Source organism: Stegodyphus dumicola, chromosome 5 (genome assembly GCF_044657685.1).
Source record: "Stegodyphus dumicola isolate Sdum_Otavi_A_Nest chromosome 5, ASM4465768v1".
In the NCBI taxonomy this organism is placed as follows: Eukaryota; Metazoa; Arthropoda; class Arachnida; order Araneae; family Eresidae; genus Stegodyphus; species Stegodyphus dumicola.
This window is the reverse complement of record NC_140772.1, coordinates 184,647,942-184,936,299: the sequence shown is the minus strand read 5'-3', so window position 1 is coordinate 184,936,299 and position 288,358 is coordinate 184,647,942. Positions and strand designations below refer to the sequence as shown.

Sequence of the window (288,358 nt, the reverse complement as noted above, 5' to 3'; positions counted from 1 at the left end):
AGTTTTAAATTGAGCATATCTTTAGAATTTCCGATGCAGAGTCTCGCGCGATGGAGATAACAATGTTTTTTCCTGTACAACATTGCCATTGCTCGCTTTCAAATCCATAAGTTTGTTACTCAAAAATTCGTTAAAGTTTTACAAAATAGGAAATCGATAATAAAACAAATTCCAAATTTCAAATTTGATCTTCCACATGCCCATATTCGTAGGAGGATGACGTCATTCAAAATTCGATGGCTCTATGTACCGTTGTTTTATCACAATGCGAGAAATAGACGTACATCAATGCAGATTTTTCATTATTAATTTCTTCAAATATAATGCAGGACTCTAACATTTGGTGGCAACAATTTGAAAAGTGAAACTGACATTTATAGTTAACCAACGCAAAATTGCAATACGAAAACAATAGTCCTTCAGGGTCAAAGTCCCTTTCCACTAATAATAATAATAGACTAATAAATGATGATAATAATAATAGAATGACAAAAATTAGTACGTATGAAATTTTCCTCCTGAGGCTTAGTGTACTTTTTAATAATGAGATACATTCCGCAAGAGAAGAAGAGGAAAAATGATCTTGCTTGTTAGCTTTAGCTGTACATAGGTGATCTCTGAGGTTATCTGCATTGTTTGTTTGCAAAAGGTATACATAAGTCACGTGACCAATGAGGTCATCGGAATGTATCTCATTAAGTCATTCACAATAGTTCAGCAACAATATTTGCTTTTAAACTGCGCGATTATCATTCAGCAACACTGCATTAAATATGATATTTCAAAATTTATACACCATCAAACATTTTTCCTTATTATATGAAATTTTACAGATATTCATGATGGTGATGGAATCTCAAAATAATAACTGTAGATCAGAACGTCTTTAACATCGACACTATCCTTTAAAACTACCAGTTCAACATTAAACGACGCGAATAGGATAAAATAGGCAATATCCATAGCACCTGCATTTCGTACGGAAATACACACCCAGTTAAGCTTCAAATTAAAGAATAAAAATCGCAGTTCGAAAGAAAATATTAAAAAAGTGCTAACGCAATTTATCAACCCTTCATTCTGAGCTTTGGACAAAATGGGTGACTCCTAAGAATTCTTTACCAGTAACTGCTCCGGCAATTTTTTTAAGTTAAGCAGATAATAAAATGTTCTCACTCCAGTATGCTTTACAGCCGCAATCGCTGTAAATAAATAGATAAAATACAAAGTGCCGCTTTCCAGTTAGTATGGGTGCCCATGCTACGGATGTAATAACACGTAATAAAGATTGATTTATATGCGTTAGCAATTACGGGGTCAAAACTTTGCGCTTTGGTACCTTCGTAGGAGCCTGAAACGTAATTTCACTTAATAGGTCCCTATTAAGGCCACACCCGGACACGTAGGCTACACGTTGTAACATACAAATCAGATGATGCTACTTGTCAGGTGCGGTTATGGCTACAGTCGGCCATCTTAGTTATCTAGTCTTCTATATTAAGAAGAATTGGCGGTTTCTTTTGAAGAATGGGTGGAAAGCAGCAATTGTTTTTATTGTATATTTTTTATACCTATTATTTTGTCATAGGCAGTTATAAATCTTTACATTCTAATTGTTAATATCCACACTTATTCTTCTTTGAGAAGTACACTAGTTTTGTTTAGAGCAGTTTAAAAAAAAGAACTTGATCTTCGATTTGGATGAATGAAGACGTGCATTTTGGTAATGACAAGGATTTCCAATTATATTTATTGATAAAAAGTGATGCACATAACCCTTGACTTCAAAGTCGAAGTGGAAAGGAGATGAAAATAAATGGATGTGTGCTTGTTCAAAGATTTTTATTTCATTGCTGTGCAGCTGCAGATGCAAATAAAATCTTTCGTAATGCGATAAATATAAGTAATACATGATTGACTAATTAATAATTTGCGCATTTATATGCATAATAACATAGATAAAGTTCTAAAAAATGACATTTTTAATATTGCATAGGGAAAAGAGTTAAGAAAGACTAACATTTTTACTATGGTAAAATCATTCCATTTGCACTATAACGTTTCTGATGTTGACCCTTAAGATGATTAAAAAACATACTTAAAATTATTGACCAAACGTGCAGGGAAAATTCTTTAATATATTTATTTATTAATGAAATCTTGGGAAAAAATTCCTTTCTTTGCCGCATAATTTATAAACCACATTTATTTAAGTGTGTGAATTATGACAAGTGTGTAAGTAATGCTCAGCAATCTTTATAACAAGTTCTAGCACTAAAGTGTTCTGGGCTAAATTTAACCTCAAAATATTTTAATTAAATCATTTACGTTTGCAGATTCCCATATTTTAAGGGTCTGATAAAAAGGGAGAGTTTTGAATTCTTGACATACTGTGATAAAAAGCCATATCTTATATTGAGAAACTTAATGTAACTCAGGGAAACGCAAAAAATAATGTTTCAGTACGTACAGATTAACTAGCGGGCATGAACGTCAGATGAGTGGGCTACGGCGAAAGCAACATTTATAAGTTCTTTTTTTTTATATGCTGAAAAACTGGAAATAAAATGAACTATTAATTTAATGTACTTTATACAATATTTCTAGCTGACCAAAGCAAACTTTATGAGTTCTATGCATACTTGAAAAGAAAGTGCATAAAAACATTTCAATATAAATGAAATCAGTTCATTCTTTCGAACCAACAAGTAATTTTTTGTTACCAAACCAGTAAACAAATACTTTCTACACTTCATTTTAATACATTTACGTATGGCACCATGATTTAAATTTAATCTAATGTAACAACTTTCCTCCATATCAATAAAAGAATTAACGAGGCAATGTTATTTCATATTTTATAAAACTTAAAAATTTTTCAATGACAAACTATATGATTTGAAAGCGAACAGTGGCAAAACTTTTCGACATAAAGCAGATTTTTATCTACAACCGCAAGACTGTTGCCATTTAGAAAAATGAGTGCAAAAATTAGCACTTTTAGTTAAAGCTGAGAATGGTCAAAATGGCTTCCACGAATTTTTAGAATCGGGGTGTATCTCACTGGAAACTCAACTCCCCGCCTTCCGGAGATGATGCCACAAACAAACAAAATTAATTAGGAATTTGAGCACATTAACTTAATTGCTGTTTTTCAAATAGAGCTCTTTCTTCGCAATGAAATCTTTGAAAAGTATATTATGAATCTTTGAAAAGTTCATGTATTCTATACAGATTTTGAATAGTATGAAAACATATCCAAAATTACTACTGGTTAACTGTGCTTGTATTACTCATAAAATGGTACCATATATGTTAACATTGTATTTTAAATTTTAAATGACTGATCATTAACTTTAAATTTCAAAATTACCATTATGGCAAGTTAACAGCACATTGTTTTAAAAATTTATTAACATCACCTGCATTGGTTATTAAACACTGACAAGTTTTTTATAAAAACCTTTTTAAGCGAAGAGATATTTTTAAAATCTATTAATGGTCGTGCTTTCAATAAAAAACTTTTACAGTACAAAAAATATCTCAAAATGATTTTTCTCTTTTAAAAATATATCTTATCAAGATTAAGAAGCACCTATTACAATTATGATAGGTCAGGCGAAAGGGGTACTGATATGTTTATAAATTGCACATCTAAACACTGTAGCAGAAATAAGTTTTTTGGAGCATTAAAACATGGAAATCTTTCAGATATTACATCAGAAATTGGAAATCCTAGCTGATTAATAATATTTAAACACACATACATGAAAAGAATAAGTAATAAAGTCAAAATGATTTCTTTACTGCAGATTTAGCAAAACCACTGAAGAAGAAAAACTGAATAACTCGTGTATGAAGTTTTAATCCTCAGCCAAAGTTCGATAATGACTCTAAATGATTCTTGTAATCCACGTAGCTTAAAGTTAGAAATATTTGCTAACATATTAAAGTAGCTTGCTTGATGTAAACTAGAAATGGAATTCAATCTGTTCGGAAAAGAAAACGGTTGAAACAGTGTCTCACTTAGGTATAGTACAGAAATATCAAATGAAAATGTTGGAGTTGATTCTTTGAATGCGTGGTCGCTTGTCCAAAGATCATTAGCTGTTAAATTGGGCGAGCAGTTCGTTCCAGGACTTGACTTAGAAACGCCTGTTTCGGATTTCAGATCTCAAGTAGTTCACAGAAGGACCGTCAAGTAAAGATTTGTCTGAAATTAAAATTTTTCCTGCTCTTCTTATTTTCATAGATTCCTTAAACGCATTCGTTGTTGGTCTTCCCAGAGGCAAATAAAGGATATCTTCAATCCTTCATGTCAGATAACAGTAATTTCATTTAAATTGTTTGTGAGTTTCTTTGGTTGCTTAACTAGTTAAGGCCAAACAAAAGGAGGACTATCTTTCTAAAGGAAATTATATCTACGCGGAGGACTATCTAAAGGAAGCTAGCTCGTATACACGATACATATGAGAAATATCACGAAGAAAGTCAGTGCAGCCAGCCTGACCACAGAGATTCGAATCCGAATCGAACTGTAAAGTGTTTATCATGATGTGCACCAGCACCCCTCGTAGTTATCTGTGAAACATTACTTACTAGAGAAATGTTTTTTGGGGATTATGTCTATATTCATCAATCATTAACCGCCTAAAGTGCACCAGAGGGAGTGACCGATAATACAATTGCAGAGATGGAAAAAAATAATGTTTGGGCAGCCAACCGTAAGCTGGAGTCAAACACAGACCCTTGGTTTTGGACTACAACAATCATCTGCTGAAAGAAAAATATGTTATATGCATAAATGTAACTTAAGTATAGAATGGGAAACCAGAAATTTCTTATAAATTCATTCCACCGAATAGTCCTTTGATTGTGATTGTTTGTGAAAACCCTGCTTTGTGCCCTAAGTTCGAGGCACCAGAACAGTAATTCAAAGCATGCCTGTATATAAATAACTTCTTCATTTAATGACAGATTTCAAAATCTTATGAAAATCTAATAGCTTGTTGGAGGAAATCTCTCCCAATTTTTTAAGTCCGAAAACTTGATGAGTGAAACAGCCATTACTTTGTAATCTCAATATTACTTCTAAAACTATGATGAATCATTTACATCAAGATACTCTTTTAGATGTAACACTTAACATTAAATTGATATCACTGTGTAATTAAGTACATCTTTTTCCCGAATTAGTACTATTTGTTTCAAAAATTAGTATTGTCAAGTACAATGCGTTGAATATGATCAGCTACTCTTAAGCAAAATTAAAAGAATCAGCTTCTCCAATTAATTCATAAAGTGAACGTAAAAGATATGATATATTTATGTGGTCTCGAATTTTCGCCTATGCTGAGGTTTCTAATAAACCCAAAGCTTTCCTAGTAATAGTTAATGAGATCATTACTGCGAATTTTTCTCCGCTTAAACTTCCACGAAAGTATTATTGTGTTACAATGTGTATTAAGGAAAAAATAACTTTATTTCCAGTAGTCTAAACTTAGCTAAAAGTATAGTTTATCAAATTAGGTTTAAAGCAACTATTTGAGCAAATACAGAATTCATTCTTGTAATTTGAGAGAGGCAAATAATTGAAAATTTGAGTACTTTAATAATAAAGCTACAGTCATATAGAAACATGTGTTACCTTGAAAGCAAAATACTAAGGATGAAATTTTATTAATTTTAACATTAAAAAAATGAAGAAGTTTAAAACAAAAACCAGGAAGAAATTATGGCTGTCTCAATTTCAAAAGAGAAATTATAAACAAATCATAGTGCAAATGAATAATAATTATAGTTGAATGTAGTTTTGCTGGAATTCATTCCAACTTCGTCAAAGTGTTTCTGTTACCGTGAAAGCAACAGAAGATGAAATGCTTTGAGTGGGTGATGGAAAAATAAAGAAGAACAGCATCATTCAGAAGCAAAATATTAAAATAAAATATAAAATATGAAATATAAAATTTTTCAGAAATTAATGTTTATAAGCGAATTAGTGTGAATAATGATTTTGGCCTCCGAAATTTGAAAGCCTTAGTTTTATCCAAAAAATTGCAATTTTGGAGATCAAAATTGCTGCTTGCAGTAACAAACTTTTCAATTTAATACATAAAGTTTGAGTAAGTTGTCGGAAATCAAAAAGCGGACACCCTTGCTAAAATGGCGGCACTAGGGGATGGGACCGATAATTTTGATATCCAAGATTCAAGAAAAAGGACCATTGCTGAAATGGAAAACTGAATTTATACAGAAGGAATTTTTACCGGGAGTTTTCTAATAAGAAAAAAAAAGAGTTGATGAAAAATATAAAGTTAAACAAGAAGATGAATATTATAAATAATGTTGATATAAATCAGGTACTGACTAATTATGGCGTTTCCCGGCTAATTTTAATTGGTTCCATCTACAGAATAATGATAAATGCTTAATATGTGATAAGTTTGGGAACGTTAGTCACTTCGTCGATGAATGTACGCTTACCCGGAGTGGAAGAGAGAAATATAGAAAGAATTTTAAGGAAGATTTAAAAAAAAACTATTCAAATTTGAAAGATTTTTCAGAGACAATAATAAAGATTATAAATACAAACAAAGATAGGATTGGAATTCGGCACTGAGACTCAGATTTTGGACTTTATATGTTTTTTCTTATATTTGTTTTCGTCTGGCCAGTCCCACTTTTTGATTATACGGCAGCGCTTTCATAAAGTTTGAGTAAGTTCCAACTAACAATAATTACTTGTTCATTTTTGCAATTTTTTTGCACTGAACTTTTTACTATCTCTTCTTGCATTGGAAAATTTCAGGAATCTTCAAGTCGTATGGACTTTATTGCGAACTAATGGCATATTAACAATTTGTTTTATATAATTGACTATGAAAACGTATATGAGGGTTGTAGAGACATTAGGTATTTTTTGGAAGCAGGAAAAGTGAAAAATGAGCAACGCCTTCGTCGGAAATCGAACCACGAACCTCTGGAATACGCCCCGAGCGTGCTGACCATTACACTACGAAAGCATGCTATGAAAGCGAGAGAAATACCTTATAGGGTTATCTATAGCCAGGAAAACTTTCTTGTAGAAAACATTCTAAAACAACCTGGGTCTTATTAACATTACACATATGGTAAAATAACGGAAACCCATGCGCCTACTCCATTCCCGAGGACTCGACCCAAGGTCAGGCTACCAGTCTTATTCTTTAACTATTTATTAGTCAAAGTAAAATCCTAAAGACTGAAGCAGGAGGAAGTTATACAAGCTTCCCATATAAATGAAATTGTTTAAATCTAGTAATTTAGTACCCCGTTCGAGCTTCAAAGAATATGATAGGCAGATATTAAGTTACGTACTACCTTTCTTATAATAATGACGGATAGGAAGACAGAGAAAATATGGAGAAAACCTATGGTACACCAGAACGAATTAGATAAGCTTCTTGTTTACTATCCTCTAAAACAGGGGTTTTCAGCTAAGGATAAATTCCCCCCGAAAGGGGGAGTTGTATTGTTCCAGGAGAAGAATGCGACCAGCCTTTTATTAACCTGATACGCATTTAGTTTTAGTTTATGAGTAGAAAAATTACTTTTATTGACGTTTTTGTGTTTACTAATACTTTTTCTTGTTGAATATATACTTTCTATACTTTTTCTTGTTTAATATATATTTTCTATAGTTTTTCTTGTTTCTTTTCTATACTTTTCCTTGTTTCTTGTTTTATAAAACATACTAAAACATAATCTGCATTTAAATGAACGCCTATGTATTTTTCAAATTTTGGAATGGGAAAGGCTGATAATTGTCTAACAGTGGTGAAAGGAGTACATGGAACGTCTCTGCTCTTAATAGAAATAATAGAAATAATCGCAGACTTCAGAAGTAGATCTTTCCTTCTTCTTCTATCCTATAACGATACTGTACTCCGGATATAGGTTGTTCGGGTACATATTTTTAAAAGTCTTATCTGCCAAATCAATCACGAATATTTCAAAGAATAACTGAATACCATGTGAACCGGAAAGCTGAATATCTAAAATTGTAGCGACTTGTTTAGTTTTGCTAACCAATTATTTCAATTATAATTTCCTTTGCTGTCTTTCTTGCTTTCCATTTTCTTAATAGAATGCAGATTACTAGTTCGCGTGTATTTAAATGAGGTAGAAAGCAGACAGTATTTAAAGGAAGGTTTTAGAAGGTAGAATTAGAGCTTGTTCCTCCTGCTGAAGTCACATTTGCTAATTGATTCTCTTAAGCGCAATATATCTGCAGTGTTACTCGTTTCTCGCCATTAGGCTTGTCACGCCAGTATTAGCTTTGAGTCAACTTGCGCGTTCACTCTCTGTGTAGCCTTTCCTGTAACTTAAGTTTACTTAGATTACTTTACAATTTATTACATTTGATTGTTTGCGTCGAAAACCATACATTTCTAGTACCCACTGGGTATTAAACGTAGGGGTATGTAAAGTTCCGAAGTGCCTGACATTATTTTTTGCCTAAATTGTGAGAACCAGCTGCTCGACACTCTCGATATTTCCATAAGCTGTGCTGTAAATAAACAGACTTCAATTTGACTCTGGGTTATATGTAAATTTCTTATTATAGACCAAAGGAAAAGATGCATTATAATTAATATATCAGACATACTCCCCCCCCTCCAGTTTGGGTTACGGAGCTAAGTTATTGTTTTCAGTTGGTAGCTGAAATCGGATGTAACAGTTATTTATTGCTCGTATCTGGTATTCTGAAGACTAATATCAGCCTAAATTGTAAACCAATCAGTAATAAGCATAATACATACGTGTTTCTTTTAGTTGATCAGCCGAAAGGGGCGTTAGCATACAGGGGCTAATAATCTTGAAAGTGTATTTTACGTCAAATCACTAAGAAGCGCTGAATAACTTTTCAAATTGTTGCCACCAACTATTGTAGCCCTGTATTATATTTGAAGAAATTAAATAAAAAATAAACTGCATGTAGAATGTATATATGTTTTCGCATTGTGAAAAAACAACAGTACCCAGAGCCCTCAAATTTTGAATAACGGAGTCCTCCACCCGAATATAGGAACCTCAAAGCAGAAATTTCGAAATTGTTATCTATTCTATATTTTGTAAAATTTAATTGAAACTTGATTGAAAAACTCAACGATTTAAAATGCGAGAAGGGGCAACGCTGTACGGAATAAAACATTTTCGTCTCCAGCGCGCGAAACTGTGTATTGGAAATTATAAAGTTATGCAGTTTTTAAATATTTCTACTCCAATGGTACGTTAGCCCAAATGCTTTCGAAACGTGTATGTGTGTATAAATGGAGAAAAAAAAGGCCCCTTTGGATGTAATTTAAAATCAGAAAGCTTTCATATTTTTTTATTTTGTATTTAACATTACTTTTTAAATGGAAATTAGAGATTGAATTATTGGTCATTTGTTTTGTATTTCTAAGCTTTCAACAATGAATATTTAACAAGTAGATTAAACCGTTAATCTTACATAATAAAACAGTGATTAATAATTCAATAACTACACTTAACTATTATTCACTCAACGATTTAATTGTTTTATCGATAATTCGATAAAACAATTAAATCATGATTTTTGCATAAGATGTTGTAATATTGGTATATTTTCAATACTCTTTTATCATTTACTTCTCCGAGACTGATAGGGATTCCAGAAAGGAAAAAAAGTATAGTTTTATGAAATATCTAATTCAACAAAGTTAAAAAACTTTATCTAAGGCATTCCTTTATAATAACAATATCTAGTATATGACAAAAACGCCAAGTTCATAAAGATATTGCACTGCTTTTAAACAATTTGTGTTTTTTACTATACTAGATGCCTGTGTTTTTAGCTTCACCAGATGTTGTATATCATTTTTAAGTTAGACACTATTTGAAGAATATGGGAAACTGATAATCAATTTCATAACAACTACCTAAACATTTTCATATGAAAAGACTGAGCATACACTGGTTCTAAACAATGCGGAGAGTTCGGGAATCATTTATTAGTCGCATAAAATGCGGAACTGTGTAAGATAAATATAGGGCCATTTTTCCTCAGGACAAATTATACACAATTTGTATACACAAGTTATACAAAATGTACCTATTTTGAAACAAATAGCTCGTAAATAATTAAAATAGCTTGTGAATGCGCTATTTTTGGCCCATGTTCTCTTGTAAAACAAAGGTTAGCATATCGGTAGTCTTTTGTTCGAGGGAGACCGCGATTTACTTTTAATAATTTCTAGCTCCTCTCCTTTTGATACTTCATTTGTCTTCGAAGTTAATGGCTTCATTTGGCTTCGAAATGGGAAAAAATGATGAGTTAAACTCCTCACCAGGTCTGGATTGCCATTTTGGATTAATCTGACCTTTTCCTAGTTTATTTAAGAGGTAGAAGATACAAAAGCTTTCTTCCCATGCATCGTGTGATGTTATGGTTAGCGTATTAATTCTATTATTCGAAAATTCAACTCTTGAATCTGGGCAAGAACATAGCCTATTTTTAAAAAATCATCGGTGTAAAATTATCGCAGTGGCGAATTATCATAAGAGTCATACGATGAAGAAGATTACATTTAAAAATAGGACAAAAACCATTGTAACAAACGAAATTTTGTCATTCAATTCATTTTTGTTATTTAATTACTTTAAATTTTAAAAATTTAATAACTTATATATTTTATAGTGGAAGAAATTGGCGAAGAGGAAAATATGCTTATATTACGAAATAGTTGAATATTATAAGTAATTTTAATTGAAATAATTAATTAATTAATTTTAAAAAGTAGTCAAACAAATAAATGATACAAATAACTTATGTGCCATTTTGTACTTTTCTTATAATAGCACGCTTTATATCACAGAACATCTGGTTGACCAACATCAAATTAAGCAAACGTATATATAAGGTTTCGATATGATTATACAAATGCGATTAGAAATATAAATTATTATTTGGGAGTTAATTTTTAATAAAAGTTGATGAACTTCAGATACGAAATCTAAGGCTTTAATTAGTAAAAAAAAGTTCTGACCTACAATGATTGGCGGAGGCTGACTGCTAGCACGATGCCAAAGCTATGGGTTCCATTCTCATATAGTGTTTGAATGTGCATGTGTTATTCCTTTTGCTTGTAGTGACAGTATTCATAGTCCCCTTTGGGTATTTTTCTCATCATGGTATAGTTAATAATCCATAGGTTTGTCCATTTTCTCCAGAAATAACCAGCAAGTATTTTGCTGTTAGATAAAAGAAAAAAATTCTTAAAAAGGGTGACAAATGTATGCAAACATATCATTGATATTAAGATGTCATATGACTATCTTTTGAAAAAGTTATGCCTGAAAATTTATCATTTTTATGAATATTTTACTTTTCCACCTCGAAAAAGTGGAAGAAATGATACGCTGTATTCCTTTCCTAGATTTCAACGAGCATTTCACCTCAAGCTGGCATTCATTTTTCATACCAAACAACTTCATCTTTTAGATACGTTGACAGACAGCTATAATAAGCACCTGAAACGAAATACTCGCAGATATATTTCTGATTGAAAATACAAGATAAAAAAAGGAACAATGCTGTAATCACTCTTGCAGAGCGACACGAAGACATTTTTTAACACTGAATTTTTTTTTTATCAGTGTATTCTAAAAATCTTATTTGTTTCTATAACTGGCCAATGAATCTACCCCAACCAATCTTATGTTCAAATAAAATGTAAAAAGAGGCATCGCATCCTGCTACGAAGAGATTCAAGTTCTATTTTTCATTTTCGTGATTGAAGCAATCCGACGAATGGCATCTTCCAAGGTTCCGCTAAGTCACCGATGCTTATCAGAAGATTGTCGCCAAGATAGCTCGTCTTTATTTTCTCCTGGCGACTTTTCCTCTTCTTTGGCACGCATCGTTAGTTCCCAGCGAAGGTAAGAAGTAACTGACTTAAGTATACTAGTAAATGAGACGCAGATAATAAAGTAATGAGTTCAGAGACTTCTAAAGATAAACCCCTTCAATTTTAGAGCATAACTTCGGGAAATAGACAAAACCGTTGAAAGCTAAGCGACTTATATCATGTTTCACATGAAATTCAAGCTATGACAGAAGAAACTTGAAAATATACGAATAAATGCATTTTATCGAAATATGATGAATTTGCGATTAAGTATGAAGGAAGATATATCAAGTAAAATATTATAAGGGGCAGACAATTATAAACTGTTCTTTAAAAGTATTTAGCACAAAAACATTGATATTTTTTTTACGTTTTGCATAATGCTGAGTTTGTTCGCCACGTTAGAGTTTATATCAACTCTGATTAGTCTTCGGTATACGTTCATTTATCTCATAACTTTCTTAATTATAAATTGAGGACATTTGCATGCATTGTCGTCAAAATCTTTCTTAGTGTTCGAAATCTTTAAATGAAGTGGCTGCTTCATTTAATGAATGAGGCTGATAGACGTATTGCAACTGTACCTGCCTCCTTTTAGTGGTTGAGAGGCTAAGACCACTAAATTTCGACCAGGGCTCGATTCTAAGCAAATGATTAGGCTGCATGGTTGGTTTTCGTGCCTTTTCCTATGTGCAATGTGAATGCGAGCTAATTTCCCTTCGGAAGAACTCCACGAAGATATTCCTCCTTTTAGGCTAATGGCCCTCGCATGTTCTTGTCATTTTTAAAAGAAAGGAAATTGCTTATTCTGAAAGTGCATCCGTGGATAGTTTCTTCTCACTCTCATTCAGAATAATTGGTCCCAGCAACAGCTGAGCGGCAAAATCGCCGAACTGGCAGTTCCGACTTGAGTTGATAAAACTGCTATAAGCAGTGTCCATGGTACATAGTTGATAATTTTTCAAAGTAGAGAGGGTATTTGGTTTGTTTCTTTCTTATCGTAACTTCAGAGAGAAAAAAACGTTTGTGCACAACTGAGATAAATTATGTCTCTTCATAAAGCATAAGCATTAAGATGAATATTCAGAGATAAAATTTCATGTATGACATCATATTAAAAATTTTAATCATTTGTAATAAATAGTAATATAAATAATATAGTACAAATGAATACCATATTTACTCGCATACCTCCCATCGCGTGTTTTTCCTCTTAATTTTTCGGCTTATACTTCAAAAATTCTAATTCTATGGTAGTAATATCCAAACGGATGGATGGGTAACGAAAGTAATATAAATAAAAACAATATTATGTTAAGGCAATAACTGTAACTGATTTTTTTAATATAGAGTATTTTCTTAGAAATATAGAATTTTAGCATACCTACTTACAGTAAGGCTTTTTCCAAGATCTTCCTTTAAATCTTTCTCTTCAGAATGACCTTAGTTCTTGTCCAGAGGAAGAGTTCCTCACTTTGTAAGTGCTAATTTACAGTTGAACGTGAAGAATCTTATGAACTGCTAAGTTAATAGTCGCTTAAGTTCGTGTGACAAGAAACAAAAAGATGGAACTAACCCTTTATTATTCAAATAAGAATTAACAGAACTCTGTCTTGGAGTGTACAATAAAAGCCGACATTTGGGCTTGAACTTAAGGGGCTAATAAATAAAGTAAAAACTAATCTAAATTAAAGAGATATAGCCGAAGCTATCAAGATTCTAACCGAGTTGACCCCTTAAAGCTAATTGATTGCCAAGCTATCAAGGGCCTGAGTACGGCAGAGCGTAATAACAGCTTTGCGAGAGAGTAGCCAAAAAGGCAGACGCGCGCTAATCAGAAACTCTGATTCTCTCTAACTCAGCAAGTAGAACTTCACGGTTAAATACCGCTTTTCCTCATTATGTATTCAGTCGTGATTCTAAAACTACGTTCTGGCCGGAAGTAGTAAGTTGAAGTTAAGAATTTGACAGGAAAAGAACTTAAAATTTAACTGTTAACAAAATTAACATAATCCTTACAAATAAAAAAAATAATTTTAATATTTGACCCTTTAACCTTATTTTTAAATAGAAAGTTATCATTTTCAAATTTCATCATATTTTATGAAATATTATCTTCTGCTTTATTTCAACGTATTATTTTATTTCTTCTGTCTTATTTTATTCAAACTTTTGTAGGATTTTATGTTAATTAGCACGTTATTAGGGTTTGAACCTATACTTCTTTTTTCCGCAGTCCTCACCAGAATTCAAATTAAATGCTGTTGTATTTAAGCCGATGGTTTGTTTTAGTAGAGATTTCTGACCAAAGATCTCTGCCCAAGTTTTATTCTAGCTTTAGCCATCTTACTAACAGACATTTAAATCCATGAAATACATGAACAAGACAACAACGGGTTAAATCTTTTGAACCACTGCTTAATCATCTCGTCCAGTCAAACGAGTAACTTCACCTGCTGCCTTGCCTGTTTCCTGATGTACATACTATAGCTTAGGACCATACCTGTAAGACCAATGGTGACTTTCTGGTTGTTCAGCTCACTTCTACCAATAAACTGTACTTGCTGTGCCCTAAACGACGAAGTCAGGAATGTTAAACATGCCTTTATACGTATGTTTGATACGGAGACCATTGATCCCAGTTGTTGGCGCATTTTTACGCCAACGAATCTCGCCAAATCATCGCCTCCTACGATTGAGGCAACAGACTTGAAGAAGAAATCTAACCGGTCTGACGTGAGCAATTACTTGTAACCGAAGCTCACAATTAAATTGTATTTTGCTTCACTGTAAATATTTGTATATGATGTTTTTTCTAAATAAAATAATTAAAAACGAAGCAGTGAAGCTGGTCCGTCGATAAAAAATAACCTTTAGAAAAAATAAGTTTACTCATCTGGCTCCGTCGACCCTGGAGCCTACTTCAGCGGTATGGATATATTAATGAAAAGCAAAGCATCCCTAAAGGGGAAAATAACTAGATTCGAAACTTTTGTGCAAACTGCAAATAATGATGTGGACTTAGTTGAACTTAAAGTTAAACTAAAAAACATTCAAGCTCTTCAGAAGAAAGTTGATGAACTACGAAGTGCGTGCTACGCACAAATTGAAATGAAAGATGATGATCTGACCAAAATTGATGACGACTTAAACCAATGTGATGATCGTCTGGAAAAATTGGAGGTAAGAATTGAAATTCTCATTAATTCTTACAATAAGTTAAATTCTGCAAAAGCAGTAAATATTACTGAAAGTAATGTAGATGAAAATTTTCAAATCAAAACTAAAATCCCAGCGTTAGTTTTGCCTGAATTTTCAGGAAAATATGAAGAATTTAGTTCATTTAAAACTCAATTTGATGATTTAATTACAAATAATGTTCAGCTGAGTCATTCACAGAAATTGTATTATCTAAGATCTTGTCTTACTAATGATGCTAAGCATTTAGGTAGTAACTTTGATAATTTTGAATCTTTGTACAATGCTTTAGAATCTCGCTATGATAATGAACGTCTGATTGTTGACATTCATGTGCAGAATATTTTAAATTTTGAAAAGATTCAATCCGAAAATGCGAAAGATATCAGAAGTATGATTGATTGTATACAAAAGAATTTACGCACTTTGAAAGTATTAAAATATGAACAGAACAAGTTATGTGATGTTTTTCTAATAAATATTCTTCTTCAAAAACTAGATAAAGAATCTAGAAAAAATTTTGAATTATCTCACAAATCGAAAGTAGTTCCAACATTTGACGAGTTTATTAGATTTTTGGAACAGCGTGAATCAGTTTTGTTATCTATAAATAGAAATATTACACCCGGAAGTAAGGTTAATATAAACAAGAATTCCGCTCCTTCCCATAAATCGAAGGTTCTTTTGACAAATGAAAATAAAAATAAAAACTGTGTAGTGTGTAGGAGCTTTCATCCTATTTTCCTTTGCGATACATTCTTAAAGTTAAGTGTTCATGAAAGATTAAAATTAATTCGTTCACATAAACTCTGCGAATTATGTCTAAAGCAAAATCATAAGAAAAGTCAGTGTCTCTCGAAATTTAAATGCGCTTGCGGAAAAAAACACAATAAATTAATATGCATGGATAATGAAGGTCATTCGAAGACTCCTTGTCGCTCGGTGACGCCACTTAGACAAAACAAAAGTGAGCTCGATGCCGCCGCTGGAAAAGGTGACTCAGAATTGAAAGCGTTGAGTGTTTTAAGTAACAAGAATAAACAAAAAAGAAAAAGTGTACTTTTTTCTACTGCAGAGATTTATGTCCGTGACGCCAATAATCGAAGAATAAAAATCCGTGCGCTTTTAGACAGCGCATCTAATACATGTGTTCTTACAGATAAAATAAGTGAATGCTTAGGAATAAAAAGGGAGAAAATTAAAATGCCTGTTACAGGTCTTAATGGATCAATTCAAAATATTAAATGGAAAGTGAATACATTTATTTCAAATGAAGAATGTACCTTTAATGAACCAGTTGAATTCTTGATTGTAAATAAGATAACAGGACTAACTCCGTGTACTACGTTAGATATTTCGAAAGTAGAAATTCCACAATTTTTAAATTTAGCTGATAAATCATTTTATGAAGCTTCAGAGGTACATGCCCTTATAAGTGCTGATTTATTTTTTAAGGTTTTGAAAAATAATACGTATAAAATAAATGATGATTTATTATTTAAAGAGTCTGAATTCGGATGGATCGCATGCGGGAAGCTTAACAAAATGCAACCTTCTTATCAGGGACATTGTTTTCTTGTGCAAAATGACTCTCTTCAAAATACTTTAAAACTTTTCTTTGATTTAGAGGGACTTGGTATTCGTGATGATCCAGTTTTGCATGAAAAGGATCAGGCAATGGAAATTTTTAATGACACCGTTGAATTTAAAAATGGACGTTATGTAGTACAACTACCTTTTAGGAAACATTATGAAGAATTATCTGATAATTATTCCTTGGCGCGGCAGCGTTTTCAGAATTTGTGGAGAAGATTTAGTCATGATCCTGAGTTACATCAACAATACCGTGAAATTATTTGTGATTATTTAAAAGAAGGCATAATCAGCATCTTAAATCCTGATACAAAAGAAAATCCTTTAAAAAGGCCTATATATTATTTGCCTCATCAGGTTGTGCAGAAAGAAAGTAGTTTAACGTCGAAAACTAGGATCGTCTTTGATGCGGGTAGTCATCAAAATAATGAACTTTCTTTAAATGACTGCTTGTGGCCAGGGGTTAACTTAAATCCAAATCTTTTGGATTTACTAATTAATTTCAGACTGAACAAAATTGCATTTTGTTCAGATGTTAAACAAGCTTTTCTGAAGATATGCCTCTCTGATGAACATAAGGATGCAGTTCGTTTTCTTTGGAGTAGTGATGATCCAAGTGTTGATAAAAGGCCCAATTTACAGATTTACCGTTTCAATCGAGTAAATTTCGGGGTCAGTTCGAGCCCATTCCTGTTAGCAGCTACTATTAGACATCATATTAAAAAATACAAGGAAGATTTTCCCGAAACAGTTGAAATTTTAGACCAGTGTTTCTATGTAGATGATCTCATTTCTGGAAGTGAGGATTTTGAAGAAGCACTTGAAGTATCTAAAAATGCCAAGAAAATTATGGAAGAGGCTGGAATGGTTCTCAGGAAGTGGATTAGCAATAATGCTGAATTAATGGAGCAATGGAAGAATGAAGAATTCGATACCTATCCTGCAGACGCTACTCTCAGCTTGGGCGCACACCAAACTAAAATCTTGGGACTTTCTTGGAAGACGCACGAAGATTATTTAACTATGGATACTAAAAATCTTTTGGAATTTCTTTCTATGGACAAAAATACGAAACGCTTCTTACTTCAAGCAATAGGGAAGATATTTGATCCTTTAGGATTAATTTCGCCTTTCACCATTCGAGTTAAATGCCTCATCCAAGATCTCTGGAATGAAAAAATTCAGTGGGATGAACCTTTACCAAAGGAAATTGAAAAGGAATGGAAGAAGTGGTGTGCTGAACTTCATCACTTAGAAAATTTGAAAATACCTAGGTTGGTTAATGATTCTGCATCAAAGGAAGATATTGTTGAAATACACAGTTTTTGCGACGCAAGTAAAAAGGCATATGGCGCTGCCATATATTTGAAGGTGAAGACACTCAGTGGAATATCGGTGAAACTCCTAACTTCAAAAAGTCGTGTGGCTCCATTAAACGGTGTAACTTTACCAAGATTAGAACTATTGGGTGCTCTAGTTGCAGCTCGTCTTAGTTCTAAGGTAAAGAGAATCGTGAATCTGAAAAGATCTTCTGTTGAATACCATTGGACAGATTCCAAGATTGCACTTTTTTGGATAAAGGGTGCAAAAACCCGATGGAAGCAATTTGTGGCAAACCGAGTGAACGAAATCACCAGCTTGACAGATCCCAACTCTTGGCATCACTGTGCAGGTAAAGAAAATCCTGCCGATCTTCTCTCACGTGGAATGAATGCTGATTCCTTGGTGACAGATTCTAGATGGTGGACAGGTCCAGAATTCTTGATGCAGCCTGACAGTTTCAAGAACTTGCAACCATTTATTCCTGAGATTGAAACCATAGAACAAGTCGAAAAAGAAACTTTGCGGCGAGAAAGGAAAATTCCTTTTGAAGATGAGACTTGTAAAGAGACAGCCCTGCTAAATGACAGCTCTCAACATTTTATTGTGGACGACCTCTTAGAACTTTCAAACAATTATTATAAAATTAACCATGTTTTGTCTTATATTTTCAGGTTTATTTTCAATTGCAGGAATGAGGTAAAAAACACAGGACCACTGTCAGTGGAGGAGGTAAGAGAAGCCGAAGAAGTGTTGATTAAGCATGAACAACGAGTTCTCCTTGAAAGAAAGAAACTGCCAAGTAATATTTCGAATTTATTTCCGTTTTTTGATGACAAAGGAATAGTACGTGTAGGAGGAAGGCTGAAGAATGCTTCAGTACCATATTCTCAAATACATCCTACTATTTTACCTAAGGGTTCAAGATTAAGTAAAATTTATTTTGAAAGTTTACACAGGAAATTATTTCATGTTGGACCACAAGTTCTGTTAAATGCAGTGCGCTTGAAATTTTGGCCTTTAGGTGGCCGTAGTCTCGCACGTAAAACAGTACATCAATGTGTAACGTGCTTTAAATGTAAGCCCACTCTTTCTTCACAAATTATGGGTAATTTGCCTAGTGAAAGAGTTAATATTTCAGCTCCATTTTCTATTACAGGTATTGATTTATGTGGCCCTTATTTAGTGAAATTTAAAAATCAACGTAAAGATATTCTGAATAAATTGTATATTTGTATTTTTATATGTTTCGCAACAAAAGCCATCCATCTTGAGACATTAACAGATTTGACTTCCAATGCTTTAATTGCAACACTTAAACGTTTTACAAGTAGATGTGGCAAATGTTTCAAAATTTATACCGACAATGCTACTAACTTTGTTGGAGCGAATTCAAAATTGAAAAAATTTTATAAGCTCATTAATTTCCCAGACAAAGAATTAGCTAATCATTTTTCGCAAAATATAGATTGGAATTTTATTCCACCCAAATCGCCTCACTTCGGTGGACTTTGGGAAGCTGGGATAAAATCGGTGAAGTACCATCTTAAACGTACGATTGGCAATTTTCATTTCACTTACGAAGAATTCGAAACGATTGTCATTCAGATAGAAGGAATATTAAATTCGCGACCGCTTACTCCTCTTTCTAGTGATTCAGAAAGTTTCGAAGTTCTGACGCCAGGTCATTTCTTGATAGGGCGACCTATAACAGCAATTTCTGAGCCGTTTTTAACGGATTTAAAGGAAAACCGCTTAAGTCGTTGGCAAAAAACTACAAAAACTATACAACTTATTTGGAAAAGATGGAAGTCTGATTACTTGAATACTTTACAATCTAGATCAAAATGGATGGTTGAAAAAAATGATCTGATGATCGGCCAAATGGTTTTGATTAAAGAAGATTTTCTGCCAATTAACAATTGGCTTTTAGGGCGAATAACATCATTGTACCACGGTTCTGGTGGAAAAGTCCGTGTTGTAAAAGTTCGTACCAAAACAGGGGACTTTAAAAGGACAATTAATAAAATAGCTGTATTGCCTATTGAAGTTTAGCAAGTTGTGAATTATGTTACTCAGTTGTTAGTAATTATATTGAAAATTATTTTTCTCAATAATTTTGTATTCATGTTTTGTTCACTTATTTTATATTTTTCTATACATATTTTATTGTTTACATGAATAACTGAAACTCTAATACTGGTATTTCATAATTAAATTTATGTTAAGTTCTTGCATGTGAACATAGCAAGGCCGGGCGGGATGTTGGCGCATTTTTACGCCAACGAATCTCGCCAAATCATCGCCTCCTACGATTGAGGCAACAGACTTGAAGAAGAAATCTAACCGGTCTGACGTGAGCAATTACTTGTAACCGAAGCTCACAATTAAATTGTATTTTGCTTCACTGTAAATATTTGTATATGATGTTTTTCTAAATAAAATAATTAAAAACGAAGCAGTGAAGCTGGTCCGTCGATAAAAAATAACCTTTAAAAAAAATAAGTTTAGTCACCAGTGAAGACACCGAAAAATTCTTGCAGGTTTTCTTTAGAATCAATAAAAACTAAAGTGGCGCACAAAATTTAGGAAGGTGCCAAGAAGCACTATGCTTCCAAATGGAATCTCAATGGTTAAGCGAAAATGTTCAGGAAAGTATTGAAGATCGAGAAGGAAGCTTGCATTCTTTAAATCAAAATATAGCACTACTCTCACGGGTGAAATGCCTGACATGTATAAAGCTATTGAGAAGGAAATGAATTACTTTTACAGCAAATCTTTTTGTATGCAAAAACATTACACTCAAATTATGAAATAATATCGTTCTCTCACATGGCTTTTTAATTTAACATTACTGATGCTAGACTCTTTGGAGAAATTTATTTAAAAAAGGCTTCAAGGGTTCTAAACACTATCCGATACTTACAATTCAAGACCGTCGCCTATAGACCGCTAATAGATTCTTCTTACAGGCATCTAGTAAAAAATCTTATCCAGCTAGAAGGCTCTTTTAAATATACGAAATGAAGACCGCCAATATCTTATAAAAAAGTTTTGGTGACTCTTCATCCCATCGAAAGTTAAAGTCAGGATGTGTACAGATTATGACATTACAAAGTCTTTAAAGGAGAAATTAAAGTGGATGGCTCGTGTTCAACAGCTATTCATCAGCTCAATAAATTCGAAAAAGTGAAAACCTGTCTGCCTACGTGTTCTGTTGGAAAAATAACGAGATTTATCTCTTCGGATCACCAAGAATCAAAATAGTAGTTTATCATTACTTTACATTTTTTTACCATTGCTTTGATATACGTGTTTTTTGTCAAATCTGATGCTGTCTTACTTTTTTTAAATTGTTTTATTTCGTGACAATATTCTTTTTTAGGTGACTGCCAAATGAACCTCCTATTAATTTGGATGAAGAGAAGTATTTGTGCCTTATTAAGTACAAATTAAGGCTTCTATGAAATGCTGTCGTCAGTTTCTAGCTGTTCTCATTCGGGAGGAAGATGCCATCAGAACTACTTAATATGAAGGAACCAATAATATTCCCCAAAGATAAATGAGCTATGTATGGAGCAAGAACTCACTGTCATATTTTTGCACAATCTCTGAAAGGTGACAAGGTATATTTTATGGCTTATTTTCTGCAACAACAATAACTGTAGTGTAAATCTTGAATTTGTTATTGATTTTAATACATTTGTTTCTCTTTTAGTTTCGTGATCATAACCATCTCACCCGTTGATATCGAGGAGCTGCTCATTAAACACTCGTATGCAAAATTAAGAAAGTTTGCACGTTATGTGGAATTTCTGAGAAACAAAAGGACAGATTTTAATGAAACTTGCTATGAATAGATATTTATAACAAGGAAAGAAATGTACTATTTAAAAACTGTTTTATGTACTCATGATTATCCTTAATTACCCTTAAAGATAGAGCAATAATGTCCAAAATCCACATTTTGATATCGATCTGAAAATGAATCTAATATGAGATATGGTTCCCTCTCACAGCCAGACAGGTCGCGCAGCGTAATGGCATACTGGACAGGAGGCAGTTGAGGAGTCCCTGTTACAGTCGATCCTAATCCTACAGCAAGGCAGATTTCGCTCTGTAGTGTTTCTAGGAGGAAAATAGTGAGAGGAAATTACCCTCCCAAGAGAGTCCTAAATATTCTCTGTAGATCAGTATATCCGGCTGGCAAATACATGCAGCTATTATCCTCCTTTTCCAGGTAATCATCCACCAACTGAGCCCTATACGGATGAACGTTGTCATCCAGTGACAGGAACCCATGGCAAATTCGCCCCTGAAAAGTCGAACAAAAGGTTCTAAGATCTCCACTCTGTACCTTATAACAGTCAGTGAGTCTTTGTCAAATACGTGTAGAGGTGTCGTCTGTCCAACATAATGCCTGCCCAAACCATTACACCTCCACCGCCTTTATGAGAGAGTATTTCAGGTTCTCTTCAAATACAGGTCCTCCCTGAATCAGTGTCCAGGTTGAATTTCTACTCATCTGTGAAAACCAAGGTGCACCGTTAAAGTCTGTTCCAAGGCCCATATTGTCTGTATCATACAAGCGTTCTGTTGTGTGCTGAACGGAGCGGGACTCAAGCAACGGGTCTTCTGGCATGCAATCCTATCTCATGAATCCTTTGAACCGTGAATTTCGAATTTCAGTGGCAGCATACCGCTCGCGTGAGAGATATGAAACTATAGTAATTCTGTGTAGCTGCGTTGAAAGGGCCAAATAACGATCCTCATTCGTCATTGGGAGTCTTTGTCTACCTTATTCAGGTCTTCTCGATATGGATCCAGAGTCCTGAAACTCTTTCCATAAATTTCATGCGGCGCTGAGTCTTCAGCCATTTGCCCTTGTGATTGGTTTACCTCAAATCTGCCGAGAATTCTCCATCTCATCCCGTCATCCATAATTTCGTGGATAATCATTTTACATGATACCGTATAAAATTTACCCAAGTCTTGAGAGAAACACAGCGAATGTCGCAAAAGAGTACGATCACGCAAATCATTGAACACCTCTCGTGTTCTTGCATCCCCTCCACAACTACAGCTCCACAGACACGCGTGTGTACGCTTATATATTTGACTCTGAATATTTGAATAATACTTCGGCGTTTTAAAAATATATACAAACACGAAAATGATTTGTTTTTAAAAAATAAATACTTAAGTCGAATAAAATGTCTTAATTCAGATAGGAGGTGCGAATGCAAAAGAGAAGCATATATTGTAATAGCACGAGTTTCAAATCATACTTTTTGAATAATTTATAGAAAGTATGAACCGCATTTTCTCTTCCTTAAATCACCTTTTACTATATTAAATTTATTATTCTTTGTTTGTTTTATGCAAACATAGGTTCTATTTTTACATTTCTTTTCACGTTTTGATTTTTACAAACGATTTTCTTCCAAATTTTCTTTTCGCTCTTCTATTTTAGAAAAAAAAAAAAGTTATGGGTAACTTTTTCTTTTTACTTTACAAAAGGTAATATTTATTATTACAAGGTTAATATTTTTCTTTTACTTTTGTGCTTTAAAAGTTTTTTACACGTTTGATCTTTTTTTTTTTTTTTTTTTTTTTTTTTTTTTTCCATTTCTTTTCCATTTTACAAAAGTGTATTTTTTTCACGTCTTTATTTTAAAGAGTTCTTTTTTACATTTCATTGTATTTATTTTGCAAAAGTAATATTTATTTTTATGTTTAATTTTGTTTTTCACAAATGTTTTTGTGTTTTATTATTTTTATTGTATTTTACTTCGAAAGCAAATTTTAATTTTTTCTTTTTCATTTTTAAAGATGCAAACTTTTTCTTATAATTTAAATTTTTTGTCAAATTTTTATTAAACGTATAACTTTTCCCACTCGTTTTAAACACCTATTCATGCTACATTTCCATTTCTGCAAAAGTAAGCCTACATATATTTCTCTACCTACGAAGTTTAAATTGGAATTAATGTGCACATAATTTCTTCATGGATAAAACTTTCTGTATCTTAGAATCGACTTAAAACAATGCAAGTTCATTCTATATAAATTAGTTATGCTACTAAGACTTAACTGAGATACTCGGAAATGTCTTTTCTAATGTAATGAACTAACTATCAATCATGGTACTAACTAACTTCCTGAAACACAATACAAAACGTCCCATATTTTTTCTACATATTTTACTTTTAATCACGAACTATATCACGAATTTTCTTTGACACATTTTAATTTTATTCAAAGGATTTGCCCAACTATGTCTCAATATAAATTTTATACTTTCTATTTACACTTATTTCTTTATATTTAATTTTTATCCTACTTTGGAAATATATTCATGTCACATTTTCAATTTCTTTTTCCCAAAAATACATACAGATTTTTACAAGTTTCTTTATTATAGGATCTACTAAATTTGCACAAACCTTATAAGGAATAATAAATTTCCATGACATAAAGTCTTTTTAAAATATTTCATTTCTTATTATTTTATGCTCCAAACATTTACGCATTTAGACTCATAACACTTCTCTTTTATTCAACAGGAAGATCGATTTACATCACTAAAACATATTAACTTTTTGAAACACTTCGGAAAATATCTTGGATATTCTTGTACACATCCTAATACATCCTAATACTTGTATAAGCTACTAAACATACGCTAAAACTTGATCTTTTGCACGTGAACATCACACCACAAGAATTTTTTACCCCAGCTTATCACCATCTATAGAAATGATAAAATTACATTTGGTTATCAACTGCAAATACATAAATAAATAAAATGAAAAAATGAAGGAAAAATGAATTCACTACAGAAATATTTCTTAAGGTGTGTCTGTGTGTGCTGTTGCTAGATAAAGTATACTGTAAATGTTGGCGTTTGGACATTAAACTATGAAATATTTTTGACGTAAAATAAAAAAAAAAAAAAAAAAATTCAAACAGTATCATGGAAAATGCAAGAAAAGCGCTAACTGCTAAAAATGAAAATAAGTAAAGTTAAAAACTTAAAAAAAAGAAAATACGAAAAATTCAGATTTTAAGTTTGTACCAGAGGATTTGTTACGGTTTTTCATGCTTTCGCTGAACATCTAAGATTACCAATCTGCTCTTACATTCACGCCTGCTAAAACACTTTATTAAGCTTCGCTTTCTTCACCCTTCTGCCGTATAAAATTCAAGAGCAAAACCCCAAAATATTTAAAAACAGCATATCTTTAGAGTGCCCGGTAGAACGTTAAGGAATGACATACATTGTTTTAAAAGTCATTATATTACTTCTTTGTAAACTAGGTGCTCGAGCGGCCAGTCGCCTAAATGAGCTATCATAAAAAGAAAAGCGTGTATGACGATTTTAATGAGTCCAGCTAGTGTAATTTCAAAAAAAAAAAAAAAAAAAAAAAAATTATTTAATATTCCTAATTAAACATCTCATGATTTAAATGCATTTTTATTTAAATCAATCAGATTAAAAAGGAGGACAAATATTGTTGTGTTCTACGGGCTCGCGGATTCGGAGTAATTAATCCTAACACTTGATGAAGAATCAAAACACAATTTATTTGCCAGTATTACACAGGAGAGTTCTAAAGACATGTTTACAATCTTTGAAAAACTACGATAAATACGCTGAAACAATCAGCAACACAGCCTACAGGCTATAACGGTAAAGACAGCTTCACGGCAAAGCACTAAACTTCAGCTCCCGATTCGGTCTATCGATCTCGAGCTAGAGTATAAGCAGGGTATATATAGATTTAACCTACCTTCAAGGAAATTCCCGAGAAAATCTCTGAGAATTCGTTTTAGAATGTTTTCGCTCCGTCTGTGGCATATCGCCAATTTTGTCTCCAAATGTCGATAAATGAACAATTCCGGCCCAAATCTGGCAAACTTGCCTTTTCCTGCCACTTTCCGGTAACCCTAACCCCGCTTTGCGGGGAAGCTATCGCAAAGCAGTTGAGCATTTCGCAACAATATTTTTTAAGAACTACGTTTATTGCTTTTCATTCACTTCGTTTGCTACTCACTAGCAGAAAGATTAAATTTCAAAGTTAGATATCTCTCGATTTGCTGAATGGCAAAGCGTTGGATGTAGTAAGTATTTTATTGGATGCAATGACAACATATTGCCGCAGTCTGAAATATATACTTCGGCTGTTTCGCTTTCAAATAGCCGAATTTATGGATTGAAACTGAAGGATAAATAACTTATATTTTGCCGAATGGCAACAATCTGGCACTCTGGAGAAAAAATGTGTTATGTCGAACAGCGTTGCCACTTCTCGTTTTCAAAACGCTGAGTTTATCAAACAAAAATTCGTTAAATTTGTACAAAGTATGAAATGAACGAACACAAATTCGAAATAGAAAATTCGGACTTCGAAGTGCCCATATTTGGGTGAAGGACTATGTTTTTTAAAAATTCGGAGGCTCTACGTAGTACCATTTTTCCACGATGCGAGGAAATACTATATACATACATACAAATTCTTTATTATTAGTCCAAAGGGGTTCCTGAAGGACTATTGTTTTCGTTTTGCGATTTTGCGTTGAATCACTTTTCAAACTGTTGTCAGCAAATGTTAGATTTCTGCATTATATTTGAAGAAATTAAATAATGAAAAATCTGCATAAATGTATGTCTATTTCTCGCATTGTGATAAAACAACGGACGGTACCTAGTGCCATCGAATTTTGAATGACTTGATCCTCCTACGAATATGGGCATGTGGAAGACCAAATTTGAAATTTGGAATTTGTTTTATTATCGAATTCCTATTTTGTAAAATTTGGACGAATTTTTTATTAACAAACTCATGGATTTCAAAGCGAGCAATGGCAACACTCTACGGGAAAAAAAAAAAAAAAAAACTTTTTGTCTCCAGCGCGCGGAATTGTGTATCGGAAATTCTAAAGATAGGCTCATTTTAAAATTATTTTGTGACATTGCAAGTGAACTGAATTTTATGGTTTAAGTGCAAAGAACATGATATTTAACAAATAAAGGTAACGCACAAAACGTTAAAAAAACGCCCCTTTGGACGTAAGTTAAGATCTGAAACCTTTCAGATTTTTTTTTTTTTTAAATTATAATAATATATGGCGATAATACTTGGTGGCAACAATTTGAAATATGATTCGAACTCTCGGACACAGAAGTGATACGGGCAATATATTAATCCCTAGGTCAACTGCACCTCTGGCTCTAATCAAGTTAATGTATTCGAATCAGAATTGTATCCAAAAGACGTTTTTAAAACAGCACTAAGCTTCTTAAAAATACAGCTTCTCAGTGTACTTCAGAAATAATGAATTCTAACATTTTTTCAATATGTAAATTGAATTTTTTTAATTAACAAATGAAAATTAAGATTTGAAAAAATTAAATATTTTATATTATAATTTATAGCAGTCTTAAGTTAAAATAAAAATTTCCAATTTAATGAAAATAACAAAAGAAATGTGAAACTCACTGATATTCTTTCCTTTAAGTGACCACATTATGGCTAAAAATAAATTGCTTTTCAAGACAAAAACCAGTATTTTTCATCTTTGTGCTTTTGCGCAAATGAATGTCCCTCAGTGGTCAATGTATGTAGCACAGTTTGTAGACTTTCCCCCTGCGAGGGGTCAGCGGTGATTGATACTGATAAGACCAGCACTTAACACGATCATTATCCCTTCGAAACGAGCAGAGTGCTGCCATTCCGCGGTTTAAAACAATTTCCTCTATTACTGTTGAATCCGATTGAATATCGGTCCTCTGTCTCCGGTAATAATTCAATTCGGCCTCTTAATAATTTAACGATGAATAATGGATAGGAGTAGCGGGGTGAATTATTTATTCTTCATCATCTATAGAGAGATAATCCGACGAGATCTGACTTTGATTTATAAGTGTAACGCGGCAGAGAGGTGTGATTGGCGGGAAATAATGAAATCTTGATGCTAAAGAGGGCACTGGAATACTGAATAGTTACTGTTTTTTTTTTTTTTTTTTTTTTTTTTTTAAATTTGCTTTTATAGTTCTTTGCTTTTAAGCTACTACTGCAGGGGTTTGTTTTAGGAGATAGATTTGAGATGAAGTGAGATTACATAGTTTACCGCAGCGAATAAAGTTTTATTCATACCTACAGTTATTTCTGTTTTCTTTTTATTTTATCAATAGACATAAATTTCAAGGGGGATTACAAGTAAAGCTTTTTAAAGTTCTAAATAAAGCTGTTTAAGCGAGATATAGAAGTTATTGCAAGCTCAAAGACTTGAGTACTTTGATATACAAGACTTTGGTATATTTTAACACCTTAAGAATGCGGCGTAACTCGAATGCTAAGTCACAACATTTTTTAAGTAAGAACCGTGTGACAAATCGCTTTGGTTACATTTTACTTCCAATATTGAGGGCTTGTTATTCAATTTAATTCTATTTCTCTGCTTTAAAATAGTTGCGGAAATAAAATATGAAGGTTATACCCGCTGGCATTCTGTAATACTTCATTTTAAAATGTTTGGGTACTTGACTTTAGCTTCACAAATAATAAACAAAAAAGGAAATGTGAAAGCTTTCAGATTTTATATTAAGTCCAAAAGGGTGTTTTTATTTTAATGTTTTCTATGTTACTTTTATTTATTAAATATCATGTTTTTGGCACTTAAACCACATAAAATTAAATTAAATAGCAATCTCACAAAATATTTAAAAACGGCATATCTTAAAATTTTCGATACATAGTCTCGCGCGCTGGAGATAAAAGTTTTTTTCCTCCCTCGTATAGTGTTGCCATTACTCGCTTTGAAATCGTAGATTTCGTTAATCAAAAATTCGTTTAAAGTTTTACAAAATATGAAACAGATAATAAAACAAATTCCGGCTTCCACTTGCCCATGTTCAAGCGGAGGATTACGTTATTCAAATTTGATGATTCTAGGTCGTTGTTTTCCTCACAGTGCGAGAAACATACACACATTCGAGCAGATTCTTCATTATTTCATTTGTTTAAATATAATACAGGGCGATAATATTTGGTGGCAACAATTTAAAATGTGATACGCCGCTTTCTAGTGAACCGACGCAAAATGCCGTTTGGAAATTAATAGCCATTCTGGGCTAACGCTCCTTTCGGCTAATAAATAAATAAATAAAGTGATGTACATCTGATTTTTACATATGATTTGTATACATGATTTTTCATGCAGTCCTTTCAGTCATCATGAAAAATGTTTATATGTAACAGAAATATTTCACGTTATTCAAAGTCGCATACTAGAATTGAGAGGTTTTAAAAGCAGCAGCTAAGTTTTGTAAGAGCCGCAATTAGATATATATGTTGTTTTAAAAATAGTTTATGAGACTTTTCAAACGGAGAAATAATGTTTCAATTAAAATAATAAGGATTTCGTATTTTTACTGACGTGTTTATTAGCAAGCTTACATTACAATTATTATTGCTGTTTGAGAAAGAATAATTGAGTAATAATAATTCTTACCGTTAAGGAAAGATGTCTCTACAATATTGAATTAACATTTTTTATGGTATGCTGAACTCTTGTCAGCTAGAAAACGAATCGTTCTTTTCTAATTATAATTATTGGATAATTTTAATAGGTGTAAATTATAATCTACAAAAGATTTAAAGATGGTTAAAATAATGCAAAAAGAAATTTATTCGAATAAAAAGTATGGCCGTAATTTTAATTTAAAATATGGAGTATATGGGAGTATGACATGAACTGCTGCCTTTTTATTCTTATTCCAGAACTGATGAAAAAAAGAACTGCTGACTTTTTAATTTTGTTCCATGCACATTTTTCTAGAAAGTACAAAAAAAAAAAAAAAAAAATTTGAAATCAAAATTACAAAAATTACTTTAAAATAAACTGACAAGTTTTGGAATAAAACAGCGCCGTTAAAGAACTCTTTCAAAAAAGTCTACAATATATGTGAAATCTTGACAAATCGTCAAATATTATATGATTTGAATAACTTTCATAATGAAAGTATCTATTTGGGAAACTTTAAAATTTGAATTGTTTTAGAAAAATTTGGAGTTAACCGGAGATTAAAAATTCGCATTCGAAAAGTGACCCAAATTTTGTTTCGCAATATTTGTATGTATTTGTTAATTTTTTTATCAATAATAGTTTGAATTAAAATCTTCCCCCCCCCTCCCCGCGTTTTTTCAAAGGATCTAATTACTTCACCCCCAAAGCACCTGTATAACAATATAATTTTTTTGTATAAAAATATTACGGTAAAAAAATATTTTATCGAGTTATTAGAATTGTTGCAGCTCAAAAAATCCGCTTTACATTATTCATTCTTTACCATCTACAATCAGCAGAAAAGAATGATCAAGAGATATAGTCCTGTTACCGTTTTGTAACACTTTGCATATCTATGTAAATATTTGTAACTTATAATTTCACAGAACATGCAATCGGGATTTCTGCGATCATTAACAATTATTTCCTTAATATTGTTCATGCTTTGAGAAATTTATAAAAGTATTATTTTTAATAGCTTTCATTTGGAATATGAAATATCTGGCGACGCGTGCTCTAGAATCTACTTTGCAGTTGCACTTAAAATAAATCTCGAATAAAATAAAATAAATATAATAAATAAATTTAAATAAAAATAACGAAATAAATCTCGTTAAATATTCCAGTCTACGTACTTTAAGGTTCTCATTAATTCATACTTCATTATTTTATTTTTTATTAATAAATCTCTTTAATACAGAATTATACTTTTCCCTTTTTCTTTTATGTTTCTATTTTGATATCACCATCAGATTCCCTTTTTTATTAATCTGCTGCTAATAAAAATTTCATTTAATGTCAAGTGTAAAATGTTCGTTCAGCAGCTCTCATAGAAAATGTGAAACTCAATGGCCAATTATCTGCATAATGATTTATGATTCATGACATATTTCGGACCTGTTCAAGAAAAGTCTAAACACATTTGGTTTCTCAGCACTTTCAAGCATCACGTTCTACCCATTGTTGCTGAATATCCCACCCAAATCTTTAGTATACGTGACTTCAGAGCCTAATGAAAAATTCGTGATTGAATTTGAGCACGTATATTGAACAACCCCTGCGATTAAGAAAACGCATTATAAGAAACAAAGAATCTGGGCTTAACCATCTCCTTCCGGTACGAAAGCCACTGATCAATTGCTAAGTTTTATGGAAGAAGGCGGAGTTTCTGCTTCTTCGACAGAATCGTCCTCCTCAACAACTTTATCATCACAGTGGATGACTCCTAAATGACAATGTAGTATTATCCACGCTCAGCAGCACTGTGTATGTCTTTTTTCAGTACCATAATGCTAAACTGCTCAGTCTGTAATGATAAGGTATGATGCGCATGCTCAAATCACTGACCATTTGGTCTCAGACCAATTGCTGAAGAACAATGACAGTTTCATTTCCTGGAATTTGAGACCTGAAGCCTCATAAGATGACATCCCTTCTTGTAAAAGCTCAGAGTATTATTTCTTTATTTTCAGTGCACCTTTCCTAGGTTATAAATAACTGAAACTAACAAAAGTGAATTCATAAGGTACATATATTTTTAAACGTTTATAATGTTTAATTTTTTAGTGAATTTCAGATATTCATTTTGAACATTTTCAGTTAGCAATATGTGCTAACTCATTAATTGTAACTTCATGTTGATCTCAAGATATTTTAGTTTTTGTAACTTATCCTGAGTTTAAAATTGTATCCAATTAATTAAAATTGTAAATTTTCTGTGGGTCTGCTTCTGAGAGAATTCATTTGCAATACAGAAAACTAAATGATAGGTTTTCTAGCGAAAGTATATAAAAAAAAGCAATCTGAAAATTCTTTAAAAAGAAATATTCGTTGTCCGCAAAATGTAATGCCTATTTTAATCTCCTAAATTGAAGTTCTGTACGTAAATAAATGCGTTAGTTACATGAATATCAAGATTTTGTAGTCTCCTACTGTAACACAAGGGCCATGGGTGTTATTTTTATATCAAATGCATTTGTAGAAAGTCTTTCTCTAGCTGGTAAATTAAAACTGTATGATCACACTATTTAAATGTTTTACATCTCTCAACTGTATCTTAATAATTTAAGGAAAACCACGATTTTAGGAAGCAACTAAGGAATGGATACGGTCTAAATGGAGCTTAGTAGAAATTCATCCTGTGCTCAAATTCGTGTCGATTCGTCCATTCCCGTCCTTCATTAATTCCTTCTTTCTCGATTCATCATCACTTCGAAAAATCATTTTCTGACACAGCATACTTTTTCTTTTATCAATTAAAACAGTTTAATAAGGTAGATCTTACTGATTTCATCTTGTTTAGTTTTCGCTTTCTGCGATAATAATATACTACTGGCCACCGTAAATGTAACACCTTGAAGGAAATATTCAAATAGCATGAAATTTACAACATGCATTAGCGGAGGCATTAGCGGATATTCAAATGATTAGAATTTCAGCGCAGACGCACATCGCGCTTCTGTGGCGCAACTTAAAAGCGCTATTTAAGGTTTAGAGTTTTCGAAGATTTCAAGTTCGGCAATTGTGCTTTTCTCGCGGTTTAAAAAAAAAAAAAAAAAAAAAAACCACCAATTATGCCTCGTAGTAAACAGCGATCATCGTTTGATCAAGTATCCAAGTTCGGCAGAGGAAGGATAGTGGTCTGCCGAGAGTGTGGATTATCTTTCAGGGAAATCGGTAGTCGTGTTGGACGAAACCAAACAACTGTAATGCGGATATGTGACCGTTGGATGCAGGAGGGTATGACAGACCGACGTGTTCGATCGCATCCACCTCAGTGCACCACTTCACGTGATGATAGAAACATTGTGCGCATGGCAGTGACGGATCGTTCAGTCAGATCACGAACCATAGCACAGTACATTCAGTCTTTAACGCATCATACAGTGTCTGCGCGTACCATTTGACGCCGTTTACAGCAGAGTGGTCTGTCCGCAAGACGTCCATTGCTTCGTCTGCTCTTGACGCAGAATCACAGACGTCTCCGCCGCCAATGGTGCGATGAAAGAAGGATGTCTTTGGAATGAAATGAAATTGTCTTTACTGACGATTCACGCTTCTGTCTTCAACTCCACGATAGTCGGATTCGAGTCTGGAGACACCGAGAGAGAGGATGCTGAACAGATGCGTTATGCACCGCCACACTAGTCCTGCACCGGGTATTATGGTATGAGGCGGTATTGGATATCACTCTCGTACGCCTCTAATACGCATTGCCGGTACTTTAAACAGCCAGCGCTACATCTCCGAGGTGTTGGAGCCAGTTGTACTTCCTTACCTTCAGGGCTTGCCCACAGCCATATTTCAACAGGATACTGCGCGGCCACACATGGCACGCATTGTCCAAGGGTTCTTCATCAAACGTCAGATTGAATTGCTTCCCTGGCCGGCTCGCTCTCCGGATCTTTCGCCGATAGAAAACATGTGTTCCATGGTTGCTGAGCGATTGACCCAGATTATATGCCAAGCTGACACACCAGATCAACTTTGACAACGTGTGGAAACTGCTTGGTCTGCTGTACCCCAAGAACACATCCAAAGTCTCTTTCAATCAATACCGAGGCGTGTGGCAGCGGTGATCTCCAACAATGGCGGCTACTCTGGCTACTGATTCTGAAAGGAACTACACTTCACAGAAGTCTATAAATTTAATCATTTGATACTTGGTCAACATGTTATCTACTAAATAAATTTTGTTGTGATATCTCTTGTCTTTCTTGGTGTTGCAATTAGGGTGGCCAGCAGTGTATTTATTAACCATTTTCTTTCAATAATTAATTTTACAATTTGTTCTATTGATTTCTTCCTTTATAAATCTCTCTTCAATAATATCACTAAATGACCACATTTGATTTCAATAAATTTCGATTTCAATACTCATGATCATTTTAAACAGTTATTTATCAATATATCTTGAGGCCAATGAAGAACAATGACAAGAAATAAGACTGCATTGAAAATAGAAGTGCATTTGACGATTGTGCATCTTTTTAAAAATCATACATTTTATTTTAATAAATTTCGATTTAAATAAACTCATGACCATTTTAAACAGATATCCATGAAAATATTATGAGACCAATGTAGAACGATGACATGAAATAAGACTGCATTGCAAATAGAAATCCATTTGACGTTTATGTATCTTTTTAAAACCATTTCACAGCTACCTGCGTATTGGTCAGATTAACATGCTAACGGCATTTATAAACGAATATTAGCTCAACCATGAAGGAAGAAAAGAAAGAACAAGCCGATACTGGTGTTTCCCATACAGTCCCTTGAAACTATGACGCCTGGCCCCTTGTTAATCAAAACATTCATTGATTTGTTGTGTAAGAATTATAAGTTTTCACATATTCGGAGGGAAACATTTTGTAATGCGTCGTAAATATAAACATAAACGTACAATTCTACAATATTTCCTAACAATTCTGTAATATTTCCTATGTGAAAGAATACATTTTGAAACAGTATTTCCTTCTGAACGGAATTAAATACTATACTTTTCTCGTACTCACAATCAGATCAGTTTTAATTGGAACGAAATGGTTCACAAGTTTTTGCTGATTGCATTAGAACGAATTTTTAAGGTAATTCGATTTTATTCGGCTACCAATTGCAAAAATAAAAAGTTTATTGTATTGTTAAAATAAAAATCATGCATTATTTCTTTTATATTTACAGAGCCTCCTTCTGAAAGTTTTTCTCAAATATGAGATAAATTTCAGCTTCTAATTATGATCTTTTATATCAAAGATCATAATTTTTCTAGAATTAATGCTCTCCTTGGTTTATTTCAAATTAGGGCACCTTTATTTTAATAGTTAAATATGTTAAATATTGCTGCTGATTTCTATGATCCCTATTTTATATGAGAAATTCGGGAAGGGATAAAAAAATGAGTTTTCTACTTTACTGCTTTCTTAAGTACGCATCTGATATATTGTGCTTTACAACAACTTTTAATAAACTGTGTTCCAGTACGAACAATTCTTGCTTAAATGGTTTTATAAATGTATTCGTTAATAGAATTTTAATGTATGTTTACAATTAAATTGTTAAGCTCAGTGTATATTATTTATAGTCATAAGTTTAGATATATTTAATAATCAGATTTCTTCATAGTAACATTCATAAGAATTTATGAAAGAATAAATCCTTCATTTCCAAATACATTTATAAATAATTTAATAAATATTTACGTATTTAATTAGAAACAAATACATGTTTTTGAAAAGATATGCACAAATACATATGCACAAATATATTAAATATTTTTCATTTTCGGCATGTGAAAATCTTTATTTTCTGTGCATTCATACATTTACTTTCTGGGTACTTTTCGAGGAAAGTAATTTTCAATAATTTAGCATATGTCAGAATTTTACATGAAAAGTAAGTAGAAACACAAAGCGAAAGATAATTTCATGTATTATTTTTAATACACACTAAAATATTAACTTTGTGTATTACTTTAATACACACTAAAAAAATCAGTTTTTCTTAAATCAGTCTTTCACGAAGGCATCCCTCCACTTAAGCCTTTGAATGCTTTACTGTATCGAACAAATTTAATCTGACCTATATGCCGAATTATAAATATTTTAATATGCATAATTTTATATTTACATTTAGCCATCAGGTTGCAAAGGTTTGACTTAAAAAATAATTTTGGATACATTCATTATCAAATTCAAATTTTCTAGTAAATATATTTCGGCAGAACATTCAAAACTTGAATTTTACGTAATTTAATTTTACTCAATTTTACCCTGTTTGTTCTCTGATAAGATAATAAAGAACAACTACTTATTTCACATTTAAACACTAACCTCATTTTCATCAGATCGTAATCTTGATTGCTTTATTTTGCATAACCGAATTTGCTTCATTTTATGAAGCAGTTAAAATAGCTAATTGATCTAAATTCACAAATGTCTGAAATTTGCGCACTGCGAGGAAACCTAAAATGTAACAATGAGCAGAGTTTTTAAAATGCCAACTAATAACATTAACGATGTTTTTTCATGTCTTGAAACTGTTTTAAAATTAATAGACCACTACTCAGTCTCTTCTTTTATTAGGGGTTCATGACCAAAGTGATTATTTTTAAATTATACAAACTCTCAGTCATTTTAAAATGAGCAATTGTTACGCCTTTCTACTAAAAAATTTAGAAATTACCTATAATTTTATATTAAACAATAGTTGATTATGGAATCTCAATTTTTTTTCAATTTACTTTTTAAATGTAATTTTATTACTTTTAGTAACGCTTAAAATAATGCCGTTTTAATTGAACATTACTTTTCTATCTTGATCGGAAAAAAAGAAAAAGTGATTAAAATAGTGATTTGTTTATCTATAATAATCTATATTTAAAAAATAGATTTTTTAATTCTTAATTATCTATATCTAAACAAAATTTGTAATAATTTTTATCTAAATAGAACCTATAATAATCGATATCTAAATAAATCTATAATGCTAATCTATAATAATCTGTATCTAAAAACAATGATTTCTTTTATCTATGATGCCGAGAGTATTGAATATTGCAGTTTTAAATGGGTGTGAAAAAAGTATTTTATTTAAAATATTTTAATATTTGCAACAAAAAATAAAGTAGAAAATGTACTATCAAAGACATCGAGAAGTTTACAAATTTTCTAGCTTGTACCAGTTAGCTATAAAAAAATTTAGCTTTAAGATTTTTTGCGATATTTTGATATTTTAAAGGTACCTTAAGGTACTTATCATTCTTTACACATAACATAAACATTTTGTTAAGGTCTATTTTGTGTAATCCAGTAGCTTAGAATTTTATAAAAGAAACTGGTAATCAAAGTCACTGTTGCAAGTTATCGAAAGGTAACCAAGATGTGATTTGTGAGAAAATGACACTAACTTAGACAAACTGCTATTACTCATTCGGCAATGAAGGTTTCTTTGTGCGGAAGCATCCCCACTTTTTGGACGGAATTATCGAGTGCGGATGTACCACTAAAACACTGTCAAGGTAATGTGGTCTGGATGTAAACAAGGAGGCGCATTATCAAAGCTTAGATCACTTAATATTGGACTTTCAAAGATCAGCAGCACTGCTTCAGCCGGGGTGCAAGGAAGGCGTCTCTTTCTATTTGTTCCTTCGTGGTCTCAACAACGAGAGCCACGAATGGATTTTTTGAAAACAGGAGGAATCAGGAAAGCTTCCGTCAGTAGAGGATGGAAGACAGCAGTGTAAGAATTGGCCAATTTGATCACAGATTGAAGTCAGAGAAGAGGAATCAAGAAACAACTCCTTAAGTGAGAACTAACCAAAAATTTCTACTAGCAAGTTGTTAATAAGCATAGCATTAAAAAATGATTTCGTAATTAGTAGTTTTAGGAATTAGTAGAAGAGAAAGGTATTGTTATTTAAAACAACAATTTGTTTAACCAGATAATGATTTAAAGACATAGTTCATAAACTATGGATTAAAGGGAAGTTGACAGCGCTTGAATGAGTTGTATTTTATGATTCCGGTAGAAATGCGAAGCTAAAAGAAAATTCAAGAAAATTTTATTTCATGGTATATCAATGACTTCGCAGAACAAATAAAATGAAATCTGGTAATTAAAGGGATAATCTGTCTTCAAAAAGTTTGAATGTTCCTTCTGATAAAATATTAGCCAAAAAAAAAAAAAAAAAGGTCATAGTCATAAAATTAAATATGAAAATCAAAAGCTCTTCCAGAACATTTGAATTAAAAATTTACTTATGGAATAAAATTCGTTACAGCAGCTCTTTTCCAAAAAGCAGATTTTTTTTGTGAATCTGAAGTGAAATAAAGTGAATTATTATTTTATTTCAGCTATTGTGATGTTATAAAAAAAAACTAGAATTTAAACAAATCAGATAATTCGGGATGACAGTTTTGAATTAAATGCAGCGGAGTAACTAACAAAAAGATTCTCGTCTATTCTTTTAAAGGTTTTTGCTTTTTTTCTATATAGGAATAGTTTCTATATATCAGTAGCCGCATGCAATAACTTGCTATTTAGATGTTACGCTGCATGCCATGAAAATATATTTTTACATTGATTTAGGTTCTGTCTGATTACCAGTTTAAATTTGTCGGGAGGGAAACTTATTTACAAACATCTGCAATTAATCTTTATTTTAAATGAAAATTAATTAATGTTTTCTATAACGAAAGCAAAAACATTCACCGTTTTAAAGCGCAATAAATTTTATAGCTATAACAACCTAATAAATGCAGGTACCAAAAAAATATAATTTTTTTTTATTAGACACTAGTATTACTATATTATTTCTCGCTAAAAATATGAAGGTATAGATAGTAATAATCTGTTAATAGAAGCTGACTGTTAATCAAGCATGGACAATCTTCCTTACCATCCCTGATTTACAAGGAATGAGGTTTCATAAACAGTATCCTCACGATCCTGCAAGCTGCCTACTTTATTGCAAAAACAAATTTACATTCTAATCTGCTGCAGGGTGTGCACTATTTTTCTCAAGATATTCGAAGAGGAAGAAAACGCTTCATTAGAGTGTCAGGGTAAAACTCCGGTCTTATTATCATAAAAAAGGCTTGGCTGATCATTTTCAAAAACTGGAGAGGTAAACAGAGGGTAGAGACACGGTAGTAAGGCAAAGGCCATAATTTCGTGTGCCATACCGTAGGGGAAAGAGGTGATGATGTTGATGTTCGATTTCATTATCATCCAAACTAACAATTTTGGGGTGTCGATAAATTCATTCCCGTTTAAGGTATATTTAGTTAAGTTAAGAACAAGGTAACGACAGCCCTTCTACTAGTTTCTCAGTCGATAAATAAGAACAAATAGAAATAGGTTTTTAAGCATAGATTATTGTTAAGATTAAAAAAAAAAAAGTTTTGTGAAGATGTTGCAAGAATTCTCGCTCCAAAAGTTAACGCTTTATCAATAATAACTGCCGCAAGCCTTTGTTTAGTTTAAAATCTCGCATACGCAAATATTAAAAAAAATTAAATATAAACAGGCTGCTTTCAATTTATAAAGATTTATAAAAATCTGCTTGAATAAAAATTTACTTCTTCTATATAGTTTGCGCTTCATTTCTTCTTCAGTTTAAAATGCACACACCATTCTCAGATTTCAAATACCTTTTAAGAATTGTAAAATTTGCTAAAATTGGATAAATAGCATGAATATTTTCAAAGATATACAAGCTATTTATCCAACTTACATGTATTACATTTTCCCGGCTTTTTACATATACAGTGTTTTGAAAGCGTGTAGGGAAAATTCTGGTACGTTTGAGATTCAATTTTTCGGTTTTATATGAATTTTAATGCCTTAATTGAAAATTTAATCGAATCGTTTTTCTGTTTTTGATCTCAAATGAACCAGGAGAACGAAACATGTTTTCGAAACATATTAATTGGCTTTTCTGAAGCTTTAATTCATTTTCCCCTGATGAGTTCTAAATTGGAGCTTCAGTAAAGGGAGATTAATTTTGACAATTTTATATATTTTCCCTTTCGCATTTTTATTTTTCGAATTTGTTTTGCCATGAATTCTTATTTTAATTTTGGTTTGTTTAGATGTTGTGTATAACATCTTATACACGGTTACAAGTATTAATATTGTTGAGGAATTGCCTTGTTTTGATTCCGATTTAATATTTACTTTAAATGCTTTAAGTTTATTTTACTTCAATCCTGCAGCTATAGCGCAGGACGAGATTTTTAAAAAAATTGTTTTTTAATTTTTAGCCTATTATTATGTTTGTTTTTATATATATGTTAGTGTCTTGATAGAACAAATCTCCGGAAACATTATTACACCATTTGTAACTGTATTTAATGCTCTGATAGGTACATGTTTTCAGAAGGATATGTGATAATTGTGAGAACAATTTACAGCCGAAACACCTACAAAATCATCCACTTAATTTTAAAATATATTTAAATAAGAATTTAGCTTCGTCTGTGTGTATTTTAATTATGGCAAAGCACACTAGGGCTATCTGCCTAAGGGGAGAGATGCCTTCGTGGAGGACTTTCTAAGGGAAACTGGCTCGTATACACGTTACACATGGGGAAAACCACGAAAACACCCATGCAGCCAGCCCGTTCGCGGGATTCGAACCTCGGACCGAACTACCAGCTAGCTTCGTCTGTATAGTTTGCGCTTCAGTTATTTTTCATTTTAAAACGCATACAGCATTATCTGATTTCAAAGAAATTTTAAGAATTGTAAAATTTGCTACAAATTGAATAAATAGATGAACATTTTCAAAGATATAACGTTATTTATCCAAATTACAGGTATTAGATTTTCCCACTTTTTTTATATATGTTATTATATTGATTAAACAAATCTCTGGAAACATTATTATACAGTCTGTAACTGTATTTAATGCTCTGATACATGCCTGTTTTTAGAAGCATATGTGACAATTTTGAGAACCGTTCATGGCCGAAACGCATACAAGATTATTTACTTAATTTGTACATTAAGATAGATTAAAATGAGCAGCTTTGAAAATAAGGTGCCTTCATCTCTTCTCTCTTGTTAAATAATCAAAAATCTATATGTTTGTATGTAGGCATGTATGCTGTTCCTCATAACGTGGAAAAACGGCGAAGCCTAGAGCCACCAAATTTTTAACACGCATAGTCTTCCTCCGATGCACTTAGAAGCCCGAGTTTAGATTTTCGAATTTGTTTTTTTATTTGTTTTGTGCGAAATTAACGAACTTTTGATTAACAAACTCTACGGTTTAAAAGCAATGTGCCACCATTCCACAAAGTGCATGGTATTTATGTTTGAAATTAAATCAACAAACTTAGCGATTTTTAAAAAAAAATGTTGCCACTGCCTGAAATAATTTTTTTTGTCTTCCGCTAGTCAGTATACTGTCAGTCAGCTTAGAGGAAGATATTTAAATTTCCTTTCATATTTAATCTGTTGTTACTGATTAACAATCTAAACAATTTAAAAGCAATAAATGCAGTCCTTTATCTTTGTAATTGTTATTTACCAACTGGACCCAGAAATCACACCGACTGGACTCATTAAAATCACATTTTTTGCTTTTTAATGATAATTATTTTAATTGGTTGTTATATATATATTTTTTTCTATTTTAAAATGTTTTGTCATATATTATTTTGTTTGCCCTTTTAGAGCTATTTTTTTAATTTTTTCCATTCAGAATGTATTCAGCTTTCTAATTCCTTCTTATCATTTTACTTTTAAAGAGGTTTATTTTCGCTTTCCGTTTTTATATTCGCTCATTTCCTGTTATTAAATGACTTTTATTTTGTTTCTTGGTTTTATATTTCTACTTGTTTAACTTTTGTTTAACATATTATTAAAAGTCAAACTTTTATAAAACCTGCGTCTTAAATGAATGCAATTTTTTAACAATCTGCAACATTTGGTTAAATGTAAACAATAAAAGATTACTTCTAAATTCCTACAATATTAAATATTAATACAATATTAAATCTTCTGTTCCTATTTCTAAAGAAATTTCTATTGTTAGAAACATACGCTAACTTTTATATTCAAAAATGAGAATGATCCTTTCTTCCTTATTTTATTACACTCAACCATTAGTCAAAACTTAAGTGGAAATTATAACAGCTTCATTTAAAAGGTGCTTATTTTACATCGACTTGATCCTGTGAAGTATAAAGCCTAGTTTAAGCCTCAAATTACTTTTCAGCACCATTTATAAAAAAAAAAAAAGCATTTCAAAGTAGTATTAAAAAAAAGTATTTTCCAAAAATTATTTAAAGTCACCTACTACCACCGAGTCTAGCAATCCTTCGATTTTAAATATTAATTAAGTAGTTAATATTTCTAATGTAATTTTCTCCGAAGTTTAATACAATGTAGTGAAATGTACTTGCCAGTTATCCTGCAAAAACTATTTGTTTTTCATGTCAGACCCTTTCTACTGAAAAAAGCATTTAAATTCAACAAAAGTTCAAAGATTCGGAGCCAAACAAGCAAAATTATTCGCAGGTTTAACGCTTATAATGCATATAACAATCTCATCTAATTCGTATCGAAAAGGGGAAAAAATCTCTGTAATACATCTGGTTGTCCTTATAATCCCATGTTTTCTACTTTCTTGAATAAAAATGAAACACTTTTTTTAATTATGTATTAAAAACAACCATTCAACTAAAAGAAAGAGCGAAAAGAATAATCTTCATGCTATCCTTAAATGTTTCCTATGCCCATAAATAAAATCTTTGAATTCGTCTTTTTTAAAAGCTGTAGGAATCTTTATGAACACTTAGATGCTTGGTACTTAGAACAAACAAAGGTAAAGTTACAGAACCGAAATAAAAACATAAAGCCTTTACAATTTTTGTGATTGTTATTCATCGGTCACTCATATCTTTTATGTATACCATATGTTCTGCGTATAACGCGCAACAATAATTTCAAACTACATTTATTAATTTTTAGGTATAGTCGCAGGATATCGCGCACCTTTTTCTTTACGAAGTTTGAAAGATACATGTGCGATGCTCTTATCTTTTGAAGTCATTCATTCAAGAGTTTTCCCAGGCATCCGATCAATAGTATACTGAATTGACAAGCAGTAAGGGGAACAATACGTGTGTAGGGTGAAATGCTTGAGAGAGTGAATATATTCAGAAATGAGAATGATCCTTTCTTCCTTATTTTATTACACTCAACCATTAGTCAAAACTTAAGTGGAAATTATAACAGCTTCATTTAAAAGGTGCTTATTTTACATCGACTTTTTCCTGTGAAGCATAAACTGCAAAGAGGGTGGATAGCGTATAATTCTAGGGTTTTGAGAAGATGGAGACAGAATTTGGGGCGAGAATGCCTTTTCGACGCGAATGAATTCGCGGAATTAGGCGTCAGAAGTTTCTCTTTCCGTAGACATTTGAAGCCGTGATTTTGAAATGAACATCGAAGACTTTAATAAATCGCATTTGCTTTACTTTAAATACAGGTGGTCTACTGTTCCTTTTAGTAGTAAATATGGCTTCCGCCAAATGAAACAACACAATGCTGGTTTCAAATGCAAAATCATTCCGTTTGCGAAAGAAAATGGGAATCGTGCTCTAGCAAGGTTGTTTGGTGCTGGTGGAAAGATGGAACGGAAGACGGTTATTTATTTATGGAACAGAGTAACAATGATGGTGAAGGTGAAACAGAACTCGATGATGTGCTTGAAGCTATAGCGGAAAACGAACATGACGAACTTTTCAGGTTATCCGATAATAAAAATTTTCAAAGTTATAAAGGGATGATTCTCCATCTCCAGGATTTGGCGATTAGGTCCCTTAATCCCAGTCGCCCTTTAAAAGGGAGAGTATATAAGGTATTCCTCCCACCTTCTTAGCATGCCTTCGTACTGTAGTGGTTAAGCACGCTCGGCGCGTATTCGAGAGGCCCGTGATTCGAGTCCCGGCGAAGGCGTAGCTCATTTTTCATCGCTCCTGCTTCGAAATTACCTAATGTCTCTACAAGGTCATAAAACATGTCATTTCTTTTAAACAAGCAGCATTTAGGTAAATATATACAAAAAAGCTAATTTTTGTATGCTGATTCTTTCCTTATTTTTAATCCACCATTTTTGTATCCGACGTATAACGCGCACCCGTAAATTTCAATTTTTTATTATTATTGTTATTAAAAACACGCATTATACGCCTGAATATACGGTACACATATCTATTAAATTTATGTGTTATTCATCGATCACTTTCTTCTCAAAATCTTCATCGTACAAGTACTTTAATAAATAACAAAAAATATAATTGTGAGTAAACTATAAATGAGCCAAGAATAATTTAAAACATACAACGTCTCGTTTCGTTTCCTAAATAAAATTTTAAATCTGCTATTTGATAGTTGTTTATTTTCCTAGTCGTTTTGCAATAAATGTGAAGAAAGTGCGTTATGTATTGTCAATGATAAAAATTCATGGAGATTTCTAGCTTTCTTGTTCTACGATTTTGGGACATTCGTTGGCTTCAGTAATAGTTGCAGATTCGGGAATCTCCCATAATATTTTTTCGAGCGCGAGGAAGAGTATTCATGCCAGATTTGGGATGGCTACTTTGGACGTTGCGGAGGTTTTTGCCTAACATGAATACATCCCAGTTAACATGTTGGGTTCACTTTTATGTGTATTAGATTTTAGATTCAACTACTCCTGTTTTGAAAGCAATAAGCTAATTTCTGAGCAATAATTATACCCTTAAAAGCTGTCTTCCTCTCCCTGTATAATTACTCCGGCTTGGCTTTCTGATGTACGACCTTTGCGTAACCCCCTGTGACCTTCAGCAGTAATCACACAATTCCGCGACCTTATATGGCTTCTCGGTATTAATTTTCTCGCCATCTGCGATAGTCTGCGCTGACAAATTGAGCCGTCAACGCGTGATATGACGTCATGCCGATGTTTACACGCGCCTTATCGCATTGCGTGTACATGATTAATTACTTAGCGCTGGAATTATGGACGTGCTAAAAGGCGAGATTAAAAGATGAGGCGTTGATGTCTTCTTCACTGCCGTGTCCCAGACAGTTTACAATGGCGTTTAAGTATCGTCCATAGCGTGCTATTCATCAGAGCTATCGTGAAATCGATAAGAAATTATTCTTAAGAGTACCGATTCTTTGAAAGTTACTGAAATGTAGGCGATTATGAATGGTGGGCGTCGGTGCAATCTTATCATAAAGTGTTTCAACTCTTATAAAAACCAGGCGGAAATACAAACCCAGAAAAGATCCTCGATTCTAAGAGAATGAGGTAGGCAATAATAAAATCAAAATACTGAGAAATATTTTATTCGCGTGTTTTGAATCTATACTTTCTAAATTCTCATATATCTATTTATGGGTTTTCATGAAATTTTATATGCTTATTCATTTAATTAAATACACACACACACACACACACACACACCAAAAAAAAAAAAAAAATTGAAAGGTTTCAGATTTTAAAGGTCGCCCAAAAGGGTTTGTTAAGGTTTTTTTACGCTCTCGCTGAGTTCGCAGTCTATCAGTTTATTATTGCTTTCACTCTTGCTAACACCCCTTTTTTTACCGTTTTAGCTTAATTATTAAGCGTAGTTTTCTTTGCATTTACGCCATATAGAATTCAACAGTAAAATAAAAAAAATAAAAAAAAAAAAAAATAAAGCAGAATACAGAAAATATTTAGAATTCCTAATGCAGTGTTAAACGTTGGCATACATTTCTTTATTTTTTTCCGACTATTTTAAGTTTTCATATCAATGTTTAGTCTTCTCAGCAAGAAAGCTTACAAATCTTATTTTTTTCTTTATTATTAACATTTTGTGTGTTACAGTTATTTATTAAATATTACATTCTTCATACTTAGCAACATACAATTCAATTCAACAGCATAATCACCAAATATTTAAAAACAACATATCTTTAGAACTTCCGATAAACAATTTCGCGCGCTGGAGATAAAAATGTTTTATTGCGTACAGTGTTGCCACTGCTTGCTTTGGAATCAATGGGCTTGTTAATAAAAAAATTCATTATAGTTTCACAAAATATTAAATAATGATAAAAATATATAATATCATTCTATGAAAATACTGAGTATGCTTTATTAGCTAGATCATGAATTAAATGCATTTTTGCTATTTAAACCAATCCTATTCAAAAACAAGAAATTAAAATTCTTAAGAACCGCATCTATTGCTCTCAAATACTTGCGTTTGTTAATCCACAACATACAGATTCAATTTGAAAAATAAATATCTTACATTACATCGCGGTTCGAGACAATATCCCTTTTGGGTTTGCAAAATTCATTTTCAGTATTGTTTCTGACAATAAAGAGTTAACTCTGTTACGATATTTAAACAAAGCAAGTGACACACCGAAAGGTACACAGGGGGAAAAAAAACGTAGTAATACGTCATTTATTTACTGACTAGTAATCTTCGATTCGATAACAAATCAAATAATGCTTTAAATTAAAATGGCCAACCAACGTGCCGATGTCCTGCACTACGTTCAACCCTTGTTTTAACTCTCCAATGTTGTGTCTCGAATAATTTTTTTGAGGTTTTAATACTGATGTTAACCCTCAGAGTGTAAGGAGTGAACTAAACATTCTTGACTGTTCAGTGTTGATGTTAACTTATCAGGTCAAAGAGAAAATACAAATTTTATTGCTCTTCAACGACCTCTCTCAGAATGTTTTTTTTATTATTCTCATTTTCGAAAATATTAGCTGTAAACGCAAATATTGATCAGCTGAGTGCGTCCACGCCATGCATTTTTTTTTGGGGGGGGGGTTCTTTCTTCACCTTTCTAAATCATATTAACCAAGATACCGATGTCATTGCTAACGTTGGAAATAGAACTGGAACGTTGCAATTGGTAACGTTGCTAAAATTGGAATAGAAATAGAACGATGAAATAAGAACTAAAGTAACAAGATATAATGAATAAAGTAGGTAGTAACTAAAATAGACCACTCGTGCCTTAAAGCTTTCTCATCTCATAATATCTTAAAGCTAAAAGAAAAAAGAAAAAAAAATTGCAGAATGCAAATCATAAAATTAGATCATAATAATAAAGCTTACTTCATACTAATAATGGTAGCCTATTGTTGTAGAATATTAAAATTACATCTTACCTGTTTTCCAAAATAAAAGTTTTAAAACTTAGGATTCTATTTAAATTGCCTTCCAGATCGTTGCCATTTTATAAATAGTTGCCATCATAAAAGTTTGTATGAGCATTTCAGAAGAGCAAAAACATTAATTCAAAAATTCGGAATATTTTTTACATCTCCACATGGTAATTATGAACAGAAGTAACACAAGTAAACATATCCGGAGCAAATCTGGAAATCTTCATCATTCAGATACTCTTATCAATTTATATCCGAAACAGAAATAGTATGGCGAATCAATATTTACATATGTACATAAGCTTATATTAAAAAAAGGTATGGCAAAATTTAACACTCTGTAAACGAGAACATTGATCCAATTGGACTGCGTCCAAGCCACACACACGTTTTAGCCCAAAGGGAGCATTAGCTCAGATGGATTATTAACTTCGTTTCGGCATTTTGCGTCGATTCATTATAAACGGCGAATCACTTTTGAAATTATTGCCACCAAATATTATGGTCTTGTATTATATTTAAAGAAACTAAATAATGAATAATCTGCACGAATGTATGTAGGTTTCTCGCGTTGTGATAAAATAACGGTACCTAGAGCAATCAAATTTTGAATAACGTAATCTTCCACCGAATATGGCCATCTGGAATCTGTTTATTATATATTTCATATTTTGTAAAACATTTACGAGGTTTTGATTAAGAAACTCGGCGATTTCAAAGCGAGCAATGGCAACACTGTACAGGAAAAAAACATTTTTATCTCCAGCGCGCGAGACTGTGTATCGGAAATTCTAAACATGCTCTTTTAAATAATTCGCGGTATTGCTGTTGGACTGACTTTTATGGTTTAAGTGCGAAGAACATGATATCTGATAAATAAAGGTAACACGGGGAAACGTTAAGAAAACCGCCCCTTCAGACTTTTTTTTCTTTTTAGCCCAAAACGGCATTTTTCCTGAGGGACTATTGTTTTCGTATTGCGATTTTGCGTCGAATCACTCTTGAATGTCCGTTTCACTTTTCAAACTGTTACCACCAAATATTATCGCCCTGTATTATATTTGAAGAAATTAAATAATGAAGAATCTGCATAAATGTATGTATGTTTCTCGCATTGTGATAAAACAATAGAACTATCCAATTTTGAATGAGGTAATCCTACTGCGAATATTTGAAACTACTGCACTTAATTCTAAAGATATGCTCAGTTTAAAATTATTTTGCGATATTGATCTTGAACTGAATTTCATGGTTTAAGTGCGAAGAACATGATATTTAATAAGTAAAGGTAACACACAAATCGCAAAGAAAGCATCAGACTAAAAGATTCGAATTTGGACTAAAGTTCTCCTCAGACTATAATATTAAGAAATTTGATGTAAATTATACTAACCGACAGAAAAGATGGCGCTTCCTTGTGAACTTAGGATTGTTCACAAGGAATTAGTGAGATGCTAATTGATAGCTGCAAAACCTCAAAGTATATAGCTGCGGTAATGCCATTCTGAGAATGCTGGGAAAGCTGGAGCGATCAATTTACACTTCTTGCCATCTATGTTCCTGCTAGGCCTTGTTTCAGAGACAAGATAGTGTTGTTATTTCATTCACTTGAGTCTCCAGCTTCAGATAAATTATCTAATTGCTTTCTCATTATCTGTTGCATTTTTGGCTAAGAAAGAAATGTATATATTCTACACACTATTCTAACTCTTATTCCTTGACTTTTGTCTTTAGTTTCAAAGGTATAAAACTGATCGAATAGAGTGAACGGTTACTCGGTTGTTAAAAGTAAGGTTTAATAAATTTTAAAGATATGAATTTATACTGAAAAAAAGTAAATGTATATAAAAATAATGAAAGCTTTCAGATTATATATTACTCCCAAAGAGCCTTTTTTAACATTTTATGTGTTACATTTATTTATTAAATATCACGTTCTTCGCACGTAAACCATGAAATTCAATTCAACAGCAATATCGCAAAATATTTAAAAGAGCATATCTTTAGAATTTCCGGTACACAGTTTCGCGTGCTGGTGATAATTTTTTCCCATACTGTGTTACCATTGCTCGCTTTGAAATCGTTGTTTCTCAGTCAAAAATTCCTTAATGCTTGACAAAATATGAGATAGATAATAAAACAATTTCCAAATCCCATTTTTGGGCTTCCAGATGGCCATATTCGAGGGGTGGACTACATTTTTCAAAATTTGATGTCTCTAGATACCATTGTTTTTTCACAATATGAAAAAAAAATACATACATTCATGCCAATTCTTTATTATTTAATTTCTTTAAATATAATGCAGGGCTCTAATATTTGGTGGCAACAATTTCAAAAGTGAACCGACTTTTATATTGAACCGACGCAAAATGTCAAAACGAAATTAATATCTCTTCTGGGCAAATTGCCCCTTTGGGCTAAAAGAAGGTTTATGCAGTACTTATTTGGAATTAACTTCTAGTTAAATGATAAAAAAATAATTTTACAAGTTTATTCTGATTTGACAAGAAAATCCAAGTTAACAAAGGAATCATATCAAAATAAACAAAAATAAAATGTAGTACCTTATTTGTTCATTGCTTCGTTCTACTATTAACTGTTTTTTCAAGCACTATCTTGCAAATGATTTTTTTTTTCTTTTTACTAAATGTATTATGGAATACATAACTTACTTCCTAGTACTTTCAAGCTGGCTTTGCTCCGAGAATAGTGTTCTTCAGCCACCTATCTCAACTGTTATAAACCTGCGCATGCTGAAAATTTCTAATAGCAGTTAAATTTCCTTGCTAGCTAAAAAAGAAGGATAAAGGAAAAAGCATAAAAATTAAACACATGTTTCAAACTTAGATAAGATCTTTTAGTTTACTTGTTTATTCGGTTGATTAAAGAGATACTTTCATGTAGAGCACTTTTAAAAAGACTGGCTCATTTTTGCGTTGCAAATGGGAAAAATACAAGAATGTTCATGCAAGCAGTTTTTTTACCAGAAATCGTAGAACTCGCATGCAATAACTATTAATATTTGACGATCTTACCCCGTTGGTCACTGATGGTTGAAATATTTTTATGTTTAGTAGTTTAATTTTTTAAATTGTATAAATCAGGAAATGATGGAAGTAAAAGAAAAATAAAAGGAAGTAAAAAAAGTAAAAGAAATTGTTGATTATTTTCATATCGCACTAGCGTTCTGTTTTGTTATGAAAAAGAGCAAAATAATAACGCAAAATTGATTATTTCTAAATAATATTTCCTCATCTCATACACGTGATTTTAGATATATCAGTACTGGTTTCTGAAATAAGACCTCGAAGCCACCCGATTTAGAAACTAAAGCTTACTACTAAATAGGCAAGCTAAATATTCTGTTAAGATTTTTTTAAGGAGTTTAGTAGCGAATAATTTCACGTTCGTTCTTCTTGTTCATCCAGTGATTCTTTCTTTTGCATCCTTTTCAGTTTAATCCTGCGGTTATTTTACTTTCTTTCAGTTTATTTTACCATCTTTCGTTTTTTGTTCTTCACTAAATAGAGTTTTCAGTGTCTACCAAAAGGAGATCATGAATGTGTCCAAATAATAGATTCAAAAATGTAATTAAAACTGTGAAAGAAAATATAACTGTGGAAAGGAAATTTTATTCATATAATGGTATAACCAAGGCTGAGGGAAAAAATAAGAAGAAATTAAATAAGACTATAAAATGAAAAAGATTTGCTTTCAAATTCTCGTGCTAAAATTTTTGATACTATACTATCTTTAGAAAAATGCTCTGAAAATGTATAACAATAAACACCTCAAAAATATTCTTAAATTCATTTATTCCTTTCAGTTTGAAATAAATCACTTCCTCTGTCGCCAGTCAACACACTTGCAGATCTTTCATTTATCTTTAGTATTATAAACGTAATACTATGTTTTTAAACGGAAGTCGATGCCGAAAGAAAGCTCCCTCTTTCGGAGTACATGAGAAAGATTGGATTATGTCCAACTTTTAATAACAGAGTGGCTCAAAATTGTATGGGCTCGTCGGCCAAGTGCATCGGTCATTTTTTCCAGCATGCGAGACTGTTGTCTCGCACGCTGGAGATAAAAATGTTTTGTTTCGAACAGTGTTGCCACTGCGAGATTGAGTTTGTTAGACAAAAATTCATCAAAGTTTTAAAAAATATCGAATAAAAAATAAGAAACAAATTCGGAATTCAAAATCTTCCAGGTGTTATTTGGCTGCAGGACTATATTATTAAAAATTGAATGGCTCTACGTACTGTCATCTTTTCTCAATACGAGAAATATACATACATGTATGCAGATTCTTCATTACTTAATTTCTTTAAAAATAACACAGGGTGATAATATTTGGTGGCAACGACTTGAAAAATGATACGCCGTTTATAGTAAAACAACGGGAAATCCTCTTTCGAGACTAATATTTTCTTTTGTGCTTAAAAAACAGAATAAATGAACAGAAAAAAACACCATTCCCGTTATTATTTCAAGAGGACTTATATCCCTTCTGCAAGTATTGGACGTATCAGTGAATAAACCATTCAAAGATTATTTCCGAAATTTTTATTGAGTGGATATTAGAACGGTTGCACAGTTTTACTAAAATTGAAAAAAATACAGACTTTCCATTGAATTTATTTGTTTGTGGATTTTGGGTGCATGGACTCTAACTGACGAAGCAATAATAATAAAGAACTTCAAGAAAACGGAGGTATCTAATGCTATCAATGGTTTCATTACATATGAGAAGACAAGAGTTAATAAGGATAAGGATGATGACGATGGTGACAACTTGCGAACTGTAGCAGACTACACAGACAGCAGTTCGAGAAGCGCAGATTGCCTATGGAATAGCAAAGACGACAATAAGAACAGGTGAGATTTAAGTTACAGGGAAGTAGAAAAGAAGATATACTATTAGATATTGTAATGTTAATATTGCTACTTATTCTTGCTGCAATGTAATTTCTTTTTTAAAATAGTGATATAATAGTTACCTGTCGTTTATCTATGACTAGATTACTTTTTATTTGATATGTTCTTACTGTAATTGCATCGTTCGGAAATTAAATTATTCGCATAATTTCTCCTCTCGTTTTTAGAACGATAAAATTAGTTTAAAAAAAGGAGAAAAATTTCTAACTGTACTTCTTGGTTGTGCTATCGGATGCATCCAGAACAAATTTTATTAATTAGAGGAAAATTTTGTAATAAGTAATATACCTTAAATTCCATTGCACATTTCTGTTTTCTGTTTTATTCAAAAATAATATTTAGTATTTTGTTAGTTTACTAGTTATAAAATTTTATATTTTAAAATCGAATGCAGAAAAATTGAAATATTTGCTGAGATGAGTGTAATTTTATTCAACAGGATCACGACTAATCAGAAGTAGATATTTAAAGAGAAGCAAAGCACTTTTTGATACTAATTACTGTTCAAGGTGCTAGTTGAAGTTTTCAAATTACAATCTTTTTTATAAAAGTAACAAGGGGTGCTTTTTAGGAAACTATTAAATTAAATTAAATTAATATGAGCTAATAGTATGGCCTGCAATATTCGGCAAATATGCAGACTGTAACTAATAATCAAAAGAAATCACATAATATATATAGATATGATATGTACAGTGCAGGATTTAAGTATAAGATACACAAGCTATAGCTTAGGGCCCCCGCTTTCTTGCCCTTCCCACACAAAGAAAAACCTCTAGGTATTCGAAAATCATATTTGGTACTGACATATAATGTCTGGACTTCATATTTCAAATAGTTTAGGGCCCCCAGTTTAAAGTAGATCACAAACTTGACTACGTTTATCAGTTAGCTATACACGCAAGGAATTTTGTCTTAAAATACTCGCAGGAATTAACAATCAGTTACTTTTTTCTTTTTTGGTCTTTAGGTGCAGGAGAAAAAAAAATTGTTTTATTATTTAGTTTAGTCAAGAAAATATATTTTATAGCTTACTTCATGGAAAGAAAGGTACTTAACTAATTTAACTTTTAAAAAAGTACTTTTCTATTTTATTGAAAATAAATATGATAAAAGAAAAAATAATATTCATCCACTTGCATTTCAGAAAAGTCATATATTAGGCTTGCAGGAAAAAACAACCCAATTTTCAGATTTTCTGAATTTCCGAATCGGCTTTAGTCCCAATAGTACGGATAGTGGGATTTCTGCAGATATGCTAGTGCATTGCATATTTTTAAATATGATTAAGTTTTATCACATTTCCATTAAAAATTAATGAATACCTGTAAAATTTCCCAAACACACCAAAAAATATAACGCAGAAATGTTAAATGCTTTTGAATCACTTAATGATTGCAGCCACAAATACTCAATTCCCATTAGAAAATTTCCATTCGAGGAAAGGTTATAAAAAAGTGAAATAAATCCGCGTACCCTCTGTTTGAGCAAAGCTTTCGTGCTCTGGCAGAGAAATGCCTCTAATCAAGCGTGAACGTAAAGCGAATGAAACGCTGACGTAAATCGAATTCTCGTCGTCTCCAGCGCCGAAGCAATTTGTGCCAAAAAACTCATTCCAGCAAATGATCACTTGCGCCGTAATCATTTTCCATAATTACATCGCCCTTTCACCGTCCTACAGAGCTTCTCTATTGTTTTAAGTTGATGACTTTTAAATGACGACTGCTATTTTTAAGTTACGTCAGCATTTAGCGTAAATAATGCTAATTATGTAGTTCCACTCTAATAGACGTTACGTTCCTGCTGCGCAAACAAAAGAAGAGATTTTTATTTTTCTTCTTTGCTCCTTTAGTATCTGCTCCTTCGCCGTAGGATGTTAATCTTCAGGGAGTGTATCTTCAGAGAGGCCTTATATTGTCAGACTAACTTGACAAATAGCTTGTCAACACGTAGCGAGACACTGAGAGTTCTTTGTCTGAATTGCTGATGACACCTTAGTGATTTGCAATTACAAAACATAAAAGGATAATGGCTAACTCTGTAGGAACCAGTGTTTTTTAGATAAAGAGATAACCTTCAAGTAAAATAATGATACCCTCGAAATATTCTTCGAAGAATCTGTTAACTTAGATGTAAAGTTTTTCAACCACCAAAAGCTTTGTGCTCTTTTAATTCATTTTTGGCTTCGGCACAACAACTCTGTGATGCAGTGACTTTGTTAAAACCTACTTGATCAAGTTGAAACGAAGCTATAAATATAACTTTCTTTCACGGTACTCCTGCAATTAGACAAACTTTAAGTAATTAATTTGCAGTTGAAACATTTCTGTTTATTATGTATATAGAAACTGAAATCATCACGGATTATTTTACCGACAGAGGCCATTTGCTTATGATAAATAAATATTTTAAGGATACATACTTGTATAGTTAGTTCTATTGCCGTGAAGGACATGTAATGAAATGACATACGAAATGGTGTCGAGCTTTTTCTTCTGAAAAGGGGAAAATATGGTCAACGTTTTTATTAAATGAATGAATTCACTTCAGCTCTTTACTCACATATAGTGTATGATTTCAGATTACCATGAAAAAAGAAAAATAGATTGTAAATAAAAGCAGAGTAAATAGTGAAAAAGGGACCTAGTCATGAACCCAGAATAAAAAAAAGTTGATTTTTTAATTAAATATTAACTTGCTTACATTTTTCATTTTATAAACTTATAAAAGTGTATGAACATGTTTAAAGCAATTTATAATTTAGCAAATGGAAATAATGTATACAAGAATATCCTAGGTTGTTTAAAAACTATATCTTAAATATGCTTCTATTAATTAAGTCACTTTCTGACTTTAACGACCTCATCCAAAAATAAGTAGATTTTACACAGTTTTTTCACAAACCTTTTTTTTATTAATTAAATTATTGTAATCAACTTTCTTTCTGAATGCTTTAAAATTACATGTTCAAGGGAAGGGTTTTTGATAAGCAAAAGAAGGAATTTCGACTGATCTTATAGGACAAAAAAATATTTTTATATATTAATTCGTTTGGTATAGTTTTTATTTCAGAGAACATCATGTTTAAACTACACATCTTCAAAATCAAAACTATTTCAGAAATTTTAACTGCTAAATGTAATAAAACAAATGCAAATTTTAAAAGCTCTTCCTTGAGTAGAAATACATTTGATATATTTTAATATAAGTTGTAAAGTTATTTACTCAAATCGTTAGAAAATCAGAAGATTATTAAATTTAGAAGAAACTGAAGAAATGTTGTTTTGAACGTAGAAAATATTTTCAAAAAGTATAAATTGAAGATGGAATGTTTTTCTAAAACTTTTTAAATCAAAATCGTAAAATAAAGGAATTCATACTAAACTAGAAGAAATGTATGCATAAGTAAATAAATATTTATATGAATTATAAGCTCTAATGTTGTTTTAACTCCTCAATCGGTAAAATTAATTTTCCAAATTGAGAAACTTTCCCAATCTTTTTTTAAATATGATCTCATATTTTAAAAAACTATCCCAAATCGAAGAAACTACTTTAAAAAGAGGGTGGAACTTTCGAAGATATGCAATAACTTGGGGACTCACACTAATACATTTTACAAAAAATATACGTTAAAAAAATATCAGAAGTCAAATAAAGGTTTACGAATTTTTGAATGAAAAATATTCAAGTAAAGACTTTTTCTTTTTCTTTTCTTATTTATTTCCTTGTACGTCAATTTAAGTATATCTTTAATCTTTAAGTGCTGCAAATATTACATTTAGTTAAATATATATTTTTATCCGATATTGCACCGTTCGGAAAGATGCATAAGTGATAAGAAAAGGAATACTCTATATTTTGCTTCCTTAAACAGTAATCGAAGACACGTACTTTCATTTACAAATATCTTAATAAGTAAAAATAAAGTTTTAAGAAAATAGATTCATAAGTATAGCATGGAGGGCTTTAAAAGATCATACTTAACTTTATACGCTTTAGACTGTCATAGGATCAAATTATTTTTTTCCGTAGGTTTTAATCAATTAAAATCAAATATTTTATAGCTTTAAAGTTTAAAAAAAAAGGTAGCTGATTTGAGTCATTTTTTTCTGTGACTGTACCAAATGTAATTTAATTTCTTTCGTGAAAATAATGACTATAGCTGCAAACCAAATGTTACACTTGGGTGGAATTGTCTTTAGTTAAACAGCATTTGAAGTATTTGTTGGGCATATTTCGAGAATGCTTGTAAAGGCACGGAGATTTTACTTTCCTATAATTAAAACGCAATGAATAATTTACAAACTAGGATTTTCATTAGCCCAAAGGAACAATTTACCCAGAAGGGCTATTAATTTCGTTTTGGCATTTTGCGTTGGTTCACTATAAACGGCGTGTCACTTTTCAAAATGTTGCCATCAAATATTTCAGTCCTGCATTATATTTAAAGAAGTTAAATAATGAAGAATCTGAATGAATGTATGTATTGTTCTCGCACTGTGAAAAATCAATGGTACCTAGAGATATGAAAAATTTTTGAATAGCGTAGTCCTCCATTGGAGTATGGGCATCTGGAAGCCCAAATTTAGAATTTGGAATTTATTTTATTATCTGTTTCAGATTTCGTGAAAATTTAACGAATTTTTGGTTAAGAAACTCAACGATTTTAAAGAGAGCAATGGCTGTACGGAAAAAAAAATATCTCCTGCGCGAGACTGGTTATCGAAACTTCTAAATATATGCTCTTTTAAAACTATTTTTTGATAGTGCTGTTGAATTGAATTTTGTGGTTTAAGTACGAAGAATATGATATTTAATAAGTAACACGCCATACGTTAAAAAAACGCTTCTTTGGGCGTATTGTAAAATCTAGAAGCTTTCAGATTTTTGTTTTCTTTATATAGCCCATTAGAAATTTATGGTTTTCTGACGAAATTCTCATAAAATATTCTAGTGTAAGAAATTGTCTAGACTCGATGATTAAGAAAAATAAGTCCTAGAGATATCAATGGTACCTAGAGATATGAAAAATTTTTGAATAGCGTAGTCCTCCATTGGAGTATGGGCATCTGGAAGCCCAAATTTAGAATCTGTTTCACATTTCGTGAAAATTTAACGAATTTTTGGTTAAGAAACTCAACGATTTTAAAGAGAGCAATGGCTGTACGGAAAAAAAAAAAAAAAATATCTCCTGCGCGAGACTGTGTATCGAAACTTCTAAATATATGCTCTTTTAAAACTATTTTTTGATAGTGCTGTTGAATTGAATTTTATGGTTTAAGTACGAAGAATATGATATTTAATAAGTAACATACAAAACGTTAAAAAAACGCTTCTTTGGGCGTATTGTAAAATCTATAAGCTTTCAGATTTTTGTTTTCTTTATATAGCCCATTAGAAATTTATGGTTTTCTGACGAAATTCTCATAAAATATTCTAGTGTAAGAAATTGTCTAGACTCGATGATTAAGAAAAATAAGTCCTAGAGATATCAATGGTACCTAGAGATATGAAAAATTTTTGAATAGCGTAGTCCTCCATTGGAGTATGGGCATCTGGAAGCCCAAATTTAGAATTTGGAATTTATTTTATTATCTGTTTCAGATTTCGTGAAAATTTAACGAATTTTTGGTTAAGAAACTCAACGATTTTAAAGAGAGCAATGGCTGTACGGAAAAAAAAATATCTCCTGCGCGAGACTGGTTATCGAAACTTCTAAATATATGCTCTTTTAAAACTATTTTTTGATAGTGCTGTTGAATTGAATTTTGTGGTTTAAGTACGAAGAATATGATATTTAATAAGTAACACGCCATACGTTAAAAAAACGCTTCTTTGGGCGTATTGTAAAATCTAGAAGCTTTCAGATTTTTGTTTTCTTTATATAGCCCATTAGAAATTTATGGTTTTCTGACGAAATTCTCATAAAATATTCTAGTGTAAGAAATTGTCTAGACTCGATGATTAAGAAAAATAAGTCCTAGAGATATCAATGGTACCTAGAGATATGAAAAATTTTTGAATAGCGTAGTCCTCCATTGGAGTATGGGCATCTGGAAGCCCAAATTTAGAATCTGTTTCACATTTCGTGAAAATTTAACGAATTTTTGGTTAAGAAACTCAACGATTTTAAAGAGAGCAATGGCTGTACGGAAAAAAAAAAAATATCTCCTGCGCGAGACTGTGTATCGAAACTTCTAAATATATGCTCTTTTAAAACTATTTTTTGATAGTGCTGTTGAATTGAATTTTATGGTTTAAGTACGAAGAATATGATATTTAATAAGTAACATACAAAACGTTAAAAAAACGCTTCTTTGGGCGTATTGTAAAATCTATAAGCTTTCAGATTTTTGTTTTCTTTATATAGCCCATTAGAAATTTATGGTTTTCTGACGAAATTCTCATAAAATATTCTAGTGTAAGAAATTGTCTAGACTCGATGATTAAGAAAAATAAGTCCTAGAGATATCAATGGTACCTAGAGATATGAAAAATTTTTGAATAGCGTAGTCCTCCATTGGAGTATGGGCATCTGGAAGCCCAAATTTAGAATCTGTTTCACATTTCGTGAAAATTTAACGAATTTTTGGTTAAGAAACTCAACGATTTTAAAGAGAGCAATGGCTGTACGGAAAAAAAAATATCTACTGCGCGAGACTGTGTATCGAAACTTCTAAATATATGCTCTTTTAAAACTATTTTTTGATAGTGCTGTTGAATTGAATTTTATGGTTTAAGTACGAAGAATATGATATTTAATAAGTAACATACAAAACGTTAAAAAAACGCTTCTTTGGGCGTATTGTAAAATCTAGAAGCTTTCAGATTTTTGTTTTCTTTATATAGCCCATTAGAAATTTATGGTTTTCTGACGAAATTCTCATAAAATATCCTAGTGTAAGAAAGTGTCTAGACTCGATGATTAAGAAAAATAAGTCCTGTAAATCTTCGAACTCTTAAATGTATATTACAATCGTGGCGAAACTGCGGCTTTCGAGTCGCTTGAGGCTGTTTGGCTCTTTAAAATGTACCTTGCGTAGCAATAAATAATAATTTTACATTTCCTCAAATTATTCCAACCTTAAATGGAAATCGCGTTACGATAGGTTTCGTTAATAATAAGTATTTTCTATTTTTAACTTGTTTTAAATTATATTACACTATGTTGCATTGTACATACTATATTATATATATATATATATATATAGTAATATTAAATATAGTTATTGATATTTGTATGAAAATTTCTGAAAGGTAGCTTCGGCTTGATTCCGAAATGAGACCAATTTATGAGACTCATCTTGTTAGCGTTTTAATCGTTTACTTTTGCAGCAATTATATTTTATCTATTTTAGGAAATGTTTTAAATTTTAACATTAATTAATTAAATTTTGTTTATTATTAAATACTTACAACTCATCCATGTATATATCAGAAACGTGACTCTGCAGATAATTCTCTTCGCTGCTTCTTGATAATCAACTTTATTTACTTACTGAATTGTTTTGTTTTTATTTTTAGTTTTGGTTCGATTTTCGTATTTGTGCTCCATGTTGCTTGAGTTTTGTTGTGTTCATGTTAGTTAATAGGCACCTCTAAATTTTGTGTGAGATTAATGATTGATAATCAAAGATATTTCAGATATTGATCTCTGAATAGTTAAGTAATAATTTAAAAAAATTCCAAATGTGCACCATTTTTGCCATTTACTACAGTAGGATACAATTTTTAGAGTAAGTAAGCGTTATCAAAACAACAGGATAAAGTTTTAACAACAGGGTGCACTGACGATTTCTCTCAGATTTTAGTTGAGTAGGCACAGAAATATATTAATTTTAATTTGTATCGAAGGAAAAAAGTGAATCTAATGTTTGCATCTAAAAAATTAAACAAATTGGTTAGTGTAAGCTGTTATCTTTTATTTTTTGCTCCCTCGTTAACTGTGTAGGAAAACTAAACTATATTATTTTCGTCCAAGAACTCCAAGCTGGCAGCTTATTTTAAATAATTTTCTTGTATCGTTTTTCAGTTTTCCGCAAAGCTTTTCGTTTAATTTGTTTTAGAAGTTAAAAGTAAAGAAAATTCTCTAGATTTGTTTATTAAATTTTTTAATTTTTTAAATATCAGTTCCATGATATGTTGACGAAGAATAGACGAATGAAATTGTGTGAGATTTCTGTAGGCATCAGGAGTTAGTCATATATATAAAATTTTACAAGAACACTGAGACGTGAGAAAGTTATTCACAAGATGAAGGCTGCATTAGTTTAAAATAAAATTTAAACATATAAACTAGTTATATAAAGTTTGCAAATTTTTAAGGAAACTTAAGATTAGTTTTAGCTTCATTATATAATAACTGGTGAAACGTGAATACACCAATACCAACTTGATGTGAAATAATAATCAAAACAGTAGGTTAAAGCAGATAAAAACCACGCTTAAAAAGAGAAAAATTTTTCCATCAGTGGGAAGAATTGTAGTCATTGTTTTTTTGGGGGATACTCAGGGTTTTTTTTTTTTTTTTTTAATTTTCAAGTAATAAATCATTGTTAATTATTCAAAAAATTGCAAAACTATCTTCAAACAATATTTTTCATCTTTACTGAGTCGTTTAAACTGAGACATCAAGGGGGAAAAATATTCTTTTTCATCTTTATAAAAATGCGCTACTTAATCTGCGAGCTGCGCCAGATTATTAGCATTTCTATATAAAATTATTCCTAATCCACCTTATTCTTCCTATTTTGTAGTCTTGGATTAATATTTGCTCTTAAACAGGGGAATTTCCTTGTTGATAAAAAAACATCTGCATCAAATTCGAAATTAGTTATTGAAACAAGGTTTTTATTTTTATTTATTTATTTATTTATTTTTTTGTTTTGTGTGTGTGTGTGTGTGTGTGTGTGCAGACTTGGGAAGTTATGGAGCGATTCAAAAATCCTAAATTTGTTGGGGTAAGGTGTATCAACTTATTAAAGGTGATTATACTAAGAACGTTAAAAATTATTTTAATAAACATTATTTTCATTATATTTTCATGATATTATAGAATGATTCTTATATAGCACTTTCAATATTATTTCTGATATAAAACGATTTTTGGATGAGGGAGGTTGTACATAATGCTCAGGTATACAGAAGAAACCTGTGTACCCGAAATGAAGAAGAAAAGTAAAAATGAATCTCTGAATCCAATACTAATCATATTTAACGTTTTTAAATCGCCATTTATTTCATTGTTTAATTTTTTAGACAGAAATGCTTGTTGTCTGATGAAAACAATAGTTGCTACTAAACGCGCAGAAGAAAAAGTTGGAAAGACCACTTATTATTTTTAATAATACTATGTATCTATTTAAAAGCAGTAAGGATAAATAAATGCGTTGCAGTACGTAATTTCATTCATAAATTCTGTCTATTTATTTCTACTTTCACTGTAATGCATAGTAAAATAATCACAATAAAATAATAATTCTCAAGGGTTATTCAAAACGATACAGCCATGTTTAATTCCGATAAGAAGGATCCATTATGGAATTTTCGACATCAATGATAATTTTTAATATAAAATTATTCGCTGAATTTATTAAAATAACTTTTCGTCTGTTAACATTAGATAGTCAAATTCATGAAAAATATCTAAATATGGATAATATATTTTAATAAAGATAAAATAATAAATTATTTAGGCTCGAAAATAAAATAATAAATTATTGTGCTACAGATTCTAGCGTTATTCCTTAATAAGTCTGTTTAAAAGTAAGTTGGGACCGATATCAAACAAGTCTTCTTCAGCAAACTTACAATTATTATTCATAATTACTTCTATAATTCTTGCAGAAAGGATATTTATGCAGTTTTTTCCCTGAATATATCTGATTCGGTTTTCTGAATCATAGCCTTCAATTTTTTATTGTTATAATGCGCTATGTTACAAAAGAGTAGGTATTTTTAACTATTACTAGAGCATAAAGTATTTAATTTCTTATATTAGTATCAATAGTTACAGTAAACTATATTAATGCAATGTATTATTAATATTTGGGTCATGCAAGGTACTTTCAAACTCCTGTTTTAATACATGGCTTTGTTTCAGTGTAAAATTCATGTATATCGCCCAGATACCTAAATTAATATATATTTTTCTTTTTTATATATATATAGTTAGTACAAAAGCAGCCAAATTACATACCCATCATAACCGGCCAAAAAAAATTCAGAAATTTCAAGAATCGCAGATAAATTTTCTAAGAGCTGCTACTAAATATTTATGCTATTTTAAGAGTGCTAAATGAGTTTCTGAACCGAAAGCTGTCTTCCGAGAAAATTAAGAACTATTTTGCAATTTTTAAATTAATGTGTGTTTTTTATAAACACGAAAACATAATTCTCGTTGTTATTGCTTTGTGATCAGAAAAACATGTCCTTTATGTTGTAAGGTTTATATTTATTTTAACTAACATTTAAAGTTTAAACTATCTTTCCTGTCAAGCCTTACTTTCCCCTGGAAGTGCCAATGCCAGAGTATGTAAATTTTAGTAGAACGCGCAAGGATTCAAATTATCAGCGGAAGTATTCTGAGTTAAATAGAAAGGAAACGAGTTCGAGAGGTGCTGTTCTTACTTCACGAGCGCGGAGGTAGTTAGCCAGAAATTGAAGAACCACGCGTTTCGGCCTGTGTGCTTGTCTCGGCCAATTGTTAATCGTTCAACGTGATATTCAAAGTTTGCTGAATTAGCAGCGGTATTGTAAAACGCGGTGAGGTTAGTTACGTTTAGAGAGCCTCGTAGTTAGTCTCTTGTTATTATTTCTTTTCAGGTTCTTATTTTTTATTTTAACCGCCGGGTCGGCGTAGTTTGTGAGCGTCAAGAGCACGCATTTGTAATTTCTAAAGTTGAATAAAAAGGGACTTCGCAGGACTCTGTCTAATTTCCAGTTTCAGCTGTCACCACTTGGTTGCGTTCAGGTTGGAGGCGCGCAACTGTACAAGGTATATAAACTTTTTTACGATATATAGATCACTTTTTAGATAAAAGAAAAAGCATTTACTTCTGAGCAAATTAAGGAGTTTAGGACATCAGTGAACTGTTTTAATATAAAAATGGAGTCCTAACTCATTTTTATATTAAAACTATCAACCAATTTAAAAAGATACATGAAAAAATAGATGAAATAGATAGATGAATGAAGATAGATGAAATGTAGATGAAAAAATGTCGCAATGTTCTCAGCAAAAGCATGAAGAATTTTTTTTTTTTTTTTTTCTTTCTGCTGCTATTTTTCTTTTCAATTAAATAAAATAGTACAACCCCACGGCTCAATGAGCGCCACCTAGCAACCGCCGGAAGAAACACCGGCCAAAGAAAGACTCTAGCCTTCAGTCGGTGTACTGGAGTCATGAATTAAGCATGCTGTTTCCCCGAGATTTACTTTATAATTTAAATGTGCAATTATAATGCCCTTAATTGTAATGTTTTATCTTAAGTGTGTTTTGTTAATTAAAACTGTTTAAAAAGGTCAGATGAGTCTTTTGTTTATGATAGTTTGGTTATAATAGTGGAATGAAAAGTATTATGGGAATTTTTTAATCAATGTGTATTCCTCTGGAAAAAATAATGGGCGTCAAATAGGGAAAGCTGCTAAGAAACTGCGCTAGAGGTAGAGAAATTACTTTTAAACTGTTTATTTAGCAGATTTTTGGCATAAAAATAGTAACTTAGTTCCTATATATAATTAAAATGAAGTCAATTAACAGATTATATCCTAAATTTATTTAATCATTTCATTAGATGTGTTTGAAACTGAATCATCAGATAAGTTTTAGATTTTGCCCTAAGGTTTTAATTACGAATATTCATAATGCCATTTAGAAAGATTTGACATATATATATATTTACTACAGCTTATTTCCAGTGTATTTACTTTTCTGTCTCCCCGACAGCCACTATTACTACTAGTTACTTACATCCTGAAAAAAGAATAAAAGTTGCAGCGACATTTCTTTTAGGTGTTTTGTTCTTAAGAACAGTTGTGTAACTTTAGCATATATGTGTGACCATACATGTGTCTTTTGTAATAACTACCAGTTTATGCATATAAATATATACCATATGTATCTTTTTTCCCCTGCATTTTTTCTCAAACTTATCAAGGAAAACAAATGTCTAAACAAAATAAAAGAAATTCAATAGTTTAAAGAGTTTATTTACACGCAAACGTATATCTTATATACATACAGCTACCTTACCAATATGACACAAATATAGCTGACATCATTTGGAACAACTTCATACTACGTCATTTTAATTTACAAAATTTTTTGTAAATAAACTGCTATAGACAATCTTTTATATATGGATGGCATCTATCGTTTTATACCCTTTCTACACAAATGCGGTACAATAATCATTATGAATCCAGGATTTAGTTATAAATATGATCATTAATTAAGTTTAGTTTCTTCATATTCATTAGAATTTGCAATTATTGTATAATTTCAACATCTTTTTAGTTAGACCAGTTTTCTTTTTTCACGGGGTTTGCATTTATTTCTGAAAAGCTTGCTCTGAACTCTTAGTTAAGAAAATTATTAATTGTGCTTCAATTTATTACATACATATTAAATAACATTAGTTTTTAATTTATATATTTTTTTAATTATTTGATAATTTAAATGCATAATGACAAGTAGTACAGTACATGTTCGAGTTAGAGGAAATGACTGAAAAATAAATTAGAACAAGCTCATAGTTAATAAAGTAAAACTCAAATTTCGCCTGCATGGAAGGCAACACATCTATATAAATAGGCATAAATACTTTGACCAATGCATTTGTCTTAATGATGTTTTTCTCCATTAATTTTATTACTGTTTAAATAAAACTGCAAATTTAAGGAAAGGCTATATCAAAATTATTAAATCGAGCTAAAATTAAAAATTTTTTAATAAATAAAGTACATTATGTTTCTTAAGATAAAAATGCTAATACTTTAATAAAATGAAATACATTTAAATTTTTCTAGTTTCAATTTCAGTATTCTTCGCATATCATTATTATGATAATTTTTATACTCAATAAATTTTTTCAAAATTTTCTTGATATAAAATTTTACAATTTTTTAGTTTGCAAATCTATGATAACGGTATTAAAATTATATAATGAAATTTTAGACAATCTCTAGAAAATTTTCAATTATCTCTTTTACTAAAAACTGCATGAGAAGTATGTGATATGTAGACTCAGGTAAGTATACAAAAAGATATATTGAGTTCACAGGCCCAAAAGTCCTCTTATATTTACACATGATTGTAAAAAACTAAATGTGAAAGTGTCCAAACATGCAATGAATTAATCTTCAAAGAAGTGGCTTATTCATAAATATGGAATGCCTCAAACACCAGTCTTCCGAATGAAGAGATGTTAACTATCTATGAATATTCATTTGGATAAGAATTATAAAAGCATCTATGCTTTGAACAAGATAAGAGATTAAATGCTTATATACATATGTATATGTGCGTGTGTTCACCCTTACGCACACTTTCGCCTTACGTAACTAGTTTTATAACACATACCTTAAATCAATGACTTAGTTCTTAACATATTAAAAAGCACCGACTCATAATACATTTCCGTTCACGCACGATGAGAATTCAAAGGAAGCTGCCTTAAACCTGAAATTTTTACAACACAATTTCACTTTTTCTAATCCATCTATAGAATGTTGACAGGTAAAAATTTTCCTTTAAGGCCAAACCAAAGAATTTAATAGTACTAAAACCTCGGTTGAATGAGCTTTAATTAGTGGAAAGGGGGTAAAATTACATCGAAAGAATGGCTTCCAAAAATCAGCTGTATGCCATTTTGTTTAAATAATTTTCTTCATTGCCCCATTAATTAGACATAAATATACATTTTACAATGCAAACAAATTATCTCAGCATCTTGTGTGCAAGGATAATGACAGTGAAATGTGTTGCAAGAGATGACTTTCAGGTATCTTCTTTCATCGATGATTTACTTCAATTCAGTTTTGTTTCATCTAAAAGTTTCTCTGAGGGTTATAAATTAACAATAAAAGGAATAACCAAATATTTGAATAAATCGTTCAAAAAATTGCGATGTACTTCAAAAGAAATTTTGCCGTTCTGTGAAGAAATTTAAAAATGAATGCTAAGGAGTTTGACAATATTTCAGAAAGAGATTTTTGAAACTCAAAATTATAATTATTTACAAAACTTTCTGAGAGAATATTTTAATTTCAGTTTACTTTATTTCTACTTTTGGGAGATAGCAGTAAATATTCTAACCTCAAGTTACAATACCACTATTTTTTTTTCACTTGCTTTTTAAACTTTACGTAACGGGCATTAATTTAGTGAATAAAAATGTTAATTATAATAAAAGTAAAAAATAATTTTCTTTTCTTAATAATAAATCTATTTTACTTATTTCATAAGATTTAATCAAAAATTTAAAAAATTTATATTGAATAAAATATACTTAAAAATAAGATTACTATCAAAATGACGTGAATAAATAATAATGCCATTTCCATTTATTTATAAAAACAAGTATAAAATATATCTTTAACTAAACAAGTTAAAAAAAGACATTGTTCAAAACATCTCCCCCTATTTAATTCGGATAAACCGGGATATACTATACGTTTTAAAAATTAAATGAGCTATTTAAATCAAATGAAATGCTTGGGCTATAACTGCATGGCATGAAGTACCTCATGATAGGATGGTTATGAAAATTTACAGAAACTAGATGCTCTCACTCAGTGATGTGCAACAGTAATGAAAACGAGAAAACAGTAACATACTTCCTTTAATGTTAACTTACAACATTTCTGAGCAATTATTAATACTTTTAATATGCATGTTTCTGGTATTTATAAAAGAAGGAAATTATGTACTGCTACAGTTTTTAGAACTTAACCCTAAATTTTGTGCTACCAGTTTTTTCGTGTAACAAGAATTTCCATCAGATTGCATTTTTAAGAGACATAATGAATATGAGGGTTACCTGCGTTAGCTGGAAAACTAAATGCTTCAATTTCTTTGTTCATCTTTCCAAATTGTTTTGGTGATTTATTTATTACCAGTGTTTGCTACCAGTTTCTTAACAATTTGATTTCTACTCTTGAATACAGAGCAATGAAAAATTGTCTTGTTTGTTCTCTTCAACTTACAAGAGTATTCGTTAACAAATAGTCATATTCTGAAAATCTGAGCTATTCACTACAAGAAACATGAGTTTGATTTCTAAAACATTTTTAATGATATGCGAAGTATACTGAAAATGTGGTTATTTTCCATGTCTTAAAAAAAGGGATCTTACTAAATCACTCTTGCGCTTAAAAAAATACTTTCTTTATACTGCCTTACAGGATGACGCACAGACGGAACTGGCACTGTCCGTTGGGACAACTAATACATTAAAAGGAATAAATAAATATTTAGTTGATAAAAGATAGTCCTTATCATATACAGCAATCGCATAGTATACAGCAATAACATTAATTGATGATGCACATATCAACAAACTTGAATCAAGATAAGCTTGAAATTTATAGGCAGTTTCGTTTACTTATTTTTGAAAGAAATCTGGCTGAGATATTTTCTGCATTTTCGAGGTGAAATATTATTTAGAAATCTTTACACGAAAGCAGTTTTCATTCCAGTTTTCTTTTTATACGTATGTAAAAAGATTCATTAATAACTCTAAAAATTAGAAATATTTTTGATGTATTTCAGAAGTGACTGAACTTAAATTTTAATTTTATGTGTTTCTTTGCTGCGTAGTATTATAAATATAAACTCTAATATATCTACAAACTCTTTATTTTTTTTTCTTTTCTTATACGCCATATTTATTTTTTCCTAATTTATTATTAAAATAAGTAAATTGTGAGGCTGTAGTGATTACGAATATAATATCAATATTTATCAAAAGCAAAAATGTTTGAGACTTAATTTAAGAATGAGAAATTGTGTACAGTTACAGCTTCACCTATTTAAAAATATATTCGTTACTTTTGCATTACTAAATTTTTACAATTCTTTACGATATTCTTTTTAAGAATAATCAAATAGCTTATATCAGTTCGGCTATGGGTTGGGTTGGGAAATGTAGAGAAATGAAAAATATCAATATATAACTAAACGTTTTATTACGTGTAAAGCATTTTTTCCTTTCTACAGCATTTACTTACAATCAAAATAAATAAGATGTTAAATTGAAATATTAAATACCTCATAAATATAAGTTTTTGGGACTCCGATTATAGTAAAATATATTAATTCACTTTTACGATTATCCAAATTCTTTGTTTGCATGCATATCTTAAATTTGTTGTTTCATTTTCATCAACCAAAAATTAAATGATAATCTTACTTTCATTTTCACGTATACGTAAGATAAGAACAAGAGGTCCTTATTAGTAAACATCAAATTTAAATGAATAGTTTAAATTAATTATAAAGCTTCACTATCAATATAAATTGCTTACTCGCATTGTTTCTTACCAAAGAGATGAACAATACGCCTAACACTTGAATGCAGCGAGATTGTATACTAATTAAATTATTGTAATTTTGAGCATTATTGATGAGTACCTAAAAACAAAAATCTAAATGAAGCCCGTTAAAATTGTTTCTAACTGGCAGGAAATTCCTTAAATTTCAAAATTATTAGACACTGAAGAAAAAGTGTATACTCGAGTACGAAGAAAGTATCCCATAGCCAGCTTAAGCCAATAAATAAATTCATAAATAAAGTTACTATTCATGGCAAGCGATCTTAATTCTCTTAAATTTTTTTAAATAATAACAAATAATTTTAAAATGTATAGAAACTGTGTGTCTTTTTACATGATCTATCAATCTTATGTTATCCTGTGTAAAGTCATTGCTTGCAAAGATCTAGAACCTCGGTGGTAGTTAGGGCATCATAGTGCACAGGATCTTTCCATCCTTGGACTTCTTGAGGAGTCTCAAGTCATGAATGTTCTCAATGATGTGTTTGGAGGCGCCTGTCACTTTGGCGTGTTCGACATCTTTCTTCAATTCTTCCATGTCTCGTTTAAGCTTCGCCCTCCTATTTTGGAACCATGTGATGACCTGGGCGTTAGTAAGACCAAGTGACTGGGCGATCTCGTCCCTATCGGCGGGGGAGAGGTATTTTTGGTAGAGGAACCTTTTCTCCAGCTCGAAGATTTGGTGGTTAGTGAAAGCAGTGCGGGATTTCCGCTTTTTCTTTGGTTGTTGTCGGTTGTTGAACATACTCAGGTGGTCCCGAGAGGAATCTGAAATTAAAAAAAAAAGAATGTTACTTTCCATGTGCATTTTCATAAATGCCTATAAATATTTATTTATACATTACATTGATAATCGCTTCATCGTGCTAAAGTGTTGTAAATATGTCTGCTTTGTACTTTGGCAATATCGACAGAAAATCTGGAGAAATGTATCCATAGTCACGACTTTTTGAAGATGTTAAAATATTAAAAGTCACGAGATGTTAGTAATATGAGGAAAATGGTTATTAAAATCTGATGGGTTTGTAGAGATATTAAGTTAATTGGAAAAACTGGACAGATGAAAAATTAGCAATCTCCTCCGCCGGGGAATCGAACCACAGACCTCTGGAATACCGGCCCAGCGTGCAGAACCACTACACCACGAAGATACTCTAATAATGCGGGAAAAAATACCTTATAGGTTAATGCAACTTCTTTATCTTGTACGAGAAAGTTCATCTTTATTTGGATTTCAGTGAGTTTCCATTGTGCGGATTCAGTGCTATTTTTCAGAATCTTATCAAATTACTTTTATTGAGAATAGTTTAATAGCTTTGTCTCTTGAATCAAATTACTTTTATTGAAAATTGTTTAATAGCTTTGTCTCTTGAATTCTGGATAATTATGATATTTTTGGTAATAAATTAGTAGATCTTTTCATCTGGGAGATGTTTCATCAAGTATAAAAGTAATTTGTTATTATAGCATTGTTTTCTTTCTTAGCAGTACATAATTTATAAATTCGAGTTGATTACTTTTATATAGTCTTTTGTTGAGACCATTCAGCTTTCAAAGCTAGAAATTGATAAATCAACTGTTTGCCGGTTTTCGAAGTGTGAATCTTCCAGTAAGCAGTTAAAATTTCATTATTTAAGTTGCTATTTAGTTTTTAAGTCTTTATGATACATTTACATTTTAGTTGAAATATTAATACAAGTATGTTCTGTCAACTGGAAGAAATTTTACCTAGAGCACACCCCCTTGGCAATAAATGAAAACTTTCGTTGCCCATAAAATAAAAATATAATGACAAACTAACAACAACACACACACACACACACACACACACACACACACACACACAAAAAAAAAAAAAAAAAAAAAAAAAAAAAAAAAAAAGAACTGGGAAGGGAGATTATTGCTTCATTTTCGTAATTTAAGCAGAAGGCTGTAATACATACAGAGAGAGAAAGAAAATATTAAAGCAATTATTGTACCTTTGAATACTTTGTTAAACAGATATTAAATGTACAAAGAGAAAAAAATAATAATTACAGAGTGGGTAGTTTTAATATTTGCCTAACGTTCCGTAAACAGCAATTAATAAATAAAGGAAAAGAGATAAATAAAAACAAATTATATTATTATTACACTTAGTCTGATTTTTAAGCAAAAAGTAGAGAATGAAACAGTACTTATGATCAACTAAAAAAAAAAAAAAAAAAAAAGAATTATTGTATTATTTATACAATTTTTAATCTAAAGAAAATACTATATTTATTGTATGTAGAGAGACTAATTAAAAGATAGATCATTTTACCATTTTTAGGCAAAAGAAGGTTGTGAACATCATGAATATTCAGTTAAAAATAAAATGGATTGTTGCTTCATCCATATAAATTAATACGAAGGAAACTATTTAATACATGTATACAGAAATTAAATAAAAACAAAATATATTGTTTATTATTTTTTAGGTTTATAAAGATTATAAAGATAGTAAGTATTTTTAAATGTAAGAAATTATTGTCAGTATGTAGTTATAAGTACTTAATATTCCTTTACTTTATCTTTGCAGATTTATATATTAAGAGATCGTAAGCTTGACAAAATTTTTAACGACAGGTAATTCGATAAAACTGCAAATTAAAATCGATTAACTTTTAATCTACTGGTATGACTTCGTCCCAAAAAACTGAATTGAAAGCATAAGAAGAAATAACACTCAAAATAGACGCTTATTCAAAACTTAGCAGGTATTACAAAAAATGTAAGAAAACAAATAGCATTCTGAACACAAAATATGAAATCATGTAGCATTTATTTACGCAAAATAACTTCTGATATGGTGGCAAATTATTTACACATAAGACTATGTCATCAGCATTTGAAATATTGAAAAATATTTTCTATTTCGTGCACTGTGAAAGTTCTTCAACTCTGTGTGTAAATTAAGTACTTTTATTTATAAACTCATATTCTGAAAAATAGACACACAGCAAGCCTAATTTGCCCACACTGTATACTTTTAACTAAAAATCTAATTTATGTAAGAAATAAGCCAGCAACTGAGAAAGTTCTCGAATGTACGACACTGGCTGTCATTAGAAAATCGTATGTTATTTTAATATATTTTGCATTCTTTTCTACTGTTTCAAATACTCCAGATACTTTTTCAAAGGAATATTTGATTTTATTCATTTATTTATTATAGCGGATTTTTGATGGGATGCAGCGGTTTTGCTGTTTCATAGAATCTGAATTTTTTTCTTTGATTAATAACATGGCAGTAAATATGGATGGAGAAACGCCTAGAAAATTTTCGGAATCCGTATCACATACTGTATTTACTCCCGTAATAGTCGCACTTTTTTTGGCCAGTTTTTCATCGTGAAAGGTCTAAGATGCGACTATTATACGGGAAAGTTTACTACACAGTATTACACACTTTTGACAATTTTTTCTGCTTTAAAACGGGCCTGCGACTATTAGGCGAGTAAATATGGTATTATTTTTTTCTAATTCAGTAGCAACTGTTTTGCTCTTCTTATACATAAGTAACTGTACGAATTTCTTCGTTAATCGTAGTTTTACGAAATCTATGTCTAGACTGGTTACTTCGCCAAGCATGAATTTCAGTATATCAACAATGCAAAATAAATTAACGCTTCACAGCAATACAAAGTTACAGAATAAAGTTTCGTTGGTTATAATGCTAGCAGTGTATCAAATAAGTTTTTGAATCGACCGTTTACAGAATTAACAAAATATAAATGAATCATATTGATACATAATCTTACCGTGCAACCGATAAAAAAAGGTAGATTTACTGATAAAAGTTTGAAAACTGCTTCAGTGGTATTGCAGCCCATATTTATTATATGCATCATAAAAATGCTGTTACTCTTTATTCAACCAAAAATTACTTATTCTTTCTCATTTCAAAACACAGCAGAAAGTTTCACTTTAATTGGAAATGAAGTAAGTTGTCAAGACCGAGGCTTTGGCAGCCAACCACACAAATTCCAGGAATTTCTGTCGATAACAGATTGCAATGAGAGTTAAAAAATACACAAAATTTGACACTGAAAGTCTTGCATTAGTTATCTGATAAAATTCTTCACGGAAGAGATTGCTGCATATATTGACTGGTGAATGCCTATTTTTTCGAGAGGGTAAACCTCGCTTTGACACAACTACACAGAAAGCAAATAAACACTAAAATAGCTCTCTTATCTTTACACTAAACTCGCGCAAAAGCACCGGTAACAACGCGATGGCAGTAAGGCTGAATAAACACAACTGTTTAAGAGAGTGCTACTGTCACTCAACTGATTTTCTGCTTAAAAACAAGCAGCCATTGAATCCTATTTCCTAACAACAATGAGTGTTTACACAGCAATGCTCTGGCATCGGACGAATACGTTGCTTAGAAGAGGAAAGAACATCTTTACACCGATGAGTACCTCTCCAGTAAAAATATAAGTTGCATTTAGATGCATCAGATAAGTAGCTGCTGTTAGGCAGCTGATCAGACATAGGACTTCGTGGAAAGTATATTTATAAATATCTTTCAACAACATTATTGGCAGTATTAATCTTACAGGGGATGTTCTTGCATGTTTCTTTTCCCAAGTTAATTATTTTCTTTTGTTTACAGGTAACAAGCGTCATTGTTTTGATAGGGTAATCTGATTGCATTTAAGTATTCTGTAAGCAACACATTTGCTTTTCTTCCTACTTTCTGATCAAATTTATAAAACAAATGTTCGTTTGAGTATGCCAATCAAATACAAATTTATTGAAAATAATTACGCATAATTGATTTGGTAAAGTAACTTCCGCAGAACAGATATGGTCTTAAGTTAATTACTTAAATCGAAATGTATGCAAAATTTGCACAAAAAGTGTAATAATTAAAACTTCGAAGATGCATAAGTGAATCATCTAGATAAATAAATGATTCTGAGTGCAAAATCAGTTTCTTAAGACTCTTAAAGAAATTAATTTCTTTATTTTACCAATTAAATTCTTAAAACGTCCAAATTAATATTACTAGTAATAACTGCTTTTATATGGAATTAAAATCGATTGCTAAAAAAACTGTGTATGTGGTATAATAACAAACTTATTGTTTTCTTGCGGGGGATGTATCCGTAGACAGAAAATTTGCTACTGAACTGTTACATAGTTCCATGTGAAGCATTCAAATGAAAGAAATCTACACAAATAATAAAATAAATAAAGGTGACAAATAACTGTATTATTCCCAGATTACTGTATTGTAGTAATGCTGTACTGAGCATAGCAAATCTAAATAAAGCCATTCTTTAAGACTTTTTAAATTTTCATTTACTTTAAATGTTACTTATACATTGAAATATAGTATAAAACGTAGCATATGAAAATTTTTTGCATAAAAAACCCATTAAATTAGCTTAGATATATGCTCTATATGTTGCAAATAAAATGACACTCAAAATCCTACTATTACATATTGATATTAACGGAAAGAATTGTATAGTCATTAGATTATTTCGAAGCAGGAGACGTGAAAATGTGCAGTGCCCTGCCCGAGAATCGAACCTGGATGTCTCGAATACGCATCGAGTGTGCTACCGTTACACCACGAAGACATGCAGGAAGACCGGAGAAAATACCTTATATACTCCCCCTTTTAAAGGGCGACTGGAGACGAGGGTAGCCAATCGCCAAATCCTGGTGGTGACGAATTATTGTCCCCCCCCCAACCTTGGAGTTTGGCTGCCACTGTAGAATCATTAGGGTTTTTGATTGCTGGAGACGTGAAAAATGTGCACTGTATGCTTCCAATACACCACGAAGGAATGCTGAAAGGACGGAGAAAATACCTTATAGAATAATTAACTATTCTTTATTTTTGAAATATCACACCAGTGTTAATTATATAGAAATTTTATAGATATTATTACTAACATAGGGTTTTTGTTAGATTATTATTTAGTAACTAGAATGTTAGAAACGATTATTAGATAGCATATTTCAGTTCCAGTTAACCCCAGGACTCTTAATAAGCGTATAAGGTATTTCTCCCGCCTTCTTAGCATGCCTTCGTGGTGTAGTGGTCAGCACACTCGGCACGTATTCGAGAGGTCAATGGTTCGAGTCTCGGTGACGGCATTACACATTTCTTCAACATCCTGCTTCCAAATAATGTCTCTACAAGCGGTTATTCCGGTAAAAGGAATTAAGTTGTTAAATTAAGTAAATGGGAACTAATGTCATTTGTCAAGATGTTTTATGACATTAAAATGAAATAAAAACAGTTATTAATATAAAATCCTCAAATAATTTTCAAAATATAATTTTTAATGGCTATGTTTCCATAACAATCGTATTACAGCAATATGGAGGAAAATGTTTTTGCATTATCCTCCATACTGCTTATAATTAAAAATTAAACTATGTTTAGGAAAGGCTGGTAAATGTAAAAAGCGATTAAATTTTTAAATATTTCTCTGTTAAACTTGAGATTTTAATAATATCAGTATTCTATTGGATGTTGTTTTAAAAGATATTTTTGCCAACTAAGATGTAGTCTGCAAGTAAGTAGTAATTATTCGTTCATGTTAAATATCATTACAGTCTACACATAATTAGCACTTGAGCAATGCGCCTAAGCGTATGCATGTTATATAATCTGTAAAATTTGAGTTTTTCATATATCGCTAAAAATACTTCAGATAAACAATTTTTTTATTTTTTAAGCAAATTATTCATTCTATAAATAATTAATTCATTAAATTCAGAATTATTGATTTAATTATTCAGATTAATACAAATTCTGAATTAAATTCAGACGATTCCATGTGAGAGAATACCTAGTCTTGGGAGGGAATTGGATTTCATTTTGGTTTTTTAAATGCAGATTTCCTGTCCTTTATTTAAAGTTTTTCAAAACGTTTTTCAGTTTCCAAGAGTAGAAGTTAAATTATTAAAATCGTTAATAACAAGTTTCCTTTTAGTTTGCTTGAAGTATATTAAAAAAAAATTATTTTACTCTTGCTTTTATCTTTCTTTAAATCAATTTAAAGTACCTCCACAAATTTCCGAGTTTTATAAACTAAATGAGTAACAAAATTATAGGCAAATATATATTTCATCATAGTTGAAAAAAGCAGTTTTTAAATAAGGTATTTAGTAGGAAAGGTAATTCAGAAATTATGAATCGGAGACTATAAAGAAAAAAGGAAAGTTCTCAAGCCGAATAAAAGCGAAATCTATTAATATTTACTCAGAGCATTTTATTCGCTTTTTAAATTCAGATAAAGAAATCTACTCAAAAACTTCCGTTATGGTATATTTTAGCAATAGCAGTAATCTTCAAAAGTTTGCAACTGCTGTAATAAGCACTTTGCGCACGTATAGTTAGTTACAAAGAAACTAAGCAAGATTTGTCTCCCGTTTATATGTGCAATAAGTGACGTTTTCTTACTAGGAAATTTCCTAAGAATGATGTATTTGATTATCGGTCACTAAGTTAGAACATTTAAGCAATCACTCTCTGTGCGTTTTGTGCCAGGTGCATGCATTTCTTAATAGCAGGGGATGGGCTAAGGGACTTCGCTATATTCCATATTAAGCGATAAGACCAACTCTCTGGTGACTGAAAGCTTTTTCTTTTGCAGTCCCTCATCGGATTGGTCATAATTAGAGGTATAAGTCTCTGCGCTTCAAACTTAATGGCATAAAAGTCACCTCAAGCAGTTTTAGGTGTCAAAGTAATGGCCGCTGTTACAGCCCCATCACTTTGTTGGGTATAATCAGCGGCAATGATTGAGGGTGACTTTTTTTCTCCTCCTCTTCCTACTTGCCTTCTTTTCTTTCCTCATAAGACTGAGCATCTTTTGTGGCATGCTTCTTTTGAGTTTCCTTGGCGGGGCTCCGCATCTCCGACGTTAGTTTTGAGGTGATGGTTGTTAATTTGAGACGTTTATGGTGCGACGGGTGGAGATGAGTCGAATGGCAAACAGGATATACTTTCTCCATGTGGGGGGTGTTTCTAGTCATGCCTAAGATCGACATCTCTAATTAAGCGACGATGAGGGCCGTAAAAATTTATTCCGCACACGTGGCGGTTTGAGCTGCCAACCGCAAAAATTTTAAGTGGAATTTTTAAAGTGATATTTAATTTCGCTGAGGTAAAGCGTTAAAGTTCAAGGGCTCGGTTTTAAATGGTCTTTCTGTAAAGAAGATGTATTCTGTAAGCAATTATCTAATTTTTCATCTAAATTAAATATCATTACAATCTATATATAATTAATTATATCTATATATATATAATTTTTATCAGTTTTTTTCCGAAAAAATACAAATGTAGATTTAAAGATTTTACGGGAAAAATTGTTCAAGGTTTGTCTGGTGGGTTGTTTAACATTTAACTTTAAACAAAACACTAAAAGCGGAAAGTGCAAACAGCAGCTCAATAGGTATTGGTTATCAAATGACACAGGCATGTGGAGTCTTCCATAAGCAAACGTATCTATTCAACAGACTACGTATTGCCTACTGTATCCCTCTAAAGGACTTGGCCGGATCTGAACCCTTTCTTGTCTGAGATATGCCGAGTCTTCTTTTCTTACATCCCAATGAACAATTTTCAAATTAAACAGAAAGGGGAAAAACGACTTTCGGAAAAACTTTTTTTTAGCTGCCGGGGAAAAAAAAAAAAAAAAAAAATAGCAATGGATAAGTAAGGAAAAAATGGTGTGCAAACAAGCTATAAGTAGCATAAATAAAATTATTTACGATGAATATGAATAGCAACGAATTACGATAGAGATCAAATGACATATAAGTGTAAATGACATGCAAATGAGAAACATGTAAACGGTGTTTCACAATACGAATGCTTACCAAAGAGCAGTGCTAAATTTTGTTACTTTCTTAAATGTTCTTTTTCAACAGAGTGCTATTTAGCTTTTTATTACATAACAGAATGTCTCTGTATTCAGTTCATTGCACTTATTTTCTAGATCAGGCGATATCATAGCTAAAACTTTTGTTCTGTAATGGCAATGTGGGTAAAACTGTCGGTACGGATTAACGAAAATTGTTCCACCTTCAGGAGCACCTCAGATAGTTGACATTATATTCACATCTGTGGCTAGCTGATGACTGTCTTTTTATTCGAAGTAGGCAAACGCTGCATCGATGATATGCTAACGCTTTTTAACTAAGTTTTATATATAATATGCTTTAAAACAGCAAAAGTAATGCAACTTTTCAGATGATATCACGCATATAGATTTAATTGTCCTTCAGCCTGAGGCAAAATTTTAAAAAGAGTAGACTTGCAAATTAAAAAAGTACGGTGCATCAAAAAAAAAAAAAAAAAAAAAAAAAAAAAAATCCACCCTTTTTCGGAGATATTGTAAAGTTTAATTGTATTCATATGAAGACCAAAAGAGACATGATTATAACTATTGGTTCATAAAAATTATGAATTCAATCTATTCAATCGAGTTCATGGTTCTGCAAATGCTTTAATGAGATGAATGACATGAAACTCTCTAATAGGCATTAAATTAGATTTGCTATAAAAGGAAAGTCTAATTCGCACCAAAACTAAAGCAGCAGGCACCCAGACGGTGTAGTGGTTTGGACAGCCTACTGCAGTATTGAAGGGCCCCAGTTTGAATCCCGGAAAAGTCCGGCATGGGCCACTCTAAATATGCCGCGAGCCGAAAGTCCTCTTGTGTGGTTTGGTGGAAGGGGAGAGGGAGACACCCCTGGATCACCCTCTCCCTGAAAATTGGGGTGGAAAAGGGAAGTCCAACCTCACTTTGGAGCTGGCTCTGGCAACCATTCTTCCATGTAATATGGACGCGATAACAATAACTAAACAGCTATATTTCCAGTAATTTTAAACTTTTTTTGAGTTTTAATATTTTCTTTACGGAAGTAATAATGCCATTCTAAACTTGAACCGTAGTTTTAAAAACATAAAACTTGAAAAAAGTAGAAAATAAGAGAATAAGAGATAAGAAACAGAATAATAGTATCAGCCTATCAATGAAAAATACAAACCAAATAATTTTTTATGTCTAATCTTAAACGCAATGAAATCTTCCTAACGGCAAACCGAGCTTTTAATAACAACTAAAAGAGATTTAAAAGAGAATTCTTGATTCTGAGCCAATTACACTTTTACGACATAACTTTTCTTGATCATTTTGTTTTGGAGAAACTAATACAATAATTTTACTTTTTAAATTAAAAACTGACATTGGTAAATGAGTCTTTCTGTTACTGAACATTACATTTGTAGCTTGGTGTGTCCAAGATTTTCTTTCTCTGCTTAATTGTTAGGATCCAGTCTTTCATATATTCTGTTCATGGAACATAAGATCGAAATTAAAACGTACGCAGTTTTCTGCTAAAGTTACGAGAACAATCTATATGTGCGGAACTGACAAAGACCATTTATTATGATGAATTGGCTCAATATGTCTATCTATAAGATTAGAAATGAGTGACATCTATTGCCAAAATCGATTTATTTCGTGACTAATAAAGGCAAAATGTTACCCATTTCCAAACATGGAAACAACGATTGTAACAGAAGTTTTCTAGCTTAGGTATTATTCAAAAGCTCATATAGGAAACTGGAACAGTAAATTCAAGGCGTTGACAGCGATACAGGGCTATTCCTTGACGTATTTCATATATTTTTATTTATGAGCAAGTTCATGCTTCCATTCAATGGAAACTACCCATAAAAGTTGTCGAATTTATTTATTGATTTGTTTAGAATTATGATTACTTGTAGACAATAATCTTTTTTTTTTTTTTTTTTTTTTTTTTTTTTTTTGTAATGACGAAACGAAATTTGAAATGAAGAATGATTGCTTTCGAGTCACTGTACTTCTCCGATATCATCTTTCTCTTTCATTTTGCTTTGAGAAAATATATTTTAGATCACTAATTCAAAAAGTGATTATAAATACTCTACTGATTCGAATATAAAATAGCTTCATACATAAAGCAGTATCCCAATTTTAAAGATGTTTTATTAAAAAAAACGAAAAAAAAAAAAAAAAAAAAAAAAAAAACGAAGGATCTGCATAAAAGATGGCCTCAATTACTCGAGCTTGAAGTACTGAAAATGTTCTAGAACAAAAATTACTGAATGTTCTAAATACCATATCTTGATATGAAGCTTAAGTAAACGCGTTTTGTCTTAATAAATAAAGAATGAATGATAAGTTACACCAATATATTTTTTAAACATTAAGCTGCTCATTATAAGACAAATATGATTTTCGGAAAAGCAGTTTTAGAAAAAAACCATCGTTTTACGCTAATCTGGAGGGAAACTGCGAAGATTTCTTTGGAAGTTCATTGCAGCTGAAATGTCACGTACTAAGATATGAATACATGTAACTAAACCAAGCAAGTTAAAGTAAAATAATTTATTTGGTTAAGGGATGAAAAGTTATAACAGAATGGAGAATAAAGCGCATGTTACGTTTTATACGATATTTACGAATAATATGTATGATAATACTATTATTCTGTAGAGACATTAGGTATTTTTGGAAGCAGGTAAGAGGAAAAATAGGCAGCACCATCACCGGGAATCGAACCGCGGACCTCTCAATTACGCGCTGAGCGTGAAGACCGCTACACCACGAAGGCATGCCAAGAAGGCGGAAGAAGTACCTTATAATTTTTTTATAATCGCCAGCAGAAATAGTTCTATATTAATTCTGTTTCGTTAATAGTTTTAACAGCTGTTTCTGAAATTTATTATCATTCGAACAGAAGATAAATTAACATTCTGAAATAGAGATTATGTATGAAAACAAAAACTGATCGTATGGGAAAGCTGAAACATTCCCCCCCCCCCAGCAAACTGATTTTCGTGTAAATAGGTTAGAAATGACGAAAATTTTAAACACAGTCTATTTGCTCAACAAACGATGCAATTAAAGGGCAGTATTACTCTAAGTTAAATGGTAATTTATGTTGAGCATCTATACTATTGAAATCTGTACGCGTCTGTCTATTTGTGGTATATATATAAGGTCATATTCTGACGTGGAAGAAAGCAGGCGATTGCATGCGACATCATTGCATGTCGATAATTTTTCGTTAATGTCAGCATTTTAAATAAAAAAACTGCTGTTGGAAACTTTTTTGTTTTAGATTAAGAAAACTGGCACTTTATATTATTGCCAAGTTAATTCATAAATTTTGCTTTGGTCGCAGCTAACAACTTTGTATACAGTACATTGAATTAATAGTTCATTTTATTTTCAGTTTTTCAATACATAGAACTTATTATTGCTTTGGCCTTAGCCAGCTAGCATTTTTTACTTTTCGTCAGACAGCATTAAACTGTGAGTTATTAGTAAAATTAAACATCCCTTAGGCACAATGAACCTTATTAATAGCTTCCAGGCGCTGATGAATTGCAGCACAGGGGACGGCACGATGCCAGTTAGCAAGCTGAAGGACATCTTTCTTCCTTGTGTTTTTATAAGGTTAATCGCCTATTCAAACTCAAGCGCGAAGAAATCTTCTACAAATTAATCTTCTTTAATGAATATAGCAAATCGCCGTGCAGCAGATGGTGTCTTTTCAATCATCTTCTCTTCACTTTTCGGAATTCCTTTTATTTTTTCAACTAATCTTGATTTTCATTAGCAAATCTCTAATAAACCTTGATTTATCATCAACATCATCATCATTGTTATTATTATTATCGTACTTTCAGCTGGCTTTTAGTGGAGCAGTCACGGCTAATTATAAGCAAACAGAACATTAAGTAAGCACGAAAATAAAATAAATTGCTGATCCCAATTCAGTAACATGATATGATATTCCGAACTGTTAATAATGGTGCTCTAGATACAAGTAATACTTATTAATATTTGTATGGCAAGCTACTACCTTTAAAATAAATTTCCATGAATAAGAAAGTTTATTATAAATAAATTGTTAAAGGTTGCATTATGTGGTATGCGATCTATCTCTTTAACTAGTTATTTATTTCATTATTTATTTAAATGATGTCACTAAAAATTGCTGTTTTTAAATATGAAAATGAATACATAAATTAAAACGATTCCATTAATTATTTTAATAACTTATGAAATGTTTAATTTCAATAAAATTAATTTCCTTCCAATTTTACACAATAAGTACGTAGGTCGTTAAAGTACCGTTTTTATAAGACCTTCAGTTATATGCATTACATATGTCTCGCAGCATAGCCAAAAAAATAGTCGTCACTTTTATTAACGGATCCCCACTACATTTGTGCGAGATAATGTGGAAGCATCTGCGGCGTGGTACTCCAGATTTCAGAAGCTTCATAAATCAATAATAATTGTTTCATAAAATAAACAATTCAATAGCTTTTATATTCGAATCTGTCACAAACTGGCGAGTAAACGAAATGATTAAAACAAAACAACCAGTTTTAGTGGAGTCATCCAATAAATAAATAAATAAATTACAAAGTAGATTGCATACTACTTCCTTACCTATTAAAAATGTTTTATTTAATTACTAGCCAAAGGGAACGTCAGTCCAGAAGGGGTATTAGTCTCGAAACAGTATTTTGCGTTGAATCACTAAAGCGCTAAATCACTTTTCAGATCGTTGCCATCAAATATTAACGCGCTGTATTATATGCTTTTCAGATCGTTTCCATCAAATATTAAAGCGCTGTATTATATTTAAAGAAATTAAATAATGAAGAATCTGCATGAACGTATGTATATTTCTCGCATTGTGAAAAAGACTACGGTACCTAGAGCTATCAAATTTTGAATAACGTAATCCTCCACCCGAATATGGGCTCCTAGAAGCCCAAATTTAGAATTTCGTATTTTTTTTAATCCATTTCATATTTTGTAGAACATTAATGAATTTTTTATTAACAAACTCGAAGATTTCAAAGCGAGCAACGGTTATATTGTACGGAAAAAAAAAAAAAAAAAAAAGTTATATCTCCAGTGAGCAAGACTGTCAATCGGAAATCCTAAAGATATGCTGTTTTTAATTATCTTATGATACTGATGTTGAATTAAATTTTATGTTACTTAAGTGCAGAAAACATGATATGTAATAAATAAAAATAGCGCACAAAACGAAAAAAAAAAAAAAAAAAAACACTTTTTGGGCGTATTATAAAATTTTACAGCTTTCAAGTTTCCCCACCCCCACCGTAGTCTAGTGCCTCTTGGTAACACCTGGCCCACCAGCGGCCGAGCGGTAAAGTCTCTGAACATTGGCAGTTCGGTCCGAGGTTCGAATCCCGCGAACGGGCTGGCTGCATGGGCATTTTCGTGGTTTTTCCCATGTATACGAGCCAGTTTCCCTTAGAAAGTCCTCTACGAAGGCATCCCTCGCCTTAGGCAGATAGCTCTCGATACGTTGCCGTAATTAAATAACCTAACCTAACCTAACCTTGGTAACACCTAGGTTTCAAAACAGTTATACTGAAATTGAGGACCATAAAAAAAAAAAAAAAAAAAAAAAAAAAAAAAAAATGATCTGCTAAAATTAATATCAAAATTCTGTAATTTTAAGGATAATTTGGTGACGAAAGATGAGATTTTTACCACCAGAATAAGCAATGCTAAATAAACGAGAAATTAGAAACTTGTTTAGAAGTTTCAAGGAACACTTCCACCATCAGCAAGGAGATCAACTGGAGAAGAAGAGTAGTATAGAGTTATGCTTTTTAGGATGATAGTTTCAAAATACGATTTCGCTTTTGTCACTTTAATGCCTTGTTTCACTTTTCATTCGAATTTGTTTACATTGGGAAAAACGTTAGATTCTTTCATATTTAACTATCTGTTATTAATTAATAAACTAAACTATTTAAAATAAGTAGATGCAGTTCTTAAGAATATATTGTTTTTAACTTTTGATCTGATTGATTAATGCATTTAATAAATTCATGATTAATTCATGAAATATCTATTTACAAACAATAAGTATTTGTATAGATTTACATGGCGTATTTTTTTTTTCACTTTTTAGATATACAGAACATAGATAACATTACAGTGTTAGTTCAAATGCATATTCATCCAATATTCTGTAAAATGTTTTGCTGTTCCACCTGGGACATCCCTATTGTTAATCTTGACTGATCAGCCGTACTAAACTTTAAAAGAATTATTTTGGACAATCGTTAAAGTCCTTTTGAGGATTTATTTTCAGCCTGAAGGGGTTATTAGTCTTGAAATGGGATTCACTATAAATGAGCCGTTTCTGTTTTCATTCGAGTCTGTTGTCATTTAGCAAAGCGTAACATATTTATCTTTCAGATTCAATCTATCTGTTATCGATTAACAAACTAAGCGATCTGAAATTAATAGATGCAGTTCTAAAGATACAATAAAAATGCGTTAAATTTGTGATCTACCTAATTTAAAATAGTCAATATTTTCATAGAATGGCGTTATATCTTTTTTTATCATTTATTTCCTATTTTGTAAAACTTCAATGAAATTTTGATTAACGAATTCAATGATTCGAAAGCGAGCAGTGGCAACATTGCACGGAATAGAACATTTTTATCTCCAGCGTAGGAAACTCTCTATCAGCAATTCTAAAGATATGTTGTTTTTAAATATTTTGTTATTCTGCTGTTGAACTGAATTTTATGCAGCGTAGGTACGAAGAACGTGATATTTAATTTAAAAAAATCTGATGTGTACACTACATGACTCCTTGCACGAAATAATAAATCATACGCATTTTTTTCTTGCATTTCATTTATACTTCTTGGATTGAACTAAATCTACTTCGTCGATAGCGCATAAACCACAATAGAATAAATGCACTCTTTAACATTCACTTTATTTGTTTACCATAGCGACACTCTGGCGCTAGGTTCACTTAACAGCGTTACATTTCGTTCATATTATAACTTAGAATGCATATAAATTTATATCATTTGAAGAGTTATCTAATCGTTGCCACATCATGTTCTATTCAAAAACTATAATAAATCTAAAACGATGTATAAAAAAAGAAATTAAGCAAACAAAACAAAAAAAAAAAAGAAACAGTTTTTCACAGGCGATTCAGTATTCTCATTCAATTAATTCAGTTCTCACTTCCCGACAAAGAAAAAATACATAAAAACTCAAAATATCTATATTAAAAAATTACAGCGTAGGAAACAACTCAAATACTCAACTCAAAATATCTATATTAAAAAATTACAGCGCTAAAAATAAATCCTCAAAAGGTTTAGACTTTAACGATTGTCCAAAATAATTCTTTTAAAGTTTAATACGGCTGATCAGTCAAGATTAACAATAGGGATGGTGGTGGTGGTGGTGGTGTATTTAATTATGGCAAAGCACACTAGGGCTATCTGCCTAAGGGGAGGGATGCCTTTCGTGGAGGACTTTCTAAGGGAAACTGGCTCGTATACACGTTACACATGGGGAAAACCACGAAAACGCCCATGCAGCCAGCCCGTTCGCGGGATTCGAACCTCGGGCCGAACTACCAGTGTTCAGCGACTTTACCGCTCGGCCGCTGGTGGGCCTAACAATAGGGATGTCCCAGGTGGAACAGCAAAACATTTTACAGAATATTGGATGAATATGCATTTGAACTAACACTGTAATGTTATCTATGTTCTGTATATCTAAACATTTATTTCCTCGAATAAATCTTAAACATTTATTTCCTCGAATAAATTACAGAATGTATTAAACATGATTTAATTCGCAATAATAAAAGAAGGCGTTATCTTTGTTGTTGCGAAGCTTAGTTTCTCCAGATTCGCAACAAACCCGCTATTTTGCCAAGTTTAAAATATAAACAAACATGTTCGCCATCTAAAAATTCATTAGGCTTAGCTATACCTTTAAATTGTTGATAACTCCACAAATATTGCATGCAGATTTACTAAAGGGATAAAAACCTTAACCAGAAGATAAGAACAACATAATTTAATCATTTTCAAAGCAAAAAATGCACAACTTACAAACATATAAGAGTAAAGAAACTGAGCCTTATTTATATACGTTTGGTGTTGGCCGATCGCAACCAAAATACGAGGTGCACATCTACATGTTATAGCAGTCCTACATACAAAATTTCAAAGTTCTGAGGTTACTCGTTTTTGAGTTATGCGAGATATGTACGTATGCACAGACGCCACGCAAAATTCTCTTCAGAATTCATTTTAAATTAGTTTTATAATTTTTTTTTTGGGGGGAAACAGTCTTTTATTCTATCCTTACGTACAGATGTCACTCAAAAACATCGTTGAATTTTCGATAGCCGTCAAAATGGATATTTTCGTTGAAATATGATGTCTGAAAATTTTCGCGATTACAATACTTCCTTTTTACGTCGTACAAGGAAGTAAAAAAACACAGAAAACTTTAATTATAAGATAACAAAAATTGTAAGTAATCTTAGTAAGAAAACTGAACATTTGTACAATAAACTAGGAAAAGGGTAAAAAGAAAAGTAGAAAATATATGCCAACAACGTTAAAAAAAAAAAAAAAAAAAAAAAAAAAAAAAAAAAAAAAAAACTGTATCGGAATTTTAAATATATGCTGCTATGTTGAATTTAAAAATTTTCTGATTGTGCTATTGAATTGCATGTAGCATAACTGCGAAGAAAGCTATGGTTGTTAATAAAGCTAAAAAGACCCCCCCTAAAAAAAAAAAAAAAAACCTTAAGTCAGCAAGAATGAGTGGAAGAGCAGACTGGTAGTTGCGAGCTCAGCGAGAGCACAAAAGACCTTAACAAATCCTTTTGCGCAACCGATAAATTCTGAAATCTTTCATATTTAATTTTTTTCTATTTTTTTATTTATTTATCATTTTTTTAACAATGGAACTGCTCATTTCAGACTTCGAAAAAGCTGTCAACTACATATTTGGTAATTTTAACATATTTTCGTTTGTATAAGAATGTAAAACCTCGTCTTTCAAAACAGTGCGAATGTTTCTGATGAAAATATTACATTAAATTATTATTTCGACGAATATTTAGATAATGATTTTATTGAAAAAAACTATCAGACCATTTACACTAATATGAATGTAAGATATTTTACGCAAAATAAGCAATTTTTCTGTTCATGACACTTATTTCAGATCTGTTATTTCTTTTGCATACTGACAGAAAACTAAGGCAAGACAAAGTGCTCAATAAATTTGGTTTTTGACATAAACGTTTTCGAGGATGTATTTGAAAAGCATGTATTAAGTATTGTTACACTGAACTGGAAAGCAAGCTAAATTTACGAACACTGGGATGATTATTCTTTTATGGTATTATGGAAAATATTTTTAATAATTTTAATTAAATATTAATTAATATTTTTATTTACGTTCGATTTCTGTAAATATCTAAAGAATGCATGCTTTTTAATTGCTCCACTTCCCATTTATATTTGTAAAATGTGTTCATAGTTTAAATGAGAATTGAGGAAATACGCATATGAATCGTACTTGACAGCAAACCTTCCACGATTTGAATTACAGATTTTCTGGAACGTTTTTAAGTATTTGTGAATAATAGTTTTACGGAATAAGATATTCTATAAAAAATAATCGCTGTGTTAGGTAATCTGATCAGGACAAAACTGGTATATTTTTCTTATCGGCCTGTAGTATTACATAAATTTAGGATCAACACAGCCATCGATTTCCGTAATCCATCTTCTCAACCTACATGAGTGACAACTGAACCAAGTTATTAAGATATATTGATGAGGGCAGTTTAATACATGTTCTCCGAAATATTATAGAATGACTTGTAATAAATATTTCACTGAATACTATTGTATGGTGTAAAATAACATCTAAACTCTAAAAAAAAAAAAAAAAAAAAAAAAAAAAAAAAAATCTGAAATGTTTTAGATTTTAAATTACGTCCAAAGGGGCGTTTTTTTAACATTTTGTGTGTTACCTTTCTTTATTAAATATCATGTTCCTCGCACTTAAACCATAAGATCCAGTGCAACAGCAATATCGCAAAATAGTTTTAAAACGAGCATATCTTTAGAATTTCCGATACAGAGACTCACGCGCTGGAGATAAAAATGTTTTTCTGCACAACGTTGCCATTTCTCGCTTTGAAATCCTTGAGTTTGTTAATCAAAAATTCGTCAAAGTTTTAAAAAATAGGAAATCGATCATAAAACAAATTTCAAATTTCAAATTTGGTCTTCCACATGCTCATATTCGTTGGAGGATTACGTTATTCAAAATTCGATGACTCTATGTACCGTTGTTTTATCACAATACGAGAAATATACATACATTTATGCAGATTTTTCATTATTTAATTTCTTCAAATATAATGCAGGACTCTAACATTTTGTGGCAACAGTTTGAAAAGTAAACCGACATTTATGAGTCCGACGCAAAATGCCAAAACGAAACTAATAGTCCTTCGGGATTCAAATCCCTTTGGACTAAAAAAAAAAAAAAAAAAAAAAATGTCTGAAAGGTTTGAGATTTTAAATTACAACCAAAAGGGGCGTTTTTTTAACATTTTGTGTGTTAACTTTATTTATTAAATATCATATTCTTCGCCCTTAAACCATAAAATTCAGTTCAACAGCAATAAGGCAAAATAATTTTTAAATGAGCATATCTTTAGAATTTCCGATACAGTCTGGTGCGCTGGAGATCAAAAACGTTTTTTCTGTAGAACTTTGCCATTGCTCGATTTGAAATCGTTGAGTTTCTTGATCAAAAACTGATAAATGCTTTACAAAATATGAAATCGATTATAAAACAAATTCCAAATTTAAAATCTGTCACACAAAAGTATTTAATTGATAATTCTTGTTTCATATTTTCTTTGCAATGCAGACAAAGTGTAGGAATACTAGCGTTGTTATATCCACAGATGTTTAGATAACAGTTTTGAGGATCTCTGCATTTAACAAATAACATGGGAGTATGTTTGGAAAATATCTCAACATAACGACATGAGAGAGGTAACATGCGTTTAATCCTGAGACTACATTTTATTAAAAGATTTAATTTGTAACAGGTAGAGGATTTTATCCACTTTTATCCAATGGAGTTTCTAGCATAAAATTTTAGATTTTAGGTAATTTCTAGTAAAGTATTTTAGATTTCTAACAAAAGGTGAATATAAACTTGAATGGGAAATTTCAGCATATTCTGCATTTAATGTAGAATAATTTTTAATTGCTTTTTTTATAATTAAAAAGTCGTACTACACAATCCGCGTAAATAATATTCCAGCTAGCTTGTTCACTTTCTAATTAGTTAAAATTAGTTTCTAATTAATTAGGGTTTTAAATGTATGGATCTGTTACTGATTGCATATTATGTATAGTTATGCATTGCTATAGTAATGCATAGTATATCAGTGCATAACTGAAGGGGCGGAAAAATAACAGCAGCAGCAGAAAACAAAGACGTATTTATGGCACAGATAAATATGCATTATAAGTGGCACATCTTGATCATTGCCCTCCCTTGAAAACGAAACTCATATAAAAAAAGGTTTCTGTCTTTCCCTAAAAACATGCTTCACAGCTCAGTGAACGGAGCGAGAACAAGATAGTAGCAGTGATTGTTTACATCACGATCCTCTCTCAGGATTGCGTCGTTATGGCAACAACCCTACCCTGACCCCCTCGACCACTCCTCTGCCATTTCAGCCGCGGAACAGTGGTCGAGGCCACACACAGCGTCCTTCGTGATCAGTCGAGCGAAAAGAAGTAAGGCGGAGTCTACAGAGCGCAGTCTTCCAATGAGAGTTAAAGGAAGAACCACTCAGACCACGCCCTCTAAAGGTCGGTGAATTTGAACGTTACGGGGAAAATCAGCTTCCGTGCAGAGAATGTTTAGACTTATTAACCACACAAAAAGCTGCTGTTATTCAAATATTTTTTGCAATAATTCATTTATTAAATAAAATTGACATCTCAGACTTATTCTGGAAATACTGTTTTTATTCTTGATACCGTGCTGGTCTATATATAGGACCATTTCCTTTTTTCTTCCCCCCTCTTAAAATAATGATCTTAAACCATACCATATTAAGTTGTCTCATATGCTCAAAATAACACATAAAGGGCATAGTAAAATGATTAATCAATCACGGCTTAACTCTTTACGTTAAAAGAAAATACATTTTCTTTGTTTTACCACAAGGTATGATATTTAAAAATATACTCTAAAAACTTTACAGTACTTTTCTTTTGGTACAATTTGAACTTGACATACCGCTCTTTATTGCTTGTCTTTAAACACCATAAAGGTGCACGGTGGTATTATATACAATGCCGCTTTACACTGATTATTTCCTGGAACCCGTATAGCTCATTTTTAGTTCAAAGGGACAATTTGCCCTGAAGGACTATTAATTTCGTTTTAGCATTTTGCGTTGAAAACTTTAAAAGGCTTTATCACTTTTCAAATCGTTGCCATCATATATTATCGCCCTGTCTTATATTTAAAGAAATTAAATAATGAAGAATCTGCATAAATGTATATATATTTCTAGCACTGTGATAAAACAACGGCGCCTAGAGCTATTCAAAATTTGAATAACATAATCTTAACTAGAATATGGGCATGTGGAAGCCCTAATTTAAATTTGAGATTTGTTTTATTATCTGTTTCATATTTTGTAACACTTCAACGAATTTTTGATTAAAAAACTAAACGATTTCAAAGCGAGCAATGGCAACACTGTAAGGAGGAGGAAAAACATTTTTATCTCCAGCGCGCGAGACTCTGTATCGGAAATTCTAAACATATGGTCATTTAAAATTAATTTGCGATATTGCTGTTCAACTGAATTTTACAGTTTGTTAAAAAAAAAAATCCCCTTTAGACGTAATTTAAAATCTGAAACCTTTCAGCTTTTTTTTTTTTTTTTTTTGTTTTGTTTTGTTTTGTTTTTGTTAAATCCTAGTTGCATAAATTTTATACACAAATAAATTTCATATTCTGCATTTATCAGTTTTTCATAATCGTATCTTGTTCATATCTAAAATAATGTCTGTAAATATAATGGTTATCTATAAAATATATAAAAGATATTTGAAGAATCCCTTGAACTCCTTTGCACAAGAAAATGTTATGCTATGTAAATTATTCCGGAACAAATGGAAATGAAAGATCTGGATTTATGAATATTCTGAAGTACTCTTCTAATACTGGTCTTATAATCCCAACTGTTATATATTTTGTAAATGTCAGTAATACTCCTGTAAAAACCTTATTTTTGAAATGCAAGAAACGAGGAACAACTTTATGGGTCACCATTGTCTTGCCATAAGAAACATAATTACGAAAATTGCTGAACCCGTTATTCACAGAAAAGATTGCCTAATCTATAGCATTGTTATTTTCCTCTGTAAAAAACAGCTTTAAAACCACAGTAATACTTTGAAGAAAAACCTCTACTAGGTGTTTATTGTTCATGATAAATAAGCGCTGTTGTCAATCAACGATGTGTAATATTTCGGTTGTTTTCAATAGTATAAAAATATGTTACTCATTACAGCATATAAATTTATATTAAGTGGATTTTTTTAAAATATTTTTCAAAAAGAGTTATTTTATACCAGTGTCATAAATAAAATAGGTTTCTATTTCGCAAATTCGTCGAATGCAAATTTTCTGACTCGGATTGTTCTGTACATTATCTTCGGCTCGTTAATCAAATCAAATCAGCTCCTTAAGTTATGGTGAAATTTTGCAATAATACATAGCAAGCCTCTTTATATATTTTTCTTTTTGTTCAAATGATAATATGTCTGTTATGCATTTTGATACTTTCCTGTTTGTACAATTTTACATTTAAAAGGAAATGCAGGGGGAAAAAAAAATAGAAAGAAAGAAAGGGGGAAAAAATAGAGAGATTTTTAAAATCGAATTTGTTTTAACTGAATTTTAATTTTATTCAGCTATAATGATAGACTTAATGATAGCAGTAGACATTATTTTTATTTAAGGAGGAAAAAAGCGAATAAGAGAAGTTTCGAATTTATATAAAAAAACAAAATGTATAATTTTACATATTTTAAATGTTTTTTTATGCATTTTCGAAATATTTTTAAATAAACTCTTCTTTCAGGTGTTAGACTACAAACTGAATTTTCCAGCTTGCAAACTTTACTTACTCTTCCTCTTCCACGGCTTTTTTAATGTTAAATACAGTAGAAATGCTTAGTTTGTAAGCAACCTATTTAACTTTTTCAGAATTCTATGCATGTTAAGTATTCTAGTTTTCCTGCAATGTTTCTTCCTTGTACTTACCTTCCACACTATAAAAGAATGCAGCCGAACATTAAGATAAAGTAATGAAACTCAGAGAGATAAAGTAATGAAATAAAAATTGACAAAAGTAAAGAAGAAATCAATAAGGCATGCTCTTTTAGACGCGTTGGGAAGGGGAGAGAAAAGAAATGAATCTGGAGATTTTCAGAAGAAATAAATATGAGCTCTTTCAAATATTCTTAACAATATTTTTATTCATATTTATAGTAAGATATAATATGAAATTCAAGCAATTTCTAACTGTATTTTTAGCGCAAAGGCCGAGAGCCCAGAAGAGCTATTAATTTCGTTTTAGCATTTTGCGTTGAAAACTTTAAATGTCTGTTTCACTTTTCAAATTATTGCCACCAAATGTTATCGCCCTGTGTCATATTTAAACAAATTATCAGCATAAGTGTATGGATGTTTCTCCCATTGTGATAAAACAACGGTACCTAGAGCCATCCAATTTTGAATAACGTAATCCTCCTACGAATATGGGCATCTGAAAGCCGTAATTTGGAATTTGTTTTATTATCGATTTCATATTTTTTAACACTTTAATGTATTTTTGATTAAGAAAATCAACGATTTCAAAGCGAGCTGTGGCAACACTGTGCGGGAAAAAAAAAAAAAAATTTTTTTTTCTCCTGCGGGTGAGACTGTTCGGAAACTCTAAAGATATGCTCATTTTAAAGTTATTTTGCGATATTACTGTTGAACTGAATTTTGTGTTTTGAGTGCTAAGAACATGATATTTAATATTTAAAAGTAACACACAAACGTTAAAAAAAAAAAAAAAAAAAAAAAAAAAAAGGCCCGTTTGAGCGTTATATAAAATCTGAAAACTTTTATATATATATATATATATATATATATATATATATATATATATATTATTATTATTATTGAAATTTTATTTCTGATTTCCAAATTTATTTTTAGTCTTTCTATAAGCGCAGTTCCAAATTGTATTCCAGTTCTTAAAGGAAAGTCTATCCGTTTTCTTGTCATCTGCTCATTTGTGTAGAAAATCTATGCTAATGCTTTCCGCTTAAAATTTGTTCCTCGAATTTTAATTCTAATACATACTAGCACAATTAAATACGTTTGTAACTAATACTGAAATTAAATGTAAAATTACTAATGTTTCAGGATATAATACACACATACCTTTGAAAAATCAAAGCATTTTAAAAGGTCATGCCTTCACAATGTTCTTAATTTACATTTGTTTCAATATCTGTTAGAGTATTTAGGTATTTACGGTTAACTAAGCTTTTAAACTCTTCTAGTGTTCATAAGTTATTTACTGAGAACAGAAATTGAACTCATGTTTATGCATAAACGTAATCCCTTTATCTGATCAGTTCGCATATTTACTCTTTTACGACTCTGTCAAATGGGTACATGGAAATAGTAACAAAGATTAATAGCGTATGTGTATGAAAATGTACATAATCATCTGTGATAAAAATCTGGCGATAATATTATAGTAACAATTGACAATTCATTATCCATCACTTCATATGAGGCACGTATTGAACTTCATGTACTATCGCTTTCTCGGTATTCATTGTGTATTTTGATTGCTGGCTGTTATTTTGAGATACAGGCCTATCGCTAACTTATCTTAATTTCGAAAAGTTGTTCAAAGCCTTTTTTTATTCTTAGAGCTTTTAATTATATTCTTTTAGATGGCTGCTAAAATCAATATTTGCTATCTTCCACTCGAAAATTTGTAATATTTCTTGAAAACATTGGGTGAGTGTTTTCTACATTTAGTTTTAAATTAAAAGGCTTTGCAAATTAAGAGTTACAGAAGCAGATCATTTAATTTAGCATTTCTCATAGTTTTAAGCTAATAAAATTCTTATAGCCAGTAAGATAAATGAGGGAATGCTTGTCTTAGGTTTGTTGCTAATAATATGCCTTAGAGGGTATTAAATCACACAAAATATTAGCATTTTGAATACAATTAAACTAAAAAACGTTATCCTTAAAATAAAAATTTAGGCTAGTGTCGGGTGCTACAAAACAGTAAATTGTTAGCTCAGTAGGAGCTATTAATCTCGAAACACGATTCTGTGTTGTTTCACTTTTCATTCGAGTCTATTGCCATTCGGAAAACGTAAGATATTATTCTTTCGTATTTAATTTGCCTGTCATTAATTAATAAAAAACTATTTAAAATCAACAGAATACAGTTCTTAAACATACTTTCTTTTTTACTTTTTATATGATTGATTTAAATAAAAGTACATTTTATTCATGATATATCTAATTAAAAACATTAAATATTTTTATAGATTTACATGACATATTTTTTTCACTTTTCAAATACGCAGAAGATATGTAATGTTGCTAGTCTAAATGCATAGTCATCTACTATCCTATTAAATATTTCGCTATTTAATTTGGGCCATCTCTATCGATAATCTCTATTCATAAACCATTTTAAAATTTAAAGCAGCTCTTTTGGACGATCATTAAAATCTGAACCTTTTTAGATTTTTTGAAGTTTTTATTTTAGGTTCCCACCCCCGAATTTCAGAGAATTTTAATATTTTTCTCAGTTTAAAATTTATTTTTTAACTTTATCATAAAAAAGAATTATTTTTCCATATATTTAAAGAATCATGTGTATTCATTCCATGTCTTAGCGGACAACTCAGATATATGTTTCCTTAAATACTTTAAGTTATTGAAAATTAATAGTGAATTATATCCTATTGTTGAAGCTTGGAATGAAACAAAGCTTCTGTAATAAAAACCGTCATAAATGTCATGTAAGTTGCTAATATCAACTGATTATAATATTGGCGGCATCTTTCTGCTTCTTGAGTAAAATTTATGTTAAGGTAAAAAAAAAAAAAAAAGCCTCCTTTACCTTCCACCCAATTGGCAGGCACTTGTCCGATTTAGGACTACTTAGCCAATTTTTAATAGCGAAAATTAATATGCTTGCACAAATGATTTTAATGAAAGAACAATATTTATGGAATAGATTGGGAATTTATAGATATAATACCATACTCAAGAATATTCATTCAGTGCCCTTGTATCAGCAATAATATTTGCTTTAACAAATTTGTTAATAATAATAAAATAATATTTCTTAATAATATAAAACCTTTTTATCTCCAGCGCGCGAAACTGTGTATTGGAAATTTCTCGAACTTTAAGCAATAATTTTCAAATAAAAAATCAGTGGTAAAAGCTTCCGAAAAGGACATAATGTACATGTAAATATTCTTAGCTGCATAAAGTTGTCTTAATGTGAACTGAAATGAATTTCATTGAAATGAAAATTTAAAAAGGTAAATTATAATCGTTGAGGTGGAAGCTCAGATATATTTCAAATTTTGATTAAGGTCTTGGATAGAACAATACGAAGTCAATTTTTTTTTAGAAGATTTGAAACTTTATTTGTCGAAGATTTCTTATAATACTCAAATCTGTGAAGTTGTTCATTTTTCCATTGCTTTAATTTTTTAAGATATTTTCTTTAATGCACTTTAACTTTTATGTATTTTTCATTTTTTGCGACGTTTTAAGCTCATCAACGTAAATTTGGGTCATGCTATACTAAACGGAAAACAACGGCTTGTCTATTCTATTCCTAGGTTACGATTGTGCTGGAGCAAATTATGATTTCCATATGTAATATAAAGAATTCAAGCTTGTTCCAATAATGTACTACGAACGCTCTGCGCAGCTATAATTCCATTCTATGTAGCAATGATGACGCATCGCACATAAAAATTTATTTACATGCAGCTATCAAGAAAAATATCTGATGCGGACTCCTCATGGCTTCCTTGTACGGCCTATTAAGTTATACATATTTTTCATGCATTTCGTTTAAATTTATTTCCTCGAATTTCATTAGTAATATATTTCTCATTCAATTAATACAGTTCTCACTTCGCGGCAAGGCAGAAATACATAAAATATCTAAACGTCTTCATTAAATATTATAAAATACAGAAAAACATAAAACACCAAATACAGTTAAAGACAGTTAAAAAAATTTTTAAATAAAATTAGAGTTACTATGCAAAAACCAGCATTTCGGCCAGCGGGCAAGAAGACAGGTTTTTTGATGCACAAAATTGATTGATACACAAACTGACTTAATTCAATAGTACCACTTGAACAATTTTTAAATTGTTGATAATTCTACAACTATTGCATTCAAATTAACTAATAGCATAAAAGCCTTAACCGGAACATAAGAACAACATAATTCAATCACTTTTAAAGCAAAAAATGCCCAATTTACCAAAAAAATTTTTAAAAAAACCTGCGCTCACCGAGCCGGATACCAGAGTGTCCAGTCCCATATATAAAATTTCAACGTTCTGAAACTACTCGTCTTTTAGTTATACAACATACACATATACGTAACTACGTAGGTACAGACGTCAAGAAAAATATATCCTCTGAATCGATTTTAAAATCTATTTTACAATCCGTTTTGAGAGAAAGAGTTCTTTATTCTGTCCGCACTTACAGATGTCACGGAAAAACATCGTTAAATTAGATTCGAGAGCAATCAAAATGGATATTTTCGTTGGAATATGATACTCGATATTTTTCGCAATTGCAATATTTTCTTTACTTTACTAGAGGAAAAATAGCTAAGACCCGTCCAAAAATGGTGGAAAATTAAACAGATTTAAAAGGCCACTCATGAAAATTGCATTTTGAAAGGTTTATAATAAGACAAAATATTATTTCCCTTATTATGATTTTTCTTGCTGAGGATGCTTTTAGGCAGAGATGTTTGATTAAATACATTTGTCATAATGGATGAACTTGCCGTATAAATATGCACAACATTCCATAGACTCTGAAATTTAATTGGACAAAGAGAATTCGGTCGATACACAGCTGTTTAAATTAATCAGTAATTAATGTTTCTTTTCACAATCAAAGAAACAAGATACAAATTTCGGTCGTAATATGCATATCATTTTTGTGTTCTTTAACAAACAGGATGTTTTTCCTTAATTTGCTCTCGTTTTTATTTCTTTATTACATTAAGTTACTTTATTATGTTTACATCACCATTTATGTAAACATTCCAAAATATTTTATACAGGTCCACATTATTCTCAGGAATAATTTTTAATAGTACTTGATAGTGTATATTTTTGAAAAATACATATGATTGCTATTGAATACATCAATTACTATTGAAATATACAACAGTAATTGATTGTACTTACAATATGAAATAATTATTGATTGTATATATTCCTGAAAGAAAATTTAATTTTTATAATTTCTGGTTAATAAACTCCCCAAATTTAAAAAATAATGACAAATAAAATCGTACAAGTAAAGCTATAATTTTAAGAAATTTACTTTTTTACGAATTTCCCTTTGTAGTTTTTAAATTACATTAAAATAAATCCCATTTAGGAAAATTCTTCCTCGCATTAGTTGAAGAAATATTTTAAAGTTTGTAAAAGAAACTTGCTAATTTGAAATTCAAATTAAAACAAAATTCAACCTAGATCGAAGTTGGATTCACAGAAAATTCTAGACAGAGAAGTCTCTTTCAAGAGGGCTTGAAACATTTGTACAGAATTTCAAAATTTCCATCTGTTTTCCAAATTGCAGAAAGAATAGGATGATCCGGTTTATTTTCAATATCAAATATATCCAGGCAAGACATATGTTCTCATGTTTATGTACTGCACAAATAATTAAGACGCCTTATAATGTAATAGACTACAAATGACTTTTGCTTTAAAAAAATAATAATAATAAGCGAAATACGTTTCAGCCAAACAACATTCGATGAGCCAAAAAAGCTGTATATTTATTTATCTGTTTGTGGTGCAAAATTTTGAATAACAGTTATTTCTTCTTCATTAATAATTTCCACTAAGCTGCAAGAGCCGTAATAATACTGCTTATGATATTTTAATGCATGAATGTTCATGTCATACATGATTGAAAAAATTCATAACTTTTAAGATATTCAGAACTTTTTTTATTATTTATTTGTTTTCGTAAATGTTCATTTTGACTGACAGGATGGTATGAAACTAACCAACGACCAACTTGAATTGAGGAAGAGACAATAAGTGACAACTTGAAAGTAAGTCATCCATAACGTGCCTGGTAGCGGTTAAAAAACTGTACATTAAAATATAAAACCAAAGAATAATCTCAAAGTGAGTTTCTTTAGCTGTCACTTTTGTGAATAGTGAGATTGACTGCCAAACGATCATTAGTATTTTAGTTAGATTTTCAACTCTATAGTTCTTCTTCTTCTTTAACTTTTATTTTGCAAACATCCGCATAACGGAAAGAATTCCAGTTATGTGAATTCTTTTTTTTTTTTTTTATTGTTATTTGTGAAGACTAAAAATTGTTTTGTTCTCACCTTCTAATGATATTCAACTGGATATCATTTTTGAGAATTATTTACTAAAGAATGCTAGTAGTACTAAATACGATTTAAAACAAGTAAGTTAATATTAGCTTCAAAATATTACATTGTATTATTAAGTAAAAATTAATAAATATCAGGATATGGAAAATTAAAATCAAAAGTTTCAGGTTAAATTAAAATTTAATTTGACTTAAAACTTTTAAATTTCCATTCATAAGGCGTCAAGTAAGAGTTAAGTATTTAATTTTTTAATTGTAAATTTAAATTCTAGAAGAAAGTTTTAAAAAATTGCATATACTGTTAAAATTATATAGTCTTTTATAAATTAATTAATAAAATTTAACAAATTTAACAGTTAAAATTATAGTTTTTTGCTTCATTTTTCAGCTATTTCTTCACCTAACATCTAACAAAAATATCTTAAGAAAGAAAAAAAAAAAAAAAAAAAAAAAAATCAGCTTAGGTTTTTGACACTAAATGTTAAAATAAATTGACTACACATAAATTGTTTTCCTTTTCTTAAATGATAGTCAATAAATAAATTAGCTAAAAGTGATTTTACTTTTATTTATTGATTTCTCGAGTCCAAATGTCTGGTTAAAGATAATTAAAACGATATGATATGAGCAACACATTCCACAAATCTTCATTACTTTGCTTTTGCCTTTCTTCCTTTCACCCCCCCCCCCAAAAAAAGCCCACACGCAAAAATTATTGTTTACTATTTTATGAAAAAATTAAACTGTGTATTATAGCCATCATTAAATTAAAGAATAACTAATAATAACGAATATGTTAATAATAAAATAACGAGTGGTGGACATGATAGTTATCTTTAAGTTAGTTTTTTTTTTTTTTTTTTTTTTCCATAACATTAAAAGTATTATTTAAAGTATTTTCATAATCAAGACATGATTTACAAAAGAACTCGATTCAATATTTAAATTCTTACGAATATTATTTGCAAGCACACAATACTTTGAATCCATTGACCATTTTAACACACTTTCAAACAGTATAATACAGTCATTTTACGTGAAAAGATAATGAAAATTCGAATAATACAAACTCTGGAAATCACAATAAATATTTTTATTATTAATTGCTTATATTAAACTGAATTCACCGTAATTTTCTAATAAACGAAGGAAAATCAACGAGTAAGTCTCAAAAAGCAATTACAAAGTAATCTAACGAGCCTCTCCCCTAAAAAACTATTTTTATTTCTGAAATATTAAGGGTTGTTGTCTCAGATACATTAAGTCTTCATCTTGAACATCATGTGCAAAATATTTGCCCCTAAGATTCTTTTTAATGGACCAAAAACATATTGGTACTAATACTGTTAGTGCAGTAGATTTCTCGAATCGATTTCCTCCAACTTCTGCATTGTCGAGTTTATCTCAATCTAAACATGGCGTCCATTTCGGAAAAGCTTTGGAACACCCGTGAGAAAATTTCTCAATCTACTTGTGTGAAGTTTTATGCGACAAACACGTCTTTTGATAAAAAGGAAATATTCCTGTATAAATAAATATCCTTCGCACGAAGTCATTTTGCCTTCTTCACTCGCCCTTCCCCCTCAAAAAAAAAAAAAAAAAAAAAAAAAAAAAAAAAAATGGGTAGCAGAACTCGGCTCTTGTCTTTTATAGTCATCGAGTTCCATCAGCATTTTCAAACTGAACTAAGCATTTGCAATGGTACTTAGCAAATAACAAAATGGCTGTAATGCACTAAGAATGGCTCTGCTACCCGTTAACATACATGGAGCTTTAACAGCTATTTTCAGATACATCATGCCAATCTGTGATTTTCTTAAGAATTTTCTCTCATATGTTCAGACTTATATTTTCAAATTAAATTACAAAATGCTCGAAAGTTCTGCAATTATGCTTAAAAAGTTTTATTAATAATAATAATAAATAAAATAATATATAAAGAAAGTAATAATATGAAGCAGCAAAATCACCAGAAAATCCCGTGTCTAAGAGAGGTTTGTTAAATAAATGTTTTTCTGAGGGGAAAATAATTTTTTTTTTTACAACAGGAGATTTGCTTCACATATGTCATTAATTTTATCCATAATTTGCTTTTTTGAACGCTCTATTGCTTTAGCCAGTTATTCTCCGAGGCAGATTTTAATATTGCCGCCACAATGAGTCATCACAAAATTGCCGGAAAAAAAGAGAAAACTAATTACTCACCTTCTTGAAATAAATTATTTACCCACCGGAAGCAATTTACTTCATTATTTATCAATCTTTAAAAACTGCCCTTTAAACGCTAATTTTTGCCGCGGCCACATTCATAATGGAAAAGTAAATTACAGTCTGCACTAAAAGCCAGAGTACAGGTCAACTAGAACAGCATCAGGGGCAGGAATATCATAAGTGCGAAATAATAAACTACTGGAAATCCTAATCATGGTCGGTGAAATCCATCAAACCATGCCAGCAATTTTCGCTACAGCAGCCAGCAACTTAAATACTAAATGTACCTTCACAAAAGAATGGTTTGTATTTTCGGGAATATATGACAATTTGAATCACTTTCTTGATTTTTCTCTATTAAATGGCATTAGGCCACGAATTTCATCTACGTGATTTGGACGCTTAATTGGGAAAAGTGCAACGCATGCGAAGGGTTAATTTGCCTCGAAAAATCCCTAGTTTTTAAAGGGCGTGGAATTGACTGTAATCACAGTGCACGAAAAGTTGCTCTAATCGATAAATTACCAAAAAATTCCTAATCAAATACCTGATATTAAGCAGTTAAACTTTACATATAATTTAGGATTAGCGTAGTTCTATTACTTCTGCATATCTTGAAATTTTTAGTTTCGTTATCTGAATTTCAGTTACCGTCCAAGAAGAGGCTTAGTCTGTTAGCGCCGAGTTCGCCCATTGTAAATTCTAAAGAGTTAATAATAAAAGGTACTTTTAACCCTTCTTCTGTGAAGTTACAACTCTCACATAGAAGTTATCCTATTGGACACTACAACTAGATCCTGATGACTGCATGGGTCCAGAAAGTCCAAATCCAGAGCCTCTTACTTTAAGGGGCTTCAAAATCACCTTTAATTCCACTTAATCTTGCTTTTTGTTATAGCAAGAGCTTTAGAGGCCCTAATATACTTTATTACTAGTACCAAAGATTGTTTTCCATTTGGTACGTTCTTATTATATGAATGCCAAGTAACTTTATTACTTAAATTAATTCAAAAATCTCCTATTAGTTTTGAAAAAGTAATTTATATTTTTAAGCATGGCTTTATTTAAAAACTTAAAGTGACTTCACTTACAACAGCATAATCGCAATTGATAGTAACAATACATTTATTCAGAACATAAGTCTGGTTTTCTTACCAACCTAGATGATCTGTCGACAGAAGCCTTTGGAATCAATCTGGTTCAATATCATCGCACACCATGAATTTTTTGTGTTTTCGTGAAAAATTAAAGCCTGAACAAACCTACTACGTACAAGATATCAACAAGGCAATCTACGAGCAGCTAAGAATTAAACTTGCCAAATAATGAAAATTTCTATTAATGTTGTGAAGTATGGACTCACATTTAAAGAAATGCATCCATATAGGCAATGATTATTTTGGAAATTGCATATTAACTGATTTTTTAAATGTGAAACAAAATAATTACCGGGTAGCTAAATTAGTTTATGAAATTAGAAACGAACTTTTTGACCTCCTTAGTTACCTATTTTTATTTTTAATACTTCAACTAGTGTTTATCATGAGACTGGATTCATAGGAACACAATTCCAGAAAATGTAAAATTATTATATTTGTAAAGAACTTACTAAATTAGATTACAGAGCTCAATTACATTGAAAGATGGAATTCTGAAATTAGCGTCGGATCGAAATTAGTGTAGTTATATATGTATATAAATATACGTTTAGTTTGTGAGTTATAATTAAAATACTAAAATATAAAAACTTGTACATTACTCAAATATAAAAACTTGCGATACTATTATTACTTTAATTTTTAGTTCTGACTTTACTTCAAGTCTCTTATTATTTTTGTTGTTTTCTTTGTATGCTCAAGGAGAATAGCCAGTAGTTAAAATAAATAAAACATAGCTATAATAAGTGTAACTTTGAAAAATATATTGCGGAAGTAGCTCTTTCGGAACTTCATTAAGCAATAAGTATTGAATTTGAAGGGTCATCAAGAAAAGATATTTCTTTATTATTAGTCCAAAGGGGCTTTGTCCCTGAAGGACTATCGTTTTCGTTTTGCGATATTGCGTTGAATCACTAAAAATGTCCGTTTCGTTTTTCAAACTGTTGCCACCAAATGTTAGAGTCCTGCATTATGTTTGAAGAAATTAAATAATGAAATCTGCGCAAATATATGTATATTTCTCGCATTGTGATAAAACAACGGTGCATAGAGCCATCGAATTTTGAATGACGTAATCCTCTTACGAATATGGACATGTGAAAGACCCAATTTGAAATTTGGAATTGGTTTTATGATCGATTTCATATTTTGTAAAACTTTAACGAATTTTTGAGTAACAAGCTCAATGATTTAAAAACGAGCAATGGCTGCGCCGGAAGGGAGGGACCTTTTTATCTCCACCGGGCACGGAACTCTGTGTCCGAAATTCTAAAGATATGCTCATTTTAAAATTATTTTGCGACATTGCTACTGAACTGAATTTTATGGTATAAGGGCAAAGAACATGACATTTAATAAATAAAGTTAACACACAAAACGTTAAAAAAAAGGCCCCTTTGGACGTAATTTAAAATCTAAAACCTTCCAGATTTTTTTTTATATAAATAATTGTTATTTTTAAACAAATGATTTTTTTTCTCACTCAGTGCACTGCTCTGAAATATATAGTTTTAGATCTAGATACTCCTCAATAAATCAGGTTGCATTTTGCCTTTTACTAAAAAATAGTTTTCTTACCAATTATTCGTGGAATATCTACAGATGTTACTACGCAGATTAAACCAATCAACGCCTTAGCTTAATTTTGGTCAGTTGGCTGGAAGAGCTGAGACAAACCGTGCTAATTAGTTCTTAAATAACCGAAATTACAGAAAGCACAAATAATGATAAATAATGATTACGATATCAGTATAACTAATTAAACAAAATAAAATAAAAAATAAAACTGCCAGTAAAATGCCTGCAGTAAATAAATTTGCTTTGAATAAGTAGCACTAGTAAAAATAAATAAATGAAAGCCTTTTTCTTCATTAAGAAGCTAAGTACAAAACAAATTTTGTCAATACTCAGCAATAACTAAGCTTTTTAGGAAATAATTTTAATAAATGTGCAACAGTGACTGAGTGGATAGCATCACTGAACTCTGGTAGTTGAACTGGATAGCTAGCTACCAGTTAGTATGCGCGCTGAGTAGGCATTTTTCCGATTTTTCACATGTGACTTAAACACGAGTTTAAATTCTTTTATATAAAGGAAATGTAATACTGCAAGGGCTAGGAAAGGTAAATTGCAATTAAAAACTGCAGCTGAGTGTAATACTGTATGTTTAATTAACTTGAGTTCGAATTCCACCGAATGGGTTGGCTGCATGGGGAATCAAGAATTTTCTAGATTCTACCTCGGTATTCCTTCCCTCAGACTGATAGCTCTTGTATGTTTTATCATATTGCGTTCATATTATATCTATATTTTTGATTAGCAAACTCAACGATTTCCAAACGAACAGTGCCAACTCTGCACAGAATAAAACCTTTTTACCTCCATCGCAAGTCTGACTATCGAAAATTCTAAAAATATGCTGTTTTTAAATATTTTTAGCCCAAATGAGTGTTAACCGAAATGCTTTCGAACCGTGTGTAAATGGGGGGGGGGGAAGAATCGCTTCTTTGGTCGTAATACAAAGTCTGAAAGCTTTCAGATTACTTTTTTAAATCATTTTTAAACATGTCTATTATATTATCCTGCATCTATTACTCATTTTTTTCTGTACATTAGCTACTCATTGCTATTTTGCAGAAGATCTTTGTATCGTTAATTTTTTATTATGATTGTAACGAGTAATGAGTCATTTTGATAGATTGGCTCCCTATTAGTGATTTGACAGCAAAAATCGATTCATTAATATAAACCTTAACAACTGGATTCAACAACTTTCCGCTTTAACAACTCGATTCATAAAAAGGAACGAGTCATTTTTTATCTACAGCAATGCAACTGTATGTAAAAATATCGAAATAACATTAATGATTTTTTAAATATGATTATAGAAACTATTAGATAAAAAGTTAAAAACAGGGTTATAAAATTTTGCAAGAAAAAATTAAAATCTGTGATTTTAAGTAAAAAGGTGAATTCATCAAAGCTATATACGAAGCTCAGTGCCATTACGAAGAAATGAAAATCAGAGTTTGAGAATACATTCAAATTATAGCAAAGGTACGTAAATTTACATTTAACCCATTACAATTACAGACAACAGCGAAAATTTATTTGCTAAACCAAATTTTTTTAGGTCTACTGGAATTGATAGAAAGGTATCTTTCACTCAACCACTCAAACGTGACACTGGAATCGAGGTGGGAGAAAAAATAAGGAAGATGGGTTGGAAAAAATCAAATAGCCAATTTGAGCAAATAAACAAGAAAGAAAATATCGCTAGAGATAATGGCAAATTTCTGAGGGGAAAAAGAATCACCAGGAAAACTTTACTCATGTGATCATCGTATAGGAATTGCAGAAAAAGAGACAAATATATACTTGGACAAGTTTTTTTGTCCCTCTCTCTCTTTGCGTGATAGAAGTATGGTGCATGATAAGCATGTATGCAGCTCTTTGTACTTTCAAAGTGTCCCATTTAAAAGCTTTCAAAAATTTTTAATGTAAACAAACTAATAGACGTAATATTAAAGCACACAATCATACTTTTAACATAACGTAGAAAGTGTAGGTTTAAAAGATCACGTGGAGATTAATTTCAAAATGTGCTGATTAAGTCTCAGAAGCAGGTTACTAATTAAAGTATTAAAATGGTTTTGGTATTTGAGTTTAACGTTCCATAAACAAATCATAGATATTAAAGCGTTTGCTAAAAGCATAGCACCTGGAAATTATATGCCTGTCCTCTCTGTCTAGAATACTTAGATTACTGTTGTTATAATACTGTTAAGAATTTTGTACTTAGCTAGATAATTTTAGTAGAATTATAAGTAAAATTGTATTTTTCTGTGTAATGCAGCGTGAGACAAATTTTAAGAGAAAGCTAAACAGGAAAAATATAGGGGCATATATAGGGGAAATATATGAGGGCAAGTACATTTAACATTGAGTAAATGGGCATCTCGGTAATTTGGCGAGATATTGCCAAGCTGACAACGGTTTTGGCAACTTATTTCGTTTCCAAATTTGATAAGAAATCGCCAAAAGTAACCAAATTTGGAGACGATTTGGCCCTATTTTGATCCGGTCCTTGTATCGCCGTAATATGTATTGAAATTAAATAAATGTAATTGACCACTATGTTAGTTGTAACCGTAATTCGACCCTCGTATTGCTTTTCAGTGACTTCGAGAAGCAGAAAGTACTAGAAATAGCTCGCGACCGGTTGAAAACTATTTAAGCCCGAAGAGAGAGCATCTGCGCTCAGTTGCTGATTGTTGTTGCGAGTTGTTTAGTTCCGTGTGACTGAGATATCAGAATTAGCCTTTTCTTTAGACGCGCTTTGCATTGTGTTGTGCTTAACCTTTTTAGTTGTTTGACATGTAACTACTGATTGTACTGTGTAAGAAATAAATTTTATTAACCTTAATTAACGGACTTGTACATTCAATCCATTAGGAACCAGAACGCCAATAGTTTTCTGCCATGGAAAGTCTGTAGATAAGAACAGTATATCATTAGTAATCTTTAAACTTGAGCATATTTTTATATTTATCCGTTTATACTAGTGTATATCTTATCATGAAAGCAAAATGAACATGTGTTCTCCATTATATATTTTGACACGTTTCCCTAAAAAAAAATTTCTTTTTTTTTAATTTCGGCTTTTTGAACCTGCCGTAATGAATCATCAATAATAAAATTATCATCTGCCTTTTCAATTTGACCATATGCATTTTCCTTTTTGCTGTTGGCGGCCAGTGAATGAAACTGCCTTAATTATTCAGTAGATAGAGACTGTAAAAATTTGCAGAACGTGTAGTTTTAACCTCCTTCCTTGTTGTCTGTTTTATTTCAGTGCATAAATGAAATAAATTTAATTCGATCTCGTTGATATTTCAAACAAATTCAGAAATAAACTCTTGAGCGCTTTTCGGAAGGCTCGTTTAAAATGTAATGAATTTATGAAATATTACATGATAAATAACAATTATCATTTAATCGTTCCGTAAAGAAAAAGCGTAATATCTAATACAGATTTACCGAGAATTTTCTTTACAATCAAATTCATATGCTAGTTGAAAAGATTTCACTCAAACATTGCATTAATAAGGAAAAATTATTTCCGTTTAATCTCTATGAGCTATTTTTTTCTTTTATGAAAGGTTGTATTTAGAATTAATTGAATGTTTATTTCTTGGATACTCAGATGCGATACCACTTGCTTCATTTTCTGTACAACATTACTCTATAAAACTTTCCCAGTGTGTATCTATCGCAGGATAATTCCTTCGACTGTTATTTCTATCAAACGATCTGAATTGGGAAATCTCCCCCATAGTAACCATCTAACTGGTTACGTTTTTCATTGTCTTATTTATTTTAAGAGGAATGTGTTCCAGCCAATTATAATACCAGCGAGAACTTCCTAAACTAAGGGTTACTGCTTTAGCTGGTTTCAGCTGCAATGTCTGAGACTCCGAATGCAGTCCAAAAATTATATTTAAATTTTCCAATGAGCAATTGAATTCGATAGTCAGTTTCCAATAGTCTCCACTGAAAAAAAACCGAGCTTCAGTTGATTTTCCTTTAGCCTTTTCCCATTCAGTTTTTAATAGCGAGCACTTCTGTATAAGGCAGAGCAACTTACTTTAATACACCACTAGTAGAATGGTTTTTCTGTCCTCCCAAACTTCTACTTCAGTTTTTGTAAAATCTGAGGCCTCGTCAGGATTCGAAATCAATACTTCTTCGTCTATTGTGCTGTCGAAACTAACTGAAGTTCAGTAATTTCTACTGAAAAGCTTAAGTGAATTCTTCCTAGGACATGCGTCTTAAGTGAATACATTAGATGATTCTAGTACAAGCGTTTTGAATTTTTTTTAAATTCTAATCGACAGGTTATAATAATATTCTATACGTCAATTCCATTTGTTCGCCATGAAATTTGAAGAGAACTATTTATCTCAAAAACATCAAATCTTTGGCTTCATTTAATTGTTATGTGTTCCACTCTAAGATAAAATTGTGTTATGTTGCACAATCATGTCATAGCCATAAAGTGCTTTGCTATCAAACAGAGCACGAAAGTGGGAACGGACAAAGACTGGAATCAATTAACCCTTGCTGCAAAGCTTGACTCAACTCCGAAACGACAACAAATCCCATTTAGGCAACACCTGCCTGAAATACCTTACAACACTCATGAAAGTGCAAGCAAGCTTTTCGACACGTGGGCGCTATTCCAAGATTACCTCTTTATCCGGAACTGGAAGATGCGCTGTCGAGAGGAATGTCACATCTTAACGGAGTAAATTAGAAAGCTGATCCCCCCGACCTCTGGAGGCAGTCAAACCGGTAGGAATTTTAATGGAAGTTCGAGCCAAGTTTTGGAATAGTTAAAACGTCAGTTATTACACTGGTTTGTGGCCGTGAGACTCCTCATTAACGAGAGTGATTAATTCTTTTAATTTTGATCCCATCGAAAGAATTAGTGGTGACTCGTTGCTTAAGCAGGTTAACACCCAGCATGTAATGAAAAGTCTGCTGGCTAAGTTTCATCGGTAAGTTTATTTAATTGATGAAAACGAACGCGTTATAAAAGGCACAGAAGAGCACCTAGATTTTTGCAGCTCTATACCTACGGTTATTTTTTACTTCTGTCTTCGAAATGGGAGTAAGCGATGGCATTAAGATACAAGTTGCTACATGTAAATTTTTTATTTATTTACTTATTTATTTTTTCTCAGAAATCATGACACAGACAATGCTTCTGATTTTAAGCATTTTTTCCTCCTTTCAATGAAATGGAAGAGCGGATACGATTGATACTTTCGTGAGATGCCTAGACATTCAGTGACAAATTTTGTTTCTTTTCCTATCTAAATAAAAGCAGTTTTGAAGTTTATGCGGCTATTTAGAAGATTTTGATTGTTACCTTGTAGATATCTCTCTCTCTCTCTCTCTCTCTATATATATATATATATAACAACTAACATTTTTATACTTGTTTCATCATCCAGCCAGTTGCCGATTAGGATATGATTTGTCCCGTAATTCGCTCTTTATTTACCCTTCGATTTTGCTCAATAGATGGCTGCAATCTATTCAAAACTTTTAAAACCTTAATTTATAATTTGTCTCCGCTTTACTTACCCATTAAATTTGATCAATTTGAATTCCTGTAAAATGCTTTCTTTGTTCCGTAAAATTTGGCATGACGCTTAGAATATTTTTGCTGTTTTCTGAAGATCTGTAGTATATTCCCTCAAGACGCTGTCAATATTTTAGCTTGCGATTGTGATTTAATTTATCTAATTTTAATAAACACTAACTGCTTAAAGGCTAAAAAATTTAATCGAATTCAAATAGAAGAAAATAATATAAATAAATAAAATAAATATTTTTCAAAGGTAGAAAAATAGGTTTACGAAACTTATTAAACCACCAACCAAGTAACATCACTTAGGTAAGCAGGACCCAAATATTAGGAGACAAAACCAAATATAATATCTCTTAGGTAAAAAGGCTGCTTGTGCCATAATACTGAATTACTGAATCTCTATTCTTAAATTTAAGTACTAAAAGTAAGTAGTACGACTCCGCAGCCTTGACATAAAAACTGGTAGTTCCATCCAAAAACTTTGGCATTTTCTCCACCATAGTGCAAAATATAGAACAACATTAAAGTGCTCACTTTTTAAAAAACTACTAGAGTTAGTTCCTTTAAGACTATTAAAATTTAAAGAAATAAAATGCATCACCTTAAAAACTCAAAGTAGTTCAGTGCAACTCTGTCTTATTTTGAACTTCAAATGCAAGAAAGTAAGCATATATTTCAACATTTGATAAAGTTATCCAAATCTCTAGTGTTTTTCTAAAATGTACATTAATGAAAATTATGAATCGCTTAGCATTTTATAGCTCTTATATATTCTGTGAAAAGAATATAATGTCCTTAATATTACAGTAAAATACTAAAAGTTTTTCTACTGCCCAGACTTCTTTGCTACGAATTCCAAAATTTTAATTTCATAAATAAAAGATAAGCAATTCTTTATATAAGGCTGTTGATGGATTAAGGAATCAATTCTCTTCATGTGATTTATTTTTATCTGGCACCACTCAGATGGTATTCTAACACCGATAAAGCAAATCGCCTAACTGAAGACTTGGAAATTTCTTTTCGCAATAGTTCTTCGCCTTTCTAAACAGTCTAGATTTTATCATCCATTTCATTACTTCTTTTTGATTACAGCACTTTCAACTCTCAACTATGTTAACATCTTTTTCAAGAAAATAATATCAAGAATTTCCCGTCCGTAAGTTCTCCTTATCAAGTTCGTAATATCACTAACAAACTAAAGACGAAAAGAGCTCCTGGTCCTGACGACATTTGCAATCTTTCACTCAAGAACCTTCCTACCAAAGCTGTCACCTACCTCATCCAATTTATTAACTCTCTTCTAGTGTCACAATCATTCTGACCAGCGGAAATCCACGATCATCATCACTCTGTCTAAGCTGATCAAGAGTATCTTATCTTCCCTCAAAATTATAGACACTTGTTGATGAGTTTTTTTCAATTATTACTGAATTAATTATCCTCCTCATTCTAATCAGCAACTGCAGTGTCATGAACTGCTTCCCTCAGGAACAGTTTGGTTTTCCGGACCAAAAACACAGCCCTACCCATGAACATCTGAGTATTATAAATACGATAATTGAAGACATGAACGCCAAGATCTTCACCGGTGAATCTGTCTTGACATTGCAAAGGTTTTTGACTCACCAAGAACTTAGCTTCAAACTCGTTCAGCTAAACAGTCTAGATTTTATCATCCATTTCATTACTTCTTTTTTCGGCAACAGGAGATTCTAACTATGCGTGGGTAATATGTACTCAGCTACTCTCTGTAACTAAGCTGGGGTTTCCTCAAGGAAGTGTGTTGGGTCCCACTCTCTTTATACAATGTCTTACAATGTGAAATGGACTCCAGAATCCATTTCACATTGTTTGTAGATGACATGGCTATACTGACTCAAGCAGCGAAAAAATACAAGAACCTTCTTCAGAACTATCTTGTCTTACTTGAAAAGTTGTACACTAAGTGTTCCGTCTGCAATAGGTTGCCGCTTCTTAGGTCATACAGCAAACTCTCCTTGAGAAACAAAGTCATCCTACCCAAATCTGTTCTCCGGCCTGCTCTTCTGTATGCGTCCTAAATCTGGGATGAAGTGACGAAACCCAATCTTCGCCAACTGAAATACTCAAAAAGAAAATTCTCTGCAAAATTTTAAATGATCCTTGGTACATTAGAAAGTCCATGATTCACCAAGACTTCAAAATTCAATGCATCAATAATTATATTAATGCCATTAAGTTCTACCTTTCTGTAAGGCATAATCAAAATCCTATGATTTACATTCGAAAACGCTGTCTTTTTCCATCGGAAAAATTTACTTATGCAGCATTATACCTTAATTGTTAAGGTGTGCAAACTTTCTGTCATTTTATATTTTTCATTTTGATACTTCCATTGATAGATTGCTGAATTCTTCCAAAAAAATCTCATCTTGGGGTTTGTACCTCCAGCTCAATAGCTTAGTTGCATTTTTGCATTCCTACTGATCATCCCAAAAACATACTTCGAATATTGTACGGAACAAAAGGAATTTATCTTCCATTACTCTATTTAACATATGATCCAGTCCAGTTCGGATGACGAATTTTTGTAAATTTCTGACTGAATGAAACTCTAGTGAAATATTATTTATTAAAACTTCCTGAATTTAAATTTATGAAAACCCTTACTGTGAAATTTTTTGAATAAATTTTGATTTTAAAATGTATTTTATGGACATTCTACACATTAAAAATCCTGAAAACAAAAACTACATTGACATAACTACGCAAATATGTTTTCACCATTTCATTGTAGAAAGTCAGCAAGTTTTCTTTCACTTATATTACAAGATCTTACTTTAATCTGGTAGGGTGAAACTCTTTAGGAGAATAAATTTAAACTAATAATGAACAAAGAATATGAAAGCCGTTTACTCTGGATTACAAATACTATTGCTTCAATGTAAGCTCTTAGTACCTGGTTTACAATCCAGTATCATGTTTAAGTACTTATATAATATATAATGGAATAATAAATATTTCACTAAACAGTGCTGTTGCAAATAAAAATGTAACCAAAGATTTTGATGAGATTTATTTAGAAGCAACGCGTTATTTGAACTGGGCTTTTATATTTGAGAAAAACCTTCCATGTTTTTTCTCTCGCACAGGCAATTCCGATCACGTCTTTTTGCATACCATTTTTTCATACCTGTTTTTTTTCCCGCATTTTTTGAGTCAACATACCAACTGCTTTATCATATAATGGAACTTTAAATAACCATAGAAAAAGATAACTTTGTGTGTTCAGGCATTGTTAATTTTAAACTAAAAATAATACTTCATCACCAATTAACTTCTTTCCATTTTACTTCATAATATTTTCGCAAAGAAAGTAATTTATTGAAACTTTCTAGCCAAATCCTCGTACACTGCATTCCATGCAAATATCTTTCTTCTAAGATCTGCCCGCTACCCAATATGTCCGACCGAATTTTAAAAGCGCGGACACGGCAGCATCACGTCGCATGCTTGCCTGTGACTTCTTGTCAGAAACTCTTTAAACCGTCGCGGAATTTTAATGAAAACTTTCCCCGGACGTCTCGTCTTCGAAAGAGTCGACTGGTGAATAGTTAAAATGTCAGAGGAGCATTTAACCGTATGACCGCCTTTTAAGCAAGGCAATTAATTCTCTTAATATTGCCTCTTTTGCATTTTAAATGTCGTCGTCTTAATATTTACCCCTCACTCGGGCAGGCATTCGTTGAGACGGGTCTTGTATTTCATACGCCACGGCTTGGGTTATCATTTAGCAGAGACTTGGACATTTAACAACTAACCAGGATGTTTCGTTTTCAACTTCAAGTGAATTTAAAGTTTGCTATAAATTGTATTTTCAACATTCTTGAAGAAAGTTACGAGGTAGGGAAAGGGAGTGATGTGTGTATGTAAGTATACATATATGCGTGCGGGTTTGTGCATTGTATTAATAACACTTCTCTTTTTTTACGAGAAAATTCTGCTGCGGATTTTTTTATTGAACTTGATTTCCAGCATCACAAATTTTGTAAGCATTTCCTTCGAGCAGGAAAAGCTTGAACTGCCACTAAACAATCGAAGCTTTTCTCTATTAGTAGTTAATTTCACTTTAAATTTCTAACACCTTTCAACTTTTGGAAACACGGAGGTTGTTCGCACATTTTTAGACGATTTTGCTTTCCTATAAAAAGAAATTCGTGTGCTTGGAAATTTTTGTTTTAACTGAGGCTATATTTTTGAAAGTATAAATTATCGTCTGCTACTTGACAGTTTTGTTTTCATGCAAAATGTCGCTGTTAAAAAATCAATGGATGGAAGGCTATGTTTGTGTTCTTTGCAAAGAAAACTTTTCGTATCTAGTTGCAGACTGGGTATTTCCTTTCTCTGATTTGACAAAGTTGACATTTGCTACCATTAGAAAACTACTTACTACATTTATAATTCTTGTTTTTCTTTTTTAAAAAATACCAGTCGAAAAGAAGAATCTGCAGTTCCCGTTACTCTGGAGCCATTATCATTATTATCTCAGACAGTAGTCCTGACGATGGTTCGAAACAGTCTTCGAGGTAGGTGAACAGTTGAGTGAGATTCATCAAAAGAAAAATCTAAACAGAAAATACTGCTAGTAAAGTTAATATATTTTCCTTGAAAAACAAGCAGTCAAATATCTATTAAAGATTCTATTCAAAATAAAAGTTTAAAACCATTTTGCATCAAATGTCGTCTGCTAGGGTCGTAATAAGATGATTCCTTACACTATTGTGAATCCAAGTTATAATACCATAGGAAAACTTTTCTGGTAGAATAAAATTACTAATTAGTAAAGAAACTAACAGTTGCCCTAAGGGCCATGGTATTTGATGCTAGCACATATTCTCATTCTTCGCCTTTAAAAAATTTAGTCTCTTCAAACATTTACTGCACAGTTCATTAAAATTAGAAAAAAAAAAAAAAAAAAAAAAAACTTATTTTACATTTTACTAACTATTATGAAATAGGTGTTTTAATTATTTAGGTCTATAAATTTAATAAAGTTAGAAGATATGAAATGCTTTTTGTGATTTAAATTTTAATAATGTTAACCATTTTATAATTAATAAGGAGAAACTTTAGTTAATTTAAGCAAATTATCTCTTGATGATTTAAAAAGGGCAATGTCTTAAGTAACCGTATTCTATATACAGGCTTAGATATCTTAAGAAATTCCGTCAAGTGAGTAACGAGAAGAGAACTCAGGACAAAAAGAATAGAAAACTTTACTCCTCTGAATCAGGCGAAGGTAATACGGAAAATGTTGCAATAAGGATCCTAGCTGCCGTAATGAAAGTAAAGTACAGGAGGCCCTCGTGTTTCGCCCATTCTATTTTCACACAATTTGTTATTTCGTACATTTTTTTAAATTTAGTTTTTAAAAATTTTTGTCCTTATAGCAAAAATTGTTCTCTTCGATGCAGTTGCTCACACTCATGTTAATTAGAGTAGTGTATCACCGGGAGTTCTCGGTTTCTAGACCCAACCTGCGTTGAGAAATAGTCCTTGCGACTATATCAGCAGTAAATGTTAATGAACACATTAATGACATATAGTTCTACTTAATATAAAATTAATGCAGCAAACATTTTCCTTTAAACCTCCAAAAAGTAGAATGACAAGCTATCCAGCTGGCTACTGCGTTGATATTTAAACGTTAGTTTGTAGAGACATTAGGTTTTTTTTTGGGGGGGGGGGAAAGGAGGAAAGATGAAAAATGAGTAACGCTCTTGCCAGGAACTTAATCACGGACCTCTGGAATACGTCCCCAGCGTGCAGACCACTACACTACGAAGGCATGCGAAGAAGGCGGGAGAAATACATTATAAGTTCACTTTTCATTTCGTACCGGAAAGTAAGCAATATTGTAGAGATAAAAATTTATAATTTAAAGCATTATTAATTTTAGACAATGCCCCAGGGCGCCCAAAATCTCTTTAGAAATTATACCCGAAAATCAATATTATGTTTCTTACTCCCAGTACTGTCTGCCTTATACAGCCCACGGACCAAAGAATGATAGTTACGTTTAAATTATATATATGTCCTCGGATACATATGAGGACAATTAATTAATCAGGCTGTAAAACCTTATTCTGTACTAGTCAATAATTTTTTTATTTTAAGAAACTTTCCTTTCCCTTCTGATTTCAGTTTCCTGCCAGAATGCAAATTTAAATGACGTACATGCAAATCTATTCGGAAGTAGTTTTTAAGTAGCAGAATTTAAGAGTTCGCAGTAGAAGAATTAGTTACGAGTTTATGCCGTTTGTTTTGCAAGTAGCTCTGTTGCTGAATATTTTGGCTAGCCACTTCCTTAATTTATATTGATATTCTAGACTCAGCTTTACTGTGTGCAGCTGATAAAGCGGACTTAGAGTGAAGCAGGAACCAGTCGTACAGTTCAGATTTAATTTATTCTGACTGTATATACTACTTTGTGTTAAGTTACTTAGCCACAAGTGGTGGCTAAATTGTGACCACAGAGTGAGTGCATGTTCTGCTCAGTTTAGTTAAAATGAAAGGTTGTTTTAACCTTCGTCGGCAGTCATCTGTTTATTTCCTTTTTCCCAAGACATTGGGAGAATTCGCCATTTCATTCTTCAGTAGGGTCTACATTTTATGTTCCCCTACAAGGCCATCAAGCTTCAAAGCAACTGATAGGAAAGGTGGGCCTACATTAAGAGATTTTTTGGAAGATTATAATTTTTGGAAGAATAATACATAGTATGCAACAAACAACATTGGGGAGTCGTTGGCTGAAATAAAGGAGGCAGCAATGAAAGATTACTAGAAATAGAGTGATTTTATGAATTCTGAAGAAACTCTGAAAGCTATGACAGATGAGGTAGTTAGCCTAAAGGAAGAATTACAGTTGGAAAATGATTTGATTGAATATCAGTTAATACTTTGGTCAAATAGATTCTTAATTGAGCAACAAGAGTTCAATGAAATACAGGTTACAGGTTACCGAGGACGGGGACTCCTAGTGTCTAACACAGGTAAACAGGCATACGTCCCAAGCCCTCCCCTATCTAGCGGTAACAACTCCCTGGAGCCCCAAGAGGTTGCATCGGAAGTTTATTGAGACATAAAAAAGGTTGTATATGACTAATCAAGAGCGCTTCTTTTTTGTTTTACAGATTTGGAAAGACTTTGACTGAACAGTTATGGTAAGGAAACAAAAATGTTGCAGAATATTAAAAACAAAAGAATCTTTTTTAAAAAAAAGCAAGAATTACAATGAAAATGAAGGAGAAGCAGCTGATAGGTGGTATATAAACTAACTCTTGAGGAGTTATAAAAGATACCACTTCAAGACAGCCAGAATACGTCGTGCATTGCTTGCACGACAATCGCGACATATCAACGGTAATTGGAGTTGGAGTTTAAAAAGAAAACACATGAAATAGCTTAAACACACCTCATCAACTTAATTATTTACACTTGTAAATAAATAATATCATTTACGAATAAATATTTAAAAATAAAATTTTGATTTTTTTTTTCACATCCGTCTACTTTCGAACATGAACATTAACATTCGCGCAGATTTTCAGGCAACAGTTGTATGCGAAAATCGAAGGCTGCCTGTACAGCGATAAAAAAAAAAAAAAAAAAAAAAAAAAAAAAAAAAAAAAGTTCTCAAAATTAAAAAAAAAATAAAAAAAAGAAACCATATCTGTTAATTTTCCCTACGAGTTGTCGTCAAAGAGAAAGAAAAAAAGCTCAATAATTTATCTAACAAAGAAGAGTTGTCTCTTAAAACCTAGAATCAAACTGTAGCAGTAATTAAATCTATAAAAGGTGTAAAAAATCAGAAAAATAATCAGTGAAACGTTCTGATGAGCAGCTTTATGAGGGCGAAAATACGCGGTGTCACAATAATGAGTTAAAATCCAAAAACAAAATCAGAAGAAAATTTCAAGCTATCAAACCGTCCAAATAAAAATTATTTACTTGACAATCCTGTGTGTGTTGATCGTTAGCATTCTTTGAAACAAGCATGATTCACTTTTATTTGTGGTTCTTAATAGCATCCTATCATTGAGAAATAGACCTATCATTGAAAAATAGACCTATCATTGAGAAATATAGCATTGAGAAATAGAAAGAGATAATTTTTTTCATAGACCTCATTACTTGAATTAAATACAAAAAGTCTGAAAAAAATAAAATCTGAAAGATTTCTGAAATCTTTCAGATTTTATATTACGTCCAAACGGGCGTTTTTTTCATTTGCAGATACATACACGTTTCGAGAGCATTTTGGGCTAACACCACTTTGGGTTAAAAATTTTAAAAACGGCGCATCTTCAGAATTTCCGATAGATAGTTTTACACGCTGGAGATATAAATGTTTTATTCCCAGCTGTGTTGCCACTGCTTTCTTTGAAATTGTTGAGTTTTTAATTTAAAACTCGTTGAAATTTTACAAAATACGAATAGAGAATAAAATTTATTCCAAATTCGAGCTTCCAGGTGCCCAGGTGTTGGTGGAGGGCTTTGTTATTTAAAACTTAATGACTCTAGGTACCGTTGTTTTTCACAATGCAAGAAACATAAATACATTCATTCAGATTCTTCATTATTTAGTTTCTTTATATATCGTACAGGGATATAATATTTGGTGGCAACAATTTGAAAAATCGCATTTAAGTGGTTCAACGCAGAATGCCATTTCGAGACTAATACTTCTTCTGAGCTAATGCCCCTTTGGGCTAAAAATGTTGCTTTAAAATGTTTGACAGTTTTATGTTAATTTTGTGTATTTTATTTATAATATCTTAATCGGATAATAAAGCTAAGTAGTTTTAAATCAAATTCTGTCTTTTTTTTTTTTTTTTTTTTATCTTATTATAAAGATCATTAGTGTTAAGGAAGAAACCCCTATTTAGAGCTCACATTGCCTGCCTAGAGCAGTAAAAAATATTATCTTTCTTAAAGGTACTTTGTTTAACAAATTAATAATCTTAAAACAATAACCAAAATTAAAAACTAATTTTAGGAAAAGAGTGCTACTTACAATTATAAGTAATCAAGGACGAATTTTAAGTTTTAAATTAAATTATTAAACAATAAAATCCCAGTCACTTTATTGAATTGCGCAAAATAACTATGCTGACTTGTGAGTGTTTGTGAAAATCCTTAGCAACGAAAAGATTGATTAAGCTCGCTTGTATAAATACATTAAGAACAAAGGGAGAATAATCATAATTGTTTCATACGAAGTACCTACCAAAGTTAATAGCAACAATTTTGGCGCACACGTTTTTGAAATCCGTCTTTGAGTTACTTCTTTGTAACAAACCACATGTTGATATTCTACAACTATGCATGAGATAGTAGCAGAATAGTAGTTAAGTTTAGATAAAAGATAACGTCCAGAAAAATATTTCTTACTCAAATGTACTAGAAGCATATACAGCTCATCTTTTGCTGCTTGTGCTGATATGTCAGGAACTGTATTCTATCTAAGGTATCATTTCTTATCAGGAAAGGAAATAAAAACGTCCCAAACAACAATTTACCACGAAAAGAGAAGAGCATGAGAAACTACTATTTTTAAAAGAGATAAGAATATCAAAAGAGAAAAGTGAAGACTCAGGAAGCGAAATTTTTAGAACGGAAATGCTTCTTAAATGGAAAGTGCATATTTATCTCCCCCTCCTAAATAGAAGAAAAAAAGAGAGAAAGGAAAAGGAAAAAAAAAAAAAAAACTGTATTGTTGTACAATAAGAAAACTCTCGGGAAAAAAAAGGAAAGAAAGTAATAAAAATATATTATTATTATACCCTAAATATTATAGGTAATGCATTTAAAATGCTAAACAAATTTCATCTAAAGACTGCTTATTTTACTTAATAAAAGTATACAGGATTAAGAAAGAGAAGCGAAAACAATCTTTATGGTATTTTTGTAAGATGCAATGCTGATGTAGATAAATGATACTCAATAGGAAGAAGCAAGCATAACAAGCAGCATGGAATAATATAAGATATGCGCTCTGTTAATCTTAGATTTAAAAATCAGTTCCTACAGAATATGGACTAGAATTAACTATCAAGCTAAATTGAAAGAGGCTCAGACTTTACAAGTAATATTTATATCTTGCCTTGGATATGGTTAAAATAATTGCACGTGCATTTCATATCCTCTCATTCCAGCAGCTATAGATATTCACAAAATTTTCATGGGAGGTCTCCAATGATATGCACTCCGTAGGTGAAATACGAGTACTTTTGTATTTTCTTGTTATTGAGGCAAACTAGTTGAATTTGCTCAATTCAGGTATCTGTAGAATATCAAATTGCAAAATAACATCTTTTGCATTATGCTTCAAGTTTTTTACATTTAGAAATGATCAAAGCTTCGCACATCTGGATTTAATCTTGTATTTCCTTATAATACCTTAAATTGCGTTTGCTGAAAAATTTTTAAATGAATTCAAATTGTTTATGAAGCTCTTTTCCCGTGAGATTCATTTGTTTGAGAATCTTATCGCATCTGCGTACCGATTTTAATGTTTCTAGTTAGTAACAGAGGAGATTTTGAGCTTTTCACAATTACTGATAAGTATTAAAAAAGTGATTATACTGAGTAAGAGCCAAATGACGCCCTGCAAAAGAATTTAACTAGATTTTATCTATTTTGGTGTATTGAATCCGAATATAACGATTGAAGTTGTTTATTAGTTCAATTTTTCAACATTATTTGGTTGAGCATTATCAAAAGTTGATGCTGTGGGTAAGAAATATGAGAAGCTTAACCCCATTTCAAATATTTATTTGTAAGTTGTAACTAACTAGTTGTAACTAATCTTCCTTTTCGTTATTATTTTTATATCAAGAGTCACAAATTTCACAAAGAAATCTATATAGCAACAAGGATTAAAAAATAAAATTTGTTATCCGTTATGATATGGACTATAATAGTTGAATTGTCACTTTTGAGTGTGAGTTTAGTATTTAATGCATTGGTAAAATATCGGCGATGATATTTTTTTAATTCTGATTTTTAATGCTTTTTAGCAATTGTATTATTGAAGATCTATTAAATAATTTTCTCTTCAAAACCTGAATCAAAATTAGTAACTGAAATGTGTTTTTTACTCGTGGGAAATTTAGAGTAGTGGAAGTCAGGAATAAACAACGGCTTGCTGTTCTTTGTGAACAGTAAGCTTCCTCACCAGAGGTAATGATTAGCACTAGGGCGGATATTGCTCTTATCACTGACTAGAACTACGTCTGAACAAAAAAGTGGGCGACTGGGAGGTTTTTTTTCTGCTAGTCTTACTATTCGGATACCAGTCCTAGGGTGGTCCGAATGTACGGATGACGGAATTCAAAGGTGTAAGGGGTGTTTAAAAGCTCGGGAGGAGGGACACTGCATGTAGATAGATGCAATGCTTCGAATGGTAAACATCTGTGCGGTCTCACGGAAGTAATAAAAACAATGTGATATCACTCCTGCAAAACGCTTTCAATGACTAAACAGGCATAGTCAGATTTTCTGATGTACTAGTCTTAAATGCAAGAAACGAAGAATGAAATATGCAGGATGAGTTAAATTTCCTTCAAAAACATTCTGGATTTCTTTAAATGACTTACTCTTAGAATTACTAAATTTCTATTGCTATAAGTGGAAATGGGCGAAGTTACACACTTAAATAGTAGAAAACTGGAAAACTCATAGTTTTTAATCAACAGTAGCCTCATAACTTATTTTTTGCAAAAGTTCACTATCATCGAAATAAAAGAAAATTTGCGCGTATAAAATGAAAAAATGTTTTACATTCGCTTGTAGTTCAATAGCTGTGTTTTAGAAAGAACTTTCAGAAATATGTTCATACATGTTATTTCCTTATTACACGGAATAATTAACTCTTGGCATGCATAATTCTTGTAATTTTTTTATTGCGTAGGGTATAAGAAATCTGATCGCAATAAAATTTTTAAGATCTATAATTCAGTTAACAAATTCACTAACATGAAAGTGATAATTCGCTTTAGTAACCTAAAATTAATTTGTTAGGTTATCACGTTATAAATTGTGTTAGCATAAGATATGTAAAACTCACTATGAAACTGCGTTTGTCAATGTACTTGGAAACATTGATTTACTTTCACTGAGATACCCTAAATGCGTAATTTTTATTTTTTAATCTCTCAAATAGAAATTATTTTTATCACAATAGATTTATGTATAACATAAAGAAAATGCATAAAATGACCTAGTTGCAAAGATAACATTGTAGAGACATTAGGTACTTTTTTGGAAGCAGGAGAAGTGAAAAATAAACAACGCCTCAGCCGGGAATGGAACCAACCTCTCGAATATGTGTCGAACGTGTTGTCCACTATACCACGAAGGCACTGCTAAGAAGGCGGGAGAAATACCTTATAACATAATGCAAAATTTTTTGCTTTAAAATCAAAATAGTGAGTTAACATATTTTTGAAGACTAAACATATTACACAAAATGTAAAAATTTATTAATTATCTCAAGTGTTGCATGATTGTAAGAAAAGTTATAAAATTATCACATATGTACTGCTAATGCTGTATTTAAAAGCAATTTATTTATTTTCTTTAATTAATCATGGTAAAGTACTCGAGAGCTATCTGCTTGAGGGTAGACCTTCGTGGAGGACTTTCTGAGGAAGACTGGCTCGTATACATATTGCCCATAGGTAAAGCTTCGAAGGCTCCCTTACAGCCAGCCCGACCACTGGAGCTGAATTAACTGGTGTTTAGCGACTTTACCGCTACACCGCTGTGAACCACTTTAAAAGCTAAAAATCCAAATAAAATCTTCGACCACTTTAATGTGAATGCAAGAAATAACTTCTATGAAATTGGTAATGTAATTTATACAGAAATTTTCTTGCAAAAGTAATTAATTTATGTTTAAGGAATTGCTCTATGTAGGTTTCAAAACAAATTCGGTGCTTACAAACTTAAAAAAAAAAAAAAAAGAAAAAAAAGAAAAACTTAATTAAAAAATATGCTGTTAAATAATAATAAGAAAAAGAATAGTAACTTTTGAATTAAATTTGGTATTGCATACAGTGGAAGACTAAATTTCATCTAATAGCATAAACATCATCATCATTTCATCTAAATTTCATCTATAAAAGGTTGCCTTTAAATTGTTCATCATCAGACAATTTAAATGAATGATTTATTGTGGTCATCATTTACAAATCATATTTCACTACTTTTATTCTGGGAATTAAACTAAGTTCTTAGTAATAATGTGAATATAAATATTTTCTTTCTTAGTGAATGCACACTGATAAATGTTCCCTGCTATTGCGTGATGTCTCTGGCGTTTTAACTGCAATTTACACAGCAATTTAAAACAATTTGCCTGCAAGAAAATAGATGGAGCACCACTTAGCTGTAAAACACTGCTTTCGAATGACGAAGAGCCAACCTGCTTTCCTAAATCCAGCTAAACTGCATGATTTCCGACAAAGAGAGCGGAACCAATGCCAAAGATTCTTTCTAGCTGCCACGCGTAGAATAAAGATTAAACTTCTTACAAGAAAAACATTTATTCTTCGCTTTTGGTGGATTTTTTACCTCTGTTTTATTATCCATTTTAGAAACGATGTGTATAAATCACGGAATCTCTGTGACGTTTAATGGTATATTTATCTCTAATTCAATTGCACATCTTGGCATTTTGATTTATGAAGTCTTTACCGCAAATGGCCCTTTTAAATGTATAATCTTAGTTTACTTATTTCTTTTCTTCTTCAAGTCTTCGCTTTTTTCTTTATCTTCTTGTGAAATTACTACTCGTGATAAATTCGTAGCATTTATTGCTAAAAACGATACCTTCTACTCTGTATCTTTATGATGCCACTACAAAATCAATGCAAAATTTTCAGGTAATTTTTTAGCCATTTTCAAGCAAATTTCGTACGTATTGCTCGAACAAAAATGGATTGAATGGACTACTAAGCCTAAAACAATCATATATGTATTATTTTAGAAACTATCCCGTGATCAAATTATGATACTCAAATGCAATAAATATAATCAGAATTATTTGTAAACAATAAGAATGATTTTCCACGTCCTCCCCATCTACGAGTAACCATGTAAATATAACAAACAGTTATCATTATATTATCGACAGCGTAGTAATGAGAAATAATTGATGATTGTGTGTATTAAACTATTAAACATACAAAAATGCATATTAAATAAATACTTTAGTGCATGTAATTACTAATTAAAAGTGAAAGGAGTTAAAATTCACGTCAGGAATGTTTTCGAGAATAGAAAAAGGAAAGATAAAATACAAATCTTTTTGATCAAAATATCTTGAACAGAGTAAGGAAAATAAGAAAAGAACAGATGAAAGTTAACGAAATCATCAGTAATTCTATTTATCTTCCTCCCCTCCTCCAGAATATTTTTCAATAATGTTTCTCTTCTTAATCTGCGATTTTTTGTTATTTCCAGTTTAATTTTTTGTGCTTTTAGAAAAGGTAATATTTAATACACTGATTCTCCACTGTTAGCCTATTTAATAAAGAAAAAACGTTAGGTAAATAGTTGCTTATCTTCTGACAGCTGAATATTTAGATACATTATTTTAGAGATCAACGTATTACTTAACGCATAACGTTTCTATTCAGTTTCTGCTAAGGCATGTTAATTATTCAAACTTTTTTTAAATAACTTGATTTTGATACCGTTAAGTTAGCTGAACATACGCAGAATACACACACACACACCATATGCCGAATAAGCACCATATGCAGATGGGCTAGCAGGGACTCAGGAAGACGCTGGAATGTATACGGAACCATACTGACTACTGACTACTGACTACAGCCATACTGACTACAGTGCAGTTAAAAGTTGATGGAAGACGCTTGGCAGAATAAAGATAACAATCCGAATGAATGCATTCCTAATTCTATACATAATGTTATCCACAATAGTGAGGGACCCAGAGAATGACACGAAAACATTCCCCAGACCATAAAGTTGCCCCCGCCAGCTTGTGTTCATCCACAAAGTGACTGAGAGGTGTACTGCTCTCGTATGATTTTTGACGAAGGTGCCACCGTCCATTCATCCAATAAAGCAAAAAACGTGATTCAGTACAGATGGCAACATTTTATCAAACAACAGAGATCCTCTGTTGGCCTTGCCAAGCCTCTTCCGCAAATGAACAGTCGTCAGTATAGGTTATAAGGTATTTCTTCCGCCTTTTCGGCATGCCTTCGTGATGTGGTGATCTTCGTGACTCTTGATGCGCGTATTCCAGAGGTCCTCGCTTCGATTCCCGGCGAAGGCGTTGCATATTTTTCATCTTGCCTGCTTCCAAAAATACCGTATGTCTCTACAGTGGCGCCCGAAATAAAAGGGTGGTGAGTGGTGGTTCTCCTCACCCAGGATTTGCCGATTGGGTCTCCTACAAATCCCAGTCGCCCTTTAAAAGGGGGAGTATAAAAGATATTTCTCCCACCTTCTTGGTATGCCTTCGTGGTGTGGTGGTCTGCACGCTGGGCGCGTATTCTAGAGGTCAGCGGTTCGATTTCCGGCAAAGGTGCTGTTAATTTTTCATTTTGACTGCTTCCGAAAATCCCTAGTCTACAGTATGTACAAGGTTAGTAAAAGTGCTATCTGCTACACAGCCACATATATATCGTAAAGTTAACTGAACTGTCATTTTGAAAATTAGTAGCAGTAAATTGATCCACTCTAGCACGTCGATTATCTCGAACGTACCGCTTCAACCGCCTTTCATTTCTTTCATTTATAGCAAGGCTGGTGCTAATTTATGGCGTGGTGGTCATTTATGGCATGGATTTCATTTATGACATGGTGCTCCGTAGTTTCCATGCCGCTAATTTTGTTTCGTGCGATTTTCCCTTGAATGATGCACATTCACCATAGCAGCATACGGGCAGTTCACAGACTGCACAACTTGTGCAATGCTATCAACCTTGGCCCTAAAAAGGCCAATAATTCTTTTATTTTCTAAATCTGATAAATTGCTCTTTTTATTCGTGACAACAACATTTAAAATATTACCTGGTTTGGCTTAGTTTATTATGGCAAAGCACACTATGGTTATCTACCTAAGGGAAGAGATGCCTTGGTAGAGGACTTTCTAAGGAAAACTAGCTCGTATGCACGTTACACATGGGAAAACCACGAAAACGCCCATGCAGTCAGCCCGTTCGCCTGGATTCAAACCCAGGTCGGAACTACCAGTTTTCGGCGATTTTACCACTCGGCCGCTGGTGAGCGAAATTTTATTTGAACACCTATGACACTTTTTATGTATTCTTCAACTCTGTTATTGACACAGGCCTTATGTCATTGGTCATTGATATCAAACGTTTTCAAAAGATATTTATTTGGACATTCACTTTTACATTGCAGTATTTTCAATAAACTTACCTGTATGTTTTGATAACATTTTCCCACTTCTTTTATATTTCGTTTTATTTTTAATTATTTGATAAATTAGCCTAATAGTTTATACTGCCTATTAGGCTTTTCAAAGCAGGAAAGAAAACACCAGCTATGTCCTTGTCGAGATTCGAATTTCAAACCTTCCAATTACTAACCTGAGGTGTTACTACTCACACCTCGAAAGCACCCAGTGAGAAAGAAATAAAGTCCCTATAAAGTGTAGTATTGATTTACTGGGATTTACTCACTACTTGAAGGGGCTGGAAGGTTGTACTGTACAAAATAATCATGTGATGAAACGGGAGATCTTCCTGAAATTTAATATTCAGAATATATTTACATTCAATAACATAACTTCTATGTTCTCCTTTTTTGAGCTTAAATGGGGAAACTGTTCATTTTTGCACAACGTTCTACTTAGATTCAACTTAGGCTAACAAATTAGAATAATAAAAACTACAAATAAAAAAATAAAAAAAAAATTTTAAAAATTCAATTTTTTTCAGAGTCAATTATTGTGCAATAATTGAATCGATATACTTTTGCCTTTGGAAAAGTGCCTTTGTAGAGATCTTTTTAATGTAAATCTGTCCATATTTCCTTACGAGAAAAATCAGGAAAAGTTCCTTGCTATCAGCCTCTTTTTATACTAATTTTTCTGGCTTCTTCATAATGTGAATATAAAGATAATCCAAAATAGGCAACTTCGCTTAAAACCTTGTAAAGAATAATCCAGGAAACGAAACACTATGAAACAAAAATAATAGTCATTATTTATTTATTTATTATTCCGCCTGCTTCACCTCTCAATAGGCACTACAAGTCAGTCATGTTATCCTGATCGTTGCACCACCTGATCGTTGTTGATCGTTTTTGGTTGTTTATGTTTTCAACCTAATTATTGATAAACATATTTAACATTAGTGTATTACTTTTGTTGGGTGCTCCAATTTACAATGTATGGTATGCTAGTATAAAATTAGCAAAAAGGCTTAGTTAGTATAGAGATATTTCCATATATATACATGAATGGAGGCTTGCTGCCTTTACATTTCGTCAGGTGCCTAGACCTGGTATCTGCTATGATTATGTTTCTCAGCATAACATAACGCAAAGTAAGAAGAAAAGAATTGTCAGCAGCTCTGTGCGAACCATATAGGTTTCCAGGAATACACAAAATAAATAGTCACAGCGGCATGGTTATTTGTAACTACAGTAGTGAACGTTCTCACAGCTTGTAATGCGCTGAAGAGAGAAATATAGACACAACTCCTAGGCACATATCTATCAGGCATAGCTCACAGGAGGCAAGGAAAGCAACATTGCGCATGTTGTTGGCAACAACCTTGAGCACCATGCAGGTGACGGTACGACTTTGTTCAGTTCCACCCTTAATTTTGATGGAAAGAATACCAGGGGGACGGGTCCGAGGGACTGCCACCCCTCTTTCCCTATCACCAACTCTAGAGAAGACTTTCGGCTCGCCTCATATTTAGGTTGTCCCCATGCTGCAGAGACACTATACATTTACAAACACCCATGCCTTCTCCTGGATTCGAACTAAGGACATTCGGTATGGCAGTCAGCATCGTTAACCACTATCCCGGTTGGGTGGCAGACAACTAGCTGTATATAACAAATACACAGAGGACAAAATCTCTAAAATAATGCGCAATGGATATCTGTCTTTAATTAATATTTTTAAAACGATCTATGTCTGTGAATGGAACGGTAAATAATGAACATTAAGTAAATGACAGCAGCACTGAAATATGAAATAGATATCGTGGAATTCGGTAAATTAAAAATATTAAGGGGAATAGGAATATTTGAACTGTAAATTAACTTCAAATGAAGACGAATAGTTGTAAATAATGTGCGACAAATCAAAGGAATAATAATAAATAAATAAGTAAATAAAATCTGAAATACTTCAGATTTTACATTACGCCCAAAGGGACATTTTTTTAACCTTTTATGTGTTACCTTTATTTATTAAATGTTCTTTTCACTTAAACCATAAAATTCAATTTAACAGCAATATCGCAAAACAATTTTAAAATGAGCATATCTTTAGACTTTCCGTAATAAAAAGTTTTTTTCCTCTTCTTCCCCGTAGAGTGTTGACATTGCTCGCTTTCAAATCGTTGAGTTTGCTACTCAAAATTCGTTAAAGTTTTACAAAATATGAAATCGATAATAAAACAAATTCCAAATTTTAAATTTGGGTCTCCACATGCCCATATTCGCAGTAGGATTACGTCATTGAAAATTCGATGGCTCTATGTACCGTTGTTTTATCACAATGCGAGAAATATACATACATTTATGCAGATTTTTGATTATTTAATTTCTTCAAATATAATGCAGGATGCTAACGTTTGGTGGCAACAGTTTGAAGAGGGAAACGGATATTTATAGTGATTCAACGCAAAATCGCAAAACGAAAACGATAGTCTTTCAGGGACAAAGTCCCTTTGGACTAATAATACTGAGAAAGAAATATGGCTTGTTAGGACTTCGGAGTCCCCTTGTTGCTGTAATTTTTCAGAAACGTAGTCCACAAAGTCTTCAAAACATAAAAATACCAGGAACAGCAAACCTATTTTGCTGGGTAAGGATTTGAATTAATTTTAAATCTCAAAGACCGAAGATGTATGCTTTAGACCTTATGAATTTTCCCCTCGATTATAGAATTTTTTTTAATTAAAAATAATTCAAAATTTCTCATATAGTTCAGAAAATATACCAGATTTCTTCATTTGCAAATGTTCATCTCTCTCTCTTTGAAAGGTATTTAATGTTGCCATTCCTATTAATGTATTAAATTTAAATTTTCTGCCATTTTGTTTATCTGACGGTGATCCTTACTTGATGTTCGTTGTTTACCATTACAGTCATAAACACAGAGCATTTATGTACTATTATACCATTAGTATCCCCACTTATATACTATCATGTTTATGTCCATTTTCCGAGACTTCCAATAGCTCCAGTGTCTTCTTGATTATAATACTTCTCAAGTTTACACTTATTTTCAGACGCCTGTAACTGATATGTCCCTTTTCCATAGTTTAAAAATTCAAAAGAGCATATAATTAGCTGATATTTTGAATAAATTATCTTGATATAAAATAACACGCAACAGTTAAGTTATATTTTTGTTCAAAATTAGCTACTCCAAATACTAAAAAGAAACCTCAATTGTATTTATTTCAGTAGGATTCTACACTGGTTGCATGGCAGGAATTCAAAGCCAAAACAATAAATAGTGATTTTCCGCTCCCGCTTTTTTTCCCTCCAATATGGGAAAGTGTTCCTTTTTCAGACTCTTTTATTATTTTTTAAACAAAATTCCCATCAGGTAAAGGCAAAGCAGCATTTTTTGTAGCACACAAAACAAACAAATGTGGAGGAAAAGCGAATGAGCATCCTGTTGGATATTTTTTTTTTAAGACGGATGTTAAAGCAGAAAGCTTTTTGTATTACCCTATCGCTTATTTCCTGTGCATTATTGTACAAATTAAAAGCCCTTTATGACTTTCATTAAAAGACCTATTTAATTATAAAAAATAGATCTCGAAGTCATTTTAACAATAAGTCTTCCAACTATCAGTCACATATTCATTAAGTTGGAACTACCGATGATTATTTTGCTCTCAACCAAGTGGGAAAATGCGTCATGCTTACAGATCGGTAGATCTAGTATAAATTACAAATAATACGGGGATATCAGGTACTTATGGGAATATCTGGTACATTTCATCCGAGAGGTGGAGAAATTCTTAAAAAAATACTTAATATTGCATTATGCATTAGAAAACAGCATTGGCCCCCTTTTTATTGTCAAGAATGTTTCAATTCTTCAATCTTAAACTACTTTCTCACTCCAGCAAATGAAAAAGAGAGAGGCGCAATAAGAATTTTGAGGAAAAAGAAGAGGGAAGATTACCTTTTGTTTGAATTACAGTAAATTTAAGCTTGATTATTTCGTTTTCAGCTTCTAGATTTTTAATATTAGATTTTGCATTACACTTTTTATGCTTTCAGAACTTACGTATTTCCTAAAAGACTGCGCTTATTTTCTGATGTGTTTAGTTGCTGTGACCTAAGCCTAACTGGGAGTCAAATTCGGAATAGAAACTTCTAGATCCGGCACAAATTATTCCCATCCAGTAGATTATCATGTGATATAAAATTTATTTCAGTTGTATCAGAGCTGATTATAATTTTCTCCTCTCTCGTAAAAATTTATAAGTATTTCTTTGAATATTTTTCATATTTAATAAGTTTTAAAATTAATTAAATGCAGGTTATATATAGTTCTTTATCAGTTCCTTAGAAAGATATGAATTTTACAACAAATGGACAATTTTTTAATGCAATTTTGCCTTTTATATTTAAATAACTATTTTGTTACATGTAAAATCATTTAAACGGTGGGGTGAAATATCTAGTACGATAGCATAGCAATCAATATTCTTTTGTCTGAACGCATTCTTATTGGTGTTTCATCATAAAAATTGTCGGAATCTTTACACAGGTTGGTCAGAACGCCAAAATAGAAATCCTTGCCACTGTGCTGCGGCATGAATGTGACAGTACCCTTATAAATATTGTTTTTTTTTTTTTTTTAATTTTAAAATAATCACCTTCATGAAGCTAGAGGCACCATTACCAAGGAGCAAAGCAATGTTAGTTTGTTACTCTGAAACTGTTGGGAAATTTGCATTCCCCCTTGAGGTTGCACGGTGCTGAAGATGATAAAATATATAATCCCGCGGTAGAAGTTAAGAAACGGATGAAGATATCCTCCTGATGTGCCTGTCCGGGGCGTGTGTTGTCCTGGATATCGATGGGAAATTTGCATTCCCCCTTGAGGTTGCTCAATGCTGAAGATGATAAAGTATATTATCCTGCTTTAGAAGCTAAGACACGGATGGAGATATCCTCCTGATGTGCCTGTCCGGGGCGTGTGTTGTCCTGAATATCGATGGGAAATTTGCATTCCCCCTTGAGGTTGCACAGTGCTGAAGATGATAAAGTATACGATCCTGCGGTAGAAGCTAAGAAACGGGTGCCTGTCCGGGGCATGTGTTGTCCTGGATATTGATGGGAAATTTGCATTCCTCCTCGAGGTTGCACAGTGCTGAAGATGATAAAGTATATGTCCTGCGTTAGAAGCTAAGAAACGGATGAAGATATCCTCCTGATGTGCTTGTCCGGGGCGTGTGTTGTCCTGGATATCGATGCAGCTAGTAGCCAGGGCTTGTAAGAGCTTAACCCTGACCAGTAGCAGTGATTTCTAACGTAGTGCGGCGAATTGATGCACGGAACCTTGGCATAGAACATAGCTGTTTAACACTAGATTAGGATTAGGAATCTAGCAGAGTATCCCTGACAGCATTTATTTAAAGTGTCGCATGCATTGTTGCAACCAAGTACCTGCCGCCAAGTAGACTCTACTAACATAACCTTAGCAGTTTATATCAGTCAAGTTAAGCACCTGTTATTTATCTTATGTATTTTCTCGCATGTCTAGATTGACATGCCTTGTTCATCTATTTTGTTAAGCTAAGGAAAAGTATTATTAAAACTAATATTTCTCTTACATCAATTATGCTGCCTGGGTAGGCAACCGCGTTTTTAATTATGTATTACTCAGCAACAGAAACAAACAAAAATCTTATTAACTGTGCTCCAAAATTTAATGGCGCTTGCAACATTGTGAAGGTGCCACAAGTAATGCCGAGGCACTCAATGTTGTGAAGATTTCTGTCATAAAGAAAAACTAGCCTACCTGTGCGAAAGTGCCGGTATCCTTAGATCCCGGCACCCTGAGATCACTTCTTTCCACATTATTCACATATTTAAAGAAACTTTTGGCTGTTCTTCACTAACAACATTAATCATTTCTATGAAAATGTTGGAAGGGAGAAAGAAATACGAGTAGTTTGAGATTAATATTTGCAGTATAGTTTTTGGGAGTTCCCCATTTTTTGTGATTTTTAACACACTGAAGTGATGAATTTATTGTTCAGATACAAATAAAAGTCAGAACCATTAAACACGTTATTTTTAATCGACAGAGCATAATATCTTTTATATTCTTACGTATTTGAAAATGTTATTTTAACTGTACTTACGTATTTTGCAACAAGTATTATTTTTTTACCTTAAATGTGACAATTAAAATACATTTCTGGTACCCAATAATGTATAATTATTTCAAAAATTTTAACTCAATTTCTCCAACTTATCTTCTGCATATGAAATAGAACTGAATGGTGTTAATAAAACTTTAGAATAATGTACAGTTTGCAATTCTCTCTATATGTCTCTTTCTTTAATTTTATTCAGACAGTACTATGCTGTTTATATTTTGACATTTTTCTCTTTAGGAGGGAAAGCGAAAAAATAAATGCTACAGCATTTAAATTTAAAAGTTTACTTGAGTTTTAATTTTATTTAATAGTAAAGATTTAGATTTATGATTTGACAACTGTAGATATGAATTTTATTTAAAAAGAAAAGACAATATCACCATGCTTTTACATTTTTGATGTAATTATAGTTTTTAACTTTAAAAATTTTAGTGGAATGCTCTTCTTTGAGCTGTCTTTCCAGTTCCCCTTTTCGAGCCAAATTTTGTGATTCATTGAATTACGAACAGTTACCACAGGCGTTTTTAAAGCGTTTCATAAGTGACGTTTTTCAAGAGATGATTCTAGTTGTAAATGACATATAAAAAAGAAAGATTTTTCACCCTGTTTTATTTATCACGAGGTAAAACAAAATCAGTAGATTTTACTATATTGAATTACAGTTGATGTATACCAAATGAAGGACAAATTCAGACAGGCTTACAAATTTTTTCCGCTTACAAAATGTTTCTCTTAATGTTCAACACATATGTGATAAACCTTATGAAACGATCGACTTTATCTTAACATTCAGTTTTTTAACTTAAATAATTTTGCAAGCCTTATAATAAGAAATTCAAATTGTAAATTCTTTGGAAATTTTTATTCTAATATAGTGTTAATATGTGTTTTTAGAATATAAGTTTTCTGAATAAAGACTTTAACAGGAGGAATAGAAACACAGTTTCGACAATTATTTGAAGTAAATATATATACATGTCGGTGTGTGTCAACAACAATAAAACATATGCAGAAAAATAATACTGTTTAAGACAGTAGTTAAATGTCATGATCTTTGATATCTGTAAAAGTAAACAAGGAGAAAAACTGGAAATCTTCTAAAGTTTTCTTAAAAAATGTATTGATAAATTCAGAAAAAAAAAAAAGGATAAAAATTTCAGTTTTTAATTCAAAGAGTGCGGTTAAGACTAGATTAATCTCTTTTGGGTCCTTAGGCATTTTTTCCTACCACCTCCCACAAGAAATAGGCCACACAAAAAGTATTCCGACAAAAATTAGAAAATGAAATAAATAAATAAAATATGTTTCCGAGTTAATTAAAAACTAAAACATGTGTTAATTTTTATTACAAAATTTTAAATATGAAAGGAAAAAATTTTGAAAGGGTTCAGATTTTAATGGCAGCTCCAAAAGGGCTCTTTTAAAATTTAATACGGTTTATTAGTAAAGATTTTTCGATAGAGTTGGCCCGTGTAGAATAGTGAAACATTTTATAGGATATTAGATAACGATGCATTTAGATTAAAATTAGAATCGTATATATCTTCTGTGTATTTAAAAAAAAATATAGGATGTAGTTCTATAAAAGCATTTAATGCTTTTAATTGGATATGTTATGAATTAAATGCATTTTTGTTTAAATAAATCGGATTAAAAAGTAAAAAAAAAAAATAATAATATTACAAATAACTGAATCTATCGCTTTTAAGTTATTTAATTCGTTAATCAATTGCAGACATATTAAATATGAAATAATAATATCTCACATTTTTTCGAATGACAACAGAATCGAATGAAAAGTGAAGTAATGCATATTAAAATTAAACAACGTAAAATCATATTTCGAGACTAATAACCCTTTTGGGCTAAATAAAGTACACAGAGAAGAACTGGCATTACATCAGTAAAATTATGCTTTGGGATATTTTAGTTTTAAAAAGATGGAATTTTGCAATCTATTGAGCTGTTTTAAGTTCACTGATTGATACTTACAAGATTGTTTAATTATGAGATTTTCAATATTTTTAACGAATACTCTTGAAATAACCAGAATTTCAATTATGCAGATCTGTTCTTTGTCTTTCCTTGGCCAAGCTAAAATTAAGCTTGTTATTAATTCATTTATATATTTTTAAATGTTTTGTTGTTTTAAATAATTTGTTAAACATAACTTAATAATGTACGTTATTCTAATAACTAAGATTTACTACTCTTTGTTTACTCCGCGAGTCACTGTTTAGCTATAATAAGTGCTCCCTTTTAAAACTGAAGAAACAAGTACTTAATTTATACGAGTTCTCTTTCCGAACAAGGAAATTTTGTACTATGGAGTAGGTATTCCTTTATATTTTTATTGAAATTCTGGCGTACTTTTCATTTGGGGTGGGGAAGGGTGTCTTGTTATGCTTGGTTGATTCATTAAAATATATCAGCGCAACACACGAAATATAATACACTCCAGTCTATATTAGGAAAGATGCCTGCAGTAAAGGTATTTTGAGACATACTGGCACATGTGCAAGTTGCAAATCAGAAAAGCCAGGCAAATTTACAGGAAAACATGCAAATTTGCACTCAATCCATTCTCATGAGAAACTGAATTCTGGTGGAATCAACGTTGCATGGATCTTAAACACTCAGTCATAATTAAAGACAGACATAAGCAAAGACATAAGAAGACAGAAAGTATTTCAAAATAAAAATGAACTTTCCCTTCTGTCGTTTTGAATGCAAAATGCAATGCATTTTTCTTGGTAAATGGCATTTTATTTCTTTTCTATATGATCTTTGTTTAAGTAAAAACATTAAGGGCGGTAAATGAAAAGGGCAAATTTCCCCTTCCCCAATGCATCAAACTAATTAACCACCCACCCTTAAAAATAACAAAATCGTATCTTTTATATTTGTACTACAGGAGAAAAAACTATCCGGAGCGTTTTATTGGTCAGATGTTCCCCCTGATTCCTTTTAATTTCCATTACGATGTTAAAAATCTACATTCCGACGACTTCATCTTACAGTCTAAACCCTGGGCGAAAAATTTACCATTATTTTTTTTTAATGTTATAGACAACAAAAATTGTAAAACATCATAAAACTTAGAGAGCTCTGCGCTCTGTAAATTAACCAAAAGTTTCTTCAACCCTATTAAGAGAGACCAGCTAGTTATTGCTACATTAATAATTTAAAACAAGCCATAAATTATAAAAGAACGTTTAGACAACCTTTTTATTAACAAAAATTATATTGAAGTTAACAGAGGAACTGAAGCTTAGAATTTAAATTATACTCGATGCAGGAGATTACAAATCAAATAGCCTTATAAAGCAGCTTTGGTTCACTCGGACTTTTATCGGTTTGTTATTTAATAACATATTAATTAAATCTGAAGGATAGCCATATAAAAAAATCTTATACTTTTCAGAATGTGGCACTTAGAGAATTGACCAATGCGTAAGGGTGCGTGCAAGACAAACTGAAGGTATTGTATTTCGCGTAGCAGCATTATATACCAAGAGCTACTTCTAAATTCTCTCAGTTCTACTCGTCCATCAGTTGACGAAGCAGAAGCGTATTTATGAATTTTATTTCAGAAGAAAGGATTTGATATGTTAAATGAAATCAATGCACCTCTTTCGAGATGTAAAAAAGTTCAACACGTGTATGATTCATGAAAGGTATACATTCTGGGTGATCTAAACGATTGTCCTTGAAGTGTCTGCCGTCATCATGAGGTACAGCAAAAAGTCCAGAAAAAAAGCTTGTGAATATTATTTTATTTCTAGGAGTTTTTATATCAACGAACACTAAAATTCTCACCTGAATGGTAAGAACTCACAAACCGTAGCTAGGAAGGCTAAAAAAAGAAAGAAAGAAAGAAATTCAATGGAGGGGGGTGAGGAGAGTAAGGAGAAGTTCGCTAAGAATTGAAGAAGACAAATTGAATACGACCACTAGGGTCTGCTTTAGAGAGATTCACTGACTCGCCGCTATATAATCAAATCTGAAAACTTCACGATTCCAGTTTTCTTTTTTGTTTCTCCCGCCTCAACCTTCGCAGTGTTCGTGAGACCAGTTATTCTCGCGCATTGGGCTAGCATGTTGTTTCCTGAAGGGGACACAGCCAGCCCCTTTGATAAAAATGTCAGCTAATTCTAGCTGATCAGATTGCCGGTTTTCTTGTGAACCAGACACCTATTTATATCCTGAAGAGTTTTTTTCAGTTCCGTCACAATTATACCTTCCCTCCTCTTCGATTTGTTGGATTCATGTTGTTTAATTCCCCCCCCCCTTTCCACAATCCTTTTTTTTTTAACACCGCTGGAGATTAATTGGATGAATGATAAAGCTTTGCTAACCGCGTAATTTACTTAATGCAAGATTTTTCCGGGGTATTTTTTCACTTTCTTCTACACCTAAAAAATAAAATAATAATGTGATAAAATGTTTTAAATTGATAATTTTAATTTGCTTACATTTATCCTGATGCCTAAATACAGGATGAACGTAACTAAACTTGGCCTACTCAGAGCATCCTGTAACTGTAATTAAAATGCGGATTGATTCGAAAATTTGTAGAGACAGTTCAAAGGATGCGCTGAAAGATTCCGGAGGGGGGGGATATTAGCTTAAAAAGTCTTTCCTAGGCGGAGCATTACAGGCGAAATGCTTGAAAAGGTATGTAATAAATAACTAGACTATTTTTACATTTTCAAGCATTATGGCATTCAAAACTATTATTTTGCATTTTAAAGCATTATGACAGTAAAAAAATAATAATTACGCAAGTAAAGAAAAAAACAATCTGATTTGATACGTAGATCGATTTAGCGTGATCATAAAAAAGATAGAGTAAATAGAATTTTTTTCAGTTACGATAGTTGTTAGTTTACCAGAACGTAAACCGATTTACGAAAACCAGGGAAATATTGTAGCAGCTCTTCGTGAATTTCATTGTCGAAAGAAGTTGTGCCGGGGCTAATGTCTCCGCAAGGTGTGAGAGACATGATATCCCAAATCGAAAAAATTGAGACGTTATGCGTTCAACGTGCCAGAGGGCGAAAGCCTATCAAAGCAGAAGTCGTTTCAGAGGTAGCAACGTTCGTTGTCAAGCAATAACTGACGAATTATTATGGCTTTACTAGTGCAATACAGTGTCAGGACAGTTACACATATAGTATGAAGCAGAGTGGAAGGTACTCAGGAAAATAGACCACTTTTTTCTGTTTAAGATCAGCCGCAAACAGTAACTACGCAAACAGTAACTACTTCTTGCTGACCCTGACCGTCACTTATGTTTTACACTGACTTTTTTTGCCCAAATGGAAATCGATTACTCTTGACTGGCGAACATCCTTCGGAATGAGGAGGCACATTTTTATCTCAACGGAACAGTAAACTTCCAGAATAGTCGAATTTCCGCCATAGAAAATCCCCGCCTTCCACAAAATTTCATTATCCTCGCCTAAAGTTATCTGGTGCTGGTTCATTTCCCATCTTATCCTTCGAGTATTCCTCTTCAAAGAAAATTATGATAATGGTCCTGAATCATGCTTTGTAATGGTCCTTAGATATCTTGACATACTCAACAGTTTTAACTTATTTCAACTTCTCAGCGACAATGCGTCTACCCCTTTCATGCAGGATGGTGCTCCTCCACGTAGAGGACTCTGTGTGCAGCGGTTTTTGAGGCAACAATTTATCGTTGACTGGATAATTAGCCATACATTTCCTACTCCTTGGCAGCCCATTCTCTCGATCTCCTTCCGTGTGAATTTTTTGGTTAAGGGCCATTTAAAGAACGTGATTTATCGGGGAATCTTGCAATTTTGGCTGACATGAAATATCGTACAGTGTTGCAAGTGCGAAAAATCGCTGGCAATTGGCTGCGGTCAGCCGTTTAACCTATTGTTCATCAAGCCCACATTTTGTACTTTAATGAGGATGGGCCCACGTAGAACATCTTTACATCGTTAAACATTCTATAACAAATAAACGAAGCTTGAATTGGAATTTGTATGTTGTTTGTATTTCGATGTAACGCGCCAACTGGCGCATATCTGATGAACTTTTTTTTCCAGAATCTTTTAGCGCGTCCTTTGAATTACCTGTCTACAAATCTTCGAAGCAATTCGCATTGTAGCTATAACTGCAGAGTGCTCTGAATAGACAAAGTTTAATTATACCTGATTAATCTCATTGAAAATAGTGTGAACCTCGCTATTTGTGTGCACTGGAATAAGGAAAGCTCATCCTCAATGGTGAAATAATTTGTCTTATCAGACAAATGTTCTCTCACATGATATTCCAAAACTTTTTCGCTATATAATTCTTATTCCATTCAGAATTTTACAATTTAATTCACGTTTTTCCAGAAACGTTACCATAGTTTCTTAATTTAGTGTATAAAGTCTATGTCTCTTAGGGAGCATACGCTATATACTTGAAAAGGACCATTGAATAATTACCTTCTAGCCTTGTGAAACAACACAAACGTCAGAAGAAGGGTGTATAAAGACCCTTTTGTTCGAACTCATCTTAACAATTACCCAAATTGGGTTTACACAAGCCAAACACTTCTGGCTTAACAGAGAAACGTAATGTTGAACAAATTCAAAATGTGGTAGATTAGCCTAACAGCTAACAGGGTAATTTAACGCACAGGGAAGGCTCTGGTTTGTAGAAAACCAGTGAGACAAAGCTAAATGGCTAGAAGCACTCAACGCCACTAAATCAATTCGCTAATAATCACAGCACAACGTGGCCTGGAATAGGCGAACACGTTTTAAAAATAACTTCCGAAATTCTTGCTTGAATAGCACTTATTTCTACCTTAATTTGAATAAACGTTCGTTGTCTCATTTACATTCTGTCATTAAAAGCGCGGATGAAAACAGAGTGACAGGAAAGTCTTTCAACTTAAATATTAACTTTTAATTAAAAATAGATAAACCTCACAAGGGAAATCTATAAATTTTCAGGTCTATTCTAGCAAACGCTATATCAGCCACTTGAAAGCAAAAAGATCTGGCTTTCTGTAAAGAAAATAAACGAAACATTTTAGTTATAAAACAGAGAGTATATGAATAGCCAGCACACAGAGTTGGTTGAAGTAGTAGCCCAGCAAATTTCGAGTTTGACATAGATGATTGTCTTTGATTTATCTTGTCCAGTTGGTAATTATAAACATTTATTATCAATAAAAGATATACCTAATGTCATTTATCTCTTTACTCGGTACAGACCAACCGTTAGGTGTTTTACCTTTATTATTAATAATTACTTTTATATATGTATTAAACAGCATTGATTTTGTAATTTTCGCAGTTAATTTCCTTAATTTATATTTTTGAAACAGTAACTGTTGTTATTCAATTCATTCAACCGTAAAAAATAAACGTAACCTATAATATATGAATTCAGTATCCCGACTCTTTGTTGTATTTTTTACCCTAATTTGTCATTAATTGATTCATTGATTCAAGAAAGGTGAGAAAAAAAAACAATTTTCACCATTATTAGCTTCCATAATTGTCATCTTATCATAGGATTGATTTGTCGATTGCACCTCAGCTGCTCGTTTCTCATCATCAAGTGGACAAAATTCACCTGGCAAAGTACCCCGGAGCTTTTGGCCATTTGCTAAGTGTGGATATTAAATCGTGACATGTTTTAGAAATGTTTTGTCGGAATATCAAAGCCTATTAGTCTCAAGCTGTTGAGGAAGATCTGGTGGAAAATTACTAAGTATCTGTCCAATTGATGGAGATTCGAATATGACAGCTGCTTTCTTTCTCTCAAGCTATTAACGCTCTCAAACTAAACAATTCTAACTCTGTAGATGTTGCCTGAATCAGAAACAAAATGCTTTAATTTATTGCAGATGAAAACTTTATAGACAAAAATTATTAATACATTTTCTCTAGATAAGAATTTATCTAACTTTTTACCTGTCGGATTTTGTTGTATTTATTTTTTTTTCATATATCCTAACAAAATAGAAACTATTTTCCTTTCAATTGAGAAAAATATTTGCCACAATCTTCTTTCACAAATGATCCAGTGAAAGAATGCACTGCAATATCTGGAATAAATAAAACTTTTCCTTTTTAAAAATTGTAAAAGTCTTTCAAGTCCAAAGCGTGTAAATTTATGGTGGAATATTACTATAAAAAGTACACTATTTGGCAATGCTGTTTTGAATATCTAGCTTTCTATTTCATATCATTAATTTTTGAGAAATAATTTTTAAATTACTGAGTTTTTAATTTACTGTGCAACAATAATAATCTAATTTATACAAATCTAAGGACACTTGATTTATGTTATTACTTAGTGAAAACGTTTATGAACAAATGAAGCTTGGAACTATTTGGCATATAACAGTTTGGACATTTACCTTATTTACATCGTTTTAGTGCAGATTTTCAAAGAAATATATAGAAAGCCTCATTTGCTCTGTTTTCAAGCACTGCAATTAACTGCAAGAAGCCAGAGAGGTGCTGTCATCCATGCTCGAAGCGCATACACGATTATTTACCCCAACTCCCCAACTCTGGAGCATACATCATAGTGCAAAGCAAAGAACCAACAGCCCGAGACAGACTTGACAGTACTCATACGGTCCCTGCCAAGGCTGAACGAACCACCGAATAGTTGGTGACTCTAGTAATTAATTTATTACAATGCGCATCATCAAAATTTTAAGACAGTCTCATGACAGAGAGAGAAAATTTAACTAAATATAATTTTATAATCAAAAAGAACCAGCCGCGACAGTATTTTCTCCTATTTTCAGTAGTATTGAATACTTCAGTTCAAAACTTCTTTGTTTTTTACTTAGCAGTTATTTATTTTTATTTGAAATTTTCCTGTTTTTATTTAAGAGTACTGGCAGTCATTAGAAATACGTAGCATATTCTGAAAGGACATTTCAATAGGGAGTCATAGACATTGCTGGATCCATATCTGTGACTACTGCTCAGGTATCACCGATGTCTACTGCTCAGATATCACTGCTAGTCTAACTGCTCAGATATGACTGATGATCTGATGACTAAGTATTTTTTAAAAATAACTGAAAAGATGAATTTGCCGTCTAGGAGAGAAAGAACATCCATAGAGGACTGGTTACGATAATCCTTATCTGAAAAATCAATCTGTTTACTTTCTGGAATGAACTGGATTATTTAACCATTTTTGATATGAATCATACCTTTCTGTTATTTATTTATTTAGTTGCTTTTTACATGGGCTTATCAATACTACGTTTGATAATTTGTCGAAACAGAATTCTTATAAAAACTGTTCAAATATCTTTGGTACCCATAAATATTTACGGTGTCACATAAAGGCACGCCAACTAAAGCTAGTTATTTGTTAAAATAAATTATTCAATGCAAATTTATCCATTTTAAAAAAATTAATGACCAGAAAAACATAAATTTAAAAGGTATTTCTCCCGTCTTCGTGGTGTAGTGGTCTGCACGCTCAGCGCGTAATTGAGAAGTCCGCGGCTCGATTCCTTGTGAAGGCGTTGCTAATTTTTCAATCTTCCCTGCTTCCAAAAAATACCTAATGTCTCTACAAATTATTTATTGAATTCATGCCTGTCTGTGCACATATTAATTGACTGAAAAACATAAAATAAATTATCAACTTAAATTTAAAAACGGGTAAAATATAAAAAATAAAGAATCTGAAAGTTTTCAGATTTCATATTACGCGCAAAGGGGCGTTTTTAACGTTCTGTGTGTTACCTTTATTTATTAAATATCATGTTCTTCGCATTTAAATCATAAATTTCAATTCAACAGCAATATCACAAAATATTTAAAAGAGCATATCTTTAGAATTTCCGGTAGATAATCTAGCGCGCTTTGAGTTTCTTAATCAAAAATTCTTTAAAGTTTTACAAAATATGAAATACGTAATAAAATAAATTCCAGATTCCAAATTTGGGCTTCCAGATGCCCATATTCGGGGGAAGACGTTATTCAAAATTTCCTGTCTTTAGGTACCGTTGTTTTATCACAATGCGAGAAACATACACATTTATTCAGTTTCTTCATTATTTAATTTCTTTAAGTATAATACAGGGTTCTAATATTTGGTGGCAACAATTTAAAAAGTGATTCCTTGTTTATAGTGAATCAACGCAGAATGGCAAAAGGAAATTAATAGCCCTTCTGAGCAAATTGTCCCTTTAGGCTAAAAATGGAGAAAATGAGAGAGAAGAAAATTTGCACAGAAGAGTGTCTGTTATCTTTACAATCCAATATGAAATTAATAATTAAAATTCCTACAAAACTCACTTTAAGCAATGAATATAATTCTTATTTTAATGAGAAAACGCGACAGTAAAACGCTCAGGTAAAAATTCACAGTTGTAGAGGGGGATTATTTTTGTTTATTTGCTGATAGGCAAGAGAAGAAGAAAAGTTAACTTCTATTTTGCTCGTTATGGCAGGGCTACTTTTTTGTTTCTTCTACGGTTCAATTTAGATCTGTGATAAATGAATTGGTACGTTATATTTATATATAATCTTTCCAATTTTTTTTAACGCCAGAGCGTTACCTGAAGTCATTAGATTGAATAAATGATATGAAATTATTTACTAATAAGTATGCAGGCACAACCATTTGCATTGTTTATCGTATTATTTATAAAACCCATTGTTTTGTTCATCTATTGCATGACTTAATGCATTTGAGATTTAATAACTCGTTTAGAAACAAAGTCACATAATCGACTTGTTTAAACTGCTCACCAGGATTCCAGCTACAAGACTGCAGTTAAGGATTCATTACATATCTCCATTTCCTTTCCACCAAGGCTCTTAACCTGCTAATCAAGCAACCACCACATTAATCACGGCAACAATCTACCTCAACATTTGGCGACTGGTCTCCAAAAAGTGAACGCCTTTGCCGATTAGCATAAAAAGCTCCTTAGCCATCCGGCAAGAGAATCGACATTTTCTGCGCCGAGAGAAATAACATTATAATCACGTGTCTCCAAGTCTAAACGCGATTCATGTCGTGTGGGAATGAAGACTCCTACTTCGCCATGACGGGTAGTCACAGCGATTAATCTTGAGACATTGTCCCGCCTTCCTCGTTCCCCAGAACTAAGCGGCGGAAGTTGCGGAACCTATAATGAGAGGCCATGAGTAATGAAAGATGAATATTTTCCAAGTTTAACTTCTAAAATACCCAGCGACGGTTGTTTAGATTTCCTTGTAGAGCTAACCCTTGTCAGGCATTAGTAATACACTTACATCAAGCTTCCTATTTGCATTTCTGTTATCAAATATGAATTGCCTCTCGCATGAGTGGAGATACGAAACTACGACTAGCCACCCACTGAATTGAGAGAACATAAATATTGGTATTATGCCTACGTGGCATCTGTTGTTCTTATTCATTGGTATAGCATACTTAAGTGAATGCAGTCATCTGTGTTACCTATAATTAAATTAAAAGAGAGGAAAATGCATTAGTGCTGGATGTAACAAAGATTTAGTTGGACAAATATCGAAACCCATGCTTTCATTTTTGAAAACAGATGCTCAAACTCCTAACCTACTCAGTATCGAGGCTGTTCTAAATATTTCCTTTCCCATTTGTATAGTAATCTGTATATATAAAGTCTGTGTGTGTGTTTGTTCGAGAATAACTCAGTCACTACTATAGCTATCGTCACCAAACTTCCTGCAATTCTTTTCTGGGTCCTGAGAAAGGTCGATATCTACTTTGAAAAAAAAAAAAAATTCTAAGTTTTACAATGAAATAAAACTAGCATTACCAAACATTAAGTACATTATTCCCAATTCTAAGAATTCATGGGAAGCCATTTCGATTATTCCCATCTTCGTACGACTTTAATAAGCCTAAGTGTTAATTAAAAACTCTGAAAGCGCTAATTTTCGCCCTAATTTTGACGAGTGGTGCTTTATATCGAAAAGTGTTGCTATTGCTCGCTTTCAAATCGTAGAGCTTTTTAATCAAAAATTTGTAAGTTTTACAAAATCTGTTCATATAAAAAAGAATGTCTGTTTGCATGTTTGTTTGTTTGTTCGCGTTATTAATTTCTGAGCAATTATGAGGAATGTTTTGCCACATATAAGACTAAAATTAAATATAGGTAAAATATTGTGGAACTTGAGCTTTTACGACCATTTGATTAGAAAGAGAAAATCATTAAAAACTGCGTGCCATTGTTGCTGATATAATGAGAGAGAATTAGCTTATTTTTCTGACTGAAAATCAGACTTAATCAGACTTATCAGACTGAAAAATATATGACTATGAATCGTATTTTTTGCATAGTTAGAGAAGAATTACAGTGGTATCGTTCTCTCTGTTGGGCCCACCAGCGGCCGAGCGGTAAAGTCGCTGAACACTGGTAGTTCGGTCCGAGGTTCGAATCCCACGAACGGGCTGGCTGCATGGGCGTTTTCGTAGTTTTCCCCATTTGTAACGTGTATACGAGCCAGTTTCCCTTATAAAGTCCTCCACGAAAGGCATCCCTCCCTTTAGGCAGATAGCCATCGAGGCTTTGCCATAATCACATACACACGTTCTCTCTGTTATTAGATGCATTACTCTCAATCTAACTTAACTGGCATCGGGTACTTCCGCTAGTTCTGACTAAGTTTATCACTAAGTATTTAGTTAGAGTGGATCATTTAGGTGTTAACTACTTTCAGAAGGATACTTACAAAGAGGACTACATTTTTTTCCCTAAGTTCTACATAAAGCAAGAAGTGTGAGAAGCTCATCCAGCCAGCCTTTCTACCGACAATCAAATTTGGGTTTCATTTGTTGATTTAAAACCTCTAAACTTTAGGTAGTCGATGTTTTCAATTTACTTAATTATAATCAGGATAATAAAGTAAAGACATCTGCAGACGTTTCGATAAAGGTTTCGCTTTTTAATGTTTTAAATATTTCAGCTAATTTAATGACAGCCCATAATACATTTACAATCTAAAATAGCAATGCTAAAAATACTAAATGTATTACTTAATCACTCCAGTTTATCTTCTCAGATATATTATTAAAATTTCTCTTTTAAATTTGCCTTAGTTTTGGTGCTTGCTTTAAAAAATTGTAATAAGCTAAGAGCTGTTCGAAAATCGCAAAAATAAAATAATGCATTAAAATTTGCCATGAAGTATTTAAAGCATTTAAGTAAGTATTTAAAGCATTTAAGTAAATGGAAAAGTATTGACAGTTAATTGGAAAATATTAATCAATATATTATTAATCAGTTTCTAAGCTATTGTTATTGCGAGTTGCTTAGTTACGCGTGAAGTGAGATATCCGAGTTAGCTATCTCTTAAAATTTGCTCCTTCCTCGTGTAACGGTAGCTTAATTGGTGAGTAATCGAAAGAGTTCTGGCGAGGGCGTTGCATATTTTTCACTAATGAATTGTGTGGGCCCCAGCAGTGGCGCCTGAAATAAAAGGGGGTGGATGATGATGCTTCACCACTAAAATTTGGCCATTGGCTCCCCTAATCCCCAGTTGCCCTTTAAAAGGAGGAGTACATAAGGTATTTTCTCTCTCTCCAGCATACCTTCGCGGTGGACACTCGCCGCGTGTTCGAGAGGTCCAGGTTCGAATCCTGGCCAGGGCATTGCTTATTTTTCACGTCTCCAAAATCTAAATAACCTAATGACTTTATAATCTAACTACAAAATTCGAACAATTAAATTTTTTAAGGGAATTTTTCCGGCAAAGCTGACAATTAAATAATTTTTTAAATATTATTTTGGAAAATAATGAATAATAATGTTTCAATAACTGGCTTCATTAGGCACGACATACTAAAGAAATGTTAACGAACGGATCATACTCAAATGATGAGTTTGTCCGAAAATTCAAATCATTTTTTTAAAGTCGTATAACAATCGTATTTGTATTTATCTCATTAATGATACATTTAAATGACATTAATGCAACATCGGTCATAATGACATGATGATTTATAAATGCTATACTGCATAAAAAACTGAAGTTGTCATGACAAAATCTTAAGCAATAAAATAGAGAAATTTCACTAAAACGTTTTAATTCCCTCATCTAGTCTACCTGCTTCGTATGGTGCATGAAACATGTTTATATTTGCATTCATCTATAATTAAAAAAAAGTAAAAGATATAAAAATTAGCAAAGAATAGCTGTTTTGAAATTCATCTTTTAGGAAATGAACATCTATTTAATGCATAATAATGTCTAATTTGAACCAAATTTGTTTGAAATCTTAGGGAATTAAATCTTTAGACACTACAATAAAAAAGTGTCTAAATTTAAACTTAAAACGAAAGATATCATATCTGTTACGATTATTCATACTTTTCGTTTACTAACATAATTCATACGCATCAGGGAAATGAATGATAGGTACTTTCTGTGAAATTTAAAAAAAATATTAAGATTAAGAAGAAAGGTTCAAAACATTTTAAAATGAAAGTAAAGTGATGAGAACCTTATAAAACTATCCTGTCTAAAATAGTTAGAATATTCTCAAAGTAGCTAAAATAGGCAAAATTACTTAATATGAACTAACAGTAAACTGATGAAATAAATCTAGCAATTATTCTTTTTCGCCATAAGCCAAAAGAAAGTGCTCTGTGTAATTTGTACTGAGAAGAGCATTACTACTGTTATTACTGTTATTATTATTTAGTTTGAGAAACGTCTACAACAAAATCTTTTATTAGAGCCCCTTAATTTTCATCTTATACGGCTTGGCAAACGACGTAAGGTTTCTTACTTTAATTTCATCGCGAATTGGTAAGCCAGATCGCAGAATGTTTGTCGCTCGCATAAAATTTCCAAGTTAACTCAAAATTACAACTGCAGTTGCTTGGCAAAATAAGTAACGAGAAACAATAGACGCTCTTATTAATAATTCATTTTATTTCTTCAATGATGTTTCTGACTGACACAAATTTATAAAATATTTGTACCCAACTCATAATTTATAAGCTCTTGGACCAATATTGCAATTAATATGATATATTTGTAAATTGCATACATCTTTACAGAACAGCGGCTCGATCCTAATACACATTCTATTTACATATATTATATATATTTTTTAATTCTTTAACACGCTTTCCAGTTATACCTTAGTATGCCTTAGTTCATGAATTTGCAGTTTCTTTCTTTAGTGGACAGAAATGGAGAATATTAAGGAATCAAATGCAAGATTACATTATTGGCATTCGTATTTCTGTATCACATTACCTTCTTATTTTATATATTTCTTAAGTACCTCATTAATTTGCTAATTTCATAAGTTGCAGCCTTCAAGTCTGCAATATATTTCTGATGAGAAGTTAATACCGATTTATAAAGTAATAATTAAATATTCTTAAATGAAAAATAGTTAGCTTGGAAAAAGATTTATTATTAACCCAAATGGGCGCTAGCCCAGATGGGTTATTAGTCTCGAAACGGCATTTTGCGTTGAATCGCTTTAAATGACCGAATCACTTATCAAATTGTTGTCACCAAATATTATCGCCCCTTATTACATTTAAAGAAACTAAATATTAAAGATATACATGAATGTATGTATTTTTCTCGTATTGTGATAAAACAACGGTACCTAGAGTCATCAAATTTTGAATAACGTAGTCCTCCACCAGAGCATGGGCACCTGGAAGCCCGAATTTGGAAATTGTTTTATTGTCTATTTCATAATTTGTAAAACTTTAACGAATTTTTGATTTAAAAAAACTCAAAAATTTCAAAGGGAGCAGTGGCAAGACTGTAGGGAATAAAACATTTTTATTACCAGGGCACGAGACTGTCTATTAGAAATTCTAACGATATGCTGGTTTTAAATATTTTTAGCCCAATGTGACGTTAGCCCAAATGTTCTAGAAACGTGTATGTGTCTGTAAATAGGGGAGAGGAAACGCCCGTTTGAGAGTAATATAAAATCTGAAGACTCTCAGAAATTTTGTAAAATTTTTATTTTATTAATCTCATGAAATATTATTCTGAAAATTTTATACGAGATCACTTCTTACTTCATAACATTTCCATTACTAGTACACTATTTCTATCTATTTGTATTAGACATTCTGTTATGGAGTGAAACAAGATTCGTTTTGCCTTCGAGTGTCAAATTAGTTAGATAAAATACATTTACTTTCTTTGAATCGGACACTTTTCTTCTGTATTTGGAACTTATTGCAATAGATAGTTATGTGAACTCTAAGACTGTCATAGATACTGAAACTAGCAGTGAAAGCAGACCGTCCTTATTCGTGTGAAAAAATTATTTACATATGTAAAATATGTAAATGATTTTGATCGTGAATATGATGCATAGACGATAAGAAAGATACTCAAAAGAATAAGACTGTGCATTATAATGTTTTACTGTTTAGCATGAATAGTCTTCCCTTGAAATTCATGTTAAGGTGACAAAAGCTACAAAAAATTAAATAAATAAATAAATAAATTATTTTTAATGTATTTCATTGTTTTGATCTCTCGCAAAAATGTGCTCTGAAGTTATTTGGTTTTATAAGTTACTCACTTCTTTGTTACAATGTCATTGCCTTAGCATCATTATGTGTAAAAGTACCAGTATGCGGTAAAAGCATCTTCCTCCTGTTTCAGCATATAGACCATATATGTTAGAAATTTTTCCTAGATTTCCTGTGAAATACGGTTAACAGAGGCTCGGATAAATAAATTCTACTACAGCGCCGATCATTATAATTATTCTACTATAATATTATTATGTCAGGATGAACTGATTAAATTTTCATGTAATTTTGATGTACAAAGTATACAGAAATCAGCACTTTGATCATCTGAGTCTGACACTGATCCCGGCTGTTATACGGCTGGGAAAAAAATCGTACAGACTTTGGTTGACATTTATGGTTACTGCAGTTCAAGAGCCTTCAGTTCTTGCTTAAATTCATCTCTCATACTAGCTGGTTAGTGTTGTCGTATCAGTCTCTCTGCAATCATTGATCAGACATTTTCAATTAGTGGGAAATCTGAAAAAGACGCTGATTAAGATAGGAACCGAATATTCTGTAGAAAAACCCTTGGAGCAGTTTCCCATGTTATTCTTTATAAAAATTAAGATGAAACTGTACAAAAATGTTGTATATCTGTAAAATTAATGGTAAATGTCTGTTGTCCTCGCAGTTACTTCTGTCATGTCGAGTTATTAGGTAAACGTAAGACAACTTAGGGAATGCACGGTCTCGAACCTGTTGAAAGGTGAGGAGACAAAAATCTGTAAAGTGATGCATTAAAACATTAGTAATATAACATAGTCACAGGCATTAAAACATCAGTAATAGAACAGTAGCAGATTATAGTAGCTCATATGAACATTAAAGGTGAATGGAGAATGTACGATAGTCAATGGATCTTGACGAACACCAATCCAGGGTCCTTATGATACGATGCCTGGATCTTGCTGACTTTTATGCAAGCAATTATGAATAAAAAAATCGGAATTTTCTCCCATTTTAAACTACATTCAGAAAGCCATGGTTTGTTATTAATTGTATCTTAATAAACTTCAAGGAAAGTATTAAGTTTGTTTTCAATGCTTTTTCTATATATGGTAATCTTGTAGAGAAATTAGAAGTTTTTCAGAGGAATTTAACGCAAAATTGCATCATTGCGAAAAATCGAACTCAAATCTTTAGTATGTTTGACTATTAATTTCAGTTCTGCAACACAAGCATAGATAAAACAAATGTCTACACCTCACATCTCTAGCACTATCTTCAGTGTGCCTCTCTGGTACATTAATTTCAATTCTTCAGCCCAAGCACTGATAAAATTAATGTCTATGCCTTACGTCTCTAGCATTCCCTCTTTTTAACGAGATCGATTCTTATTAATCCAAACTGGAGATGAATTTTCATCATTTATTTATAGTTCGAACATCGAGGTATATCCGTAGTTTTGCCTTCATAAAAAATCAAACCCAACCAATATACCAATTTGATACTAACAAAAGAGTGCATGGGAGAAATATCCTTAATTCTGTATATTCTAAATACATGAATAAATGTTTAAGATAAAGTAAAATAAAGATTAAAACAGTAAAGTAAGGAATAAAGGATTTTTGTGCGTGTGAGGGGAGGGGAAGATTTTAAAAACTAAACTTGTTTGGTGATGTTTAATTTGAAGTTACTCAGCTATTTGATTGCTTAAGAAGGCGCTTTTTCCTTCATTAATCCATAATCGAAGAAGAACCGGTTCCAAAGCGCAGTGAAACATGCATCTTTTACATACAGGGATTGAATGCTTATGCAATTAAACTCAGTCTCTCAGCAAAGCAATTATTCTTTTTTTTTAAACAAATAAGTAAAAGATTTGTAAGCTTGGTTAACCATTTGATTCTTAGTACACTTTTGTTCAATTGTAGAAAGCAGTTCCACCCAAATTATTGCAAAGAATGCTAACAATTTTGAAACAATGGCATCATCACCACCCGCCACTTAACACCGTCCCGTCAAATACGGAAGGTAATTTATTCCGAAATCTCTCCTCCGGTGAAAAACTCACTGCCCAATAACAAAAGTCTCCAACAGGGCTGCGCAAAGCGGGCGCAAGAGAAAGAAGCGGTGGAACATGTCTCTACGGTGCGTCAAGCGTATTGTGACACCTCTCCACCACGGCAAGCGTTAACAGATTAGGTTGGTGTCACCGCTCTAAGCCAGATGATCAATCTTAGTAACCTGAAATGAAAGTGGTGCTGTGCTAAAGGAAGGTGCTGCGGCGACCTTCGTCGGCTTGTTTCTCCTCATGCTTCAGTGGAGATGAGCTAAAAACATTGAGAAAACTAGTCGGATCAGACGTGACACTCTGGGAAAAAGTCTCGAAAACTGAGTTAATGGGGTGGGATTTTTATCTTTTCGTACTCGTAATTGTCACTTGGATTCACGAAGCTATAATGAATGTTCTTGCATGTTAGATCGACATTAGAGCTCATTCCCGTACGTTATTTTTGTTTCTGTTCTTCCTATAAAAGCAGCTAACTGCCAATTTGCCCGCGGGTGGGTTTTCCTCGAGACATATTCGAACGCAGATGGAAACAGGGATATTTGTCATCGTAGTTTTTATTTGAAGACCCCATTAATTTGATTTCTTCCTTTCATTAATTAAATTTGGGTGATAGACAAATATACTTATAATTGAGTATTCTGAAAGACATTTGCATACTTTTTTTTTTTTTTTTTAGTCTGAAGGATGTTTATCTCTGAACTAATTTTCTATTTGAAAGGTAAGCTAATCGCATATTGATTAAATACTGTCTTCAGATGTCATTAAACGATAAGTAAATTTAATGGATAAATTAATTTCGCTGAATTGTATTTATTTTTAAAGAATATTATTTTTTTTTTTTAAATCAGTTTTGGATATCTGCTGCTTAAGTCAAGGCTCTCGATTTAATTGCGCATAAACTTTAACAAGTAATATGTAGAAAACTCGAAGTAAAAATGTGCAAACATTTTATAAAATAGATTTCATGCGTCAAAATTATTTATCTTGAGATAAAAAACGACAGAAATAAACCTCATCAAATTCTCATCAAAATATTGTCATCACTTGAAGTGAATAGGCTATTTTTATTCTATTTTGCATTTATTCAGCAATGTTGAAAATATTTTAAACGGTTTCTTCTGTTCTACAGCTGATTACTCTGGTTTGGGATGCTTAATTATACATTTTATATTTATGATGTAGTTCAAATGTGATGTGATCTACTTTTAAGAGCATTCCCCTCTATTGGATGTTTTGTCTTAAAAAGAAAATGTATTACTTAAACTGTATACGTTATTGAATTGCATATATTATGGTATTAATTGCCGATACTCCGAAAAACCAGCACACTCCACAAGTCTAGATATAAGCCACTTTTGATGCTGTTCTGTCAAAGGCTGGCACTATATTAAAAAAAAAAAGAGAGAGAGAGAGAGATAATAACATTGCATGAAATCTATATGTATAAATAAAGAAAAATTAAAGATCATAAAAGATCATATATCACATCGAGCAGCGTAACTTCCGCAATCAAATGGATGATAAATGGTATAGTAACACAGTATTACGAAATGGTCTTAAATTTAAAAAAAAAAAAAAAAAAAATTTGCTTGAGATATTTTTATACATAAAAAGTCGTAGCACATCCCCCTCCATTTTTGTCCTATCTTTCCTAAGTAAATAAACGTAAAAGATCTTTCTAGAAATAGCGTAATTTCAGCTTAATCTTGATGATCGTCTTTGATGTGGTCTGAAACGGCTATGCCCGTATAAGCGTTTTCAAAATATCATTTTTTATAATGAACTTTCTCTAATATGGCATAACTTCATGCTTTTAATACAGTCAAAATTGTTCAGGTGTAAATAACTATTGATATATTTATTTTAATATATTTATGGCATTGCAATCACTTTTGATTTGAACCAGTTTCCTTTAAAAAGTTCTTCATAACAGCATTCGTCTCTTTATGCAGATGGCTGTGCCATATGCAACTAAAGCAGTCACTCCTTAATAACAAAGTAAACCGGGAAAGACTGGCACTGGTCACCGATTATGTGTATGAACGTGAATACATGGAAATATAATACATTTAATAAACCCGCTGTTTCAAAATATTTATAGTGGGAAAGAGTTTTCAGTGAACTGTAATGGTACAGCAAGGAATCCCACAGTGAGTATCTTTTCTTTTTGGCATATGTGGCAACACATTTTCCACGCATTTGAATTTATTCTAAAATTCATAAACAAAAAGAAACATAATCAAAGAACTCCTTCATAATGAAGAATTCGTTTAATATTCCGCAAAATTACAGCTTAGAATATAATAGAAACATAATATTTTTCCTCTTGATTGAGTGTTTAGAAAAACTTTGCAATTTTCTTAAAATATTGACTGATTAAGAGAAAATTATTAAGAATTATTATAAAACCAATAGCTTTTTCTTGGAAAAATAAAGCATTATAGCTCCTTTCGAATTAAAGTTCATTAAAACAATTTAATAAGAATTTTGAAACATTTCACAATGCACATCTATTTCATAGAGTCACAGCTTAAAATAAATACTTTTTAGTTTAATTAATCGACATCATAGAGTCATAAACAACTTCCAAATCACTGTCAAAATGAAATTTTTGAAAAGCGTAAAAACAATTTGCATCCAGAGAGCGTAGTTATACTTGATAATTTTTCAAACACCTTACCCCGCTTCTCCAGTATATCTTCAGGGGATATGACTCCAGAATTCTAGTAGTTTGATCTAAGTTTGAAGCCCAGTGAGCGGGCTAGCAGCTTTTGTGCTTTTCCTCGTGTGTAACAAAAATATTAGCCAGTTTTCTTTTTAAAATCTTCCGAAAAGACATCCTTTCCCCTTAAGTAAATAGCCCTCGCGGGACTTTTTCATTTTTATTTAAATAAACAGACTGGTTTGAAAAAAAAACTGTACGAATGTCTGTAATGGTTCAGAGCAACGACATGCATTCGGAACTCATTAATCAACTTGGTTTAACGCTTCAAAGCACTTTTCCCTTGACAAGTTCCATTTGATAGACTCAAACAGAGGAAATTAACAGAGGAGAAACAAACAAAGTCAAACAGAGGAGATTAAAAATTTCTTTCGAGCAATTTTTTTTTTTTTTTTTCAATTTGTCTTGTTATGTCTCCTGTTCTGTAATTTTTAATTTTTAATCTTTTTTAAAATTTTCTTTAACAATTCCGTTTTTTTTATTTGTTTCCTTTATTCGGCTTTGCAACCTTCTCCCGAAGAAAGAAATAGGCAGATCTTTATAATTTTTTAATCAAAATTTTTATTTAAGTTCCGACTTGTACTTTTTTTAAATTTAATATCAATATATATATATATATATATATATATGTGTTATTATATATATATGTGTGTAATGATTTAAATGCGTAAGAGGAATCCGGATACTTTAAAGCTGACAGTCGTGAGAAAGAAGTTGATACGAAACCGAGTTCAGCCAATTATCATCTTTATTTCGATCACACTAGAATAATTCCTCGTAGACAATATACTCTTTAATCATAACAATTACGATAATTTCTTATATACACAGGTAGTGACATCATTTTAGACGGATAAGCAGAGCACGGAAGATACGTTAGCAATAGCGGAAACTAAGGAAAGGAATGAAGAAGATTAATGGCGTAGTTATTGTGCCAAGCGTATTTATACTATGTCTGATGTAATTGTACAGACAAGCTATGATTGGTTAATCTTAGTTTGTTACATAACATAGAAGGATCTCGAATTTGAGAGAACAGAGGAATTTAAGCGGAGAGCACCAAATCTAGAATAGTTAATTTTGAGGCACCCAATTACTTATAAAGTAGCTGTCGTATTTCCTTATATCTTACAAATATATATGAGATAAATCTGTGAAAAATTTTTAATATTTATTTACCTATTAATGTCATTAAGTTTAGATTCATTTCATAAATGTTCTTATGAAAATATTTCGTAAAATTATATTCTATTACAGATACAAAAAAACAGTATTATTCAATTCAGTATAGAAATGAAAATTAGAAATTTCTGTGGCTGCTTCAAAGTTACAGAAAACCAGCTTCTAAACTTTTAGAAAAACTTCAATAGAATTAGCGTTAAAAAAGATGCAGCTAATGCTCTTCAGTTTCTAAGGTAAATTATAAAATTCTCTTTCATGAACTGTTATTAATTTGATTGACTGACAATCAGCATTAAATGAATTTGCAAACAATGAAATTTGAACAAGCATTTCAGTGTATAAATATTTTTTTAATTTATTCACTTTAAAATAAAGAGGAAGCGGGGAGGGAAAATGAATTTTTGTTTTCATAAGCTTTCATTTTTTGGTAAGCCACTTCCATAATTCCATATGTAAATCATTCCAACCACAAAAAATATTCCGCGCTTTTATGAGATAATGTAAGAACTAACTTGTAGGATATAATTTTATGAACTACTGTCCAGAATCAGTCGAGCATAAACACTATTTAATTCAAATAGTTTCATCTATGACTACATATGTATCTACCAGCAAACACTATATTGAATACTACAAAATACATCTTCTGCATCGAAGAGTCAACTGCTCGAGATCCCGTTTCAAAAACAGACTGGAGAGAAAACAAAACAGAAGGAACGATTACCAGCAACCGAGGAAATGTTTTAGAACTGGGTGTTCTGAAAGCAACATAAGGAGGGGATAAGGGTGTCTAAGAAGTGGGCTGATAGATACTATTTCAGTGAAAGATTTGTTGGGAGGGCAGCTGTCAAGTGGCCCACAGATCTCATCGGAAAAAAAAAAGCAGGGTCTGTCCCGCAGATACTTCATCACTCGAGATAATTTACTTTCTAGCTGCTTGAAAAATCACAGTTTATCATCTGGTAGCTGTAGTTTTCATTGAGCAAATTTTCTGAAGACATGCTCGTCAATGAATTTGTTACACACTAGCGTAGGAGAATTTAACAGATATGCCTTTTACCACGAGGCCTTCGCAGGACACTAAAACGATTACAGTTTGGCTAGTTTTCCAGTCTGGGAAATGGGTTTATGCTTAGTGGCAGTGCTTAATAAAATAAAGTCATTGCAATAGTTTATGCTTAAGTTTTGGTAATAAGAACTGTATTCCCAACTTTTATCAAACTTAAGTTTCCTTATTATTGATGCTGTGGAATTAAAAAGCTGTTCAATGTTATCCTTTAAAAATATTTTTTAAATGTTTGCTAATTTGTTAATATGCATTACGCATAATTATCTATTTCGCGTTTAGGGAATCATTTTAATATGTGATCTACAATATTCGGGATTTTCATTACTTATGGAATTGCTAGTTTTTAGTCTATATATATATATGTGCGTGTGAGTTGTAAGATAAAAAGGTGTAAATGAAAATCATAACTTAAATTGGCAATAGTTTCTAAATTCTTCATTTTCATTTGGGTATCTCCTCTTTCTATTCTAAAAAAATAGTAATTATTTATAACATACCAGTCTAAACTGCGTCATTTCAAAATTAATCCGCATCATAAGATCTTATGCACCGCTGCAATGCTGACGCTTCCTATCCAATCACTGAATAAGATTTCTATTAAAACCAAAGCTTTTTTCGACTCTTTTCTTTCTAGTTTTCTTCTAAATACGACACTTTACGCCCACCGCTTCGCTCTTGCAACAAACCACTGTTTGCTGTCTTAAAAAAATATACTATTTTACAAGTCTATCGCCGCCGAGGGAAAGTTCTTTATTAAGAGGGAGCTGTAACGCCCACTCCATCTACTACGCCACCAGCTTTGTCAAGTTATTACACACACACACACACACACACACATATATATATATATATATAACTAATAACTTAATATATATAATGCGAGATAAATAATACGTTTAAAATTCATCCTAAATTCAGTCCGGGATAAACGTATGCAAACACACACACACACACACACACAAAAAAAAAAAAAAAAAAAAAAGCAGAAACAGACTGGCAAGAAAAAGAGCGCAAAACGTGTCAAAAACCGAAAAAAAAAAAATTTGATTTTTGGTTTTGTCTTTTGACATAGTTTGCCCATTTGCAGTTTGCCTGTATGTTTCTGCTTTTTTTTTGGTTTTTGCGTATGTTTATCCCTAACTGAATATAGAATGAATTTTAAACATATGATTTTTTTAAATTAATTTTGCATTATTGTCACCAATTGTTGCTGCTTTCAATGCGCAGTTGGATTAGGTTTCGAATTGCTTTTTCATTCGTATTTATTCTTATGCACACATATATTCAATATGGCAAATATACTATAGCAAACTTGGATGATAGTTCTCAATAAATGCATTTTTACAAACACTTAGTAATATAAAGCTTGCGTACAAGCCGTTAAATTAATAAAGACGATAAATGACTTTCGCTTTGAATCCTCTGCATCAGAATAGCAACCGAAATCAAATTATGACTAATTTATCCGTAATTTTAAATACTTCTGGCAGCAAAAATATAGTTCACAAATAAAAATACATTTAGATGGTAGGAGAATGACACTTATATATCTGTTTATGTCTTTACTTAAATTACTTTAAAAAAAGATGCTAAACTATCAGTTGAACAAAACACTTTACTTTATCCGTAATTTTAAATACTTTGGGCAGCAGAAATATGTTACGGAAATAGTTTACAAATTAAAATACATTTAGATGATATGAGAATCTTTGCAAATTACATTAAAAAAAAAGATGCTAAACTATCCTTTGAACAAAACAATTTTAACTTTTGTGCAATTTTTAATGAATATTATTTACAGACTATTGTTTGAAAATGACATAGGCCAGGAAAAAATTATTTCTAATGGCTTTCTGTATGCTGGTGTGTAGTTTTTTTTAATATAAAATCTCAAATTTTAACAAGTTACGTTCAGCTCTTACAGCATCGTAAATGTATGTATAGCTTATGGATTAATTATGAAATTTCTTCTAAGTGAAAATGACTATTATGATTAGATCAATAATTACACTTAAGATATTAATACCGCACTGATGCTAAATTAGAGTAAAATTAATTATAAGAGTATAGCGGAAGTACCCGATGCCAGTTAAGTTAAATTGAGAGTAATGTACTATTGAGAGTAATGTACAACAGAGAGAACGAAACCGCTGCTATCCTTTTGTAATAATGATGCAAAAAGTATGATTCATAGTCATACCTTTTTCCGTCTGATGCGATGTGGAACCCACTAAAAAAATTTCGATAAAAAATAAACTAATTCTCTCATTATATCAGCAACAATGGCACCCAGTTTTTAATGATTTTCGTCTTTCTAATCAATTGGTCATAAAAGCTCGAGTTCCATCCGATATTTCACCTATATTCAATTTTAGTCGATTAAATGAGGCAAAAAATTTATCATAATTGATCAGAAATCAATAATGCGAAAAAACAAACGCACAAATAGGCATTCTTCTTTATATATATAAATTTTGTAAAACTTATAAATTTTTGATTAAAAAACTACGATTTGAAAGCGACCAGTAGCAACACATTTCGAAATAAAGCATTTTTAATAAATAATCTCTAACGCGCGAGACTGTTGCCACTGAGAAAAATGAGTGCGAAAATGAGCGTTTTCAGAGTTTTTAATTAATATCTCCGCTGATTAAAGTCGCACGATGAAGGGAACAGTCGAAATGGCTTCCCGCGAATTTTTGGAATCGGGAACAATGTATTTAATGTCTGGCAATGCTATTTTTATTTTATTGTAAAACTTCAGAAACTTTTTTATTAACAAACTGTACGATTTGAAAGCGAGCAGTGGCAACGCTTCTCGAAATAAAGCAGATTTTCTTCTCCAGCTTGCGAGACTGTTGCCACTCGGAAAAATGAGGGCGAAAATTATCGTTTTTCAGAGTTTTTAATTAATATCTGTGATTTTAGCTACCTTTTTTAAAAGAAAGTTGACGTTGACCTTTTCCAGGACCCAGAATATAATTATACAAAGTTTGGTGACGATAGTGACTGAGTTATTAGCGGACAACCAAACACACAGACTTTTTTTCTTTATGTATATATAGATTAGCCATTAAATGGCTTACACTCTTCCGAAGACAAATCGGTCAAATGGTTTTGCTAAGTCAATAAATGTTGATTATAATTAAACAAAATCAATATATTTAAACAGTTGAGCAAACAGATGTCTTCCGCTTTAGACTTGAAAATGTCCATCACCCTTGATTCACATCTGCAGATAGTATTTTGTAAAATATTGCCGTTTAGCCCACCCATATGGCATTCTCTCATCTAATTTACTTGTCGATAGGTAAGAGAGGGGTCGAATGCTTTTCTCTGTGGGGAGAAAAAAGGCACGGAAGGATTTATCGCTCTCCAACTGTCTGGAGTCCCATAATTTTTGCCTCTCACTCATGGGGTGGTTGCAGAAGGATTCAGGGTTCTGGAGGGGAAAGATAAAAACCAGTACTTCCGTTCAAGATAACCGATTTTCTGTAACATTTAGTTTAGAGATGTAAAAATTTTTGGGTTGGGCACTACTGAAAATTAATGTAATTGTCATTTAAAAATGTGAAATTCTCATTCACTTCTAATTACTTGAGTAAGGAAATGAATTTTTTTTCCTTACACAAGTATTGTTTTGAATTCGTGTTAACAGACGTATAGAGTTCTAAAATTTGTAATACTAAGTTAATAGTTCTTAGTACCTGATTAGACTGTCAAGCGAGTTATGGGTGTATCTGAGGAAATATGACAAAATCCTATGAAAGTTTTAAATAAACCATTTCATTAAAGCTTGAACTTCACAGAAAGCACAACTTGTGCAAACTCCATCACTTGTGGGTATTATATAACAGAAAATTGAATTTACGATTTGAAATGGATTCGTAGCTGGGGCTAAATAAATATGCCTAACTAAATGTTCACTCAAAGCTTCTAACGGTAGGATTTAACTTTTTCTAATGAAATGACTAGTGCCGAAATATTACTTTAGCAGAGCTAAGCGAGAGGAAATAAATCTGGCAGCGTCACTGTCAAAAGCTTTCTTCCATAAAATTTTTTAAAACTTATCCTTTTAACTGACGTAATTCATTTGCATCCTGGTGACAGCTAATAAAAAGAAGAAGATAGAGTATATATCTAAAACACAAAAAAGAGTAAATTGGAATAAAATACCTTACACAAGAAAAGAAATAGCACATAACATAATGTTGCAGATAATTTCACAAGGCCTCGAAATAGCTGAAAGACTATATGGAAAGTAACAGTTCTTATCTGAATCTATATTCCCATTTATCTCGTTGCACTGAAAGATTTGGATCAGCTGTGATACAGATGACTTTCTGGTAATATGGCAAAAACTGGTAGGATTTTTTACGGTGGAATAAATTGTAATTTTGAATAAATGAATGTAGCCCCTAGAAAACATAGAATGAAGTTGTAAGAATCGATGGCAAACAGATATACTTTCGCAACTTAATAGCCAAATAAGTATTTATGAGTATCTGTCCCCAGTAGTCCAGTTGTTTTCATGACAAACGAGAAAGATTAGAAATACAGGAAAAAGTTTTTACTCTTTGTTATTAATGGATATGCCATATATATTAAAGATGTAGGCCCACTCTAAGGATACCATGTTTACTAAAAAGGCTCATTCTTTGCATTTTCGATTATAGAAAAACAATGCGATAATATACTTCTTTTTTTTTTTTTTTTTTTTTTTTTTTTTTTTTTCAGTTTATTAAGTAACTCTGTTTGCATCAGTTACGCAAGACTAATGATACAGCTGGAATTTCAGCAAATTGAACTAAATAATACACACAGTAATTCGTCTTCTTAGCGTAGCATTAAACACTTGATACAAAAATGGTTTCACTTATGGTTTCAGCTAAATACCTCGATAACAGTATTGATCTGAATAAAAACGATTAACAAAAGCAGATTTAGTTGGTGGTTAAAAAATTTCTTTCATTTTGGTTCTGATTTCAACATGAAGCTGCACAAAGTTAAAATAATTATCACTTCATTACTAATCTCATTGATTTATTCTTCTAATTTGATATTATTAAACCCAGGGAGGAAACGTAAGAAGTTGAAATTTTTTTCTATGATGCATTTATTTTTTTTTTTCCCCAAACATATTATTTCTAGTCATATAAAGCTTGTAGAGACATTAGGTATTTTTTGAAAGCTGGAGAGATGAAAAATGAGCCCTGTTCTCGCCGGGACTGGAACCACGGACCTCTCGAATACACGTCGAGCGTGCTGACCACTATACCACGAAGGCATGCTAAGAAGGCGGGAGAAATACCTTATAAGTTAAAATTTGAAAGAAAAGTTAATATCTTTTAGCATTTTTTTATTCCAGATATAGGTAATACTAGCGAATTCAAAACAAATTTTATTTTAAAATTTCATATTTAATTATAATTTTCAGCGTTTTCATTTATTCAAGTGCTGCCGTCGGTTTTTTAAAATAAAATAATCTTTCGGATTGGCATTACACAAAAGACAATACCGCATCATTTAATTTCCCACTAATCAGCCCAGATCAGTTTTCTCTCATTTAAAATGTGCTCTAGTTTTAGTTCATAACATTATGTACTAATATGCTGAAATAAAAAGCACTTAAGCTAAGCAAATCCCAAGATGGAAGAATTTACTAAAAAAGGTATCTCGTTAGTGTTACTTTAAATCTTTTAAGTTACGCAATTTTTTAATACTAGTTCTTCAAGTTCTCATATTTACCATGAATCTCCGTTATTAGTATTCTTTTGACGACATCTGCATAAAGAACTTAACAAGCTAGACAAGAGACCATCTAATTTCATGATTTATTTTTTCTTGAAAAATAAAAGAGCATCAAAAATGTTTTGAAATACTGCGTCGCATATAAATATAGAAATTAGACTCATGAATATTAAAAAGATAAAAGTATCTGATGAAAAGACAAAGAATAACAGAATTTTAAGAAATGAACGTATTGAGGAGAATTTTAATTAATTGAGTACATTATGAATCTTTTTAATTCCATAAACCATTTCGATTTTAAACATCATGCATGCTTAATGGAAAACATTTAAATTGAAGTAATTTTGAAATAAAATTAAGTATTTACACACTTAATTAAGTTGCATTTAAACCACTATTAGATTTTTGCACTTTCTTTAATGAGGTAAAAAAAGATGTGAAGTAAGACAAGAAACAGTTTTATGTAGAAAATCCCATCAAAAACAATTACGAAACATCTGCTTCTAGATGCCACAGGTTCTTTAGTAATAGTAATAGTTTATTAATTAATCATTAAGTTCCTTAATTCTTTAATTAATTAACTCATTCTCGTCATGCGATCACAATCGCAACATATATTTAAATTTTGTCTAAGGAATTATTTTCAGTTTTAAATTAACTGTTTTTTGGTTCCCACATCAAAAAGATTTTTAGAAATCAAAGGTATTAAACAAAACTCTATTTACGATGCATTATTAAGCATAGCATTTTTGGGCTGAAAATATTATTTTAAAGATCAGTTTCATTCAAAAAAATTAATGAAATAAAATAATTATTATTTAAAAAGATCTGAAAGTTTTCAGATTTTACATTACGCCCAAAGGGTCATTTTTTTTTAACATTTTGTAGGTTACCTTTATTTATTAAATATCATGTTCTTCGCACCGAAACCATGGACGTTCAACAATAATATCGCAAACAGTTCAGTTCAACAGTAATATCGCAAAATAATTTTAAAATGAGAAGAATATCATTAGAATTCCCGATACACAGTCTCGCGAGCTGGAGATATTTTTTTTTTTTTTTTTTCCCGTGCAGAGTTGCCTTTGCTCTCTTTGAAATCGTTGAGTTTGTTAATCAAAAACTCGTTAAGGTTTTACAAAATATGAAATAGATAATAAAACAAATTCCAAATTTTGGCTTCAAGATGCCCATATTCGGGTGGAAATGTCCTTTATTCAAAATTTGATGGCTCTAGACACCGTCGTTTTATCACAGTGCGAGAAACATATATATATTTATGCAGATGCTTCATTATTTAATTTCTTTAAATATAATACAGAGCTGTAATATTTGGTGGCAACAGTTTGAAAAGTGAACCGACATTTATAGATTTCAACGAAAAATGCCAAAAGAAAATTAATAGTCTTTCTGGGCCCTTGGGCTAAAAATCTAAACAAATGTTTCCGCTAAATAAATTTTCCTGATTGAAAAACTTAACAAATTAAAATAACATAGGTAATAATATAACTTACAACTTAATAATAACATAGGTTAGATACTTCGAAAATTAGAGTTCATAATTCGGTTTAAACAAATTATTTTAAAAATTATTTTTATTCTCCAGAAGCAAATGAAGTAAATGAAGTATTGTGTAAAAAAATCTGCAAAACTATTATTATTATCATCATCATCCTCTTCTTCCTCCTCATCATCATCGTTATTAAATGTTCCTAACTAGGAACCTTAGGCTAATAGTTAAAATGCAAATAATTTCAACATTCCGATTTAACGATTACTGTTCATAATTCCTAAATATTATAAATATATGCGGCGAATATAAATTTTTTAATAATTCGATTTCGGAATTGTTACCTACAAATTTAGCAATATTTAGACGACCCCCTTGGTTTTCCGATCTCGACCGAACGTTAGCTGAAATACTCGAATAATGTCTTTTTCAGCAGCACATCCTGCCTCTCACTCAACTTATGTCTGTCTCTTAGGATTTTCTACTTATTTATAACCCACAGTAGCTCAATCCATCGCAAGGGTCAAGTCCGATAAATGTGAGGGGAAGCCATTTACAGAGTAATCTCCTCTAGTTACTGTCTGAATTATCAGGCGAAGACAGCTGCTTGGAAGTTATCTGATGGCAAATAAGTTACGTGTTGAAGCCAATATTTAACAGTCCGAGTACGGATATATCTGTCTCTAGGGAGGGAAAAAAACAGTATTCGATTAGATGTGATAGCTTGTTGGCGGAAATGCTCAATAGCTTCTCTCTCTTTTCTTTGCTGCAAACTCTAATATATGAAAAAATTCGTTTATATTCGGAAAGTTAATTTTTAGTCACTCGATTTCAAAATTAAACTTAAAATAAACAGAGATTTTTTTTTCTTCTTCTCAAATACGAAGCCATCTTCATGAGAACTCGCTTGCAGAGCGTAAATGTTAATTTTATTCAAATACGGCAAAGTACAGGAAAGTTACCTGCGTAAAGAAGAAACAATAGCTTTGTAACTACTCTGTTAATTTAGAATTTGAGCCTACATCGAATTACCTGTGCCCAGCGGTTTTTAGCCACTCGAAAGGATAAATTTACTTAAGTCGACCCACAGATATGTACGTGCAATGATATCTCAAAGCCGTGTAATTTCTACTGCACGTGTGATTTTTCTTCTGGAGCATTTTATATATATGCGGCTTAAGTGCTTTGTCGTCGATAGTTTATTGGTTGTTTGCGTAACTGTACTAGCCAATGGTTTCTCATACATTTGGTTTTCAAATCCAAGTTCAGAATTTTCTTTTATTGTTGCCAAAACTAGATATGAAATACAATGTTACCAATAAATGCATTTTCCTTTAAAAGTATTAAATCTGTTTTTGTATTTTAAACTGAATTTTCAGCTGAACGCATATTGAGCATGTCGAGGGCAACGTGAACATTTGTTTGCATTGGCAATCATCTGTTTTTGAAATGGTTTACAACTGTAATTATATCTTTACTCCACAGAATCTGTTCACGAGGATATTTGTTATTTAGTATTCTTGCCAGAGTGGGATCAAGTATTTACATTTCGCATTTTAAACAAAAATTCATTTTGTGCAGTAAATAAACTAATTAAAATTAATTCATTTTGAATTAGCAGACAGCTTTGCACAAGTCATTTTAATTACAATTTATAATATCTAGGACAGCGGTCATTTCGTATGACCGCCGGGCTTTCTAGTGTAATCATATGTCAAACAGCAAATGCAAGATATTTTTTTTTTTTTTTTTTTGTTAACCAAAAAAGGCCTGTTTCCCAGAAGGGCTATTAATTTCGATTTGGCACTTTGCTTTGATTACTATAAACGGCGAATTACTTTTTAAATTGTTGCCTCAATATAAGAGCACTGTATTATATTTAAAGAAATTAAATAAAGAAGAATCTGCATAAATGTATGTATGTTTCTCGCATTCTGATGAAACAACGGTACTACAGCAATCAAATTTTGAATAACGTCTCCATCCGAATATGGGCATCTGGAAGCCCCAATTTGGAATTTGTTTTATTATCTATTTCATATTTTGTAAATCATTTATGAGTTTTTGATTAAGAAACTCAACGATTTCAAAGCGAGCAATGGCAACACCGTACGAAAAAAAAAAATTATCTCCAGCGTGCAAGATTATGTGTCTGAAATCCTAAAGCTATGCTCTTTTAAATATTTTGTGATATTGCTGTTGAATTGAATTTAATGGTTTAAGTGCGAAGAACGTGGTATTTAATAAATAAAAGTAACACACAAAACGTTAAGAAAACGCCCCTTTGGGTGTAATATAAAATCTGAAAGTTTTCAGGTATTATTATTATTATTATTATTATTATTATTATTATTATTATTATTATTATTATTATTATTATTATTATTATTATCTTTTAGCCTTAGCATAGAAATCTATTACTCTCGAAACGGCGTTTTGCGTAGGTTCGATATAAATGACGCATCACTTTTTAAATTGTTGCCCGCAAATATTATCGCCATGTATTATATTTAAAAAATTTAAATAATGAAGAATCTGCATGAATGTATGTATGTTTCTCGCATTGTGAAAACACAACGGTACCTAAAATCCTCAAATGTTGAATAACGTAATCCTCTACCCGAACCTCTACCTGGAAACTCCAATTTTGAATTTCGAACTTGTTTTATTACCTATTTAATATTGTGTAAAACTTTAATGAATTTTTCATTAACAAACTCAACGATTTCAAAGCGAGCAATGGCAACACTGTAAGAAAAAAAACATTTTTATCTCCAGCTGGAGAGACGGCAGTCTATTGGGAATTACGCTGTTTTTAAATATTTTGTGATATTTCTGTTAAATTGAATTTTATGGTTTAAGTGCGAAGAACATGGTATTCAATAAATAAAGGTAGCATACAAAACGTTCAGAAGAACGCCCGTTTGGATGAAAAATAAAATCCATACGTGAAAAAAAATACAATAGATGGCGCTTTTATGGCTTATTTGTCGTATTCTTCAGTAAACGTTAAGTATTTATGAAAATAGTCATTATCATAACAGTAGTGTCTAAATGTTCGTTGTCCGGAGCAGTGTAATGCCAAATTTGTCATCCAGACAATTCACTCCTTTAAGAATGAAAGAATGGAAGACTGTTTAGATAAATCTGTCGTCAGTTTTATAACTTTCGAGAGAAGTTCTCTTAGTTTCGACAATTTTTTGAATGAGATACCGAATTTAAAGTAGTTAATTAATTTTATTCAGTAAATAATTCATTAAGCCATATACTTTTCTTTTTAGCACCAGAATTCGGAAATACAGTTTAAAGAAAGTTCAAAACAATAATATGTATCATGAACAATTTGTGTTAAGTATTGAGCTTCAGTGATAGATATAGGACACGTATTAATATTGCTAAATGGTACACAAGTTTTACAGTTAAGATAGCATATTTGTTAGCTGTATGCTAAATAATATATTATAAAACTAACTGCGAAAAGATGTATTTTTCTTTAAACAAGATCAAACTGAATAACATACGGAAGTAGGTTTAAAAGCAAGACTGCGTCATAAAAATTAGATTTTTTAAATTTAAATTTTTTTACTACTAGTTTTATTACGGGCTGGCTAATTAGCGTCTTTGTCTTTCTAACATCCCAACTTTCAGTTATTTCAAGTAGAGGCGGCTGATGTAACATAGATGATCGGTATTTTACATAATGCACAAATTAAATAAAAATCATTTAAAACTTTTTCAAGTTTTTCCATGAAAAGAGAAAATTAAAACAATATGAGACAATTAATTTCTAATTGTTGACGATTTATCAACACAAAGGGCGTTAGCCCAGGAAGACTACGAATTTCGCTTTGGCATTTAGCGTTGATTAATGTCAGTTCACTTTTCAAATTGTTGCCATCAAATATTAGAGCCCTGTATTATATTTAAAGAAATTAATTAATCAACAATCTGCATAAAAGCACGTATGTTTCTCGCATTGTGTTAAAACAACAGTACCTAGAGCCATCCTATTTTGAATAACGTAATCTTCGACCGAATATGGGCATCTGGAAACTTAATTTGGAATTTGGATGTTGTTTTATTATCTCTTTCATCTTTAAAACTTTAATGAATATTTTATTAAAAAATTCAACGATTTCAAAGTGAGCAATGGCAACAGTGTACGGAAAAAAAAATATCTTCAGCGTGCGTATATCGGAAATTCTAAAGATACGCTCATTTTTAAATTATTTTGCGATATTGCTGTTGAACTGAATTTTATGGTTTAAGTGCGAAGAACATGATATTTAATAAATAAAGGTAACCCACAAAACGTTGAAAAAACGCCCCTTTGGGTTTAATGTAAAATCTGAAAGCTTTCAGATTTTTTTTATTTATTATTATTATTATTTATTACTATTGTTCTTATTGTTATTGTTGTTTTTCTTGCTGTAAAAAAAAAAAATTCTTTGGAATTTATTCGAGACGTTAACAATTTATTCAGATTCATAGAGAATTATACTTTTAATTTGTCTGTTTTCTTTTGGAATTTTCGAATCTGCTATGCGGAAAAGATAAAATTTATTTAGTATATATTTAAATCAGCAAAATATATTTTTTTCATATGTAAAATAAGTCTAAACATGCAAAAATTATTGTTACTAAATAGCTGATACTAAAAATCATAGAGATTGATTTGTAAAATTAGAAGAGCGAAGTCCTACAGACAGGAAACATAAAAAAATTAATAAATAAAGTAGTGATTAATAAAAGAATAATTATAAAAAAATTAAAATAAAATATAAAAAGGTAAGCAATTTAAATAATGTATCATGAAAATTGAATGAAATAATAATACAAATGAAAGATAAGTAAATTAATCTTTTTAACTTATTTTACGTGGCAAAAAAAAAAAAAAAAAAAAAAAAAAAAAAAGTTACATAGTTTGAAAAATATTCTTTGTGTACATATAAAATAAAATTCATATTTCTGCTTTTAAAAGCTTTTTGTTCGGGTGAATAAAGCTTACAGATATGACTTTTCCTAAAGAGACGAAATTTAACTGAATAGGAATTCTTTCTGAACTGCTTAAATTTTCCTATGTATTTTTACTTCCTTATACGAAGTAAAAAGGAAGTATTGTAATCGCGAAAAGTTTCAGGCAGCATATTTCAACGAAAATATCCATTTTGACCGCTATCGAATGCAATTTAACGATGTTTTTGCGTGATATCTGTACGTAAGGACAGAATATAAGACTCGTTTCCTCCAATAAATTATAAAACTGCTTTAAAATTAATTCTGAAGAGAATTTTTCGTGGCGTCTGTACGAACGTATGAACGTACGTATCCTCGCATAACTCAAAAATGAGTAGCTTCAGAACGTTGAAATTTTGTATATAGGACTGCTATAACATGTAGATGTGCACCTCGTATTTTGGTTGCAATCGGCCGCACCAAACGTATATAAATATATTTGTATATATATCCACTCTGTAACCCTGCTCAATGATCTCAGTTTCTTTACTCTTATATGTTTGTAAATTGTACATTTTTTGCTTTAAAAATGATTGAATTATGTTGTTCTTATCTTCCGGTTAAGGTTCTTATGCCTTTAGTAAATATGTATGCAATATTTTCAGAATTATCAACAATTTTAAAGTTGTTTAAGTGCCGCTAAGCCTTTTTTTTTATGGCGGCCATTGGTTGTTTACATTTGAAACAGCAGACTAGTGAATTTGTTGCCAATCTAGTGAAACTTAACTTCGCAACAACAAAGATAACGCCCACACTTATTATTGCCAATTAAATCATGCTTAATCCTTTCTGAAATTTTTTCGAGGAAATAAGTGTTTAAGATTTCCTTCGTAATTTTTAATATAGATATTTTGAGTTTTTATGTATTTTTGCCTTCTCGCGAAGTGAGAACTGAATTAATTGAATGAGAAATACTCAATGGTCTGTGAAAAACTGTTTCTTTTATGTTTTGTTTGCTTAATTTCTTTTATACATCATTCTAGCTTTATTATAGTATTTGAATAGAACATGTGGCAACGATTAGATAATTCTGTTCTTTAAATGATATAAATTTTGTGCATTATGAGTTATAATATGAACGAAATATAATACTCTTAAGTGAATCTAGCGCCAGAGTGTCGTTATGGTAAACAAATACTAGAGTGAATTTTAAAGAATACATTTATTCTATTGTGGTTTGTGCACTGTCGGCGAAGTAGATTTAATTCAACCCAATAAGTTTAAATGAAATGCAAGAAAAAATTGCGTATAATTTAATATTCCGTACAAGGAAGTCATGTGGTGTACACATCAGATTTTTTCTTCAAGTACCAGCTTTACGAAAGGATTAAAAAAAAAAAAAAAGTCTTAAAGCATGCATATTTTAACGGTCGCCCAAAAGGGGGTTGTTAAAGTTTTTTACGCTCTTGTTGAACCAGTCTGCTCTTGCACTCATTCCTTCTAACCCTTTTATTATTATTATTATTATTTTATTTTTGGCTTTTTAACTTAATTGTTGAGCATCATTTCTTCGCTTTTAAGCCACATACAGTTCAACAACAAAGTCAGAAAACTTTTAAAAGCTGTATAGATTTTCCGATGTAGTATTAAATGTTAGAATAACATTTTAATACTTCTTTCAGGCTTTCTCATTCATCGCATCAATATAGAGTTTTGTTAGTAAGATGGCTAACGAACTTTTTTTTTCTTTTCAGTCTTTATATCATTAACTTTTTATGCGTTTCATTAACTTTTATGCGTTAACTTTATATATTAAATATCAAGTCCGTCGCACTTAAGCCACAAAATACTCAATTCTACAGAAAAATCACAAAATATTTAAAAAGAGCATATCTTTAGAATTTCCAATACACAGTCTCGAACCCTAAAGATTTTTTTTTTTTTTTTTTTTCCCCTGTACGGTGTTGCCATTGCTCGCTTCGAAATCGTTGAGTTTGTTAATCAAAACTTGGCTAAAGTTTTCCAGAATATGAAATAGCTAATAAAACAAATTTCAAATTTGGGCTTCCAGATGGCCATATTAGAGTGGAGGACTACGTCAATCAAAATTTGATGTCTCTAGTTACCGTTGTTTTTTCGCAGTGAAAGAAACATACATACATTCATGCAGACTTTTCATTATTTAATTTCTTTAAATATAATACAGGGTGATAATATTTGGTAGCTACAATTTGAAAAGTGAAATAAGGCTTGTAGTGAATAAACGCAAAATGCCAAAACGAAATTAATAGTCTTTCTGGGCAAATTGCCCCTTTGTAGTAATAATAGATTTTTTTGGTAATCCTGAAATTCAGTAAAGTATCGAAATTCATCTCGCGGCATTCCGACTGAATTGCAGGCCTGAATACATGTAACTGTTAAATAAAATGTATGCTTTGATGAAACAGGCATTATTAAATAAAGCGACACACTCTTAAATATAAAATATTTCGAATCTAGAACCACGAGGGAATACTTTCAGTATGGGAAGTAAAATATTTTATTAGCCTTGAGCCTACTTTTTATTGCTCAGTTTCTGTAAAAATGACCACCACATTAAAATATTTTAATTAACAGTGAACAAAATTTCTAATCCATAAAATAATATCCTATGAATAAAATTGAACGAAGATCCAGACGCATCTTTAATACGACAGCTCCTTAAATAATGCATCAAACAAGTTTATTGCCAACCTCCAGACTGACTATAAGATTAAATGCGAACGTCGAGGAGGAGAGAAAGTGCAGAGGATGAATAGTTATTCAAAACAGAAAACAAAACACGAATTCAAACAACTACTTAACTAGCACGAAGTCGAGATTTAATTTTGTTTTTTTATTAGCTTTATTTTTCCTTATTCAGCAGCGGGTGTGTGTATGTGTGTTAAGAAGACTACGAGTTTCATATGCGTGAAAGATCATGCATTTTATGTTAATCAGCAGGAATCTCAAAAAAGGAAATATATTTATGGTTCCAATTTTCTAACGCACGAAAAACAGCACAGTGCGAGAGATGAGGAGGCTGATATATATTTATACACTTTTTACCTTTTCCAGTACGAGGAATTAATACACAATACGAGTAGCTGGACCGTAAGTTGAAAAAGAAATAAAAGAAGAATCAAAAAACAAGTCGAATAATTACAGTAAAAATAAAAATAATAAAAAGAAATTGCAGTACCTTCACGCCACCATCAGCCACTTAGGATGGCGGAAAACTCATTTCTGTTACGGGAAAAATATAAAAAAATAAAAAATAAAAAATAAAAAGCACATTAAAAAAAATGTGTGGCGTTTAAGAGAGAATCAAAAACGTCACGCGATCCCAGTCAGCGCCAATCAGGGTTAATTTAATGGACGTTCAGTGGCACGCAGTCGGATCTCCGAAGTGTTCCGACAAGATTTCGGGCTTTGTTGGGAGCTGAGCTCAACATGTACATGCGGAGAATAAGAAATAACGAATATCGTATAGTTTCAATATGGTATTCAGTTATCGTAGAAGTCCATATTTAAAAATTCATTAAGAAATCCTAAAAATAGATCTTATGATAGCATCAAAGATCTTAACACTTTGAACACTATGGGATTGATACATATGGAAAAAAAAATCCTTCATTGTGGTTTATGAATCCATATAATGAATTCCGAAATATCTATTATTATAGCTATGAATCTACACAGATCGAAAAGAAAGCCCATTCGTGTCCCGTTTGTTTCGTAGGCTGTATCCTAGGCTGTATTTTGGTAAAGCAGATATGCTATAATAACCGAGCGAAAGTAGTTCCAGCTCTCGTTTGCTAAAATAATAAAGAAGTTACTAACTATTTTTCCACAACAAAGCGAGACGGAAGCCTACATCGAAATATAAAGTGATGCATTACATAAGACAATAAATCGATATTTAGAAAGGCAATTATTATTAGCAATAATCAATAATTATACATAAACGAATTCAAATCTATTGCAGAATGCAAGCATTCCACTATAACAAGCATTGGTCATACTTTACAGATGCGTCTAGATTTAATATCTAGAACGATTCTCAAAGGGAAATGATATGGCGATGGCCAGGAACACGTCATCGGGCTCCAAACATCGTCAAAAGAGATCATTACAGAGGAGAAGGCTTACTTGTAGAGGCTGGAATAGCAACGAAAGGCCGCACCAACCTCTACGTGTTTCCTGGTGGTTCCGTTAGAGCCCTCAGATATCGCAACAAAATTCTACATCCTTTTGTGAGTGTTTTTATCGCTACAATGGATACCGAGGCGATAGTTATGAATGATAACACACGCCCTCGATCGAGTTGTGCGAAGTTATCTGGAGAGGCAAACAATTTCATATCTGCCGTGGCCTCCTAGATCACCAGACTTGAATAATCCCTTAAAGCATGTGTGGGACATGTTGAGGTCGCAGTGGTCCAGGTACCGCACCTCCATGAGCTCCGACGAGCATTATTACAGGAATGGACGCTAGTGTCACAACAAGCGACCAATGACACTATTGTCAGCTTCCCTTGCCGTTGTCAAGCATGTATTTCAGCTAGAGAGTATCATAACCTTTATTAGCATGATGTTTCTATTGCACATTCTTTCGACCCATTTGGTCATTGGACCATTAGATGTGATGGTCGTGATGCCTTTTTTTTTTAATGTCTTTGCTTTATTGTTTGCTAAGTGATCTAGTATCGCCACATCAACATCTTGGATGAATTTTTCGCATATCCATTGGGCCATAATCGTTGGACACACTGTTTGATACATGCATCGTTACAGAAGAATTTCTGCCAAATTTCATGATATTTTTATCCCGTGCGATTTACTCAAAATTCTCCCACTTTCATTGGAGTGCTAATCCACTCTGCCTTACGCATTTGCCTTCAGAGTAAGATTTGGATTGATAAAAGAAATTTCAATATAGAGAGTCTGAAATCGCACAAATGTCGAAACATTTAGGTCTGGCAAATGAAGAATATTATCAGCTCTCTGAGCATTAAATCGCAATCCTTTTTATTCGAGCAATGCAAAATCATCTGAAAACGTCTCTTTTTTATAGGCCAAGTATTTTGAGGTGGTATTATTTCATGGCAATGATAATCAAAATGCTAGAGAAATACCAGAGATTTTTCTAATCATTTTCATCCAGTCCGTATAGCCAAATGACAGAGTCAGGTTTAGATCATTTCGCCTTCTTAAAGAAGCTAGTAGCGTAAGCAGTTCATCATTTATTTGACGGTCCTAGATATTCAAGAATTCAAGTAAATTTAAAAGATGATATTCTTCTGAGATTTCAAACCTTAGCATGGATTCTGTGCATGCTGTTTATCCTTTACCACATTCGGCAGATTTTGAACAAACATAATATTCATCACATAGTATTATCAGATGTAGCACAAAATGTACTTTTTGAGCATTTATATAAATTTTCTAATATCGCATTTCTTGATGGTTCATGAATTTTACAATGTTATTTTTATTTCTTTTAATTTTAAACAAGATTTGAACTTTAAATCTTGATTTCATAGTCTATAATTCATTTCCATTTAGAGGGGCTGCCATTGCTGTCTTTGAAATCGTTGAGTTTATTAATCAAAATTTCGTTAAAGTTTTACAAAACTGAAATACACAATAAAATATTTGAAAACAGCATATCCTTAGAATTTCCGATACACAGTAGCTGGAGTTAAAAATGTTTTTTCCCGTACAGTGTTGCCATTGCTCGCTTTGAAATCTTTAAGTATTTCTTAAAAAAAAAAAAAAAAAAAAATCATATCGTCATATCGAGTATGTAGTCTACTATTAAATACATTTGCAAATATGCTATAAATAATATTTATAATTAAAAAATATTTGACACTTTCATTACTACTGTCAAGTAACCAACGGTATATTATAAGTAATAATAATAATGAGTCCTGTAGAAATTGATGTTATTATTGCGCATATTATTAATCTAAAGGGGCTTTGTCCCTGAAGGACAAAGTTTTGGTTTTGCGATTTTGCGTTTAAAACTTGGACCAATGACACTATTGTCATTGTTAATTTTTCTTTTCAAATCGTCGCCACCAAATACTATCGCTCTGCATTTTAGTTGAAGAATCTGCATAAATGTATGTTTCTCGCACTGTGATAAAAGAATGGTACCTAGAGCCATCTAATTTTGACTGACATAATCCTACCGCGAATATGGGCATCTGAAAGCCCAAATTTAAAATTTGTTTTATTATTGAGTTCATATTTTGTAACACTAACAAATTTTTCCTCAACAAACTCAAGGATTTCAAAGCGAGTAATGGCAACACTCTACAGGGGGGGGGGAAACCTTTTTATCTCCAGCGCGCGGATCTCTGTATCAGAAATTCTAAAATATGCTCATTTTAAAACTATTTTGCGATATTGCTCTTGAACTGAATTTTATGGTTTAAGTGCGAAGAACGTGATATTTAACAAAGAAAGGTAACAGACAAAATGCTAAAAAAACGCCCCTTTGGACGTAAATTAAAAAAAAAAAAAAAAAAAAATTATATACATTTTTAAGTAGTTTATTAATTCATAATTTAATTTTAAATGGAATTCCTGATATGTTTATCATTATCATTAAACTTTACGCCTTATACAAGGTAAAATAAAGAAAAGTAATTATGTTTAGATACGTTCTAGACTTTTACGTATTCTTCCCTAACTAATCGTAGAAATAAGGATAAAATTGCATTATGCTTAATGTTTTTTCTGAGTTTCGCTTATATTAAGGAAAAAATATTTGGAATACATAATATAAACAGCGGACCTGTAATTTATCGCTTGATAACTCTAGGTTAGGTTAGGTTATTTAATTACGGCAAAGCCTCGAGGGCTATCTGCCTAAGGGGAGGGATGCCTTCGTGGAGGACTCTCTAAGGGAAACTGGCTCGTATATACGTTACACATGGGGAAAACCACGAAAACGCCCATGCAGCCAGCCCGTTCGCGGGATTCGAACCTCGGACCGAACTACCACTGTTCAGCGACTTTACCGCTCGGCCGCTGGTGGGCGCCGCTTGATGACTCTAAGAAAAATTAAGAAAAACAATCATTATGTTGATCAAAATATGATCATTTTTTTACGATTCTGAAAATCTGATCATTTTTTTATGATCAAAATACGCATTTTTGCTGATAGACCAATGATTAACATTAAACGCTTTGAACCGAAATAAAATTTTAAGAGCTCACAGAAATTTATGTCCAAAATATGTCCGTTTACGCACCATATTGTCTTCCACTCCGGTGGGCTCTCACGGACGGCCAAGAAGCGTCTCGCCTTCGCTCACCGAACGGAAAAAACATTCTTCCCCCCTCCTTCGGCTTCAAATGGTGTGAAGGAGGTGGGGGTCTGTGACAGGGGATAGACCTGTAATGAAGTCTTTCTTTCCTCCGAGGGGAGGGTGGGTCGCCACCACTCACCTGTTCCTCGCCAAGTGTTCCCTTCCTCGCCACGTCCACCCGAAGCACGAAAAAGAAAGGGGAATCTCAATGATTACCTGCACACCTACTGCGATTAATGGTGCCGACTTCTTGAGGTGGGATGCGATACTTGGGGGTTGGCATCTGACTTTCCGGGAGGGGGCTGCCAGTCGCACGTGCGGCGGTCGCTTCTATCGATTCTGAATTTCGTTTCTCTCCCCTCCGTCCGTCCTCCCCAACTCGCTCTTGGCGTTGCCATCGCTTTCTGTTCTCCAAAACGGTTTTTGAAAGAATCGGGACTGTGTACGCATTACGGGCATGTTATCAGTAGAATTTTTCTTTTCCCTTTTCCTCCGATATATGACAGAAGCGGGGTGAAAAGATGAGAACACTCTTTAGATTATATTTCAGGATTCAATTTATACAGAAATGCATGAGTATGCGTTTGCGCAAACCAGCTACGTATACATAAATTCATCAGAATTTAAAATAAGATATGTATACGTGCATAAGCTTTGGGAAAAATCATTCATCTAATCGCTAAACAGTTATTCGGTTTGATTTTACGATTGAGACCTTTCGAGCATTATTTTTCTATTTAAAATTTTATTATTTATTCGAAAACTGCTTTCAAAAGCATGATCGTGTTTTTTGACCTAGATCTGGGTTTATATTTTACTGGCAGAATGGTTAGAACTATCTTGGCGGGGAGGTGGATAAAAATAAAAGGGAAAAAGGAAAAAGAATTTTATAAAAGGTAGTCCTCTAAAATGAACTGTTAAAACAAAAAAAATCAAAAATTCCCTTACGTACTGAAGATTTCTCTACCCGTTCCCCAGGGGCGTAGCTAGAGGGGGGCAAGGGGGGCATCTGTTCCCGGGCGCAGAATCCAAGGGGCGCCAAACTGATGTTACGACATTTTAGAATTAAATGTTTTCCATCCTTGGCAAGCAGTAGGGGGCCCGAAATCTTCAGTTGTCCCTGGGCGCTGAAAACCCTAGCTACGACTCTGCCGTTCCCTCTTCAGCACTTAATGCACATTTTTTTTTTTTTTTTTTTTTTTTTTATAAAAACTGGAAGCGATAAAAGGAAATTAAGAAAAATTATCTATCCTCAAAATAAAAATATATATATCATTAAACAGCTGCTTGAAACAGTGAAAATAGTACGCCTTAATGTCATAAGAGCTGAAATAACACAGCACCAAAACTAATACAGTGAAAGTGATATTCGAACATATGTTACATTTTTTTTTAATATGGCAAAGCACACGAGGGTTTTCTGCCTAAGGAGAGATGTACCTTCATGGAGGATTTTCTAAGAAAACCTAGATCGTACTTAACCGCTTCCCTGATTATCCCGAGTTATCTCGGGTTCGTATATATTGCAGTTAATTATTATCCCAAGAAAACTCGGGCGAAGCAGAATTTGTTAGTACGATTTCTTTTATCACGGTTTTACTCGGTCTGGAGGAAATGAAAGGAAATATTTAGCTTTGATTGGCAGTTTGCCAAATTTTGTTGGTTGCGCGGTTCTTTTGCAGGGACTGGTCGCGTGTTTCGCTATTGTATAGTATACGTTGGCTTGTGGATTAGTAATGTATAAAGAAGGATGCATGCGTTGGAAAAAAATAAAATAATGGCAATGATGGAAGATAGCGAAAGCGATGATTTTTCAGATAGTGATTATGAAAAGGTTGGGAAAAAATTAAAAAAAAAAAAAAAATCAAATCCAACGAGACAGTGTATTCTGTGCTCCCATGAAAGAGATTCCAGCGGTAAGCCAGTAAGAAAAGAGACCAGATACCAGTGTTGAACGTCAGGTATCACTCTGTGTTGTCCCTTGTTTCAAAAACTATCATACAAACATTAATATTTAACTTTTTTTCGTTTGCCCGAGATAACTCGGGATAGTAAACTAATATTAAAAATAAATGCTTTTACACCTTCAAAAAATTAAAAATTCAACTTAAAACCTACATATTTTGATTTGTTTCGTTTTGTTGTATTTAATAATAAAATAAAAAAGGTGATGATTTTTTGCAATTTTTTTCAAAAAAATTTGTAAGGGAAGCGGTTAAGTAACACATGTGCAAAATCACGAAAACTAATCATGCAGCCGATTCAGTCGCCTCAGATTGAATATAGGTGGAACTGCCAGCATTTAGAGGTTTTAACCACTCGGCCACTGGCGGCATTGCACATTCCAAAGTAACACGAGTCTAAACTCCATGGTTAGGTTAGGTTATTTAATTACGACAAAGCCTCGAGGGCTATCTGCCTAGGGGAGGAATGCCTTCGTGGAGGACTTTCTAGGGGAACTGGCTCGTATACACGTTACACATGGAGAAAATCCGCGCGCTGAAGATAAAAAGGTTCCCGCCCCCCCATAGAGTGTTGCCATTGATCGCTTTGAAATTCTTGAGTTTGTTAATCAAAAGTTCGTTAAAGTTTTACAAAATATGAAATTGATAATAAAACAAATTCCAAATTTCAAATTTGGTCTTCCACATGCCCATATTCGTAGGAGAATTACGTCATTCAAAATTCGATGGCTCTATGTACCATTGTTTTATCACAATGCGAGAAATAGACTTACATTTATGCAGATTTTTCATTATTTAATTTCTTCAAATATAATCCAGGACTCTAACATTTGGCGGCAACAGTTTGAAAAGTGAGACGGACATTTATAGTGATTCAACGGAAAATCGCAAAACGAAAACAATAGTCCTTTGGGGACAAAGCCACTCTGGACTAAAAAAAAAATTACATTTTTTGCAGCATCTTCGTCAGGGGGCTGGTGCAACAAAAGAAGTAAAAGAAGATGGATTATAAATGTATTCTTCATTTTAATTTATTTCGCATTACTACCCCCACTTGTAGCTGCTTTTAATAAACAGTTGGATTAGGTTTTAAACTGCTCTGTATTTATTCACAATATTTATATAATATACTTATTTAAATATGTTTATATAAACAAATTACATAATATACTTACTTAAATATGCAAGCAAAGAGTATTTATAAATTAATTGCTTTTATTGTCACTACAGATAATGAACGAAAAGAGACAATTATCAATTAAGTAGTTAAGGTTTTCGGAGTTAAAACAGTTACAAGCAAATTTTCATCAATGGGGAGTATCCGCCCTCAAAACCTTTTGCATTGCTCTAAGATGAGCAATAATTTTTGCCAAAAGTATCTCTCTTAATTAGCTTGACAAAAGTAGTTTCCACTCGATAAATTTTCATTCATAAATAGCATTTGCTCATATTATTAGTTTTTAATAATATAAGATTATCTGTATAAGCATCATTTGTCTTTCTTTATTTCTCAGCGAATGTAATTGATCCAAGGTAAAATGTACGGATTCACGGTAAAGGTCATTTCTGGTACACGTAACTAAGTTACTTAAAGATCTCATGCAGCAAATGAATATTTAAATTACATGAAACTCAATTCTTTGCTTGCTGCAATCTGTATTCTCCTGTCAATGTCGTATATAAACTATGGGTTTTCAATAAATTGATGAGAATTCGTTTTAACGAAATTCTCAGCAAATGAATACTACAAATAAATAAACATTCATTCACTATTAAAGCAAATTATTTTATAAACGAAAGAAGACTATACTGATAAGGTAGCATAATTTTTAGCCTAAAAGGGCGTTAATCCAGGAGGGCTATTAGTTTCAAAACGACGTTTTGCGTCGGTTCACTATAAATATATGTTTCACTTTTGAAATTGTTGCCATCGAATGTAATCGCTCTGCGTTATATTTAAAGAAATTAAATGATGAAGAATCTACATGAATGTATGTATGTTTCTCACACTGTAAAAAAACAAAGGTATTTAGAGAGATCAAATTTTGAACAACGTAGACCTCCACCTGAATGTGAACACCTAGAAGCCCGAATTTGGGATTCGTTTTATTGTTTCTTTCATATTTTATGAAACTTTAACGAATTTTTGATTAACAAACCCAATGATTTCAAAGTGAACAGTGACCCCCCCCCCAAAAAAAAAGTTCTTATCTCCACCGCGAAGAGATTGTCTGTCCCGAATTCTAAAGATATGACATTTTTAAATATTTTTAGCCTAAAGGGACACTGACCCAAAAGCTGTGGAAACTTACATGTGTGTGTAAATGAAAAAACGGCCCTTTTGGTGCATTATAAAGTCTGAAAGCTTTCATAATTTTTTTATGGTGCTGTCTTTCTATACATGTATGAAAGAGAAACATATAAAAAGCAATAATAAACCATAGCATACCAAAACTACTGAAAGATTCAGCATTATATCGATAGTTTGTAGGAAACTATCGATTTCTAAGCGGATGTGCAATAGGTTGTTTCTTCAAAGAGTAGTGGATTCTACCTATTTTTGCCCTTCAAGAAAAAAGTGGCCTATTTGCATCTCTCCCTAGAAACTGGCAGAATCTCTTATAATAGTAACGCAGGGTTAGATTTTCTGCTTCTATACATACCTCTATTTTCTTCTTCTATATGTGATGCGTCGTGGATAAAATTGTGAAGTCATTAGGTTATATCCATGTAGGAAACACGAAAAATGTGTGGTACGCTTTCTGAAAGCACGGGAAAGGATGGAGAAAATATCCTATAAAGTTAAGGGAATGAAAATATTAGTTTTCTATTTTGATTTTTTATCACGAAGGATACGAGTTAAGTTTAACTTATGAACTGCTATGATCCCCGTTCGAGAATTTGTCTTAAGTAGCGGAAATTTGGTAACTGTAATTAGGTTGGCAACAATGGTTACTTTTTTGTTTAAACCTTTCTCGAGCTTTTGCATGAGTTCTTGAATAATAGTTGTTAAATGAGTTGGAAAGTATTATTCGTGAGAAGAAGTAAAATTTTTGGGAGTTTCAAGATTTCAACATTTTCAAAACGCTGCCCGGTACATCATATTATTACGTATACATCATTTCCAACTCCTGCATACTGCCGCGTTCTCTAATGGTTTTAGAATATATTTACTAACTATTTATTGTCAATGTGAATTTTATTTTAAGGCGAGGGCTACTTGAATGTCAATCCCCATTTGGGGTTCATGGCACATTCTATCTATATTCTATTTATATTCCAATTTCCAGTCTCTTTGTCAATCTAGACACACAGAAATAAATGTAAATTGATAGAAAAAAATTTGGCAGTTAATGGGTTAATAAACTTTGTTGAAATCCTTTTCTTTTCAAAGTATTATTAGAGATTTGAAATTTTTATTCCCCTTTTAAGGATTTATCAATGATATTCAGTATAAAATGACAGCCCTCTCAGTCCTCCTTATAACATGAGTTATGAATAAGAAAGGATACAGTGTTGGTTAATATAAATGAATTGCAAGGACGAAATTATTTATTAATTAAATTATTTATTTCCTGAAGAATTTATTGAACTAAGGCATTAAGTGTAACAAACAAGGTTACAGGTATCACTGGCAATGTGACAGAATGCGTAAAAATTATGATTGTAACCACTGTAAAAAAATATATACATTTAATATAATACATTTCTATGGAGTCTAAAAATTCATTTCTAATGAAATTTATAACGTATTAGATTTTTGTTTCTTGTATTGTTTCTTATATGTGTTTTTATGATACTTATTGCGGGGGATTGTTTGCTAAATTTTCCTTGACATTCATCAATGTTTGTGCAGCCTCCTAACTTATTTTCAGGTAATGTGAGAGTATTTTAAATGGGATGAATCACTGTCTATTTTTGTTGAATAACTACTGATTTAACTCTCATTTTATCCGAATTCTGTTGTTTGCTATTTAATGAAATATTTTCTTCCCTCATCTCTTAAGTAATACATTTTATAACCACTATGTCTTCAGCCAGTGAGTCTAGTTAATAATTTTTTATGTAAAAGTTAAAATTCATACATCCAACCAATTCTGCATGGCATGCAAAGAATTAGATGAGTTGAGTCAGTAATGCAATATATTTACACAATAATTTCGGAATAAGACTTTATTTAGCTTTAATAAAAAAATTATTGGAAAGCAGCTATTGAAAAGCAAATTTGTTATATTTGTATTATTACAGTAAAATTGATACATAAATTTTATATTTTCCCAAAAGAAAATCTGAAAGCTTTCAAATTTTATATTACGCACAAACGGCCGGTTTTTTATTTTTTTATTTTTTTCCCCATTTACATACATATATACGTTTCGAGAGCATTTGGGCTAAACTATTTAAAAACAGCCTATCTTTCGAATTTCCGATAGACAGTCTCGCGAGCTGGAGATAAAAATATTTTTTTCCATACAGTGTTGCAATTGCTCCCTTTGAAATCGTGGAGTTTGTTAATCAAGTTTTACAAACGTGAACTGCACAATAAAACTAATTCCAAATTCGGGCTTTCAGATGCTCATATTGCTCATAATGTACAGTGTTGCCATTGCTCGCTTTGAGTTAATTAAAAATTCCTTAAAATTTTACAAAATGTGAAATACACAATAAAGTAAATTCGAAATTAGGGTTTCCAGGCGCCTTTATTTGGGTGGAGGACTACGTTATTCAAAATTAGATGGGTTGTTTTCCACACTGCGGTGTTGTGTATTTAATCATGGCAAAGCACACTAGCGCTATCTGCCTTAGGGAAGGGATGCCTTCGTGGAGGACTTTCTTCGTGGTGGCAGTTTGGGATCTTATCTACTTATTTACTATTTATCTTGCACGGGAATAACCATTTAAAATCTTTGTTTTAAATGTTCAAATGGCGGAAGAGCAATGGGCAACATTACCTAAGCTCTTTTCCTTCTTTCTATAAGAAGGAAGCGCCACCATTGTTATATATGTTGTTATAGTAAATCTCTTCAAGTTATGTCTCAGCTATGTGAAACAAAATTCTAACGCAATAAAATCTTAAAATAAGTATTATAAAATGATATGAATGTTGTGATAAGTAGCAAAGAAACAAAAAGCGGAAGCAGTTTTTAGAAACTTTTAACAAATAAACGAAATTACAAATTGCTCATGAGCATTAAGAGTAAATTCGATTATACCCCCTCAACAACAACCTAGAGTATTCTTTCCTCCTGGATTGCCGAGAACGTCCAAAGTGCAAACCAGCAAAAAAATTTAAGAATGAAAGGTAAAAGAGTAAAAAGAGAGAAGAGAAAAAACCTGTTTCGACTAGCTTTTTTTCTCTCGCCCTTAGTGATTCGCACCTCTCGCTTTTTAATTATATGCCGGTTTCTTTCTGGCTACGTCACGCCGCAAAGGCACCGGCACTGGCGGCTCCTTTGATGATTCTCGACTCTGGTATCATCTCGACCCTCCGTCACTCCCCCCTCCCGAAAAACTAGCCTCCCCCTGGTTTCCCCTTCTTTTCAAGGGGGGTAACTATCGATACATCTCAGCCATAACGATGGCCGGCTATTGTTCAGGTCCAACTCGGATTGTCATTTGGATCTTGAGCATGCTATTAAAAAAAGTAAAAACGAAACGAAAATATGAAGTTTTTTTCTAGGTATGCTGTCGTCAAACGCTAGAGGAAGCATAAGAGAACAAGAATGTTGTGTTTTTGTTAGCTGTTTGTTTTTAAATACTACTTTTTTTTTTTTTTTACTGTTTTTTTACTTAAATGGTAGAAAGTTTACCAGGTGTCTTTTTGGCGCAGAGGTGAAAGGTAGGTTAGACATGTTAACGAATGAAATCTTCTTTTATCTTCTTTTCAACTTCATTTTGCTTCTGCATACTATACCAGACTTTTATTTCCTGAAGAATTTATTGAACTAAGGCATTAAGTGTAACAAACAAGGTTACAGGTATCACTGGCAATGTGACAGAATTTTTTTTTTTTTTTTTTTTTTTTTTTTTTTTTTGCTTTAAAAAGTAACGCTGGTCCGGTAGACATAAACCGAAAATGATACAATATAAAATAATCGAACTTCCTAATTGGGTGGACAGAGTGTTAATTATTTACTTCCTAAGACTGCAGATGCTGAAGCTAAAAATATCACTGTTGGTAAATACATGCTTCTCATAATATTCAAAATTAAATTGCTGGTTTATACGTAAAAGTTTATAATAGTATTTTGAATTTTAATTTTAGTAGAAACAAAGGATATAATTATATAATGCAATGTAATGATATCTAGTTCAAAACGTAATTTCACTATTTAAACTCAATTTATTTTAGAAAAGATTTAAAAAAAAATTGGAAGAATCAGATCTTACTTTAATAGTTAAAATTGGTACTGAGATTGAGAACATGATACTGAGAAAGCGCAGAGAAATTACTAATTAAGGAAACACTGAATTTATTAAGGGAAAAAATCCAATAATACTATAACCTTTGTATATTTTCGTAAATTCCAATGAAATGTATAGAACCGAAAAACTGTTATTACGTCCTACTGATTCATAAAGAAACGAGCTACTTAAATGGACTTTCTATGATCTTCATTTGCAAAAAGCAATACAGTTATTATTCTATGTCCTTTTTTTTTTTTTTTTTCTGTAATACGGAATTCATAGAAGAAGTAACTCCCTTAGTGAAAAATTAGGCGTCATATGATATTTTATGGTAATTTGCATTAAACATTTCATTTAAAAATTTTTAATTTTAATTACGTACAACTGAACTTTTGATTTTTGATTTTGATTTTACTTGTTTCATTTGCTTATTTGCTTTATTTTTAATAATACTGATAATAATACTCTTATTAATTTTTTAGTTCTAATTAAAGGAAACAAAATCCTCATCAAGTGAAACAACACAATACTTCTTTTTCACTTTTTCAGTGGTTTAAAAAAAAAAAAATCAAAACGATACACTTGCGTAAATATTGAGGCTGAAGCAACTGTATAAAACTATGCAAAACAGAAAGGAACCATTTGAAAACTTCGCCTCTAAAGTCAATTGATGAGAAAAATCAAGGGAATAAAATGCATGAAAAAGGAATTGCTCTGTTGCCATTTACAGTTTAATTGTTAATTTCAATGTGATATTCATCATTCTTACATATAAATTGCTAAGCGGTGTCCACAGCATTTTTTTCTTATATTATTGTTGCCAAATATTAAGTCTTATTTCTATTTAAAAGAAAATTCGTATCTTTTTAAACCGGTGGTTGAAATACTTATATTTTCTAGCTGAATATGTAGTAGCCTGTTGTGTCGCAGTTTAAAATAATTTGGACTCATTTCTTTTGGGTGCTTAATGGTAGTATTTACTGTTAAGCGTAAGCATACTGCAAGAAATCTTTATTATTATTAATTTTTGAACTTGTTTCCTCTTAATTTTAAATGTACATTTTGTTATATTTTTTCTAAAACTGATGTTAACAGTTTTCAAAATCTTAATTATCAGGAATATTTTATTGTGCTTACTTTCATTTTTCCTTGTTGTTCTGTCAGTGCTACTACCAGAAGATATATATTCGATTATTTTTTTCGAACTTTTGGGAATTTGCTTTGAACAAAATTAAAATGAAGAAAATCAAAATTTTATTTTGAATACCATTCCTTATATCTTGTAATAGATTTCTATCATCAATGAAAAGCATTTTGTAAAAGATATTTATATGAGCTTTTTATGGGCAGGTTATCTATCGCATATTTGTTTTATTTAAAACAAAGATCTGTGCGAAAAAATACCGTATATTTTATAAAATTACTTATGGTTAATGTCTTCATTTCATACGTTGCATTAAAGTATAAAATATCAACACTGATGATTATTATTAACAGCAGCATACATAGTTGATAAAAAATAAAATCTTCGCGATCAATAGCAATAAAATATTTATGAATCAACAACATGTATGGGTTTGATCTAAGGCTAAAAAAAAGATAAAGTTCCAGAATAAAATAAGATTTCTTAAGCTATTTTTCGTCATAAAATCGAGAGTGGTAAAAACTCTCGCGTGCCTCTTGTAATCGCATCCCGGTACGCCACAAGAATAAACGGCTCCTGTCGAAAGTGCTGACAATAAACAACGGCGAGGAAAATCTCTCGACGGACAAATAGCGATTCGTAGAAACGTTTATTTCAGCGGCCAGGGCGAAAAGTGTAAAAGCCATCCTTTTTCGAAACGCTACAAACGCAGACTTGAACGAATGAGCGACCATTACTCTTGCAGCTCTCAAAAGGCGGAAGCTGCCATAAATACAAAACCAAATGATGGCTGCACGTGCATAAAGCAAATTTTTGGGAAGGGAAAACCTATCGATTACGTCGCAAATGTCGGGGAAAAGTTATTTCCATCTTTACCGGAGTCATTTGTTTAAGGAGGCTATCATTTTGCGAACATGGGCGCCCTTTTGCATCTCAACCTGACAAATGACATTGATTCGTGCTTCTTTTTTGAGCCCCCGTTCCGCTCAACGTCGTTAAAGTGAAATACCCTCCTTCCAAGATGCCACTGCTTAGAAAATAGTCAACGACTCGCCTCAGTGGTAGAAGCAATGGAATTATAAAAAAGGCCAGAAAAAACTTTGTGCAAGCGAAGAAATAAATATTATTTCGTGATTAGGATTACATCTAAGATTTAATTTGAAGAAGACTTTGCAATTTGAGCACAAAATAATATTCTAGATTGGATGGGCGAGAAGTCTGCTCGCTTTCGTAAAAATCAGTGCATATTTTTAATCCTTAAACTGCAATACTAAAAAAAAAAAAAAAAAAAAAAAAAAAAAAAATTATTTATAGCAGTTAGCCATTAGCTCTTATTTCTCGACTTCACGGATTCTGAATGTCGAGGAAGTGGGAAAATTTCGACTAGAAATTTTGAAAGAAAAGAAAATGTTCATAATCACTGAATGTACGATTTTAACATAGTGTTGAGGAAAGAGGTTACACATGCATCGCAGATGTAAATCAAAGTTCATAAAAGACATACACACACTTTTTTAATATCTTTAACTTAAATCTAGATGGAGCTCACCAGTGGCAGAATGAATTAAAATATGTGAACACATGTTGTTTGACCCGAAATCAAATCTGGTCTAAAGGGCTGGCAACAAAGCTGTTTTCGTGTTTCAGGGCAATTTAACATGGATACGAGCCAGTTCTAATTATAATCGATAGGTCCTTTAAATTTGAAATCGTTTATTTTTTCCCTTCAGAAATCCGCATATAAGTGTACTCATCAAGAAATACATAATAATAAAAAATTAACTTCTGATATACTTTAATGATTGGTATATGTAATTAGGCAACCCACTCAAGGGCTATCTGCCTAAGGGGAGGGATACCCTTCGTGACGGACCTTCTAAGGGAAACTGGCTCGTATACAGGGCCTGATTTAGACATGATAAGGTCTTAAGCTATTTGAAAAATGGGGCCGTTTATAAGTCCAGATATTCTATATCAGTGTCAAATATGATCTTCGGATACCTACGGGGTTTTGGGAGGCTCCCAAGAAAGCGGGGGTTCTAAACTTATGTAGCTTATACGTAAATGCTGCACTGCTCGTATGCACGTTACAGACGGGGAAAAACACGAAAACGGCCATGTAGCCAGCCCGTTCGCGGGATTCGATCCTCGAACTGAACTACTAGTGTTTAACGACTTTACCGCTCGGTTACTAGATAATGAAAAAAAATTGTTCAGTATGAGGCTTTTAATCACTACTGAAATCTTCCATACAGCGTTGCATGGCGAAAGATACTGAAATACTGAGGAAGTTACTGAGTTAAGTTAACAGCTAAATTTATGTAGATGCAATAAAATAAACAAAACGTGTTCAGTTATTTAAAGCAAAGTTTCGGTTAGGATTCATTCCGCTCTAAGAACTCTTCCCCTCCCCCCAGAAAGCCTTAAGTCAAAATATTAGCGCAAAGTTTCGCCTTGCGAAACATTGCAAGATGCTTTTTGAAGTTAATTATAATAAATTTGTCATTCTTTAATAATATTATCTTTAATATCTTTAATAATATTATTATTAATATATATATATATATATATATTGGGGGCGGAGCAAGCTGCATATAACTTTGTTTTAACTTTCCGTAAAGTTTATCGTCAAAATTAAAAAAATAAGGAGTTATTGGATTAGACTTTCAATTCCTAAACTATGCCTTTATTTGGAGGTACTGTGCTATCTGCAGTGTTTCAAGATGAATCGATCAGACATCTGAAATGAACTGCTTTGTGAGAAATGATATTTAACTAAAAAAAATCTAATTTTCGAGATTTTAAAACAATATGGATGTCCAAGGGAAATTACCGTTGAAGAAATGACAGAAAAAAATAAGTAAAATCCACGCCAAATCAGTTGAAATGACTAGTTCTGAAAATTCCTTAGATAACATAACAGGAAAAAAAAATCAAAGATGCTTTAAATTAATCGAAACATTTGTAAGGATCTTAAGTTTTACTAAAGTTTATTTTATTTTAAATCTTTACTATCACTTCTTATTTTCTACTTCCGGCCAGAATTATAAGCGTTAAGGTTTTTATGCAAAGTTTGTCTGGCGAACGCCAAGTATTTAAGTTGTGGCCTTTTGCCAAGCGTTAGAGAGGAAGCAGTGAGTTCGAAGCAGGCCGCTTACCTTAGAAGTTACGCAGTTGCTTGTTGCCTTCCAGGCCAGAGGTTTTAATCTTCTTGATAAATTTAAACGTATTGTAGTGTTCACAGTCTCTGTACTACATACGCTTCCTGTTATTATAAGGCCAATCTTCCACGTTTATTATCCTAAAGTTAAATTAGAGTTTAGTTTTATTTTTATACTTTTACGTTAGACCCCAAGTAGCGGGTCAGTGTATTCCGAAGTACGGAAGTTATTGTATATAGAGAAAAATAAAGGGTTTTGTATACCCTTCATGTGTATCCTGTCTACTTACCACAATTAGTGAACATAGCTTTAGTAAGCTCTCTGTTCCGAGTCAGGTCCTTGTATGTTCCCGAAGAAGGTAAGAAGGAACATTGACCCTGATAGTGGCGCCTAACGAAGAAGAATAACCATGGCCGAGTTTCAAGAAGAACCTGTGCTGCCTGCAGAAACGGCTCAGAATCCAGAAATGCCAGCTGCCGCCCTGGAAGGATTTGGTTACATCGTCCAGACCATGCGCGCTTCGATGAAACCAGAAGCAACATTTAACGGAAACTCACCGGTAACCAGTTTTTTGGAAAAATTGGATGACCACTTCATGCTCTATCCCGTGCACGAGTTTCAAAAAGTTACCTTAGCTACCAGCGCTTTGAGGGGCCAAGCGCTTAACTGGTTCAAATGTGTAGGCAGAAGTCTCTTGGGTCAAGCAGGAAGTCCCACCTATACTTACGAAAATTTCAAGACTGCCCTACTAAAAGCCTTCCCTGTTGTAAGGGATCGTGCGAAATTAGAAACGGAACTTTTCAGTATATATCAACAAAGAATCGAAAACCTCTCGAGCTTTATTTTAAGAAAAATTCACGTTTTCAAGCTCTTGTATGGAAACCGTCCGGATCCTGAAATAATTCAAGTGATTTTGCCGAGGTTACTACCCCAAGTGCAAGACTTTATTGAATTAAGAAATCCGACTACACTGGAAAAGTTATTTGAGCTAGCAATCCAGTTTGAAAGTAGAAGAACGGAGGACGTCGAAAGAAGACGCCAGTATCAACAGCGAAACCAATTTGGTACGCCAAGACTACAGCAAACTCAAGCACATGGCTACGGAGAAAAAGCGAATCAGTGGGCAAGGAAACCCGAGCATTCAAAAACAGCCGGCGAACGTCGACAGTTCAATAGCAACCCAGGAAAAAAGTCTCAAGACCAGTGGAAAAAGAAGGAAAGCACGGAAAGGAAAAATAATTTAAACTAAAACGGATTTCTGCTGACGAGAGGGTGCGGAAATCCGAAGGCCACGAAAACCCCTCTTCCTACAAGTTAAATACAGTTATGGTGAAAAATTTGACTCTTCCGAAGATTGAAGTCTTGGTGAATAATATCCCAGCCACCGCACTCCTGGATACCGGCGCGCAGTGTTCCTGTGTGGCAGAAGAGTTTTTTAGGAAGTATTTTCGCAAATACCGCATATATAATGCAGATAATAGGCCAGTGTTAGCGGCGCAAGGAGAAAAATGTAAGTGCGTAGGTAAAGTACCTTTGTATATCCGTATCAAGGACGAACAAGTAAAGGTGATGTTTTTTATAGTAAAGAATCTGCAAGCACATTTAATTTTAGGAATAGATTTTCTTTCAGAAGCACAAGCTACGCTGGATTTTAATGAAGCGTCCCTTAAGCTGACAATGAAACCAGTTCGTACAGAAAACGCTGAACCGCCGATGTTAAAACTTGACCACCTCCCTAATGACGAGCAAGGAAGAATCCGACAAGTGGTAAGTGAATTTGCTTCGTTATTTAGTGATATTCCAGGATTTACTCAGGTTACTAACCATAGTATTGACACCGGAGATGCAATGCCAGTTCGTCAAAAACCATACCGGTATGATAAGAATAAGGAAAAAATTATAGAATGGCATATTACCGATATGCTACGTAAAAAGATCATAACGCCCATCTCAAGTAGTTATGCTAGCCCGGTGGTTTTATGTAAGAAAAATAATGACTATCCTTTGACGCATCCAAAAAGATGGAGGTTCGCTATTGATTACCGTAAATTAAACTCCATAACTAAATACCCGGTATATCCGTTACCGATTATAGAAGAAATTCTAAGGAACATAAAATCAACCAAATTTATGACGACTTTAGACTTAACGACTGGTTATTTTCAAATAGGGGTGAGGCCTGAGGACGTGCCTAAGACTGCTTTTATAACCAAGTCTGGCACTTATGCATTTTTGCGTATGCCGTTTGGCCTTTCAGGGGCCCCGGCAACATTTCAGCGATGCATGGACATTGTGTTAAGACCTGTTCTTGGAAAGTCCACATTTATCTATTTAGACGATATCATTATTACTAGTGATAATCTCGACCAACATGTAGAGGATTTAAGACAGGTGTTTTCTTTATTAAATTAGGCCGGTCTAAAAGTTAATGTCGAAAAGTGCAAATTTGCAGCCCCTGAATTAAAATATTTAGGTTACAAAATATCTCAAAAAGGGATCGAGACAGATGAATCAAAAATAATTGCTGTACAAAAGTATCCGACTCCAACCACGGCGAAGAAGCTCTCTTCTTTTCCAGGACTTTGTTCATATTATAGGTCCTTTATAAAAGATTTTGCGGCTATCGCTGAGCCATTGTTAAAATTAAAAAGGAAAAAGGCGAGATTCTCGTGGACGGCCGAAGCCAATTTCGAAAAATTAAAACAAGCATTAACGCAAGCCCCTGTGTTGAAATTTCCTGAAAAGGATGAGAATTTAGAAATTTCAGCGGATGCTTCGGATTATGCAGTAGGAGCGGTACTTTCGCAAAATCAGCAGCCCGTGGGATTTTTTAGCCGAACTTTAAATCAAACACAAAGAAACTATTCCGCGACCGAGAGAGAGGCACTTGCAGTTCTGTTAGCAGTGCAAAAGTTCCGAGTCTATTTTGGAAAGGCGCCGATAACAGTGTACTCTGATCATGCGGCGGTAACTAGATTGTACTCAGGGAAAAATTTATCCCCAAGGTTAATAAGATGGGCACTCAAGCTGCAAGAATATAATCTGGTAATCAAGCATACCCCTGGAAAGGAAAATATCGTAGCAGATGCCCTATCAAGAATTAAAATAGACGAACAAGGAAATACCGTAAAGAAGGTGGCAATGCTTACAGCATGTACAATAAATTCCCGAGAAACTGTAATAACCGAACTGGGTAAGGATCCTGAGTTTGGAAGCATTTATGAGTATTTGAAGGGTCCTGAAAATTTTAGCCACCAAGATATTGTGGCGATAAGAAATAGGGCGGCCCATTACGAACTAATAGATGGTCTATTATTCTATACAAAAACTACGAATTCCAACAACGAATTTCGACCTGTTATCCCAGCTAGTCTTAGATTAAATATCCTGCAGGAGCTCTATGACAGCCGTTTAGCTTCTCATGCTGGTATTCGAAAAACTATCCAACGCGTACGCGAGGCAGTCTACTTTCCTGAACTGCAAAAGTTAACAAGGGCGTATGTCCAGTCCTGCCCAACATGTCAAGCAATTAATTATATTAATTTCCGCCCGGCCGGGTTTCTAAATAGTATTAAATCCGAATTTCCAAATGAAATAATTGGCATCGATTTATTGGGCCCTTTCCCAAAAAGTCAGTTAAATAAAAGTCGCTATCTCCTTGTTATGGTTGATCATTTTAGTAAATGGACCGAAATTGTTCCCTTAAAACGAGCCTCCGCGAAATTAGTTACTGATTCTATTTTAAATAAGTATATTTTAAAATACGGGGCGCCTCTAAAAGTTATATCGGATAATGGTCCTCAATTTGTAAGTAATATATTTGAAGACATGTGCCAAAAACTGGGCATACGTCATTTAAAAATGGTCCCGTATCGGCCGCAATCAAATATAGCGGAACGGGTCAATAGAAATATAGTGAAAATTATCCGTAGTTATGTTAAAAATTTTCATAAAAGCTGGGATAACTATGTCAATGAATTTGCTTTCGCCCTTAGGACCGCAAAACATGATACAACGGGCAAAACTCCTGCTGAGTTATTTCTAGGCAGAAAGATTATAACACCGTTAGATAAATTATTTTATGTGCAACAAAGAGCCCCAGAATTTAAAATGGGTGATATAGAAAAACTAATAAAAGAAGCAAAAAAGAATACGGAAGTAGCACAAAGAAAACAGAAGCTCTATTATGATTTGAAACGACGGGGAGTAACTTATAAAGTAAGGGATGAAGTTTTAAAAATTAAGCATTCACTTTCTTCAGCACCAGAAGATAGAACTGCCAAATTTTTTCCACGATTTGAAGGACCATATGTTATAGAAAAAATAACTCACGCTGTAGTAGTGTTAAAAGCCAGAAATGGTGAAACCTGTTCCGAAAACATTGATCAAATCAAGCCCTACTTCGATCGTAATAAAATGCAAATATTTTCAGATCTTTTGCAGGATCCGGCACGGCAGACACCGCAGGCAGAAGCTCCAGAGGTGGAAAAACGACAAGTACAAGGGCAAGCCAATAAGAGGCAGGAGCAAGTGAAAAGAAAATTGCCCCGCGGAAAAATTGAAGGTAGCAAGAAAAAGAAGCCGTTCCACCGTCCAGAAAAGAGAGTTCACGAACACCCCCAGAATGAAGAAGGGAGAAGGACGACGTATGTGAAGAGAACCAGGAGAAATGACGGCAACTATAACCCGGCTCTAAAACGGAAGATCGACTCATCCGACAGGACTCTCCGCAGTAAATGTAGCCGAACTGCGGAAGGGCCATCAGCGGCGGAGGAAAAGTTACAAGGAAAATTTGAACGGCCAACAACGAGGTCCAAGCAGGAACACGACAGAAGTTTCCCGGTTCCGCCAAGACCAGCTGCCATCAAACGGCCAAGACCACAAGCAGAGGAGAAAAAGAAGGTATTCAAGGGTGACCGAACTGGTGAAAAAAGGAAGCTTCCAGAGGAAAGCACTGAAGGGCGAGCCCGTACAAGAAGGAGGATAAATCACACAACTATCTGCAATACCTTTAAAGACTGGGCCCAGAAAAGGATGTCCGAATATCACAAAGATAAGTAAAATTTTATGTTACTTTGCAAACTTAAGTTAATCTTTCATTCTTACTGCAAGTGGCAGATTTCAAGAAGTTTTACCTCATGCGAGGTCTACCTTTATCGCCAAAAGGGCGAGAAATCAGTTGTTACCGATTTTGATATTATGTTTTTCAATTACTTGCGCGTAAAACTAAAGTTGATGTATAATAGCGTTGTATAAAGACTTAAATATTGTAAAAAGTTATTGTATAAATTTTATTTAAAACATTCTAGCAAGAAAGAAGTTTTAGTCTGAAAGACTTTTTGAAATGTATTATTTCAATGTAGAAAGAATTGGCACTTGCTTTGAAAAGAATAGAAGTTAACAAGGTACTACTAATGTATGTTTTCAAATGTGTAAAATTAACAGCATGTTGATATGTTCTTATATACAATGTGAACTGTTATTTTAAATGTTAAGAAATACCGTGATATGGTAAAAGTGAAAGTAATGTTAAAATTTTTTTTATTCGTGTGACTGTAAAAAGACTAAAGCATGGCGAATATGTGTTAAAGGTTGAATGATGTAGTTAGGCTCTCTGACGCTACACTTTAGAGTTAGCCACTTTTAGAATAGTACCTCAGGGTTTAGAGTTGAAATTAGGGTGTGTTAAGAGGTCTTGTTATGTTGAATTTTAACACGTTAGTGTTTTGATTGTAGGAGGAAGTGTGGAACACGTAGACAGAAACACATTCGTGTTTGGTGTTCTTTTACAACACATGTCAGAGAGCACGGGGAGAGATAATTAAAATAGTCATGAATGAAATAAGAATGTTAAGAGAAGTATAATTATATATGTTACTTGCCATTTCATTGTGTAACATTTCATTAAACTAGTTTTCCTTCCAGATCTCTGGAAGGAACCAGAATTGAATAAAAGCTCCTGTTTAGATGCAGTGCAGATGAAAAAAATTGTTGTATATCCTGGGAGCTGCTTGTGTAAAAACAAATTTCTTTCTTTTAAATTTCTAGTTTCTAGCGAAAAAAATATTTGTAAAAGATTGGCCTCGCGTTAGATTCTAGAGCTAAAAGTTTTCAACAAGGTCGTTTTAGACCTCAGTTTCAAACTAATTAACTCTGGCGGGAAGTATGTAAGGATCTTAAGTTTTACTAAAGTTTATTTTATTTTAAATCTTTACTATCACTTCTTATTTTCTACTTCTGGCCAGAATTATAAGCGTTAAGGTTTTTATGCAAAGTTTGTCTGGCGAACGCCAAGTATTTAAGTTGTGGCCTTTTGCCAAGCGAGAGAGAGGAAGCAGTGAGTTCGAAGCAGGCCGCTTACCTTAGAAGTTACGCAGTTGCTTGTTGCCTTCCAGGCCAGAGGTTTTAATCCTCTTGATAAATTTAAACGTATTGTAGTGTTCACAGTCTCTGTACTACATACGCTTCCTGTTATTATAAGGCCAATCTTCCACGTTTATTGTCCTAAAGTTAAATTAGAGTTTAGTTTTATTTTTATACTTTTACGTTAGACCCCAAGTAGCGGGTCAGTGTATTCCGAAGTACGGAAGTTATTGTATATAGAGAAAAATAAAGGGTTTTGTATACCCTTCATGTGTATCCTGTCTACTTACCACAATTAGTGAACATAGCTTTAGTAAGCTCTCTGTTCCGAGTCAGGTCCTTGTATGTTCCCGAAGAAGGTAAGAAGGAACATTGACCCTGATACATTAATCATACATTTTTTAATAAAGAGAAGAGTTTTTAATAAAGAGTTCCAAAAGTCTGGGATTCTATAGCTTTTTTTGGTTTGTTTTGACCATGGCAAATTCCTCTACCTGTCTAACAGGAGGGACACCTTCGTAGACGATTTTCTAAAGGAAACTGGATCGTATACATGTTACACATGGGAAAAGCCAAGAAAGTGCCCAAGCAAAAACCTACGTTCCAATAAGGATACTTAGTAATATTAAAATTAAAATATCTAATATGATATCTTTATTTCTACTTCCCAGTAACTTGAATCTTGCCCCTTGTTAGTGCTGATTCTGCTACTCCTTAGGGATCATAATTGGAAAAGGTGAATGTGCTACTACTGACTCAGCCAAATTGCAGACTGCATAGAAGATTGTGTTTGCTTCGTTGTGATTGGATGGTTCTTGTGTTAGGCTGGCATAAAGCTAAAGTAAAGTTGTAAAGGACAGGTTCGGTGTGATCTTCGCAGATGGCTTGCGAAGGTTTGTTAGTAAAAGGAAAGCAATCATTATATAGATGCATCCATCATAATATTTAGCGAAACTCGTTTTCTAAATGCATTAAGGAAGGGCAAAACTACTTGAAACCAAACCGGCAATTCTAGTCAGGCCAAATATTTCCGCGAATAGTTGTTACTCAAAGAACTTATTCTCATGAAGCATTTTAGTCAATTCAATTTGGAGTAAAAATCAATTACTGTAGAGAAATCCTGTAAAACTCGAGTAACCGTCCCCGACACTATCATCTTTATGTATTTGAGTACTATATTATTTGTAGAAATTAAAGATTGGAAATTGTCATTATGAAATCGAAATCAAAGTAAAGTTGAAATAAACATAGAAGATTATAAAAAAGATAAATAATGCAAACTTTGTAAAAACAAATCAAAGAGAATATAAAAATAATATAAAAATAATATAAAAATAAAATAGAAAATAATATAAATAAGATCAGTGAATGTACATGAAGATATAAAGGCCAGAAAGGTATTAAGTAACTTACATTCTTTCTAGTAGGGGAGTATATATATATATATATATATATATATATATATATATACAATAACAACTGAAGAACCAAATTTTATCGGAGAAATTATTAAAGTGTGCTTGCAAGCGGAACGAAAGGATATAGATGGTTATATTGTCTTCGAAAGATTAACATAATTCTAACACTAGTGCTGTAAAACATGAACATAAAAATCTGAGATTTAAAAGGATCATCAGTGAGTAGTCTCAGAACGTTGAATTCTCATAGATAGATCTCCTCTTATAATGTTCAGAAAATGTAGTCTGCTTTACTATAGCATTTAGTTATAGCAAAGCATTTGAGGGCTATCTGCCTGAGGATACCTTCGTTGAGGACTTTCTAAAAGAAACTGGTTCACATGCGTAAAAACACGGAAACGCCCTTGCAGCCATCCCGTTCACCGGGATTCGAACTCGACCGAACTACTAGTGTTTAGAGGCTTTATTACAAGAACTGTGTCAGCATTAAGTAAAATAAATCACAGAAAGTTCTCTTTATTTTCAAAGTGATTCAAAGGTGCTTTTTTAGATTTTTAGAAAAATACATTTGTTCAACAAAATTTGATGTATTTATGCCTCCATAACACTTTAATATAAATTTGTGTTTATAAAGTCTTTAATAAAGTCTAGAGGAACCAAAGATTCGGAATTTCAATTAAAGAATTTATTGTCTATTGTATTGTTCCTAAATCTTTTCATAATTACAGAACCCTTGAAACTGTCTAATCGCTATAGTATTAGAAACTTAATTTATTTATAACTCTCATGGTATAAAATAACTTTATGTAAAGTAGTATCAAGAAAACCAAGTAAAAGGACTTTTTAAAGACTGATGCTGATTAATACTCTCTTTGTAGATTAAATGAAGATTTTTCATATATGTGTTTCCAGTGTCTGATATTTGAAGCATGAAATTGAGCCTAAATATTTCAATGTGTTTATATTTTTGGTTTTTATATTTTAATCCCATTTTTGCTTTCCGTTGTTTATGAGCTGTTTATGAGCTAATAATATCATATATAAAATTTCTCTTGAAATTTCGGCATATTTGCATCATAATTGTGCTGTACCATTTTACATATTATATATTTTATGTAAGTATATTGTTTAATTTTGTACTTAAAACATAGGCCTCTATATAACAGTGGCTCTCAACCCTTATTTGCCTCATGCACCCCTTTCACCACTACTAGACCCCTTCCTTTCCAAGACTCGAAAAGTGTATGTATGTTTTTTAAAAATTTCGATTATGTTTCAAAGTATTTTATAAATTAACCATGAAAAGCAAATAAAATATTGTTAAATATCAAGACTTGAATAAAAATAGGTTTTTATACTCATAAACAAAAACTAAATGCTTAACCTGTAAATAAAAGGCTAACACTGTCTTCCTTCCTTGAAACTATAAAATTCTTTTCTAAGGGAAATTTCCCTTTGGTTGAGAACCCCTCCATATAATTACTACAAGACAAAAATGAGCTGGATAAGTGTCTTAAAATTAAACATAATATTTTAACTCAGATTTTCAAAGTAAAGGGCATTCCGAATAAGAATGATATAAATTTGAAAATATTTAAAAATAATACTATAAATCACTTAGAATTTAAACTTATACAACGAAATTTTTAAAGTCTTTCTTTCTTTTTTTTTTTTAAGTGCAAATTTAAATTGCTTTATATATTCCTTTTTTCCTACCTTAAGAAGATCTGCTTAGACTCTCCTCTTGCGTGCTTGTATTCTTTCTTTAGAAAATGGCTTTCATAGAGGTGCTATTCAGTGATATAATGACTTAAAAGCAAAATTTTTCTGTTACCCAAGATTTTCTTAATTTAAGGATTTTCTTCAAGATTTCAAGATTTCTAAGTTTCAAGATTTTCTTAACAGCAAAATTTTTCTGCTACCCAAGATAATTTTGTCAAAGAGGGCGAGGTACGAGTGGTGCATCACTGGAGTTCCTCGTCAAGGTGACCTACCTCCATCCAGAAGTAATTATTGCAAATTTATCCCCACGAAGGTAATCCATGTGAGAAACCGAAGCTATCCATGTGAATCCTAAGAAAACCTGTGAAGATTGATTAGATGTATCTCAGGCCCCGCAGGGCAGATTGAAAATGGAGCCGGAGGAAAAAAAAAAAAAAAATAAATAAATAAATAAAAAAATAGCAAATTAATCCAGCTAGTGGTACAACGGACAAGAACTGGTCGAATCGGAAAAAGACAAGGGTACATCAGAAAAAATGTCAAACGTACTCTATAGCAATACAAGTCAATAGGGTAAAATGTTTAGTTCAAATAATGCAAGAAAAAAGAAGAGAAAAGTTACCGAATAGTTAATAACTTACAGTTAACTTACAGTTGAAACAAAAGCTCAAAGGTAAGGTTTAGATTAAGCTAGTTAACATTGCATTCTACACTTGCTTTAATTTGAATGTACGTTTGTTTACCCTAAGCCAGTGGAGCTTTTGTTCCTGTTAAATTGCCAAGTGTAACCATCAGGTTAACGTGTTTATAAAGAATTTTATTTTTAACTTGTACATTGGTGTTTGCTATTTCTAGTTAGAAGGCAGATAGGATTAAAACTCGTTTGACAGTCTCTTAGAGTTATTTTGAGTGATTCGATAGTTTAAAGTCGTTGTGACTAATCTCGCTTGTCTGATATCAGAGGAAGTCCACGAAAAGCAAGATTGCGTCTGCTGTTGGCAAAAAGCCTTGGGCACCATACAGATGATAGCACGACTCTGCTCAGATCCGTCCCCAATTTTGAAGAAGAGCACCTCGTCGGAACAAAGTTCGAGGATCTACTACTCCTCTTTCCCTACCATCAACTTCTCGAAAGGACTTTCAGCTCGTCGAATATAGTGTGCCCCCATGCTGCACAGAAACTATACATTTACAAACATCAGTGCCTTCTCCAGGATTCAAACCGGGACTTTTTGGTATGGCAATCACGGTCACTAGCCACTAGCTTAGTTAGCCGGCAGTTTAAAGTAATAGCATAATCGTATAAACTGAGTCTTTTAGTCTCTCTCTCTTTCTCTTCTCTAAATGCTCCATAGCTTTTTTACACTTCTAGCTTTGGATATGGTAGGAGCATTTATCGATTTAGATGTAAAAAATGTAAATATATTTTATACAATTCTCGTTTTCAGATATATTTGAATACAATTCTAGTTTTCGGATAATTAACATCTTTTGTGTAATGGCTGCTAATTAAGGGAGGTGAAATCAGATTATCTTTATTTAGGTGTGTTAAATGACAGTAATCAAACATAATTTAATGCATTTGACTTATATAAACGGAGCCATTATAGTTCTCTGAAAAAAAGACCGGTTTAGAAACATAGTCCTCTTCGTCCCTGAAGTGCTATATCAGTATCATTTTACAGATTCTTTAGACTTTATTCTGAAGTGCACAGGCTTAGATTAAGTAGTGACAAATGAGTTAGTTCCCACGATTGGGAACAGAATTATATCTAAGTTACGATTCAACATGCAGGATAAGTTTACGTCCATTTCAGAAGGAATCATTTCCTTATGATTTTTACTGATTTTTAACCCAAAAGGGCATTAGACCCAAAAAGCTATTAATCTCAAAACGGCCATTTTATGTAGTTTCAATTTCTGCGTTGATTCCCTTTTAAACTGTTGCCACCAAATAGTATCGCTATGTATTATATTCAAAGAAGCTAAACAATTAAATAATGGAGAATCTGCATGAATGCATGAACGTTTCTCGCATTGTGAAAAAAACACATCTTTATCTAGAGCCATTCAATTTTGAATAGCGTAGCCTTCAACTGAACATAGGCACTTCGAAGCCTGAATTACGAATATGTTTTATTATCTATTTCATATTTTGTAAGACATTAATGAATTTTTTGATTAACAAACTCAACGATTTCAAACCAAGCAATGTCAACACTGTACGGGAAAAAAAAAAAAAAAAAAAAAAAAAAAAGAAAAAAAAAAAAAAACGCTTTTTTTCTCCAGCGGATGAGATTGTGTATCGGAAATTCTAAAGATAGGCTGTTTTGCTGTTTTTAAATATTTTATTGCTGTTGAATTGAATTTTATGTGGTTTAAGTGTGAAGAACAAGATATTTAATAAATAAAGGTTATAAGGTCTCCCGCCTTCTTAGCGTGCCTTCATGGTGTAGTGGTCAGCACACTGAGCTGGTATTTCAGAGGTCCGTGGTTCGATTCCCAGCGAAGGCGTTGATCGTTTTTCACTTCTCCTGCTTCTTAAAAATACCTAATGTCCGTACAGTGGCGCCCGAACTAAAAAGGGTCTTGGATGATGATTCTCCTCACCCAGGATTTGGGGACTAAGTCGCCTAAAACCCCAGTCGCCCTTTAAAAGGGGAAAGTATATAAGGTATTTCTACCTCCTTCTAGCATGCCTTCGTGGTGTAGTGGTTTGCACGTGGGCTCGTATTCCAGAGGTCCGTGGTTCGATTCCCGGCGAAAATGTTGCTCATTTTTCGCCTTTTCTGCTTCCAAAAAGTACCTAATGTCTCTACAAGGTAATACACAAAACCTTAAAGAAACACATAACATAAAATTTGAAAGCTTTCAGATTTTTTTTTAAATCGTTTCTAGATCTTTGGAACGGCCTTTTTGGTATAAGACTTTAGAACCTCATCTTTCTAAATTCGATGAACTGTTGATTTTAATATTTCAGTTTTTGAATAAGTTGATAAATAGAAATAATTAGTTTCTCGACTAACTTCCTTTTAAAATCTCTATGATTTGTTTTCTTCCCCCCCCCCGGATCCTTTTATAAAATCTTTGATTACTATCAGTATGCTCACGCTCTTTACATTATTTTAAAACTTCACAGATCGTTGCCTTTGCTGTTTGACTATTTTGCTAACAAGTTGCACATAAATTTTGTTTCTACTGTCATTACAATTATAAAAATTTATTATTTCATTCTTAAGAGCTTTCGCTACATGTTGCGCTATTTCCGTGGCTGTTGGAAAATCTGCATATTTTTTGTTACATGCTCAAAGCATTTGTCCATTTCTTATCCATTTTTTAACTTACAGAGAAAGGCTTTATTAACATAATTTCAATCTGCATAACATGCATTATTGTTATAGAGCTACAACATTTGTTCTTCCAAATGTACTAACAAGTTAAATTTGAAGGCAGATTAAAAAAGAAGGAAATGAGTAATATTGTAATGCTAAGGAGATATGTGGGCTAAGCATATGAAAAGCAGAATTATGAAGATTAACACGAAATTGGAAATCTAAGATAAAGTTGTGTTCAGGAATGTTCTCACCAATAAGTTTAATTTTTTTCCTTTCCAACTTACGACATACACATACACACACTTCTGACTCCGAAGGTAATAAATAATGCTCAAGAGCGGACATTTCCTTTCCGAAACCAGAGTTGCAAAAGTAAAAACTATAAATTATCGTTTTCAAAAGTCGCTGCACGTTCTTTTGCGAATATTTCTTTTAATAGATGATCCGAAATTCTAACGTGGTCGGTGAGAAGAAGAATTGGGAATTTCTCCAATTTCCTTCTTGAAAAGTGACTCTCAATAACACTGTAAGATGACAGTCGACATAAATGTAGTAGAAAGATCCCGAAACGGCTCTTCTGTACTTATTGAGTTTGTTGCGTGACTTGTGGCGCCAATCACTGAATTGACAAATTGTACGGAATGAAGCTCGATTTTGAAATTTTTGTGGTATTGTGGTGGTGGTGGAGCTTCTCCGAATGAGAAACCGAAATGCCTTTCCAGAATTTGTCTGCTTTACTTCTTGATGTGAATACTTATGAGTCATTTTATTATCCTGTTTTCCTCCCTTTTCGAAATCTTGAAACTTTTACCTCCAGTTATGCATCTCAGCTATTTTGTGTGTAATTCCGCTTTCATTAAATAAATTAAAGGAACATTTGAAAATATAATGACTAAAAAAGAAAATCTCAAAGGTTTCAGATTTTAAATTGCGTCCAAAGGGGCGTTTCTTTAAATTTTTGTGTGTTACCTTTATTTATTAAATATCGTGTTCTTCGCACTTAAAACCGTCAAATTCAGTTCAAGAGCAATATCGCAAAATAATTTTTAAATGAGCATAGCTTTAGGATTTCCGATACACAGTCTCACACGCTGGAGATAGTTTTCACAAGCGTATTTTCGGTACAACGTTACCACTGCTCACTTTGAAATCCTTAAGTTTGTTAATCAAAAATTCGTTAAAGCTTTACAAAATATGAAATCATTACAAAATATGAAAATTACAAAATATGATAATAAAACAAATTCCAGATTTAAAATTTGGGCTTACAGATGCCCATATTCCCAGTAGGATTACGTCATTCAAAATTGGATGGCTCTAGGTACCGTTGTTTTATCACAATGCGAGAAACATATTACATACATTTATGCAGATTCTTCATTATTTAATTTCTTTAAATATAATACAGTGAAATGCAAATTTTGCTGAATTAACCAATCATAAAATCTATACTTTTGTTCAGCGCAAGGTATGAAAATAATATATTTATACCTCATTATATATATTTTTAGAGTCTTTAATCTAGTTTCTTAATAATAATAAAATTTTGCCATATCAACATGTTTTATAAAACATGAAATATATTTAGGGCTATTCCCAGGAGAGAGTATGCTACTCCTTTTTATGACTAGCTAAACGATATTGGTTTAATGTTTAAAACATGTAATATACATAAATCCCGTTCGACACTGAACTAACTGATCATGATATTTACTTCCTTATGTACGCAAGTCTCGGTATACTATTTCCCTCGCCATACATGCATTACTTTGCGCAGAAGAGATGTACTTGATGCTTGAAAGCCTTTTCTGCCAATTTTGTGTAACTATTTCTCCTTGCTCAATCAGAAGTCGGAAAGTTATTCTGCTTAAAAGCACGGAACTTGCATTCTCAGAATTTTAAGCAGTTGATCATGTGCTGAAGAAATCAAGTGATCAAATTAAATCTGAATATAAAGGATCAGTAGCAAACTATTAATTATTGGGTTCCCAGAATTTTTTAATTTAGCGTTTCGCAATCCTGATTTAACAGATATATTTTTAAAAGGTGAACCGAACTTCTGATGAATCCCCTTTAAAGTCATTTCACAGCTCTGCTTGTGTAATAATGAACAGTGAATGAACATTTGAAGTGTAAACTGATGTTTTAATGAGACGCATTTTTGCCGCCCAGACGGTAAAGTGGTTAGCGACTCTGACTGCCGTACCGAAGGGCCTGTGTTCGAATCTTGAAGAAGGCATGGATGTATTTGTCAGTCCTTTCATAGGAGGCAAATGTGACCCACCTACTAGGGGCTTCCATAATAAAGTGGCCAACGTTTGTGGACGGTTTGAGCGCGCCATTTAAAAAAAAAAAAAAAAAAAAAAAAAAAGATTAAATTCATTTTCCTGTCTCAAATTACTAAACATTTGAAGTCTCTAAGGTTCTATTAATAAAATCCCGCATTCTTATTCTTTATGATTATTTTCAGGTTTCTAAGATGATGCGTGCCCCAAAGTATACATTGGTGTATGTGTTTGGCAAAAAAACTGCAATGTATTATAAAGACAATTCTCTGATGTTTCTTGTACTGCAACAAATAGTCAAACGTATCAGCCCAAGTAAATCTGAAGAGGAGGTTTGATGCCCAATGAAAACGCAATGAATTTTCAAAATCTCCCACTAAAAAGGCTACAAATTCGCTTTGCAAATTAAAATAAAAAACATAATTTTTAACTACCTACTATCCACCAATGATCTGGCGGATCAAAAATAAAATTAATCCTGTCCCTGAGTATTGCCAGAGCCGCACAACAGAAGAAACTTCTTAGGTGGTATTTCTCATTGCAAATAAAAATAAGAGCTCAAATTTTAAAAGGGATTTAAAAATCCAATGATTTATGGCAATGTGTATTTATGTGGCTTCCAACTTTTCTGTTTACTTTCGACGATCCCTTATCACTGTTGCTGATTTTATGTTCCTCTGTCAAAGGAAACTCAATTTCATTCAAATACGTAAAAGTAGAAATATGCCCCATACGCCGGTTTTGAATTCTGGGTAAGCATGTACCTTTGTGATTGTAATTGTCATTACATTATAAGAGCTCTTAAAATCTATATGAAATTCTAGTTGTTGAGTTGTAAGTCTTGTCTAGAGATTGCTGCTGGAATTTATCCCCAGCATTCAGATGTTCTCAATTGATTGAAATAGGGATAAAGCTAGGCAAATAACATTTGTGTGTTAAGTAATTAAATATTCCAGTTCATTCGAATAACAGTTATTATTTTAAAGACTGTAATTTAATCAACCAAAAAAATTCTTGATCTGCAGATAAGTTTTAATTAGCTGATGTAGCCCTGACCATAAAAACTCTAAAAGTTCTTTTTACTTTAATTACGTAGGTAGGTGACCGCGGGCGGGGCTACCTGATGCTTACCAGTCCTTTAATAAGATGACAAACACATTAACGGAACTGCAGTATTATGAAAAAAGTCGTAAAAGCAGCGATTTTATATACTATTTAGAGTAGCAGCCCCACAAAGACTTTTTGAAGCAAAGATGAGAAATATTATTAACTAAACCAATCAAATGGCTAAATTATATTACAGTTAAATTATGTCAGAAATATGTTTTGTCAAATTCTTATTGGTTTGCTTAAAATTTCAAGATACAGACGACCAAAAAAGTTAAAGAATATGAAAATTAAATAATAAATAACAAATTAATTAAAGAATTAAATGATAAAAAATAAGCTTATTTTAATAATTTAAGGGAAAATACCTTAAAGCAATTAGCACGACTTATGACTGTAAAGGACAGATGTAAAACAGATAAGAAGATGTGTAGTAATAAATTAAAGATGCTAGCTTAACAATTTAATAATACATGCCGGTTTAAAAATTTCAGTAAATCAAACACAAATAGAGATTTCAAATTGCGTTATTTTCTCCCTCCCCATCTCGACCCCGAAAACATGTTTCCCGTGACCTGACTTTTCCTATACATCCATAAAAGTTAAGAAATTCGCAATGAAATAACTTCTCCCAGTCCAAGATAAGCGAACTAACCGGTCACATCTAGAACAGAAGAGAACAATAGATCCCTTCCCAAAGACAAACAAAAACTTCACAAATGCAAAAGGAAGGAATCCGCCAAACGCTGAAAACAAAACAAAAACAATCATACTACGAAACTGAGAAACATCTTTCGTGTGGCGTTTTTGTTCTTTTTATTATCTGAACGCATCGGTAAGGGGGAAAAAGTTCAGAAAGGGAGAACACAAGAAAAGCCTCAACAAAGCGACCGCCAAACGTAACAATCTAAAAAAAAAAAAAAAAAGAAGGAAAAGCGAAAACGAGAAGAAACAAAAACTAAAGAAGAATAAAAAAAGAGCTAAGTGTAATAAACAAATAAATAAAAAAAATCAGAAAAGAAAGCAGAAGGATAGCTTCACGTGAATGAGATCATTTCGAAGTATCTCCCACCGACACATAGCGGCTTGCCGTCATTACCACTTGAATGTGTGAAGTGGAACGACAGACATACGGTACAGACAGAAGAGTCTGTGTCTATCTCTACCTCTTCACTTTCTCTCTCTACCACCATCTATCTATCCTTTCATCCACCCTCCCACACAGTTCTCTTTTGTTGGGCATGGAGGAGGTAACCTGACTCACAGCCGAAATTCCTGGAATTCTCCGGGAAATTGAGTTTCCCTCCTCGACAACAAATATCGCGAATATCTCTCGTTTTGCTCCGATTATAACAACGCGGGTCCCGTCTTTTTGAGCAATTTCTCTTTTCAATGGGCTTCCCCACCTCTCGCCGCGATTCTCCCCCCTCTCGACATAAATTTATATTTTATCCGAAGCGCCCGAAGGAAGTGGGATGCGTAGGTGCCGGAGGAAAAAGGGGACATAGAGAGAAAAGGTGGAAATGTGGCTTCTTCCACATTGCTAAACATCACTTTTGTTCGGTTTTAAGCATGCCCTTCTCCTGACTCTCGACTTCTCGTATTTTTCGCGTGTGCTTTGCCGTTTTTTTGCCTGTAGTACGACTTTTTGATGCTGAAAGTAGGGGGTGATCTGCTAACTGAAGATGCCTTCTTTTGAGCTAGAAATAAAACTATCACAGTAAATGAAATAACTTGATATCTCTGTTTATAGCCTAAACCTAAACCAACAAATTTACATTTACATCATTAAAATTTACATTCAGGTAGGAAACTGAAATCAAAAGGGAAAAGAAAGTTTCCCAAATTAAAAAAATAATTTTTTAGAATAAAATAAGATCTTTAGAAAGTTAAGGACTTAAAGACTTTGCAATACATTGTAGAGACATTAGGAATTTTGTTTTGTTTTGATGACGCTGAAAAAGGAGCAATGCCCTCGCCGGGACTCGAACCACCGACCTCTCGAATACGTGTCGAGTGTGCTGACCACTACAGCACGAAAGCTTGATAAGAAGACGGGAGAAATACCTTATAATATGATGACAAAAACAAAATGTGTCAAATTGAATAAACTACTTGTATCTAATGGCTAACTTTTGCAAGTTAACTTCATGATTGAGATATTATCCCCTCTCGTACTGTTTTCTATGAGCACAGAATGACAGCTCAAAAGGCAAAGGTTAACATAAAACGTTATTCCTCACAACTTGAGGATTTAAACTTAAAATAATACAAAATAAGTTATTCAACTTCTTGCTGAGTGTTAGTCAATGGAACTCTGGAATATATTGGCTGGATAACAATCTGTCTGGGTTGGACCAAAAAGCACAACTAATTTTCAGCACTCACCGGAATGAGAACGTCAGGCATTCACTTCTACTCGGTGGAGCAGCTATTTAAATAAGCAGCCAACCAGAGGCTAGACTGCTACTCAGAACCTTAACTATTACGATTTCCTCCTAATTTAACCTTCTTCGCTTGCTACAAAATTTGCATAAACCTCCGGCTAAGAGAGTTCGTGACGAAACAAGACATAAAGGAAAGAATAAATTTTAAGTTAACTGTTAGTAAATTTAAGTCAAATGTCACTAAGTATATAAATTATACCAATAAACTTGTTACGTCACTGAGGTGGCGTTTATGATGCTGTGACCTCTCTTTCAACAGATATGAGACAGAATTAGACAATAGAAATAAGATGTAAAAAATCAAAGTAAATTAATAATAATTAATTTTTTTAAATAAATTCACATGTGAATTTATTTGAAGGATTAACTTTCAATATTGTTTCAGATTTGATATTAGCAATACCCTAGCTAATTAGCTTTTGCTCTTAGAAAGTGAAGGCTAATTTTTTACTTCATTTCATATCAAAACTGTGCAATTTTTATGTAATTATTTGAATAAATTTAGTCAATTTAAAGAACTTAAACCTTTCAGCTCTCTTAAGACAAAGGTAGTACCTAACTATAGCCTACCTTTTTAACAATGTCACACGCAGGCGTTTTATAAAATTAAGTGAGTTTCAGAAAATAATATTTACATTTTTAAGTTTTATAATACGCAGCAAAAGTCTATGTTGTTTCAGCTTGGATTTTTAAAGTTTTGAATTATAACTTATATGACTCCTCATTATTATTGCCTCATTAAAGTATACTTAATCTTCCCGTATTACGATGATTTTCAAAGTTATTTACATTCGACGTCTTTAAAATATGATATGAGTAAGCGAACATATGTAAACAGAAAGACATTACGCATACTTTTCAAAAAGCGAAAACCAATTAAGAAATAAAAATCACTTGTATAATAAGACATCAGTCACTGGTCAACTATCTTTTGAGCAACAATGGCTCATATTGGCAACCGAGAAGATATAAGCTACTTACGGGATTTCATATTATTGCAGAAATGCAGCTTGATGTAGCATTCATGAGTGATTGAGAATCCTGTAATTGTGTAACTGCATTTCGAAATGAATACCATTATTCTCACAGTTTTTCAAAAGTAATGATAAATTGACTCTGTTAGCCAATTGTTGGAAAAGGTTTAAGGGATATCCAAGCCAAAGCATTTAATAATGAGATGAACTATTTTTCAAATGTTTGAATATTTATCTGTATCAAGTTAATAATTTATTTATTCAATGTAATGCTTGCTTTCATAGGTCCGGTACGAAACGGGTAAAGTCAGTGTCGGATTATCTTTAACTTAGCTATAGATCTCCTCGATTTAAAGATAGCGTTTCATAAAAATTTACATTTTCTATAATTATGTCGTTCTCAAAAGGGACATTTTCTTTCTTCTCTATTAATTTAAATCTTTCCTCAGAGGAGAAATGATTCAAAAATGAAATTTTTCCGTCATTAAAATATATATATATATGTATGACAAAAAGAGAGAAAAATGGAATTATCTGATTGAAAAAACGAAAACGAGAAAATGAGCGAATGTTACACGAATACTGCCTATCCTGAAGCAAAATATTTTACAATACATACAAATAATTATTGTTTAAATTGGCTTTAACGCATTCATTACCATTAATAAAAAATAACTAATAATTCCATAAAATGTAAAGCTCAATTGTTCAACTGAATGATAAGTGAAGTATGAGAATGATCTGAATAACTAATACCACATAGACGTAATTTCGTGCTACTGATGCCAGAAGTGGACAAGATCACGAAGCACAAGATTCGTTGCATCCTCTTTTTTTCGTCTTTTGTTTTTACATTTATATATTAATAGCGATAGAAGAGTTCTTTGTATTTCAGGAATGTTAAAAGCTGAAAAATATTGCACAGCATTTACTTTATACAAAACCCTAGTATAGAAAAAGATATAAATAGGATGATAGAAAATATACTTGATATTTTCTTTGGAAAATTATTAAGGCGTATTACCGTATTTTCTGGAATATGAACGCCCTTTTGCTATATTTGCTCTTTTACTATATTTTTGTTTTAAAATTTGCTAAGAACTTAACAACGTGTATTTTATGAGCATTTTAATAAATTAAATTGCCAAAAGAAAGGAAGCAGTTTAATTATCGTGCTATATAGAATAGCGTACTGTTTAAAGCCCTGTGACTGGCAGTGCTGTATATATACGTCCTATATACTGGCAATGCCGTGTATATACGGCATAGAATTTTTTTTAACATCTTTGCTAAAGTATTACGTCAGTCTTGAAATCTGTCCAAGAAATTAACGCAAAGTATTAGAAATACATAAATCCAGGTATAAAACAATAAGGGCATTAAAATCAAGAAAATATCTTTTTTTGCTGACTGTTATGGGAAGTTTTGAGTTTCTTAGCGAAATCTTCTGCCAGTTAGAGAGTTACAACCTAAATAGATCTCACTGGAAATTACAGTATACAAAGTGGTCATAAAAAACTTTTCCGATACATAAACCCTAAGGGGCCTCTTCGCTCAACCATTAGAAATGAACGTGCAAGTATTGTTATTTGAAAGCATGCGCTCAAGATTGTGATAATATGATTGAGCTCTCATGGCTGCGGTTACAGTGAAAAAATATCGAGATTTTCGAAAGGCAGCACCCACGTTTTTCCTACGAAAATTTATCAGCGCCTTAACAAACCATACAGGCGTTATAACCATACACATATGACGAAAATTACCAGCGTAAAATATTTATAAAGAACATGGTAAAAGACAAAGACAACACAATCGAGGAGAAAGAGGGGAACCTATATTGGAATTACAAGTTTTTATCATGTACAAAGCTTCAAGCTATATTCATTTCCAGTAATTTTGCAGTTTCGTGGCAATTGTGATTCTTCGAACTCCAGATAATGATTACTAGTAACTGAAATGAATCTGAATTTATTTCTTTTATATCGCTTAGTTTGTTGATTAATAACAGAATAAAATTCAAGGAAATATTAAATATCTTACGCTTTGTTGAACAGTAAAACACCGACGCGAATGTTTTGATTCGGGCACTGACGACACATTATACTTAAATCACTGAGTTTGCTTATTTAATTCGAAAGATAAATATATTACGAAATGTAATACGCTTCTTTTATATCGCCGAGTTTACCGATTAAATCTGTAATACAAATATGTTACATTTTCCCAAAATGTCAACACAAAGCTTTATCGATGACCTAATCCGACTATGCATGTTCTTACAGCGTTATATAGATTAACTAAATAAGGGTGGAAACGGAAAAAGACTTAATTTCAAGTAAATTTAAAGTCCTAAAATACGAAAGCCAGCTCAATGTGTCAATTTTTTAAATACATTTTTTGCATTATTATCTACCACCCCTTTCTATATGATAAACGTGATCTGAAATATTGTTATCTTGTAACCTTTGTTAGTATTCTTATTGTAGTGGGTAGCATCGTTAGTACGAAGCATAAATCAAAGAGGCGCTCTGTCAGCTCCGTTTTTAAAGCCATGTCTTCTCGCCTACCCCTGATAAGAAAGAAAATCACGCGAATTGTCTCTTCATAAATTATGAACACCTGTTTCGAATATGTGATAGCAAAATCGTAAGTTCTAGCACTAAAAAGCGACCTTCAGAATCATGGATATTACAACAAGAACGCTGGCGGCAGCAGTGAATGTTAGGGAAATTTAGCTTTGTAGATGATGCTTCATAAGTTTGATGAATGCTTGATCGGGACATAGTTTATCGTCACCAGGGAAATAATAGTTCTGCTTCACAAAGCAAATATTTGAAAAAAAAAATAAGTAAAAAAGTAAGAACTTCAATCTAAAAATTTCAAATTACAATCTAACATCTAAAAAAGTTTCTATTTAAGCATCAAAAAGTTAATAAATAAATATTAAGATAATAAAATTAAAAAGAATGGCCGTTTGAGCTTGATACGCAGCTTTCTGTCAACTCATAAAACAATTCTGTCTACATATAATCAAAACAGCCTTAATGAATGCTGCATTTTTTTAGATTTAACTCTTTTTATATTGATTCTATATTTTTGCACAAAAATCTGATGTTGCTCTTGTATCTATTTTCTGACATATTCAAAACAAACCTATAAATATTATCTTGGCGAGGAGTGCAATTTTTGCACATACCGTATGGCATGAGCCTTGAACACCGTACAGATAATAGCACATCTGTTCAGTTTTGAGAGAAAGCACCACGGGGGACGAGTTCGTGTACTCTAACGGATCCAAATCGGACAAATTAAGGGGGAAATTATAATGACAAATTTAGAGAATGCGCGACGTGAGTCTATGCCATTGATCTACTTAGTTATGTAGAATCCATCTGTCAGTGATGTTTGCGATTTTTTCCAAGGTCCTAATGAAAAACTCCTTCGCTATGACTGAGCTATAGACTAACCTATATTTGTAGTCTATAGCTTATAAGGTATTTCTCCCGCCTTCTTAGCATACCTTTGTGGTGTAATGGTCAGCACACTCGGCGCGTATTCGAGAGGTATGAGGTTCGAGTTCCGTCGAGGACATCGCTCATTTTTCATGTCTTCTGTTTTGAAATATCCTAATGTCTCTACAGTGCCTGAACTAAAAAAGAGAGTGGATGATGAGCTTCTACCACCACGATTTGGCGATTGGGTTCCCTAACCTCCAGTCGCCCTTTAAAAAAGGGCGGGCGTATAAGGTATTTCTCTCGCCTTCTCAGCATGCCTTCGTGGTGTAATGTCCAGCCAATTCGGAGCATATTTGAGAGGTCCGAGGTTCGAGTCCCGGCGAGGGCATTGTTATTTCTCCACGTCTCTCAGCATCAAAATCTTAATGTACTATTAGCTCGATTGGGGAATAATATGAGGTAATGCGGATGCCATTAAATTAATCATTCTATCACATTATATTATCAATCGGTAAAGTAATTCAAGTTGCAATTCCATTGCCTCAGTGATTTTATCCATGCCGTAATTATCTATCTGGATAAAACTATTGGTAGCTGGACCCGCTGGCCCACGAAGCTCTAATGTTGTACCTAAGATATTCCGTAAGTGTAAAATGATTCACAGCATTTTGCCATGAAGTCCATATGTGACACAGGCCGCTGCTTTTGCACTTCACTGAAACAAAAGAAATACCCAAATGTTGAAATACTGGTGCTGCTTGTGGCTCTAAGTATATTGAACTATGCTATTATCTGAGATACTAGTAATGGCAGGTTGACTGTTACAGTACATGTCACTGATTATTCCTATCTTTTCGGCATACACAACACTACTTCCGGAAAACAAACATACAGTGATTTTTAAGAAAAGAACATTTGCAACGAATATTATACTAAAATTTTTGGTAATAAATATCATCAAAACAATCATAAATTGCAAAAAGAGCAAGTTTTCCCCATTCCAAGAATTTTTCAATCACTTCGGACATAAGGCATTACGATTTTCAGAATTTCAAATTAGGACCCATAATTTAAGTTTTCTGATCTGTAATTTTCTAGGCTTTCATAAATTCCAGTACAAAACAAATGAGTCTCTAAAATTTCCCTGCATAGTTATACAATAATTATTAAAAACTTAAATACATAAAACAAAAATACATAAAAAGCTCACGTCACACATGCAGCAAAAAAAATAGTAAATATGTATGACAGTCTTCTAAACATAAATGCCTTTACTTCCAGTTAAGTCTTGCTAAGTCAACTGCAAATGAAATTTCCTTTCCAGATTTTAAACCTGTGTAATCATGTTTAACAATTCATAAATGTAATATCCTATGAACATTTCTGAGACAAAAAGCTTTATAAAAGAAACAAACAATTAACAAAAAGCCCATAGCTATAGTAATGTATATATAATTCAACGAAGAAAAGCACCATTCTGCGATAAAACACACCAGATCTGTCAATATGTCTCTACTATTTTCATTTTCGTATATCTGTATTACTTGCTTTGCAAATATCAACAGTATAGTAAAATATAGTGTACTAATTTTTCACGCAAATATGAGTTAAGTATTTCCCTCAAAAATAAAAAAATAAAAAACCTAAAAGCTTTCAGATTTTATACTACGCTCAAAGGGGCGTTACTTTAACGTTTTCTGCGCTACCTTCATGTATTAAATATCATGTTCTTCGTACTTAAAGTATAAAATTCAATCTAACAGCAATATTGCAAAATATATTTAAAAGAGCATATCTTTAGAATTTCCGATATACACACTCTCGCGCTGGAGAAATTTCTTTTTCCGTACAGTGTTGCCATTGCTCGCTTTGAAATCCTTAAGTTTCTTAATCAAAAACTCATAAATGCTTTACAAAATCTGAAAGAGATAGTAAAACAAATTCCAAATTTGGGCTTCCAGATGCTCATATTCGGGTGGAGACAAACGTTATTCAGAATTTGATGACTCTAGGCACCGTCGTTTTATCACTATGTGAGAAATATACATACATTTATGCAAATTCTCAATTATTTAATTTTTTTAAATATAATACAGGGCGATAATATTTAGTGGCAACAATTTTAAAAGTGGTTCGCCGTGATAAAAGAAGGAGAGGGACCCTTCAAAATATAAAACTGAGCATTTAAGAGCCATTTTCTTTTTAAAAAAATTTTATTTCGGGATGCAGTAGTTTTTGGAGAGAGTAGATGCTGAGCGAAATCAGGGAAAATGTTACAGTTTTACAATATAAGTAAATTTATAGAATTATTATTTAAAGCTAACAAGTTATGTACAATTCCTTCCATTACTATAATTTCTCCTTTCCATTTCCTCACCATAAGGCGAATCCGTTAGGTAGAAATTAAAGCTAAGGTTTTGAAGACTTTACCTGTAAAACAGAGCGTGTTTCTGCCTCTCAAGAATGCGTTACTTTAGTTCTGCTGTGTCTGATAAATTTATAATTATTCGGCTTTGTGTTATTTACTGCCGGCATTTAAAATGGTAAGTCGGTTAAAGTTTTCTCGACCAGTTTAGATTTAAATATAATTACGTAGTCTTTGACTGCTAGTCCACGTCTTAAATTTGAATCTGATAATTACTTTAGTTTTATCGCCATACGGTGTGGCTGATTTTGTTAAGCCCAAGATGTGCACTTATGTTCAAGTTTTTGTTTTAATAAAATGATTGTTTTAAATCTTTTTAAGTCTTTCTTGTTATTTCAGACACAGCAATAATTCGCTCGGTGTCTGTTAAGAGTTTGGAAATAGTTTATGCTCAAAAGCAAGTCAAATTGTATAAAAAATGATTTATAGCAAATACACTAAATGATTTATAGCAAATTGGAGACCAAGTGTCTCTCTTCTGAAATTCTTAAATCGAACATTCTCAAGGGACGAATGCTTTCTGCTCTACAGTCAATGCAATAGCGCCTTAACATACCAATACTAAACAATGATCTGTCAGATAATTGTGGCGTTTTATGACTTGGGGACTTTATATTCCCCAGTAACTGGATGCCGCATGCTCAGAAAGCGAATCTAACCATTTATTGCCATAAATTATGGTTAACGTTTAAGAATTTCAAAGGAGTTTAAGGAAACGTTCATCAAATTGTCCTCTCTTGCGTGCTGTCAGAGAATTTCAAATTTCCTGAATAAGAAATTTATTTAAACATAATGTTTCGTTGAGGGCTACTAAGTTTATTTATATTTATTTATATTTAGAAATGATGTTTCATATTCTAAAAAAGCACATCATTTAGACCCAACGAAAATCTCAATCCATACCTCAAAATTTTATTTTCAGACTACTTAAGAGCAGTTAGTTGATATATAAAATATACAATTAATAAATTACAAATTGTCTGCAGATAAAGTATCATTATCTTGTCATTATATACTACGTAATTTCACTGACACTGTAATTTCCAGACTAGTATGGGAAATTCTTTTTTGAAACAGGTAAAATGAAATTTGTTAAATATTGAATATTTATGATAATTTTTTACGAGAAAATGATAAAAAATTAAGCTAATATTTTTTCAGCTTATTTTTCTTAAATATATTTTGCATTAATTTTTTTACGTCTTCTTATTCTATTTTATTTTAATCTATTTTGTATTTTATTCTATTTTACTTTAAACTGATATATTTTTTTATGTTCAGTTGCTTATATTAGTTCCTACTTCCAGTGTCGGAAAAATAACATGCACATTCTTGATATTTGTATTACTTCTAAAACACCTGCTTCTTTCAAAATAATAGCTTATTGAGCATATTTTTACCCCCTTCAGCTTTGTAAATTTACAAATAAACTAAATTATAATGGTATCGATTTGGATGCATTTTAAATCTTTCAAGAGTAAAAAACAATGAACAAATTAAAAGAATTTTTTTTAATGTAATTTTCTAGAATAATCTAAAATTACTCTCTAAATGAATAAAATATGAATTTAAGAGAGTTTTGTATGAAGACATGACGCTCTCTCTTTCCTTACCACCAACCTCTCGAGAGTGCTATAGATCGCCTCATATTTAGAGTGCCTCCATGCCACACGGACACTATATATTTACAAACATCTACGCCTTTTCCGGGTCTCGAACTGGACCCTTCGGTATTGCAGTAGGCTCCCTTAAGTACTATACCGTCTGGGCGGCAAGTTAAGGATAGTAAAATATTTAGATTAAGGCATTACTATCAATTCACTAATATCCCTAAATATGCAATAATTCGATTAAAATCCGCTGTTTTATATCTACAAATAAAAGCCATTTTCTGCTGCCTTTTCGGAAATATTTGAAAGCAAGAATCCATTACTAAAATGCTTCTAGAAGCCCAAATTACTCAGATATAATCGCAGCATTCAATACTGAAATGCGTTTACGAGTACATCATGACGGAAATGACCAGATAATGATACTTTATCTGCAGGCAATTTTAACATCGGAAAATGCTGTAGAAAGATTTACTTCCAGCACTGACACTTTTAGAAAGAGACTGTAGAAAGGCCTAATCCTTCAGTACTAGAACAAGATCTATGTTTACACGATCAATCACCGATTGTTGCTAGAATGGTATACATAAAAAAAGTCTATCAAAAAACGAAAGAAAACGGCACTTTTTTTAAAAGAAATGAATTGATAAGGATCTCTTTTGGAGCGTTTTCATCTGGCATAGAGTCCATAAAAATTTACGACTATTTACTGACATATTGAACGCTTTGAGACAACGAATACTTTTGTTTGCTCATATCTAACCAGACAGAGTCAGAAAAATAGGAAAAACACTTCTGAGATTCGGCTCCAGCTACCATGTTTTGAACAAGCGTATTACGGTTCATGGCATTCGCGGTTGACTTTAATGTCGAGCGTTACTACATTCTAGATCTTTCCTACATCATTAAATAATAAGTAATAAAATAAAGAAATAAAAGAACCTATTAACTGGTATGGTGTACTGAATGGTCTCCTTCATACCTTACTGCTGATTAACATGTATCACTTAAATGAAGGTCAGATTTTTATCTACAAATAAGTGTTTGGATTGATTTGCTTAATGCTTCACTGTCAAGAATTAACGGTCATGTAAGCAACTTAAAATACGTTTATTTTTCAAAATAAATTCTGTTTAGCTTTATGAGCTACAAATGTCCTTCGAATAGAATCCGGAAGCACCGGCATACTACGCTTCACCGGCAACGAAAATTGGAATGCAGGTTTTAAATTTTTAACTACTATTAAAACTTTAACTACTACTTTCATTTAAACCTATTGCTGACCAGAAAACTTACCGATAATACAAACAATTGATTATCAAATTCTTCAGTCATCTTGCATGTTATATGTTTTTAATATTGTACAGGGTTATTACAAGTGGTGCAACTTATTTTTAAAAATCTTATCATTTTCAATGCGCCGCATATGGTTTCAGTGTTCAAGTAATGGAAAAAAATGCTATAAATTTTTACATTTGCTAGGTGCAAATTTTTTATGTGACACATCGTGTAGAAGAGTGAAAAGGGCAAGTTCTGGGCAGAAAACATCTTGTGTTTGAGAATATGCATAGTGTTTAGCCATTGTTTTGATGCAATGTGAATTTCGGAGACTATATTATACAGATGCATCAAACCACTAGAACATTCTGCGATGGATTGACAGTTCAAAATTTGGATTTATTAGACTATAAATGAAACATACTAGAGCTACTTTTTTATGGGGAGGACTGCCTTCGCAGAAGCTATTTTAAGGGAAAAAAGATCGTATTCATATTTTATATATGGGAGGAAACCACGAAAATTTCCATGCAGCAGGCCAGAAATTGAACGCTACTCTATTTACCAGTGTTCAACGATATTACTCATCGGCCCCTTATGAACTCATCAGTTCAAGAGCATTGCACATTCTTTCCAGCTACGCCACTGGCTCTTCGACGATCTGACCAGTTAGCTCCACTTCCACATCCAGCCTTCTCGGACTTCGACATTCTATTATCACTTCGGACTTTGATTAATAGACGAAAATTGCTGCGAAGCTCAGATAATTTGCCACGTGATTGTCTGCTTCCATGTTCGGCTGAACAGTAGCTAATCTATGCCGTTACACTGACTTGATTTATATAGAGTACTAGATCTGAAGACTTATAAACATGTATCTCTCGTGAATTAGCATTTCCGCTGGTTTGCACATAGAAATATGCCATATTATGCCAGCAAAAGCCATGCAATTGTTATCTGTTCCACTCAGGAGGCGGTTATCACCCAGGAGCCTGAATCAAAGTGTCTCTTGCACCTAAGTCTTCAAGAACACTGATTGCATGTGTAAAGGTAAGAATGCGTGAAAATCAAGTATTTTTAATAAAACAATCGAAAAAAGTAAAAGAGAGTTTTGCACGTAGCCCACAAAAATAACAAATCGTAGAACTGGCCGCGAAATTGCATAAGAAGAATTTCGAAGATTTTTCGACGAAGGTTTCAACTTAAAACTTACTGTTTTGAGACGTTTTTATGTTTACAACCGTATCATTACACCAGGCAAATTTTGCAATTGCATGCAAAAAACACTGCATGACGGAGATTTTACCACCCATCTAATAATTAATGAAGAAGCGCCGTCTAATTTGAATAGAATGGTAAACCGTAACGAAGTCTAGGTATAGGAAATGGCAAACTGTTATGCTGCCCTAGAATACTGTAATGGGTATATAACATTTTAAAATGCTGCAGTTATGGTTTTTTTCTGAGATGAAAGATGATCACATTCCAGCAAGATGAAACTGAACTCACTGGCATAATGAGGTTAAGTCTTTACCTGAATAATGAGTTACCATGAATTTAGATGGGTCGACATATGGAACATGATTCTGCATGTTTCAGATGGCTGTCAAGGTCTCCTGACCTTGGGTCCACTGACGTTTCTGTTTTGCGGTATATTAAAGACAACAATGAACGAAAGCAATATTAGAAAGATCAGAGACAGCATTTAAACTGCTTTGATAGCCATCAGTGAGCAAGTGTTAGAATGTATGTGTGTGGGGGGGGGGAGGAGTATGGCAAAGCCTCGCGGGCTATCTGCCTAAGGGGAGGGATGCCTTCATGGAGTTTCTAAGGAAAACTGGCTCGTATATACGTTACACATAGGGAAAACCCCGAAAACGCCCAGGCAGCCAGCCCGTTCGCGGGATTCGAACCTCGGACCGAACTATCAGTGTTCAGCGTCTTTACCGCTCGGCCGCTGGTGGGCCTTATTATATGAGGATAGAATGCGTTTATGGAAAACAACTTTTCTGATTGACAATTTCCTTTACTGAAGGGCCCGTATGAAAATTTGACTGTTCTGTGTGTACCAGTGTTCAGCGACTTTACCGGTCGGCCGCGCATGGGCTTTGTTAGAATGTATATGAGCAGAATTGGAGTTCCAAGTGAACGTGCGTCGTATAACAAAAGAAGCATACATCGAACATTTGCAATGTTGTACCAAAATTTGAAAATTTTTTGCTTCATTTCATACCGTCTTTAAATTTTTGTTTGCAATACTTTACGAAATACAACATTTTGGAACCCGATTGATCATTTAGAATAACTTTACATTCTGCTGTAAAGGAAAAAAGGGATAAAAGAATGTTACTTATAAAATCATAAGAAAAAAGGAAAATAAATTACAGCAGTGTAGAAGTATTTACCAATATCTACGTTTAGATCTTCTCTTTTTCAAGGTGAATTATCTGTTTGTCTAATAGAAGCATGATGATAAAATAGATTTGCATATATTATTTTATGCCCATGCGGTATATTTAATATATTCAACACATCCACAGCAAATCGAGTTTTCCCCTCCCTTCCTCTCCTAGCCAATGTTTATAAATAAAATAATATCATAAAATGAATTTTAATACATATTTTGTTATAAGGACTTCAATTTCTAAATCCTTGAGAGTTTTAGCTTTAATTTCCGATCGAATATTAAAAATTTTCTGTTTCTTATGAGAAATGTATATCTCTGTTTTTAAATAAAAAAAAATAATAAAAAGAAAAAATAATTATATGTTTAAATTAGCTTCGATTTCATGGGTATTTTTCCACTGTTATAATCTTTTGTATAACTCAACTGTAATTTATTAGTGTTTTAGTGCTGTCTTTAATTTATGATCTTTTTATTTTTATTTTTTAGCCCAAAGTAGCAATTTACTAAAAAGAGCTATTAATTTCGTTTTGGCATTTTGCATTGTCCACTATAAAACGGCGTTTCACTTTTCAAATTGTCGCCACCAAATATTACAGCACTGTATTATATTTAAATAAATTAAGTAACGAAGAATTTGCCTGAATGCACGCATTTTTTTCGTCCTGTGAAAAAACAACTGCACCTAGAGCCATCAAATTATGAATAGCGTAATCCTCCGCCCGACTATGGACAACTGGAAGTCCGAATTTCGAATTGCTAATTTGTTTTTTATTGCGTATTTTACATTTTGCAAACGAATTTTTAATTACCAAAGTCAACGATTTGAAAGCGAGCAAATGGCAATATGAGCCTCTGGAAGCCCGAATTTGGAATTTGTTTTATTGTACTATAGTTCATATTTTGTAAAACTAGATTAACAAACTCAACGATTTCAAAGCGAACAATGGCAGCACTGCAGGGCAAAATACATTTTTATCTACAGCGAGCGAGAGTATCTATCGGAGATTCTAAAAATATGCTGTTTTCATATGTTTTATTGTATGTTTCAAATTTTATAAAACTTCAAAGAATCTTTGATTAACAAGCTGAAGCAATGGCGACACTGTACGGGGAAAAAACATTTTTATCTCCAGCTCGCAAGATTGTCTATCCTAAATCCTATAGATAGGCTGCTTTTAAATATTTTTAGCCCAATGGAACATTAGCCTGTGCATGTAAATGAAAAAGAAAACAACCCTTTGAGCGTGATATGATACCTGAAAGCTTCTAGGAGTTTTTAAAATTTTATTTTTCGGAGGTATGGCAGTCTAATAACATTTTTTATTACCAAGTTTTGCCCATTCGAAAGACTTTTCTATAAGCCATAGTTTAGTCATTACAAGCCAAGTTGTTTTCTATAAGCCAAGTTGTGAATTTGGAAAATTGTGTAAACTTCGAAAGTCCTATGATTCGTTTTATTTTTTTATTATATTATCGGTATCATTAATTTCTGTCAGTTATTTTAAGTATTACAATGCAAGAAAAGTTTTTAGTTTTGTTTTTTTACAATGATTTCCATATTTTACGTATAAAGCTAAAACATAATAATAAGAATAATATTTATAATAATATAAATTTAATGTTTTTTTCTTGTTAATTATTTTCATTTGTATTCCTTTGTACCCAGGTAGGGATTTTTATAAACATCAATTATAATAGAAATAGTTCACAGTAATATTTTTAGCACGATAGCTCTGCAGTAACTTAATTAATGAATTAATTAATGAATGCATAATCATCAAATCCTTATTTTACTTAAGAACATGCGAAATGTCTCAAAGTATCAATATCAGATTTTAAAATTTAAACGAACATCTTTATACTAAATATTAAATATCTTTATTTCTCCAACTTAAATAGTAACAAACTACAATCACAAAAAGATTCACAACCATAAAGATGAAAATCGATTGTCTTGTTACTTATTGACTGATGGTATTTTTACCTTTATTTAATCCAAAAGCAGCCTTTATGCATTTTTCATAAAGTGAATGCATTTTTTATGATTTGCGTGTCAAAAAAGTACATCGTTATGATTTAGGTTAATAAGCTATAGCTTAAAGTATGTTTACTTCAGCAATATTCCTGCTAGCCAATCTCCTCGTTTGCCGCAGTTAAATATTTAGAGTCACGAGATATTCGATTTTAGTTTACCATAATATTCGAAAGCCTGAGGCTATAACATAAACTAAATTGAAAACATTATTTTAGGAGAGTACTTTTTATATTTATTCCGCGAATTATTACTTTACAAATATTCTTATACAAATATTAGCCTGGATAGTAAAATTTGCATTGTTAATGAGAGAGGCTATATTTACATGCTCAAGCAATTTTTTTCTCTCTTAATAATAATTTTTGTTTTAAGTGACTTGCAAACTTAGAATTTCTTTCTTTGGGCACGTAAAATTTCTTAAAAGTCCTAGAAGTTAAAAAATTGTGCAGATATTAATGTAAACATGCAGGTGAAAGCTGTTCCTATAATTGTATCTTATGTATGAAAAGGTAACTTTTTGCTGTCGTTATTGGGGCAGAATATTTGATGCTAAAAGATATAAATAGCGTAGGAATAAGCTGCGTCTTCTAGATTAGCAATATTTATCTTTACTACATGTAGCGTTATTTAAGCAATGAAATGTACGCTTTGAACAAAAAAGGGGGGTAGTTCTATATCTCCTGTTCCACTGGGCTGATTGACGAAATTTAACTTGCGTTTCCATGTCTGGAAAGTGCAGCTTAAGACATATATTATATTTATACATAGCAATTGTTCTAACATAGGTAATTGGGCCAAAAAATTGCACTTTTTCTGAAATGACATAACTACTTTTTTCCATAGTTTGATTCTGCTCCTCAAATTCTGCCTAAATATTAAATTTTGTAAAATCTGATGAGAAATTTACCGTGAAATTTTAAAATTTGTTTTGGAGCAATCTTTTTAGTTTGCGCCAAAAAAAATCCACTTGTCGAAATTCATTTATGGCAACCAATGTTACTTTCCCTTTCACAGTGCACGAATGAAACAAAAGGTGCATCGTTCATTTTTTCATATAGTTTTAATAAAGTGGTTAAACCACATTTGGCGTTATTATCGCTTAAAACAAGTATGCCAAATTTCAAAACACGCCAAAATATAAATTCAAGATATCTTCGGAAATTTTGAACAAAAATTTAAATTTTTTGCAGTTATAAATACGTTTACTTTAATATGCTGGCAAAAATTTTATAGGTTAAAATTCAAAAATTCTTTTCGAAAATTTATAAAAATTAATAAAAAGTACAAATTTTAAAATTAAATCAGAAAATAGCTGCAAATTGTATTTAGATTGAACTTAAATTCCGAATTGTGAGAGAAGGCATCCAGGTTTAATAAAAATGTTTAATAAAAAATATAAAAAGGAGATATTAACAAATATATATAACATATTCAATAAGCATTCAAGAACTAAAATGTTGAGAGCTAATTTTTTTTAAAAACTACTCTGTGATTTTTTACAAAACTTGGCACTTTGTATAATTTGAGTTGTAAAATCGAAATATGGAGAGAGAAAAAAAAAAAAAAAAAAAAAAAAAAAAAAAATTAGGTATATCGTTTCAGAAAAAGTCCGATTTTGAGTCAGAATACCTATGTTAGAACAATGCTATATATAAATCTAATATATATCCTAAATCGAGCTTTCGAGACATGAAAAAACAAGTTAAGTTTCAGTTTCATGAATCGGCTTAGTAGAACGGGATGTATATAATTGTCCCCCCCTTTTTTGCGTGCGTGTGCAAAGTGTATATTCTAGAATTACTCTGTAATGTATTCACAGTTTTTAAAGAATTTGAAAAATATCTGATAAAAGTTAAAAGCCAGAAAAGTTACTTAAATGTTACAATGAATGACAATCGTAAAACTGATAAAGTACTGTTTAAATAATTGATGAAAGATATCAGAAACATAAAGAATTCTAAACGGATTCGGATTTTTCGGGCATAAGCAGCTAATTAGTCACAAATAAATAAATAAAAGTAATTTTTTAGCATTTAAAGTAATAATTTTCTAATATTAATAACACTGCATTTTGTTTTCTATGTATGCTGTTACAATGCTAGATAGCTGTTACATAAAATGTTACATAGGCTTCCTGCTTATGATTTTGGAACAATTACTTCAATTCAATATGATGATATTTTATATTAAACAATTCGCATTGTATTATCAATCGAAACTCTCTGAAAACGTTTGCAGAAATTCCAGCCCAGACAAGAAAAATACAAAATAATTTTGGCATCATTTGTTGTTTGACGATCGCCTCCATATTTGCTATATTTAAAGACAAAAGAAGAGAATATTCTTTGAAAGTACCAATCGATGTCACAATTGAGTAGTATAAGTTCTGAGTTATTAGAAAGCAGCCAACTATGCAAAATGTAAGGCTATTGTCAAATGTATGTATTCAATAACTAAGAATATCTACTTGCTTCATTGTAAAAAAATCCTAAAATGTGTTGACAATATATTATCGTCAAGCTTGTCAAAGTGTTAAGTTGTTCTGGCTATTATTACTATATAAGTGCAATTGTTTAGTTATAAGTGTGATTATTAGAATGGTTGCTTATGCATATAAATGTGATTACTGAGACTGTTCCGTGGAAGGCAAACTGCGGTCATTCCACGTAGCCCAGGAATCTTAACTTTCAAATCGCAATAATGCATTGTTTATAGCAAACTCAGCAAATGTTATTGTCTTTCAAGTCATTAGTATAAACCATAAAACACGTCTGTGTAGCTCCATTATTCCATTAGCGTCTGTGTAGGCATTGTATATATCCATTGCAGAATTTTTGTTTAGCATTGCCATACATTCGTAGATCTCACTGTTTTTCAAGTATTGGCATCGTAATAATTGTAATGAGCGCGCGGCTAGAAATGAGGATAAATTAGTTAGTATTAATGTTTCAACTTAGAACATATAAGCATGCATACAAATATTTTAATACAATTTTCTAAAATTGATACTGAATCAGAAATTTTTCAGTGTATTTGATACACTCTTGAGGCTATGCTACAGCCAGGAAACACGATTTGTACAATGTTTTTAAAACTGCTGGTACTTTGTGTTTCTATGAAGTTTGCACCAACGAACAGGAAACTGTATTTTGAACATTGTTCCTTAAAACTCAATTCGCGTTTCTATTATTTACAAAAAGTATCTTTAACGAAGAATATGGCATTTTTATTTACAGTTTCCTTCTAATATGCTTTTATATTTCGAAGTAATATTTTTAAAGGTAGTTAATACAATAATGCTCAGTATGACTCAAATTACCATTCTTCGAAAAGTTCTGTGCTTTGCATTTAATATTTAATTAAAAATGATCAGTGAAAGTTTCCTACAGTTTATGCTATTATATCCTGCAACAGCATTATTATTAGTTTTCAATGTTACTTCAAGAAAAACTCATCCAAATCCTTATCCAACATATCCAACCGCCCAACCGGTATAATGGTTAGCATTGCTGACTGCCGTGCCGAAGGGTTCGGGTTCGAATCCCGGAGAAGGCATTGATGTTTTGTAAATGTACAGTGTCGGTATAGCATAGTGACACTCTAAATACGCGGCAAGCCGAAAGTCCTCTTGCATGGTTTGGTGGAAAAAGAGAGGGGTGGGAGACCCTCGGACCCGTCGTCCCCGGGGTGCTCTCCATCAAAATTGAGCGTGGAATTGAGCCAAATCGCACTATTACCTGTTAGGTGCTCAAGGCTGTTGCCAAAAACAGGCGTAATGTTGCGCTCCTTGCCACGAAGAATTTCGTCTGCTCGGGCTTGGCTATACGTCAGACAAGTGAGCATAAGCAACAGCAACAAGAACATATATCCAGCCTGATTTGAGTTCATCAATCCAAGATAAGCTTTTCTTCTGAGCCTTGTAAACTAATCTGTTCGAAAAATTAAACAATCTAAGGAAGTAACCTACAAATTTATCGTCACCTTTTATCTAGCAAGGCCAACAATCAAATCTGAACAATAACCGGAAGATAATTACTTTTGGAAAGATGAGAAAAAAGTAATTTTTCATCGGAAAACTTGCGCGAAAATTCTTCATTAAAGAATCGGAAAGGGATCAAACAGAAAAACTACTTTAGATATCAACCGCAAACAGAATTTTTTATTGAAAGAAGCTACAGGAGATAGAAGAAGGGAAGAATAAACAAATAAAGAAGTAATTTGATGGATGTGTAGTGGTTGCTCATGCGTTGGTTTTTATAGACACAGGCAATGACGCGTGAAATATCATCCAGAAGAAGAAATGATGGAGGGGGTGAATTGAATCTTGCTGAAAACGTTCACAGAAATTCCCGCCCGAATGAGAATAATGCAAAACAACTTTGGCATCATCTGCTGTTTGATGGTCGCCGCCATCTTTGTTATCTTTGGGGAAACAATAAGAGAAAGACATCTGTAAATGTCCCAGGCGTTTGGAATAGTTGCGCACTGTTACTTCCAATTTGGCCATGAAGTACTAGATTTTCAGCTTTTTAAATAAAAAGACATGAACGTTTTATTCAAGTGTTTTGATTTATTCCTGTGAGTGCTTCTGTAAACAGCTCAACTTCATACAATCATACGATGGTCCAGATCGATTTAAATACTCATTTACCTCCTACAGGCAGCTTCAGTTTTAGTTTATTTGTTGAAATATGCACTTATAACGAACACTATGGATTTACTTACTTTTGAATTGATGTATACGAAAACAAATTCATCACTTGTCTCCGTGTAGATTACATTATGCAACTCGTCCTATTCCACCAATTGCTTGTTTGTTGATCTCATTGCAACTTCACTTCAGACTTTGACTATTCTTTCGCGACAGAAATTGCGAGCATGCGGCCCCAGATTTTATATAACCTCAGCTTTTTATTGCACATTATTATTTTTCCTTATGAAAACTAAGAAAGTTGGGCTTCAGTTGATCCCAAAGAATGGTGTTCGTTGCTCAAGATTATCTTAAGCATCTTCATCTGCCCTCAGATGTAGTATACTAGTATTTTGCAACTAGATCTTATGATTTACCTTCAAAATAAAGTAAATGGTTTTGAACAATGAACATTCAGACTGGTTACTTAAATAAATTATAATATTTTATGAAAATAAATGAAAGTTTCATTTTCAGTGATTACTTAATTTTCTTAGCATATTATAGAAGAAGAATCTCAACTCCTCAGCTTGAATGCTGAAGACTTCGATAATACATGATACTTACATGATACAATACTTAATTCATGATACAATACTTAATTCATTTACAACATGAGTATCAATAGTGAGTCACTAGGATTTTGGAGCAGGTAATATAGCAAAATTAACTTTGCTAGAAGTTGAACCAGAGTCTTCTTACTTCACTCTCTTGTCTTTTATTATAGAGCAATTCAAAGAAAAGGTCAAATCAGCTATTGAAGGTGCCAATTTACCATCTACACCATTTTTACTTTAGGCACTTTTGTAAAGCAATCAACAAGACTGTGTTTCCTAGAAGGGAGAAATCTTGAGCAGTCAGTCATGCTTTTACCGGGAACTAAGTCCGAGGCTTCTTGTTCACAGTTAGGTACAGGGCTTAATTTCTAAAAGTAGAAGTGCCGGAACCCTGTAGAAGACCGCCAGGAAAGAGCGACAAGAGTAAATAAATAAATAAAATGACTATTAAAAATAATTAATAATTTAAAAATTACATGGTTAATGAGTATCAAATTAGCAAATAATTACTTGATACTAATAATTAATATTTATTAATTATTATTTGATGTATAATTATTAGTTCAAAGGGGCAATTTACCCTGAAGAACTATTAATTCCGTTTTGGCATTTTGCGTCGATTCACGATAAGCGTTGTTTCACTTTTGAAATTGTGGCCACCAAATATTATCGCTCTGTATTATATACATTTAAAGAAATTAAATAATGAAATAATACTGCATGAATGTATGTATGTTCTCGCACTGTAATAAAACAGCGGTACCTAGAGCCATCAAAATTTGAATAACGTAGTCTTCCATAGAATATGGGCATGTGGAAATGGAAGAAGAATTCCATAGAAGCCTTAATTTGAATTTGAAATTTGTTTTATTATGGATTTCATATTTTGTTACCCTTCAATGAATTTTTGATTAACAAACTAAACGATTTCAATGCGAACAATAACAATGGCAACACTGTACGGAAAGAAAAAAAAAACTTTTTTGTCTCCAGTGCGCGAGATTCTGTACCGGAAATTCTGAAGATATGCTCATTTTAAAATTATTTTGCGATAGTGTTGTTGAACTGAATTTTATGGTTTGAGAAAGTAGAACATGATATTTAATTAATAAAGGTAACGCACAAAACATTACAAAAACGCCCCTTTGGACGTAACGTAAAATCTGAAACCTTTCAGAGTTTTGTGATTTATTTTATTTAATTCATTCATAATTAATTTATTATTAAAATAATTAAAAATTAGAGTAATTAAATAATTAAAATTAAACAAAATGTAAGAAGATAAACTAAAATTTAGTAAGCGACTTTTTATATAATTTTATTGCAAAAAATAAAATTTTCTAGATCAAATTTCTGCTGAAATAATTGTTCGGTTACATAAAAAAAGTTCCGAAGCCTTCTTATCTAGGGCTCCGGTGCGCTCTGGCTAGAATTAGAAATATGTCCCCAAAACTAAAGAGTACCGGAGCCAGGCTCTAGTGGCTGAAATAATAGAGACTGAAAACTAAACATAAATATGGCTATGATACCACACATAATTCCAAAAAATGGCGTTGTATAAAAGGAAATCTTGCAGCAGAGTTAAAGATATGTATATATATATATATATATATATATATATATATATATATAAGATGCACTATTCTACTTCGTTTCTAAATTCTATATGAGAAATAACTGGAATCAACTGCCTAAGCAGTGCAAATAATAAAATAAATATTCTTAAATAACATGAGGATAATCAGTGAAGCAATTTTTTTAAGAATAATTTGTATCAAATTTGTTGTCATTCGAAGAGGTGTTTTACCATTTTTTAAATAATAAATTATGTTTTTATGAAACTCGATTATCATTATTATCACTACTACTTGTATAATCTTGTATATTTTGCCTATGGTGACAGCCAATGTAGTGTATGTTATTAATTATTTATGTTAATTTGTGCATGCGAAACTTATTTAATTTGAAACATTAAAAAAAAGCAAATTACTGTAGTTTTTCTTTATTAAAACAACTACTCTGTAAAATAATGAATTACATCAATTACACTCAACAAGAAAAACATTGCACTACTAATGTAATATATCACACTATTTTCTTTTCCTTCACAGACACAAATATGTGTAATATTCTCATGTAAGAGATAAAACTTGTTGAGACATAAGGCCGTTGGCATTTAAATTTTTTCAGCCAAAAATACCTTGTATTTTTCTTCAAATAAACAAATATAAGCCGTCAAGAATAAGTATATATTGCGTTTCTTTCTGTAAACTTCAAGTACTTTCTTATCCTTAGTGACAAAAGCATGAAGAAATTAAAATTTCTTAGAACCGTTTGCGAATTTAAGATTTAGGTGTCAGAAACTAATAATTTATCGTCTCAGAACCAAAATTACAAAATAATGACAGAATGGACATGAGTGCATGGGTATTGCAACAAAAGAAATTTCAAAACGAAAATCTTAGGAAATAAGTTAAAGAAAAAATGTAAAATCGGCTAGAATCTGCAAACATTGGGTTAGTTAGACAACTTTAACACCAAAACATCATTGTCTCTAATCTCTGAGATAATAAAGAAATTCAGTTTTACTATCCAGCATTTCTTAAAGTATGATTAGCCAAATTTGCAAAGTATTTCAGGGCTTAAATTGCACTAAAATCATGAAGAAAATAATACCGTCTTTGTTAGCTGATCAAATTAAAATTCTTTGAAACGTCTTAAGATGCGCATCGTGCATAATATCTCCATTAGTTCCACGTTTGCATATTAGCTTCAGTTAAGCTTTAGAAGGACCTGTCATCATAGGAGATTTTCTTTTGAGACATGTACATACGAATAAGAGCTGATTTGCTTCGCATGATAGCATCCTAAGCACAACCGGTTCTTTTGTCAAAACTTTGCTTTTGTTCTTAAATTAATCGAACAATTCCCAAACTTGCCAGCTAGGTAATGGGAAGCGAAAGGTTAAAGGATAGCTTTAGCTGTCATAGTACAAGTTATGGATGATGCAACTCATATATCAGTTTTAATTTAATATGTTTATTAGTTTTATTACTAGGAAAGCATTTTTTCACCGTTTGTTAGGACAAAAGAATGATTACTAAAGACAAGCAGTATATTTGACAATCCTGTTGAATATGTAGTTGAAATTTTTGTTTGCTCCTCTTTAACGCAAGAATAAAATCGTATCAGCTTTACAATCCAAGTATCATGTTAGTTGCATTTAAAGCGATTTCATGTGTTTTAATACTCTTGAAAATCATGTTTTAAGTTAAGTGTCATGGTATTTAAAAATCATGTTTAAAGTAAATTTTCAATAGAAAAAAAAATAAATATTAACAGCTGATGGGATTTTTTTAGATCTCATTTCTTGGATACCATTCAGATTGAATGATATTTGGGAAATTGAATGAGAGTGGTTACATGAACTGTTACAATTATTGTAATTCAAACCCTTTGCTAACAGCTAGGACTATAAAGAAAAAGAAAATCTGAAAGTTTTGGATTTTGTATTAAGTTCAAAGCGGCGTTTTTTTAAATGTTTTGTTGGTTACCATTTTTATTAAATATCATGTTCTTCGCACTTAAACTATAAAATTCAGTTCAACAGCAATATCGCAAATTAATTTTAAAATGAGTATATCTTTAGAATTTCCGATATACAGTTTCATGCGCTGGGGATAATTTTTTCCCTTACAGTGTTGCCTTGCTCGCTTGGAAATCGTTGAGTTTGTTAATAAAAAATTCGTTAAAGTTTTACAAAACATGAAATAGATAATAAAACATATTCCAAATTTGGGCTTCCATATTCCAATTCGAGTGTAAAAGTAAGTTATCGAAAATTTGACGGCTCTAGGTACCGTCGTTTTATCCCAATGAGAGAAACATACATACATTTATGCAGATTCTTCATTATTTAATTTCATTAAATATAATACAGGGCTGTAAAATGGGGTGGCTACAGTTTAAAAAGTGAAACGACAATTAAAGTTTTCAACGCAGTAAACCAAAGCGAAATTAATAGCACTTCTGTGCTAACTCCCTTTGGGCTAATAAGCACCCTACGGGCTACATTAATATTATGTGAAATATAGGCTATTGTTATCAATGGAAAATTCCGAAATATTTCATGAAGTTTACAATTACTTTAATACATTAACAAAAGCTATAATCTGCAATGAAATTTAGATCAACTACCCACATCATTTTTTGCCATGTAAAGTGTAATATTTAATTCTTTTGTTGTTATTTTGAAACTGCCTAGGTTATTTAAAATAAAATAAAAATACAGTAGAAAGAGCTCTTTTTAATTTACAACTAAAAACGTGTAAAAAACGCTAATAAAAATTAGCACTGCTTTTTTACAAGGCCAGTCTGTAAAGGCTGGTTTGACTACTTGGACACAACTCGAAAAATATATGTAATTTAAGGATTGATTTAAAACCACGTTTTGTAAAATGAAAAGGGTCATTGTAAAGATATGTCCCTCTTTGCAGCTGCAAAAGATTTAAATTCCCATTTTGCTAATGCTGTGAACAGATCTTTTAATACTGTTACGAATGATCGCACAGCCGCAGCAGCAAACCTCCAGAATAGTACAGAATGAATTATTAATTTGTGCCATAGCCATTATTTATCGAATATTCTTAAATCAGCGGTAAAGTCACATACCACTAATATGACATTCATTCAACTAAAATATAAAATAGATCGAAATCACTAAAAATAAATTATACAGGATATCTTGATTGTTGTCAAAGTCATCATACTTTTTATTTATTTTTTTATTAGTCCAAAGGGGCTTTGACTATTGCTTCGTTTGCGATTTTGCATTGAATCACTATAAATATGCGTTTCACTTTTCAAACTATTGCCACCAAATGTTAGAGTCCTGAATTACATTTGAAGAAATTAATAATGAAAAATCTGCATAAATGTATGTATATTTCTCGCATTGTGATGAAACAACGGCACATAGAGCCATCGAATTTTGAATGACGTAACACTCCTACGAATATGGGCATGTGGAAGACCAAATTTGAAATTTCGAATTTGTTTTATTATCGATTTCAAATTTTGTAAAACTTTAACGAATTTTTGATTAGCAAACTCAAGGATTTCAAAGCAAGCAATGGCAACTCTAGGAAGAAAAAAAAAATTTTTTATCTTCAGCGGGCGCGGAACTGTGTATCGGAAATTCTAAAGATAGGCTCATTTTAAAATTATTTTGCGACATTGCTACTGAACTGAATTTTATGGTTTAAGTGCAAAGAACATGGTATTTAATAAATAAAGGTAGCACACAAAACGTTAAAAAAACGCCCCTTTGAACGTAATTTAAAATCTGTAACCTTTTAGTTTTTTTTTTTTTTTTTTTTTTGTTAACACTGAAACTTTCTAGGTGATGCTACTTCTGAACAATGATACCTTTGCAATATTTGAAAACATTCACTCATAGTTAAAGCGTATGTATGAGCCTAATTATCAGATATATTTTAAGTGAATGATAAATGAATGCATTTATTAATAAAAATGGTAAAATAAATTAATAATAGGATCTAAATCTAGCTAAAAAAAGTTCTAAAATTAGCTAGTATTTTCCACAGCAGTTTTTTTCATAAAAATTTATGTCTAGAATAAGAGGTAGCATAATCGTTACATTCTTTACACACGCTTTGTGCATACTTGTCATAAATTAAGCGAGTTGACGAGAATTCTAAGCACAGGAGACGAAGTAAAAATTAATTACTCCAGCAAAATAAAAACATATTTTCCCCAAAGCTGCGATCTACGATTAATTAATGAACCAATTAACAAACTAAAACAGAGATGCAAACGAATGAGTGAAAAAAAGCCTCATTCATAAGATAATAAAAAAATACAGCACACAGCGCAGGCGACTTTAACAGCACCTGTCAAACTAGTTGGTGACACTTCGCGAGCGATTACTACGTACATACAAACGCTTTCCCCCCTTCCGACAGAGTCTCTCGGAAGAAAGGAGAAAATGTTCATTCCGCATCTTGCATAATAATCTTTACCTCTACGCGATAATAAAATCTAATAGAAAGAGAGATTAAAAAATGATTCTGCTTCAACTAAATAAAAAGAGAGTTTTCGCTGCTAAATGCTTGTTGTCAAACATTAATTAAACCGGATGACAACATTGATCGCGAGCCGCTTGCAACAAAAACATCGTTTATGGTCGTCAAAACCCTGACGGTTTTCTACTTGATGAAATGCGTGTTAGACATGGCGGTGTTTCGGATAATGATCGATCATGTGCTTTAGTGATTGTTTGTTGCTGTTCAATCAATGTATATGCGCCGCCATTGTTAACAGCGAAACAACAGACACTGAAAATGCTGTTCCCCAAATCGATATACTATATATTTTTTAATTTGATGAATGAGATTAAATCATATTTCCCTCCCTCCGTTCATGCATGATTTTTGAAAAGTGAAAAACTTGTCTTTGAATGCTGCGAACAAGATTAAATCAAAAGATTTTATTTGTGGACTATCGCGTGTCCAAAACAGTTCTCAGCACAGAAATTAGAATTTTCTAAATCGGCCAGCCTCCGTAAGTTAGGCAGATCTTTAATAAATTAAGTGAGAAATGACTTCGGCATGATACACAGGATTGCTGTTAGCTCACGAACATTTGAGCTCCTCACGTGAGAGCGAATGAATAGATAGTTCCAGGAAAGAATAAAAGATGATTGATGACAATGGGGCTGTGAATAACCGAAGGTGTGGACTGCATTAAGCAAAGAAAAGAACGTCAGAGCGCGGGCGAATTCGAATATGCAATTACGTTGTAACAAAGGTGTATGGCTTTCCAAGAAATTTAGAAACTCATTTCGGATTGCGTTTAATAACAGAAATAATAATAGAAGAATTAAATAAAAGTGTCGCAAGCGACAATTGGATAGGAGAGATGGTGTTCGAAATGTCTGTTATTTCCACTTTTACAGGAAGATTAGATGAAAATTAGATCTAGGGAATATAATTGATACATATTGATTTATAAGATTTTACACAAGTTTCAGCAAATAAGATATTGACAAGTCATTCAAAAAAATTTGATAAATGGAAGTATGTTTTTATTTACTTGTATGCATCGTCTATATCACACGACCATATCCGACATTTATCCTGATTTATTGCTGCGAAAGTATCTTTTAATGTAGCAATGAAAGAAGTAATAGCATATAAAGAAAAGAAAAAAAAAAAAAAAAAAGCGAAAGTGACCATATTTACTGCTACTACTTTTTTCGATTTTTAGACCAAAGGGCATTAGCCCAGAAGGGCTATTAATTTCGTTTTGACATTTTGCGTTGAAAGCTTTAAATGTCGGATCACTTTTTAGACTGTTGCCACCAAATATTACAGCCCTGTATTATATTTAAAGAAATTAAATAATGAAGTATCTGCATAAACGTATGTTTGTTTCTCGCATTATGATAAAACGACGGTACCTAGAGCCATCAAATTTTGAATAACGTACGTTTGCACCAGAATATGGGCATCTGGAAGCCCAAATTTGGAATTTGAAATTTTTTTATTATATATTTCACATTTTGTAAAACGTTAACGAATTTTCTATTAACAAACTCAACGATTTCAAAGCGAGCAATGGCAACAGGAAAAAAAAAATCTCCAGCGCGCGAGACTGTAAAACGGAAATTCTAAAAATATGCTCATTTTAAAATTATTTTATGACATTGCTGTTTAACTGAATTTTATGATTTAAGTGCGAAGAATATGGTATTTAGTAAATAAAGGTAACCCACAAAACATTAAAAAAACGCCCCTCTGGGCATGATGTAAAATCTGAAACCTTTCAGATTTTTTTTTTTTTTCCCTCCCAAATGTAGTCTAGAATTATCTGCAATGTAGTAGTTTTTAAAGAGTTCGAAAAATATCTGGTAAGAGTTAAAAGCCCGAAAAGTTAATTAAATTTACAATGAATGATAATCGTAAAATTGATAAGGTAATGTTTAAGTAATCGATGAAAGATATCACAAAAGTCATGCCTTTGTCTTGCTTGTGCCTTTGAGGTAGAACCCCATTCTGCTGAGGTGCTAATTTTCTGAATCACTTTCATCACCTTTCTAATCAGACGAAATAATCACCATTGTAACAGGTCAAGGTAGAAATACGCCTCGATGTTTTATTGAAAGGCCAAAAAGGGGGAGGGAAGCGCCGAATACATTTGCTTGGGAAATTACGAAAAGACATTTGGTTTTAATAAATTCTGTTTCCATTTAGCAACAGAAAGAAAAGTTTCCATGCCCCATATCTGGACATTTTGAAGATTAATCATTCTGCACAAATGAATTATCACTTCATCAATAAATAACTACTACACAAGCAACAAAGTCCTTATCTTGGAATGCTTCTTGGATTGTTTACAAAATTTCCATCGCCTGATATAATCATCTGGATTTAAACATTGCAATATCCGCAAACGGTATAGCTTCTTAAGTACTCCCAGCAATTATCACCCTCCCTTGGTTCGGAATAGCGAATTCGCAGTTAACACTATTTGCATACTTTTGCAAGCTACGCGTAAAACTCAACTTTTGCGCTGTTTCTTTAAAACAGCTTAGCTACAGGCGTGCTTGTCTTCACATAGGCAAATAGCATTCTTTATTTGTCGATGCCATCGAAGAGTAGTCTGATGGTAGTTGGTGGATCGGTAACACATTGCCTTGAAAGTTCACATTGCAAAGTCACACAGGCAAATAGCATTCTTGAACTGTCGATACCATTGAAGAGTGGTCTGATGGGGCTTCGTGGATCGCTAACACATTGCGTTGAAAGTTCCCATTGCAAAGTAACAACTTATAAATACTTGGCGTCTGTTAAAGCAGGAAACGTTTTCTTCTAAAATCTCGCCATTTTCATAATGAAATCTTTGTCTGTTGCCAGATAAGTCACAAGAAAATTTGCACTTGAGAATTTAAAAATTTAAAATATTTCCATTGGTTATATTAATCTTAGAACGTGTAATTCACCACTTGGAAGTCATAGGTCTTCAAATTCCAGGGTAACGCTACATTATAACCTGGCTTACTTGAAATAAAATGTTAAAAAATAAACTGAAAATTAAAATAAACAACAAAAAAGAAGATCATGAAAAAAATATCAGCATCGTTAATTGCTTGAGCAAATTAATCGTTAAATGTTAAAATATTTACCACTTTTGATTCAGTTCAAAAAAGAAAAAAGGAGCTTACGTAAGGAGATTGGGAAAAAAAAAAAAAAAAAAAAAGAAATAACGTAATAAAAATTTTAAAATATTATTATTTTTTTCCTCTCTTAACATAAATTTTTGGAGCAAAACTTGCCTTTCCTCTCTTTCACACTTCTGTTAATCACGCTTAACTAGAATTTCGGTAGAGGAAAAAAATGGCGCCTCGGAAATGAGCTGCAGTTGAAGCGTGTAAATTCTAATTCATCTTATTTACCACTAATTAATGAAGTTGTCACCAGCGCTACAAACGAAATTGCGTCGTATGTATTCGCATACAAGAGTGAAAACATTGTTTAGCGCTAGTTAATTAATTTACAAAACTGCAAGAAGAGGAATTCAATTAAACATGAAGTAATTAATAGCGACAGAAATCAGGACAAAGCTCATTAACGCTGGATAATTAATAATTATGATCATATATTTAACGTGCAAGCAGTCAACAGTTATTCTCAGCGATCTCTCCTTCCAGTGAGACTTTACGCAAAGCAGATAAAATCATATTCTGTAACAGCAATGATTTGTTTCCCTTGCCAGTTTCTATTTCGTTTACACATAAAAAATTCAAAATCCTTTTCAAACTTTTTGAATTTATACTTACAACTCAGCAATACTTTTACAAGCTCGTAAATGTTTTTATCTCATAAAATTATTACTTATTTTGTTATATTTGCGTGTGATATCTAAAATCTTGAACTATTTTACGACGAAGAATTATCCATGATTATGATTATTTATTAAAACTGCTACTTTCTAAAACATTGAGAAAATTGTTCAAATCATGTTATATAAGATATTTTAATGCCGATAATTTAAGTAATTAATGTTATAAAATTTTTAATTTTTATGAGGCTTTTTTTTCAAAAATTTTATTATAAATAAATTTAAATTTTAGTTGAATTATTTTAATTGAGAGACTCGAAAGAAAGAGATTTGCCTGCTACCTGTTTCTGTTTTTTCATTTTATATATATAGCTAGAAAAGGTGAATATATATGTGAAATTATAATTTAGAATTATGATGACATTTTTAACTAGCAAACGGTCAATAGTCTACTTTTAGCAACTATTAATACACACATATAGATATGTATATATACTTATAAAATAATCTTAAATAGCTAAGTAATTGAAAACAAATAAAAAGCCGTTAAAATACTTGAAGGTGACTTATCCTTTTTCCAGAAAAACGTTGTTAAAGGAAAATATTTAAGAATAATACTTGTACAATTTATGAACTAAATAAAAAATTTTCATGACAGGAAAATTGGAAATAGTAGAGTACAAAAACATTTGTTAATCTCCTTTGTTCAAAGCTTCAAACAGAACTTGTCAAGGTAAAAGTGTTTGGAAGCTTCATACCAAGCTGATTGTTAATTAATATATACTTATAAATATTTAACTAGAAATAAATTAAAATCTACTTCCTAGGACCAAAAAATTCAAATCTGAAAAAGTAATCAGACTAAAATTGAGTAAAAATTAAGAAAATGTTATACTAAATTAAATTATTCGAAAATAAAATGACGATAATAAATTGATCTGAGTTCGATGATGTTCTTCGGGAGAATGGCTTTTCTCAATTGAATTCTTAGAGGCCATTGGCCTGAAAAATACAGAACTGAGATCAGTTTATTATCGTTATTCAGTTTTCAAATAATTTTTTTAATTTAGTACAATATTTTCTAATTTTTGCTCAAGTAGTAGACAGATTACTTTTTGTAGTCTTGTATTTTTTTACAACTTTTTTTTTTTTTTTTAAAGTCCTAAGAAGAGGATTTGAGTTTATTTCTAGTTGTATTACCATTTATAAGCTGCTTTTGGGCTTAATATTTATTAGTTATTAAACTGTATGTATATTTTTTGTTCACTTTTCATATATAGAGACACTCAATTTCATATATAGAGACGTAGAGAGACACTCAATCATGTACACTCATACTACGCATGTATGCATACTAAGAAATTACAGGCACATTTTTACATTTTTAAAACGTTATTTTCTTCTATGCCATTTTCAGTTATTCAACAAATATTCATATACAGGATGACATTCAACAAAATCAGAGTTCAGGGTTGTAGGCAATAAACAAAAATAAGGCGCCCAGTTTAACCTTTTGGGGCAGAAATTTTGTATCTGTCTGCAGTAGTTGAAAAGAAAAAAAATGATTAAATTTGTACAAAATATGAAATAAGTCAAAAACAAACTGTAAATTCAAAATTTGGACTTTCATGCAATGTTCGGATGGAGAGCTGCATGTACTAAAAATTCGGTGGGTCTAGGTGCCGACGTTTTTCTACAGTGCGATGAACATGCATACATACATACACAAATACAGATTCTTCAGTATTTTATTTTAAAAAAAGTTCATCGCTATATAACATTTGGTGGCAAATTGGCAATGAAAAATGGAGTATAATATTTCTTTTAAATAAACTTCACCAGGTTTTCAAATATGAGCTTTAAGTTTATTAAAATTATCTTTATTTTGCTACATGAAGGGATTAAGAATTATCGGATTTGGGAACAACTCTTTGTGAAAAAGATAAAAATGAGAGAAGAGCAGGTAGAAGATACGAATAATAATTAACACCAAAAATTAAAATTTATTATATTCAAATATCTAATCCACACTTCAGTTTGTAGGAAGCTACTACTTTTAAAAAAAAGTGAGAAAATATAAAAGAAACTTTTTAAAAAGTTCCTTTTTTTCATTAATTTTCATATTAATCCTTTCTTCATTAGGTAATATACTTAGAGCAACTGTGTCTTTGTGCACACGTTTATTAGTAGAGTTATGAATTTGTTAAAAAGAGTTAATTTTTAAAATTTAAATATTTCTAAAGGTCTTATCAGAACTATAATAAGGTAAGTCGACTCAAAATATATTACAAAGTAAACTTCCAAAATATTTCAATAAAAAGATGATTAAAGCAGCGTTTCTTTAAGGTTCGGCTAATTATTCAAGGTAAAAAGTAAGTAAAATCTATAATAATTTTCTCCAGTCAGTAAAAATAGAATTATATAAGCTGTCAAAAAAATCAAGCATGGCAATATAATACTATAATATTATTTTATATTTAGCCCGAATGGGCTATTATTTTGGTGGATATTATCGAAACTAGATTTGGTGGTGTATAATTTTAAATGTCTGAATCACTTTTCAAGTTGTTGCCACGTATCGTCCTGCAGTACTTGAAGAATCTGTATGAATGTATATGTTTCCCGCACTGTAAAAAAACCACGGTACCTAGGGCCATTAAATTTTGAGTAAGTTCTCCACTCGAACATGTCCACCTCGAAGCTCGAATTTTGAACCTCGAAATTTTGAACCTATTTCATATTTTATAAAACTTACTGAATTTTTAACAAACGGGACGATTTGAAATCGAACACTGTACGGATTGGAACATTGTTATCTTCAGAGCGCAAGACTGTCCATCGGTAATTCTAAAGATATGCTGTTTTTAATTATTTTGGGATTTCGCTATTAAGTTGAATTTTATACGACGTAAGCGCGAAAAGCATGGTATTTAATTAATTAATTTAACCCATAAAACGTTAATAATAAAAATACAAAAAAAATTTTTCAAGCCATCTTATTAAAAAAACTTTACATTGATATGTTAAACTGAAAAAAAGCTGAAAAACTAGAAAAATATATGCCAGCACTTAACACTTCAGTGGGAATTCTAAACACATGTTGCTTTTAAAATTTTTGCAATTTTGTTGTTGAATTGTATATGGCCTAAGAGCGAGGAAAATGGTTCTTAATAATAAAGCTAAAAGGACAAAAAGAAGTGGTTCAGCAGGAGTGAGAGCAACAACAGACTGGTAGACTACGAGCTCAGCGTAAGGTGTAGAAAAACCTTAACAGACCCTTTTGGGCGACCGTTAAAATCTGAGCCCTTTTAGACTTTTCTTTCATTTTTTTTAATATACGCATTTTTCAATACATACATACATATATATATATATATATATATAGATAGATAGATATTCCTGGGACTTTATTTTTACAAGTTAAATGTATTACACGCACTTAGTGGTGATTAGAGCACCTTTACGTCACTTTAACTAAACATTTATTTCTAGCTTCAATATTTCTTGTGGCATCTACATATTTATCCATGCACTTAAAACGTCTTCTTTGAGCATTCAAAATAGTTCCCTCTCTTTCCAGTAGTAGAATTATTTTTTGAATTTATTCTATTAAAAGATGCGGGATATAAACTTGAAGCCTACGAAGTGTTCAAATATAGTCCATTTCAAACATTAATTTCAAGAGTCACTTACGAAAAAAGATTTAAAATAACTCCGTGAATAAGTAAATTCAACTCATGGAAATAACATTTTAATATAATGGGGATTTTACGCCTGTTAAAAAACTGCAAATGCCACACGATTTTACTTTTTCGTCAAAGTTCGGCAAAGTAACAAAGGGAAATGTGAGGACATATCAGTAAGTTCTCCAAAAATAAATTTAGTTTTTGGAATTTGTTTTCATAGAAACATATTACAATTATCTTTTAAGAAATTATCCGTCATTTTAATATTGATATTTACACACTTTTTTTATTTCACATAACAGAAAGCCTTTCATCTATAAAAATATTATTCTTATTAAAATGTGTCTCTATAATTCATTTAAAACAAAGTAAACCTTTCGGCGACTTTTATTACATGAACAATGCATAATTTCTACTTTTAATTAAATTATAAAGTAGCTCCTAGAACGCTGAACTATTGTTTGATACTAAGACCTGTTATTAAATACTAATAAAAAGCAAAAATTTCTTAATTATGTAGTGATACCCTTGCAGGATTTCTGAGATCAACAAAGCTTTTATCTGCCGTCGAAGTGAATCATGAGAATTGTGTCAGTTCTCACGTTTCTGCGGTTAACATGTCAGTAAGTACATAAATTAAGAATTATCAAATAGGAAAGTTCAGTATTAGATCAATATTGCTTTTGAGCGAAAAACTGGAATAATTTTTGAAGAAGGAAGATGCCGTTGAAAAGAGCGATAAAAATAGAAAATAAAATATAAAGACACCTCTTTTAATTTCTAAGCAAGTTTTTGATAATGTATGTGTCCTTGGTCATACAGCCTCAATAGAATTTCGTTTCGCTACTCGAGCAAAGTGCTTCACCAGAGTATATCTTTGCATTATTATTATTTACGTGGTCCGCCTTAAGGCACTACACGGAAGTGAGGGATGCCATCATGGAGAACGAGAACTTTCAAAGGGAAATTGGCTCGTATTAACACGTTACACATACAGAAACTCAGGCAAACGCACATGCAGCCAGCCCGTTCGCGGGATTCGGACCTCAGACTGAACTACTAAAGACATTCCCATGTTCCCGTGACTTTAGCGCTCGGCTGTTGCTGGGCCAGGATATATCTTTAAAAACCGAATTTCGCTTTACAAGCTGTTTAATGACTATGCATTCACAAAGGCCGAAAAAATTATTTTACAAAACATAAGTTATTTTTAATCTCAATAAATATTCTTAATGGCGAGATAAATGGTCATTATCTAGCATAACTATTTGCAGGAAAGTATTTGCAAAAAGAAAGAAGAACAGAATTAGACAAAGTGATTTCTGTCATTTACATTTAACAAAAATAGTTGCTTGAAGCAACAGCACCAAACACGCAGAAATTACAGACTCTGTAGAATAAACTTCAAGAAAGATTAAACTGAACGAGAGTAAATGTAAACGATCATTATAAAAATATGAGATAAATATAATTAAATCATTTGTTCCTTCTATTAGTTAACAATTTTATGTTGTCTGCCCATTTTCCCCTAAATACGAGTAGAATAGTTATTTTATTAATTTGCAAAATTTAGTTCGTTAATTAAATTGAATACGTATGTTCTCTCTAAATGAAATTCTTAAAGATTCACTTACTTGGCTCTTCCGCAATGTACATGAATATGAGTCATGGTACACGTAATCTGACTACAAGCAGTTTTTCTTAGAAAGTATTGTATGAAGGCGAGCTGCAGTTAGTTTCATTTGCAAACTCTCTATCATGAAGACATTCCTTTCCTTAAGCAAATAAGCTTCGTATGCTTTGCTAACTAATTAAACCAAATCAAATTCTAAATGAAAAAGTTATTTTGATAAGTCAAAAATTAATTTTATATAACAAGATTTTTCTGTTCATATGCTATGCGTTCTGCTTTTCAAAGATTATCACATTTTTACCATTCATTCATTCATTATCACTGTTGCGGGGATATTGCTGTTTGAACGCAACGTGTCCGGCTTATGACACTTAAGCCCGAAGGGCACATGACGGTGTAATGTCAGGACCGGGTAGCAGGAGGATTGGAATTGGGAAGAGAGGGGTGACTGCAGGACATCACAAGTGGGAAAAACGAGCAGAGCCGAAGACCATGAGAGGCGAAGACAGAGTGGATAATCTGATGTGATATTTACCATTTGTTTGGAAACGTAAATGTTCGAAAAGTAACCACCACTAAAAAGTCTTATTTTAATTTTTGATTTTTCTTCAAAACTGCTTTAGTGCAAATGCAAGCCTAAAACGCCTTCCTCTCCTTAACAGAGGATTTTAGTCGACAATTGCTTTTGAAAGGGAGATTATTTTTACATTATTTCAAAATGAAATAAATATTACAACTGGCTGTCCTTTTCCTTGAAATATTAAAATTATTCCAGATGTGGATCATAACGATAATTACACACAAACTTCAATTTTGGCAACTGAAAAATTTAAGCGTACTCAGGCGGAAAGAATATTACCTACTATTAGAACTGTAAACACGTCTTCAAATAAAAGCAAGTCCAAAATTGAGATCGAATTTTACTATTTGTTAATGTTGCAGCTTATTCTTCAGAAAACAACATGCATGCATTATTTATTTATTCAAATTTCATGACGTTTTATCGTTTAACGTTAATTAATGAGTAGTTCCTGTTATTCCATACCAGCATATAAGCGTTTATAACTATTTTTGATTTTAATGACATTGTTTTCTTTTTACATGGTGTTCGTCCATCATTAAAGCATCTAATTTATCCTACTGCAAAATGATTTACAGAAGCATGAAGAACAAGGCTGATAATTTAGAAGTGAAACAACAAAAATCAGCAAATTTTCACAGGTCTGGTTTCGATGGTTTTCACCAACCATCACCCTCAGTTGCCAAAGTGCAAATGAACGAGATAAGATATAGTGTTTGACTTCTAAATTAGTATTTATTAGTCGTGTTATTTTACCTTAATTAACAAGATTGATATTTGAGTAATTTCCTTTTCTTCTTATTATTTTTATTTATTTATTTGGTACTTAAATTAACAAGAATTAGGTAATTAACAAGAGTTAGGTTGCTCAAAACAGCTGGTTAAGCCAGCTTTACTAACTAAACCCAAATTAAATGCATACGATGACCATTTCGTTGGGTCATTTGATGACCATTTGTTTTTCGAGATAATGTTTTTCAAATTTTCAGCAATGTTAAGTATTATGGCTCTTAATATGTTTCTTTCTTAAAGAATAATCTTTTATAAATTAAAAAAACTGGAAGTATGGAAACTGCTATAAGCATGTTATTTTTGAAAATAACTTGTTTCAATAAATGGTGAAAAATGACAGCAAACTAAACTCTGTATGAATTTTACTAAATCATATATTCTGATATGCACTGTAGATAATTTTAAATGTAAGACATAACTAAAACTTAACTCTTTAACTCGAATGTGACTTTATATCTGTTACGAGTTCAATAACAACATACGCTGCATTATGAATCCAATAAAAAAAAAACTAACCGCATCAGTATTTCGTAGTTTCCTACTTAACGTCCTACCAAGATTTTCGTGACAGGAAGATACCCAAGCAATCAAACAGCTAAATTACGATACTTATTATGAATCAAGTGCGGAAACTCGGCGAACTGAGACATAACGACTTCGGCGAGGACAACGCCAAGCGTTTTGACAACCACCAATCATTGGCAGTTTACTGCATTTCGAAGAACCGACGAAAACGACAACACGAATAAACAATAGATATAATAATAGGAAACGAATACAGAGAAAAGCATCAGGACATTGAATATGAGATTTGTCACGAAATATTAACTCATAGTAGCCTGCTTTTTCAATGCCAAAAAAGGGTTAAATTTCGCTTCTGTTTTTGATCTAAAAGAATTAAGAACCAGTTAATTTAAGCATCGGGTTAAAAAAACACATATTAAGTAATTGTTTACGCATGAAAAGAATTAGCATACACAGCTAAAATAAAAATGTTGGAAATTATAATTTTGTAAGAATTAAGTCAATGATAAAAAGTCGATAAAACCACAAAGTAGCTCTATTTCTGGCAATGGAAATGCGCTAGTTTTATGAAGCTTTCATAACTAGCTCTTCTCACGTGGACGTGAAGAGAAAGCAATGTAGAAAAGCATTTTCATTATAGGCAGATAGCCCTGTGCTTTTCATAATTATATAACCATATCTATATTTTTGAAATCCTCTTTTTATGCATAAAACAAATACCAAAACTATTTGTTGGAATGATATTTATCAATCCGTATTTATATCACGAAGTCATATTCACGATGCGTAATGTGCAATAAATCGCAAATAATTTTAATTTAAGCAAGAGCTAAAATCTAATCCATTAACCTGAACATAATTGTTCATCGGTATTCAAGGGATATCAAGTGTTCTCTAATTAGAAAGTAATAGTTTCTAATTTGGTATATTATATTTTCATAAGAAGCGTTATAAGTTCGGTATATTAATAATAATAAAACAGGCTGACTCTAGAAGCCCCTCTTTTTTACTTCCTGCTATATAAATATTGCAAAATTTTTCCAAAAGATAATTTTAGTAGCTATTATTACTTATAAATGAATATTTATTCTTATTGATATTATTGCCTAACTAATAAACTCTAGTCAAATAGTTGTCTTAATGTATGATTAATGGATCGGAATTTCTTGACTTGATACTAAAAACTTCGAAATATGAAACAAAATTCCAAGCAAAATTTCAATCTTTTTTTAATTAAGCTGCTGACAGTTGGATTATTTAAAAATAAGCAAAACTTTCCTACTGACAGGTACAGATACAGGTTGAAGCAAGGCCAACACCTGTGTATTCCAGAAGGTACATAAAGTATCGCCAGACTTTATTAACTGTTAAGATGCGTCCGAAGTTTGAAGGAGAAAAACACATTATGGGACAGTCTGAGAATCTCCCACATCTCTTCCTTTACCACCAGCTAATTCGACAGGATTTCGGGCTGGCTTGCAATGTATTTTGAGTTCTCCCTTACCGCAAATATACTGCAAACTTACAAACATTTATGCCTTCTTTCCAACTCAAGTGCAGAAATATTCAAGAAGTTTCCTTAATTAATTTTAAACAATTATGGAAGTTTCACCCCCTCTCGCCTTGTTTTTCCCCAAATGACAGGACATTAGCTTCTTAAATATAGAAATCAAAAAATTAAAATTTTAGGAGATTTCCTAATTCTTAATTTTGAGTTTATATGCACCTCTTCTGTATATCAGTTTAGAAAGTCCTCCAAGTAGGTATCTTTCTCCTTAGGCAGATAACCCCCGTATGCGCATAATAAAACAAACAAAACCATCTATATATATCAGTAATATTTTACATACAAGATACGTTGTATCCTCCCTCCGGTAAACCAAATTTGATTCTAAAAACCAATTAATTTAAAAGGTTACAATTTGGATTTAAAACATATAAATAAGTATTTTGCTTTCTTTGAAGATTTTTCAATAAAAAGCAGATTTGAATATTATTATCTACGCTATGAAGATGCTATAATGATCATTACCCTGTACATCATGAATTCAGTATTGACCGTCCAGTAAACAGCTTTATGAATAGCAATAATTACCTTTTATTTTTCTTGTCATATTACCTTTTAGCTATGTTAAAAGGCAAATAAACGCTAAATATGCATATGGTTTAAAAATGCTTGATAATAATTCAGTTCATATTTCATATATGTGCGTGTTTAGCTTTTCGTATTGATTTATGTAAATATTTTCGGTTGCACAATGTACAAATCATTCAGAGCATAATCTTTATTCAGATAATACATCCTAGTTACACAGGAATTTTTATATTACACATAATAAGTGCTTCCTTGTGTTGCTTGCTACTGAGATTTGCAACTAAAGTACTGGTAAATAAATGATTGCGTATTTCGAGCCTTGTTTGCACGAGCTGGCTGTGGTGATAGTTAGCCAAATTCACCTCATAAGCAGAGTTCATATATCTGGTCTTCACCTCAGAGTTTATGTGGTGATATTTAGCCAAATTCAGGCTATAATTTTAGGAAGTATTCATGACCTAACGATGACCTAACGCTTTTGACTTCACTGCTCAGCATGTTCAGCTCATCTGACCGAAGCAGCATATAAAAAATGAGTGTTTTTCAAATTTTTTTCCTAACATATGTGAATTACTTTAATTTATAAGTGTTTCTATTACAATTAACTGTGAAGGTTAATCCACTGGCTTTTGAATAGCTTTATTATAATATTTTTATCACGTTTGCTATTAAATATCGAGAAAATGCTCTGCCACTTTTCATCACACTTATAATTAATTATCTATGGAAATGAATTTTTCTACAGTGACCTTTTACATTCCTTTTATATCGTGTCACTAACTAAATGCCAAAAAAAAAAAAAAAAAAAAAAAAAAAATGATTTTTTTCCTCTCTCTTTCAATTTACAGAAAATAACTGGCACGTAAACAAAGAATTTAACTTGACAGCTCTAGGGAATTATTCCAGGTCTTCAGTAAGCAGTCGTCTCCTTTAAATTAATCTTCTAGAAGGGATCCATTTATTACACTCAGAAGGAGAATACTGTTGCAAGATTTAAAATTGAAAGTAATGCTGCAATTCTTTCCAGACTCATTTAAGCTCCCAAAACAAAATGTACAGTACTCCCAAAAAAAAATTTACAATACTTAATACGAAAACAAATTTACAATATTGTTCAGCGACATGAAATAATGATTTCCAGTTCTCCACTTTCTCTTCCAAATTTTGCTATAAAAATTGTTTATAAGCGTATTAAATGTGTATGTTTGATTTTCTTTCTACTTATTTCAAATTTTACCACTTTAAAATGTTGCGCTGTGTAATTTAATGTCGGAAATAACTCATAACTTGCTGCTCTATCTGGAATTTATATACAGTATAATTATCTGAATATTTAAACAGTTCATTAAACCACCACCACCATACTGTGGTTTCAGATATTACTGACACAATTACTTGCAAACTGAATTTCATGTTAAATTCGACCAGTCTGATAACAATAAATAAAGTATTCTTACTTTTATTCTTACTTTTATATTCTTACTTTATACTAAATTCTTACTTTTATACTAAAAGTTTTGTATTATCAATAAGTAATGGTATTCATTACTTATTGATAATACAAAACTTTTAGTATAAAAGTAGGAATTATGTGGTAAAATAGAACCTATCGCTAATAGGATATTTCTAGGGGAAAAGAAAACGTTGCAGTCTTTGATGACTGGCTATGGCTGTTAAGTGCTGAAGATCATAGCAAGCCAACTAATTTTATTTGAATGTTCCAAATAATTTTGATTAATTAATTTTTGTAACTTTAATTTGAATTAGCTTTTGTAAGATATTAAATTAACTGGCATTTTCCTAAAATTAGCTTCTGTAACGACATGTAATTTAATTTTGTACTCAATTGTTTCTAATTTAATGTGAGCCTTTGCTCAATATAAAAAAATGTGCATGTAAAATGTTGTATGTCTTCAGACTCAGAAAAATATATTCATCAAGAAGTCACAGCCCAGCAAAACTAATAACCTTCTCTTAACCTTGCAGTAGTAGTTCATGACTAGACTAAGAGAACTTTGGTAAGATATTATTTTTAAAGCTTAGTTTCTTTCTAATTTACTAATAATTATTTTTTAAGTTTTTTTCTAAGTTCACCGTAATTGCACTACTGCTAAGTCCCTGAATCGATGCAAAAGGTCAAATCTAAACCTGCGCTTGTACCTAATCCTGTAACATTAAGAGAGAGAAGGGGTCCAAAAGTTTCAAATTAGACATTTTTTTTTTTTTAAATTTGAACTTGAACTTTTTCGTGAATATTAGCTATTAAAGGATGAGAAATTTTATAAAATGCTTTTCCTGCCATTGTTTTAAAGTTAATAAGACAGTGTCAAGTATGATTTAAGTCCAAAATATTTTCGAACAATTTTTTAGTCCAAAGGGGCAATATGCCCAAAACGACTATTAATTTTGTTTTGGCATTTTGCGTTGGTTCACTATAAATGTCGCTTCATTTTTTGAATTGTTGCCACCAAATATTAGAGCCCTGCATTATATTAAAAGAAATTAAATAATGAAGAATCTGCATAAATGTATGTAGGTTTCTCGCACTGTGATAAAACAACGGTACCTAGAGCCATCCAATTTTGAATGACGTACGTTTTTACCCGAATATGGGTATTCAGAAGCCCAAATTTGGTATTCGGAAAGTATTTTATTATCTATTTCATGTTTTGTAAAACTTAATGAATTTTTGATTTACAAACTCAAGAATTTCAAAGCAAGCAATGGCAACACTGTATCAAAAAAAAAAAAAAAGTTTTTGTCTCCAGAACCCGAGACTGTGTATCAGAAACTCTAAAGATATGCTCATTTTAGAATTATTTTGTGATATTACTGTTGAACTGAATTTTACCGTTAAGTCCGAAGAAAATATAATAAAATATAATAAATAAAGGTTACTCACAAAACATTTAAAAAATGCTCCTTTGGGCGTAATGTAAAGTCTGAAAGCTTTCAAATTTTTTTAAAAATTTTATTTGTTTTTTACTTCCGGCAAGACTTCACAAGCAACAATGTACTGATTTAATATTTGGCGATCAAGCACCATCTATAGCAATAATTTAAAACTGTTTTAAAGAATCCTTAGAATTCTTTAAATTAGTGTAGTTTGAATGTTAAATTTCGTAAAGATTTATTTTAAAATGTTGTGAAACCAGAAAACATTAATGCTTCGCAACATAATAGTTACTGCAGATCGTCACATCACATAAAATGAAACCGAGGTATCTGAAAATTTCAAAGACTTGAGTATATTCAATTTTACAAGATCATTTAAAAGTGAAAAGTATATGTTTTGATTCCACACAATTTAACTCTAGCTCTGAAGGATATTCATGTCAAATGGCTTAAGGTAAACCTCAAAAAACCCAACTCTAGTTCTTCGAAATATCCCTTCGACAATGTAGAAGGTGGCGAAATGTGGGAAGTGTTACTACGAACCCAAAACGCAACAGCAATCTACTGCTTTTCGTGTTTCAAAATGAATTAAATGCTACATAAGTTATTCGTAAAGAACTTCAAAAACAATATTTGATATGTTTTTTGGTAAATCCGCTCATGCAAGAACATTGCATCGGAGAATCGTAGAACAAGAAGTATTGATTTGTATGTAAAAATTTACTTGTTAGAAATCGTTGCCGAACACGGGAAAAGAAATAAAAAAACAAATAAATAAATAAAATAAAATAAAAAAGAATTAACAAAAAGTGCTCCATCACTTTGTATTATTATTCATTCTCACACGCTGAATTTCAAACTATCAATAATTAGAAGTGAGGGAAAAAATGATTCATGAAGTCATTGCCTTCGTCTTATTTAGCAACTAGTGACTAATAACGACGAATAATTAATTAATTATGCTCTATAATAATGACTATGACCAATAATTTAAGGGACCAAAAAAAGCATTTGACATTTACATACTATACGGATATGTTAAACAAATTTGGAAATTGGAATAACTGTTTCGAAAATTTGTTATTCTAAATGAAAAACTGAATTAATTCTAAACGTGAATATTTTGAAAAGCAATAAACTGATATATTTCGACATAAAAATATTTTGTGCTTGTTTTCTATAAACTTAAGTACTGGACTAGGTACCTCTTTTTCACAATTATCCTAATTAATATCATCAAATAACTATAAGGAAAATATACCTTAGAACTTTTACTCAAAAGCAGAATTAGCTAAGTTCATTCATTATCTTGGAATTTTTTTTTCCTTAACTATTTTTAAATCTTGTACGGATAAATACAGAAGTATGGTAGATCCATCATTTCATGCTTCCGTGCATGGTTAACTTCCGAAGCGGTTGAATTTCTTTATTTTTCATTCTTATTTTATTTGAAATTCATGGCACGAATCTTCTTGTTTTAGGTTTCAACACGTTCACCCTAAGCATTGGTAGACAGAGTTATAATTGGGCATGAATCATGTATTTTTCTATATTCGCTGAGCTTTCTCTTATTTTCCTCATTATATGATATTACTCTGTTATCATGCTACTCGATAGTTGTGGTGTCGGGTATTAGACGAATATTGCTTCAAACTATATGCAAACAACGCCGTTTCAAAATAAATAGTCTTGCAACTGAACAGCTCAAAGTAAAGTGAAAGAAGTTTTGTAGCATAATAAAAATCGGGAAAGAGGACCGAAAAAGAGAAAGAGAAAAAAAAAAAAAAAAAAAAAGATACAAAAAAAATTTTAATTAAAAAACCTGAAAGCTTTTAAATTTTATGCTACACGCAAAGGGGCGTTTTTTTAACCTTTTCGATGCTACCTCTATTTATTAAATATCATGTTCTTCGGGTGGAAACGTACGTTATTCAAAATTTGCTGGCTCTAGGTACGGTTGTTTTATCAGAATGCGAGAAACATACATTATATTTATGCAGATTCTTCATAGTTTAATTTCTTTAAATGCGTCTACTATTTAAATACTGAACGTCTAATATCCTACTAATACCTGTATTAGACTATTCCGCTGTAACATGGTTAAATATTACTGAATGATATTTTTAACATAATCATACTCAATTTATAAACTCCGAATTACTTATACTGTCGATAAAAGAGAATAATAATTAGAAAACGAAATAAGATTTTGCCGTGTAATTTTAAGAGCCTTTACAAAGTTATTTTTAATATAAATTTGAACACCAAACCGTCATCTTAAATGTAGTAATGGATGTTATGCGAAAATCTAACAATTTTGTGTTCCGCTTTCTCAAGAAATTAAACATTTTCAACGTAAAAGCTAATATTTTGAATTAATAGGATCTATGGTACATATCCTATAATATTATTTGTTAAATTAAACTCCATGATATTTTTTTTTTAATAATTCTCGAACTTCTGTATTTAGAGATGAATGAAGACCTTTTGAAGCTGAAGATTTAAGGCATATGCTACGCATGGTCTGTAATTGTATTATATTCTCTTTTTATCCCAGAAAAGTTAATTAACTATACGACATTCAAAGCTTAGATAATGGATTAGCGATCTGTATTATGAAAATCTAAACAATAATCACTTGCTGAAAATGTAGACCACAAGTATATTATAGGACATTTCTGATTATGTATATTGGAATTGGCTTTTAGTTTCGTGGTAAAATTACAAGGTATTTTCTCTCTCCTTTTCGCATATGCCTTCGCGGTGTTATTGAAAGCATTCTCGACGCGTATTCGAGAGGTCCAGGGTTCGAATCCCGGGGAGGGCTCTGCACATTTTTCACATCTCGTGCTTAAAAAAAAAAAAAAAAAAAAAAAAAAAAAAACTTAATGCACTAGTTATGCACTAGTGCCACTGGAACTAAAAAGGTGGGGGACGATAATTCGTCACCAGTAGAAGGGCGACTAGATCCCTAATACCCAGTCGCCCTTTAAAAGGGGGGGATGTTTAGAAGGAATTTTCTACCTCCTTTCCGCATGTCACCGTTGCGAAACTGGAAGCATACTCGACGCGTATTCGAGAGGTCCAGGGTTCGAGTCCCGGCGGGGGCACTGTACACTTTTCACGTCTCCTGCTTCAAAGAAACCTGCTCTACAAAATGATAAACAAATATGCTTCATTGATTGGATTATTTATTCTAGGTAAAGAATACTAGAGTTATCTACGTAAGGGAAGAAATGCCTTCATGGAGAACACTTTAAAGGAAACTCCTTGATATTCATGTTATGCAAATGGAAATCTATGTAAACGTCCATACAGCAAAAACGTTACTAGGAAAGATTTACTAAAAAAAGGGGGGAGCGTCATCGATTTGTATAAAAAGTAGGTAAGGAATCTTATATGCAGAACCAAAATGTGAACTGGTCTTCCAGTTTTGGTTCATTATTCAGTAATTCATATGCTTAACATAGACTATCAAGCTTACATGATCAAAAGCTAACCTTGATGCTGAGATTTCCGTATTATAAGGAAGAGAAAAACCATAGCAAGTAATTATCTAATTTCTCGGTTTCTTCTAAATTGTTAATTAAAATACAAGAAGACAATTTCCTTTTTGAAGAGTGTTAAGTTCAGTTTTTTCGAATGTTGTCCCATCTGTCAGGTTTTTAGAGGCAATACTACTGTGTTCAAGCAATTTTATGTCTGAACATTTGGAATTAACGCCTTTGATAATAAATGAGTCATTCTAGAAAGTTTATTTCATTCTTAACATGAAATCTTAATTCTTAAACATGAAATCTGTCTATTATTCCATAATACTTCTTTGCAAATTTTTGTAGTATTTCTTGCTATTGACTAAATCAAAGCAAGAAATGTAACTGCATTGTACGTGTGTTACAAATCGATGAAAAAATTACTTCATTAAACTACTGTTAATTTTAATTAAAAATATTTTTAAATATTTTGTATTGGTAAAAATTTAACGCTATCTTATCGCCAAAACGCTCAGACTCTCAATTAAGTTACAGACGGCTTGACTTCCAAGTTTAATTAGGAAGTGAATGAATGTTTGACCCTTATTAACATTTTCCAACTCTGTTATTCATGACAATGCAGAAACTCAATTAGATCCATTATTTATGTCCTGTTTTCAGACTGAAGTTAAAATATGAAAAAAGAATAAACATGTTTTATAAATCATTCGTGTTTTGTATCTAATTTTGCTCTTCTTAACGCTTTGCTGATCGGTCTCTTTTCTGAACCTCATAAATGAATATATCTAATATTAGCATAAACAACAGAACGCAGTCCACGATTTCATGTGTTCAATGGCGTAGTTTATTGACTGCTGTAACTTGTTTGATATAAAAAAATTTTTTGAAAAAATTGCTATTTCATAAATAATAGTAAATGTATCAGAATAATATATATTTTACGTCAAGTAACATTCTCCTAGAAGGGAAATTAAAATTTGTCTGCTATGAAATTTAAAACAAAATCTAAAATTAAGAACTTAAACGCATAGTGAAGCAACTATTTTTGTTATCTAAGAATTTAAACTGCACTGCAAGTTCTCTACGTCGTCTAAGGACAAGTACCTATACCTGCAAGATAAAGCACTTCATTTTAACCCAATGTACTTCTAAAATTTGAATATTTTATTTAACAAATATTATTATTTCATAAAAACCGTCGCACTTTTAACTTTATATAACATCATAAGAAATTACACGTTCATTCAGTAGATAATTTTTGAGATCCCCATTTTTACTAACTGTGTAAAAATTTGGATCTGAATCAATTTTCTTTCAGTAATAATAATAATAATAATAATAATAATAATAACAGCAAATGGAGTGATATTATCAATATTAACACATTGGTATTATTAGTTAAAACTCTGAATGTGTGAGAAATAATTTCAATTACAGATGTGTTATTGTGTGCGCAAAGCATGCTCATGAAACAGATTATGCGAAAAAAAGAACTTATATATCTTTGCAGGAAAAAAAATCTTAAAGCTTTCATATTTTACAATCGCAAAATAATTTTAAAATGAGCATATCTTTAAAGTTTCCGATACACAGTCTCGCGCGCTGGTGATATTTTTTTTTTTTTTTTTTCCCGTACAGTGTTTCCATTGCTCGCTTTTAAATCGTTGAGTTTGTTAATCAAAAATTCGTTAAAGTTTTACAAAATATGAAATAGATAATAAAACAATTCCAAATTTGGGCTTCCAGATGCCCATATTCCGGTGAAAACGTACGTCATTCAAAATTTGATGGATCTAGGTACCGTTGTTTTATCACAATGCGAGAAACATCCATATATTTATGCAAGAAGACAATATAATTCTTCATTATTTAATTTCTTGAAATATAACACAGGGCAGTAATATTTGGTGGCAATAATTTGAAAAGTGAAACGGACATTTAAAGTTTTCGACGCAAAATGACAAAACGAAATTAATAATTAATTTTTATTTTGATACCTGGGATTATGTTTTCCAACATAAAATTTTGTGCTTGTCCATAAGGCATAAATTCAGTTTGGTTCCCGGCTGGTTCTTTAAATCAAACAAAATAACTTATTAAATGTTCATTTTCTATCCTATTCAAATTAGTTCTTGGCTGTAGTTTGTTTTAAATTTGATTCTTACTAGGGAAACGAAACTAGGGATTCTTACTAGGGACGAAATACTTTGGCTTATATTAATTATAATTAATTGACAGAGTAGAGACATTAGGTATTTTTTTGAAGCAGGAGTCATTAAAAATGAGCAACGCCTTTGCCGGGAATCGAACCACCGGCGTCTGGAATACGCGCCCAGCATGCAGACCACTACACTACGAAGGCACACTAAGAAAGCGGGAGAATAAATTTATTCAAATAAAAATAGAGCTATTCAAAAGAACGAATTATTTTGATGGGATGTAAAGAATATTCTGAACCTATGGTAGAAATTAAAAGCCATTTGATCAATTACCATTTTCCGGATAACTCTTAAATTTGATTTGTCTAGCGTAGTTACATTCTAGATTATGTAACCAAACATAGTGACAATGCCGAATCAAGAACAAAGTTTAGAATTAATAAAAAGTAATTAATCGCTTAGATGATTTTTAGATTCATGACAATTTTGTTTGTAATACAGCATTCCAACTATCTGTGCCTTATTACTTTATATTTTAAGCGAATGACATAAAAATGCCTGAAAGTATAAATATTAATAACACCGAAGTCTTTTCGTTGAATATGGCTGTCTGATAGAAATTTCTTCTTTCCTGCTCTTCCTCTGAGAGGAAGTCAGTTGTGAAATGTAAATGCCCGTTTACTGAAGAAACTCAGGAAACAATCGGAATATTATTTACAGGAGTTAACGTTAATTAATCACATATAATGCATAACGAAAGGCATAATTAACATAAGGAACGATATTATACATGTTTTTCATTACGATTTGTCTTTAATTCTTTTTTTTTTTTCCTTTTGATGCTGCGAATATCTTTTGATTCATGTTGTTTATCACATACATGTTTTTTATTAGCTTTTACTCTTCAGTATGTTATTTGATTAAAAAAATCAACTTAGAAATCTATGATAAATGTTAAAAATAATAAAAACATTCAGAAATTTTGCAAACATTATAATTTCCTATTATAAATATGCTGCATTTTATTTATAAAATGTCAAAAGAAAAGAGTACATAAATCGGTATAACATTATAAGCATTTTAAGCGATGAAACGGTGATGATTTTTTTTTAATTTCATCCCTGACTAATCAACAGTCCATCAAAATAAAACTTCAGACTAAATAAATAAATATAATTAATTTATTAATTAGTTATTAAGTTAGAGTTTAAAATTAGAGTTTTAAACGAACACAAAATTTTGATTTAAAAGCTATCTACCCAAGAGAAGCGACACGTTCTTGGATGATTTTTTTTTAAAGAGAAACTGGCTCATATACACCCTACAATTAGAAAAATCACAAAAACGCAAGTTCAATGTAGTTAGGATTCCAGTCCGAATTATTAATAACGGTTTTTGTTGGGATTCGAATTCGAATTATTATCTACTGTTCGGGCAATTCTAAATGTTCCAAAAAATATTTCAGAAAGATTTAGAGAGGCATTTCTATACTATAGTTGGAAAGATGGTTTTCTTTCCTTTATGTTTAAAGTAAAAAAAAAAAAAAATAAATAAATAAAAAAACTGAGAAGAAACTGATGTTTTAATCAAAATATAGTCATTATATTTTATACAGCAGCTATAACTTAATTGCATGGTTTTATAAACATAAGAAAACACGCATGATTATAATTTCGGAAATTCCATTCAGCCATTGTAATGTATTAATTCTATATCTTTCTCTGTACGTTTAAGATAAATAAACAAAGGATTCAAATGCCGATTTTAAAACACATATAGGATTGATCCTAAAATGCCTGTGTAAATGCTAATTCATTTGCATACTGTTTATATCACTAGCACTGCTGCTAATAATCATTATTATCATTACAGAGTTAATAACATCTAATACGAAAAATTCCCGAAACTTCATCTACAAAATTCAATTCTGTAGAAATCTATAGTGACAGCGAAAGTGCAATTGTTTCAATGACGGGTGTTTGTCCAAATAACGATCTAATTAAACAAATAAAAGACATGCTTATTTTTCTTAGCGCTTTCAGAGATATTAAACTTTTTTGGACGAAGAGTCATATTGGTACTATTGGTAACGAGTTAGCAGATAGATTGGCAAAGGCTGCCACTGAAAATCAAATTATTGATTTTGAAGAAAAAACTCCCTTTGACAGTTTGAAATCCTTGTTGAAAAGAAAAAGTTTGACTCTATGGCAAGCAAAGTGGAACGACCCAGATTCTAAAGACAGATTCATTTATAATTTAATCTCAATTGTAAGTGAGCAAAGATGCCTAAGTGACAAGTATCTAAACCAAGCTTTAGCTAATCATGGACACTTTCCCTTTTATTATAATAGGTTTTCGATTAAAAATTGTGCCTGTTCATGTGGCTTGAGTAATGTCGATACTGAGCACCTGTTGTTTAAATGTTCTTCTATGAAAAATATTGTTTTAAGATTTAATTCAGATATTGCTAAATTTAATAATTTAAAGGATCTAAGTAAAAATACAGTGACTAAATTGGAATTGTCAAATTTCATAAAATATGTATCTGTAAATGAAAGGAATTTATACATTGATTGTGTTTAAAATTCCCCTGTCTGTTTAAAGGAAAACTAGAATGTTTATGATATTCTGTTATTTTATTTCTTTGTATATGTAAGTAACATATTTTTATGAATGCAAGTAATATGTGTTATATTTTACGAAGTATGTAATAATGTGCTTTTGTTGGTGCAGCTGGTAAATCTCACCAACTCTTTAAGTTCATATTTTAGTTGTTCATTCTATTTTAAGTTATTTCAGGTAGTAAGGTGGGAGTTCTACTGCTTAATGGGCCTGATTTAGGCCTTGTTTTAGATCTCAATGTTTCTTTAGTTAAATAGCTCCACTAAGCCTTGTTAAGCCTCTAATGGAGGTACAGGAAGTTCAACCAGTCATCATAATTCTTAATTTTATGTTATAGATTATTTATATATGTAGAGATTATTAGTTTTTTCGAAGCTACAAACATGAAAAATCACCTAGATCCTTTTACAGAACTTCTACCTGTTACCTGAATGTGTTAATGATACTATAAAGGTCGCACGGGGGCATGTCATAATTTCTTATATAATCACTAGCAATAATCGTAGTAATAAAATAATTATATTTATGCTTGTTCAAATGACATGGGAAGCTTGTATTCTCGTACTTCAATCATTTTTCTAACTCACCAACGGGTAAGATGGCTCATTGGATGAAACGGTTGAAAACTGTTAATTTGAAATGAGCTTGAATTCCGGCGAATATGCTGGTTGTAAGGGTATTTGCATGATTTTCCCTGTGTAACGCATGACTCAGCTTCTCTTAGCAAGTCTTTCCGAAAGGCATACCTCCTCTTAAGCAGATAGTTCTTGTGAGCTTTAACAAACAAAACAAAAAATCTATAAACTCTTTGACATACAGACATAATTCCTCACATACATTTCGGCCTTATCAAAAATTACATTTTCGTATACTCTTTTCTCCCTGCCATCGCTTCACATCTCTTGTATAAATTTAATTCGATATTCTTATTTCATATGCTGACAATTCACCTTTTCTTTTTTTTTTTTTTTTTTTTTTTTTTTTTCAATTCTGATTAGCTATTGCTTTTCCAAAAATTTTACTATCATAATTAATAACAAAATTTTTTAAAATTTATATAAAGGTATATAATGCTTCTTAAAATAACCAGATTCAGCCTACGCTATTTTATGATGTCATGGGGAAAAAAAAAAAAAAAAAAAAAAAAAAAACCTAATTTTTTTTTTTTCATACAGAGTTAACAAATGTGAGATTTTAATGAATATGTTGGTACTTCAAGGGTCTCTGTATGTCTATCTACACGTAATGTGTATTAAACTGTCGGATATTTATCCCATTTCATAATAAATTAAACATAGTTTCCTGTATGTATTAAACCCAATCCACAATATAATTTCTAAGAGTGTAAGTATATAATAGCATTATAATTATCTTAAATACTTTTTTCCTGATTACTGTTCTGTTTTTAATTATTATGATATTTCCATAAATCAAACTGATATCGATTATTTTTCATAAAGTTTCATACTGCAGATTTTCCAGCGTACTTTTCAATCAAATTCTTTTTATAAGTATTCAAAATATCACTTTTTAATATGTCTGTAATTTAAGACAATTGGAAAACTTTCTTTACTTGTAACGACTTTCTTCACTAAAAAATACTATAATTCATTAATTGTTAAGCAGTTCTGTTAAATACATAATGAAAGTGAGAATAATCCTTATTGCTTTTCTTGTCTTATTATTTACAGTTTTAATTTTGCTACTTTTAAAGTATTCTCTAAAAGTCTGAAATATCATAGAAAAATTTGATTAAATCTCTTACATTAACATATATATATATATATCCCTAGTTTTTTTTTCTTCAAATCTTCATCTTCTGATTATTAGAATTTGCTCAGAGGGACTTTTAATTTCATTTTGGCATTTTGCGTTAGCTTACTATAAATGACGGTTCACTTTTCAAATTGTTGCTACCCCATATTAGAGCCCTGTATTATACTTAAAAAAATTAAATAATGAAGAATCTCCATAATTGTATGAATGTTTCTCACATTATGATAAAACAACAATACCTACAGATATCAAATTCTGAATAAGATAATTTTTCTCCGAATATAGGGATCTAAAAGCCCTAATCTGGAATTTGGAATTTGTTTTATTATCGATTTCATATTTTGTAACGAATTTTTACTTAACACATTCAACGATCTTAAAGAGAGCAATGGCAACACTGTATGAAAAAAAAAATTATCCCCAGCGCGCAAGGCTGTATATCGGAAATTCTAAAGATATGCCATTTTAAAATTATTTTTCGATATTGCTGTTGGATTGAATTTTTTGGTTTAAGTGCGAAGAACATGATATTTAACAAAGAAAGGTGACACATAAAACGTTAAGAAAACATCCCTTTGAGCGTAATGTAAAATCTGAAAACTTTCAGATTTTTTTTTGGGGGGGGTTGTTTTATTTTTAATATGAATCAATCTATCTATCTAATAACTGTAATAAAAACTGTTGACATCTGGTTTTAATTTAATTATAAGACCTTTTTCTTTTAGAAGATGGAAAGAGAAAGTACTTATCATTAAATAATTTAATTTCTCAAAACGTCTGTTAAGAAGTACGCATATTTAATTTTTTGCTTATTTATTTTTACTCGTATACCCTAAAATTATAGCTTGTTTTTAATAAACTTACCGCTCAATATCTCAATTCAAATAATATTTCACTTGTAATTTAAAAAAAAAAATAAAATTTGCACCTTTGAAACAAGGCAGTCATATAGAACAATCAATTTAATTTGCAAAAAGACATTTCCTATTGAAATTACCAAACTGCTTTTCTAAATAGAACTTTCAAATCCACACAAAGTTTTCTAACTCTAGCTTCCAAATAACAATTTTTAAATCCGCTTAATATCTAAAATATGGCTCATATAAGTACATTTTAGTTGTTCGAATCACTAACTAATTGTATGAATGTTTTCTAATGTAAGAATAAACATTACTTAACTAAAAAGTAATTTTTTTAATAAGGGTTATTCTCTTTATAGTTCATTGTATGGTAGCCCATAAGCGAAATTAAAGTTTTAAAAATTTTTCTTTTTCCAATAATTTTATTGCATTTCGAAATACATTTTAAAGGTTTTCGACTTTTCTATAATTTGCAACTATTTCTTCGAAATCTGTTTCATATAAATAATTATTATTGCTTGCAACTTTCTGTCACCACTACTGATTATATGAATTTGCTTTGATTTACGGATCTCTGCGTTAAATATTTTTAATTAATGAATCAGCTAATGTATTAAAAAAAAAGAAAAGTTTGTGGAAAGTACTTAAACCTATATAATACTGTTGAATGCATAAAGTAACGAAGGCATTTTTTACTTCAGCATTTTATAACGGGAGATGAAAATTACTAACGTTCTGGAAGAATGAAAAAATTTACTGCTAGTTTCAGGGGTGTCAAGCCAAAAATCTTCAAAAAATGACGATTTTGGATTTTTGCATTTTCAAATTCTCTACACTTTTAGCTTTCTAAAAATACCGTTCTTTAATCTCTATGAAAATTAGAACTGTTAAAAATCTACTTTTAATTTGTCATCGAATGCTTTGATAAATGAGGATTTTTACATAAAAACGATGTACTTTTTCTCAGGAACTACTGCTCACAGGTATCTAAAATTTTTATGGCTTATTTGTTATGTTTCCTAATATTTACTGAAATAAGTTTTTGTGATAAACTAAGAAAAAAATTTTTTTTTAAATTTTTGTTTAAGAAAAGTGCTAAATTTTACTATGCCTAACAAAATATTTTGTAAATTACTCTTAAATACTTTGTAAATTACTCTTAAATACTTATACTTAAATACTCTTAAATTCACAATGTTTCAAAAGCTCATTTCAGTATAATCAGATATGTATACTTTAATTACACAAAAAATTCAACCCTGTATTTACAGCAGATTTTCAGAAAAGGTACATCGAAAATGGCCAATTTAACATTGTCGTATAGTAGTTTCCTACACTCCTTAAGTGTCTAGAACAATCGCTGAAATGCATTTTTATATCACCTAGAGAATTCTTTCAAGTGCTAGTTTTATTTTATCCCCCCTCCTCCCCCCAAAAAAGTGTCTGATTTAATGTTCAAAATTCATTATTGCCACTCTAAGTTACATAATAGCTTTAATTTATTTCTCAGATGGCAACAGCACATTGGTTAACTCTAAGATGGATTGCTTAACAATATTTTGACGCTTTTCGATACAAATAAATTTTATTAAGATTTATACTATTACATAACTAATATAAGACGCTTCTAAACTTTTGCACTTTATATTTTGGCTACAGTATAAAACTCTTGTCATTTTTTTTTCTTCTTTTACTTTGCGTCAAAATGAAAAGCTATTAATAATACTAAAATTCACAAGTTGATGCTATAATGATGACATAGTTTGCTAACATTCATATATTTCTCGCATTTAAAAAAGGTTTTAAACCATAAAGTTTAGCTGTATTACGTAAAGGGCTGCAGTACATGTTATTTTTATTTATTAAAAGAAGAGAACATTTCGTAAAGTTATCTGCTGGTTTTTATTTCAACAAAATTCTGCTTGTAAAATTAATTGCGTTTATGATTTTTATTTAATTTACATGCCACACGTAATTACGATTAAATTAGCTTCTATGAATGGAATAGTATATTACACAAGCCACGTCTCAGGTCCTCTGAGGTCTCAGTTTGAACGTCGGAGCTGGCATGTACGTCTGGAACTGCAGTATCTTTACGGAACGGGGGCACCTGAAAATATGTCTAGTCCGAAATTATTTCGATAGGTTGCTGGTAAGGAAAGAGGGAGTAGAGTCCTTTCCGTATAACTCTGCGTACATTGACGTGCCCGAAGTCCTGTGGTAATTTTCAAAACTTCGCCTGAACTTTGTTAAAATGCAATTTACTCCAAATTACATAAAAATGAGTTTCAATCTTTTTTGGGGGAGGGGGAGGGGGTAGCATTTGTCCATCTTTCGATCACGATGATACTTACTAAGTGTTAAGCTGAAAATTTAAGTTTGAAAGTTCAAATTCTGAAGACGCTCGTCACTTCTTAAGAAGCATTGAAAACACGCGCAGGTTGTAAGAGGATTACTTTGAAGTTGTTTTCACTAAAATGCTTTTAAGTGCTATTCTATTTATTGATATTATTTCCTTTATTTATTTATTTATTTATTTTTTGTTATTTTTAAACTATTAAGAGGTTATTATTTTTAACTAATTTACAAACCTGTACAGTTTAACAAATCGCAGTATGCAGAAAATGAAATCGTAAATTCCTAATCTGTTTTTCAATTATTCAAATTTATTTAGTATTTTTCCATACTAAATAATTAAATGCTGCTATGTAAATGCGATAATGAAATTAGAATTTAACTGCACATTTATATTCCACAGATTGGAATATCTATTAATTATCCTTTTTGGCCGAGATCCAATTCAGAGGGTCAGTTTGATTCAAGTTTTGTGTTAATTGCTCGGTTAAATCAAGCCAATTTGTCATTCAAATTGTTCCCTAACATAATAAATCTGTTACTCCACGTTTTAGAAGATTTAAATATGAAATGAAAAATAAATGAATGCCCCCAGGAAATTTACGGTTTCTTTTTTAATGTCATTCTTAAATGAATAAGTATTGAACGACTAGGCTATTTAAACAAAATATTCTGATCTGTAATCGAAGATCTACTTCAGCAATGATCTAAGATGAAATCAATTCTTTAAATAAAATACTGAATTTTATTTTGCATATGCGCCGTTGTTTACATGCTACAATGCTGAAGAATATCAATTTAAAAATTAATGCCACTAAATTATTGCTGAAAGTGAGAAACTAGTTCGTCTGATATAATGTACAAGCAAATTGCAATCAGTTTAGAATTGACGGCAGGTAAAGAACAGAACGTGGATAGAAACACCTGTTTTGTTATCTAAAAGCATTCGATTAATGAACTTTTGATAAATAAATGCAATATGTCACCTTTTCTTTTATTATTTTGTTAATCGTCAGTTCTTCAAATCTTCACATATATTGAATGAATAAAAAAATAGGACGTTCTATTATTTTTTTTTTTCCTCCTTTTCTTTCGTTTTCTTTGACAAACTGTTTAACAACATTAATAGTTCACTTTGTTTTTAACATTTTCACAAAATGTATTCCATTTTTCAAAAATCGTTTACAGAAATATTAGATTAAAGAAAAATATTATGTTTCTAATAATTAAGTTGTACTTAGACTTCAATTAGGCACTAACTTGAAAATCCCAATCTGCCATTTTAATTTATAGATTATACGATATATATGTATAGTTTTTGAGACAACACTTTTATTTCTTATGAATGACATTCTTCATTAATGTTGAATTACTTGTTTATATAAAAGAATCACGTTTTCGAAGTTTTCTAAATTGCATATACAGTTCTACCTTTTATCTTATTCTTGTTGTAGTTCGTGCATTTTTTTTTTTTTTTTTAATCTTTGCTTATTATACGTGTATTAGTATTTGATTATTTATTTATCAAAAACGGAAATATATTTGATACGGTTTTAAGTCTCAAATTGTCCAGAAAAACGAAACATGTATTCAGAACTCATTAATGGACCAGTATTTTATTATTAATGGACCAGTATTATAGTATAATGCAATTTTTTTAAAATATATATATATATATATATTTTAAAAAATTGAAATTATTTTCTACATTATACATTTTAAAATTTAAAATGGTTATTTTACTAATTCAAGAGAATTTATGGATACAGACTTCCTTTTTTAAAGAAAAAAATTTATTTTAGTTTTCCTCTTGACAAGTTCTGTTTGAAACAATAAACAAGGAAGATCAATAATTTGTTTTGAAAATTTTTCATATGTCTATCTGCATAGCTTCTTGCGTTTTCTTTTTCACTGCTGCTATTATGGTTTATTTTAATTTCAATTTTAAAGATTACAATATTATTTAAACTTGTTTCAAATTCCCGTACGAAAGGCTTAACTTGATCTTTTGTCATCTTCACGATTTAACAATTTTACGCCTATAATTTTTTCAACAATTCTTTTCCTCAGGTAGTGTAATTAGGATTTATTTTACAGAATTAACTCAAACTTTATATATATATATTTTAAAAAATTGGAATTATTTTCTACGTTATACATTTTAAAATTTAAAATGGTTCTTTTACTAATTCAAGAGAATTTATGGATAAAGACTTCCTTTTTTAAAGAGGAAAATTTTCTTTAGGTGAGTCAGCTACATTCTAATGAAAATTATAACATTTAATAAAGCGTAACATGAAGCATGCAAAACTGTAAAAATGCAATTCAGATTCTGAGTTTCATTTGTTATTCTTTTATTTTCTGCTTTCAATAAAAATTCTTATTTAACAATTCTTAATCAAATCAATCAAATGGAGATCTTCTACAGTTGGACAGAAATTTATCACTAGCATATTAATTATATCGAAAATCACTAAATAGGCTGCTTTATCAAAATTGTATTTTGAGGTTTAACTTGAAAGATGTACAATAAATGAGTAATATATTTAAAAACTAATTATTCATTGCTTATATTTAGATATAACATCAGATTCAGTCCAGGTTTCTTTCACAGGCAGATGTGTGTTACTTAAAAAATATTTGAAATAAAATTCTAAACTTTGGAAAGTAGAAATTTTTACTTCCAATTTCTTTTACTAATGATTTTATAGTCACTCTCATAATTTTTAGTGTTTAAGAAATTTAATATAATTTTTGTTTTCATAGCAAACTCATTTTTTTAAAATACCAGGCGATTCATATTTGCTCAGTGATACTTGATTTATTTGGCTTTATTTAATTTTTATTTATTTTCCCCAGAAAATTTTGGCTGCATTTGTTTATCAAAATAAAATCAAAAATCTTGTTTCTCACCTAGAGTTATACATATTTTAGCTATATAAATCATTTACTTGGTAATGTAATGCATGTATGCATGATCATTGGTTCTATACACAAAATACGTAAGTTGAACATAATTTTACATTAGTAAATTACAAGAAAGGAATAATAAATCTTTTTATCCCTTTAGGTCAATGCATATACATGTCCAATCATCTGGTAATATAGAGAAATAAATAGTAGATAAATAAGCAATTGGATAGAGAAATAGATAGGTTAGCTCTCATTATAAACAGTAATAGAGTCTTTTTTGCCGACTTTTGAATGCTTTGGTTAACCGCTTTATAATTTAGGAACCAAAAGATATGGATTGAAGTTCGATTTCATTCTATAAGTGTCATAACTGAAAAAACATCACATAGATATGCTTATCCAAACAGGATACTTCTCCCTCTGAGACTGACATTTTTAAACCCCAAATTCTACTTTACTAATATGCCACTTCAACTAATATGCAACTCAAAAATATCTTCCCTAATATCAATAAATCTCTTTTAGTATTATCAGAAATTTGTTCAATAGTAGTTGGAAAATGAGTATTAATCACTGATAATTAAGTAATCCAAGAAGGAATAGTTAACATGTTAGAAAGATTTAATTTATATTTTATACAATTTATTTCTTTATTGTATACATATATAAAACTTATATTAGATTTAAAGTTGTATCTCCCGATAACAAACAAGGTGCTTACCCCACTATAGATGCTGTTTCTGAAAAATGCTCCTGCTATCAAGAATCCAGATTTAAAAACTATAATTCAAGGCAGATTTAGTTCTCTTAGCAAAGTTAACAAAGCATTAGATGTATCTGTGTCTGTTCATCTACGTATTTAATCTAAACTTTGATTACATATCCTTGAAGCAAAGGCATAATCAACAGAAAATCATTCATTGAAAAATAATGTTTTCACTTAAAACATGAGTTTTACTACTATTTTGTCTAAGTTGCATTTAATATCCTTCCCAAACAAATACTTTTTTCCAACAAACAAATTGAATTTCTCTTTCCAAGTGAGTCTTCTCCCATTTTCTCTTATTTTATACTTAAAGTATTGTTAAAGCCTATTATATTTAAAAACCTATTATTATTAGAAACCTGTTCAACAGCCTGTTTTAGTCAGTTTTCGTGGAAGTTTTTATGTCAGCTATGCTTCCTTTAAAAGGTCAACAAAAGGTCTCATGATTAACAACAGCAATGGAAAAGTACAATCGTTTCAAGTGTTTCATAATAAATGACAAAAAAAAAAAAAAAAAAAAAAATTAGTTATTAGCAAAAAGTGAAATTGATATGAATCCTGGACAGCTAAATAACTGTTCTAAAAATTACACTTTAAGAAAGGTACCAACTATGTTCAGAGCTTATGTTCTAATTTGTTTTTGGTGGGTTTTATATTCTGCAACAAGACTGCATTTAACTAAAAAATTTAATGATTTTAAGATTCATCGAAAAATGTTTACCTTGCTATTGCTGTCAAATTATTGAAAAAAAAGTGAAGCAAAAAATATTCCTTAAACAAAGTCTTCTCAGAATAGGAAATAAGTTACAATACCGGTTACTAAAAATATTGTTATTATTATTATTATTTTGAATTTGTGAATAAAGTAATTTTCAAATACTTCCTATAAAATAGAAAAATTTTGTATACATCCATAAAAATGTGATACTTCGAAACGTTTTTGGTATTTTATGGAGATTTAAATTTTTGTTGAAATTTAAGGATATATTTGTCGTATATTAAAAAATACCAATTACTTTGACACAGAAATGTTGCTATTCAAATACAGGAAGCAAATCTTTAGTTTTACGTTTAAACTTTCCGGTTTAAGTCATATAAATTTTTTACATGTTTACCGTTCACATTAATTTTCAGTAACATCATTCATTCTTGTTTTCAAATATACTTTGAAAATTTATATCAAATCTGCGTTTCAAAAATGTTTCGAATGTTTATATAAATATAAATGACTGTAAGAAGTAAGGGTTTCAGCAAGCGAAATATATTTCATGATGAAACTGGAAACTGAAAATAATGAAGTCAGTAAAATTCATAATATAGCTTTGAATGACTTACCTGAAGCTTTTTCATTCGCCTCAAGTCCTTCGAACGCTTTACTGGTCATTTCGAAGAGAGCGTCAAGTGGCGATGCGTTAGGGTTAGCAACAGCGGGACTCTCGGGAGAATCGCTTTCCGATCTCTCAGACCGTGAGTCGTCGTCGGCCGAACGAGGCCTACGCCTCGATGCCGCAGAACTGTCCAAGTCCCACGGCCGAACGATTCCGCGGACATCCGTCGACAGTGTCCGTTGGATCGATGCAGGTTTATGATTTAAAATGTCTTTGATGAAGAAAGAGCTGAGTGGTTTGCTACTGGGGGCAGCCACTGGCACCAACGGGGCACTAGGCCTCGAAGGAGCCATGCAAAGTTTTTTGATGGGTTTGAAATATTCGTCTTCTTCTGAGGCAGCTTCCACATCTGACGAGACTAAAGGATCCCCTTCAGAAGGGACACTTGTCACATCGATGTCCACTTCTTCGTTGTCTTCATCTTTGTCCTCTGTCCCAGCTTGAAGAGGTGAAGTCATTTTTTCGGAGGACTGAGATTCGGAATCTGTGTTGGTGGACATAATGTTTTCTAGGAACTTTAAGAAACTTCAGTCCGGAAATTTGGCTCGAGAATTAACCACTTAAAAGTGATTAAAATTTTATGGAATTAAATGATGAACGTATTTACAAATATTAATCATGTATGGCAAGAGTCAGAAACAGATTAGAATCAGCATTCCATTCAGATAAATACGGAAAATATTTACAGTGTTTACAAGTTATTACATCACATAGAAAATATTGCAACTTTGGCATTTATCAATAATCCAATAGGTCTGTGGCCACTTGTGTTTCGCATCAAATGCCCCAAACTTGGCAGGAACTATCAATCAGTTCTTTCGTTATTTCAGTTTGAGGCAGTTAATCATATATCACCATGATGTTAACAAAAATCAAAGTTAACAATCGAGCTCAAAACGAGTCCAGTTTACTCAAGGCATTAAATAAACAGCAGTAAAACGAAGAGCATTTGGATTGCCCAGCATCAGAATTCACATTGTTTAGCATCATGAAAGTGAGCCATCAACACATGTTGACTAGCACGCCGTATTAAGATCATTTTCACAATCTCGCCTAGAGGCGTATGCGGAGTAACACAGTCAGCGCTTAAACCTGAGTGGCACTTTTTCAAAACTCGTTGCCGCGCGTCACGCTTTTACGAATAGCTGATGAAATATGGCGTTTAAACGCCGCTGCTGACTCGGCGTACGGCCAAGCAAGGCGTTTAAGTAAGAGAACCAGTCTTCGCAAACCAGGGGGAAAGAAAGCTGTTACCCTGGTTAGTCACATAATCACTCAGTCACTCAAAGAGGCCAACTGGGGTTTGACGGTTCTGAGCCGGCCCCTTTCTTCCGTTGCAGCCCATTGGGTAGAAAACTCCACCTATATTTTGCCTCTCTTCTCCAATCATCGGGCAGATCTGAAATGATGGACATGAGGTTCAAACGATCCGTCGTAAATAGGTGCGGTCTCTACTCTTTCGTTGATAGAAAAGGGGGGATAGTAACAATTGCGCATGCGCTCACTAGGTTATAGGGGTTGCAACGTAGAAGTGATGAGAAGTGTGACGGGAAAATTTGAGGATAAGACGTCTTTGAACTTTGAAAAATTGGGGGCCGAGTCGATTTGAGAGAACTGAGTGGTTGACATCCTGTTTACGCCTTGGAAAAGAGAGGGGAAAGAAGATTCATTATTGTTTGAGGCGTGTAATTTGAGGACTTCCGTCAGGAGAGGGAAAATACAGCCGTAAATGGACGGTGTGGAGAGAAGGGGAGCTTTCATCCATCAATTAGTGGGATTAATTACTTCTAATTTAATTTAGAAGAATAAATGAAACGGAGGAATGAAACGTTTTTAATTAGAAATTTCAAAAGGGAGACATCATCCTCCAGGCTTATCTGATGAATACTTTTTTTTAATGTTATTTGAATTTATTTTTGATTACTCAACTATTTATTGCAAAGAATTCTATCCCGAATTATTTTTCAGAAATACTTAATTTATCAATTGTAATTGTTCTTGAACTAAAACAAAGCAGATTTCAGTCTTAGATGAGGAGACAGACAACGATTCCATTGTTCTGTTCGATACAGGAAATAATGTAATAGATGTTAAAAACCTATATTCATGGCTCTAACAGCGCTATTTTCTTAGCTAAAAATTTTTATTATCTAATTACACAAAAAATTTAATTTTTATGTTTCTGAAACCGCTTATTTTTCTGCATCTAATTTGAAAAAAAGCTTTAATGTTACGCGGGTCGTGAGGAGGACCTGTATACTAGCATACAGAGAACAAAATATTGGTTGAAATTTTAAATTATTTTTCTAAGTAAGTTTACAGATCGTCATAATTTTAATTTCAGTATTATTATTTGCGGAAAACATTTGTGAATTTCATGAGCTTTCTGATTTCTATTCTAAATCTTCCTCAATATCTTTTAATTTGCGTGTAAAAGTAAACATAATTTTGGAAGGAAAAATGTTTTACATATCTCTAGAGGAGAAACATCTTGTTGCGTGTATTATTCTAGATTAACTAAACCATGGAAAAAAAAAAAAAAAAGTTTACTTCTATTTTAACAATTTTAAATTAAACTAAAGTTTTTTCAATTACATTAGCTGATTTATAAATTGATTTTTCTGTCCTTATTTCTATTCCTAAGAATATTCATAACTGTCAAGTAACTCCAGTCAGGGGCGTAGTTAGAAGGGAGCAAAGGGACACATTTGTCCCCGGGCGCAGCTTCCAGTGGGCGCCAAAGTCATATTACGAATCTTTAAAATTACATGTTTTCCACTCTTGGCAAACAGAAGAGGGGCGCGAGATCTTCAGTTGTCCCCGGGCGCTGAAAACCCTATCTACAGCTCTGACTCCAGTATTTAAATATTATTAGTTTCAAAATAATTTTTATCTTCATTTCACAATGACTTTATAAGATATTTGAATAAAAGATAAAGATATTTGAATTTATATTTAAATGAAGAATTTCATTTATCTTTCATGTTTCCTAATACGGACACATTATTTTCAGTTTTTTATATGAAAGTGGTTTCCTGTGCATTCATTCACTGCATTTCTACGGCAATACTAGTTGCAGCGATATGTAATGAAATTTGTATCCCTCAAAGATAGTTGGAAATACTTCCTAAATGCATGATGTATGTATCAATATATATATATATAGAGAGAGAGAGAGAGAGAAGATAGACAGATAGAGATAACGGAAGAGAGGGAGGGAGAGAGAGAAGATAGACCGAAGACATAACGGAAGAGAGGATCAATTTTCCTTCCAAATCTTAATTATCTTTGAAATATACATTCAATTAAAATGTGTGATTAAATTCTATATAGCATGTCTTTTACAGATTCTGCAATTGAAAAGACTTTCGTTGACAAATTGTATTGATATTCTTTCGACTCTGCTCCTGATGACCCTTAAAAATGCTGCTACTTTTAATAAAATTTTAAGAAAAAAAAAAAAAAAAATCCTTCTATGGCAACGAGCTACGGCGGTTTGACTCTGCTATCAGTTTGGCAATTATGTGCAATTCTAAATTATATACAATTATAAAATTAATATGAAACCATTTTTCAGATAGAGGAATTAGTTCTTCAGAGGAATGCGAGTTCATGTGCAATTGCACAAAAGTCTTCTGTCACATTTCTGACAGATATTCTAATAACAGGAATTTGCTTTATCGTTTTTCACAGGAAGGTTCTGGAATCCAAGACACAAACGTAATTTGCGCAATGGATGTATACCAATAGAATGGATGAAGTGAGTAATTTTAATCGTGGCTTTACATTTATGAGCGATATGTTTTCTTATAAATACAATTTATCTGTCCCTGAGGATTTTCAGTTGAAATCACAAATGCCTTTCTTAAAGAGTCAAGGATTTTGTGAATGCCTGTTCTGGATGCAAAATAACAATTAAACGAAAAATCTGGCATGTGCTAAAGTGAAAATAAATTATATTGATGTTCATATTCTATTTTTAAAAAGTCTTAAAATGAAAGCGGCCAGTTAAGTTTCCCGGGTATTTCCAATCGTATTACCTAAACTTCTTCGCAAGTCGCAATTGCAAGGGGCTGGAAAACATTTAATCTATCAATTATTGGATTTGAAGGGATATACTAAAGTTAGTTAGTAGCGTAGTTTGTATTATTTTTCCATTTTAGATTTAAAATAAAAAAAAAGTAGGAATTGGCTTTATAAATAATAAGAATAAAAAGATAAAAATCTGAAAGGTTTCAGATTTTAAATTACTTCCAAAGGGGCGTTTTTTTAACGTTTTGTGTGTTACCTTTATTAATTAAATATGATGTTCTTTGCACTTAAACCTTAAAATTCAGTTCATAGCAATGTCGCAAAATAATTTTTAAATGAGCCTATCTTTAGAATTTCCGATACACAGTTCCGCGCGCTGGAGGTAAACAAATTTTTTTCTCTCTCTCCCCCCCCGTAGAATGTTGCCATTGTTCGCTTCGAAATCCTTGAGTTTGTTACTCAAAAATTCTTTAAAGTTTCACAAAATATGAAATTGATAATAAAACCAATTTCAAATTTGGTCTTTCGTAGGAGGATTACGTCATTCAAAATTCGATGGCTCTACGTACCGTTGTTTTATCATAATGCGAGAAATATACATACATTTAAGCAGATTTTTCATTATTTATTTTCTTCAAATATAATGCAGGACTCTAACATTTGGTGGCAATAGTTTGAAAAGTGAAACGGACATTTACAGTGATTCAACGCAAAATTGCAAAACGAAAACAATAGCTCCAGATCATTTTAAGATAAATTTTGATAAGATATTTTAAGATAAGTTAAGAGGTAAGATCTCAATTTAGCTTTCAAATTTTAACAGCAGTTACTTATTAGATTGGGGCATATAAAAGCAATAAACACACTTCTCAATAATGCAAGTCTTCTTTTCTTAGATATTTTAACAGGATATCTAACTAATATAATTTGTAATACATACAACTGATATATTTTGTAATACAAGCAAATTCTTAATTTGATAAATATTTGAACCATTATTTTAATTAGTGAAAGGTGTTTCTAATACTATGTTTTACAATACTTCCATATGGAACAAATATATCAAGTTTTCATTAAATTTCTACAAAATTTCTGTATGCAGTTTTAATATGATTTTTTAATGCATTTTTTGCACATTTTAAATTTCCATTTCAGTCACTTTAGATACAGCTGCTCTTGTCCAGCAAATGTTAGATCCATAAATATGTTTAAACTAGTCTTTTTCTTTTTTATGATATTCTTTAGTTCTCATGCTGCATCAAAGCAAAAAAAGAACTTTTACGTATAAGGAAAAGGAAATAGACCTCTTTTTTCTGAACCTTGATTGAGACATTTGTTGGCCTCAGATATTGCGCCATTCTTACTAAAAGAGCGCATGACTTTCAGAATAAAATCACAGTGAGCTTTCCTGCAAAACACCCCACAATAAACTACGCCTAAATAATTATTGTTACCGGGGGCTATTCTATTCAATTTCTCCTCCGGTAGCTAACGAAGATAAATGACCGGTGAGGGTTTTATGAATGTTTCACGGGGGGGGGGGAGGAAGAACATGGCACGGTTATCCAGCTGCTCTAAGAGAAAACGGAAGCACAAACGCCAAAATTTTAGAGGCCGGGAAGAAGCTAGCTGCTTATAAAATGGATACAGAAGATATACTACATTTTTAGCATTAAAATTGCTATAAAGTAGCTTCTTTTTTCCTTAAGGGTCCTCATACACCTTAAAACCCTTAAGATCTTCGAATATGGGACTGTTGCAAGAATTTAGGATTTTCTATTTATTTTAAAAGCAATTACTTCCAACTTTTTACAGATGACTGCATAATATAGCTGCTTTCAGAACTAGTAACCAGAAAGTTTGCGTTGCCACAAATATTTTTATAATTTAATCTGCTTTATGACAAAATTAAGATTTTAGATTCAGAGTAGTTACCAAATGTTATAAAAGCTATATATTAAATATGAAATTAAATTATGCAACAGAATGTTTTAAACTGCGCGCGCAAGGTGGAAACATGACGTGAACGCATAAAAATTTTTGCCACAAAGCAGATTAAATTATAAAAATATTTGGGGGAATGCAAATTGTCTGGTTACTAGTTCAATACGCAGCTATATTATGTAGCCAGCTGTAAAAAGTTGGAAGTAATTGCTTTTAAAATAAATAAGTTATCCCGATTCTTACAAGAGTAACATATTCGAAGATCTAACGGTTTTAAGGTGTATGAGTCCCCTTCCTTAAGGAAACTGCAGAACTTGAGCTATTACAAACACAGGGTTGAAAACTGGAATTTCTGTAAGATCTTTTAAAATAGTATTTCTCTCACTTTTTAACATTGCAAAATGTATTCACGAAGTTCTTCTGGGAGAATAAAAATACAAAACAAAGCAAAACTTTAATATTTAAAATCCATAACACCTCAAAGAAGATTTTATCATTAAAAAATTTAAAACTAAGACGCATAAAAAATTAAAAATGTAAGAAGCCATGAAAATTTCCTCTCTTCCATTCCTGCCAGTTCATAAAACCAGCTCTAAACTAATTTCAGTTTTTAAAACTTCGGTGTGCGTTACTAAGTACTACTTTTTTAACTTAAGCGGTATAGAAAGACGAATATCAAAATATTAAAGAAACTTACTGCTGTTTGAAAAAAAAAAAAAAAAATTAAATATCTACAGGGTAGTATGCTACTGCGTGTAAAATCTTTTAGTGAGGGTAGGTTACTCGAAAATGACTCGGGATCAAATTATAATGCAACTGAAATACAATCGCAAAACACTATAGAGGTAGTTATTGGGAAACCCGGAAAAAGTCCACGCAAGAAAGCAGTCATTCAACAACCTCCCACAGAGATAGTAGGTTCGAAATTTCACAAATGTGGAGTTAGAAGATATGCTTCTAGCTTATGAAGCTTTTGATTAACTGGAAGCGCGTTGCGTGTGCAATGGGAGCTCTACCCGATGATGCATATTCCGAACTCCCAGAATGTTTGCACGGCTGCGTTTCATTACACCTTAGCATGAGCAGCATGAGCTACTACATAAAAATGATATCCAATCCTTACCTCAGTAGAACAGATGCCACTGAAGCCAAGAAATTGAAAGCTCTAATTGGTAAACCCCAAAATAAGAACTTGAAAAAATTCTGAATTTCCGTGTCTGGATAGACGCTCTGGACTCGCAAACATCGTTATTGGTTTTTAAAACAATACAATTATTTTTACATATTTAAAATGCATGTTCAATACAATACAGAACAATTATATGCTATTATAAAAAATAATACAATTCAGTACAACCATAACCCTTATTTAATGCAATTAAATATTATTAATATTGTAATATACTACTTAAAACTATTAAAATTATAAATAAATTAAGAATAGTGTTATAATAGTTATAGTTATGTGCAGTTTAAAAGTTATGATTCTCAATTATACAGTTCTACTTTCTTTATAGGCTTTCAATATATAGAGGACCTTACTCAATCAGTTTGTGCTCGTCATGTCTTAAATGTCTTCCGTTAATAAATCATAATTTCCGTTAAGCCTTTAAGTAGTAATACCGATCTTTCAAGTGTCATGCTTGGGCACGTCAGGATCATATGCATTGCAATGGCTGATCACCGCAGTTGCATGAGCAGCGCGAACTCTCGAGATTAAATATATTCAAATATCGTCGAAAGGCACCGTGTTTTGTTAGGTCATTGATTCAGAAAAGAAATCCGATAAATGTATCTCCTCTGATACGTTTGGGAAGAATTTATATGTTGTTCTTCTAGATTCTTGTATTGCCCATTTCTCTTGCCCAATATATTAATCCTTTCTTTTATACATAAAGTCGGATATCATTTCTTGGAATTTCATATTCCGATGTTGTACTTGAATGCATGAGCTTCCGCTAAATTCATTGGCTTTTTCATAATTCCGATGATAGTTGATGAAGTTCTTGATAGAACATCTTTAATTTCAATGATGCTTTTATTAAATATGTCAAATTTTTGAAACGGTTTTATTATTTCTTCGCTATCTAAAAATATGCTTGCTCTTATTTTTCATCGATTGTGATGCCTTTAGCAATGCTGTCATTTCTGCTTGATGCACAAAAAATTATTCTTTAGAGAGGAAAACTGCCCTACATATACATATGATATCTTTATATACACAGAAATCCGCACCTATTCCCTCATTGGTTTTTGATCCGTCTCAGTATAATTCAAACCTTTAATTTGTAAAGAGGCTAAAGTTCTAATAGTATGTTGCAATCTTTCCAAGATGTTTGTGTCATTTTGATTCGGGGATTTTCTCGCATCAAATGCATACAGGCTGATGACTGAATGCACACAGGTGAGGTAATAGATTGATACGATTTGTTTTATCAAAAGAAGCATTTCAAACTTCTAGAATTTTCCACTGAACTGCTCGTACAGGTGTTCACAGGAACACAGAATACAATCAGCAGTTACACTTCACCCTACTATTAACGTTAAACACAACTCAATGCAAAGCGCATGTAGAGAGAAAGCTAACCTTGAGATAACAATTGAAAACAATTTGAAACAACAATTTAACAATTTGAAAAGTGAAATGGACGTTTAAAATTTTCAAAGCAAAATGCCAAAACGAAATTAATATCCTTTCTTGATAAGCAAAATGTATATTGATTAAATAGAGCATTTATTATGGTAAATAATCATCTAAACAGATTAAGTAAAATTTATCTTAATTAAATAGATAGCGTGATTTTACTTTCATTTCTCTCTGTCTTTTTTTTTTTTTTTTTTACAAAGTGTTCAACTTTTGCTCATTTTATTGTTAGTGAATATTGCGAGGTCTTTACTTTAAACAGGCAGATAAGCAGTTGAATTATGACTACATAATAGTACTTTATTATCTTTGCTTAATACTATAACTAGGTAATTATCCGATTTATTGTATATTTTTAAGTAGTCTCCCTTACCACAGCTCTAAAGTGAAATGTCAAAATGTAAGAGTAACAAATGGCAAATCTTTAGGAACCATACTGCGAGGTTAATTCTATTGCCAGCTTGTCGTAAAATAGGGGTGGAAAGGCGTTGAAAAGAAAGAAGTTGCATGAAAGACCACACAACTATTTCTTTCCAGCGGCCAACTATTCCACTCTAACAAGCATTGAAAGGGAACAAGCAATGATTGTTAAGCCGATGGACTTCATGTAGTCTATTACCTTTGTGCGCGGTGTACCGCGTTGACAACGGCGCCCTCTTTACCGGGGCCCTTCCAGACACTCAATGGGGCTGACATTATTAGGGGGGCAATGGGCCGTGTCACGTTAAGACTCCCGCATCTCTCCTGTCCCCATCTCCATGGTTTCTCTCTTTTCTCTCAGATTTTTGGCTTCCTACCTCCTGCGTTTCATCAATCAGGGTTAGCTTTCCTGGCCACTCGATCGGAGAAATATTTCATTGTGCTTTTTTTTTTTTTTTCGAAAAGCAGATTGTCATTAATTTTTTGAAAGATGAAACCGATTCTAAACTTATATTAAAAGAGGTTTATGAAAAAAGTCCTTAGTTCCTTAGCTGATGATATTAACTGAATGATGAAATTAACATAATTCCTTTAAATATGTGTCAGAAAATACATACCTATGTTTTTCTGACATTGTAAGCGTCAAAAAATAAGCTAGAAAGTGCATCAGGTGACGTTAACAAGAAATGCATATTCTTTCTTGGTTTTGGCATATTGCTGGCAATTTTTTACGAGCGAAGCTTGAAGAGAGATAGGGTCGCTAAATTGGAGACGAAAATTTATTGTCATTTTAGTTATGAATATAAATGATTTTAAGTGCGTTATCCTTTTCATTCCGCTTCTTTTTTTCCTGCCTGCTTTTTTTTAACAACTTTTATTGAATTCTCAACTTATCTTTAATTCTGAATCATAACTTTCAATTTGATATTTGCCTTTTGTGTCTATGCATCTCTTTAGCAATTCTCTTCCAATGAATAAGTAGTATTAAATACACTAGCTATAAATCGCTCCCAGAACTTAGTAAGGCACATGCTATTATTTACTTTTCTGGCAAAAAAGATAATTAAATAATTCTGCCATAAGTGGCTTTTCAATACTCATAAGCCTGAAGCCCAAGAACCTGAAAAAAAAAAAAAAAAAAAAAAGAGAGAGAGAGAGAGAGAGAGAAAGAAAGAAAGACTAAAGAGTATCTATATGAATTCTTTCTGTATTTATCTTAACTCGAATATTTCTTACAAATTTTCTATTTTCTTTCCAATTTCCTCTCAGTATAATTTTTATTGCGAAGAAGCCAAAGGAAGATCTCCGATTTCAGTGCTGGTGCAGGATTTGATGACATACGACGAATAAAACAAATTTGAAAACGTGTTCCAATAAATTCTGTGACCAATTACCGCCGAATACTGCGACTTGAAAAGCCCCTTCTGCCTCAACCTCGTAAATAGCGCCGCCGCGACGATGAAAACTCCGTTCTGGGTCCTTTGCAAAGTGGCATCGCAAGACCATCCGTCTTCTGCTCCACCCCCTCATCTACCCCACTTCACCGTCACGGCGGGTTCGGACCTCGGGCTTTGTCGGCTTCGTTTCGTTTTATTAACCTCGACTTAGGGGTGTTGGCTGTGTAGCAAATTAGACAAGGTGGCGGGCGCATGCGTGTCGCCGGGTAACATCCGGTCAGGAACTGAGGGGGTGGATGGACGGTTTGACGGTTCCAAGCTGGCTGCCGTTAGAAAAGTCGGAATAAAAAGAGTGGTCGGAAGGGTTTTTTTAATTTTTATTTTTGTTTATTCTACTGTTGATTACAAATTACATGTTTATTTACTTACCTACCTACGTCAAATATTTCCATAATTAATCTTGACCTGGCTATTAATCAGTTTTAATGGATACAGTAGCTGATATTGAGCATTTTTAACTGTTTTATTTTAATTAATTTTACTGCTTCAGATATTCTGGGAAAGTGCGCTCAAAAAGAAAAATCGACTAATTATTAATGTTTGTGTTAAAACTACATGCCTGGATGTCTCAGTTCTTCAAGCATATATTAGAAATATATGCTTGATTAGAAATATATGCTTGATGAAATACATGCTTGAGACATCTTGTTAAAGCCCTTGCATTCGTTGCTACTGTAATTCTTTTCAAAATTTAGAAATTATTAAGATTAATTATATTTCAAAATTTAATTTCTTTAATCTCGTATGTGTGATTCCATCACAGGAATATTAAATGAAAAGATTACATCGCTGACAGCACACCAAAATCAAGAACCTACAAAGTCATTGTATGAAGTAAATTAACTAAATCGTTAATGTTTGATATTGTTTTGGTTTGGTTTTAAGAGAATTTTAGCTATGAATTTCACATACATGGCTGACATTCTTTCATACCTGTCTGAGCGCCAGACTTTCGAAAATTACCGCGTTTCCTCGAGTTTTTTTACCCCTAGGTTATTCTAAAAGGCTCCGAAAATTTTAAAAGTATTGGGGTAGTATGGCAGTTTTCCTTACTTAATTTGAATAATATACCTGATTCTGAGGTCGGTTAAGCAGTCTCGTATACAAAATTTCAATGTTCTGCGACTAAACATTTTTGAGATATACATGCGTGATACATACATGCGTACGTGCAGACATCAAGGGTTCGTAATAGATTGAATGCACATAGGTCCGATGATATGTTAATAAAATTAATTTTTAATCCAACAAAACACTCCAAAGTTCTAGAATTTTCCACAGATATTCTTGTACAGGTGTTCACAGTGTAACAGAGAACAATAAGTAGCTATGCTTCAAGTCAATGTTAAATACAACGCAATGCAAAGCGCATCTAAAGAGAAGAGATATCTCTGTTGACGCTGAACTAACAACTCGCAACAACAATAACTAAACAACCGAGAGCAGAATCTCTCTCTCCAGCCTTATATAGTTTACAACCGGCCGCCGAGATGTTTCTAGTACCTTCTGCTTCTCGAAATTACTGGAAAGAAATATGAGGATCGAATTACGATTGCAGCTAATATAGTGATCAATTGCATTTATTCAATTACAATACATATTACGGTGATATCGGGATCAGACCAAAATGTCGCCACTGGAAATCACAACGCTTGGCGATTTCTCGTCAAATTTGGCGACAAAATAAGTCACCAAAACCGTTGTCTGCTTGGCGATATCTTACTAAATTACCGAGATACCATTTACTCAATGATAAATGCACTTGCCCCTGTATTTTTACTTTACTGTATGGAGCTATCCAGTATAGCTTCTCTCTTAAGATTTTTCGCGTTACATTACACATAAAAATACAACAATTACATATATAATTGCACCAAAATCATCTCTATACGTACAAAATTCATAGCAATATGAATTCTGATCTCTTTGCATCAATTGTCTGAACAAAATTCACTTTAAATGCTAGCTGAAGGTAAATAATCCATTCATTCAGAATTCACAAATGTCTTGTAATATTAGTGATATTCGTTTTGACCACTGATTTGCAGGTAATAATTTTCTTGTCTCTATTACTTTTGGATGACCCAATACTTTGTGTAGTCTATTTGAAGCCCATATAAAAAAGGGATTTTCAATCATCATAAATATTCTTCCCATACCCATATTCTTCTTCCCCCCCCCCAGGACCACCATACTAGATGTACTGTAATTTTCTACAAAGAGTTATATAATTTCATAGGCACCGTTGACACTTAAATGTTAACGCATTACAAAGAACGTATTCTAAAAAAGTAAATGCTAAAAATTCAATGAAAAAAGCAGAGGAAATTGACAACGTATTCATGATTATTTAATTATATATATATATATATATATATATAATATACATGTAGGATAAAAAAAATATGTGAATCAAAATTGTAATTTAAACTAAAGGTAACTTTTTAATTCTCCCTCTCTTTTCTAAAAATCGTAATAAGTTCTCTGGATTGCGTCATTTCTAGATCATTCTACGGCTTGCGCAGCTCTGATCACGTAATAATTGAGAACTGAAACTAACACCTTAAAGCAAAAGTTTACTCTTCGTGTGCTTCCATCTTGCATAACTATGCACTTCAGCTTCTCTCTCTGCTCTGCTTGTACATAATTTCCCTATGCTGCTTTTTATTGCAATATTATCAAACATGTCTTGAGTGCCAAGTGAACTGTAGCCACAAATGTCAGTTGAAAATGAAAATGGAATTAAAACTGCCTCTACTGCTAAGTTTCTTAGATATTATGATTTCAACATACTAGCATACTACGCAATCAGAATTCTTCAATATGGATCTTGGTATTTTCCTTGTTTTTACTGATCAGTTGGTTCTCTCCTTATTTTTACACATTTTTATTATTATTATTATTTATATAAAATATCATTGGCATCCTAGATAGAATTTGAACAATGGGTCTTCCAGCCTTGCTCTGTTCTAATCACCATATCCCAAGAAGGCATTAGCATGACTTCTTTTGGTGGATTACATTGAAGAGCTAACGTAACAACAACTAACGTTAGGGACACTGGATCCATCAGAAATACTTCTTTGATAGTTTTAATCGCGTTGTGTTCTTCGAGAGCTGACAAGAATTCAGATATTTTACTTGCAAAAAAAAAAACACATTATTGAAAATATCCTCGTCTGTGAATGATGCATTCAACTATAGTCCTTTGTGACGTCTCTGTTTCTCTTGATACTAACTGCCTTGTTAGGTAATTTCGTCAGATATCCATCACTGAGCAGTTTTATTTATATATTTGCTGTTTTGTATCTTATTTTTCATATATTTTGTACTGTATATTACATTTATATTTTATGTAATTTTTATATATTACCTGTGTATTTTGTGTAAATTTTGATTAAAAGACTGTAATTTTATGTGTTTGACTGTAGTATTTGTTGTTCGAAGTAAATGAACGTTGAAACTGGATACACTAGCACTAACAAAAACGAAGTTTACCGAGTTATGGTAATTTCTTAAAACGTTTGCCCATATTCTGAAAATTCTGTGAAACTGGTTTCTTGTCAGTCTAGAAAAGAATGTAAAGATTTTTGTAGAATTTTCTGAAAGGCCTCTCCCTTTTTGATATCTTGGTTGAAAGTGAAGTTAAGAGTTTCTTGTTCTCAATTCTCAACTTGATGTTCTGAATGGAGCTGTATATATTATTTTTCACTTGTTACGTGCTCCTGCCTTAGGCACTACACGGAAAAGGAGGGATGCCCCGTGGAGGTCTTTTTAAGGGAAACTGGCTCGTATCCACGTTACACATGGGGAAAACCACGAAAACGCCCATGCAGCCAGCCCGTTCGCCGGGACTCAAACCCCAACTGAACTACCAGTATTCAGCAGCTTTTACCGTTTTGCCGCTGGTGGGCCCGTATGAGCTACATTGAATACAAAAAAACTTGATGCTCATTACAAACTGAAAATTCCAATTTTCGAAATAGCTTGTTTTCCTTCCCAGCCGAATAAACTTCAGATCGTAAATTTATTCACGTATTTTCAGTTTTCGTTTAACTTAAATATGACATTAAAGCCTAGTTTATTATTATTTTAAAACAGTTTACACAAGTACAGGATATTATTTTACTAGTTGAAGTATCCAGTTTCGCCCGGGTTTTAAGCAAAGTGGCTTTACTTAACTGGATGAAATTAGTTTTTACAGATCTTAGGTATACAGTGATTTTCCCCTTACGTAGCTTCAAGGTGCATTGTACAAAATTTTATCAAGCTCAAGCAACGATAGAGCAGTGTAGAACTAACAAAGTTTTAAGTAAGGACTTGTATTTGCTTTGTTATCGGTTATGCTTTTTTTTTTGGGGGGGGGAAGAGCTTTCGGAAAATCACCATCCGGTTTGGTCGACTTCTGACTTCTTAACCGTTTTCGAAATATTTCATGAAAACTAAAAGAAAATTAACTTAAATTATATTTTAAAGGACCTGCACTGTTCTGTAAAATTCTACATTGTTCTAAAGATTATATAAACACGGTTATATGGTGTTTAATAAGAACTCATAGCAGGAATGCAGAAAGGGCAAAGTGAACATAAGAAGGGGAATGTGATTTTAAAATTGGAACTGTGTACAAATATTAATATTTACAAATTTTTTGTGTAAATTTTGTGTTTAGCATGTATAACTTCCACTGATAACGGAAACGCAACGCCACCGATATAAACCTAAAATGAGAGACGTGAGCACAACTTCGTAATATAAACGGAGTGTGAATCCAATGGGATGGCTTTTCGAGATCTTAGGTAGGTAGTGAGCTTCCTCTTGTCTTGAACGTCAAGTGAGCAAAATTTCATCAAGATCGATATTTAATTGTAGATTTGTATGAATTACACACAAACAAAGAAAGGGACACTCTTCTTTATCTATATATGTATGTATGCGAGATATAAAATATTAGAGAAAACTAATAACTTTAATTTAGCAATAGTCCTTTTAATTCTTTATTTTAATTAGACTACGGCCCCTTCCTGTCTTGAATCTAAAGCGTCATCTGAAAAATTAATCCGCATTATATCATCTTATTAATTTTGCAAGGTAGTCAGCTTTCGTTCAATCGGCGTTCGAAATCTGAGCAAAGAAATCAACTCCATAAATACCCCTTTGCTGAAATGCACATTTTCTTTTCCTGCCTTCCTCTCGTTGTGCAAACACGTGTTCTCACTTCTCCGCTTCATCATTTGTGGAAAGATGTGATGAGATATATATAATTGGGGGGACAGCATCCATAATAATGATGTATAAGAAGAATATGTGTCCTAAAGAATCAGTTGTTAGTAGATAAAACTGTATGTTGCATCAACGTTATGTCTGTTAAGTTCTTTTTCTCCGTTATGTTACATATAAATCTATACACTTCTAGTATTCTGTAAATTTATAAAGAATCATCAAGCATCCACAGAAGTTATATTACATTACATACATATGATTTTAATGAATGCAGTAGTGTAATTTCATGGGTTCAGTTTTTAATTAATAATGGTTTAAATGGATCTACGTTTATTGCTTTGAAATCTCTTAGTTTATTAATTAATAACAGAATAAAAGTGGGAAAATATTAAATATCTTAAGCTTTGCTGAACGATAAAACACTGCTACATAGTAGATAGCATAAAATTAAATTCGGAGAATGGCAACACATTTTCTTATATCGCTATGTTTGTTCATTTAATTCGAAAAGCAAATAAATTGGGAGTGGCAACTGAATATATCGAATATTCTCATTAAATTTAAAGCACAAATATCTTACGCTTTGCAGAGCGACAACACAAAGTATTAACCGATGACTACTGTCCATTCCGCTTTATGTTATAATAAACGTGGTAAAGTAACTCAGTTGAGCGAAAATATACGTCACCACCTCCCTCGCAAAATGTATTTCTTTACAAACTGGCATAGAAAAAGAAAAAGTTAAGTGCTTAGTTATGGAACCTAAGTAAATGAAAATTAATTTAAATTTTTTAAAACTGAGACAGTTATGCATTTAGGTAAATAAAAATAATAAGCCCAAAGGGACATTATGTCCAGAAGGGCTATTAATTTCGTTTCGGATTTTGCGTTGGTTCACTGTAAACGGCGTTTCACTTTTCATATTTTTGCCACCAAATGTTAGAGCCCTGCATTATATTTAAATAATGAAGAATCTGCATGAATGTATGTATAATTCTGGCACTGTGAAAAAAAAAACGGTATCTAGAGACATAAAATTTTGAATAGCGTAATCCTCCACTCGAATGTGGGCATCTGGAAGCCCAAATTTGGAATTTCGTTTATGATCTGTTTCATGTTTTGTAAAATTTTAACGAATACTTGATTAACAAACTCAGCGATTTCAAAGCGACCAATGGCAACACTGTCCGAGGAAAAAAATATTTTAAATCTCCAGCGGGCGAGACTGTGTATCGGAAATTCTAAAGATACGGTCATTTTAAAATTAATTTGCGATATTGCTGTTGAACTGAATTTTATAGTACGTAGAACATGATATTTAATAAATACAGGTAACACACAAAACGTTAAAAAAAAACGCCCCTTTGAACGTATTTTTTTTTGTCCCCTTTTTTTTTATTATTATTATTTTATGATATTTTTTTTTTTCCCTTTGAGAACATACAGATTCCCCGTGCACCACATATATACAACACGGGGCTTACAGAAGTAAGTTAACTAGAACATTAAAGGTTACATGTATAAATAAACATTAAAAATTACATGCATAAATAAAGCGAACAAAAGCAGAGAACAGCAGTCTGGACTTCACGAAAACAAATAAGTTCACCGACCAAGTCACTGCGAACGTTTTCAAATCGTTCTGTAAGCATAATCTAGGGTCATCAAATGTAGGGCACGAGAAAATCAAATGTTCCACATCCTGAGGAACTCTTTTTGAACATTCACATAAATTGTTTGATCGTAGATTAAAACGAAACAGATAACTTGCAAATTTACCGTGACCAGATAAAAACTGAGACACTTTAAAATTTAACGAGAGGAAAGACTCGGAATTCAGTCTATGGTAAATAGAAGGAAGGAACTTTTTGGTGACTTCAGCATTACAAGATGAAATGTATTCCTCGTTCCACATAGCTAAAAGCTTTTTATAACGAAAGGACTTCCAATAGCTCTTTGGAATGCTAATGTTGATATCAATGGGTAAATTTAAGGCATCTTTAGTTAAGAAATCAGCTCTTTCATTTCCGTAGAAACCATGATGAGCACGCACATAAGCAAAGCAGATATCGATACCTCTAATTCTAAGTGAACTAACAGTTACTAGGGTTTCGATAACTAATTTATCGCAGCTGGTAATACTGTTCAAAAGTTGAAGAGAAGAAAGAGAATCAGAACAAATAAGGTACTTTGAGGATGTTGTCCCATGATCCAAGATCCATTTGACAGCAAGATAAATGCACAGAAGTTCTGCTTGAAAAACTGTACATTCATTCCGTATACGGTGTCTAAGAAAACAAATCTCGGAATGGCCTTCAAAAAGAACAAATGCAAGGCCAACCTTGTTGTTCATCTTGCTGCCATCTGTAAAGAAAACCACATGAAAACTTATTTCAGAAGTCTCTTTATAATCGCAGAAATTTATGGGTTCTAAAGAAGCGGGTTGAGGAAGATCAGTGAAGGGGACAATTCCATTAATACAGTCTTCCGAAGCATGAGTTGCCAATGACTCAAAATTATTATTCTTATATGCAATTTCAAAATCAATAGGCGGAACTCCTGCAAGAACAAAAGTAGCCTCATAGCCTAAGGTTCTATAAACACTAATAATACGAAGCAGAATTCTCCGTTGAATCTTTCTTAAATTCCTTTTGTTAACCTTCTTGGCAAGAACATGTCCCCAAGCACGACAGCCGTACGAAATGAAAGGTACAATACACTGCTTATACATGAGTTTCTTAACATCGTAGCTCACTCCAAAAGTATTTTTTGCAATTCGGTGAAAGCCATTAATAATGTTTTCACATTTAGCAGAAAGAAATTCAATGTGCTTTTTCCATGTTAATTTTTGGTCAAGAATGACACCAAGATATTTAACATTTTCTACAAATTCCAACGGAGAATTATCGAGCATCAAAGAAGCAATATTTTGTTCATCAAACGTACTGGGAACAAGCAGAGCTTTACTTTTTGAAGGATTGAAAGTGAGTTTATGAGAAATCGCCCAACTGGAGACAAAATCTAGAACTTCTTGTGCTCTCAAAAGAATGTTATTCAAAATCCTTCCTTGGAAAATTAATAGTAAGTCGTCTGCAAACGCAATTTTTAAACAACCGTCGAGATGACTTAAAAGATCATTTATGATTATGTTCCAAAGAGTAGGTCCGGATACAGAGCCTTGAGGACAGCCTTTTTCTAGAGAATAAACCTTAGCTTCGTTCCCAAGCTGCTTTTGAATTTAAATTTATGGTTTAAGTGCGAAGAACATGATATTTAATAAATAAAGATAACATACAAAACGTTAAATAATACCGTTGAGACGTAATATAAAATCTGATAGCTTTCAGATTTTTTTTTATTATTATTTAATTTTGTCAAACACATTTCCTTTTATACTGTAGAGACATTAGGTTATTTTGAAGCAGAAGAGATAAAAAAAGGAACAATGTCTTCGCCGGTACACGAACCACGGAGCTCACGAATACTGTTCGAACGTGCTGACCACGACACCACAAAGCCATGCTAAGAAGGTGACAGAAATACCATATAATATATTTTGCTTTACGGGAATAAAAAGATTTTATTTTTTAAATTGAAAACATTTGTTGAAATAAAACACTACCATCTGATGCTTTAAAGTACATGAATACTTTTTTTTACAAAAGATTAAGGCAAATTCGTCTTTACTGTATAAGTATTTTTGTAAACCTTTTGTAAACCTATCTTCGCATTACTGAAAGCTAAGTCAAATATGCGTATGTGTCTCGCAAAGATAAGTCAGAGATACGCATACAATGTTGTAAGTATTTGATTCGCAAAGAAACCGTCAATCCAGTTATTCGGATTTTTCGATTATCCGAATCTATTTCTGTGCCCGTCTTAGCTTGTATTGATGGAGTCGTACTGTATTTCATTAATCGTTCTAAAAACATTGCCAAATGGTGAATACTGCAGGAAGAAGTGCTTAAGTATCTAAATAAATTTTCATCTCAGTTCTTTTTCTCTGAATTTTATGGCATTAGTTTGTTTTATTTTTATACAAGAAAATGCTGTATATATATATATATATGCATCATATAATGTAGTTTATACATCATATAATGTATATATATATATATATATATATATATATATATATATATATGCATCATATAATGTAGTTTATACATCATATAATATATATATATATATATATATATATAAATCATATATATATATATAGAAGATTTTTCTTTTTTTTTACGCGAAAAGTAAGATATCAATCTTTCCAAGGAGTAGAATATTTTTGCTCCTTGAAGAAGTAGGACCAGTATCAAATTCTTTTTAAATTCTTAAAGCTTTTCAACCAAACTTAGGTTAATCTAAGGTTAAATATTGTCTAGTTTTAAAATTTAAATGTGTTCTTTTCTACAGTGTGCCATCTATCTCTCTACCTATCTATCTCTCTATGTATCTATGTATCTATGTATCTATCTATCTCTCTCTCTATATATAGAAAGAGAGAAAGATAGGACAAATTACTGTAATTAAAAAATAAATAAACAAAACTTCTGATTTTTTAATAAATCGTGTTTGGTTTAAGGAAAAGTCAAAGAAACGACTATTTGTTTATCGTAATTGCCCAACCCTGAAGAGCTATGACTGCTACTCAAACGAATTGAAAAACCATCTTGTTTTTTCTTTTTTTCTGAACAGAAAAATTATATTTAGTCTACGACATGCATTCAGGATATTGTTTATGAGCAACACTGCGCTAAATGCCTATATTTTCAATACATTATTTTGTTCCTTGCACAAAATTTTGCCTTTTCTTGGTGCTAAAGAAAATTATGAAACTTAACAAGCCATTTTAAATATTTTTTTATTGTTCACATTTCTAAATACAAGGCATTTTATTTTTATTTAAAAACATGATGGCTGAAATTCGAAAAGCCTGCAGAAAAAAACTGCACTGCAGAATTTTTTTTTCCTCTCTTTCTCTTTTAAATTGTTTAAACATTAATTCTAAGTGTTTTTCTCGTTTTTTTAAAAATACTAACACCGCATATGATCCGGTTAGGATTGTTTTGACTGTGTACTTTAAAAATAATATTAGGCTTTAGTCAACTCTGATGTATATGTTTAGTTCAACTGTTAGTCTTAATAAGAAAAAAAGAAATGGAATGCATTATTTACGATAATTAACTCGTAAGGAGAAAACAGTAAATCCCTATACGTTCATTATAAAAAAAGCCATACATATATATTTTTGCTCAAAGCTCTACTAAGTAAACGGTTGCATTCAAAATTTTAATCCGTACATTGCAATGCTAGCATTTGGTCACTCAAAACTTTATTAAAATTTTATATTCTATTTATTCTCAGCTATTAAATGATGTATTTAAAGTCTTTTATGATGAAATGCAAATGCGGTAATGTCAAGATTTTCGATATTTTTAAAAATAGTTTACTTTTCATATTGTTAAGGTTAATTTTTTTAACATTGAAATGTTCTATTTTAACGAAAACTACATAATAAAATAACTGCTTTGTTTGAGGGAATATAAGCACATACACGAATATGTTTTAAGAGAAACTCGGAAAGGTATAAATGAGACTTTGTATATCTAAGCGTAACAGTAAAATAAAGTAAATACAGTACTTTACCCTTTCTCTCTCTCTCTCTCTCTCTCTCTCTATATATATATATATATGCTCAAGACGAAGTTTCAGGAGCTGTAGCACTATTCACTTTTTATTCGAATTTAGTTTTTGTAATGGTTTATTTCTACTGTATCGAACTGAGCATGATATTTGAATTTGCTTTACATATATGGTGACCTTCTTGATGAAATTCAATATTTCAAAAGTACAGTTATATATAATAAAATTACCCTTAAAAGGTATTGACTTAATTCTCCGTAAATTACACATTAGGTAAATTTAATTTTTATTTATTTATTTATTTATTTATTTTGTAATAGGAAAAAAAAAACTTAAACCAAATTTGGAGATATTTCTGGATACTCAAAGATTATAAATATTCATGTAAATACGTAAATAATTCCTTCTATCTCTATTACTAACAAATGGCCATTTCTATCCCAGTCCTATTATACGCCAAATAGGCGAAGACGTTTTACTGTTGCTCCCTTTTTTATTTTTGACAACTTTTCTACTCTTCATTGCATACAAAATATTTTTGTCTTGAAGTACTAAATTCAACACTAATTCCATTTCCCCACACAATTAAAAGGCTTTTATTAAAATACTTTTGTTAAAATTCTAGTTTTAACTAATTTAATTTTTTGTGTGGCACTTATTTTTCACTTAAATATTTTCACTTGTTTTCACCCAGATGGTTGATTCAGAAACGTGGCTCTGTCGAAAATTTTTCGGCTGCTCTTTATAAAAGACCAAAGAATTTTTAAATTTTTTGAATTTTTAATTATTTGTTTTATTACATTATATTATTATATTATTTTTATGTTGTTTTATTGAATTGTTATGTTTTTGATACAAATTTGATTTATAGTCTTCCTGTTAAACTGTTAACCTCCAAAAATTGGATTTATTTATTCAGTTATTATATCCTGATTATATAATTAATTAACTGCCTGATTTTTAATAATGTATGATCTTAATTTTGAAATCTCTAAACTCTCGCTTGCGCGCACACAGACACATATGTAAAAGAGAATGCTCACTTGGACTGCAACATGCAACAAATGAAATAAGACAACCCTTATTCAAAATTTTAAAGAAACGTAAATTATTTTCATCTAAATTAATTATGATAATTCTAATTTCAGCAAACTCACAAAATTTTTTACTTCCCCCCCGCTAAAATGTCCCCCCAAAAAAACTTCAGACCAGCTCACGTAACGTAGCATAAATAAATAGGGGCAGAAATAAATAAATAACGTAAAAATAAATAAATAACGTAAAAATAAATAAATAACATAGAATAAATAAACAATGTGGAAAAATATGTCTGGAAAAGAATAACAAAGCAGCCTATGCAAACAATAACAAAAACGGAAGCACTTAGCTTGAAAGATTTCTTTTAATTTTTTGCGTACAGCTAAGAAAATTGATCTTAAATTTAAGATTATATATGACAATTTTTAAAGGACATAGTCAGCTTTTCATGTAACTCTATTATCAGTTTTTTAATGAGATGTGTGTTTGAACTAGGTACTAAATATAAATTCTGAGTTACTCATATTTTAATCA

General features: G+C 31.9%; 1 protein-coding gene across 1 annotated transcript; it reads right to left on the bottom strand.

Annotated features, from left to right (window-relative positions):
- Window positions 1-63,906: 63,906 nt before the first annotated feature.
- On the bottom strand, window positions 63,907-266,690 carry LOC118187450 (transcription factor LBX1-like). Its single transcript, XM_035357675.2, has 2 exons — window positions 265,374-266,690; window positions 63,907-69,039 (listed from the first exon to the last, which is right to left on the bottom strand). Exons 1-2 carry the CDS (start codon window positions 265,924-265,926, stop codon window positions 68,675-68,677), a joined length of 918 nt encoding a protein of 305 aa, XP_035213566.1. The 5' UTR covers window positions 265,927-266,690; the 3' UTR covers window positions 63,907-68,674.
- Window positions 266,691-288,358: the final 21,668 nt, after the last annotated feature.

Excerpts from the sequence above, each read along its gene's own strand:
- LOC118187450 (XM_035357675.2), bottom strand. The coding sequence starts at position 265,926 with ATGTCCACCAACACAGATTCCGAATCTCAGTCCTCCGAAAAAATGACT. Across the intron at positions 69,040-265,373 it reads GGCGAATGAAAAAGCTTCAG|ATTCCTCTCGGGACCACCTG; the intron begins GTAAGTCATTCA and ends TTTTAATTTCAG.